Here is a 208953-nt window from a genome sequence, read left to right as displayed (position 1 = left end):
AAGAATCTGGTGGTAAGTGTCTGTATGCTCATGTATCTCTTTCCCGAGGGCAGTGGGGTGAAGAGCTCATGCCCATGGTGGTGACTGTCCTCTGTGATGTTCAGAATTCTACCATGGCAGTGGTCCTCATAGAGCTGTTTAATCTGATTAATAAGACCACAGCCGATGATCTTCTGGGCCAGGTTCACCATTTTCTGCAGTGTCTTTCTCTCTCTCGAGAAGAGGTGTTGCCGTACCACACAGTGATCCCATTGATGAGAATGCTCTCGATGGTGCAGCAGTAGAAGTTCACCAACACAGGTACTGGCATCCCCCATCGCTTGAGGCACCTCAGGAAATAGAGGCGCTGCTGAGCCTTCTTCAAGATAATGTCCATGTTCACAGTCCAGGATAGGTCATTAGAAATGTGAATTCCTAAAAACCTAAAGCTGGTGACTGTTTCCACTTCCGTTTCATGAATACTGAGTGGGCTGTGAGTGTGCGGCCTGTGTCTCCGAAAGTCCACAATTAGTTTTTTTTATTTTACTCACGTTCAAGTCCAGGTTATTGTTATGACACCACCTCAGTAGCTGTATGACTTCATCCTTGTAAGTGGACTTGTCATCATCACTGATCAGGCCTATTATAGTGGTGTCATCCGCAAACTTAATGATGCCATTGTTGCTGTGTCTTTCTGTGCAGTCGTGATTGAATAGAGAGTACAACATTGGACTCAGACAGCAGCCTTGTGGTGTTCCAGTGCTCTGGGTGAGTGGTGATGATGTTTTATTACCTACCTGTACCACCTGTGGCCTCCCGATTAGAAGGTCCAGCAGCCAGTTGCAGACAGAGTTGCACAGACCTACAGTAATCCCCTGAGTTTTGTCACCAGTTGGCTGGGTATGATTGAATTGAATGCTGAACTGTAGTCCACAAACAGCATTCTCACATATGAGAATCATCGAAAAGAGAAAAGATTAATTATTTCAGAATTTATCAGTGAATGTCACTGTCCATTACTCTGAGCAATGTTTTAAGCTTCAGATAATTTCACAGCGTATTCACTCAAACTGCCCTCACCTTGACTGCATTCCAGTGCAGAATTTTGTAATACAGTAATACAATTATTGTTTAATAAACTGTTTCTTATCAGTTAACAATTGCCTGTTGTCAACAAAATGAAAATAATATGAAATGAATAGGATTTTTGAAAGAAAATAAATAAAGTAAATAGTTCTGTACCAAGAAAAACTTGACTTTTAGTTACTTTTGCCAAAAATGTTTTAGTAAAGCCCTCCATCTAGTGGTAGAAGATAGGTATTAAAAATCTATATTTGTAATGACTTTGCAATGCCCTTTCCCTAAGGATTTTGCTTGCATGGATTATTTCAAGGGCTGGGCTCACAATTCCAAGCAAACTTCATAGGCCAACAAAGCATTCCAAATGTAGACCTACGTCCATATACATAAAAGGCTAGGTGTAACTGAAAGTGATCCTACAGAACTTTCCTGAATACTGTACTTTAGGTGCCAGTATGAGTAAAGCTTATGGGTTTCACAGGATCAAAGTGATATACATTATTAGGAACAATTTACATCTCCAGTCAAAACCTCAAAACATTATCTAATATTTTATTGGCATTTTGCTTGGTAATCACCAAAACAAAAACAAGGATAACAAATGAAGTACATTCTGTAGCCCAGGATGAGGGTAACTGTAGAAAAAAGGGTTTGGGTTGGAGTTACCATCTTCTTACTTTTTAGTTTGCTTTTTACTGTTTTGCTCATGGAGCAAAATTACAATGCTTATTATTGTTATTCAACATCCGATGTCTAGTTCTCAGTAGGACTAACAGTACGGTTTGGATTTGAAAAACCTTCTCCGTAGCTGCTTCCTATATTGCAATCACAAAATAAAGAAACTGCACTCTGGCAAAAAGTTTGAAAATGTTTTTTTCAGCTGTTCTTTTTTCTGGAGGTTAAGGTTTTGTAGGTCACCCTTGGTCGTGGTGCGCTGAAGTGTCCAGTTCTTTTGCCCTCTTTGGAAATTGAGGAATTCAAGAGTGAGTTACTGTATGTGATCGCTGCATTGTGACAAATCAGACCAAGGAGTGATGACCACTGGAATTCACTCATTATTCCCACAAAACTAAATGTCATATCATTAGTACTCCAAGATCTGCAATTTAGGTGGAATAATCCTGGTGTTTTGTATACAAAATTCAGTGCCACTAGTGTCACTCTGAATATGAAGGCAAGATCTGAGAATTAATGTCACTGCTGTGTAGTTGGTCTGCTAGAATATAATGGCATTACATCCTTTTGGAATGTAAAATGGTATAAACAGTAAATGCAAGGCATTATAAAATTATAGGGCTACCTAAACTAATTTAGATATATGGACTACAAAACACAACATTGGCCAAAAGCATAGTATTCTCTTCATTTTGTATTTGTTCTTAAGGACTATAATTTAGTTTTCTCAGCATTGATTACAATGGTTTGAAAATGAAAGCTCATTTAAACAAAGGCAGAATTTTAAAAGGGCTGTTAAACTCAGATCCTGGAGGTACAGTACACAGGCATCTCTGTCCTTTCCCCCGAGTTTTCACTCCATCAGTCTCTAGTAATTTATTTAAATGTAAAACGTCAGTACTTTTACCTAGACCTAAAAAAGATTTTAAGCTCTCTAACACGAATAAACTGCATGTTTTATATCTTTACATGGCTTTAAAACATATATCTTGGAGAGACACGTTTTGATCAATTCAATTAACCTTTGGAACAAAGACCTAGGAAAGACTGTGGCTGTGTTTCACAGATTTATATTTCAATAATGTTTATATCCAAAAAGTGACAACATTGTTTAGAAATACATTCTTAAACAGCACCACATTTGCTCTTTAAAAACAAAACAAATTATTCTCGTTTTAACTCAAGAAACCATTATAGCACCGCCACCTACTGATAATAATTCGCAATGCTATTGAAAGCCTAAGAAATAATGATACAAGTGATCAGGGTTGAGCGGCGCTCTCTGCTGCTGAAGATGCACAGTCCAAAAAGTTATCCTATCAGACCTCAGAATGAAAACGTTAGCAAAACATTTCGGACCCAGACAATTAAAAAATAAAAGACAGGAGGTATATTATACCCCAGTAGTTTCATACGTGAATTATTCAAAATGAGTTAAATGGAAGATTCTTCAGAATCACTTAGCCTTAATTAAAAATAATAATAATAATAATTTCAACAATCGCACATTTTTGTTATGTTTCGTGTTTAACAATCAATAGTAATACGTGCCTCACTTCGTTATGTCATAGATTTGCACGAACATTCGATGTATTCAGTATGACATTATTTGGAAAAAAATATGAATAAGCAATTAAACTCAATCAATTCAACCTCATCTACCACCCCTCATAGGAACACTAAGGAATGTAAAATGGAGCCCCCAAAATTACCCAGTCTACAGTATATGCAAAAGCATGAAAAATAAAAAAATGTTTTCACATTAATAAAATTAAAACATTAATATAAATTACACTTGTTTCAAAATGGAAAATCTTGGAGTAAGATAAATTGTAAAAATAACTGAAATATAATACTAATGCTGCCAAAAAAGTCTGTTAAAAGAACATTTTGAATTAAATCACATTATTTAGTGGCAACTGATTTCCGTTCTAAAGGCTACAGTACTGTACAGAATATGCTGATGTAATGTTAGCAGGTAAACGTTCCTGTACTGTCAACTGACACCATTCATGGAGAAGAAAACCACTCAGTTATTTACCAAAAAAGAATGTAACAAACGAAATGTGTTAGATTATCTATACTTGTCCTTGAAATTTACGTGAGGTCACCAACAAATCGAACACCAAAACAAACTAAACATAACAGATGACATCAGCTCGTACAATTTCAATTCCTGGATGGCAGTTGAGTGCTAATCCGACTTCCATCCCGGATTTCTCAAACTAAAACAAGGGACAGGCTGGCAACTAGACAACAACACCGGATTGAGGAAATTGAGGAGGGCAAACCATGTGCAAAACAAACTTGTTTAAAGCCGAAAAGCATGCAACCTGATGTTCACATCTAGACAATCTAAGCAGCTAGACGTCGTTTTCGCAAGTGCTCTCTGCACTGGACTGGACCAGCAGCCCATACAGCAGTTCTACAACAACAGCAAAGAGAAAAGGACTTATTTTTATTTCTCAGCCATGCAGCCCTTATCGTTGACAGTGTTTTTTGTGCTGCTGATGCGGGAGGTGAGCGCTTGGAGCGCCAATGTGAAATACGCAGTCGACTGCCCGGAGCGGTGCAATGTGGAGCAGTGTCCCGGGACCCAGCGCTGCAAACGGACCGTGCTGGACGACTGCGGTTGCTGTCACGTGTGTGCAGCGGGCCGAGGAGAACTCTGTTACCGTACGGTGTCAGGGATGCACGGGGTGAAATGCGGACTCGGGCTATTTTGTGACTTCTACAAGGAAGAGGACGATTTCGGGGATGAATATGGCATATGTAAAGGTACAGTGCTAGACATGAAGCACCTGCTGATCGCCGCTGGAGAATTTATGTAGTTTATATACAGGATATAGAGTGAAATTGAATATAGTAAAAATCTACATATTTGATGTTCTCTGTATATTTGAAATAGCGTACTTGGTAATTTGTTGTGATTAAAGTGTGTACAATACTGTGTTGCATATAATCTTTTTTTTATGGAAGGGACATTGCGTATGAGTATGTGCTTTTTCCATTGCTACTACAGAAACATGCAAAAGCAAGAAAAATGTAAAGAAAATATACATTGTTTAATAGAATATATACTTTTAATTTTTGTAGAATTGTACTAATTATTGTGTGAGAACAAAGATCTGTCTCTATTCCCAGAATTGGCATCGTATCCCATTTATAAGGAGAGACTCAAATCTTATCTGTGAGAGTTAAATTCAAATCCCGTTTTAAATGTGTTTGCTACCTACTGTATATAGCTGGCTTTGATTCACGCATATCCTTTAAATTGCTACAGGGACGGAGGAGGGACTTACAGTATGTCTGTAATTCTTAACGCAGAAATAATCTTATAAGAATCGGCATTTAAGAAACTAAGATAATTGCAGGTTGTCTCTAAATGAAGTTCGGAAATTTGTAGTCACTTTCTTAAGATTAATATAAAGTATTTAACCGCTTACATATCCAAGTGTTCATCATATCAATATTTTATGGAATAGAATGCCAGTTAGTTACATCAACCATGACACTGTGGCACTGTAGACTTTATTTTCCGCCTTAACAAGTCATCCCTTTCTATGTCATGTGTGGGTATTAACAAAAACTAAAAACTAGGAAGAGCAACGTTTTTATAAAAACCTCCATACTTGGAATAAGATTCTACTTTTTTGTTTTTTGAAAGCTCGAGTTATTTTTTCAATAAAAAGGTAGCTCATTTGAAAACAGAATCTCTTATAACTATCAGAATTCAATAGAGTATTCCAGATGATGATTAGATATTATTTGACGATATCATTTTTTTCTAAAACATTTTTGTAGAGTCAAGTCTATTTTTTTAGTAGTACAAGGAAAGACTCGAGCAAGAGAATGTTTAAGCACTTATTTATGTTTTTGAGCGCAAAAGCTGTTTTAAGAACATTACACTCACACTCGTTTTTTTAGACAATCATTTAATTGCATTAGTTGCTGTTAGGGATCATGGTAGAAAATCTTCATTAGTTTCTGAATATCGTGAAATTGAATGATTGTTCCGTGAACAATATACATTTCAAAATGACTTGAGTCCTACAGCAAAATAGTTCAGGCTATAACAAGCAAAAATGAATTTCTGGTTTGCGAATCTCAATACAATTTCCCGTTATGGAAGTATGGAAGTCAGGAGGTAATTTACTGCATAAGTGTGTACTGTACTCCAGGGTGACTTTTATCATTTTGTATTTTGCAATACAAAAAATAACAATAGTTATGTTTTTTCTAGCAATGAAATACCCTGTATACTAATATATATAATTTGAAAGTAAAAGTATTTTGATATATATACAGTACATGTTTCACATAGACATTCCTGTTTTTTTTATTTGGGGGGGGGGGGGGGGTTGGCGACTTTTTACTGCGCCCCGCTAAAAACTCAAATGTTAAAAGAGTAGTTTAAATTAAGTCGGCCAATTCACAGTTCACAGTTCAATTTAGCTGTTCTTAATAAAAAATTGAATTGTTAATGATTGCACAGTGGAAACGAGGATCCAGATACTGGAGCAGATGAAATACAAAACGGAATAGTTACACTGTTTCAAAGTATTACACTTGTGTCAGTCACATCAGGAATTTGGGGTTTGCACATTTTTTAAGAGGTCTGTCTACAGTAGTTAAATTGAGAAAAATAATGTTTTACACCTAAAACATACTATAAACTAGCCTGCCAGAAAGTATTCAATTAACAAATTATGTATAGAGGGGACTTATTTTGTATTTATTTTTCATCAGTGAGAGCCCTGAGTTCCATCATTTTCAAAGTATTGAACAGATTGCTTTGCATAGAGGACTTGTACATGAAAATCACAATTATGACATACAAATACAGTATGTTCTGTGTTTTTTTTAAAAAGCAATGCAAATAAGGTGGAGACCTACAGTTAGTTCCTTTTATTTCATTTTTTTGGCATTTGTAAGTACTGTAGATTCTCAATTGTCTCTTTGAACAATCACATGATTTTAATGCAGATCAGATGTTTGTTTGAAGTCATTCTTCTTTTCACTGATTTAATTATTCCTGGACACTAAATTATTATTTTTTCCTTTGCCAGATGTACAGTTCCCTGTACAGTCTGTTATTATTTTTTTTCAACATCCTTTGGCAAGACTAACTATTTTATCCAATATTTATGGTATTCTTACCGGATAAGGTGGAATTAAAACCTGTCCTTTTTCTAAGCACCTAATTAAGCTCGGTATTAGTGCTAAGTGATTTTTTGTTACTTGTTTAATCATGTTTCTTGAACTGGTAGGTGTTGTGAAAGCGGATGCTTTGTTTTATTAAGCAATTTCAGTAACTTGCTAAAAGCTCATACTAATCTTTACTTCTGGAGCTATATATATATTTTGCTGAGGCATGCTTAATGCTGAAGACTTTAGGGTTTTCCAGGTAACAGATTCACAGTATTAAGTCATTTTTTACAGATTTCTAGTATTCTGATATTAATTATTTTGCAAATTGTCTTTGTGGGATTTTGTGTTTGAAGACAAATGTTTACAGTATATAACGTTGTTAACACAACACATAAGGAAACAACATTATTGGATTTTGTTTACAAAAAAATGTATTTCCTGTCTAATTGTTGCAAAAACAACTAAAGGGTTCACAGGTATTACAGTCAAATTAGATAAATACTAGGTGTAGCTGTCAACAGGAATATACTAGTCATGTACACAAAACGAAAGAAACTTCATAGAATACCTGTTTTTTTAGGGTAAGGCTAGTAATCACTATAAACTAGTATAGTATAAATATACCAATTATATGGTGTTAATAAATTCACAAGATACATTTTAATTAACGAACAGAAATGTGCAAAACAAACTTGTTTTAAGCCGAAAAGCATGCAACCCGATGTTCACATCTGGACAATCTATGCAGCTAGACATCATTTTTTGCACTGGACTGGACCAGCAGCCGATAAAAGCAGGTTTACAACAATAGCAAAGAGAACATTTTTGTTTTGCTCCAGAACACACTAACCTGGTAGTTCGGTATTTATTCATTACCAGTTTTGTTTCTTACAATAGGTTAGTACTTTTATGTTAAACTCATAACAACAAAAAATGACTGTAGAGTAAGGTAGAATCATACAATTTAACAGCAAGGTGATGTCATCAGAAATGTCTGTTATTTCTATGAGTTCAGTTTGAGGTCCTATTGGACTTCCAGCTGTTCCAATGTTCCTGCATGCACTGAGATATAATGATCCTCAATTTGTTTAATCTTTTCTTTCCAACAGAGTGTTTATATGGAACCTATGGTTTGGAATGCCGTAAAAAGTGCAGCTGTAAGGCTGGAGGCATCTGTGACAGGGAAACTGGACAATGTCTGAAATTTAAATTTTTAGCAATGCTGGCTGCAAAGCAAGCTAACAGACTCAAGCTGATGCCACAGACAGGTAGGAGCACTTTGTTATTCATGTTAGCATGAATAAAAACATTACGATTTGACATATAAAGGTTGAAACAGTTATCCATTATGTGTGGAGCCCTAAGGCTTGAATGAAAATAGCAAAGTCGTGTATATTTTCTTATGGATTCAAGACTCTATGTAGAAAATGAATGCCTTAATAATTGCTTTAGGATAATTGTTGGCCAGTGAGATTAGTTACTGCATGTTTGTTTTAAAATACTTGTTGCAGACCTGAAGTATTGAATAGTATCACTATGGTGATTAGATTCAGTAGAATAATTTGTTGCTTGCCTAACTGTTGGTTCAGTCCATTTTTTTCTTATATTCAATGGTCCCCAAGTATTACTTTATCTGAATGCCAAAAGGTCATGTCTTTGCTGTATCTTAACATTTAATAGGCTAAACCAGGAAATCATATTTAAAGATCCATTTTATATCTGTTTGTGTCTTTTATCATGCAATTTCCTTCACTTTAACATAGGTGAAAGTAAGTAAAGGGACAACCTGAGTACTCAAAGTATTTTAATAAAATATCCTAATTAGTATTAGTATAGTAAATTGTACAGGCTGTGGGACCTTTATGACTCATTGCATTTGACTAAACTCTTCACTACAAATGCAATGCAGCAAACCAAAAGATTTATGTTTCTATTATCTTTTGTGGCTGTAGCTTTAGGAGTTACACATGTGCTGTTAATCTACTGAACTGATTGGGTTTCAGAGTTATGTAGTATCACTTCATAGTTTTCTTAAAGTCAATTTCTGTATTCTACATTAAGCTCTATCATTTGAGTAATTATGTTCTAAAACATGAACATAAAACATTGAATAAATACATTATGTACTAAATCATGAAAATTAATACAAGTTTAGATGTCTATAACAAAACATGTAACACCAACTGTTTATATTATCTTAATGTAGTATATAAAATATTATCACTATGCCTTATGGTTAAATTTTTCGTATACCTTTTTTTTATAGAGAATGATATGGGATCTGGTGACAGTGACAGCGATCTCCATGAGGATTTGTTAAAGGAGAAAACAGCACAATCTGCAGTTGAAAAATGGCTAAATCCCCGCTGACATTTTCATTCAGTACATAGCTTATTCAGTTTAAATGTAGCAAATTAATAAGTTAAAAAAATCTATTTTGTTATGTTCATGACAATAATGGCTATTCTTGAGATGTTTTATATATAAAATGTCTGGAAAACTGGGATTTTGACTCCTACTGTATTTGTAATCGCTTTTGTGAAAAATCTTCATTTTCATCCTTTCTTCTCTTTTTCGGAAATATATATATGAACAACACATGTAGAGATGTAGATTTATAGTATTGTGCTTGTGTAGATGGCTTTAAAGAAGGAAATGGCCTTATCTGATTTGTTGTTTTCAAATAATGTTAATATTTATGCCTATATTTTTAAGGGGTTTGTAGATTTAGAGGTTGCAATATGTGTTTAAAAACACTTAATTCTGTTGTGTAGTAGATAAAGGCACTATACTATGTATTACACTCACATATATTGTACTTGGGTTATTGTCCAGATGATCTGTTTTGCTTTCTTAAAAATGTAGGGATGCAGAGCTGCTGTTGTTCCTTGACTCCCTAAGTAGTTTTGCATGGCAGGGCTCTATTGCTAAAAAATTGTGCTGTATTGTGACTTTAAACATTCCTAAGTGGGAACTCCGGCATTCTTTTGCTATAACTCATCCCTTTGAATGTAGCACTGTTTTTAATCAAACATGGTTTCCCATGTCATATTTCTTGTTTCCCTTTTCAATTCCCAAAATGAAAAGAGAATCACACCATCGCTAAAACATCTCATTGATGAACCAGACTGAGGTAGAGAGAGCTGTCATCCAATGATACCTGCAAAAGTAATCAAGATGCCTCCTCTTATCAGCATTGCTTCCTACAAATAAAAGGAGATATGATGACAAGTGAGCAGACCACATTCGAGATAACCTTTTTGAAAACCTTTTTGAAACTGTTGTCTTGTTTTGCCAGTGTAATGTATAAATTCAGAATAAAATAGTTTGATTTTAAACCTGAGTGTCACTTTAAGCATGTTATACTTGCATTGTCTGCTCACACACAATATAGTGCTAGTCGGTTTTTGGAAAATCTTCAAGAATTAATGTGTATTCTTAAAGTCATAAAATGCAAATGTATGCTGTATTACTTTCTGAAATAAACTCCAGTTTTTTCACTCATCGTTGCAAAACCAAACTGGCTTTTCTCTAGTGAAACAATGCTTTGGCTGTTCACATCAAGGTTTGTAACTCCATAACTGTATGCTAATAAGATGGCTAAACTCCCATTTGTAATGATAATGAATCAACATCATCATCAAGATGAGAAAGATGATGACAGTAATTTGATTTGCACAAAATAGTGCTTTTCCAATGTACTCCCATGTCTCATGTCTCATGTGTGTCTTAAAGGGTTCCTACAGTATAATAAAGAGATTCTGGTACTATTCAGCAGTTTTAGTAGTTTATGTCTTAAAAAACAAAAATGTATTTAAACATAATTTTGGGGAAATCTATTTAACATATGGTGTTTTAAATTTAAAGGTGTAATCCTGATGAAATGTTGAAATACACCCTCCTTTCTGCTTCATGTAACTCAATCTCTGGTTCTCTTGTTCAGAATTAATCATAACTTTAAGCAGCTCTTTCTTTTATTATGTTTGAAGTTCAAGAAAACAAGATTTCAAAACATATACTGTAGGTTGGCAATTCTAAAACATGGGGGCTTTTAAAATGTTATTTCCTTCTTGCTTGTGGTCTACTGTTTTTGTCTACATCCAGGCTTCTTTCCAAAATAGCTAAATTTAGATTTTAAGCAATCCTCAGCTCAATAAACTATATGGTAATTTCTCATCTGCAGTTTTTTTTTAACAGACTATTGTGCATTCCTTTATACAATAGTCTTTAGTAAGTCCTAGAAATCTTTAACTAAAGAATCCTTTTAGTGAGAACTGGAGCCAGTTAACTTGTCCCTCAGATGTCTTTCATAGTCTGCCATTAAAGGTAAAGTTTTACTAGCTTCTGAACAGATGAAAACACAATCAAATTCTGTATGAATATACCAAACAGTCTAGGAAAAGAGTGCAGGAAATTCTGCATTTTGTTAGATGTAAAGTTTTTAATTCTATTTGCAAGTGATACACTGATGATTTTATAAGTCTGAATATAGACAAGCATTCTGTAGTATGATATAATTCAGAAAACCCATACTGTACATTATAAATCTGAGAACATAAGTACTGAACTTCTAGAAGTAGCTTATGAAAAAGATTAAGGTGTTAATATAGATTGAACAATATCCTCCTGTAGTCAATATGGGGAAGACCAAGAAAATGTTAGACCACACAATGAGAAATGTGATTTCTCAGGAAAGGCTACAGATTCTTGTTCACCCTGAATTGGAAGAAGCAATTAGAAAATGGATGGATGGTATGTAAGTAAAGGTTTGGTCATCACATCACTAAATGTGTGTATTGTCTGGACACTCCACTCAAAGCGCTTTACAGGTAATGGGGACTCCCCTCCATCAAAACCAATGTGCAGCATCCACCTGGATTATGCGATGGCAGCCATAGTGCGTCAGAATGCTCCCCACACGCCAGCTATCAGTGGGGAGGAAAATAGAGTGATGAAGCCAATTCATAGACGGGGATTATTAGGAGGCCATGATTGGTAAAGGCCAAAGGGAAATTTGGCAAGGAGGCCAGGGTTACACCCCTACTCTTTTCGAGACACACTCTGGGATTTTTAATGACCACAGAGAGTCAAGACCTCTTTTTTACATCTCATCTGAAGGACAGCACCTTTTTATAGTGTCCCCATCACTATACTTTGGCATTTGGACCCAGACAGACTGCAGGGTGAGTGTGCCCTACTGGCCCCACTAACACCTCTTCCAGCAGCAACCTTAGTTATTCCCAGGAGGTCTCCCATCCAGGTACAGACCAGACTCACACCTGCTTAGCTTCAGTAGGTTGCCAGTTGTGATTTACAAGGTGACATGGCTGCTAGCCGTAAAAAAGAATCTAAAAAAGGAGCAACATTTTGAAAGATATTGATTCAGAAGCAATTCTTAGGATGGTTTTATGACCAACATTGAAACAAGGACCCACGAAAATGTAAATAACTAAAGAGGACAAAAAAGTAGCATAGAAACATGGGTATGTATTTAGACAAATACCATGAAAAAGTATAGCAAACTACACAGCCGCATTATTGGAGCAGATGGTTAAATCAACAAAAGCAAAGAAAAAAAATAGATGACAAACAAGAGGAAAGTATTCAGCTGCCAGCCCATCGTCAGAATGTCATTCATTTGTGGTAAGGGTTGGGGCATCCAGGAGCCATTCTGGAAGCACAGAACTCAAGGCACACAGTGACAAATAGAGACATTAATTGATTGTCTGTGAAGGTACTGTATATGGACTGTTTTATTACTTTGTAAACCTTTCCATTCATTTACAGATTGTTGCCTTCCACTCTATTCATGGAGCTGGTCACACAGAATTTATTCTCTTTATTCCTTTTACATCTCCTAACCTTTCTCCCTTTCTCTTGCTCTTGTCCTCCTTCTTAACCCCTTTGCTTTATAACCCACTGACCTGTTCATTGTCCCACATACAGTACTGGGCCCGAATAAGCAAAAAACATTTTGTACTTTGCCCTTTTGTTTTTATGTTTCAGTATGAAATTAACCTTTCATTGGACCTATATTACAGAATACATAGAGTAAGGAAAAATGCCACCATTAATTTAAATTGATCTTCTGAGATTAATGCTGATCATTTTTTCTTTGAAGAACCATACGGTAGCTAAATTAAGGTGCTTATGACATTTTTGGTATAAGTAAAATGGCAAAGTTAAAAATCATAGCTACAGTATAACTGCAGGGGAGATCAGGATATGTGGGATTTGAAATTTTATAGTGGATTCTTATTTTGCATTAAATAGCTGCTTTAAAGAAGACATCAGAATTACTATATGCCAAATGTTCTAGATAATAGACAAGTAAGATGAGAGAACTTTGAAATAGAGGAAATTTATGTACTGTACCAAATAAATCAAAATAAATTCTGAAATCACATGCATTACATGGAATTAAAATATTCTAATTTTCTGTTAGATATTAAAAACTGGAGGAGTGGAAGCTTTATAATATATCATCTATGTGAAAAGAGAGGATTATACTCACCGGGGTGAACATGTAAAAAACATTAAAGAATGGAGTATGTAATTAAAGATAAGTCTGTTCTGAGTTTGTAATGATAATAATAAATGTGGGACTGTTTAAGACCTAATCATTTCCTAATCATTCTGGATCTGTTTTACTGGTATTAAGAACCATTTAGTTAGAATTAAGTGAGGTATGTCTTAAATTAAATTTGAGCAAATTTTGTGAACTAAAATCATTATAAATAATATACTTGGAAAACAAGAACTAAGTGCAGAATGTGTTAAACTATCAAGATTATCAATTACATGAAGTTTATCAAGAATGGAAACCAACAAGAAATGTACTCTTCCAGCACCAGGCTAGAAAACCACTCTTCTTTTGAAGCAGGCTTAACACTACTGATATACTGTACGTATACTGATTATTTTCTGAAGTAATGCTACAGAAAAAAATGCTTGAAAATCACCCAGGTAATATCTCATTGTTTTATTGTTTTAGAGACAACGAGGCTTGAGAAAAAATGTTTGGAGATAATACATTTTTGTATTTAAGGTTATTAAAAATCAAGGCCTCTTGGGTTCTTTTTAAATTTTAATTGACAATTTTGAAGCCTGAACAGGTGTTCTTCATTATTAGGATGAGATATAAATATCTTTAAATTTAAATTGAAGACTTGTATTTTCCTTCTATTGTCTCTGTAAGGCTGTAAGAGTTTCTAGAGTGTGATAGTGCATTTTTATGGTACAATCTCCGCGAATTTTCCTTAATAGAGTCCGCTCCGTAAAGTCTGCCTATAAATAAGTCTAAGGAATAAAAATAACTGTTGTCACCTTCACCTCAGAAATTTCTTTGCTGTGTTTGGAGTCATTTGGAGCATCCAAGTTGTTTATTTCCTATATTTCCTGACACCTGCATAATGGGTCACCTTTTCCTGTTGTTGTTGTGTCTGCCCAGGACAGGAATTTAACAAGCTGGAATTTGTCAAGTGACATACGTCATCATAGGACTGTCAGGGCAGCTAAACACCCCGGGCTTCCGCCTGCTTTATCGGAATTCTTTCCTGATACTAAGTTAAAAATAAATAAGTAAGTAGACACAAACAAGCTTTGCTCAAAGGTTCTGGATATTTTACAGAGATACTGTAGAAGGTGTAAAGCAACAAAATATTCATTTATTTAAAAAGAACTTTATGAGGAAATACTGCACCATATGTTTTCATTTTTATTTGGTTATTAAAATGTTTCTACAAGAAACTAGATTGGTTTTTTAAGGTTAAAATCTGTAAACCCTTTGAGATCTATAAAACTATAAAGCTAGACAGCTTAATTCCAAGTTAATAAAAATAATAAATTGCTTTACAATTAGAATTACAGCAATTAATATATATATATATTATTTTGCATGTAAATCCAGAAGCTGACTTACAGAAACCATTATTCTGGGGAAAATACATTAACATTTAGATGCTTATCTACTTACTTAATTCAAGCATACAGTATGTCCTTGAAAATAGATTTGAGGACTTCAAATCTGGCATATGAAACACTGGGAAGTAATTATTAAAAATTACTAAGCAGCTAAACATAACATAATCAGTACATCTAGCAGAGCAAAGTGCATATCACAGTTTACCCATTACCTGTGCTTACAGAATGGAGGTTGCTGCTACATTGTACTATTGTTCTGTGACTATTTTATCTAGGTTACTGGCAAAATAAATAACACAGACGAGATAATTTCATCAAGCTCCCAGAGATTTTGCTTAAACATAGACTCTTTCAGTGTAGATTTCAGATCTTCAGTGAAGAAATATGCCTATTTGAAAGAATACAATGCATTGAACCAGCCAGAACCATATACAAATATGCAATACAAAACAATTACAGTACATGCTGCATCATCCAAATTGCTTGTCCTAATAGAATTCTGTTATGTTCATAGATTATATTTCAGCAGCTATCAAGTTCTTTTGTCTGAATCTTTTTTCTGAATTATTTTTTGTGTGTACAGTCTTTCTGCCAAAGACAATGGTTGAAAGTAGTAAAACCACGCTTTACCTTCCTGTTAAGGCACAGGCTCTTATTTTTAGCACTCTGTTTCTGACTTTTTTATTTTGGACTTTCCTCAGCTTCCTTTGTCCTTTCCTTTTGAATCAATTTACTAACACTATATTTGTCGTACTCATTCAGCGAGTCACACAAAGTGGGAATCTCAAGAATACAGCAGGTGGGTACACAATGGGTTATCTTCAAGGCTCACAACCTTGCTTATAATCATTAAAGAATCCAAACATTTCTTTGGACATAATACACGCCTTCCCTAAAACAAATTATTCACATTTGCAAGACTGTCAAAAAGACATTTAGTGTATTGTTTCATTAATGTTAATAAAACAAAATGCACTAAAACCAGAATATCCTGTAAAATATTAAACCAACGGCCATTTCACATTGCAACCACTCCCTCCAACCACTCACAAAAAAAGCAATGAAAGTAAACATAATAGTCATACCTAATAAATAAAGTTTATTCTTTCTTTAGGTCAGCAGTGTATAGGCTGGCATGGTCAGATTAAATTGAAGAACGGAAGTTGAAACTCTTTTTTCCACCGAGCAGGTTTCCATTCAGGAAACAGTAGATCTATTGTCAAGTACAGACCAGTTAATGGCCTTGTAAACAACAGGTAGCAGGTGCTTTGAAGTTACTCGGGCCCTTTTATGATTTAGGTCCTGTTAGGTCTATTCCATTCACTGCCCTCTTGCCTTTCTTTCTGTTTTTCATGCAGATGACTTGTCAATCTAGTTCTCAATGCACTCTAAGGAACTCATTACATTTCATGGTGAAAGCAGGAAAAAGATTAAGAATATAAAGAAAGGTTATAAATGAGAGGAAACCATTCATTCATATATACAGTAGCTCAATTGGGAGTTTAGTAATCAATTGATCTGTGGCTCTCATCCACATATTGCTTTTAAATTGCTGGTATCAGCTTCAACAATATACTGGGGCAGATTGTTCCAAACTCCCATAACCCTTTGGGTAAAGAAGTAGTTACTGTATAGTCTACTGCTGGCACCAACCTCCTGTTACATTGAAGAGGGCAATAGGACTATAACTACTTAAAAATGTCTTATGTTCTCAGATTATGAAGTTCTTCAAATGCATTTCTTCGTGAAATGAAGTGACACAGAGACATATGGTTTACAGTGCATTGCTGAATCTGAAGAAGACCTCTGGGTTGTCAATGCCATTAAGGATTTTGAATACTTTGGTCAAGTTCTCTCATAGTTTTCTCTGTTCAAGACTTACAAAAGCTCAGTCCTTCAGTCTGTTATTGTAGGGTTTTCCTTTATGCCCCAGAAGATATCTGGTTACCCTTCCCTCGATTGATTCAAGGGTAACAATTTCTTTCTTGTAATATGGTGACCACAATTGTAAACAATATCCTAAATGAAACCTTCTTAGTGCCTATTATACAATTGTAACATAACATTCCTTGATTTAAATTATACGATTTAAACTATGCTATAGGTTCCAGTCACCGTGTGACCTTGTATTGGACAAAATGGTTAGAAAATTGATGGATGGAGGGGTTTTAACTATAAAAGCTAACATTTTGTTTGCTGATTTCATTGTTTCCCATGATTTTGATATGAAGACTAACTAAGAAACAGAAATATCACGCATTATGAAAAAAGCTACAACAGAAGAATAATGGTTTATAGCTTTCAGGTTTTTCAAGTCTGGTTTTGGGTTTGCCCCATTTTTTCATTCTTTACCTGTTGATTTTGGACTGTTTTAGGGATGACTAACTTTGAGGAAACATACTAGGTTCCCAGATTAGACGTTCCAACATTTATATTTAAGTAATATGACACTTGTTTATACAATACAAAATAATAAATCAAAAACATTGAATTCACCTCCTGTTTTAACTTTTGTTGAGTTTTGTCAATATTAATTATTCGTTCATAACAGGAATTAGAAATTAATGTTTGCAAACTCATCTTACTGTACATGGAGCCATTTTAAAACTAAAAATACTAAATATTCCCAGAAATTGGTTTGGGATTATCATCCCTCTTGAATTTTGAAATTATACCCAGCAAAATGTACTGAAATCCTGTAGTTCTTATGTTGAGCCATGGTTTGTTCCTTACATTAACACTTTACACATAATATCTTATTCCATCTGTAAAATTAGACAAATTGTAGCAAGGAATTGCCTGTGCTTTGGGAATTTTGCAAATTTGCATATACAATTGCAAATGTGTTTGATATGTGTGTTTGATTACACATTTCTCTATATATTATATAATATATATTATAGATTTATCTCTATTTCTCTTCATACAACAAAGAATTTACTTGAACAATTTGAGACACAAATTCTGCTCAAAGCTGCAAAAGCAATGCTGCAGATGGGGTTTGAATACTCAGCCTTTTAGTTCAGAGTCTACATCTGCCCTTTAAATCGGATCTTTAAAAACAATGAAGCAGTCTCATAAATTCTCATAAAATTGCTCCAGGGTGGCATTTTGGCACAGTAGTTAACATTGCTGTGTTTCATTGCTGGGGCGCTAGATTGAACTCCTAGGGTGCTATCTGTGTGGAGTTTATTAGTTCTCCCTGTGTTTGCATAGGCTTTACTCTGGGTGCTCCAATTGCCTTCCACAGTCCAAAGACCTACTAGTAGGTTATTTGGCTTCTGTAAAAACCCATCCTAGTGTGTTTGTGTGTATTTGTCTCTTTGTGTGCCCTGAGATGAATGGCATTTTGTCCAGGGTGTATCCTGACTTGCACCCACTGCTTGCCAGGTTAGGCTTTGGTTGACCCACATCCCTGTACTGGATAAACACGTTTAGAAAACGGATGGATAGAAATTAGTAACTGGACAAAATAAATCCAATCTACTGTAACTGAGGAAAACAATATTTTGGGAGACACACAAACCTTGGTTGGGAACATCCTTAAATTGTTACTTTTCAGTGAAACTTGATAATCTGACCATGTTACCAAGTTTTTTGTCAGTGTTGCACAGACACTTCACCATAGCACACCCATGAACTGGTCAAGGGCAAGTGACTTTTGAACAACCTCCTGCATCCTGCAATCACTTCAGAATAACAAGTTTCAGGGCCAGTGCGTTGTATCTGTTGGCTAGACTAGGTGATAAGATTAATCAGGAGGGTGGTGTTAATAGGGTTCAAGTGTGTATATAATTCCCTTGAGAACAGAGAAGGAGGGGAGTTTGCAACTAAACAAAGGCATTCAAATAACAGGAAAGTGTTGGTGAGAAATACCCTTTATCTTCCCCTCGAGTCACGTCATCGCCGCCCTCGAAGACAAAGGTGCGTGAACAGCATAGTAAATAATCTTGATTTAGTGCAAGTCCGTTCAATGTTATTTACAGTAAAATAAAAATGCTGAAACTATGTATTTATTAATGGAGCATATGGATAATAAATAGAAACTCACAGCGTGACCTTCTAGGAAATGAAGTGATGTCTGAGCCTGCTACTAAAAAAACAAGAAGTCGGAAATCTGAATCTAAGATTAAAAAGAAAATGCTTGAAAAACTGTAGCACCCATTTCTAACACTCGTTTCCTAAAAAGCTTCAAACTTCGCACGCAAAGTATCCTGCAATTTATTTTGGGTCCAAACACAATTCCGGTGGCAAAAACAATACAGTACTTAAGCAATTGTTGAGGACCCAAATTCCTGTGTATGGATACCTGTCTTTAACAGCGTCAACAGGACAAAATGTGACACTTTATATTCAGATTTTCCGAAATACTTAACTGTGAATAAACAACAAGGCTCACGTGCCTAAAGTAAACATCATCAAAGAATGTATTGCTGAAAGACAAGTGTGAGTCAGCAGGTAGATGTATCATGGTTAATGAAACCTAGAATAACAGGTCCTTAAAAGGTTTTATAGATAAAAAAGAATAACCTAACTTAAATTCTGGATATTTGATTTATTGGCTCTGTGGTATCATGAATTTTCTATTTTTTTAGTTCTTTAAATGTCGTCATTATACAATCAATGTAATTCACTCACACTCCCAATGTTACTAAGTCTTGAGGTGATTCTTCATTAATGCACCAGTGTATCTAGTTCCAGTGTGTTCAAATTAACTTTAAGTTAATGAACCAACAAAATGTGTGTGGGATGTCACGAACATATTATTCTCAATATTTGAAGAGCTTGAAATTTTTTTTTCAAAAATAGAAAAGATGCTTACTCCTAAACACACAAAACCATGTCTTTTGGTGCTTAAAGAAAACAAAAGATGTCGAACAAGGCCTGACATGCTAGACTTTGTCTCTTTACCTGTTAGTGCTTGACATTATCCATTGTCCTGGAGTCACTATTTGGCTGACTTCCTTTCCCGACATCCAAACACTATGATGTGACTTCTGGCTTGACAATGTCTGAGGAGTGACTGAGGACTGAAGACTGTACAGACAACGGTCAGTGACTGTAGGGCTAACTCTTAACTGTCTGACTAATGGACTCCCCTCATTTCAGCAGGAAAGGGGAAGTAATGTGATAAAAGGTTATCTTATGTCTTGAAGTCATGACTTCCTGGGAGGTCCTTCATACTTGTACAGTACATACTACACATTTATATATACATACTGTAGTTTACTAACCTGTTTAATATCAATGTCCTTGTCCATTATTATCATAAATTACCCAGGTTTTTGTCCCTGGCCTACTGTACCTTTGGTTCAGATGGAACTTTGCCTGTCCACCGGGGGGGGGGGGGGGCAGATGCAGAGTTTAGGGTACGTATTCTGGAACTCATGGTGGAACAGCATGCAAAGCTACATTTAATGGAAACAAATTCATATGAACATTAAGACTATTGTTAGAATATGCATCCTATTTACAGTATCGGTAGTTTAGAATGCGAAAAAATATCAGAGAAACCAAATATTTTATATACTGTAAGTGACTGTTATATATTCCAAAACTCTAAAAATAAGTCTCAGATTTGATGCTTAACAGGAAAAAAACACATACAGAACAGTCACTGAGGATGGACAATGGAAAAGTGGTAAAAATATTTAAGTTTAATAAGTGCTATGGTGAGTGTTTTTGTTCTAGTTTTGCTCACTCACTGGACCTTAGACACAAACTCACTCCCATATTGTACATACTGTATCTTGCAGTTTGATTCCCACTTTGTTAGGCATTCTGCCATGTTTTTTGTTAGTGAAAAATTATTTTCTTTTTCCTTTTCTTACTGATCCTCAATAAAACAAATTATTTGCACAGCTTAATTTATCTATCTTAATTTATGCAATTTTGTCATTTTTAAGCTAGAGAAAAGCAACTTAAACAATGACTCTTGTTTTCAAACTGATTCTGAGTAAAATTCACAGCCCATTTTTCATCTGCATACAGTATGCTGCATTTCAAATGAATAGTAGCTGTAGCCCAAAGTGGTTCTTAATCAGGTTTTGACTGATTTGACTTTTTTCCAAGCAAGAGAACTCGATAAGAACAGGATGGAACTCTTAAATTATGTATGGAAAAGGCAAATATTTTTTGTTCTCTCCACTGTCTCCCTCATCAGTTCCATCAATCCACATGATATGATATGAATGGCTGAGTGCTATGCGTGGGCATCTTATTCCAGTTTCCCAATTCTCAACGAGATTGAGCAAGTTTGTGGTAGATTTAGGACTTGCAGCTCTTTTACCAGCAGACAAAAGGATTTATTTTAATCCCAAAAAAGACTGCCTCATTTGCAGTTAATCTTGGGAGACTTGGGGTATATTATTGTTTCAGTGTGGCTGAGCTTGTATGTGAATGACTGGCTTAGGTGTGAAAGTACTGTATGTGCAGCAGACAAAGTAATTGCAAAGTTTAAAAGAACCTTAGAAAAGTCATAACCAAGAGAAGGCCATTAAACCAATTTAGATAGATAGATGCTTTATTGATCCCGTGAGGGAAATTGCAGTGCAACAGCAGCTTTACACAGACAACACAGCCACAGTGTAACGAATGGTACAATAATAATAATAGTACAATACATACAATACAATCAGTACAGTGAGGGGTGCACTAAAAGAGTTACTCACAGTCCGGACACACAAAGAACAAAGTAGAACAGAACAGTACGCAGAAAAATCGTATCACACATATGAATATAAATATAGATGTAAATATAGATATAGATATAAATATAAATGTATTGCACGGGTCATTTAGCTTGTTTTATTGATCATACGTAGTTGTTCTCAGGTTCATTTCAGCCATTTCTTAAAAGAGGTCAGGGTTTCAGCTTTAGAAACTTAGTAGCTTCTTCCAGACTCTCACTGTGCTTTTTCTGAAAGTGCCTACCGTATTCCCCAATTTTTGCTTCATTGTGGATTCTGAAGACATCTGTTTTGTTGACTTTGTTAATGACTTTGAGGATTTTGAAAGCGGTCCCCTTGTATTTTTCTTTCCCAGAAATGTATTTTAGTTTTACTTCACAGTTTTTGCTAACATTTCACTTCTTTGAACCATAAAACCTGTTAACTGGAAAAAGAGTAAATTCATCATTTGTAATCAATCAAATGATCAAAATGGGACATAAGTGGAAGGTGGTGAATGCTTTTGCAAGTCACTGTACATAATAAAGCCCGCTGTTCATATGTGACTGCTTGTCACAAATTATAAAAGTAAGTTTTTCATATTACTTTTGTGGTTTTAAAGCAAAGTTTTTTTTTTGAAGAGAAAATTCATGTGAATCTACAAAACAGTTCTGCTGGCTAATTATATTTCAGGTGCGGAGGATGTAAATCCAAAGCCAAAGTCATGAGTGGGTGTTCTGAAAATCATACATTTCAATTTTTTTCCCATTTGTAATCCCAGTTGTGCAAAAGCAGCTTATTACCCTCAGTGAATTTTTCATTGTCTTTCATATTGTTAGAGATAGTTCCAATATCCTTGCCAAATATATGTCTAAAACCAGGTGTCTATTCTAAAATCCAGAAAGGCAGAGTGAGATTTCTAAAACCAACAAATTTCAAATGAGCTCACACACACATATAGGTCTGGAAGCTTCTTAATAGTCGTCACCAAGAAAAACAACACATCGTTCTGTGGGAAGTTCATAAATCGTGACTATACCTAATTTGTTCTGGAAAGAGTGGAAAACAGTGTGCTGTGAGAATGCTTCAGAGCCAAAATGTTTAGCAATTTTGTTATAAATTATAGAAAACTGTGCATGGTGATTACTTTTTTGTGTGTAACTTTAGATATGGTGTTTGTCAAACAAATTAATTCTAACATAATTTGCAAATAAATTTAACAAAAAATAACCCACCATAAATTCTGGGGTCAGGCTTAACTGATGATGTAAGTAATAAAATTGGAGTTTTCAGGCTGGTTAATATCAATATTTGTTTTTGGAATTAGAAACGTTACTAGATAAAAACAAATAAAATCAAATGGTAAATTAAATCTGAATAAATTTGTTACTTCACAGAAATGCTATGTGGTAATCATGAGGCCAAAGATTTGGTCAGCAGTTTATTTAGTCATTTGTTTTATGTGGCAAATTTGCAATGTTTATTTCATACATTTATTTCTTTCATTTCTCTAGATTTTTTTATGTTATATATAATATATTACGTTTTTTTATGTTAAGCATGGCATTTAATTTAGTTTTATTTATATCCCACTAACGCCTGCCTGTAACCCAGTCCACATAGTAAAAATATTATTTGAATAAACACTATATTAATTTCAAAACACAACTGTGCGACATTGATAACCCATGTAAGCAGTGCATGATTCTGTGTTTTGTTGCCACCTAGAGAGTAACAATGGAAAAAAGTCAACTATTCAAAATTCAATTCTAAAGCCTCAATTCCTTTTTGAAATGACTCCAAGAAGTGGTCATTGGAAAAATATAGAAGTAATTCCTGGAGCCACTGTAGAGGAAACAAGACACAGGACAGAAAACCTTGTCTTTATGCAGGACAAATGAATGAATTTAGCTTCAACAAATTGACTACATTAAATAATGCATATAGTGTAAATAAGAACTGTGACTCAATGATGACAACAATAATAAGAATTCCTGGTGCTATCTGTGTGTTGGTGCTGGAGTTTGTGTGTTCTCCCTGTGCTTGTGTGGGTTTCCTCTGGGTGCTCGGTTTCCTCCCACAGTCCAGAGACGTACTGGCAGGTTACAGTAAATGGCTTCTGGGAAACTTGTGTCTTTGTTTATACAGTATATGTGTGTAACCTGCAATGGACTGGCACAAGCTCCCCTGCTCATCCTTGGATGAAGCAGTTAGAAAATGGATGGACAACAAGAACAACAAGACCAATAAGACCAATAAGAAGAAGAAAAAGAAGAAGAGGTACAGTATCTCTGGGTTGTGTTATGAAATGCCTGTGTCATTTATGTATTGCCACTCATATTATAAAGGAAGGCTGCTATGTTATACAGGTTTAATTTAGGTAGTTTAAAATTAAAGCAGGCTCTAATATATTGGAAACAGCCAAATGTTTTGACACCTTTGAGGACAATAAATGGGGAGTCAGCAAGCACATTGCTTAAATGAGGTGAGCTAAATGTCGAGAAAACACAAAAAGATTAAATAGGAGCTGAGACATGAAGGAGGGAAACAGTTTTTAGGGATACAGTTTCTACCACTTAGATTCCTCCCTAATGGCCAGAGGCCTAACAGGTATTTCTCACTTTGAGGAAGATTATTTTTCCATATTTGAGGAAATATTAAAGTTCCTTGTCTAAATGTACCAGGTACAGTCTGTCATTTTTCTTTGTATCTGGAAACATTCATTGATAGGACTTTGTGATTGTTTTCTTTTACTGTCAGTATGTTTGAGCTAGCCTGTGCAGGATTATTTATTTTTGAAAACATTGTTTTACTTTTCAAGACCAAGGTTTGTGTCAACTCCTGAGTGTATTAGGCTTGATCAATGTTAGCAATTGAGTGTGAGAATTAAGTGAACTAAGGAACAGTTTGTGTTTTAAGTTCAATATTTTTAACTTCTTTAATAGTCACTTGATCTCACTGGCCATTCCTGACCTGTGTATATGTGTTTGTGTGTGTTTGTGGGGGGAGGGTTATTATTTAACACTTAGAATGGTATGCAATTTGATGTCAATACTGGCATTACTAAAATCTACCAAAATGAACCAAGTAACCACTCTTTATGTAATAATGATGATAAAAAACAGTGTAATACTAAATGATAATTGAAACTTTATCAGCTTTATATTCAATTGATTTTGCAATACTACTACTTAAATAATAATGACTTTTGTTAATAAAATTCAGAATTTCATTGTACTCTGCAAGTTAATCTTAAAATCGAAATGTTTAACTGAAATAATTTAAATCTTAAAATTGAAATGTTTAACTGAAATAATTTTAGTTCTTTTGATTTACAGTTTATTCTTTCCTTCATAGCTTTCCCCGTGAGTGTAGTTGGCATAAAAAAGGCAGTGTTTCTTTTGCACATTTTCATTTTATAGTACAGGGAGACAGCCAAGAGCAAAGAGACGAGACTGTCATGTTATCTAACCCAAAACAAGCAGCAAGTCAGTGACAGTCAGGTGCAGCTGCACTGAACTGAGACATCAGATTCCAGTTGGCTGGGCTCAACATCTGGAATGTAATAAATGAAGTCTCATCTGGAAAAACAATTGCCTGATCCAAAAAATGTGGCTCCATGCTGTCTCATATAGGCCTGAATAATACTAGTACTGTACATGGCACTGCACAGTGATTTTTTCTGCACTACAAATATTCCTGTCTGACATTTTAAATGTTGTCTAAAACAAAAACACATCAATATTCTGTTCTCAGTGAGTCAGTCACAATGAACTTGCAAATTTAGTACAGAGCTGCTAACCAGCTGTTTAGTCCATATAAACAATTGTACTTACTACCATACTGTACTTCTGTATACTCTAGAGGGCAGCAGCTGTTACTTGTATTTGTTGAAACAGAACGGTTTAAGTACAGAGCTAATTTCAGCAACGAAGTTCATTGCAGTTGGTATTAACCTAGTGCACTAGCTTAGTATGGAGCTGTTTACTAACCAGGGGATCATCAGTTACAGTTGCTTTCAGAGTGTTACAATTGATGCAGTGTGTTTTTGCTACGCTGCCTTCTTTAAATGTTAGTATATTATTTGGTGTTTAATTTTTACTTAGCACGTCATGGTTCTTTACAGGATTAGGTAGGATCAAATTTATTTAACCTGGCAGTGAACTAAATATTTCATAAACTGTAGAAAAACAAGGCAAAAGAGAGAGCTAGAACCATTTTGGTTAGTTTTTAGTCTAAAGATCTATTTTGTTTTGAAAAATGTAGGCATTGGAAAAAACATAACAACAGATTATTACATTGGCTTTCATCCCATTGAGTTATCAGTAAGCTCAAATCATCCTTCAAAACCAAGATTAATGTGATTAAACACTGATCATGAAAAACAAACATTGATCTTAAAACTGATTATTTCCCACCTTACAAGCACAGTAAAAGGCACTATGATGAAAATAGAGGAATACACTGAGTTGATGAGGAGCTGTATTGCAACTCTCAGTCAGGTATTATTGAAAGTGGATGTCTAGTTCCATACATGTGTTGTATCTGTGAAGCTTGAAATTGCTTTCTCAATGTGCTTGATGAAGTGTGTTCCAGTGCTCCAAATACCACTCACATTGTGGTACAAGTCAAACTCATAAGCGAACCTCACTGAAGAGGAAAGTGGATTCATTAGCAGAAGTTAAACCTGGTAGGAATCGATTGATCTTCACTAAGACAGCGTGTCAACCCTGAAAAAACTACAGAGTCACCAAGGACACCGTCTTTCTTCTGAAAATAAAGTACAGAGAGTTCGTTTTTTCAAAAACTGCTCATCACTGCCTGGTCAGTACCTGGATGGGAGACCTCCTGGGAAAAACTAAGGTTGCTGCTGGAAGAGGTGTTAGTGGGGCCAGCAGGGGGCGCTCACCCTGTGGTCCATGTGGGTCTTAATGCCCCAGTATAATGACGGGGACACTATACTGTAAACAGGCGCCGTCCTTCGGATGAGACGTAAAACCGAGGTCCTGACTCTCTGAGGTCATTAAAAATCCCAGGGTGTTTCTCGAAAAGAGTAGGGGTGTAACCCCGGCGTCCTGGCCAAATTTCCCATTGGCCCTTACCAATCATGACCTCCTAATAATCCCCATCTATGAATTGGCTTCATTACTCTGCTCTCCTCCCCACTGATAGCTGATGTGTGGTGAGCGTTCTGGCGCACTATTGCTGCCATCGCATCATCCAGGTGGATGCTGCACATTGGTGGTGGTGGAGGGGAGTCCCCATTACCTGTAAAGCGCTTTGAGTGGAGTGTCCAGAACCTTAATAGAAGACAATTGACATTAGTAAGTTCAAAATCAACCTAAAATGTTGTTTATTTTGTGAAAGCGCATCATGTTGCTTGGTATTGCATGTAGTCAACCATTCCAAAGGACAAAAACTTTCACCCTTTCAGTGTCACAGCTGAACATGTGAAACATATTGAACAAAATGACTTGATTACCCAAAGAGATGTTAAGAATACAGCACATAGAAATGGCTAGTCCACTTCATGCACAGGCATCATGTACTAGGTGTCCTATACAGTACATTGTGTTTTTAACTTTGATGTAATGTATTGGAAATATGTGTTTCAATAAACAAATGTTATAGTTAGTTTTTATTAGCATTATTTGGTTATTAATAATAAAAGCTTTTTTTTTACTGCAATCCCTTCCACAATGTTTTCCTGCTCACAGAAGAGGTGCAATTGTTTGCTTTGTGACAGTAGGTCTAACATTTGTGACAAGAATAAACATTGCTCTGTTTTGTAGTGCCTTTAGCTACCTCCTAATTGTATGTCATAGCAGCGATCCTTCTGAGTAGCATGTAAGTTGTCACCTGCATCCTAAGTCATGGAGTTGGTCTCTGAATTCTAGGGCCCCCTTGCTAAATAGTTTAGATAGTGTTTGCCCCACCCTTCTTCTGAGACCACAGCGCTGTGGGTTCTAGCTCCAGTGCTATAAGGTAGCCCAGTTTAAGATCCTCCAGTTCAATATGGATAGAGTTCTCAAACTGATAATAGTATTGTACCTATATTGATAATTAATTCCCCAATCACTGAGGAACTGCTGAATATTTTGACCTGTGCATGAAGGAAATCTGAACATTTAAATACAGTTCCTACGTTCCAGATATACTGTAGATCTATCAGTGCCGTAACTAATAACTGTAACCATAAAAATATACTGAAAATAGATGGATAGATGGTCAGTTATTATCACTTGTAATTGCCATGTGTATTTCATAATTATAACCTACTGTATATATTAGAGCATATCTAAGAGCATAAAAAACCATAGAAAAGAGCATAGATGCATCTTATTGATAAGTACAAAGTATACCAAGGATATATTCTCCAGCAATATTCACAGCAGGTTAAGACTGCTGAACTCACAGCATCTTTGCTTATTAATGTGCTTTTGCACAATATTTGCACAATATTTTAAAAGGTGATTATGATTATGGGGGAAAAGATGTTCTGTTGATTTTAGTAGCATTATTGCAATTATCTCTATAGCATCTCTTTTTCTCAGTTCATAAAAAAACGTGCTTTATGTCATTGTCATCTGCCAAGAATTCTAATATTTTACTACAACAGAATGCCTCCAAGGATCCACTTTATTTTAAATGAAAAACAGTTACAAGCCTCTTAGTTCCACTTTCTGTCACATGACTGAAGCTGTCTGTGTCCAATTTGTTTCCAATTAAAAGAGTAAGCATATTCTTCAGGTGCACTTCATCAGTAAAGACCTTCACTTTTAATTTATGGTGGTTATTATACATTGTTTCCAAGACTAATCATAAGGAATAATTGATTCCTGTATAGTCACTCATTGTTTGATATCTTGCAAGGAGTCATTGATACACCTGTTCTTATAACAGATACTATATCTTTCTTAATTATGTGTTTTGATGTGAACAGATTATGTTTTTTCAGATATGCTTTCACCTTGGGAATCCAGCTCATTAGTTCAGAAAATTAAAATAACTCCTCCATTATTTGACTGCAATCTATTATTCCCTAACTCATCTTCACTGCAGAGTATGAGAACCTAATGAAATAAAAATTGATGACTGCCATGCTTTACTAAATGGCTTTATCAATTCTCAAATGTTTTTTTTTATTTTTTTGTCAGTCTAATGAGGCTATAAAATAAAATAGAAACGTCAAAGCTTGGGCTCTGAACAATTATTTTTTCAAAACAGTCCCACTTCATTTGGAATCACCGTTTGATTTAAAGACTCATTAACCTTTGACTGCTTGGACATGTCCACCTGCACAGTCACTCATTGTTTGATATCTTGCAAGCTCCATAGCATCTGACAGGAGAAACAGCATAGATTGGAGGATCAGCAGTTCTATTAATGATGTAACTTCAAGTCTGCTGGGAGATGTCACCAGAACACTAGGTTCTATGCCAGTTGTGCATTAATGCTTGTGGAATTCAAGTCACGGTGAAAGGTGGAAACACCATTTCTTAACCAGCAGGAAACACCAACATGTCAAATCAAACTAAGTAGTGAGGTGTTAAAACATACTGTAGAGTGTTTCACAAGGCATTATGTTACTGGAACTGGTTAAAACATACTTTTTCACTGCATCTCAATTAATTTTTTTATAATATTACACTGCATCTACAGTCATCCCAATACAATCCATTTCAAAATGTCAGCTACCATTCAGAACATCTGGCTGTGTCTGTGAAACTGCCATCTGTATGACATTACTTGCAGTGACTGAAAAAACACCTGTTACAGGCTGAGGCACTGCTATTGAATCCGTGAGTGACGACAGGAGTATCAAGGGCACACCCCTATTGCACAGAAGCTGTCTTTTTGCTGTCTTTGTTGGCATTAGGATGACTAACAGATTGGATCTTATTGAGCTGAGTGATGGCTTGAGAAAATCCAGCAAGACTATTGAGCCTCATGATAGCTAGTTTACCCAGCTAGGTGAGGGAGTAGTCTGTCTTCTTTGTATTTAAGACATTTAAGTTTAGAAATCGCACAGCATGTGGTGAAGAACACTGTGTTTGATAACAGCTGCAGATGGATTGGTTGCCTCAGGCATCATGTGGTATTGTAGATGGAGAGAACTCAAAGTGTAGGCCTTAAAGTAAGTTATGAAGAGCACTGTGTGAGCAGAAAGATGTTCACACGGGGAACTAATGGAAGAACATCTTTGGAAAGGGTAAGATAATGTTCAGAAAAGGATTTTCTCTGTCTTTCCTGGACAAAGTCCTGTTCACAATCCATTTTAGAGAGGAAACTGACTAACCTTTGACTGCACAGATCAATTAATAGTATTGTAACGCTTACGGCCGACAGGTACTGTGTAAGAGCCAGCGTACCAGAGCAGGTGACGTCACCGCCCTTCCCTGTGATAGCAGGACTACAGCTACTGGGCTGTAGAGAGATCTCTCTTTGGCTCACCGGGCTGGGTCCCTGCAGAGTGATGTGGGAGTTCCGGGTTCGAGCCCCTGAATGTGGGGGGCCGACCTAATGCGGCAAGGGTGCCTGCCTGAGCCCCTTTTGCGTTACAGTATATATGATCTTGTCCCACTGTTGTCTGGCAGATACAGTCATGTTTTTCATCACTCATTAAAGGTCCAAGGAGATAATTATTTTTAGGCATCGTTTGCCTTATACAAACTTTCAGTTCGAAATCCCCTTAGGTAGCATATGTAAATTTGTGGTACAAGTAAATTGTAAGTTTCCTTTCCAAACAATTTACAAAATAATAAATAAAATGTAATGTAAATAAAATTGAGAACAAGGGTGTGTTTCAAGCTATTGAAAATAAATCTTTTAGAACAAAATGAAGATAACTTTGTAAACTCAGTAGTTTCCATATCTAAAACTTCTTGCGAATAAGGAAATTCCTTTATTCACAAAAACAAGTGTTCAAAGGTGCAATAATCATTAATGTATAATCATTTCAGCAACTAGGAAACATTTTAACTTTTAATTAATGCATATGTTGCTGGAATAATCAGATAATACAAGATGTCTAAGAAGACATTAAAGGCTTAATTTCACTAATTAATCCTCCACAATTCACATGTGATCTTTTAATGAAATGTAATTGTTTCATTTTAAAAATTTTTTTTTTTATAAAGGTGTTTTCAAAGAATTCAAGGTCATTATCAATTAACTGTATTCCATGCCAAGTCTAAAACAAAGTAGGATTTATTTTACACTCTTTTAATCAACGTGTTTTTTCCCCTACTACACCCTCTGTTCAGCAATGAAACCTGTAATAAGCATATGGAGATCGCTGGTTGGTTGATTTCAGATTAGCAACACTTGTGTAAACCAGTGCAAAGCAATAGCAGGTACAAGCACTGCTAGAAACATAATGCACTCAAGGAGCCAGACAAAGCAACCAATTTTATGTTAGTCAGAAAAGCTTCTTCTGTCTTTAATTAACTTGTTTTCTGGATGTTTGATCAAAGAAATGCACACCCTTCCTTCAGCTCTGAGAGAAACTCTCCTTCCTGGATTAGTGGCTACAGCATTTAGTCAAAAGCAACCAGACATCAGTGAGTATCCTCAGATGTATAGATTGTTGGCTGATTGTGATTGTAAGTTTGTTTCATATGGTCAGACCACATCAGTAGCATTCTCATTACTTGTTTTCAAGATTTTTATTGTCTTCTTAGGCATAAACAGAATTTTTGTCTTCTATTTGGGGTTTAGTTCATTTTTTTATATTGAAAGAGTTCAATGAGATGTATTACCCACGCTTTGTTATAGACCTTTAGCATGAATCAACTTTAGGAGCTGTACAATTGCCTGTATAACTTATGACTTATTTCTAGAGTGTTCAGCTGTTGTCATCATATATCCCATTAGCAGTGAAGTCATATAGTAAATCTGCTGACATTTTTGTGTTTCACTGAATGATATTTCACTTTAGAGAGTGCTCTGAAAAGTTTTTAATGATTATTGAAGGCTCAGTAAAGTTTCTCAAATTAAACTTATTAGTCTAAAATACTAAAGCATGTCAAATGTTTATTCCCCCTTTTAACTTTTTTTTTGTCATTGATTTAAAATTTGTAAGGAATGTAATGACAGTATAACTGCTTTAATGTTTGGATTTACTGCTTAGGTTTCTGTACAGTTACAGTGAATATGACTAATATTGGATTACGGTGTCCCTGAGACACTTTCATATTATTCGGGTTTTGTAATGCTGGTCTCCACATGTTTATTAAGCCTTGTCGGACAATGTGCATCATGTTATCAGAAATGCCTGCTCCTGAAGACATTATTTTCAAGCAAAGCAATAGCTGTTATACCCGTATATTTATTATCATATAACTTTCTTATACTCTGAAAGGCTGGTGAAAAAAAAATTAGATTATTAAATTAAATGTAGTATAGGCCAACATTCTGTCGTTCTAGAGTATGTAACATTCATTCAGTGATGTACAGTTATTTAGCTCTGCAGGTAGAAAGCCTGGTCAATACCATAGTTACCAGTTGCAATTTAACGTAGGAAAATGCCATGAAACACTAGGATTTTAGTTTAATCTACATCAGATGGATAACTACAGTATAACAAGCTCAACAAGCAAACATTTGCTTAAACATCTGTGCACAGGAAAAAACGTGATTACTTTGTTTCACTATAGTGCTTTTTTATTCCAACAATATCTGTTAGACCTCTGTCACAAAACCTTGCATTAAGATACATTTCCATGGAAACGCTTTCATAAAATTTAGCAGATGCTGTTCCGGAGATTATTGAAAGACCGATCTGCAGTCAAATAATATTCTGTATATTTTATATTGACAAAATGAGACACACTATTGGTACATATGTTTATTAACATATTTTAATAAAGAAATGTCAATTGGAAAATCGTTTAATGACTTCATGGCAATATACCTGTTGAAATTATGTTTTTAGTCCTTTAACATTTAGCAGTTACCCACTTAAACACAGAGAATTTATGTCTCTTATAGTTTAAGCCACAATTTACAATTTGGTCACGTACAGTACTGCCTTTTAGTCCTTGAAGTTGTTCATGTGTTCCAGGTTAACCTTCCAGTTTTCCTCTTGAAAAAGGAAAGAAAACTCAAAGAAGATTCACCTGGATTCAAATCAGTTTGCATGGGTGGCTAAGTCAGCATTTTGCTATGGATATCAGGAATAAACGGATTTTTGTCATGGTTCAGTAGCAGGTGAACCTGCTCAAGACTTCTAATCAACAACAACCACCACCTTATCTTCTTCCACTTCTTCACCCTTTTATGCAATTCCACTGATCAAGCACACTTCAGTCTCCTTAGACTGATGAGCAACACATAAAAATGCCTTAATTCCCTGCATTGCGAACTTCAGACTCCAGATGAACATTTGTATACACAGTCACCACACACCTGCCACTATTAATTTTTTATATTGAATGCCTTCACACTGTATGATGCCAACTTGAGAAACAGCTGTCATGTTCAGAGACACCAACTTTTAAAGAAACAGTCCAGCTCCTTTTTTAATTTCATAGGGAAAAAAATCTGTGCTCCTATCATTCATACCAGTGCATTAAATACTTATAATAGTCTTATAAAGTTATAAAACTCTGCATTACAGCCATATGAATTAAACATTCCTATTTGAAGGTTCATAATATCCTAGTAGAGTGTTATAATCTCACTGGATATTAATCAAATTCCAAATCTCTAAAACTGTAGTGTATAGGGTATAAGTCTCCATTTTAAGAAACCGATTTCTTGCTGATTAAAGAAAGCAAAGTTGCATGTGGTCCTCACATTCTTTTAATAATTGCTTTCATTGGCAGAAGCTGGTTATGTAGCATTTGTTCAACTCCTCTTGGTAGTAAGGGAGTGGGTTGAAAGTGAAAATAATGACATGTTATAAAAGATAGTAACATAATAACAAATTTGAGACAATAGTTCTTTGTTGCTTTTGCTTAAAGAGAAGGTGACTGGTATTCAATTTCAATTTAGCAACCTCTACTCCCACTCTTGCCCTTTTGGGAAAAGCAAATCAAAAGACGGTTATCCACCCATCCGTCCATCCACCCACATATTTTCAGGGTCTAGGGGGGTGGGAGCTGGAATGTATCCCAGCAAGCACTGGGCACCAGGCAGGATAATACTTGGACAGGATGCTAGTCCATTGCAGGACACACATAGACACACACTGAGACCTAGGGGCAGTTTTCCCTGAAGCTTGTTAATCTACCAGGAAGCTTTTGGACTGTGGGAGGAAACCAGGACACCTGGAGGAAACCAACACGGACACAGAGAGAACATACAAACTCCACACAGATAGTATTGAAGAAATCGAACCCAGGGTATCGGAGCTAGAAGGCAGTATCGCTAACCACTGTACCACAGTGCTGCCCAAGAGACAGATATTTTAAAAATATCCTTAGTGAAATTAAATGAATATGATCTTGCACCCAAAAGAATGCTGATCCCATGTTGATTCAAGCATGATGTAGTGAATTTACTTTAGTGTGTCATATAAAAAGTCTAGTGTTAAAAAGGGTAACAAGTGACAAGACAACATTTTGAATAGCTTTGTAAAGTACAGTAGGTGGATAATTTAGAATTTCAATTAAATAAATAAGTACATTTTAAAAAGCTCATGAGAATAAACCAAAGCTTTTCAGGTACAAGCTTAGGTTGCATTTTGCCTTAAACATCCTCCATTAACTTCACTGTGTTGTTTATTGCTCTGCTCCACAAACAAAGGAATATGTGTAACTCAAATGTAATTTTCCACAATTGCTTTCATTGTTTATGTTACTGCTTCAGCATATTGAAGACTTCAGGTTTTTAATGAGTTAATAATATGTAAATATCCTCCCATGTTGTCTACAGACCTTGCACATGTTAAGCATATTTGTTGTCTGCTGCTGATGTCTGTCCGTAAATGTACAGTAGTGCTACAATTCTCATTACCATGTTCAGATATGAAAAATGTGATCTCCCTGAGGGTGGAGTATTATTTCAACATGGTCTGTACATCTAATGGACACCATGTTTGAAAGCTGCTGAACTACAGACCTAGAAGGTACATTTATACTGGTGTATATACAGTATTTCTTCTCCAGAGTCTAAATGAGCTGTGTGCAGTTGTCTCTACCTATGAACAGTGGAGCCAACATGGGGCTCTCCTTTGGATCTGGCACTCCATTACACTCCACTAGACCATTGAATGCTCTCACTTTAATTGCTGAGGACACCTCTATAATCTTTTAGATTCTGTTCTGTGGGAGTGAATTTCTTACCGACAAAGTGATTATATTTTTAATGAGTTCTTGATTTTTTTAAGTCACTGAATCTTTTCTAACTGATGAATGAATTGCCATAAATAAAAGTAAAATCAACCATAAGCGTCATACTGTATATACTGGCATTAGCTGACTAGAATGGGTCTGTTATGATTCTACAGATTTAATTTTAATCTAAACCACTGAGAGGCGCTGTGGTGCAGGAAACCAAACAGCAGTAGTTCAAGGAGCTGGTGGTCATCACAGAAATGTATATTTATCTTTTGTTTAGAACTGTCCTCCTGAGTGAAAAACAAAAATGCAAGGCAAAGCAAATATGTTTCTATTGTTATGTGTAATTTTATACATTTTTATTTTACTAAAAAGATGACAAATGCATAAAACACCATAATGTATGAAACATAAGGGAAATAGAAACACAGTACGATGCACAAACCATGGACCTGTGTGTGATGTTTAATGACTACTAAAACATTATTTTGCTTGTATAAATCATTTTGTGGCTTGTCTTGAAAAAATAAGCAATATTGTGCTAAAAATGAGTTATAACTTTATAAAACTGTGTATTCTTAGATAAATTTGAGTGTTTTGTTTGCAATTTGTTTTCTGTATTTTAAAATAAATGATCATATGCATATAAACTTTATTTACTTTCCAGTGCTTCTCTGAAAAGTTAAATTTAAAGTAGCCTGTGCAATTTCTTTTGAAGTGTTAGAAATATTGCTAACATTTTCTTTTGTCATATCATATTGCAATAATGGCTCACCAGATTCAGTTGTAATGATTTGAAGTTCCAGAAAAAAAAAAAAACCTAATACACCTGCTGGAAATAACCATGTCTATATGCATATGCATGTTATAGTGTACAGGACAGTATGTGTCTGCTCCATATAGGCTGTGGTTCCTGTGACTTCCCTACTTTCGGGGTTCACATTTGTTTGTACAGATGAAACTGAAGCTTTGTTTTAAGGCTAATTTTGCGATTGAGGACCACTAATGATGTACTCTTGGAGCCTTACAACATTATTGACATGGTTTTCACAACGGACTAAGGACAAACCTATGACATTCCAAAGACCTCCCTGAAACAACTAGATCCTAAAACATCAGACACTCTGTATTTATTTACTAGTATACAGTAGATATCCCCTTCCTGTCATCATTTAAAAGAGGGAAACTTTAAATGCTAACCACTAATTAAAATAAATACTGTAAACACAATTTTCACCATGATATTCCCTCCTTTAATCATTGGTTCATTATCCACTCCATAATCAATGACAGAACACTTTAAAAAATGGAAAATAATGCAATATTTTGCACATTAAGTACGGGGAGACAGTATTCTGAAACTCTGTTTTAAAAGTTTCCTTTGATTTTCTGCAAACTTCATCTTACTGTTTTCCCCTGGATCCAAGCTTTTCAAAATGTGTATTTAAGCCTTTTTTTCTTGCAAGTGGACAGCACAGGTGCTTCCTACCTGCATATTGGTTAGAATGGATATGTCTTTGGATAATACTTCAAGCTCCACTGACTTTTAGGATCCAATTTATTATACTACAGTGTGTAAAGAAAATAATTATTATGTTTTGGGATTTTTCTTGTCAGATACTATAGATTTTGCCTTAGGCAAACTGTCAACTGTTTCTGTCTCTCTTAGAGCTCTCTTATTTAAAATAAATAATTATTTTGTCAAAGCTCTTATCACTCATCAAAAAGTAGGACCATGGGGTCCCACATTGTTGCACTCTTCTTGGTTTAGTGATTCAGAAATTATATTTAAGGAATTGGAAAATCTTGCTCATAGTTATTTTCACTAACCTAAGGCCTTAGTATTTCAATTTACCATTGACAGCAAAGGCAGTTTCCAGATTTCTGTTGAAGATGAACATTACTTAACTGGAGCTGAGTGCTTTTTGAAAGCTGCAGACTCATGCTGTTTGGTCCAGGTTTTCTGTGACTCAGCAGGAGGGGCATTAATTGTCTGGACCAGCTGCCTACAACATGTGAGGTCACAGCACAGTGGGGGAGGTCAGTAACCTCTACTGATTTAAAGCACAAGGCTGTATAAATAGTGCTCAGGGTGTTTGAACTGCACTGTAGACATCTTAAACTGTTCCCGAGGAGGTGCTCCCACATAGGCTACTCTTTTCTGGTGTATTTAGCAACACAATATGCTACTGTACATATTCTGTTTAGCTCTTCATAGACGACAATGATTTACACTTGCATTCATCAGATATGCAGTACCTGTTAATGGGTTATTATTCCTACTTGAAGTAGGAGGCTGTAAGAATCAACCAAATAAACTCGGGGAGCTTGATTTATGCCTTTTCCTCTGTAGTAGTGTAATGTAAATCAATGTGCTATACAGCAGTGGTTCTCAACCGGGGGTACGCAAGATGTAAAAGGGGGTACCTCGGGCGTCACATCCAAAATGGCAGATTTTCATGTGCATAGTTTTTAACAAAATATTTATCAGCTAATTCTGAAATAACTTGGGTTCTTAATGATATATGCATATTTTATTTATTATTCCACTATAATACAGCACATACTGTACATACATGCAAAAAATGAAAAACACACCTTTCTTACCGTTCTATGCCTACAATAATCTTAGGGGGTACCTAAGGACTAGGCAGACCCTCCAGGGAGTAACCCAGCCTACAAGGTTGAGAACCACTGCTTCAAAGCAATGCTGAGTTGCAAAGCTTGATGCTTGAATACAATTTGAAAAAAGTTATAATTTGCATTATATTTCAAAAATGACAGGAATGCAATAAACCATTTAATCTGAAAGTGTCACTTGCTTTAATGTTTTTGTTAGATGTTTTGGTTGTTTCATCAGATATGTATAGCATATCACCACATTTTTATGAGCTAGATATCTTTAAAGGCAAAAATTAAAATAACTCCTTTGAAATGTGTTTTTGAAGAGTATGATGTTCCATCAGACATTTTTCACAGTTGGTGATTTCATTAAGTGCAGTTCAACAGCATCAGTCTTAATTTCTTTCAATCAGGAACTAAAGAGTGAATTTATGCTACCATTTTAGAAACCTCGTTTAAAAGAATACTTATAAGCACAGTTAGAAATGTGGATACTTAAGCTGTCATTGTTCTTCAAGCTGCCTAAGGCACTGTAACGATGGTTTTTATGTACTTCTGAAAGTGAATTGCTCCCAATAGAATGTTTATAAACTATGCATAAAGAGAAAATCATCCATACTGTATATTAATGCATGTTTTTTTAATATGAAATAATATAAACAGGTTTTGGTTATTAGTGTTAAGTACTTTTGGCATTATTTGGATTAATTGCTCATTCAAGACTGACTGTGATACACTCAAGTGACTTTGATTTATATTTAGACAAAGTGACAGTTTATTAGGTATGCATGCCTAGTGAAAATCAAGAAAGAAAAACACATAAAGGAAGCCATATACTGTACATCTGCTATGAATTCCTCTTTAGCAATGAATCAAGATTTTCTATAGATCTCCCTGATGTGTGGCAGAGATGCATACAGGTATGGGAATTGTTGATGAGGGGTTCTGTGTGATGATCTAGTTACTACAGAGCTCCACACGTAGTGATCATGGTGATCTGACTGAAGGATGCTACAGTATATTGATCAAGTTCTTGAATGTCTGTGCTGACATGGCAATATCCTGATAGACCAACATGGTTCTGTATCCTGCTCTTGTAATAGCAGTTTTTTTGTGAGGTGGAAATGTGTCCATGTTGCTGTAAATGACCCAATCACCAGAATTGATACCCACTGAAGGTTTGTAATATGGCGTTACACAGTCCGGACTCCACAAGACTCGCAGGACAGAATCCCACAGCACAAAATATGCAAAGGATACAAAGTACAAAGGTAAAAGGATGAATCAGAGTTGTACAGATTGTACCATTTTCAATGGTGGATATGCAGGTAACTAGTCTTTTGCAAATGTGGAAAGAGCATACAAAGTTCACACAGATTGCACCCCAGGAATTGAACGCAAACTTCTGCCACTACAGTACACTGCCCTACAGTCATATTATAAAATTCAGAGTAGTGTTGTACAAACTAACTGAAAAATAACATTCCTGTTGCCCTGTGTCCTTGTATACCCATTGACAACCTAAGATCTGCTAAATTTATTTTTGAAAACAGAGAACAAAGATGAACTCCATACTTCACTGAGTAAACCAGTCATTTAAAATGTTTGCTAGTGTTTCTTTGCTACTACCAAGTAAAGGTTTTCAAATAATAATACTGACCTTGTACCATCAGCTATTCCATGGAGGCAAAACCTCTTATAAACAATGAACTAGTTCAGGTATTACTATCAAAATGTAGGGCAGGTTTATTATATCCTGTAATTCTCTAGTTTTGCAACAGTGCATTCCTGTCATGGTTTGACTTATTGTGTCACCTTCCCTAGGGTATTCAACTAGGTTACTAACTCAGCAGTGCAAATATCCTGCAGTGAAATTCAATCCTTTGGTTGCCATCTGAACCGCACTGCAGAATTTCAGCAGGAAGCTTTCAGTTAATATCTTCTGAAAAATAGTAGATCCCAAGGCATGCTAGACAGCTTTGCAGTCACTGGATATGAGCTTTAATAAAAAGGTCCTTCAAGATTCTAGAATGGACATCCCATCCTAGGTTAGGCCAAGGGCGTAGGAGATGTGGCAGATGAGTGAACAGTCTGTACCTTTTCAAAGTAAATTGGTTTATTACCTTACCATTTCAGCTGAACAGTCAGTATCAGCTATTGCTTTGGGAACATGTTTCATGAACATTCATAAATATCTTCTAAGATCTTCAAATATTTTCCACCTCCTGACTATATTTTACTATAGAATACCCTTTAATGTCAGCTTGCACTTTAGTTAAAGGGACTCCACTCCTTCACGTTGATAATCCTCCCAGTCACCTGGATCTGAACAAATGAAATCTGTAAATCAAGTATTGATAGCTGTCACTGCCATGTCTATTGAAGTGCCACAGACCATTGTGAATGTAGCATGTTGTAACTGGTGATGGCACCTGTCAGCATGGCACTGAAAAGCAGTTACTTTCCTGCTTTTATTTCATGTGGATAAGGTCAATGGACAAGGTCAGCACTGTAGATGCCTGTCATCAGATGTCCCTGTCTTGCCCCATTGAGTGATTTACTGTGGGGTGCTCTAGTGAAAGGAAAGTGAAGTGCATCACAGCACAGAGAGATCAGACTTTGGAGGTGACAAACAGGCTTATCCATGAGTCTCATGATCCACACAAAGGCAAAGATTGTGGGTAAGAGAAACACGCTGTAATTCCATTCTACTTGTATCATTTAGCTACTATGAAGTGAAGTCAGTCCTATGGTAATAAAGTTTTAAAAAAAATATAAAAGATTACTTAGTGAATTCAATGTATCTTATTCCAGCTAGAACTATTTCATGGATTGCTTCCATGGGATCAAACATTATAATTAATTCAATTGTATTAATACTTTTTCAATACTGTATGTTCTATGAGGTGTAACTAAAATGTATTATTCCTTCAATGCAAAACCTGTGTTGTTGTTGTTACCTAGAATAACAATCCTAACTGTTCTAGCTTCATTGAGACCAATTGTACCCTTGTTTTTTTTTTATTCACTCTGCTGCTCAGAACCCTATTGGCAAACTTCAGTACCATTAATGAAATCTCTCTGCGAGCTTTCCATGCGAGAGGTCCCTGATTCAGTTCCCCATCACACAAAGTTTCCAGTCTTGGCTGGGAAACCTATATGAATCTTGTTGGCCTCTGTATTCTGAAGAGTTAGTGCTGAAAAGTCATCTTGGGTGATTCACCCTCCCTGTTCTACAGCATCATCCACTGAGCCAAGTTGCAGGGAAGTCCCATGGAGACTGCTGCTGAGGTCTGGTTTCAGTACCTTGGCTTTAGATCAGAAGACCCTTCCAAACCCTATCTTGGATGCTGTTGCAACTCCTAAGTTTGTCATTTCAGCCGACAGATAAAATGCATCAACTACTACTACAATTAATACCAGCAAACCATCATTGCATTAAATATGTAATATTTAAATGGATGCAGAGAAGGATTTAAATAAATATATTTAAATTTAAAATAAAAAAGTTTAAGCTTTCAGGGAAATATAAATACAGCACATTTATTTGCACAACAGTTTTTCTTACACACTTGGTCTTTAAACGTTCTAACCAAGGTGTCTTTGTTTTATACTGCATATGCATTTAACATTGGCTCATGCATTTTCTAGCTAACTCAGTGCTGTGCATGCACATTGTACTGTCTCCACTTGCATACTCCTTTTAGGCATTTTTGATGCCCTTTGATTGCCTTTTGTTCAAGTTTAAAAGTGCCTTAGTATATATCTTGCTGTAAGGGATAGATTTTCTAGGGCTAGGAGAAAACTGAAACACCTGTCAGAGAGTCACGGGGGGGGAGTCTGTGGATGACAAACCCTGAATAAACAACACTGACAGTTGCCCAAGACACTTTGAGCAGAACATGGAATGGGAACTTTAAAATGACAGCATTTTAAGACCAAAGATAAATCCGTATTGCACCAGTGGGAAAATCAACACATGTTCAAAGATTTCCTTGCCAGTTTCACAGGTTTTCATTACCATTATATTTTTTTGTGTTTTTTTTGGTCAATTGTACCAAGCAAGAAAACTGATACTACCATTCTGCTCCCAACACATATAGTGACACCAGGCTGATATAATTTGCTGTCTTTCAAGAGTACTATTAAAGTGAACAATTAAAATACTGAAAAAGTTGTTTTAGACTTAATGTGCTATAAAAAGGATTAGTGGAGGACTGCATTACCGGAAATATTTATAGTGTATTGAATATAAGCTTTTTATTATAGCTAAATTCACTGACTTGAATGCAAATTATTATATAAGGTTAATTACATTAAATAGATATATTTGTATTGATTTTCATTTATCTCTGAATAAAAGTATTACAGTAATTTTATTTATACATCCTACATAGTCAAAATGCTCATTTTATGACAATTGAAGACAGGTCACAAGAGAGAGGAGGTCCATCTGTCAATTTTAACTTGCTTAGAAGATAACTGATCCAAGCATGTTATTCAGCTGCTCCTTGGAAGATGCCAGGGTATCAGTTTTAATAATGTAACTGGTTAGCTTGTTTCAGACTCCCATAGCCCTTTGTGTAACAACAAGATCTACAGTTTTCTCAGTTTTAAATACACATTCCTACAGCTTCTACTTTGGTTTGCTTAATTGATTCTAACATCCATAGAGCTGCCTATAATTGCTTTTAGGGTTTGAGAATATGTGAATTGGATGCCCTTCAAATCTTCTTTGTTCAAGGCTGAAAACAATTCAGTTGTTTAGCCTGACAGATTAGCACTTTTTCTGACATTTGAGCTCAGGAATCTTCCTGGTTGCTCTGCTCTCACTTCCTAGCAACAATATTTTGTCTTACAAGTCCATTGTACACTTTTAACGTAACAATTGTGGTTACAATTATGTATCCAAACATTGGTAGCCATTTTTCTTGAATCCTCACATTTTCTGTAAAATGAAAATACTGTGCCAACATGAACACCCAAATCTTTTGCACAACTAGCTCTTTCAGCTCAGTCTCTAAAAAAAAAAACACCTTAGATTTATAGTCTGTTTTTTATCTCAAAGTGTAATACTCTGTGCAACATAAATGCTTCATTTTCTTTTTCAGTCCTATAGTTTTACACTGCAGTACAATCTATTCTAAAAATGATCTATCTAGCCTGTTTTAGTCAGGTTATAAATAGTAAATGTTGATTGTTATACAGCAGAAAACAAGAAGGAGACATCTGCTCGTTATTGTGCATAACTTCTAACTGATGCAGAATGGCACGAACCCACCAAGGCACAGAAGAGCAGTAACGCAGTAACTCCAAACAGAAACAGCGTCGTAAAACATATAGTATGTGGATGCTGTGTGCGACATAACATTGATCTCCTTGGGACCCAACTCAATGATCTTTATTTTTACTTACCTTTCTGGAAATGAGTTAATATAGAGTTCTTCATGCTACACTGCAGTCTGGGAAGCAACCATCAAATACAAATACTCTTTTTATAATCTGAAGCATACAGGGAGTAAATGTGGATTTACTGACTGTTATACCGAATGTCCTGGTACTGGAATGCCCTGTGCAGGATACAGGACTCCTGTTTTAAGCGAATAATATTTTACTATGTGAGAAATTAGCTGATACTATGGCAACCTCTCTTCTTGTTTTGGGGATTGCTCCCCTGGATTTCTTTGTGTGCATTTCTCTTTTTTTGGTGGTTTAAAACAGAGTTAAAATTGATGGAATGCTTTGCTGCCTGTTAACCTTAGCAGGACATACAGTAGATGGATCCTGAGCCTAAGACTTTTTTAGTCAGTGCAGTAAGACCATAAACTTTACTGTTTAATATAGCTCTCCCTCAAAATACTTCTCAATATGAAGCAAGTACTAAAATTAGGGGTAAGGAATGATGATGTCATAAGCCAAATAACATAAAGATGTGCAATTGTACATTGCTGTGAGCTCCAGATTTGGTCAGACCGCGAAGCTGGAGATCAGTGAGTATTATAAAGGGTGGCAGAATGAAAGCATATGACTGTACCACAATAGCATAAGGAGATATGTTGGCCACTGACTGGCAATGTTAGCTGAAATAAATCCTTTGTTTTGACAAGTGGAAAAGAATGATGTGCAATTATCATCACTGTAGTTTTCATCCATAGTAATATGAGAATGGAGACAATAAAAGTTATCTAACCAATTGTTCATTATTATTTGTAATTTTACAATCCAAACAAGAAACATTACCACAGTAAATCACTTAATTTGCAAAGACAATTTTCACCACCTTATTATGTGTTAAATACGTGTGCATAGACCTGAATAAGTTAATGAACACGATCAACAGCCCCTCAGTATAATAGTTCTACTTCCCTGTAACTGCAGTATGTATACATTTCCAAAATCAGATTTAAAAATCAGGATTTAAAAATATTGTAAGATACATTTGTTTGAATCAAATTTTGGGGGGGATTTGGCATTCGGGAAAAATAATCTTTCAAATTCAAACAGAATAAAACAAAAAATTGGAGGAGGCCCAGCCGGGAGAGAAGTTCATTAAAAAAATACCCTTCAGCTATATATTAAGGTCAAGAATGAAAATGCTTGGTTTCTTTTCACTGCCACAAAGTGGCTAGGCCTTTAAAAGAGAGAAAATTAATAAAATGTGGAAAGGGGCGCCTTAAAATTGTTTTAATTTAATGTGGCCACAGCTTTAGAATGCTAATGTGAAACACCAAGGTAAATGATAAAAAATGTCAAATTACCAATGTAATGTTCTATGGGTTTCTAAAGCTACTCATACATTTTTTTGTGTCTACATTTTATATATTTAATGGATGCTAAATTGATATAAATATATTTAGTTGTTTTTCTTTTTTTTATTTGACATATGATGGCAATTTTGAATAGTTGAGTAGCTTTGAACAGTACACCTCTGTACATGTTTTGGTACAAACAAATGCAAAACACTGTGAGACTTCCAAACTCTTTATGTGAAAAAAGCATGTAGAAATTTCAAAGGTTGGGCATTGTGAATAAACACTGCTGGACAGCTTCCTGATTTCCTTTACCAGCTGTTTGGTTCTGTACTTATGATTTACAGACATCAGCTGTGAGGAAAGAGGCGTAAGGATTTGTCCAAATCAAATGCACAGTAGCTGACAGCAACTTTTAACTTAGGTGTCACTTTTATTGATTGCCTTGGGAAAATGTGAGTCTATACTCATAACCATGCATGTCAGTTTAAGCCAAGGAAATGCAAGCAGATCAAGATATTTACAGCTTTCCTGTGTCCATGTTGCGGGGCTAATTCTTGGTTTAAGTTAACCTCGATGTACAGTATGGCTCCTGTCAATTTGAATTCTAATTCATGCATTAAGAGATTCCATATCAGTGTAGTCTGCCACCAGTAGAAGAATTTACAATTATGGATTATCCTTTATAAAATGTTTGCTTCATTTTAACAAGAGTAATGCTCTACCAGTCTGCCAGTAAGGAGCAGAAGGTTTTATTTACAGTAACTTCACTTAAAAGAGCCAACCTTCATGGGCTTCTAAGAAAAGTGCACAGAACTGTGCTGATACAAATAAAGAAAAAAACATATTTTACTGTCTTATATTAAAAAAAAGTTTCAAATTGAAATTTGACGTGTGGGTTCTTTAAAATGTCAGGAAACAAAATCATATGAATAAACAGGTCATATGAAGAACATAAAGTTGTTGAGGTGCTGGGCAGGTTAAAAGAGGTCTCCAACTGACTGATTGCCAGTGCAATGAGAATAAGGCATTTGGCTGCAGTTTACTCATGTGGCTCGGTACAGTAAGTCCCTCACAGCTCTAGGAAGACAACATTTGGGAGTAACCTGCCTTAATTCAAAATGGTAACATTCGGTGAGGGGGTCTGAACCAAGCTACCTAGCCATGTTGCTGTACCTTGGCTTCTTTCAAGAAACAGTTGGATGGCACCTTGGATCAATGCGCTACAGCAACCATATGGGCTAGATTGGACAATTGACTTCTCTTATTTTAAAGATAAGCAACAACTGCTTGCTTATATCTTACAAGCTCTATTATGATTTAAGATAGTTCTTGCTGGGTCAAGTAGGATTACTGGAGCCCAACTTAGAATAGTGGAATGTAAAATTTTAATTTCAAAAGTAACTCCTCAGATGATGGCAGGCCCCTGTGTCTTGTCTTGATTCTTTGTTTTCCTGCTCTGTGTTTTTCATGCCTTTTTTATTGACAGTAATACAGTAGATATTATATTTGTTGCAGTTATAGATTTTTTTCTTCACTTTGTTTTTATTCAGTTTTGCTTTATTCATTTGGTGAATTCTGTCAAAACCCCCACAAAACCTATTGTGGGACATTTTTCTTTTTCTGTTGGAAAATAAATTGCTTTATGGTTAGCTTTTAAAATTCTGTGCTCATCTGAAAAAGCTGTTATGAAAGCTAGACTAATTAATCTGTTTCCAAGAACAAACTCCAGTGTTTAGGGTTGTGGTGGCCTTGCACATGAATAAGAAATTGAGGGTAGAGGTTCTCATACTTGTTTTGCTGGAACACCCGGTTTCTGAGTTAGCCTTCTTTGCAGACTCCAGCTGAAAACTGTAAAAAGAATAAATAATGACTGAAGACATCACTTGCAATAGTACATTCCGGCATAATGCTGTAGAGATATATTTTGTAAAATGGTGACCACTATTCTATATTGAAGTCATTCTATTACGTTGTAAAATCTTAAAAATACATCCCTTGGTTTAAATTTATATTTATATAAATTCTAATGTTCTATACTGTTTCCCCCCATCATGATTAAAATGATGTGAATATAAACACCTAGGATGATTTTTCAAGTTTCCCATTTTATATTTATACTGTAGCTGGTTCTGCTACCTGCACACTGCATTTGTCCATATTCAATTCCTGGGATTAGTTCAGTCAGGTTGTTCCAGGTGAAAAATGGATCCCATCCTTCTCTGTGACCATTTGGCTTAGCCACAGATCTGAATCTCTCAAGTGGGTCTCCCAGATGTTCATGTCCATCACCACTTGATATAGAAACTTAAATTACAACTGGAATCTGCCTTGTCCCTCCCTATTGGTGAGAAAAGTATTTTAATTCAAACTCAGTCAGCTCATATGAACATCTGAGTTGTCACATAGGTACGTATACCTCCAGAACAGTGGGCAGAGCAGCATTTGCAAATGAACTTGGTTTTGTCTGGCCAGTACCTGCTCTTATTGCTTACACGTGCTTAAGTTCTGTAATATAAAGTACACAAAACAATTGAATTCATGAAATGTAGAGTACCTCACAATCTAGACCATAAAATGTCATAATTGTTTAACAATTTTTACATTTTATAATCTGAAGAAAGTGTCTTGAAAGGTTGCATACTGCAGATTCTTTTATTATTATTTTTTATCTAAGCTCCATGGGGATGTGGTGTACTGTACAGTATATACCGTACCTCCTTATTATATTCTGTATATCCCTTACACGGTAAGACAGGAAGGCTTGCAATGTTTTGTTAATTTGCTGGAAACAGTAATGGATTAAATGTGATAATAAACTGCAAAGACTTGTGACTGTCATCAGGGATTATTGCATTGCTTGTTATATCTGATGTACTACACTAAAACTATAATGCAGCGTATAGTTGAGTTGATGCCATTATCCCAGGTCACTCATCTAACTATAAACTTTGATCCATGCAACCTACAATATTGGCAGCACTTTAGTTTAAGTTTGTAAATTAAAATGACTATAAATAAACATAATCTGTTAATAAATACCTTCATACATACAATTAATTAATGAAAGCTCTCATTAATCATTGATCATTAACAGGAATCAAGTATTACTGAGTAATTGACACTTTATTCATGTTCAGTTATTACTCATACAACTCAATGATGAGAAAAGCAAAAAAAGATATTTATCTTTAACAAGCTTTGATTAAAATAGAACTACTGCAAAATACTAAATTATTTATCACAAAGGGGGCAACAAATCTTTGAACATTTGCAAAAAATGGAAAATATCCCAGGAGATAAGTTCATATTCTATATACAGTTAATGAGTTAAGAAGTTTAAAGAGATACAATATGGTCTTGATGATGTTCTGACTAGCTGCAATATCAATCTTTACCTTTCCTTTTAATTTAAATAACTTTGGAGAAAAGGTCTATTAAAAAAATCAATTTTCAATTTTCAAAATTTTCAATTGAGACACAGTCTTTCCCTGGAGATCTGAAGGTGAGCAATGTGAATCAAACAAGAGATTACAAATGCTAAGAATGTGTTTTTTTCTACTGAGACTATGCTAAATCTGCCCTTTCTTAAAATAACCTTTGCATGTCCCAGTTTCACAACACTGTAGTTTCGCTTCACATTTTTACTATACCCAAATTAAAAACCCTAGCAGTACAGGCCAGCACAGACAAAATTGACAATGTACTAATAATGCATTTGGAAAGACTATCAGGAATGTCAGGAGAGTTTTTGTGTTTTTCTTGCGTGTACTGTATATACCTGTATTTCTTACTGTATGATGAGCAATGAGCATACGAAAACAGGTATCCCAAAATGTTAAATCCAGGTTTTAATATGACAGATTTTACAATACAGTACATCCAATATGATGATAATATTCTATAAATTTAGGGACAAATGCACTGGCATACAACTTTTTACATTTTAATTTTCTCTAATTCAGCACACACAAAAAGATACTGTTCTAATATCTTGTTTTAATTTTATCAATTCTCTTCTGCATATTCTGTGATTTGATAGTTTACCACAATCATTTACAGTATAGGTAAGAATTTTGCAAACTTTGTCCAAAGCCCCAGGTGTCCAACAAGCACAACCATATTGGCTTTTAAAATACTTCATTGATATTCATTTCTCAACTTCCAGGACAGCTTCTTAAATATACTGTACATGGGATGACAGCCATGTTTTCTCAGAACTCTCTAGTGTAGGTTCAGTTTCCCTCAACATCATACATTAATAGATTCTGAATATCTAACTCATGTCAATAGATTAACAAGAAAACAAAATCAGGGTGAACAGAAACTTAGTCAAAAACAGCCATTTCCAAGACATCGACAGACTTGAAATTTCTGCAGACCTGCTGGTACAGTCAATTATCTTTCCCTACGAAAACAGTTAAAATCATGGCACTAATGTACTTTCTGGTTTTTGTCATATTACCTTGGAAAGAAATGAATAACCATAAAGGATAGTGGTGCTGGTAATGTTAGTTATTAGGTTTGCAACACTGTCCAGCACATCTTTTATTTTGCCATTTCAGCAAAAATGGCATATTTAAAGAATTAGAGCACTTTAAACTAATGAAGTGCAAAGTTGAAAACCTGCCTGGGACAGCCAGTCAAGACTGTGGTTTAACTACTAGATTGGTAACCAACATTTCTGTCCTGATTTGGGCTGCATGTTTTCCAATCTGAGTACAACTACAACAGTACAACAGTGTCAATGAAAACATAGTTTTCATTAAAAAGACTTTTCTATGGTGTGTGTATTTGTATGCTTGTCTACTTTTTGAAAACCACTATCTTTGAGATCTGGTTCTTGGCAATAACTTCTTGATCTTACAGTCTCTGGAAGATCTATAAAGGATTCACAGCCAATATTTTCTTCTCTAACATTTTATTGATATGGCCAGAAAAGGTCTGGATCTGAAAGAACACAGAATTGCTAATCAAAAATGTTCATCTTAAAGTATGTGTCAGACTCAGAGTGCCTGTTTTTTTGGAAAAGGGGTCGTATCTGCTTTTATCTTGTCAAGGCATTGATTTTTTTGCCTTGAAAGAAAAAATAATTCAAAGACACAACAGCTATTTCAGAAATTAATTTTATCTGAATGCACCTGTATTCGGGAGGTGCAGGCTATTTTGTGCTTGGCTAGAGAAGGAGAAAAACATCTGTGAGCTCAAATTGAGGTTGCAATCTTTCTACACTTAAGAATATTTGAAAACCTATTAGAATTATGTGACAATGCCTGACCAAACGATTTACTAAATATTTCTGCATTACTATATAATCAAGGAAACAATTACATTTTTATTTTCAGTATGTGGTTATGCAGCATTTGTAGTCCAGTAATAGAGTTGCCAGTTACTGTTGTTGGCTTTTGATTTTTTTAAAGGTCTTTAAACATCAGTCTGTTGTTTTTTTTAGGAAGAAAATATTAACCTAAGCTTTCCATTTATTTTAGGAATTGTCTGGAATTCTCTGTATTCATTACAAAAACACTTTGTGTAAAAAGGTGGTATTGAGGTCAATCCAAATAAAAGATGAAATGGTATTTCCAAACCAGTCAGGAGCTACCATTGACAGAAAAATGAAGTGGTACTGTACATCAAAGTTCACCAGGACGTACAACTTCTCAAGTTATCCTTTTCACTTTTAAAGTCTCACATAAATATATTTTTCTTTGTGTTTGGATTGTAACCTTTTTAAAGACCATAACTTATTTTGTGTTTTCCTCCTCTGAATCTTGCTTTGGTATTCATTGAGGCCCTTTTTTGTTTTTGCAAGGCAAATATTTTTTTTTTCTGAAAGAAAATAGTACAGCTTGTGTACTTCGTCACATTAGTACAGTTATTGTTGTGTATGTACTTCTGTATTTCAGTTGTGCCAGTACAAAATTATTTTTGTATTAATAAAAAGTCATTATTCGACAAAGTTATTAGACAAATTATCTGATTTACCAAAGCTTTGACCCATTGTAATAGTAATTTGTTAAAAAACCTTGAGATTGTACTCTCAGATCAGATGTGTACTGTTTTGGAAATCCAGTCCTGTGTTGTGTATGTTTTGGTAAAGTAAATTAATATGAATAATGCTTTTCCTGAGTGGCGTTTTATTACTTAGCAATTTGTAATTTGTGTGCATCAGGAATATAATGACTGTAAATACAATATTAGTTCATGACATATAAAGGATGTTCAAGCTGTAGCTCAGTATTTTTTATGGTATGTTAATTATTTCATTAACTCCACCTTGTGCCCTTTGCTTGCCAGGATAGGCTCCAGCACCTCTGCGACCCTAAATTGGATGAAGTGGTTAGAAAATACATAACTGCATTATAGCATGCAGTGTTGACACAAAATATTTCATGAAGGTACTGTATTTGTACATTAGTTTCCATATATATTCTATTCATCCATTCATCCATTTTCTAATAGCTTTATCCTACACAGGGTTGCAGGGGAGTCTGAACCTATCCCTGCAAGCAAAGGGAATAGGGTAGGATACACACTGAATGGGACGCCTGCCCACTGTATGGCACACACAGATGCAGACACAGACACACGTCTCACACCAGGGCCAATTTTTTCCTAGATTCAATTAACCTAACCTTTCCAGGGCCACTAACCTAACACTATGTCCTTGGGCTGTGGGAGGAAAACAGAGCACCTAGAGGAAACCCAAGTAAATATGTGGAGAAATAAAACTCTATACAACAAATATATTTCACTCTTTGTTATAGCTGGTGAGTGGGGGCAGTATTGAGTAGTGGATTAGCTTCCAGACCAGTGTTTCCTACTCCTAGTCCTCGAGGACCCTACACTTGCCAGCTTGCATTTCATTCAAGCTTAATTACTTAATTGAAGCCTTAATTGAGCTAGCAAGTTGCTTGTTTGGAATATTTAAAATTTTTCTCCTCACAAATGTGTTACAAGACACCCTCCAACTTGTTTAAGATCTGAAGACAGTTCAAATTAATTCTCTTCTCAAGTCAATTTCAATTGACTACAAACTCAGAACTTAGCAGTAACAAGAAACAGTACAGTAGGTTGTGAACCTCTAGGACTAGCATTGGGAATGCTCTAGACACATATACCAGGTATATGCTTAAATTACCTCTTGCACCTCTGTTATACTTTTAAGCAAGGTGCCGTACTGTACCTTTATCTCAGTTGCTCCAGTGCACCCATCTGGATAAGTAGATTGATGTCCCATCTAAGGGGGAATTTGTGCTCTCAGCCCCATTAATATTATGGTTACCAGGATCATTGTCCTCTAGTATGGACTTTAAATTGTTAGTTGTGTGTCCTTTAACAGGAAAACAAAAGTTTTGTGACTTTGAAATACACATGGATACAGGAATAGCAATGGTGCATGAAAATGTAGTTGGCAAAACATCCCAGAACAGCTGCATTATTTTTTATATCTCTCTTATATTCAAAGAAAAGTACAGTAAGCTAACAAATTCATTATGCTTTAAATTGTTGCTAATGCATACAGTACATCAGATTATCTTTTTTTGGGATGTTTTCATTAAAAAAGATGAACCTGGATTGTATAACATGATTTTGCTTTATAGCAGGATATACTTTACTCAGCTAAAATGTAAACAATAAAAGAATATTTGCATGTTTTAATATGAGAGATTAACACAGGTGATTGCATCACATGTCCCTGTAAGCTTTGCAAACTAATGGGGGGGAAGCTTATACGTCTTGCATTTGTTTCCAGCTCAGGGCACCTGTGGAAGCCATCTGGAGTCTTTGTGCTGTGCCTTTTGCCAGGTACTTCAGTTTCCTCCTCATCCATTCCAACATGCTTACTAGGTTAATTGGGAGTAATCCTAAATTGTTCCTGTGTGTGTCCCGTGATTTGCTGGCATCTCATCCAGACTGTAGTCCTGCATCCCTTGCCAGGCTTGAGTGGATCTCTGATAATAAATGGATAGAAAAGACATTACAAGAATTGTCTGCAAATAGTAAAAGGTACAGCACATTCTTGAAGAACTTCTTGCTTGTGGGTGCAATTTTGTGGCTGCTGGGCTCCCAGACCCATGAGAGATAACTGGTGATGCCAAATTGAAATGTAATAATCAGTTTAAAATCCTTTTTCAGAAAGGGAGTTTTCAAACCCTTTCAAATTACAGTGGGGATTTGGAAAGAATATTGTACTAAAGCTTGTACTATTGGAAAGAATATTGGGTGATGAAGCTAGTTAAAGGATGTATCTGAAGGTGTACAAAGCTAAGATTGTACTGATGTAGAATAGGAAGGATTTGTTTTCAATTTTCACTTCATAACCATGTATCTTCAGTGAAACAGTGAAGAAAGGGAGATCCCACAGAGCCTACATACTTTATTCTTACGCTTCTGAAGCATTTCAGTACTCTTTGTGCAGTTCTCAGAGGTCATTACTCCTGAACTGATAGGGCTTGTACTACATCAAAATCCATTGTTGCCAGCTTTATAAATTCATCTTTGAAAGCCAGACATATAAATATAGGGCCAAGGGTGTGTATTTATTGGAAACATATTGCTTGTTACTGACTGTGTGAACCACTTTGCTTTCTTTGTCTATTGCTAGCTGTGAGATAAACTTATCTATGTATTTGAAAATACAGCAGTGAATAGGTATTTGAATTTTATCTACAAATCCCAAAGGCCTTTAATTTAAGGAACAAATCACCACTTTGGTGCTGATTAAATAAATTCTAATGCAGATCCAGCTCCCTGTCTAGAACAACTCTTGTATAGCTGAGATACAGTACACTGTATTCTAACTGGAGACTGTTGGTAGCATGGGCCAATTAAATGTTCTGTTTTAAGTACCCCTTCTGCATGCATGCTGTTAGATGTTGCAGTTGGTCTCTTATGAATGGCTTTTGCTACTAATTTATGGTTATGGATCACGGAATATAACCCCGTTTTCTATTTCTCCTAAAATTACAGAGATGTCTTAATTGTCTTATCTTAATGCTACAAAATACAGATTGATTAGGATAAACTATTTGTTTGAAATGACATGGCTTTAATGTCATTAGAAAATTAGAAAACTTCTTACTGTCACCCTTTTAACTTTAAACAGTTAAATAAAAATGCATCAGCCTTAAAAGCACATTGTAAAACTGACTTCTTTCAGTCTACTCTCTGCTTTTGTACAGTACGTTTTGCTGAAACATCCTGCTTTTTCATTCATTTCCTGTTTCATTCGGCAGAATCAGGCAATTAAAAATATGAAGAGGAGAGAGGAACCGCAATGCAGTTGTACAGAAATAAATCAAACTGAGCCTTATAAAGCAATTTTAGCCAAAGACCTAGTTGGTGCCTTTTGCTAACTTAACTATATAACTGAATCATAAAAAAATATCCCCAGACACATCTGTGCTGCAACTTGTATTATTTACTATAGAAAAAATAAACCTAAGCCCCAAAGCCCCGTTAGACACAATTCAAATAATTTATCTTTCATTGGAGCAGACAACTAGTGAAACGTAGCTGGAACAGTACATCAATCAATTAAAATTAATTCAAACTTACATTGCCAGTGCTTCAAAATGCATTTTTTAAAAACTTTTTATTTCCACCAAAGGGCCTACTAAATTAAAATATATAGCTTTATTAAAATGGTTGGTATTACACACCACTGCAGAAGAATGCCTTATGTATTGTACCATAAAATTGTTCGAGGGAATAAAAATAACAAACAAATGTAAAATAGAAATGCAAAGGAACAAGTAATAGGTTTATTCCATGCTGAAAAAAAGAAGAAAGAGAACACAACGTTTCGGCCGTGGAGCCTTCTTCAGGTGTCACCTTTTTTCAGCATGGAATAAACCTATTACTTGTTCCTTTGCAGCCTATGCATGCTGACGCAGCTACCCACGTAAAATAGAAATACTGTGAATGTAGGTAAATATTGTTGTGCATTAATAGGCTGCTAATGTTTTTTCTTTTAAGTGAGAGAAGATGTAAACTTATAAGGCAGGTACAGCCTTACTTGAGCCATTTTTGTATGAGCTTGTCCTGGAATTATACAGATGGAGTAAGTAGAAGGAGGTATGTGAGAACATAAATGGAACATAAGAACCATCTCAGTGGTTTAGCTCAAATTCTTTATTGAGGGTTTCTGTTGGTTCCCAGTGTTGTATATGAAGAACACCATACAAATGCACGGTTATGGTAATGTGAATTTCTGTGCATTAATGAAATAGGGATGGAGTATTTTGACTAGTATGTTGGTGTTGCATTATATTCTCTTTGCCAATAAATTAATCTACTGTATATCCAGCACTTAACATATTTATATATTAAACTGATTTGACTAACTTACAATATGTACTGTAAGATAACCACATTTCCTAGAACTGCCTTTTAATTAAATATAATGAAAAATAGGTTTATCTTGAAGCCAATTCATAGAAGGGGATTATTAGGAGGCTATAATGGGTAAAGGCAAATGGGAAATTTGGCTAGGACGCTGGGGTTACACCCCTACTCCTTTAGAGAAATCCCTGAGATTGACTACAGAGTCAGGACCTTGGTTTCACATCTCATCTGAAGGACAGCTCTTTTTTTTTTACAGTATAGTGTCCCCGAAGAGGTGTTAGTGAGACTAACACCTCTTCAAGCAGCAACCTTAGTTTTTCTCAGGAGGTCTCCTATCCAGGCATGGACCAGGATAATACCTGCTTAGTTTCAATGGGGTTCATTACCATCACACCAACTTCTATATCATATTATAGAAGAGGAGAAGAATTGCTGATCAAACATGCGAAGAAAAGAAATGGACAATATTTTGCTTTCTGCAAGTCTTTCTGTTCATAATGTTTTCATGTTTTTTACAGTACTATATTGCTATACGTGTGCCCATGGCAACCTATTATGACTTTATATATAGATAGATCAATTACAAATTTGTTTGAAGGTTCTGCTTTTTAGTGTTGTGAAATAATCTGAGCTAATGAATGTTCTCATAAATCATAACAACTGCTTCATCAAAAATGCACCACAATGCTGAATGGGATTTCTTGTAAGAGATGTATATACTGTACATACAAATATAGAAATACTAATACTAAACACAGATAAAGTTGTGGATGTCCGTGGTCAACACATAAAAACCTATGGATTGCCATTGCCATTTGTTATATTTTGCTTTAACTTGGGTTTTGTTAACTCTGTTATTTTCCGACTAAAAAAAAAAGATAATTTATTATAGCAGGGAGTAATAACATCAGCCAATATACCTTGATACCTTTAGACTTTAATGCAACCTAAAAATATACTGTACATCCCTCATTTAATTCATTGTTCTGTGTAAAACGGAAGCGTTGCACTAAAAAAGGTTTTTATGTTCTGAGACAGAGCTAAATTGCTTGTGGTGAATTATTGTTACTGCTGTGTATTACAGATTCATTAGATGAAATGACTCGCGGTAACTGTCTGAGGGTTAGTGTACATGACAATTAGGAAGGTCTTACTATCAAGAACATTACCATAGATTCAGAAGAGATTCCTGCTCTTTGGAGTATAAACTCTAAACTGCTCTTTTGCATGTTCTTCACATTACTGTAAATTTGTATTGTTTTTTGTAATTCAAAGTAATGCCAAATATATCGTCTTGTATATGAAAATACTTTATGCATTGGGGTTTTCACAATATCACTGCATCCAAATAAAGAACCATGTACCATAAACACACGTCCATGTCTTATAGCACATCACTGCTACTCACTGATGATACTGGAGGGTCTTCCCACCAGCAACCTGAATCCAAGCAGTATATACTAGGTCCATATAATTAATGTTTAGAAAGGCCAGCAATAATGGTGTCAACAGTGATTTTGCTGTATTGAGGATAACCAGCCAGGTCCGTTTCTGCTGCTATGAAGGACTAAGATTAAAGCCATGATAAAGAGAAAAGTATCAGATACAAACAAGGAATGTTTGTACAGAACAGAATTAGATCTAAAAAGTAGATGTAGTGAATAAACTAGTTTATAAACTCCCAAAACCTGTGTCCATTTTGATATTCTGCCTATAGCATCTTACAAATTTTGCAGAAGGGACAGAGGACAAATTATGTATGATTGTATCTACAGTATAAGCATTTTGTACACTGTGTAAGAGAATTTGTAACTGAAGGATAACTGATGATTGGGATTGTTGGAAATTGAAATGATCACATTCCAGAAATTGTCAAATGAAAAATGTATTTCCTTTCTTATTTCTGAACTGGTTGTGCTCAATTGTGAGGGACACCAAGTGATGGTAAATTAAAATTGGTATGCTTTATGCTCCATTTTTAAGTGGGAAAGTGTCAACAGCATCCTGGGCTTGATAGGCTTCCTGGCTACAAACACCTGACACATGTGATTTAAAAAAAAATAAAGCTATTATTTGTGTCAAAAATGACATATTGTTCAGTTTTAATGGATAAAAAACTTCTGGGAGGCCAGCAATAAAGATTCTTCAGCTTGTCATTTAAAGAAACATATGTCAGTTATTCATTTCTGATCTCATACTGAAATAGTTCCAGGTGGGCTGTAATGCTTATTAATTAAACAACTTGGTATGAATGGTAGTGTCTTGAGATGTCCAGAAAATGTTCATGGGTTGGGAAACAGGCTATTCACCACACTTGTGTTTACACTTACAGTGCTCTAGCATGAACAAATCCTTTGACATTTGCCATATATCAACTTGTCAGACAAACAGTTGAACTCGTGCAAACATTTGATTTTGTGCTTAACACTTTAATAGTATATAGCCAAAAAATGGATCTTCAGATTTTGAAATTCTATTAAAGACATAAAATACCAATACAAAATGTCAAAAATGATTATAAATGTTAAGGATTTTAAGGTTTCCTGTATGAAATGATTAATATAATATAATTTTATATGATTAAAGCAGTACTCTTGCTTTCTCCTCATATACTGTGAATACAAGTAAGCAGAGTATTTTTTTATTTTCAATGACTTTGTGTCACCTGTTCTTCTGCGCAGTTCTTGTATGAAGTTTTAATGACTTTTAGCTATTCCAATAAAAAAAGTTTATTTTAACTAAACCTTGAAAAAAAAAATACACATTCTATAATGGGAAGTGTTTCACCTTTTCAAATTGGATTTCTGTATTAATCCCCGTCTCTGGGAAAACTTCAAATTCTCTGCAATACAGGGTGAAAATGTCAGTCTTGACAGATGGTGAAAAGATTACAGCACATTAACTGGCCCACAATAAGTAGAAGCTGTCACTTCTTTCACCACTGAAGAGGGTCTACTGACAGCTGACAATATGGGCATATAAATCACTTATCAACCTTCTTCTGCTTTGGGTTTCTCCAATAGCCATATCCTGTTTAATGCAGGATAGGGCTACAGTACAGTCATTTAATCAGGCTTTACTCTGAACTACAGTAGCTTTTGGATAATATGGAAAAGATTGTAGTTGAGTCCTCAATGTTTTTCTTCATACAGTAAATCCTGCTCAATGTTTTCTTTCTCCCTGTCTGTCACCACCAGCTGATAACCAGATTTCACAAATGGGAGATATTCTTTTTCACACTCACATTTGCTGGGTCCTAGTAAAATATGATGCAATCCTGCTGGTTGAAGTGTGTACCGTAATACTAATTTTATTAAATGAATGACCCAATCAATAGATTCTCAGTGACCTTTGAAAGTCAGATTATTCAAATCGCATTGGTTTGCAGACTGCTAAACTGTTGAACTCTGTGAGGAGGGAGGAAACGCACTAAAGATAGATGTGAAGTTAAAGTGATTGTAAAATGTCCCTATTTGAATAGGAATGTAGTATACAAAGCTTATTTTCTAAAGCTATTATTTACATGGCAAAAGTCTCCTATGTGTTAACATCACCCCTCTTTGTTGCCTCCACCCATATAAATCTTTTTAGTAAGTTATGCACACCAAACCTAATATTAAATAAATCCAATATTATGCATTATAATGTACTTTGAAATGTTTGCTGGGTTTACTAGGATTAAATGCTTGCAAAATACTGCAACCTGTTTTAATGAATACAGATTGATAGTGCTCACATCTACTGTAATGAAATGTTTTGAAAGGCTGGTCATGAGGCATATAAACGCAATGACACCTAAGTGCTAAGACCCCCTGCAGTTTGCATAGTGGTGTAACAGGTCCACCGATGACACTTTTGGCTCTTTGCATTTCCTTGGCTCATTTGGATGATAAAGACACATCTATTAGAATGTTATTTACTGATTACAGCTCCACCTTTAACACTATAGTTCTATCCAGACTAGTAAGCAAGCAAGCTCAATGATCTGGGTATCGGGACCTCTCTCTGCAGCTGGATTCTGGATTTCCAGACTGGTAGATCAGAGAATGTGAGTGTTGATGGAAAGCTTTCTTCCATGCTTACTGTCAATATAGGTGCCTCTCGGGGCTGTGTGCTTAGCCACCTGCCATTTTCCTTGTTTAGCCACGATTGTGTGGCCAGACACAGCTCCAACTCCATCTTTAAATATGCTGATGATACAACCATCATTGGCAAAATCACCAGTAACAATGAGACAGCTTACAGGACTGAGGTCAGGAACCTGGTGGAGTGGTACCTTGACCGTAATCTCTCCCTCAATATCAGCAAAACCAAAGAGCTTGTTGTTGATTTTAGAAAGCAGGGTGCGGATCACACCACTATTCGCATTAATAGGGTGGCTGTAGAGATGGTTACCTGCTTCAAGTTCTTGGGTACCTTCATTACTAATGATTTAGCTTGGTCCCAGCATGTAACTGGAGTTACAAAGAATGTGCCTATACTGTACTTCCTCAGACAGTTGAAAAAATAGACTATTTTCAACTATCCTTACTACATTTTACAGGTGTGCTATTGAGAGCGTCCTCACGCGTGATATTAAAGTGTACTTTGGCAGCAGCTTATTGTCTGACCAAAAGGCATTCCAGGGGGTGATCAGGTTAGACCAGTCCATTACTGGAGTACAGGTCTGCACTATTGTAGACATTTTTTACAACTCACTCTCTCAGAAAGGCAGGAGGTATTGCTAAAGATAACAATTGTCCTGGTTTCTTTATTTTCTCTTCTCTCCCCTCTGGTAAGCATTATAGGAGCATAAAGACACGTACCTCCAGAATCAGAGACAGTTCCTTCCTACAGGCTGTCAGATTGCTGAACTCTACCCCTACCACTAACTCACACTGATGTTTTTTTTTCACAGTGCTTGTCTAACTTATATTTAAGTTGTACAGTATATTATTTAACTTCTTGTTGCTGCTGCTGTTTTTATGTTTTGTTGTTTCCTTAATGTCTTTGTATCGGGGCATACAAACAGTACAGATAAGCACTGCATTTGTGCATATGACAAAATAAATTGAACTGAACTGCTTTCCTAGTTCAAACATCTACAGTGCCAACTTTATATACTGTATAGAGGACAGTATTTACCATGTAATAATAGCTCCTAAGAGGGCTGATTGGCTATTTGCATAATATGAATGTCCTGTTCTTTAACTTACAATTTCATTTTAGGATACAAACTGAAATTAAGCATAGACACGACAGATTGTGTTAAAATTTAAAACATTTTCATTACATCACCTTAACATCAGCCTGCACAGCTCATAGGTCATCTGTTTCTCTGGAAATGACCGCAAATCTGCTTCTGTCGGTGCTTCTACTAGACATGATCTTGATTGTTTAACCTTCTCAAACATCTGGTCCCAAAGTATTGACTTTACACTCCATACAGTGTCACCATCAAACAGTAAAATAAATTGCTTGTCGGTGCATTTATCTGCCCTTGGCCGGTTGGTAACTAGGGAGTGATGTAGCAATGTAGGATTCAGTGATTTAAACCTTTCCATCGCTGACATCCTGTGATTAAATGTACCCAAACGAGCAGTCTGTTTTGTGGGAGACATGAGTTACGGTGACTTAATGACAAGCAATGTGCGATAACGACATCATTCTGAGCAAGGCAATCATTCTGCCACACATGTGCTTCCATGTCTCAGTTATTCCTTTCTGGGTGCTGACTGATTGTGAAGTTAATTACACCTTCAAATGACATGCAGGACAGTCAGAGGAGGTGAGGAGAGATGACCTGTATTTAAAAGACCAAACGAATGCACTCTAAAACATGATTGTATTTTTGTTTAAAAATAATAATTCAGAAGACCTTCAATGACTTTTTCTTTATCAGAAATTCTCTAAATAAGGCTGTTGCCATATGGAACTATATATTCAGTTTATGTTGAGATTAACAGTTGACATTTTTCACTTCTTATTCTTAGTTTTTGAAAAGCTCACTTGGGTTACAGTATTTAGTGCAAATGCCAATGCAACATTTGAAACTTAAATTTGTAGCTATATAAATCATCATCCTTTGTAGATGACATTTAAAAATCAGCTATCAGATGGGAAACGGGACTCAAGTATTTTTTAATGAAATCATACAATTTGCATAGAATTCAAACTAATATTGGGTATAAGATTTTTTTTAATAGTCCTATTCACTTGGAATTATTTAGTACCTGCTAATAAGACAATGACAGCAAAGCAAGAACATAGAATACTTCTGTTAACCTGTAGAATGGAAGAAATTTTTAACATGGTCAGACAGCAATGAATGGATATAGCAACACCAGTATTTTACATATATCAGATAAAAATGTGTTTGCTAAGTGAATAGTAACTACATAAACAACAATTCTTAAATAATTAGCTTAATTAGCATGCTAGAGTTGGTTAAATTCCTGACTTCTTGCAGCATCAAATATTAGGTGTAGTTGCATTCTTGAATGACATAACTCATTTAGAATTCCCCTGCTGACATAATTGGCCTCTGTAAATGAGAATTGTAAATTTGTTCAGATTTATTTGGCTAAACTGTATAAAGGAATACTTGCAGTGCCTTCCAGTGCTGTCCTATTTTCTTCAGTTAAAATATTATATACACTTTTTAATTTCAATCAAACCTTGAATGCTGAACCTTTTACAACTTAAAGAAGTTCTATTTTAAGTTCATGTACTGTACATGTTAGTATTAAAACAGTTTAACATACAGTATAACAACTTAACAGATATACAGTTCAGTACCCTCCTTAAGTACTGGGACAGCACAGCCATTTGTTTGCTTTACATTTTGTATTTGTAGTCATGAGATGAAAATATAAATATAATTATAGCACAGGACAATGTAATGTATAATATTATATATACACAATATAGTGTTTTGTATACTGTACATATCTTAGAATATATGTTTTGGTAATTCCATGCATATACAGTACAGTATTTGATCAACCTACTTTGAGTTTAATGAAGTATTTTCAAGTAACCACAAATAACAGCTCACATTAATTTTAAATATATTAGAGAATATAAAACTTGGTATGTGGTTGTATTTCCGTTTGAGGTAATAACTGCATGTCTGCAATGCATTGAACTCACCAGACTTTGTTTAATCATTTGAGATTCTTTGCTGCTGTATGTTTTGGTTCATTGTCATGTTTCATGGTGAAGACCAATAAGTATGGAAACATTTCCTACTACATAAGCAGACAAAATGTTTCAGTAAACTTAACAATTCATTCTGCTCTAGCCAGTCATTTATTGTAGCCAATTATTTATGTTCAGTGTGTCATATTTCAGTGTTTGTTCATAATAAAAGAAGAATATGTGGAGTGCTGGGGATAGCTCTTAAGATGGTATTGAGGTATTTGATATACTGCCATTTATAAGGTTAGAAAAATGTTTTAGGTTAATGGTTGTTCCTTTCAGTAAAACGTTGTGTTTTCTTTCTTCTCTTTTCAGCATGTCTATTTAAAGTAAATGGAGGAAAGTACAAGTGCAAAGTGCATTTTAGAGGTACGCAGTGGATCACTTTCACAAAACTGAACCATGGAGCACTGTGAATCACAATATTTTAATTCATCAACCATTTTTTTATCTGGAACAGTCATTTTCCAAAATCACAACAACTCCAAACACACTTCTTAGAAACATGAAACTGCTCTGAGTTTTGTGCTAGCTTTATACTCGTTTCCAAAAATTAACATCTGTAGTAAATTGCGTTTTATGGGTAGATAGATAACCAAGTTTTAATAATTTTCCACAGATATTTAAGAATTTGCAATACAGCTTTACTTAACTGAGGCCAACTGTATAGCAAAATAAACATACTGTACCACAAATGATTGATAGGGATTGTGATATTGTGTTTGGTGAAGGAGTTTAAGCCTAATTCAAGTTAAACATTGCAGAATGTACTTTTTTGTAGTAGAACAACCAATCAGAGACAGAGGCCCATGCTTCTGTGAATGGACTGTAAATATTATTCATTCCTTGGAAGAAATATTTTGAAACTGTTAGCAGCAGGTGTGAAAGAACAGATTTTTTAACCAATTTTTTTGTTAAAAAGATCTCATTCAGCTGAAATTTTTAAATAATCTGTCAAATATTTATTTCAGTTTTTTATACCTAGAGTAAATTATCAGCTAGAATGAAGCATTCTCACTGGAAAGGTAGTTTGAGTTATGTAGGCTTGACAATTGTTTTTTCATTTTTTATGCAAAAAATAAATTAGTACAAGTGAAACTGACTTAAGAAACGAATATACCTTTGGTATATAAAATTGTTAAAATTACAGGTATTCAAAAATAAGAGAACTCAATTCTCTTAAGAGATTTAATGACAAAAAAACTTACTGTAAAACGATCAGTAAGGGCATTTGTTTTTTTTTTTGTAGATTTACTACAATCCCTGTTTATTAAATACACAGAAATGCTGTCTTGGGATTTATGGGTTAAGAACTGAAATAAATTCATTTCTGAATGAAGGTTTTGGCCCTAGATTTCCTCATGAAAGGTTTGCATATGATTTGAAAGAGAAAATTATCAATTGTACTCTTCGTACAGTATATAACGACATTTAAATAATCAAGCACTGCAGGCTCTCCACTAATATACATTTAACATGTACTGTACATACAGTAAGTTACATGTTGAAAAGTTATTGACTAATCAAACTTGATAAAGTATCTCTTATGTACTATATACAATATGCCCTAGTCTAAGACTATCTAAAAAGTTAATACCAGGTTGCATTTTGATGAAACTGAATTCTTTTGCTGTGTTATTTTGAATTTTTCATACAAATTAGCCTGCATACTATTTATTATGCAAATATAAACTAAAACATGTTTACAAAAACAAAAAAATAAAGGCAATAAAGATAATGCTACAGTTACTAAAAATGTATTTATAAAGACATAAGAGAACATCTGTAATTGCTGTTGATGTGCAGCCATCTCTTTTCAAGGACTGTGATATACAGTACCATCACTCTTCTCAGAAGACATCAGTCACTTAGCTATAGTTCATTTCCACAGTTCCAGTAACCTTTCTCCCTGGTCTTACAAGAGTAACAATGATAGCCATATGGCCAGCCATTGTAATGAATTTAAAGTACTACTTGAAATTAGGTAAATATTATATTGATTCCGATATTATTCAAATCATTTATATGATTATGCTGATTAAAGTATAAATGACCTAATTTCACATATTTTATTTTGTATCCCTGAATTTACTCATAGTGTCTCCTAGTAAAATAAGTGATGTTTTATTATTGATTTTCATTTAATAGTTCTTCAAAAAGGATTTAAGTAACTTAATCACATATTTTTCATTGACTAACCCAAAGGAATGTGATTGCTGATTTCATTTTCTCCAGGGTTGCTAATAGGTTTACTAATGACTGACCTTCACACTATCATTTTGAAATTTATAGCGATTAATGAGAGATCTGTATCAGCAGTCATCTACAGTAGATTTTAATTTACCTCCAATAAAAAGCTTGCTTCTGACATGTTTAGAATGTAAAAACATTTCTAAAAGTGACAGACATCAGTTTTCTTTGTTTTTTTCCCATAATAACCTTAAATAATGTTTTTTTTTTTGCTTTTGCTGTGGTCATACTTTCTATTTAAATTTAATTTAAGGTTAATTGTTTAATTCCATGATTTTATCACAGCTATGGTGTCCTGTACTAAACTAAACTATGATACTATAATTTACCATATTACAAAAGAACATAAGATTACAGTACAAGCAGGAAAAGGACATTTAGCCTCTCGTAATCCCCTAAAAAGAGTTTTAATATAAAATGTGTTGTCCTGCTTTACCCATTTTTTATGTCCAATCATGGTATCATGGGATATCACACAGTCTTTGTAGTTCAAGAAAAAAATGATATTTACAGTACAGTATATTTACAGTAATTAGGGTGATCTCAGTTTTTTTTCACAGAGTAAAAGAGTTTGTCAAGGTCCTTTTCAGTATTCACATTGAATTATGCAATACCTTCTATTGCAAAGCTTTTACTTTTATTTTTTCATGTGAAGAGATGGCTAATATTTGTTTTGTGACTTCATCATAATTTATGCCCCAAAGTTTAATTTTACATGTGGTATAACAAAGCAAGGCATGGAGCCCATTTAGAAAGCCTAGTGTGAACTTTTTTCTTTATTTTTGAAAATGTAACGCTGATTGCCAATAACTTCAATGAATTTGAGAAATAGAGAGGTCATCAGTGTTCATAAAAATAACAATGCACTAGTGAGAAAGAGGTGGTACAGTGGTGTAGTGGTTTATATTACTGCCTCGTTGTGTTGGAGTCCTGGGTTTAATTCCAGATCTGTAGTGCTCTCTGTGTGCAGTTTGTATGTTCTCCCCGTATTTGCATGACTTTCCGCCAGGTGCTCCAGTTTTCTTCCACGGTCCAGAAACATACTGGTAGGTTAATTGGTTTCTGAGAAAATTTTGAGTGTGTGCATGTCTGTGTCTGTGTGTGCCCTTCGATGGACTGGTGCTGCTTGATGCTTTGCCAGGACAGGCTCTGGTTCCCCTACTGACCTTGAATTGGAAGAAGTAGTTGGAAAATGGATGGATGGATAGTCTGAAAGCAATGTGTAAAAGAGCACAAAATATGATTGTAGAAATAGTGCCAATGATCATTTATTTACAGTACATAGTTCTTCAATTCAGATGCTTTCAGCAAATGTCTTCAACATTTAATATCCCATTTATTTACAATGAAATCATGCTCTTGAGTGCTAAAGGTACTATGTAAAGATGCTCACAGCATAGTAGCTTTATACCCCTGAATTTCCCATGTTAGCTGGATTAAACAACATGTGGCTTTTGAACATTTGATGTACATTTCAGCGAATCTGAAACAAACTTACATGCTGTTTCTGTTTAAATCTTTTTCCTCTGAACTACAGTTATCATTTAAGTGTACTAAATAGTACTAAAGTTCTGCAATTCATGTTTCCTGCATAATAATACATTAGATAATAAACAGTAATCAAATTGCTTAGAAGGACTACTGGGAGGCAGTGTTGTTGACAATTGTTACTTAAAAAGGTGAAGTACTTGCTAAAACAACATTGCAATATTAATGACTGTCAATATTAAATATTATCATGACTGATATCATCTTTAGACCTTTGATGCTTCTGAAAAGTTCCTTTCTATAACTATAATCATAATTGTCTGTAATTGTATTTTCCCTATGTAGGTTTTGCATCAACAAAATATTTGTCTTTCTACATCTTTCATCTGTCCTACTATCTATGTTTGGCCCCACTCTAGTTATTATTGGCTAGAGTATCTGTTCCATCAAAACCACTATATCGTATAAAAGTCTTTCCTTCTCCTGGTCACCTCTGGGAAGAAAATCTAGGAGAAAACCAAATTTGAATCATATTTTGGAGCCCATTTGCAATGTGTGAGCCATGCAGATACAATATGCAGCCTTTTAATTCCTGGAGCTGTTTTTCTTGGAAGAGTTTGTAAGTACTACAGACAATAACGCATGTGGAAAAAAAGCCCATCCCTTAGTTCCACATGATAAAAATAAGAATTTGAAAGAACGAAAGCAAGATTAAATAAAATACCCAATTTAAAAGTCACATTGTTTAGTTTTCTTTTTTCCCCTCTTTTTAACCTTGCCAAGATATTTATTAAAATGTCGGAGGCATGGAAAACATGCTGCTTTAAAACATGCTAGGTACATTAATGTGATATTCCAATATAAAGAACGATAACATCTTTGATCACATCACATTGATTGATAACATCACAGTATCAGCTTGCTTTTGTGTGTTACATTAAGATAGCAATAAATGATTGATTTTGAAGTTCCTTGTAGTCCTCCTTACCCCAGTTAACTAAAGGTGCAGTACTAGATGGTAGATTTGGTATTTAATACCATCTGGAATTACAGTTATAATTATAATATAATTTTTTGCACCTTACACTGTATACACAGTTTCATACCTTGTTATAGGTCAGTACTCAGCAGGTTGTAAGCTCTGACTGCCAGTAGGCCCTTGTGTGTGTGCATGATGGATTTCATACACATGATAGCACAAGTGCTTAGTGCTGTGTTAGCTGAAAATCAGGTTTGACTAGAGCTTCAGCAAAGCATTATTAAAGTGATTGTGACAAAGTTTGCACTTTAGGGAATACTCTGAGACACTGGTACATTGCTGTGACTGAATATACAAAGACCCTTAAAAGTAATTTCATTGATGTCAAGAGGGTAACCAATACTTAGGCTATTCCAAATATTTGAGAATAATTTGGAAAGAGAACAGGCTTCTTTACGAAGACATTCTTCAGAAAAAATGTTTTTGTGTACTTTCCATCTTTTAGCAGTTTTCAAGATGGCAGTACAGTAGTTAAGCTGAAAACGTCACATGGTACAAGACAATTAACTAAGGATATTCCTTTTCTCACCAAACTCAATGAGAAGAAAGTGTTGAATTTGTGGAATGTTGTATGTTTTTTTCGGGCTATGTTTGTTTTTCTTTGGAGGTAAGACACTTAAACAGGGATTTGTCTATGCAAATGTAGGGTATTTATAAAGCTGGTTGGGATATTCAGCTTTGTTGCAAAACCATGCCTTGTGAAACAGTGTAATTTGGTTCACGTATCCATTGGGACCCTGAGATCACATATCTGTGGACAATGACTGTGTACAGCAGAGGGTACATCAGCTTAATGCAACCACGATTTTTGTCCAGTATGAATTCATGTATGCATGGCCATCTACAGTATGTCTGCTATCGTTGTCCATAGGGAAGTGTCTCCCATAAAGCCACTTTTATGTGTACCACATACTGTAGATCATGTGAAAGCTAAGTTGACATCCCCGGCTAGGGTTAAGGTTAGAATTCACACACCACTTAGACAATTTTTCAGCGCTAGATTTTGGGGCCCAAGTCAAGATTAGGACAAGTGATTTTTAGCTCCTATCTGAATTGTTTTGGGGAAACTCTATGGGGCCTGGTTCAAAAGGTGGAACCAAACATTACAGAATCTAATACTTTTGGAAAAGATTTGATTAATGGTTTAGATTGTTTCCCACTCACTTTTTGTTTTGGGGAACATGACAAAATCCGATGCCCAGAGAGTTTTAGATACAGATTGCAGAAATGCTCAGTTGACACCCCGGCTAGGGTTAGGGTTAGCATTCACACACTACTTTGACAATTTTTCAGTTCAATGCTGCATTTTTTGGCCCAAGTCAAGTTTAGGACAAGTGATTTCTAGCTCCTATCTGTAATTTTTATTTTTGGGAACTGTCTGGGGCCTGGATGACGCGGTGAACGCACGATTATTGTACAGTATCACAAAACTGAGTCGGTCAGATCAAAAGTTGTAACCAAACATTAGAGAGTCTAATACATTTGCAAGCACTTTTATGAATGGTTTTGATTGCTTCCCAATCATACTTTTTGGTTTGGGGAACATGAGAAAATCAGATGCCAGGAGAGTTTCAGATAAAGATAGCGGAAATGCTCAATTGACACCCCAGCTAGGGTTAGGGTTAGCATTCACACATTACTTACACAATTTTTAAGTTCAGCGCTTGATTTTGGGGCCCAAGTCATGTTAAGGACGAGTGATTTTTAGCTCCTATCTGAATTTTTTTGTTTTCGGAATTATCTGCGGCCTTGATGATGCGTTGCACCGCACGATTATTGTATAGTATCACAAAATTGAGTTGATCGGATCAAAAGATGGAACCAAACATTCTAGAATGTAATAGATTTGCAAGAGATTTGATCAATGGTTTTGATTTTTCCTCACTCATTCATTTTGGTTTGGGGAACTTGTCAAATTTCGATGCCCAGAGAGCGTCAGATATACAGGAGCTCTATGATGCACAATTCTCTCAGTAAAATTGTTTGTAAATGGTACTTATCTTAATAAGCAACCTGCAGACATACCCATATAAGTTTTAAAACCATGGATAATTGTTAAACATTTGGATACTTAAGCTCTCCTGTTTGAAGAAAGACATTTGCTCTCCAGTATGAAATCTATATTATAGAAAAACTTGAGGAAGTGTAAAACACAAAATAACGCAGCCAAGGCATATATTGGATCTTACATATAAATCACATAAAAATGTTAATATATTTCCCAAGATAAAGATGTTCTGAAGATCAACAACAACATGACACTCCTCCAAAATAGCATGTTTTTTCTTTTAAGCAAAACAGTTTCACACTGTATCTAATTCATTGTATTAATAGTAGCACAAAATACCATTTCATTTTTTTAAGAATTGAATTGCATAAACTAGTAGGCAATTTTACTGATGTCAATGGATGCCTAACTGAAGTCTCTGCTCATCTTCTTTTTAAAAGCCCATTGCCTGACGGGCTGGAATTTCACACACTGTGTCAAAACACGAGACTGACCTCTTTTCTCTCCTTGGCTGTCAGGCCAATTCTTTTTATGACTGTGATAGTCTGAGAACTAAACCTTGTGTTTTGGCTGACTATCTTATATCCTCCTGCAACACCAATCATGCTTCAACAGTTGTGTTCTATAAATAGACTTTTCTGTGTTCAGATGCTGAACTGTTGTGAGGAGAATAAGGTTTCAAAGATTGTCTCAAAGGGCACCTCAAGGCTATCGTCCAGTAGCTTGCACTTTCCAAAAAATCCATTAACCACCATTAATCCATTAATAATATACTGTACTTCAATTCAGCTATATTCAGTCTTTAGTACCAGTGCAGAATATACTGGCAAAAATGTTTCTGATTACCTTTTTGTAGTCATGTAACCTGAAATTCCTTAATTATCGAAAAATAGAATGCTGACTCTATGTATCAGATTGTGAATATAGTGTACTTTATAGTGTATATACTATATGTATATATAGTTAATACAGGACTATGTATATATTGAAAGGGTCAGAACACTCTTTTGTCAACTGTGTGTCAGTGTGTCAACTTTTACAGTATCCAAGCATCTGTGTCAGGCCCTGTCAGACGCACAATACTTGTGCACACATGATGCTTGAGCTCACATTGTTGTGTGCATCATGTTGTGTTGTATACAAGTAATCTGTATAATAGATCTGATGATAAACATTACCATGCTTGGTAAAGCAGATGTGGTGTAGATATGGCAGGGCCGCAGAGTAACCAGACATTATGTGAAATAACATTTGAAGACTGTACAATAGAAAGAGAACTGTAATACATAAGACAAGAGTGAAATTATTTTCAAACAAATGCATCAGACTATGGCCAGAATATTACATTTAATAGGCACTTACTTTCTCACTTACAAATTTTCTTACTTAATTTCATGTGTATATTTATTACAGGAGTCGATTATTCACATTTTCACAAATTCCCCTGTTATTTGCTTATTTAGGGATGAGACATACAGTATGACATTATATAATGTATGTTGTTCTTTTGTACATTATATTGTACATGCAATGGATTTTTACAGCATAAATGCATGAACAGTATACAGTATGTTTCCTGCAAGTGCAAAAATAAGTACAGGTATGAACTTGCTGAAATACCCCTTTCTCAATTGGAGATAAAATGTTTAGAAAGAGAAATAAGTCTATTATAGGGACAGCTATTGCCTTGGAACACAAGTGATACATAAGTGATACTAAAATGTCTTTAGGCACACAACTCCATGATTGTTTCTGACATGAGTGGTAAAAGGGAGATTTTGTCATTTTGAAAGCCACCATAGTTCAATTCATACCATGACTAATACTGTGGTCATGACAGGAACAAGAAAAGGAGAGGCAGAAGGAGACTCTTTTCATCAAAACAGGAGCAATGTTCCAGCACAATTCCTGACTCACTTACAGACCGATAAAAACAGTGTCAGTGGTACTTTGACTGAGCAGGAAGTCAGCAGTTGGGATTTCCTGTAGTAATGATTTGTTCATTTACAGGTATGGTAGTATATTATGTTCCCCAGCAGCCTCCTTCCACTTAATATTATAACTCACCTAGAGATTAACTCAGGTACCAAGAATGTTCAAACAGCTTCTATTAGCAATCCACATACCTGAATTAACCCTCAGTGGCATTTCCCAAATCAACTCAAAAACTAAATTGTAAATGTCAGGTTCTAATTAAGCAGTGTAAAAACACCCACAGATATTTATCTATGTAGATGCATTTGCATACTGTGTGACATATGTCATGGCATAAAAAGCACCATCTTAAAATTGAGGATACTTTAAACACCAGCTTTGGTTTATCTGAAGTACTATCTAAATGGGTAGTTTTGATTTTAAAATATTTTTTGCAGCTGCCTTTTTCTCTTGTTTTGCAATAACACATAGGTCTGAAAATAAAATTACATTTGACCCACAAACCATAATCAAAATCTCAAAACAGTGGTTAGTTTTGGTTTCGTGGAAAAAATGAACATGCAAGGCAAACAATTCAAGTGCAAATAAGAACTACAGTATTTCTATACTGATTTATCTGGTTATAAATGGTTTGAGCGAGGTTCTGTATGCTCGTAATTTGTGATACAGTAGGTGGATAGGCTCCTAGTTTAATTTTGGATTCTTGTGTAAAAACATGGTGCAGGTCACAAGACAAACACACATTTCTTGTTATGAGAGGAGAAGGAAAGATTGATGGGAATGAATGATAAACCACCTTCCGAGCTCCAATGTCTTGGCTTCTCCATGGCATGGTGGCTAGATAGTCTGGGAAAGAAGAAAGAATATTGCTAGTGTGTGTTTTTCACAACTGCTAAAAATTAAAAAAGTTATTTCATGCACGTCCTCAGTCCTGCCCTGGGTGCACTTCATTTAGACAAACGGACACTGTCAAATCCATTCAGATAGCACTAAGGCTAATGTCATTTTTTGAGCACAGCAGTTCAGCTGTTAATGTTTGCGTGTCTGTGCGTGTCAGCCAGAGCAGTAAGAGGAGGTAGCAGTGCACCAAACGCCCTAGTAGACTGCTCACAGAACACTGGCATTTGTTTACTCCTCCAAGGATATCTTGGTGGTGAGCTGTTTCACTACAGAGGGGCAGTCCCTGACTAAGCAGGCTGGCAGGCAGTAAAGAGTGGAGCTGCCAGTTGCCTGTGTAATCTGAAACCTGAGGCAGCGTCTGAGAGGGCTGGCTCTCAAACAGTTACTTCTGCCTTTCTCAAACATGCTAACACAGATGCACACGCGTTCCTGTCTGCTCACACTCAGCCTCTGTGCCTAACTTCTCAGACTACTGGCTGATGCAGCACGGGAGAGGAATTGTTCAGACCCATGTGGCTCTGCTCTGCTGAATGTAGCAGCAGTCCCCCTGGAGACTTCAGCTCTGCAGATGGTCTGACCATTCAAGAGAAAACTTTGTGACAGCTAATTTCAGCTCCACTCTACTTCCCCATTTTAACCAGCAGAGAAGCTACCGGGAGTTATATGGAGCTGACAAAAACAACCTTCTTTGTGAAGTGAGCCTCTTTTCCTGGATTGATTGCAATTTTTTTTATAAAAGAGTATTTGTGGATTGTTTCTTTTCTCATTTTGGATTACTGAGGCAGTTTCAAGGGTAGGTATACCTTCTTGTGTGATATGATGTGAGTGAGTGTGTGTCTGCAGACAACCATTAGAGGTCACATTCTGTTCGACAGGACAGGTTCCCTCTCTCTGTCTCAGCACTGCAGACCTAAAACAGCAGCTGTTCCTGAAACAGCAATTGACAAGAACTGTCTGCTTCTTTTCTGTCTGTTTCAGAGGATACCAGTAACATATTTTATCATGTATATTTTATATACTGTATGACAGGTTTTATTATTGGTGCTGCTGTTTTTTGCATGGGTTTGTATTCAATGTTTGCTTGCCCATTGTCACACTCTGACTTAACAGCTGGGGTATAAATTAATACCAGCACAATATATAATTTGTTGTGATATATAGGAACAGAATCTACGATTTTCTGTTTTCAATTGCAGTTTATGTCAGTGTTAGTGTACTGTCAGTATTAATGTAATTAATGTTGATTGATATGTATCAGAACACATAAGGACATTACATTGCTTATGGAAAGGTGTTTTTAGGGATACTAAGGAATGGATATTGATTATTTTGAAACCCTAAACTAGGAAACATATTTGGAATATTTTAACTCAATACTGGTTAAGCACCACTGCAGGAAAACCTGTCTTGTCTCCCACAAATCTCAAAACTGAACATGAGTGTTTCAGCGTTAATCTAAAGATGGAACTTACTGTATTCTGTCTTTTTAAACTTAAGGTTTCTTGACATCAGATTTGTCAAAGAGCACAATAATAAGCTGCCTAAATTAATTTTAGGCAAATTCATTTTTTTTTAAGTTCAACTTTGAGGTATTCCTTGGCCTACAGTATTAAATGCACTAGGAGTCAGTCTTAATTGTGTCATCAGAAGCATAAAACTTAAACTTTGCTACAATAAAAAACAATATATCTGAGGAATTTCTTGAAATGAACTTCATAATATTTTCAGGAAGGACTCTTACTTGTACCATTGTACTTATATTGTACTTCTATAATTTTATGCAAAGCATTTAAAAAAAAAAATAAGATAAATATAAGAATTTTATCACTCATGGGGACAGGATGTTCCAGGGACAAGTGATCAGTCACCTGAAAATGAATTAACAGTCTAAATATGCTTCTGGAACATCTGATATTAAATATTGGGCACCCATTCTTGTTTATTTATGTCAGACATTAGGTCATCATTAGATCTATGAGAACGGGTGGTGTTAGATGCATTCCTTACTGGATTAAAATAGTTTGCTGGATCACAATATACCGTACAGTATATCAGGTATCTCTAAACAAGCTTTGCAGAAGGCACCATCCCTAGTATTATTATTATTCTCTGTGCAGAGGCGCTCAATATAAATGTGCGCATCATTAGGAATGTCTGCAGTGTCCAAACTTTGCCGTGGCTCAGAAGGATCAGATTGCTGTCAGCTGTTCAGAAAGGTTTTGCTTTGTGTTTGCTTTGACCCTGGTCTGGTCATGTTTTAGACCAACAGAGCAGGGATGCTTAGGGATCTTAATAGATGCTATGGAGGTTTGGATGACTGTTCTATATACCCTGAGAATTATAAACAGCCTACTATATTTCTTAATAGATGGGAATCATTCTCTGTAACAAAGTGGATACTGACATAGTGTATGCAAGGCTGATATACAGTACATAAATATACATGATGCTGTCTAGGTTTTGGTTAAGTAAATGTTCGGAGCTGGAAATGATTTAATGGGAACCCTGGGTCCATTTTTTATATTTCAGGTAATTAGCAAATTATGTACTCAAGAAAGTTGGCTGTTTGAAATCAGGCTTAAAGTCAGTAAAAACCAAGAGAGCATATTCAAGTAGTTACAAGTGTCTTAATCTCAACCTGAACGCTTCTCACCAGTCTGAGCCTGAGCCAAAAAAAAGAAAGTCATATTTCTTATTTCTTTCAAATTATTAGGTGATATATATATATATGAATATATGATTTATGTTGTGTATATTATTTTACAGTATATTTAGAAGTTCAGAAAAAAATAACACTTTGTAATTGTTAAATTATCACCCCTTGTGATATCATAATCGTGTCGTTTTGTTATCCTTTTTCTAAAAGTAATCAGTCTGTATATTATTCTGATGCTTTATGTTGAACAGCAAAAACAAAATATGTGTCGTACTGTAGATTTCTATTATATTGTATTTTGTGGCCAGATTGACAATATTTCAAAGTTTACCAAATTTTTAGGACAAATCAATTAAAGTTTACTTTTGTGTGAGGTTAGATTTCCATCTTTAACCTGAAATCATTTTGTTTTTACTTAGAAGGAAGAAAAGCTTGCAGTGGAGTGAGAAAGTTTTGTGTGCTGTTAGTGAGATGTTTTCTATGTCTCTGTGGTATTTATAGCACTTTTTGTAGTTTCACTGACTTGCAGCCATCTGTAACGTAACCTGTCACTGTGTGGTCTGAGAACTATTGCTATAGAGGAAACTGCCAGTGTTGGACAAGCTATGACACATGTCCTGGAGTAAACAGTCATGATACTGTACATCGAGTGACACCATATCTGATTATCTGACACAAATTGCCTCCTAAAGTAAAAACTGTAATGATAGTGAAAACATTTCATCACCACATGCCACTGCTTTTTATGCAAACCAAGTTTCTTATCTGAGGGAGCTCAGGCCTTGATGTTGATCCTTTTCAAAACTGCCAGGGAATACATTTATTGTCCTTTACTAGGAGGTCACAGCATTTGAAATGGACCTGCTACTAAGTTGCTTGTTTTAAGTGTGTTCCTGAGTCTTTCTCTGACTGAAGCAGTTGACATACAGTACACATGACTTTTACTTAATCTCTAGTTAACAACAGGCTATAGAAGACCTAGAGACCAACCGATTGAAAAATTGGTGCAATCTTCACCTTGAAGACTACCCTGTGCAAGAAATATTGTTGAGTCCTATGGGGTCCTTCAACCTCCTTGGTTGATGTGAAATTTTGTAACATCTTATAAAATTATACGTTTTGGCGCTACCTTTCAAAATATAATACATCAAGAACAATTTGTCTGTATTATTGCACACTTAGTTTTGTGCCTGCAATAATGCATCTTAATGCAATAATGCCAGCAGCCATATCAACCTGCAACTCACAACTAGCAACCCACTGAAGCTAAGCAGGTGTGAGCCTGGTCAGTACCTGGATGGGAGACCTCCTGGGAATAGCTAAGGTTGCTGCTGGAAGAGGTGTTAGTGGGGCCAGCAGGGGGTGCTCACCCTGTCCTAATGCCCCAGTATAGTGATGGGGACACTATACTGTAAACAGGTGCCGTCCTTCGGATGAGACTTAAAGCGAGGTCCTGATTCTCTGTGGTCATTAAAAATCCCAGGGCGTTTCTCGAAAAGAGTAGGGGTGTAAGCGCTTACATATACGTCCTGGCCAAATTTCCCATTGGCCCTTACCAATCATGGCCTCCTAATAATCCCCATCTATGAATTGTCTTCATTACTCTCTGTTCTCCTCCCCACTAATAGCTGATGTGTGGTGAGCGTTCTGGCGCACTATGGCTGCCGTCGCATCATCCAGGTGGATGCTGCACATTGGTTGTGGTGGAGGGGAGACCCCATTACCTGTAAAGCGCTTTGAGTGGAGTGTCCAGAAAAGCGCTATATAAGTGTAAGCAATTATTATTATTATTATTATTATTATTATTATTATAATAGGTGAGGTGTTTAATGAGCTTCAGGCTACATTTGACTGAATTGAACTACATTATGACTGGTAAAACATTCTGGTAAAAAGTGAAAAGTACACAAAAAAGTTACCTAAACGTCTACACAAAGAATAAACAAAGAATGTTTCTATATTCCTTGCATATTACAGACAAATTTAAATAAAAGGGGTAATACCTACCGTACTATAGGTCTACCACATAATTAAGAAAAGAAATTAATACAAGCTGAATTCACTCGGTTCAAATCTAGATAAAATTCGACAGAACAAATTGTGTATAAATTTAAACTATTTGGCACACACAGTTATTATATGCTGTATTTCTTTAATTTTTGGGATAATGTTTTGGTTTAGCATACTGTATGTAGTAGGGATTTTGGTGCTTCAGAGTCTTCACTGCCATAGTCCAGGTATGTCAGCCAAGCAAAATGTCAGATAGATGCTTGTGCAATTATTCTATAGCATGAAATAGAAGTCCAGAGGTGGCATGGATGACTTGTAAAGTGCCCTAGTTAATACCACATGTACAAAACTTCAGTTTTGGGCATCACATTATAAATATGCTTTACAGAAGGTCTTTGACTGCATTAGGGGCTGTGCCAGTAAAATAATAAAAAAAAACATCCAAGAACAATCAGCAATGAACCAAGGCATATGCTCTTATTCTGGATAAATTGGGCTTTATTTAGCACATATATGAAGAGGAACTCTTGCTAAGGAGTAAACCACTCTGTGGATTATATTGGAGTTTCAAAGTCAGATTTAATTTGTGGGCAATTAGTCTTCAAGAGCAAGCCAGATAACACCAATCAGAGATCAGTAGAGGAGTAGGATTCCAACAAGGATTTGGCATTCCATATAACTGCAATAATGAATGTTGGGAGTTTCTAAACTGAAAGGAAAAAGGGAAAGAATGAGTCAGAACCAACACAGTTTCCAAACACATCTGTGATGTCACTGGAATCACACACAGCTTTCACATTTACAGAAGAGGTCCATTTACAGTATGATATATTTGCCGTAGAGGTGCCTTTTCTGTGATGGTGTGGATTAGTGCATAGTGTATACAGTATGTATAATCAATTGTTCCCAAACACTAGAAAGCTCACACCTAATACTAATTTGTGTTTTGTTGCAACTCAGGAGAAACAGGAAAATTAATAAATACCCCTGCCCACATAACTAAATCTGCAGTTAACACCCTGTACTGCACGTGATACAGCAGAGTTAGTAGCTCATGAATGCAATATTGTATAAGATAGAGTGAGATGGAACAAATTAATAGCATATCATTTGAAATTAAAATAAAACACAGGGGCCCCCTAGTGATACAGACAAATAGTGTGGTCTTCCCATGTGTTCTTCCAAAACCAACAAGAAACACTTGACCAATTGTCATGATTTTTTATCCATTCATACCAAATAAATGCATAAATTGTCCATCAAATACAGTATATTCAGAAAAGGATACAAAGTTCTAAATTTACAGAAATATCTCCTCTTTATCCTCCCCTGTTTTGATCTGGTTGGGTAACATACTCCTGTACAGTATGTACTGAATTTTAATTCTTTTTCTCTTCTGGAAGTTCCAGCTGTATTGATAGTCAACTACATACAGTAATAAGCGCAATATTTCAAACCGGTTTTCACATCAATTGATATATAAACCCCACCACTGTTATATATTTGCTAAATTGATATAATTATAAACTTGGCTTTGAAAGAATGTCATACACAGATTAAATGAGTTACTTTAACCTTGACTAAAGTCTTGATATAAATATTCAAAATTCTGCAAGGTATTAACAATGTGAAAGCAGACTTTATTTCAAGTAAATAGGATTTGTGAAAATTACCTTTTTATAGATTTCATAGCGAGATTAAATCTATAAATCCATAAAGTGCTAAAAACAAAACAGACCAGATGGGCCAAATGTTTTTCCTATCTGATCAACGTACATTTGTGTGCTTATCATATGGCATGTATGATTTTGTGAGGTTCCCAGAATTTTTATATACACAGATAACTGTGGCTAAGTGTACAGTAATTCACCAGATAAACGTTAAGGGTTAATGTTGAAATATTTCATGAAAACCATTGAAACTTGTCCCAGCTCTATGGTTTAAATGACTAAAAATGCTCCTCTCGATAGGGTCCCAGTATGAAGCAAAGGCTGAACTCCATATTCCAAAAACAGCTAGAGTAGTCCAGACCTGACCCAGCTGTGTGATTCCCCAAGGACTGGTAGACATTTATCTTACAGGTACATTTTTAATCAACCAGTGTTTGTGACTCTGACACAATGCCCCTTTGGATTAAAAGTATAACAAGTGAGAATTGCCTAAGCCTTCAACACCTTGACAGTGCTGCCTGAGTATATAGAATATAACAAAAGCTGATTTCGTGACATTGCATAATGTGGAGGATGTATTTATATTATTAGCTGAGAGTGATGGACAGGGGTGATGATCAATTTGGCTTAAGAAATTAAGAGGAAAAAAAAACATTTTAAATTATATATTTGTGTTTTTTATATCACTTACAATTTCTCTGTTTCTTTAATTTTACTTTTGTATGTCAACAATATTAGAAAAGACATAAAATATGTATGCTATATTGTATGTATGCAGTATTTTTATTCTCCAATAAATGATACCCTTATACGTAGGAGTCTGAAGAGCAGATACCAATGCAATCTGGTATGATGGATCTTGTGACTCTGAACTGAGAGCCCCCTGTACGACCCCCCTGTAAGCACATATTCACACAGGAATGTGTACCTCCTAACACTTCAGTGTAATTTCAGCACAGGCTTTTAGTTTCAGCTTGTTTTCTTACAGTTTCAAATTCCAAGATGGGTCAGAAACTTGAGGCTATATTTGTCTTGGGTATTTGTCTATGATTCTTAATGCTTTTCCAGACTTAAAATATCCAAACTAGCATTTAAACAATATACACTATGAAATCTTTTATCTTACTGTATTTATGAACACAGTATATACAATATGTCATTGAATATAATAAATCTAGCACTCCTTATGAGCAAAATAAACGATTGCAATAGAAGGATATTCTTATTTTGTTATACTCTATTTCATTTTTCTAGTGTAATTTGCTAACTATTTATCGGCAGGTTGTAGTAGTTAGAAATGTGATTTTATTGGTATAATTACAGATGGTTCATAAATTGTCTGACAGAACTCATTCCTGCTAATCCAACAGAGAAAGAGGCTTGGAGGCACCTCAAGTAAACACTGCCAGTCTTAAAAATCAACACACAATTAAGAATCAATTCACTCATGCAAACATTGCATGAATATATTTTAACAAAGATAGCTCACTTCCTCACAGGAACAGCAAACAAATAAGGAAGGCAGGATGCACAATACTATAGCTGGAATTGACCAGAAAAAGAGACTCTCCACCTATAACATATATTGTTTTATCAGCTTTTTTGCATGTATGGTCTTAAGTGATATTTTTTGCTTAGCAGACTCTCTTATTCTCTTATTATTGTAAGGTTAGTTACAATCATTATAATACAAGGACAAATAATGTATAATTGGATATGTAATCTGATACATAATATATGCTATATTACATATTTGATACATAATATAAAATATATAATATAGTATAGACAAAACAATTAACCACATACTTTCAATATATCATCAAAATAATATTAAGAACAGATAAGTGATGAGATAATCCACATGTAGTGGAACAGTAAGGATAATTCAACATCACAAAGTGAATTATAAATTTCCCATTGCCCCTAACCAATCATGGCCTCCTAATAATCCCCATCTATGAATTGTCTTCATTACTCTCTGTTCTCCTCCCCACTAATAGCTGATGTGTGGTGAGCGTTCTGGCGCACTATGGCTGCCGTCGCATCATCCAGGTGGATGCTGCACATTGGTGGTGGTGGAGGGGAGTCCCCATTACCTGTAAAGCGCTTAAAGTGGAGTGTCCAGAAAAGCGCTATATAAGTGTAAGCAATTATTAATTATTAATTATTAAGTACAATATAGATATGTACATACAGTATACACGTACTGTATGTAGTGGAAAACAAAACAAGAAATCCATCAAAGAAGGGAGCTGCAGATTTCATGCGCATAGAAACCATACCGCAGTTATCTGAAGAACAGAAAGTCTCAGATGTCACCTTTCTACCACAGCAAAGTACTGTATACAAAGAAGATATCATATTTACTTTTACATACAATATTCCATAATGTTGACATTGTCATTAATTTAAGAAATTTTAATGAATATCTAAACTAAGCAACACTTTGGAGAGAGTAATTATACACAGGCAAGATGGCTTTATATATCTTTCTGGAAAAGATTGGGCTGCAAGACTAAACAGATATAGATTTGTTTAAACTGATACAGATTAAACAGGTTGATTTCCAAAACTTCTGTCACCTCTCCAACATAAAGTAAAATCACTAAAAAGAGGACGAAAAGGGTTTATCGGTTGTAGGCTCAGACAAAAAGCAAAACATCCAGGACAGGATTATGGAAAGCTGTAGCCTATCCTGAAAGCATGGGACACAAGGTAGAAGACACTCTGGATTGAATGCAATTGATGGCACAATTTAGAATTGTCAGTTAAATCCACAGATGAACACGGGGGAACATGTAAACTCCACACAGACAGCCATGCATTGCATTTATGAAAAACAGGACCTTGGAGCTGTAGGGCAGCTACACCACTGTGTTGCCCTTTGACACATCTGTTAGCTGTGTTTTAGAAAATTCTTGCCTGATCTTGGCACGGAGGGGGATTTATTAAGTAGAGAGAAGCATCTTCTAAATAAAAACGTCCTAAATAAATTTTTACTTTTACAGTTTTTCAATACATACTGTACATAACACTTAATGGAGTGTTGAAATAACATGGTATTAAATGCAGGGATTTCAGCAAAACAGGAGCAATTTGCATTTATTATTAAGAGTAGCAGAATGTCACCGCTGTAACACAGTGGTATAGCTAGTGGTGCAACATAAGAAGATAGGATGACATCTTTACATGACGCACATAGCATTTACAGTATATTGTACTGTACATCTGCAAAACAAAAAAAACAAATACATTTTCAATATACAGTTGTTGTTTTGAACCACTACATTTCAAGACATTGCTGCTAGGTTTACAGTTCTTTCTTAGAAATGCATCTTTCTTTTCAATTGTCAGGAAGATTAGTCTAACTGCTTCCCTTCCTGCTCACCATTTGACTATGGACAGCTAATTTATACAGGGAAGACAAATCTTCTTTATCACCATTTCTCTTCTCTAGAGCCTCTAACGAGCAGATAAACAGTAAAGAAGAACAAGGGTTGCAAAGCTCAGACCACAATTTTTTCATATGTAGTCATCACAGAGAACAAACACCCTGTATCAAATTGCCTTAAATTTGTGATTAGCACTAGTCAGAGAAAACAAGGTACTGTATACAATAGTTATTGTGGAAGGCAAATCTTCCAATCCCCAAAGAAGACGTACAAAATATTTTTTTTCATTATAGTATGTTTGCCCTATGGAAGCCCGTTTCCGCCAGGCAGTAAAAAAAAAACGCGCTATGGTATCTCAGAATTCCGACTTACTATCTCTATGGAAGCCCGTTTCCTATGGAAGCCCGTTTCCGCCAGGGAGTAAAAAAAAAACGCTCTATGGTATCTCAGAATTCCGACTTAGCAAGTCAGAATTGCGACTTAGTATCTCAGAATTGCGACTTAGTATCTCAGAATTGCGACTTAGTATCTCAGAATTGCGACTTAGCAACTCTGAATTCCGATTTAGTATCTCAGAATTCCGACTTAGCAACTCAGAATTGCGACTTAGTAAGTCAGAATTCCGACTTAGTATCTCACATTTGTGACTTTGAAATAGTCGTATTCCATTGTCTGTCCTTTTGTTATTGTAACGGATTCGGGTTCTAGGGCTTGTGCCCTCGCCGCTCCCACCCTAGTTCGTGCCTCGCTGCACTGGCTCGAACCTGAGTCTTGCCAGCTGAGCTAAAGAAGACCTTCTTTTTTAAGTAAAAAAGGACATACAATGGAAATACGTAAAAAGTATGTTTCAGCTTTTATAATTGTGAATTCTTCTGGATGTTTAGTGTCTATTTCTGTATCTTATTTCATATTCTGTCTACGTAAATAAAAACTATTTTTAAAAAGCCCACCGTGCACTATTCCATCCAGGTACTATGGAAGCCTCACTGGCGGAAATGGGATTCTATAAAAATTAGTGTAATTAATTTGATTTTTATCAGGGCACTGTACAGGACAAGTCTTCAGGCTTATAGATCCTATGATCCTGTAGGATTCATGAAAATAGTGTAACGGAACGGCCGACATACAGGTTGTACGATCTGGTTGCAGTACACCACCCTCCCCTGCGCATAACAGGGATGCTGGCCGCCGGGGTTAAAGAAAGTGTTCTTAAAGAAAGTGAGCCAGTGCAGCGAGGCACGAACTAGGGTGGGAGCGGCGAGGGCACAAGCCCTAGAACCCGAATCCGTTACAATAACAAAAGGACAGACAATGAAATATGGTTATTTCGAAGTCGCAAATGTGACATATAAAGTCAGAATTCTGAGATACTAAGTCGGAATTCTGAGTTGCTAAGTCGCAATTCTGAGATACTAAGTCGGAATTCTGACTTACTAAGTCGCAATTCTGAGTTGCTAAGTCGGAATTCTGAGATACTAAATCGGAATTCTGACTTGCTAAGTCGCAATTCTGACTTGCTAAGTCGCAATTCTGAGTTGCTAAGTCGGAATTCTGAGATGCTAAGTCGCAATTCTGACTTACTAAGTCGGAATTCTGAGATACCATAGAGCGTTTTTTTTTTACTCCCTGGCGGAAACGGGCTTCCATATTATGCCTGCAAATGTATGAGTCCATGGTATTCTTTGGAAACTTTTCTCCCGCTTTAATGCTAAAAATTAAAAGTTTAAAGGTGTATGTCTAATTTACTTCCCTGAAGCCAGCATCTTTGAAGTTAATTCTCCACATGGAGTCATTAATCGAATGTGCAACCTCTGAATGAGAGGCATAACGAACATTTTTTCTTTATTTCTTTCATAGACATAGTTTTATAAAATCAAATTACCTTCAAATTTTCCAGCATGAACAAACAGAAAATCTTTAGAAGTAACATCAAAGAATTTTCGATTCTGGGAGAGATAATTCAATTTTTGACAGCTCGAGTGTTGTTCAATCCCAGATATATGGTACTGTATAGTATATCCGTACTCATGCATGATAAATACAGTATGTGTTTTGGCATAAGTTATTGTTCAATTTTAGATTGTACAGTAAGTAGTGCTATGGTGATGGAAAACTTTTGTCTGTACCTGTATTGAGTTCACTGTGCAGTCTTCCATCTCCTTTGAAAAATGGATCCTTGTCTTTTTGTGTTTTTTTATTGAGTTTAAAAGTAGTAGTTTACCAGTCCTACTCATTATATCTGATGGTGACTCATAATATACAGTAGTATGTGGTTAGAATGAAACAGGGCAGACTTGGAGAGATCTTGACTCTTTCAGTGTTTTGTTATTGAATATACAACTGGTGTCATAAATATAAGAAAAACTGTAAATCTTTATGTGTTCAAACTGTTTATTGTAGCATTGTCACATGTAGTTTTACCACAGTTTGAGAGGCATTCTTGAATTTGCAGTCTCGCACTTTGGCTGCAAAACTATAGCTGCTGCCAGGCTGGCACTTAGGCACGGGGACAGACAGACAGATGGTTAGAATAATGGGTCTGGTAGCTTGTTAAAAGCAGAAGGAATAAAAAATTCATGTTGCTGGGAGTGAGTAATGGGCTTATACAGTATATTGATTCAGATAAATACAGTATATACTGTAGTTAAAACATTAACTTGTTTTTCAGTATGTCTCACATTTTTATAAATGAATTTTAGAGGAATATTATTAATACTGACTCTGTAGTGTTCATTACAGCAAAACCAAGCTTTTTTGTTGGTGTGTTTGTTACATGGGTTGGCCATCACAACTATCCTCAGAAATAGTGACAAATCCGTTATCTGTAAAGAAGACAGTTTCCACATGATGTGTCTGCAGAACATATTGAATTGTGCAAGCACAGAAAAGCAGTGACACTTGTTGTTGACTGTAAACTGCATAACAAGCAAGTGCTTTTTGCTGTGTATACAGTAGTTCTGTGCAGATGGCCTCTTGTAATGTCATCGGCACAAACACTTCATGTTTCTTAGATACATAAGCAAATGTAAGTTGATACAAATGGGTCTTAGGCATTAAATGCAAGACTGTGCTTACTCAGGAAGAAATGTGGTGTAGTAAAATAGTTTTTTCTGTAATTTTGTATTTTTTCACAATATATTTGGGAGAACACATTCTTTTCCATTTTCTCTTATTGTTATTATCCTACTGTAAATGAAAACATACTGTGTAGAAATTAGTTACCTTTCTTCAGCCAAATGTACTGTACATTTAATAATTTTTACAAACCTTTTGTGTGTTAAAAAATACAGTTACCTTAATATTCATGAATTCTCCATTAATTACAGTTTATTTGAATTTGATGTTTTTATAAGCCTGGAGATAGAGGTCTCCTTCCTGACAAAGGATGTACAAATAAGCCTTGACTGAATCTCCACAATAAAAATGTCTTTAATTAATCAAATTCAAAAAAAACTTAAGCAGGGAAAACAGTTTTGTATTTTGATAACAGTTATATTGTGTCCATCCGTAATGCTTATTGTGTGTAGATGTTGAGAATGTTCTGGAAACTGTGAATGAGTTCTAAAGGAATGGTCTGATACATGTGCTTGAAATGTTCCAAGTGTTCTGTTTGCTCTAAGTTTGGGAAAACTAATTGTTTGAAATTTCATGGTCTATGAAAGCAAGTTTAGTGAATCAGCTAATGTTTTCCAAAAGTCACACAGCTAATAAGCTCTGCAATTTTAATACCATCCCTGATGTAAATTCTGTGGTTTTGACTGACATCTGCTAAACAATCTCTAGTGCATGTGTTGCTAATTTTGAAAGTGCACTCATTTTTTAGTCAGGTCTTCAGTAGCTTAGGAATATGTGTAAAACTTTAACAGAGTTTAAAATATTGAGAAGGGATAAAGTACAAGTGTTATAGACAAAGAGGTATGCTAGGAAGGCCAGACACATTATACAGTACATGCTACTTACTCCATGGCATTTTGTTCTGGAACAGAAGTGACCACAAGGACCACTGTATTTCTTGAATGTATTAAAACCATATGAATTGCTTTATTTCAAAACCACAAGGACATTTCATACTGTAAGCATTTAAACAGAAATAGTGGTGAACTTTAAAGTCATGTGAAAGGTAGGAATTTTAAAGTTGTTTAACTTACACACATGCTATCTCAAAAGGAAAAACAGTGCCAGAAACACTGTAGGAAAAGAGATTGGACAAATAAAACTAAGAAATTGAAAGTTCAGGGTTCAGTAAGCAAACGTTACATAAAATGTAAAGATGCTTTTTACCATGGCATTTTTACCATGGCTTTTTACCAAAGTCAGAAACAACCACTGTATTAGTTTTATGTGAAGGAGCGCAGTGGCGTGTAGGCTGTCTCACATCTGTCAAGTCCTGGGATCACCACCCCTGGATTTTAGAATGCTTATTTGCACATCACTACTTACACTACTGTAAATACCTATTTATTCATTTATTTGTTCAGTGTCTACTCTTTACATTATGCTGTTTGTTCTAGTGTATTGAGCACCTCGGCCCAGGATAACCTATATTTCATTCTCTCTTGTACATCTGTATAAGTGCAGAATGACAATAAAGTGAACTGAACTGAATTTGCCTTCTGAATGGAGCTCACATGTTCTTCATGTATGTGCACTGAAATACAGTAGATTGTTTTGCCTTCCATGATAGGTTCTGGTTTTCTACAACCTAGTGGTGTAACTTGCCGATTGTGTGGCCCAGTGCAACCATTTCTATGGACCCCTTCCTCCCCCTCCCCTGACATCCCACACTAACAGCACCATAATTAAATATAGTAGCCTACTCATTCATTTAAAATTTCTGAGCCTTGAACTCAACAAAATCCTCAACCACCCCTTTGTAGAGCTCTTACAGATACAATATACTGTACTGCTTTACTTTTCCATCTGTTATATTTTCAGTAAATTGCCTATGATAGGCGAACAAACACCTTATTTGCTACTTAGTCCTTAACTGCCTTCCACTCTCTTCTCAAAGCATCTGTTCTGACAGCAACTGTGATCTCACACTATTGTGAAATTTTGCTACCAACTGATGGGGAACTGTGCTCAATGGTAGTTCTTCTTTCTTGTAATCAATTATATCTTCCCACATGTTGTTCACTGCTCCATGGGCATTGTACTGCAGAAGCATTTCACTTCTAACACGAGAATGCATCACTGTTTTGTCATCCTTATTTGAATTATTTTAATATTCATTAATTCATTTTCTACCACTTTATCCAAAACAGGGCCATGGGGGACCCAGGGCCTATCTCAGCAAGCAATACGTTTATAGTATTCTCCTTTATTTAAATGAATTTTTGTTCATACAGTACTTTTTGTGTTGGTGTCTGTTTCATAAGTCTCATTGGATCAGGCTGTCTGCTAAACAAAAACATGATAATAGTTTTCAATAGTTATCGTGGGTACACAATGGGAAAGTAAAATGAATCGTAAGATATCTCTAGTTTCAGAGTTTCTTGGTCAGGTAACAGGAGGTCAGATCAAACTGGATAACTGGCAGCTATTTCAAATTGGCCAAAAGCACGAAGTCATGATCATCATCCAGCCTTTGACTCAGTTCAGTGCCTCAGGGGGACATTGCCACACATTCATCCCATTGCTATCAGAAAAGCAGGGTTCGAAAAGGAGAATCCACTGTTGGAATGGGACAAAAAATGTATTGACATTGAGACAATGGCTGTTTACATTGGTTGTTTGTTTTGGCTCATTGCTTTGCCCATTAGTGCTGGTAGTCTGGGCACTGACACTGACACTGGTCCACTGAATGTGATGACAAAAATAGTGGAATGACTAATCCTGGTGATTAATTTGTCAGAGCTTGTTGAGACATGGCCCCACCACCCCTAGGCTTGGCAGTTCACAACCCTGATACCTAGGTTTGACACTATAGTTATTTTTTGGGGATGTTTGTGTTCTGTTGAGATTTTTTATAAATACAGTATATCAAAACAGCTTCTTTAGCCCAATGAAGAGATTCAGGCAGCACCGGTGCATGTTGAAGGAGGTGTGTGTCAGTGACTTTCCTGTGGTTGGTTTGTAATATGGAGATTTTTGATGCTGCCAAGATTTAATTTGTCATCAGAGCATCTGGTATAAAAAGGAGAAGTCATAGATGGAGTGAGAGAGATAATCAAGTGAGTTTTTGTCCTATGTCCTAAGCTTTTAATTTATTTTAGTTCACAAGTTACTACTTTTTATACTGTATGATATACTGTACAACTTATGTATTACAATTTAAAAACTGGTTAAAATAATGTCAGCATTCCACATAGTATACACATGAAGATCATTTCTCCTAGACATAGTGTTTAAGTGAAATAAAGGAGATAGATGATCAAGTGAGAAAAAGACAAGCAATCATAAAATAATTGATTCTGTAAGAAACGATCTGAGGATTACTTGGCCTTTTGGGAGGGTTTTCATTTCAGAACCACTATCAATTGCAGTTTGCCCAGTCATGAGATCACTGTTATCCTCCCCCATTAACATACTGGCCCTTCTTCATATACAGCATGGTTCAACAGTTTGAAATGTCAGTTACAGGGATACTAAGAGACAGAACAATACTTTTCCTTCTTCTCCACAGTCATACTGTACCAAGATTCTTTAATGTCTTTGCATTCCTGAACAGATAACAGTATCGTTTTATTGTACTGCAGACATTAATATTTATATACAATTGTGTTATTCTCCTTTTGCAAGAAACATTGTATGAGTAGGGATGGTGCTGCATGTTATACCATTTAAGGCTGCTTGAATTTTAAATATGTAGGTGTTTAAGCACATATTTTTACTTTTAAAAATGTTCTTATGAAGTGCTAGGTTTCAAAAACAAAGCTGTCCAAATTTGTACCCAAACCACAATTTTTATAGAATATCCACACCTTTTGAAGATTTTACAGACTTCATACTAAGCTGTAAAGTGAAAACATTTCACTTCTATTACAGAAGTTACTTATCTGTGTCTGTAATCTGTTTCTCAGATAGTCAAGCTGTTCTGAGCAAAGATATTAGCAACCCAGAGTTCAACTTGTGTAAAAAATAGTAGGGTTGTTCCCAGGCTCTTTACATGATTTATCAAAGTCTTTACAATAATTGGAAAAAATTGAATTCAGGAAAGCCCACTGACAGTCTTTCCTTTATGTCATAAAAAATATTATCATATATAGTACATGCTACTGTATATCCTCCTTAACTGTACTATCTTCTTAGTGAATGGAAGACACATTGAGCTGCTGCCTCACCTCCTCATTAGTGTAAGAATCATATTATGAAAGACAGTTATCTGTTCAAGGACACAAAAGTACTGGTGAATCTAAGGATTACAGTAAAGAAATCTTTTTCTCTTTTATAACACATGTATTCTGGGTTCAGTTTTGGTGGCATTGATGACAAAATTATAGATTAAATGATTTACCTGCCTGTACATGCTTTTTTAAATTATTTCATCATTTGTGGAGAGGAGGCTTCTGTGATGTTAATAATTAATGTTTTGAACTTTAAGTGGAAGACTTTTAATTTGTTACCCACTTTAACAGAACATTTAATCCAAAGCATTTTATTGAGGTAAGCTGGTGAATTATGTGTTATTATATGCTGCTTTGGATGTACTTACAACAGGACTTTGGTTTTACAACTGATCTGAAGGACTGCCTGTTTATGACAACAGTGAATTGGGACCTGAGCTAGGAATCAGGATTTTCCTGGTTACAATGCATAATTCAATCTCTGGACCACCTATTCTATACTTCAGGACTGCTCTCAGGAAAAATAAAATCTGGTTCCTTTGTTTAGATCTGTTCAAACAGTAAACTAATCTAAAAATTTCAAATACCAGTTCTGTAAAAAAAAATGTTAAAGATGAGAAAGAAATATAAATCATAAAATAATACAGATACTCTATAAGGAATATAAGTCAATAGGTATTATAACATGAGAAAAACCACACCACAATAAAAAGGTAAAGTCAATAGCCGAGTCACAGTGGCTCATCAGACTAGAACTCATCCTGGTGTAAGTAGAGTTAAGCAGCCCAGAGAGCATACGATTCTAACTCTGGATCGGACACTGGTCCATCGTAGAGATTATCTCCCCCCAGAATGCAGGTTTCCACTTACACAGCTGGATGGACTGGAGAAACTGGGGTAAAATACCTTGTTCAAGGGTGCAACAGTAGTTTCTGTAGCAGGGACTTGAGCCTACAACTGGCCAGTCATAAGCCTTTGTAAAACCTACGAAGATATTAATTCACAAAGTAAGTATTGACTTTGGCCATAAAGCCAAGATAATATGTTGCTTCTCACATACAGATTCTTAATAAAATATGAGCAAGGTCATTGGTCATTTGACAGCTGTAACTCATATTTATGTTCTTTGTACTTTAGACTTGCAGTTCCAGATGCCCCCCCGGTCCTGTTGCATGTAAGAAAATCTCAAAAATAGCTTAAATAATGCACTGAATTAAATTCATTCATTCTTAAAATAAGTTGCTTAATCAAAATTTCTATGGGTTCTTCAAACTGTTTTTATCTCTGTTTTAGTACAGCCCTTTTAGTGATCCAAATATGTTGTTTTTTAAGACAAAGTTATCAAATCAGGTTAAATTCTATTTAAATGATAGTGATTTCTGTGTTACTTTAATACTACTGTCATATCCAAACAACATTATAAATAATACATATAACATTGTAGCTTGTTCTGCAGAATACTATATATTGTATTCATGGGTTTCTACAATAGATCCCCTGTAAGCTTGCCAGGAACTGAAGGTGATTTCAATGTGGCAGTGTTACCAGGGCATCTTTCCACCTGTCAAAATGGAGCATTTAGCTTTGGACAGGAAATACCACCCCTCTGCTAAAACACAGCAAACTAGTTTTCAACTCTGCCATGACAGTTCTCCCAAATCAAGCTCTGTTATTTTTTCAGGGTTCATATTTGCATGCAAGGTTACATGATGTACTTCACTAAGCATTAATGTGACTATTTAGCAGTCTGCTTTAGGACAATTTATGTTAATTCTGCTGGCAGACATCTGGCCTCTGCTGTGTACAAGACCAGAATTAAGTGCATTTGAATCATACATACAAGGATGTCATAATAATTTCAGAATTTGTGTGAAATAAATGATCTTGTACTTATGGGAAACATGACCGGTAATATTTAGAACCTTTATACCTAAATTAAATGATTCACCTTGAAAATATTTTACAAATCCAATCAAGAAGAATCAAATGGCCACTACTTTTATACATTCTGTAATCAGTATGTCATTGGGAACTACATTCATCAATGTAGTAATCATCATTTGCATAGTATGTAAGATACTGTATGTTAAAATGGCACGCAGCAGAAATACTGTATGATTTCTTTTTTGTTTCATATTATTGAGCTTTCACAAATCTGATTAAAATATTTGACCTTCAAGTTAGGTGTCAGGAATAAGTGGCATGAGTTTTTCAGAGTAAATAATCCCACAGTATTTGGACAGTTCTCTAGCTTCCCTTCTGGTAGGAAAGTTACTGTTTCTGGCAATGGGCGACCATGATAAATCATAGCTTTGAAGGTTTGGCATAGTGACAGAGCTATAACATGAAGCAGTCATCATCTCTTAGATGGTCTGCCTGCTTCAGGGTAACATCTGCATGGTCTTCCTTACTAATGTCTGCAGAAAAATGTGCTTGGACTGTATGTGATACCAGGGAGATGTGTGTCACCCAGGGCATGGCAACAAGTCTGTCAGATTTCATATGGCAAGCAGATTTCCATATCAATTCTTGAAGAGTATTTCTTTTCTTGAGGAGAAGGAAAACTAGATCCTGTAATTTGAATACAGCTCTCTTCTAGTCTTCTGATTTATAGCTAAGGCAGTTAGTTTTTTTTAAATAATTTTACATTGTCCCAAAGGGACATTTTGGCAAAAAATTTTGGTCTATACTGTATAAAATATATATTTTGTTTAAAAGTGTTCTATGGTGTAATGTTTAACAATTATGTAAAAGAAATAAAGATGTCCTATGATATTTAATATGCTTATAATAGAGTATTCTCCCTGAATGTACAAGGAACCTACGTACAGTATGGCAAGGAACATACTGTATAGCAATAGTGTAATTCTTGTGCTCCAATTTACTGTATCTAAAGTGTCTAGTTGAATGGCCGAAGAATAGTATGACTGGGCACTGGAGTGATTTTCTTCAAAAATATGAAATATGTCTATGAAAATCAGAAAAAATGTAAAAAGACTTCATTTCATCTTTCATTTTAGTAGAAAATGCAGTTTTATGTCAAAAAAGACCTGTCACTTGAAGTGCAGCTATTCATTTTGAGGTGACTTTGTACTGTAGTGGACATTATCAAAAATGTCAAATAGTTAACATCAACTGAGTGTGAGTCTAGGTCTATATACAGTTTGATATAACTCTTGATTTTGGGAATATTCTGAACTATTTGGTGGTAACAGTGATGTGTGCAGTATCTCTCTAATGAGATAATACATTTGAGATATCCTAATAAAATAGCACAAACAGCTGTTCTTCACTATTTTTTTTAGATGCCTGAAACTGAAGAAGTATACAAGGAATCAGAATATGCCTCTGATTATTAATACTTTTAGATTAACATTCAATTATCATATTTTGTGTTAACATTAGTTCGCAAACAATAAATGATTATTGTCCTACAAGAGTAAGCAGTATGGAGTATATTTTGGCATCACAAAGATCTTGTCATATATTTAGCAACTGAAAGCAGCAATATGTAGAATCTCAAACATGTCTGGTGTAGTTTGGTACAGTGTGATGCTGTTGACATTTGACAATTTAATAAAATATCCTATGCAACTCGTAAAAAGTCTCCAAGCAAGATTTGACACTGGACTATTACCAACGGTTTAAGGAGGACATTCAAGGAGAATTATTGAGATAGTTGAATTCTCCTATTAGAAGTTCTCAAGATGAGGTATTTGCTAATTTGAAACTATTCTAATAAGGATTCTGCACTTAAAATTTACAAATTTTCAAATACAAACTAAGTGGAGTTTTTTTTGCATTGTTAGCTTAAGCACAATAGACAAGATGAAACAAGGCAAAATCCAAAAACATTACTTCTGTACCTGAGACAACTTTCAAGATGGATTGATTTTATCGATTTCTTGGATGTCTCTAATATCCAGAATCTTTCCATGACTGGTATTTTCTCACTAAATTGTACATTTGCAGAACATTTAGGTCACGGGTGTTATGGTGTTGTGGAAGTTCTACCTCATGGCTCTTGGGGATGTCTGATTCTGGGCCAAGTTTACATGGTCTCTGCGTAGGTTTTCTGTGGTGCTCTGGCTTCTTCCCACGGAATGCAGACATACTGTCTAGGTTAACTGGTGTCTCTGAATTGTCCCCAGTGAAGTCTGAGTGTGGGTGGCATGCACCCTTGTGCCTTGTGACCGTTGTCTGTTGAGGTAGGAACCAGATTACTGTTACCCTGTATTGGACTAAATGGATATTGAAAATGGATGGATATTTAGCTCACCAAATGAACCAGAAGCAGTTAGTTACAGTACGCGTTTCAAAATAGGACTTATGACCTGGTTATGTTAATACAAATACATGATGTAAATCTGTTATATTTGTGCTCTTCTTTTCTTCATAAATCAAAATTTTTCTTCCCCTTGTGCATCCTTTGCTTTGTAATTTATTTATTTTGGAAACAACAAGAAATTACAAAACTACTGTAAGTCACATGCATATTTTAGTTACACCTTGTAATGCATGTACAGTCCCATATAATTTGATATTTTTTAATTGCTCAGTATTTTATTTTGTGTCTTTCTAAATATCATAAAACACTTTTAGACACCAGAATAATCTTCACATAGGCACAGATGTTTTTAAAAATTGCTCTGCCATTCCATTTTGTATCTGTTAAGGACTAGTCTGTCTCCTTAAAAACAGTGCAGTTTTATTTAATAGGGCCAACTTTACTGTTTTAGCATTTTCTCTGGTATTAAAATGTTTTCACCTCTTTCTTCCTTTGGAACTTTGTTTCAAAATGTCATGCATTAGAGCTATACAGTAAGTAAACTCCTTCTGCTTTGAGAAATTCTTTTGCTACATTTCTTTGCAGAAGAAAAAAGAAAGGCAACCTCTATAGAAAGATACTAATGACCACCTCCACACAAAACTCCTTGGTCAAAGCATAGTTTCAAAGCTACTAAAACACACAGACCCTCTCATCAGGAGCAACTATCGAGCACACGATTTGTTATTTTAAAATCTTTATCCATACAAATCCTCAGAGCAGAAACCATAGCAACCACACCTTCCCAGTAACTGATTTCCTGAGTGGTTTTAGTTTTTCACTGGCCACTCTACCTGGTCTGTTACAATAATCAATCAATCTTAGATGTTGAAGGTCCACTCCGGCACGTCCACTGATCTGCCACCTCTGTACCATGTATCCTGCAATGGACTTTGAGAGCCCTCAGGTCTCTCCTATCTCATGAATGGTAATATGTAAAATCCTGCCAGCCAGCTACTATTCCATAACGAAACCCTGCCATCTCTGATCCACACACTCCCTGGCAGAAGCTACTGTAGCTATAACGTGTTGCAGACAGACATTTACTGTCTGCACTATCACACACACACCCCTACATACCACTACACTCCAATACAATACTACAATCTAGGCTCTTTAGAGGGTGGATTGAACCTGTATTTCTTGTAATATATACTTTCCATAAAAACATTTTTATATAAGAATCAGTAACACCATCACCTTTATCAAAACTTTGATTTGTGTGAATATCTCACAAAAAATATTATTTGAACAGAGTTCATTTTGCATTTCAGTATCTAGATATTGGTCAATAAGCTTTAATCTTACAGTATATATTATAACGAGCATTAGTAGTGGAGTTCTTGAAGTGATGTTGTACTTACAGTGCACTTCGGAAACCAACTTGTTAAGTTTTCGTATCAATGCTGCAACCTCTTTTTTGGACTACAGGCCCAATAGTACACTGAATATCTGAAAAGACCAAATTCTTTATTTTAGAAATGAGAACTTTCTATAAGTTCTGATTGCACTCTTGAGATTCATTAAATCTCACTAGTTATATAATAAAATATATAAACTCAAAAAATAATTTTGTGATTAATGTAACTGCTACAAGTTTAGAAAGAACATGAAAGCCTACTTTATCTCACATATCTAAAGGTAATGAATATAAACAACAAAGTGACTGTAATTCACCTTTATGTTCTAATGCTGAAGAAAAATGTTGGTTTTCGTTCCTTGAATATTATTTGGTTCAAAATTTGTTCTACAGCAAAAGAGTTAGCAATTCTGACACAATTACTACTACTGTGTTACTTTGGCTGGTACATTCTTGTGTGGGCAAGGGCATGTTATTATGTGCTGAATGTTCTTTTGTGAAAGAACATCACTGTATGCCAATTACATATAGTATCATTGAGAGCAGAGGTTAAACTGCCTCAGCATCAATGTTGTGGGGTAGGTCGTTAGGAGTAGTTTGTTTTGCTCTACTGCTTATAAAGTATTCTTTCTTGTTTGCTTCCTGTTTTCTGCTGCTATTATAACCATCTTATTAGTTAATTTTCTGATATGATCTCCAAAATTTGAAATGTAGGTTTTGCAAACCTAAGTTGAAAAGGCACTGCTGTAGTGCTGTATCAGACTCTACTTCAAATGTCCTTCCTGTTATTTGGTTGGTGCTGCTGGAGTTACCTTTATGACACTTTAGAAAGTAGGTTAGCTCCCTGCTGAGAGAAAGGGAAAGAAACTGGGTTAGCTTCTCCAAGAGAAATAAATAAAAAAAACAGTTGGAGGTAGTCCTTTGTCAGGTCTATTAGTCAGCCTCTATAAATCCAGGTTTTGAAACAGCACATTATTAACCTAAAAGTCTTCATTTCTTTTCTCTTCCTTCCTAACAGAAAGGTCTATACGTCTTATAATGGACGAACAGAGTGGCTCCAACAACAGTCCCCAGCAAGGCAGAAGCAGGCAAAATGTCATTAGGTGTGGGTGGCTAAGAAAGCAAGGAGGCTTTGTCAAGACTTGGCACACACGCTGGTTTGTTCTGAAGGGAGATCAGCTTTATTATTACAAAGATGAAGATGAAACAAAGGCCTTGGTAAGTAAACCCTTTACAAGAAGTTCTTCTTTCTGCATTGTGCAGCTCAATGGACTCCCAGTTCAGAGCTCTCCAGGTTCCCAGCAACTAGATGTGGGAAGACAAACAGAAGTATCTTTTCCATTTTATTTAATGAAAATGAACATCATTGTATGTTTTACAGTCCAGGATTTTAATTCCAATTGAATTTAGAGTACTTTGTATCTTGAAACAGCATAGCAATTTTTTTTAGTTGTAGATTATTTTGCTCTACAATGCACTACTGTTCTGTCTATAGCATACCAAGGTTTGTTATGGGTTCACATAGCTTTAAAGATACAGTAAAATACACAAAGTAGCAATCCAGTTTCCTCTCTGTATCTTACAAACCTTATTCCTGAATTTATGGAAAACTTTGTTGCCCTGGAAAGTATAACAATATTATCATATCTTCATGATAATGAATACATGTCTTTATTCCTTGAGTACATTCACCTTAAAAGCAGATACAGTATGACATAAAAATACTCTAAAAGTATTTCCTTTACAGTTTTTCTTTTAGCTTGCTCTTTGAGGTAAACAAGTTCTAAGATATTATCAGACATAGGTTCCTTCAGCTTATTTCCTTCTCATCATTTTTCGCTAAAGCGGTTGTTAGAGGAAATCTTCACTGCAGGAAATCACATAATTTAAGATAAAGCAGCATTAGCTAATAAAACAATGTTGCCCTTTAGTTTTCTGTCATATGTGCTCAGTACAGATGACCTCTTTTCAGGGTCATACTTTTCTCAATACTGCCAGATAGACATGTAAACGATCTTAAGTAAACAAAAAAGGATAGAGTTGTGGTCACAAATGCAACATGAAGATACACTACTTTATTTGGAAAAAACAAAAACATTTAAACTATGCTAAACTAAGAGTCTAGCATGATGTTTTTTTTTATAAAACACAAAGTTTGTCATAGGCCTAATTGCTATTTTTTAAAGACACACAACCACTAAACCCCACTGGCCAGCTACCGTACTGTATGTTTCATTTTTCCAATTTCTACCCATTGAAAAATCTGAGAGTAACTCCACCACCACTACCCACTGGATTGAGAACATGTTGATGCCATAGCATTGCTTTATACAGCTTAAGGTTATGGCAGCGGTGTCTGTGTTTGTGACCTGAACCCATAACCTTCAGGTAATGGGTTCAGAAACTAAGCTTCAGTACTAGTCCCCTCTGTTTCCAGGTCTCTCTTAAACACTCATTAAGCAAGTTAAGTATTTGACCTACAAAAGTATTCTTTTTCCATGTTTGTAATGCAATGCCACATACCCATACTGTTTTCCTTTCTGAACATGCAAGCTGAAAATTGTACTGACTTATTAGCTCATAGTATGGATAGCAGGATCAGTGAAAAAATAAAAAATTGCTTCTGAGAAAGTTGAACTATGAATATACATTACATTGATTTTCAATTGCAGTCATACTGTACTTTTAGATGTGGAAAAGAAAATGTATTCATATATAATTTGCATATACCTGTATATATAATGAGGCTTAAATCAGAAAACACATCAAACAAAATTGATGTTTAAAATAGACTGATGTACTGCAATTTATTTTTTATGCAGTGCTCATCTGGTTCTCAAGTCTTGAAGATAGATTTTAAACATACATTTTATATTAAGTTAGGTTCTAGAATTGACAATTTATTGTTTCGATTGTATTCTGTAAGTCTTTAGTTGAGTGGGCAGTTTTGGAAAGTTTCTTCCCTTGGATATTTTATTATGTACATCTGTTTTCACTCCACCAAATGCCTTGCTGCTGGCCAGATGAACATTTGGTGCTTATGAGATCAAAATAATTAAATCATATTTGTTTGCTCCATGGCCTTGAGATATTTTTGTCTCTCTTGAACTGAAGCAAATCATTTATTAAATACCAATATATGACATCTTTCATTTCCATTTCTAATAATTACTCATCTGTTTATAATTTGAAATTCAGGGTCTTCCTACAGTACATTAAATATTTCTCCTGCAATCAAATAGCAACTACGTTTGATTTTCTGCACTATGGCGTTTGAAATGAATCATTTGAATATGCTTTTAGAGTTAATTTAGCATAAACGTAACATAAACTTTCATTGGCAGAATTTACAGTTTAGAAATCATGTTTGGTATTACTTAAATGTGCCCTTTTTTTAAAAAAAAGCTCACGTTTGGGCAGACAAGTAACTTTAAGTACAGTATGTCATTAGATTCATAGAACACTGACAATGAGTTGGAAGTAAGATTATTTTGAGTAGTAATGTTAAATTGTGCTCAGGGATGGGAAAATGTTGCAAAATTGACATGGGAAATGGAAAACAAAGAGATTAAGCATTCATATTTGATATTTTAATATTAAAGGGTATAAGAACTTTAAGGTATGGTTATCTTTGGAATACCCCTTGTGCGCGTCTGTTCATGTAATGATGTTATGTTGCTATCAAAGTCTGGCCCTTGGTATAATTTGTGACTATGTATTAACATACAAAAGACTTCCTCACAGCTGGTCGTTCACATTTGCTGCATGTCATAGTATGTCTTAGCACTTCCTCAAAGATGGGGATACCTGGCTAGGATGCTGTTGATCCTGACGACTCTCAAGCACCTACAGTGCCTCATGCTGTTTCAGGTACTTCTAAAGAAAATGAAAGACAAATCATTTTTACTTATGATCTGTCTACTGTAGAATAGTACCCATCTGTTGATATTAAATCTATGTATGGTGTTTGTGTTGAAATGTTTCCTGTTTAATAAAGTATATTTATTTGGCAAATGTGTGCTTAGGGGTTACTGGAAGTGGAAGATAAAATCCAAGTGGCAATATTATCACTCGGGTGGGTAGCTGCGTCAGCATGCGTAGGCTGCAAAGGAACAAGTTATAGGTTTATTCCATGCTGAAAAAAAGAAGAAAGAGAACACAACGTTTCGGCCGTGGAGCCTTCTTCAGGTGTGAGAGAGACAGGGCAGTAGGCAAAGGTAAAGTAGCAGGAGAACAAAGGTTGGGAGGGAGGAGGAGTGAGAGGTGGGAGCAGGGGACAGAAAGAGAGGCCAATCAAGAGGTGTGAAGTCAGAATGGGTGCAGAGAGGTGTGAAATGAAACTTCCAATGACTGGAGAAAATTTAAAAGAACAGTAGTCTGTCGTTAAGGGAAGGGAGAATGTGTGATCCTAGCTGCAGAATGATTTTTGTTTCGGTGGTCTTTCTGATGTATGAGTTCAGAAAACCGTCTTTGAGAACACAGACGGAGAGATTAGAGTGGTCATGGCCGTCAGAGGTGAAATGAGAAACAATAGGCTTGGAGAGATCTTTAATCTTCACAGCCCTGACGTGTTCTCTGAAGGGGTCTCCGATATTATCACTCAGCCTAACAGCTCACAAATGAATTTCAGAAAGTAATGGCTAATTATATATGAATAGGAGAGTTACCAGCCTATTGGATATACTTTAAGCAATGTAAAAAGTTTGTTTAGTAGAAATTGTGGGAACATTTTTATATATTATAAGAGCTATATTTAGCATTTCAAATACTTTACTGTGTTTGAAAGTTCTCTTACAAATGTAGAAAAGAATGTGCCTTGTTTGTTGCATCCTAGCTCCTTTAATTATATTCACACAGGCATCTAGGATGCCCTTACCTCAGGCTTACATGCATTCGGTATTGACCCCCAAGTTATCCATTTAATGGGTGCAATACCTGTACCTTTGGAATTGACACTAGTACAGGTTTATCCTATCTATTGGTGCTGAGTGTTAGCAAATCAGCATGTTTTTCTAAACAATCTGAATCAATATGTCAGCCATATACTGTAGGTACTTAACAGATTAGAGAAACTATGGAAATAAATTATTGGCACATTATATTTAGCATCTTCCCTCTGAACCAAACAGGTATCCAGCTACTAATTTTGCATTGTCATACTGCTTAATTCAAATTTTTGAATAACATTGAACTTAGCAAATCTTTCAAAATTTTCAGTGAAATATCATGTAGGGATAATATTAATTTGTTCCATTGATCTGTATGTTTTTTTTAAAACAGTATGCGTTACCATTTTATAGAAAAATAAAACTAAAATCATATGCGTAATGGTGTGTCTGTAGGTTTTCATAAGCAATTTAGCAGTACGTATATAAATGGCGTTATGTATATTCCTTGAGCCTCAATTTGAGAAGCTTAATCGGTACTCAGAATATGCCATTATGACAGGTTTTTAATCTAAGCTACGATTATGTACAGTATTCAGAAAACAAATTCCTTTATTGTTTTCACTTCAATTCACCGCTAAATCTTTTTTATACATGAATGAATGATATACTGATGCTATAGCAGATCTTCATGTCGGATCAAAGTTACTGTTGCTTTCAAATAAACTTTCATTTTGTTCTCAAAGGATTGTGAAGGAAATATCTTATTTGAAACCCAGGCCTAATTTCCATTATGCTATCTATTGTAAATGACGTAAGCAGCCTGCTTGACAATGAACAGCGTATAGAAAATGTGTGCAAATCTACCGATATACATTTTTTTCAGGCAGTGAAAGATATGACAAGCAGTATTTTACACATACTCAGGGAATTCTATTTTGTGTGATGAGAAAAGACCTGCCAAATATTGTTTTATGGTGTACAGTATAAACATTTTCCCTGCACTCAACTTTGAAACTCAGCCTCACATGAAAGACTGAGAATTATTCACAACAGTTCCTCTCCATTGTCATACTTAACAAAGAGCAGTATGATAAACTATGATAAAATTATTTTTTATAGAACTTTAGAACAGGACTCACATATTTGGGAACGTTTATTAAATAGGGGAAGCAGAAGAATTTGGTTTCTCTAATACTCTAATAACTTTTCCATTAATTTGGAACAGTTAAGCTGCCCACTTCATTGTTAGGATCCCATTTGACTGTAAATGTGTAGCAAGCCTGGAGTTTCTGGAACGCATTCAGACCACCTCTGCTTTGGAAGTCAACTCCCTGCCAAATGTGAAGGTCAAGAATCCCAGACCTGGAAGTGGGCGGCAGACAAAAAGAATAGACTCAGTCAAAGAATGAAAGTGTTGTTCTGAAACCCATTGGTGAACAAAACCCTTATATGTTTTGATAAATGGAATATTCCATCTTTGTCAGCACAATACAGGATGCCTCAGGACTAGGGCTGTTCTCTGTGTTGTGTAGTGGAGAGATACAGTAGTTGACACCAGGTTTAGCTTTGGTGACTTGTCACATAACCTATCCGCTTTTACAAGATGTTTTTTTTCCAATGATTTCCCTTCAGGACATGAATGATAAGAGCAGGATGATGATAGTAGGATGATTGCCTATTGTACCAAGTAAATAAACACAGTTATAAAGATCGGGTGCTAAGACATTTTCAGGGCTGTACCTCTTCAGTGTTCACTTTTTTAGGTGGATCTTTCTTGTAAGCAAATGGCCAGTTATGTGGCCAGCAGCCATATTACCCTGCAACTCACAACTGGCAACCCACTGAAGCTAAGCAGGTGTGAGCCTGGTCAGTACCTGGATGGGAGACCTCCTGGGAAAAACTAAGGTTGCTGCTGGAAGAGGTGTTAGTGGGGCCAGCGGGGGGCGCTCACCCTGCGGTCCATGTGGGTCCTAATGCCCCAGTATAGTGACGGGGACACTATACTGTAAACAGGCGCCGTCCTTCGGATGAGACGTAAAACCGAGGTCCTGACTCTCTGTGGTCATTAAAAATCCCAGGGCGCTTCTCGAAAAGAGTAGGGGTGTAACCCCGGTTTCCTGGCCAAATTTCCAATTGGCCCTTACTAATCATGGCCTCCTAATAATCCCCCTCTATGAATTGGCTACATTACTCTGCTCTCCTCCCCACTGATAGCTGATGTGTGGTGAGCGTTCTGGCGCACTATGGCTGCCGTCGCATCATTACCTGTAAAGCGCTTTGAGTGGAGTGTCCAGAAAAGCGCTATATAAGTGTAAGCAATTATTATTATTATTATTATTATTATTATTATTAATTATGTACTTTTCAAGAAAACAAGACTGATTATTTTTTTTCCTGCTAATTAACAATAGTTCTATGTATTACTGTATAAAATGAAGGTTAATTCAACTGAGTAAAAATGAACATAAAATGCTGTTATTGTTGGGGTTTTTTCTGATATGATCTGAAATGTAGCTGGAACTGCAGTTGGAACAAAAATGGCAATACAAAACAGTAAACAATAAAGGCATGTATACTGAACAACAGAAGTAACCCATCTCTTTTTGTAAGCATGTGTTTAACAGAATTTGGATTTTGGATATTGATTCAATGTTTTTGGAATCTTTTTCATTAATTGACTGTTGCTTAAGCCCTACATCTCCTCATTAGTACCCTCATCTAAAGCTCAAAGACCAGTGAACAGTGACATGCTTGCCTAGACTTTGCGAGAGGAAGGGGAGATTGTGACAAGACAACCATCTGCAACCCAGTGCAAAACATTTATCATTTATGTGGAGCTTGTACTGCTTCCACTGCTGGCCAAACATGATGCTAGTCTGTGACTTTAACATTAGACCCCCTGTTGATGACAGATGTTAATCAGCATAACAAATGTTCCTTTGTGCATCTGCTGTAAACAAGATTGTTATTTTTCTGACAGTATCTTTGTGATTTGTAGTTATTTGATATGTTTTTTGATGCTTAATATACAGTAGGTTACTTCTAAAAACGGAACTTCAATAACCATATTAATTCGTTATTGAAAGGAGAATATAAGAAAAAAATTGATAAGCTTGAATTTGCTTCTTATTTCTGTTTTCTTATTTTCTTTATTTCTTATTTCTAGGTTTGGGAGGAAAAGAGTAAAACAAGCCTTGTAACTTTTTAAAGTGTTAAGCACCCCTTGAAACGTGTATAGAAATGACACAATAAACTAAAAAATCCATCTTGTTGTCCATAAAATAACAAGAAATAACAACCAAGCACAATCATACTAAGTCATGCCTTTCTCAGGCAATAAAAATCTGTAAAAGTCACCATCATAAATTCATCATGGTGTTGGTGGAAGCTGTACAACAATTTAATTAAACTCATTTTCAAGAGTTAGTCTACAAAAGTTGATGAAGCATGAAGGTAAAAAAACTGCTATTAATTAGCCAACTCATTTAATGTGATGTCTCCATTCATTATTTGTCTCATTCTCCTAATTGCTGTCACTAACACTGGAGTGTAAGCATCTGTCCCTGCTGTGTTTCAGGAACTATGGCCACTCAACCTTCGATCTTAAAATCCAGAAATAAGTGTTTCTTAATAACAGCAAGACCAGCAAGAAGCTTTCTTCTTGAATACAGTACAGCATATACCAAATGTTTCTTGAAGAAGAGGCCTGTTTACAATTTGGGAAAGTGCCATTCTGTGAAAGAGGGTTTCATATTTGCTCATCTCTTGTTATTTCAAGAATTTGAGGAATGGAAGAATGATGTCAAAGATCCAATCTTGTACACCAGAACAGACACGTGTAGGCAAGAAATGAGTTTGATTTATGCCTGTTGCTGCTTGTGCTCTACACACGGATAATTCATTCCACAAAGAAGCAGCCTGTTGTATTGAATTAATGGAATAATTGTTGTAATTGTAGCCACTTATCTGATAACATAATAATAGAGTGTTTGCAAGGTACTGCCCTGCTTAAGGAGCCTTTAAAAACAGAGTTTCTTTTCCTTCTTTTTGTAGTGTTTTCTTTGACACTCTATTTTGACTCAGTAAAAAAGTTCTCAGAAAAGGTTGATAGTCTTTCAAGCAGTGTTGGTGCTACAAGTTACACTACAAGTGTTTAATAAACTCTCTTCCCCAAAGTAGCCAAAAGAAGAAATGAATTCCCTTCCAAGGAGATCTACATAAGACTATATGACATTTTACAAATGAGAGGAGGCAATTTGGCCCATCTAGCCCATTTGGTGGTTAGTAACTAATGATCCAGGATCTCATTTAGCTTTTTCTCGAAGGAAGCCAGGGTGACAGGCTATAACAACACCACTAGTACTTCCACGACCCTTAAATGACTGAAGGTGAAATGCAATAGTTACTATGGTGTTTACTTGCATAAATGAGCATTATTTTATTAATCAATCAATTTTGTTTAGGAAAGGTTGTCAGAATCACAATAATGATAATGATAACAAAGTAAATAAGGACATTAGATATACAGGACTTCCACAATGTCCTTTTGCCCTATGTTGATTAACTTAGACTGTGGAGGAACATACCGTATTTATAATGTGGAGCTTATCATCAGCTGTTAAGATTTAGAACCATAGTAAAAAAATAATCTGAGTAACATCATTTACAGAGTGATCTTTGAGTGCCTAAGCATTGTTTCATCCTGTCTGTGGTCTGATATCACTTTTTTCTTCATTTTACACCTTTGTATGTCTTTTTAAATAAACATAATAGCATGATAAAAAATAACACTGCATTGCCATGGGTTGGACAGCCTGTAACAAAAAATTAAATACACAATAACCAAAAGTTTAAATACTTCAGCCATATTGCAGATTAGTGGATTGCGTTCCTTTAATTACTGTAGTAAACCACCAATGTTAATTAAAAGACATAATATAAGAAAACAGAGGTATGTTTTTCCATCTTTCTGTAACTAAGTTAATTTGTTATACGCTTCAAACCATTATCACAAGCTACTGTGGTATAAGGAAACCGAATCATTCCTTTGACAGCAACAGTGGTTGTAGGTCAATGCACTGCCCTAAAACAATTTGAATACACTAGCTAGCCCATTGCAATGTACAAATAAATCAGTGAATGCAATGCTACAGAAATGCCCTGGTATCATAGTTGATAGGTAATTGGAAGAGATAGGCTGCCACAGTGTCAGTACTGCATGGCAAATCTAATTTACTCTCTTCCCAGGGCAGCTCCTCATTTTGCCTTAAGATGTCTGTCTTTTGACCGGAGTTTTGCATAACAAAGCAACTTAGTAATTACATTCAAAATAAAAGCTCAAAGAAAACAGTTGCCAGTGGCTTAGAGCAATAGAGTTTAATTCCTTGAACCATTGAGAAAAAAATAATTTCAATTGCTGCATTGCACAAATATGCCAATAGATATTAAAATAAGTGCATATCTCTTATAGACATACCTAATTAACTTTGGGGTGCTTCTTAGTAATGGTTGAATGCAGTTATTGGCTTTACATAAGGGTGTTGGTTAAGTGAGACTGTTTTTTTGTATTTGTATATATTAAAGTATTCCAGCCCTTCTAGCCTTAATTTGGACCTAATGCCTCTAAAGCTTATTCTAGCCCAAAAACTGACTGCCCGGCTTTGCCTTTCTAATCCCTGTGCCACAACTTCGTGGAATAATTATATTTAATTTTAAATACATTCTATTTAAATTAAATTTAACTTAAAAATGGTTAAACAAATGTAATGAAGTCATTCTCTCTATATACTGTACATATTTTGGCATATCAATCCTAAATATTTGTCCAGACACTACATAAATACTATAAAATCTCATAGTAATCATATATTGTGTTCCTCCGCTATTTACGTTTTGAACCTATCGGTAGTAGCTGCAGTTGCAATGATAGCAATAATAATTTCATTTAGCATTATTTTCATGCATTGAAAGAACACTAGACACAGTACAGGTTCTATGATACCATATTAATATTTACTTAATTTTGAAGACTTCAAATGAGAAACATGTAAACTGTTTCAATACACGAGGAAACAAAATTCTCTTATTACCTTGTGTTTTGAAACATATGGCTTCATTAACCCTAACATGCAGTTTTATGTGAACATGATGTCTCATTTATTTTACACATTTAGACGACTTAGCATGCTGACAATCAAAAGTTTTGTAAAATCCCATTTGGAGTTACTTTTATGGTGTGCATACAAAACTATTCTAGCTTTCCTTTCATTTAAGCATTTTGTTTGGGCATTTAAATAATGTATCCTACTCTATGTACAGTACCATGTATTCTTTCACTGTCCAATCAGTGATACAGGTATAAATACATTATATTTGTTTCAGAATTACTGAAAACCCTTGTAAACTTTTCTATTTTCTTCAAGATACCTACTTGATGATTGTGGTCTCAACTATGATGACTATTTTTCGATGTTATTTGCCAACCTGAAGTAATTTCTGAAAGGTCCTTTGTTGAAAGACATCTACAGAATTATGTGGCCCACTTTCTGAACATTCTGATGGTATGGTAGCATACTGTATGGCAAATACTTCTAATGTGTCTATCAGTATTCGCCTGAATACCCCTCAAATTCCTGCCCTGTTTTGCTGCTGTAGGTCTAGAAATGTGTTCAAAATGTAAGTACTCCACATCCAGAATCCACAGAAAAATCTGGTCCTGTTTATTGATCTATTATTTTGAGTGTTCTAATCAACATATTTCTGTTAGAATCAAAGAGAAAGCAAGACTTAATATATTTGACTAGTTGTAATTTCCATGTTATTGTACATTAGTTATTCTATCTGTCTGCCTGCAAAGAGCCACATATCTTTTCTAGTCTTTTTCTGCCCTAATTTGCAAATTATAAAAGGTGTATGTATCAATAAACAATAAGATCTTTCCCCAAATATGTTCGATATACAGTATGCTCAATATACTCTTTCAATTCTTAATATGAAACAAATATCTGTTCCCCTGGAAGTACGTTTTAATGAATGCATTACAGTATAGCCTGTGGGGGTATTAACAAACAGTATTTATCCTTGATATATATTTAGCTGAACTTTTTTCCACCATGATGATTATCACATCCAGCCTACCTGTGACCATTTTAAAGTTTAAATGCACACAGAATTTTAAATAAGCTGAGCACTGATGAAAATATTAAATGATCAGGTCTTTCCAGACCTGATCCACATGTGGTCTCTTACTACAAGGTCAATGCGTGTTTTGTTCTTATCATTATGTTGAGTTACAGGTTAAGAAAAAAAAAAACTAAGTCCATTTATAATCATGGCTTAAAGTACTATCTTGTTAAGAAAACCAGCACACTGTGTCTCTGTGGAACAGTTAAGACTGAAAATGACATCTCTATTGTAAGAACTCTGAGGATCTTTGACAAGTTATCAGGTTTAATTAAGAATATCTTTATGCTGAAATGGGAGCATTTTCTCTCTCCAAGGACACATCTGGCAAGAGTTCATATATATCAGTTTCAATATGAATGTTCCACATCACATAATTCCCTAATAAAGCTGGAAATCACAACTGTTCTTGGATGACTGCATACAAGTTAGGCTTAACAAGGGGCTGGACTGGCATGTATAATTATTATTCAGAGCAACTCAAGATGATACTGTCATGACAGAACAACATTAAATAAAATTGCTTATGGTCTTCTGAATTCCCTATTGATCATACATGAGGTTATTACTAAGAAAATATAGTTACTCACCTTTGATTATCCAAGTGTATACATGCTTGTTTATACTGAGCATCCAAAAGAAACCGGTGATATGTTTTGTAGCAGATGCACTGATATTTTATTGAACACATATGACAGGTGTAAATTCATTTCACTTCTTAAAATTTGGCATTAACAGGGCTGATCAACACCAGGTATACTGTGATATATAATGCTAATAAATGCTAAAAGCAATACAAGATGTAAATCTACAATACATGCTTTGCACAGGGTTGCAGGTTCACTGGTCTCTGAGCCCTATATGCCACATATCATCCCAGCTCATCTGACAAATTCTCAACAGGGTTCAAATTCAGTGAGGAGGATAATCATATCATAACTTTAACAGTCTCACAAGAAAGTTGTTACACAAGAAGATTAAGGACACATATTCTTCTGCTTATTGTCGCATTATGTTTAACTGGCTATAAGGGTAGCAAGTCCCAGGACTTGAAGACCTGCATAGACAGGTCTCCAACCCTGGTTCTTGAGAGTTTCAATCCAGTTTGTATAGGTCACATGGTTTTGCACATTGGCAACACCTCTGCAATAATTCTGCAGGTGATTGATACAATTAACAGGCTTTGGTCCACGGAGGTTAGGATTTTTACTATGATTATTACTATGCTATCATTGTCAATCTATTGGGATACACTGTTCTAGAGTACAACAACAGTACCTAACCTGGGATTTGACCCCACAAACTTCCAGTATCAAATCCTGAACCAAGCAGTTGAGTGCTATATCTGAGTCAGAATGAGAGAGCCGAGGAAGGAAATTTAAACCCGTTTAAGTTCTTCTGGGCCAAACCGGAGAGTAGAAACTGCAGATCATTTTTTACAATATTTACAAAATCTTCTATCAGAATGACAACCCTTCCTGGCCAACGCTATACCAAATGCAGTCATGGGGGCAGGCAGGATTTATGGCAGTTCTGGTGCACCTAGAGACAGGCTTTGTGCTTTCATAGTTAATGTACTCATGATAATGATCATTGAGATGTGAAAGTATTACTTAATGGAGATTCTATTCGGTTCTTCATGGATACTTATTCTCCCATTATTCAGAGTAGAAAATCTTTTACCCCAAAGCAAAAATCTCTTTACACATGATGTTGAGCTTGTGGGTTGGTATTTTACATTTTGGTTTGAAACTACAGATGCTGCTTTTTTGTTTTCAGTCTAGCAATGAGGCCCAAGGAAGAGTTATGGTTAGTTTTGTTTCATCTGTTCCTGTTTTTTTATTTCATTGGACTTTGTGTTTAAGTATTTAGGAGCTTGCTAAATATTTTCTACTTCAATCTTTTTCCATCTGACTGTATGTTATCTGGTCAATCTGTGCTTCTAATGTAAATGTACTTACTTCTTTCTTGCATCTTTACTGATTTGTTTAGTGTTATGCTTGTTCAACTTCCACAGAGCGGACTGTCCTTCACTGCTGATTTGATTACATAAAATGTTATGGCTTCAATGACATTTGTGGCTTAAATGCACCCATCAAAAATACATCAATTAATACAATTTGTATGCAGCAGAAATACTCAAAGTCCTTTATTAAAAAAAAAACACTCAAAGTCTACTGATGTTCACCCAATTCAAAATAAACACTATGAAGTCAGTGCTCTGAATAAAGCAATGTGAGTTTTTGTAGCTATTGAGGTGAAAAAAATTAATTGCTTACTCTTATATAGCGCTTTTCTGGACACTCCACTCAAAGCACTTTACAAGTAATAGGGACTCCCCTCCACCACCACCAATGTGCAGCATCCACCTGGATGATGCGGCGGCAGCCATAGTGCGCCAGAATGCTCACCACCCATCAGCTATTAGTGGGGAGGAGAACAGAGTAATAAAGCCAATTCATAGATGGGGATTATAAGGAGGCCATGATTGGCCAAGACAACGGGGTTACACCCCTTCTCTTTTTGAGAAACGCCCTGGGATTTTTACTGCTGTTTCAGGTTTACTTTGAGACAAAATATAGAATTTCCATTTCTCTGAATAATCAACTTAAGAGATCCCATTAACTGACTTTCCCGTTTCCTTTTCATTATTGTGAAAGTAGCTGTAAGCCTGAATGAGCCTTGTAAGACCCAAATACACCTGTTTCACTGAGTGTCATTTCAAAGTACAATTACTGTATACCACACTGATTTGCCTTAATAAGACTAAAATAGCTATTAATTGCCGCTTGATTTGACCTAATATGCACTATGCAATTAATAGAAAATAATTTCTATATTGAAATAGTATTCATAATTAATGATACATTTATAATTCCCATAAATAGGGAATTCTCTTTCAAATGCTTTTTTTTACTCTTTACACTTCAGTAGATATATTTTCTGATGATACAGATTATATAGTATGGAGCTTTACTAATACTTTTGAAACATTGAAAAATAAAAAGATGAATGTGAGGCAGTCTAAAAGAATACAGGATATCAACAAGCTTCAGAAGACACTGTAAGTCAGTGTTGGTGTTGAAAATCTAGGTAGTTTTTCATGAGTTAATTCAGGGGATTCACACCCATAGCTATTTATATGACCGTACAGAAGTTCATAATGTTCCACCTCAACCACAAATACGCCATAATGTTACTTAAAGAGTCTAGCCAATTGCATGCTTAATTTTCTAGAACATTTAGTGTTAAAGAAAAATTCTGTGACTTTGTTACTTTTTAAATTGTTAGAATATTACTTGGACCTTCTGTACTTTGAAAATGGACAGATGGTTCTAAAAATATGCTTTGATCTATGCATAGCTGCATTCTTTGGGTATTTGGGTTATAATATTACAGAGTATAGATGTCACATTCCTTTGCATCTTTGATGCTGAGTTTTATTAATATTGACCTCGGTAAGTAGCCTGGATATCAGTCTCATGCTTTTGTAAGTTAAAGATGGGAATTGTCCATAGTACTGTAGTACAGTATTGTATGTCTGAGATTTAGAAAATTGCTTGCTTCAAATCAACAGACACCAAATGGTAAAATGTCTTGACTGACTTGGCATCATTACACGTCTTAAATTAGTCAGTTTTATTTCCCATTGATTCATGGAGTGTAGGCATGCCTTGCGACCATGCAATAGTCACATTTTTACAAAGGGATTTTTTTTCGGCCCATCTTCTGGTACAGCAATGACATCCAAGTCAATGTCTCTAACAGAAAAAATATATACAGTACCTTTGTGACGGTTACTTACAAGGCGAAGAATAAACAGTCTGAGCAGAGATTTCACCTAGCAGGTCACACCTCAAAACCCTGGCAAAGTTCGTCTTTAGAGTTCTTGAGTCAAAGTCATCCACCTCATTTTATATACTGCATACAGTATATGCAAGTTTGGTTTTCCAAGCCAATTACAATGGTAGCAAATGTATTACTGTATACTGTATACTACTGTATGTCAATTCTAGCAATTCTGCCACTGAAAAGAAATCATCATTATCACCAGCCCAGCTTGGGAGAGAAAATGTTAGCAGAAAAATAATTCGAAAAGTAGAACTTCTATACATTTAAGCATGCCCATTCACAGGCAGTCGGAACATTTTGTTTGTTTTTGTTAATGATGTTTTTGTGGTGATCTCTTGGACATTTAAAATAGTGCACTGTTTCCTGCTAGCCTTCTTGAAGTCTTGTCAAATCATTGGAGAGCACTCAACTATTCTTGGGGATGAGTGTAATTCAAAATAGGATACCATATTTCCAAACTGAACAAACAAGAAAGCATCATAATAGGACAAACTGTTTATATAACCAAGGAAAGAATTGTAAAAAGTATGTAGCCAACAATTTCAGTGCAGAGAACTGAAACTTTATTCTTGTGCTGTTAAGGTGGCTAGCTGTGTGAACAGTTCTCCGGGTAATGACACTTTCATTTCAGTTTAGAAGAAATAACTCCTTATAGAAGTACACATTATAAAAGGAAGCAATGGAAAAAATGTAAATCTGAAACTATATTTTATAAACAACAGCTTTAAAACACCAGTGTAGGGCAATGAATTTTAAAAAGGTCATAGATTTATAAAACACAAATGCTGAAATACAGTAGGAGAGTTATTTAATTTGCTCACTGTATGAAAGTCTGATAAATTATCTTTTGACTTACACTTTTCTTATTTTGTGAAAAATAAAACATTGTCACAGTGTCCTGCTGAAGTTTCAAAAACTCATTTTTTTCTAACAGTGCAGTTTGCCCTTTACTTTATAAGAAAATCCATAAATCCATTCTCTTCTGCTTCATTACTTCAAAAAATAGGTCACGTACTGTACCATGGGTATGTCAGTAGGTTTCTGAGGAAAGATAGTTTTTGTGTTCTTGCTGTTTTAATTCCAGGCACAATTTTGCAATGTACTTTTATATTTTTAAATAAACATTATGCTGCTATGTATTGCAAAAACCACATTCAGTTGCTGAAATATTATTCATATTATGAACAAAAGTAATACTGTACTGTATATCTTATAATGTTTTAAAGGTTTTTTGTTATGAAATTTCCTTTTCAAGCATTGGTGCCTCACAGCACTTGGGACCTGTGTTCAATTCCTGCGGTGCTATTTGTGTGGAGTTCACGTGTGTTTTCTCTGGGTGCTTAGGTTTCTTCCCACAGTTAAAAGACTTATTGGTAATTAATTTGGCTTCAGTAACATTGACCCTGGTGTATGTCTGTGTGTTTGTACTGTACAGTATGTGCACCCATTGCTTGCCATGGTAGGTTCTGGCTCTCCTGCAACCCAGTAGTGGATAATCAGATTAAAATAAGAATGGATAGATTTTTCTTTCCTACAAACAAGCACCATATCTCTTGTAAAAAGTGAGCAGTGCAAGCTGTACAAGAAAAAAAGTTCCTAGACAGAAGGGTCCCAAGTAAAAAACTTTTCTTCCTAAAAGTTTTGCGATGGTGTTTTTCCATTCTTACAACCAGTGGTGAATAATAAAGGCGTAGTTAGTTTTACAGTGGAGGTTTTCCACATTTCACACTTTTGATCAACAAATGTTCATGAAGTGTGTGAGCAATACTAAAACGGGGCATACAGACTATGTACAATTCAAACAAGCAGGCCAAAAGCAGCTATTAAAATGAAGAAATAAAAATATTAACATTAACATTAAAAATGTTGCATGACAGCTGTAGTATTTTAGAACTGTTATAAGGCTGGAAAGCTTTTTTGAACAGAATTGGTCTGTGAGGATTTTGCTTGGAACACTGTTCATGTACAGTATCAGCTATAAAAATGATTGCATTGCTTCTCAAACAAAAATATATGGACCGATTCGCTCAAAATGCACAGCTTGTTTATATTTAGATTTGCAGAGTGGGTTAGTTTCACTTCGGCAGTGTTAATTGCAAGCTTTCTGTGGTTTCCTGCCTTTGGGGTTCTTTTTCTGTTACCGTGTTGTTAAGTTTTTAGGGGTGTCAGTATCTAAGGACATGAGAAATACGTTACAATGGCATGTTAAGAGCTGTGTTTAATTCAGAGCCCCCATTTCAACACTACATTTGGTTTCTTCACCATCTTATCAAATAAGCTAGACAAATCTCATTTGGAAATGTTCTCGAGTTGTTTTTTTCTTCAATATGTGATTTTGATTTAGGATTATCTACTAAGTGATTTATTTGCTCTCCTGATATTTTGTTTTGTGCTGATTTCATTGTGTTACTTCTGCAATACTGTACATCTCACAGACTGCATTCTTGCACCGCATTCTGCATGTCATTGCCTTGAATGGACAAATTAAGGATAATAGTTAAAATGCAACTATTAAGCATGTAGATATTGTTAGTATTGGTTGTTTTTAACATTAATAAAAAAAGCATTTGAAGATTTGTGAATTATCACGTAAAATATATTTTCTATATCTAATTTGTAAAAAACATATATAAAACGATATAACTAAAATACAGCAATAATACAATGATAATTGTTAAAAGGGCTGAATGGTAATCTGGTGGTTAATGCTACTGTCTAACAGGTCCTGGGACTTGGGTTTGATAAATACTGAAGTGCAAGAAAAAGGCTCCCAGTTGCTGTAACCACTACCAGGAATAAACAGCTTTCTGATGATGTAGGGCATTTAGTATTATGCTCACGTTTTCTGATTTTTTTATCGTAATACTTATGGTGATATTTGTGGTGGGGAAAAAAGAATGTACTGTAAAACTTTTCATGTGTTTTTAAAACAACTAGGCAACTTTTCAGGGTGTGTTAAAAAATCTTTAAAAAACTTAAAAGAATGCTTCTTTTAAAGAAAAGTGCTAGAAATATTATTTTTTTTCTAAGATGTGACTGAGATGTCTTCACATCTGTTGCTTGTTTGCAGCTTTCTGCCCATATGGAGTACTGACAATCATACAGTACATTGATGAATAGTGCATTCAGAACTGAATGGCTTAACATACACTGGGTCAGGTAGTGGGAACTGGATTTTCAAGTTAGAATTTGTTGTTTCAATCTAATCAGGCCAGAACTAGGAAATCCCCTCCTGGATTTCAGTGAATATTTTAACCAAAACAGATACTAAGATCTAAAGAGGTCTTAAAGCTGTCTATTACGAACTGTTTGATCCTTTGGTTTTAATGGTACACAGTTTTTCTTTGTTATTGTATTATTTCAGAGGACTCAAACAAATTATTCTGGAACAAATTGCACCGTAGGTCAATATACTGTAATACTATAGATACAAAATGTTTCAGTTCAAAACATAATTCTTATTAATAAAATCAGATATAATAGAAATATTATTCTGAAAGGCTTTCTGTATTGAGAATAATGTACTGTACATGCAGAAACATGCAGGAGGAAAATGGAGGAAACAACCTGATAGCTTATTTCACCTCTTCATCTCTCTGGTTCAATACTACAACTACAGGTTTCAATTTTTTGCCTTGTAAAAGAAATGAAAAAAATCATAGAGATTGTTGAACACTCTTGTTAAACCACAGGCTATTTAAACTAGATTCCATAAGATTTTTTTAATACACTCAATCAGGAAAATGGAAATATATTTATAATTAACATAGTTGTACCTTATTTCCAAGAATCCACTTCTCAAAAACTTCACAGTAAATGTCAAATGACTGCTTTCTCTGCCTGTTAAACTGTGATTCATTTGAACTATTCTTCAACTTCTTATGATACTTTGTTTTGAAATCTCTATTTTGTCTCATTTATCGATCTTCCATATTAATTTTTGAAGGATCACTTTAAGATTAATTAAACAAATCAAGAAACCTTTATGTAAAAACAAGTATTTTTATAACGTGTGCATACATTTATATGTGTTTTGGTGTTAAGAGTAAGTTTTCATCGAAATTGCAGAACAATGAGAACTACAATAGTAGCCAACCAGTCTCTAAATGCCATTTAAGGCCTCTATCATTTGTAAATAGACACACTAGGATAATGTTATTTAATTTTATTATTGGTGTTGATTAATTCAGCACTTTCACATGGGGTTCATTAGCAGAATATCTGGAGATATAAAGAGCATGATGGTGTTAGTTATAGGTTGAGTCTTTCATAGCAGTATGGGATTTTTGGGGAATCTTTTGTTCTATAACCTATAATATCTCTTAAATATTACACTGTCCAGTGTTGTTGTCAGGGTTTTTTTTATCTTATCAGATCCCTGGATCTATCCTGGAACCTATTAAGAATAGGTTTGTCTACACAATCAATTAACTGCTTCAATTGTATTACGTATAGAGTGTGTCCATATGAATCTGACATTCAGAAATACCAACTGCAATAATGAAAATGACTTGTACACTAAAAATTTCACATGGAGTCGCAGCTGCAGTTCAGAACAGCACAATAATATCCTCACTCCAAAGCAAAGGCGTTGTTTACCTGCATAGATTCCAAACTTGACTACCTGTCCTGGTTAGACTCACGGGGACTGCAGATTCCACCTCCTCCAGGGGGGATTTCCAAAGGGAACGTGCCTGGCAGAGCCACAGCAGAAGCCTCCCAGGGAATAACCTTATCAGGTGCCCAAACACAAATCTAGAGGAGGTACTACACTATTACTAGGCTCTCCTAAGTAGCCGAGCTGGTAACCCTGTCATACAGATGAGGAAACCTCATTTCCACTGTTTGTACCCGAGATCTTTTCACACCCCAGGACCCTTCTGACAGTTCAAAGGAAGACTAAGAGAACTTCATCTTCAGGTGAAGAGTAATGGGTGGATGTGATGGCAGCATGGCAGTGAAAGTAATGGATCATGACCGTTCTTCCTAATGTGTCACTGAAGAAAAGTGAAAACACAAGGATGGGTGTCGAATAGGATAACAGAAAATTTTGCATTCTGGTTTATGTAGTAGGTCCACCTAACAACCCCCTAGATGAAATGTCACAGTTTATATTTAATAGAGATGGGACAAGAAGGTCTTTAAAATTATTTTTGTATTTTCCAGAAACCCCTGCACTACTCATTGTTTTAGCTTTCACAATGTGTTAGTGTGTATGGGGAATCGAGCAATCAATCATGTCCACCTTTAATGGCAAATTCTGTGTGGGTGGGAAATACGATATGAGCGAAATATCACAGGATCAAAGCTCTGTGCTTTTAACAAAGATGCAGGTAACTGTCTGAACAAGAAATGAAATCCTACATCTCATTGTCTGGCACTTTGCAAAGGTTTTTGTCTCAGATTACACACTGAGGGACAGCAAGGCTTGGCTCCATTGGGGAAAGACACAGAAAGTCTAACATGTTGGAGCTCCTCGAGGATCACCAGGAATACTTCCAGCACTGAGAAATCACATGCCAAGAATCCTACAACTCCTCAACATGTTAATTGAAAGCATGTCTTGTCTTTTTCAGACTGCCATTAGAGACCACATTCTATGCAAAGGCTTTACAAAGCCTTTGGAAAATTGTAGTTGTTGTATAGTCCCTTTTTTACAGTATGATTTACTTGATAGTTGAAATGGATATTTTTTTCCATGTATGTGGGATATTTAGAACAAAGAAGCAATGCAAGCAAGACATCCACCATATTCCAAAGTGATTCTGTAAAGTATTAGTAGTGAATAGCAGCATATAGCATCCATAAATTGCTCCCCTGGGGATGAATAAAGTATTTTGAATTGAATATCTTTTTACAAGAGTATAAGAGAATAATGTTGGTGGTTCCATTCATTTTACTGTATTTTCTATGAAATGTTTGGGTGTTCAGATAATAGATCACCTACCTCTCTAATTGACATACTGTACTGTACTGTACTGTACTGTAGACATCTAAAGGTACAGCATCTGGGTTATTTCAGTGTTTTAATAGACATTTCAATGAAAATGTATAAATACTAGGATATATAAATAGGATTTACTTAACTATGTAACAACTACTAGCAGTTTACATCCAAGAAAACACAAATCAGTTCATCAGGATCAAAACAGTGTCTGTAATGTGATCAAATGTGATTGTAATGTATCTTTGTATCCTAAATGGTTTAATTAATGAATTAATGGGTATTTTTAGGCATTAAATTCTTAAGGTTTTTGAAAGTCTGTTATTTGATTTTTTTCTGAGAACTGAGCAACACAGGAACATGGGAACAAACCCCTGAAGTAAGGTGGGTAAAACCCACCACAGGATAATCCTTTAGTAACACATGAACATAATGTCCACACATTCATAATGAATAGAATTACATGTCCCTGCAGTAACACTGGAATATCTCAAGCACTTTATTTGACTTCTTTGTTGATAAGGTTCATTCTGTCCATACTGTGCATTATGTCATAAATTTTCAATTGACGTGAAACCATGTTGATTTAAAAAAAACAATGAATCCAGACATTACTTTAGATTTTGGCACCGTTACTGTATTGATGAAAATCAACGATAGACTCAGAGGGGAGTGTTTCTGTGGCTTCTATACTGGATGGTAGTTTAGAACAGGCTTCCAAAAACCCCTAACAAACATATTCAGCAGTCTCCATGGAAACTATAACATGCTTAATCTTAGCAGGAGTTTTAAAAAAAATGTAGAGGTGGAACAGCCAACTGCAGCTGTAAATTTTCTTTGTAGGAGGAAAAATCAGTACTTGGTTACACATCCATCCGTGATATTATTTTTTCATATACCAATACTGGAAACCGTACGGCATGTTTTATTACTGTATATTCCCAGTGTGACACTGTTTATCATTGTTATATTTGACACTTTTTCCACGGCATAAGGCATTTTGTAGTTACTTAATAAATATGACATTGTTTTTCTTTTCATATTCCATTTTTGCACATTCCTTTATTGTATGTTAACAACTGCATTTTTTTTTATTCTCTTTGTCCCTCAGTTTGATGATAATGTACGAAACACACTGCTCCAAGGTAAATTACAAAAGAATAATAGACTACAGTATATCAAATGCTTTTCTAATTTCAATAGTATTAAGATGGTATTTACAGCAGTCCCTCTTACCAGTATGAAAAATTATACTCTTTTTTAATAAGTACCAAATTAATGAAATTGTCTGTGTAAGACTGGAAAGACATTATCATGATTTGTTGAATACTGTATGCCTATCTTCTGTTCCTCATGCTCATTGCAGAATTCTGCTGTGCTCTCTCAAGACCATCAAACGAAACTCCAAAAGCTTGTCATTCACTTCCTCCTTTAAAATTCTCAGTGCATTGATTATCCTGAAATCCACATTAGTAAAAAATCAAATGAATTCAGTTCACGTGGTGTGGGTGACCAATATGCATGTCACGGAGCCTATTTGAAAGAACTGGTGTCAAAAAATTAATTTAAATTGGTGGAGCTTCACAAAATCTAGATTCTCTATTAAAGCTCCTTTGCATAGTCACAACATCATTCCAGCTCCTCTAAAAAAAATTCACAATGGGTTTTTTGTTTTTTTATTCACACTGTATGATGGTGTCTTGAATAACATCTGTTGTTCTGGTTTCCCAGATGATAGAAGTTCGGAAGATATAATTTTCCATCCCTTTTTGGCAGACAGCTTCATGAAATTGTCTATGCCTGTAATTTAATACATAACACATTTCTGAGTGGTCCAAATGGTCAGATGTAGAGATTACTTATAGAGGGAAGCTGTGTCAGCCTGGGGAGGTAAAGTCAGTGTACAAACCTCTCACATTATGTACACACATTACATATACAAATAGTCTTTCCTTTCAATTTAAAAAATGATCTTTTTATTAGGAAATAGACATTTCCCCTGCAGTTTCTCATAGGAAACCAGAAAAGGCTTTTCTACCAATGGCAAATATCTACAAATAGAGTGGATATTACTTATTACTGTCCAAACAGATTTGGTGGAATTTGTAAAAGCTCTTAAGAATGCTTTGACTCAGAATGAAAGGACATTAAGTAGAAACAGCCAAGGTTAAGTATCTTTTTTATGGTCTTTCACACAGCAGTGGTACTCTCCTAATTGAATCCTAAGGGGCACTTGAAATACTGCAGTTAACTGTATGGCTTTACTTAGTTCACTATGTCAAACTGGTCTTATATTACTTTTAGGTAAAAATGTTCAAATGTGTGCGACTTTCTGGCTTTATTTAATGATGATAATCTTGCCTGTGAATAACACTAGTGATATGCATTGTGCTGAACTATGTCTTGAGTCTCAGACTCTTGCTCCTCTGAAGGTGTCTAGATAACAGCAAATCAAAATGTTTTATTGATTAATTTTTAATGTTTTTTTTAAAACTGTATTTAGAGAAACTATTTAATTCACATTCATGAGAATCTTCATAACCCTGATCACAAAAACTCAAGGTAAACACAAGCAGACAATACCATATGCTGTTGTAACTAATGCACCATAATTATCATTGAAACCTGACTGACTCAGCTGCTTCTCATCATTAACATTACTTGTTCCTTCCTGCATATCTATAAACCTGTGGCTACTTTTTGTGATTCAAAACACAGATTAATGAGGATGAACTTATCTTGTTCACCCTGATTATCTTCAAACAGTATTGCTAAAATTATAGCAGAATATCACCATAAAATAGTGTTTCTGCATTAAAGAAACAACAATGCATTGTCAAAGCCCTCTTGCACAGCAGAGCATGTCGATAATTAACAACCAGCATACATAATACAGACCATTTAAATGAGAAACCTTAACAAGTATGCAAGTACAACAAAACAGAACAGGCCCAAACACTTGTATATACTGTACTGTATATTGTTCTTGCACATCAGGAAAACCTGACACAGAGGCTCAAGAGGAAGGCTGATACTAATATTTTTTGGCATGGGCGCTGCTTAATTAATTATGGCAGGACTCTGTAGATGGCATTCCACACTGCTTTTCAGAATTGTACAGTATATACAATGCTAAAAAAAAACAAATCAACTGCTGTATTATTTTTAAGCTGCCCACAAGTAAGCAGTAGGGAACGTTGCTCACAAGATGACGGTTTTATGTCTCAGTGAGCCCTTTTTAGTTATAGTTCATGACCATTGTGAGGTATCCTTCAATACTATTTATAGAAAAAGTAGTTCTAGTCATTTTTATGTACTTTTACACTTCATAGCATTTTCTTAAATATTCTGAGTAATTTTGTATTTACATCAGAAATGCATGAGAATCAGCTTTAACTGACAACATACTTACAAAACGATATCCAACTTCGTGTGTTGTATACAGTAGTCGCAGAACACCTTTCTTCTACACCACAGTTGCCTATAGCATTCAGTAAACTTTAGGCCCCCTTGTGTGATTGCCTAAAGTGACAGTTGCAGTTGCCTTAAGAACATAATGAGATGAGTAAAACGCACACTGAAGCAGCTAGGGTCAAGCAGTTGAAGTTTCACACAGAGATCTGAACTCCTGACTCCAGACAGCAGGCAAAACAAAGCCGTGGGTCTACAAGTGGACTTAGTCCCTATGTTGCCTTGAGTGTTTTAATAGAATAAACCTGCAAATACTGTATGCAAGTGGTAAAAATGGCTTGTTTTTGGTTAGAACCTATGTGTTAGACACTGTGCAATAGAAAAGGCTGTGCCAGTAAAACTAATGCATGGTGTAGTGCAATTAAGGTATAGCAATAATAATAAGAAGGACATGGATAACTGCCAGAAATACAGAAAAAAGCTAATTTTCAAAGATCATATAAATTATGAAAATAAGAATGAAAGAATTTTATTATGTTTTGTACTTTGTTAATTTCCTGGTTATTACCAAAAATTACCAGACGGAAATAAGTGTGAGAGATTATATCACAGCCTGAAATTGTCAACCATAAGTATGATCTGTAACAAAAACCACAGTCTACGTCAAGTGTTATTGTTTTTTTTACTTTAAAGAACATGCAAGCTTGACAAAATATTGTTTTATATGGTTCATACCATATGTGGTATGAAAAAAACAGGTACCTTTTCCGGTTCTTAAGTGTTAAAGAACTCATGCTTCATTAAAGCTCTTTTACAGCAGGATGTAGCTTCTCTGTCCAATAAACATTACTGAGCTTTTCGCTCCTTTTGCAGCACGGCTTGAAAGCTTGAAAATAAATGGAAAAGGAATCTCTTTAAAGAAGAACAGATGGTGTTTTCATGTTGATTTACTTTTGATAGCAATTGTATCAAAAGTGCAGAACTTAGCATATTTGTCTTTTTAAAAATCAACTACTTAACACTTCACAAAGGATGTTCTAAGATTAAATTGTATATCCAAAAGAAGATCTTTAGCTGCTTAGCTGAAAAAAAATTGAACTAATCTACAGTGTATTAATCTTATTGTCCCTTAAAGCATCATCTTCCTTTAGTGTAAAACAATTTTTCGGCACTGGTTATATCATTAAGACTGTGTTGTCATTTAATTTGTATGTGTTGCATTTTCTTACATTAAAGGTGCTAGAGGTCCTGCCGCCTTATCTACCCTCTTTTGATGGTACCAGCTATTTGTTTTGCAATATTAGGTCTGCATTTATGTATATTTAAACAGAAATTGCCAAGAGATATGATTAGGAATATGTAAAGTACATGAGAAAAGATGGAAATATCTGTTTGTATGTTCCTGTAAGTACTGTACATGTATATTTGCTTAGGACATCTTTTAATCCAATGCTTATTACTCTTGAAGTAAGGTGTTTTTCTCTATGTATAGACACAGTTTTAATTCTCCATGTCTTTGTCTTTGCTTGGAGACTCATATATTTCTATAAGACTACCTGTCTAAAATCCTAAGTTTTCTTGCCTGGGTTACACTGCAGCTGGAGAATTGGGATTTTACAGAATCCCTATTTACTCATCAAAAACCATCAAACATTTGGGTTATTAACTTACTAGATTGGAAAAGCTGAAAAGGGAGGAATCTGTGAGCAAGCATTCTCCAATATTTAATGCAGTACCAAACATTTCCAAAAAGGGCTACATTTTGTTGTAGTGGCTAGGGCTTTAAACTTAAATTCTGGAAGTCCCTGATAGAGCATTCTTTTTGTATTCTTGAGCAAAGTACTTTACTGTGTTGGTAAAAGACAGGACCTGCTAGTGCATCTACTTGTATGTGGAACACCAGTGCTTATTCTATTAGTCATCCTAGTCTAATAAGAGCTTTCACCACACTTTTCTGTGTGTTGTTGTATAAGAAACTTGGATTTATAGAAGACTTAGATCCTTTCAAAGTTTTTTTTTAACTGTACAGTAGCTTGTTTCACTAACAAAAGAAAACAGCACACAATTTCAACTGACAGGGGAAATACAGTATTTCCTGACATTCCACAATGTCTGCTCTTCCACATCTTGGAGACTCTGTCTCGCATACTGTCTAAATTGATAATATGAGGAATATCATGAAACAAAAGAGAGAATCAATTATGGATCTTGGAACCAATGGAACTGACGCCAAAAAGGGCTATCTTTTGTTATCCAATATCACACAATCTATTAATGGATCCAGGGCCCTGAAAGAAAACAAAAATGCCCTTCTGGCTCCAGGGAGGCAGATTCAAGATGGAAATTGCCTTACGTGAATAGTTGCCTTTGGTTACTATACTGTTTTTGTAAGAAATACTCTTCCGAAATGATTAAGCAGGGAAATGTCATTAACCAGACGTTTCCAGATGCATTTTTTTAATAAATGAGATGGAAAAAAAATTCAGAGCATGCATTTTTTTGCATATCATGGATTGGACTACAGTCTTGCTGTTCAGGTTAAAACTAGGAGGTACTCTGTCCTGGCTCTGTAGAGCCACAGAAATCTTTTCCTTCTACCTCTAACTTCTAATGGCTTACTATTCAATAACTAATAGTATATTATAATAATATAATGGGTCTAGAACTGGTCCGCCATGCATGAAAACTACAAAAGTGGATTTCAGAGACTAGCTGCAAGACCTCATTCATATTCATAAAGAGTAGGTTTTATTTCATTTTATATTTCATTTTTACACTTAAGTGTTTTTATCATTTAGATAAGACTTTATAGATAGATAGATAGATAGATAATACTTTATTGATCCCGAAGGGAAATTGATGTGTTTTTAACCAGCTTTAAGCCCAGATCTCGTGGAACATTTAGTCTGTAATGTGAAACATTTTTGACCATGTTTACAGGTTAACAGAACAAAGGGACATGTTGAAAATTAAAAAGGCTTTCGCCAAAAATCCACATAAATTACAAAATGTCATGCTGTTACCATCATGATACCATTGGGAGCAATGTATTACTGGTGCTGCAGCTCTAATTAAATTGTTTTTTTTTTCCTAAGTGAAAACATTTTCAAATAAAATAGTAAATAGTAAATATCAGTAAAAGGAAACAAAACATACTGTATGAGATGGGAAACTGAAGCAGATGAGATGAGCTCTAAGATACTGACCAGCCACACAGATTATTCTATTTATATTGTAGCTGACAAGGTTGTAGAGAAATCAAACCCTGCTGATGGTACTGCATGACTATTTAAATGGGAGGGAAATGGGAGTAAAATACATTCAAATGATCGATCCATTTTTTAGTATGGATGAGAAAGAATCTTTTCAGTAATAGGCTGACTTTGTTATTCTAAATAATAACTTTTATTTTACTGTATTGATGTCTTGTCATTTTCCAAGGCAACAACCGAACAGCTTCCTACTGTATGTAAGGGTGTAGCTAAGGATAAATTGAACTTTTAGCAGACAATTCAAACACAGACAATTTCTGAAACAGGTCTTCTTATCTTTATTTAAAGATGAAGAAATACCCATTGATGATTTGTAAATTCATTAAAAATATAACGGAACATTATTTCAAATTCTGTAAAGAGTGAGTTTTCAGTAAGCATGCATTAAACACATATCTTTATCTAATGAAACAGCTCTGCAACATTTTTATGATTTAGTAAGTATTTTTCAGTTTTTGCATCTAACTGTTTACTTACAATTTTTTTTCTACAATTTCCTGCAGGGGGCGATTTTCTTACCAGGAAATAGAGTCATTGAACATGCAAACAATGGAGATGAGCCTGGGAAATTTCTCTTTGAGGTCATTCCAGGTAGGAAACTATTTTATGGAGCAGTATTCCAAGAATGACTTGGAATACTTCTGAGGTATTTGAATAATACTTGTATTATTGTTGCTTTTTACTTAAAAAAGCAACAATAATAAAAACAATACCGATGTTGTATTGCAATGTGTCATTTTATTAGTGATTCAGTAACATCACTAATAAAATGGAGCATGACATGTTTTAAAATAACTTATTCTGAAGCCTTAAAAACGGGAGGAGTCCTGAACCAATAGCATTTGTGTTTTTAATGCCTTTTGAATGTCATTAAAATACATCTTAGGAGAAGCACATTGGCACTTATTTAATGCTACCGATTAATGCCACCTCAGAGAAGGCAAGAAACATATTCTTCCAGCTGTTTTTTAGTATTGTGTAGTTCTTATTCTGACCATCACTGACACTATATGGCCCTTGTCAAATTAATTTTAAAAAAGACCTGCTGCATTAAACCTGATGGACTGTGGTTCCAAAGATTTGAAATAGAAGCCTTTTCGTGTAGATAATTACCCCTCCATCTTCAGGGCCCCCCAGAATTGCTAACACCCCCCAACACATTTCTTGGCCTCAACTACCCCCTAAATCTAGGGTAAAATTGTGGAGATTTGGCAACTGTGCCTCGGTTGAGGATCATCTCCTAAAGAACATCTAAAACTGGAGCATATCCTTCCAAAATCACAGCATTGTGAATTTATAATACTTTTAGTCTTTAATTTAAATTCTGTGTGTGTGGATACCCAGCCTGTTATTCTTCAGAAGTAATTTAAAGAACAGTGGTAAGTGACTCTTAGATTATGTATATTTACTCTAAGGAAGTGCTCTGGTGTGGTGGTGAATCCAGGATGCTTTCTATGGGGAGTTCTGTGTGTTTATGTTGATTTTCCCAGGAGCTCAGGGTTTCTAACATAGTCCAAAAATGTGCTAGCTAAGTTTACTAAGCAATTGCAAGTTGTATCTCTGTGGGCCTCCGTTGACTTGCATCGCATCCAGGCCAAGGTAGTCTGGTGCTCTGTGCATCATGGATAGTCTGCTGGGACATTCATGAGGACAGGTGTCTTTCAGATTGATGGATATTGGTGCTCCTGGGCAGACACATGCCATTTCAGGTGATCATACTATTAAAGAAATAGATCTCTTTTATTTCCTCTTCTCTAGGTAGCTGGGACCTGCACTGATGTCTGTGGCATACAGTAGGGTTTTGCAGCTGCAGTAGGAAAACACTTCACACATGGCACCACACAGATGTCACAGATGTCTTGGGTCATTCAACACAGTGGCTGCAAACACATTACGTAGTGTGGAGAAGGGAGGAATGCAATGGAACACACTGATGCTAGCTATGCTAGTCCTGGGAAAGGAACTTCATGGATGTACAGTAGATGGGTTTCGTTTGTTTGTTTCTTTGTAATCAAGCTTCCTTTACAAGAGAAAAGGTTGCATTGGTTTCAGAGTTTGTACTGTTTGCAGGTGGCCAGGATAATTGAGAAAGATCAATGCTTTTGCCTCACTGTGACATTCAGCATACAGTAGATGGCTGACTGTCAGTCAATCAATCAAAGTATAATGTAAATTATTGCAATAATAAAGATCCATGGATGATGATGATAATAATAGTAGAGTTAGTATTAGAATTTCTCTGTAGATACATATAACCTAAATCAAATTTTAAAAGGAATCGATATTGCAATACTAACAAAAGGAATAAAAGTATGATTAGTGTCATAGCGTTTGTCTCCAAGCCTGTTCAGTTTAGTTTTTTTTCTTGTCTTCATTTGGGTTTGGTGACTTCTTTGATAAAAGACCCCTCACTCTTGGTGAAAAAAAGAGCATCATGAATTCATTCATTAAACAGAAGTAACCCATGCTGCCTTGAAGTCGAGTAAGCACAATGAAAAGAGAAGACATTTTCCGAGGATGAGTAATGCTCTGAATTCTATTCTTAAGACATGCTTTCAAAACTGAAAGACATCTGTGGAACTCAGTTCAGCTATCCAGCTATAGTATCCATGACCAAAATTGAATCGATGCAGCTAATGTGTGAAGAAGCTAATCAGATGTGCCAAGATTTTTTTTTCTCATTCAGTTTTTTTTTAACTATAAAGATCATTAACTATTTCCAGATACTTCAACAGCCGCATTATACTGTCCAAGCAATTTTAAGCTGTGTTGCTTCAGCCAGCTGAAGAGGGGACTATTATCCCCTTTCTGCCCCTGAGGCGCCAGTGCAGAATGCACTGCCAGAGGTTTGTTCTAGAAATGATATGAGTCACTGCTTTTAGCATAAGGAAGGGTAGTTCATGTTGCAGACCATGGTATGAACGTCAGATCAAATAATTAAAGATTTATCATTTTCCAGGCGGTCTAGTATTCTATTCCAAGCCATGCATTTAATTTACAACTTCAAAGGGCATCCTCTGACCTCAGTTGCATCGCCTATTACCACAGGTCATACCATTCAACTTGGAACTCAGGATCCACATTCCTTGCTTGTGTTTCCTCAGTTGTGTACCTCTGAATTAATAAGCAGTTCTATTGTATTTTTTATCTTTATTTTTGTGACTTTTCAGTCACTCCAGGTACTATATATTCATAACTTTCAAGCTTTTGATTTCAAGTATATCTTTTGTTGCCTCCTGTGGAAATCTGATTGTCACTCTGTCTGTTTGGAATACAAAGTTAATTTAAGTAAGCGCACCCCCCTACTCTCCACTAAGGTGTTAGTCTTCTTTCTGTTTTCTCTATGTGTTTGTGAGGTCTGAGCACTCAGCTTCAATGTCCTGCACTTTTTGTCAAACCTGAAACAGTGTCCAAGTTGCAGACAGCTGCTCTATGAGATATAATTAAACCACTTAGAGTTACTACCAAAACCTGGTAAGTTGCACACTCCACACTGTTCCTATTGTTGATAACACCTCTGTGTTCAACAACAGGATTTAGTCTGCTACTTGTAAAAATGTGATGTTATGTTTGTTTTTGTGTGTTGGGGTGGGGTAGAGATGACTCTTTAAACTTGATGACAGGTTTTTGGCTGAGTAGAGTACCCCTTCTTGTGAACACTATATGATTCAATCCTGTATTATGTCATGGGGTTACTGATACATGATTTTCTGGCACAGTAAGAACACATGTTTTCTTTAGGTTTTTCAACAAAATGTCAGAGATGAAAATACTATGAAAAAGTGTGGAAATTTCAAAGTGAACCCTAGTATTAATTTCACATGAAAGAAAACTTGTCTTATACTGTACTTACAGTATACACCTTAGTAGTTTGATAATAGATAATAAAGTCAATTCATTTTTTATCCTTTTAAACAAACTATGATATTGTTCAAACACTTTAATATTTAGGACCTTACATGTTAAAACAACTCACTTACAAGTGTCTTTACTTAGCGAAGTGTTTGTTATTGGGTAATTGGGCTCATAAAAGAGCTGTGCATATCCTATCAACCTGTTTGGTTTTGACTTCAGCTTTTGGAAAATAGATACCGAAAGATTCTAAAAAGTTAAAACCAAAATGGTTTTGTTAATTTGGTTATTCTAGAAATGGGGTTTGTCTCACAGGTACCAAAATTCAGCATATATTTGATTCCTTTGTCCTTAATAGCTTTCTTCTATTATTGTTCAGTTTTGCCAAAGAGTCTTCATATGAATTCAGATATGCAAGGAGCACACTAATGTGAAAATACTTATATACATATATTGATATATTTGTACAGACTTATATCTAGTTTGGAACTCTGAATAAAAACACATTTTTACAAAATCATTATTAATCTACTCTTATTGTTCAAGACTCATCTTTCAAATAGCACCTATAATTACAGCAGGCTGGCGAATGCAAAGATGGATGGGTATAGCAGTGTTAAACAGCAAGAGTTAATATCCCATGATTCATAGTGATTGCATCCCAGAGAAGTCCCAATATATCCCTATGATATACAATATATAATATACAGTATAACACCAAATAAGCTTTGTTTCTTCTGACTCGGGCTCTACTAATACCAGTAAACGTAAAAGATGTTATAATAGTAGAAAACATGTTCACGCTCATAAAATGGTGATTTAACATTACATTCTGAGTGACTTAATTGTGTTTAAGCTAAGTACCCAAAGACTCCAGGAAGAGAAAATGTTTAATAACTAAGAATGAAAATATTGCATGCAAGAGATGTTTTATCCTGCAGCCATATGTAATTATCAGTGCAAGATCATGAGCCACCAAGGACTTAGTATTTAGTATGATTAGCCTGTATATGCTACATATAATGAGTTACAGCATGAGTTAAATACAGTAGGTATTTCAGTTCTTCCTTTGTTGGTTGAGAGTACAATATTTAATTTTTTCCATTCAAAATCAATATGGAATACACTGTGACTAGAAAGCTCAAATGTGTTTGTATGTTTGAAAAGAAAAATAAGTAATACGTCTTTGAAAACATTGCATTGGACAAAATATTACAATTTGCAAATCCCTCAAAAAGTATGCCACAAAAATCCCACAAAACATATAAAGAAAATTTGCCAAACCGGCTAATGAAAACACATTATTCAGAAGCATTATTTATCCAAAAAATCAGAAGTCAAGAGTAGTTGCATTTACTTTAGTGAAAAACTATTTCTCATTTTGAGCCTATATGTGTAAGTGAAATTACAAACTGCAGTCACTAAATGCTGTACTTGTCTAAAAAGCGTAGATGCAGACACTTGATATTAAGTCAATGCAAGAGGTTTTTACTATAGTGCCATATACTGCAAATAATAGACTCCAAAGGTGTAGAATAATGTCTAATGGAGAAGGAATGTACTGTATGTTATTTCTTCTGCTTCCTTTGTAAAACACATACTGTAACTACTTTCTGCAGAAGAGGTGCCAATGACTGGAATTTGGAAGCACATCACGTTTCGAAACTCCTTGGACTGAAGTTCTGCTGTGGTAGCTGACAAACCAAGATTAATTGAAGTTTAATGGGCTCATTCTTTTGTGCCCGATGTTGTAGCATATTATTGTCACCTTTAGTTATAGCTTAATTATGGTGAGGTGGGGAATACTAATTATCTCTCTTTCAGCAAAGTGAAGTTATATATCTGGATGGCAGAGGCATGAAAGCTTGAAGGTGCAATGTGCCTCACTTATTGGGGGGTTCAGGCTAACCACACAGCAGAGAAAAATAGAAGAAAACGAATACAAGATCAAGTAGGGTACATCACTACTGTGAGATGCTGTGATGCCAGTTAATGATTAAAGTCTCCCTCCTTATGTCTTGAATCCACAATTGCAAGAGTGTGCCTTTCTTTGTACATCCACTTTGTACATTACAAAGCAAGATATGCTTTGTCCTGCATATACAGTACAGAGACACAAAGAGTGCTGAAACACGCTCTGGTAGCTACAGTATGCATTAGCATTGCTGTTCCCATTTGAAAATAAGAAAATTAAATCGGGCACAGTTGTTTACATTGTCAATATAGACAGGGAAATTACTCTAGGAAAAGTAATATACTGTATCCATTTTTTCTACATACCCTTATAATTACATGAAATGTAGTGAGCTCCAGAAACCATACAGCATCTCTCATAACATGATGCAGGTATTTTATTAGGTCTTATCATTTTATTGTAGCAGGTGCACTGACAATTCATTGAACATGACATACAGTAGGTTCAGTAAATATCATTATGCTGATTAACATCTGTCATCAGCAGGGTTGATGTGGGGTTCTGTTGTGAAAGTCAAAAACTATATAATGTATGTGGCCAATATTGGAAGCAATACAAGCTGTACATATGAAACGTTTGCTATGCACCAGGCTGCAAATGCTGTTCCATTCCTATCATAGAGCCTGACCTGGACAAACAAGTTTCTCTAAGTCATAAATACCATGTGAATCCTAGCAAACTTGACAAGCAAAGCATCCACAGCATTACTGTAAGCTTTTTATCTTGGAAGAAAACCATTGCTTCCCAAGCTATATTGTCACATCTGGATGAGTGCACAAGAAACACTCCAGAAGATCTCAGAAACTGAGCAATGTGGCACTGTGCAGTGAGGTCGCCATCAATCACTATGTATATTGGGTCCTGCTCACACCATCACACCTGCACCTCCCCATCAAACGATCTGATGTTCACAGCACTTAGTGTAGGATTGTACTCATCTAGGCACACTCATGACATCCATCGGGTGGTCTACACAAACCTTGATTTATCACTAAAGAAGACTTGGCTCCACGGCACCTAAACCTGTTCCAATATAAAATTGACAAGTATAAATGAATCAGATCATTCCATGTAGCTCATTCACATTAAATATGCTATTGATACCTACTGAAATTAATTTTTAAAGATAAATGCATCGGGCTCAGGGTTTAGTTTTTTAAAGACATTTTATTTTGTAGACCTTTACAAGAATATCTTGAATGTCTGTCAATTTTTTTTAATTAATAAGAACACAATGTGTTATTTGAAAGGAAGAATTATAAAACAATACTGTTGCCATAAATTGGTAGTACCAAGGTTACCTGCTTCCTAGTTTGAAATGATTCAGTTTTAATTAATTTTTTGGAATGTTTTCATCTGTTTCTCAGGGAACAGAAAAGTTTGGGCTGATAGAAGGTTACTGAAGGTTATTGTGGTTTATTTGAGTCATACAGCAGAATGAGAGCATCTGTGATATTAGATGTAAGCTTTTCAGCAATATTATGTACTGTATAATGCAATGTTTGCATGGGCAATTGAAGATGTTCTCACGGATTTATACTACAAAACCATGCATCGTGGTCTAATCTGTACTTTCTAGGAGACAACATACCACTAGTGAAAGAGAAAGCACTCACTTGGGCCTTCATAATAAACTAAAGGGTTTTATTCATGTAAAAAACGGACATTACTTTATTAAAAAATTATGAGGATGAAAGAAATGAGTTTTTATTACAGTGTAATTTCCACCTCTAAACTTTAGAAAAGGTAAGTTAAATAAAGAAAATCAGGACAAAAAAACAGGAGTCACATTGGTTCTTTGATTGTTACAGACTATAACAGCATCCTGAAGTAGAATTTTATTCTTGATTATCTGCAAAACATTCATATTAAATGGACAAAGATAACTGCAAAAAACAGTTGACAAATAACTGTGAGCACACATGGGACATACTTTAAGTACAGGTATGCTTGAAAAGACAACCTGTGTATGCTGAAAGAACTTTTAGATCTTATGTGAGACCTGAAGCCTATTGTCACCGATGGTTTGAGGTACAGTAAGTAAATGCTGTTCCAGAAATATGAGCCCATATAGTGGATTTTGTATACATATCGTGAAAACCACAAAACACTGTTGATTAATGTTTTTAATACTTTACCATTTCAGTGGGCACATCTTCACTCTCCATATTTAACAAAGTTTTGTTTTGTTCTGTGACCTCGAACCAAAAGAGGTTTCTGTACCATCAAACATGCCCTTTCTACTTGATGATTCAAATTGATGCCCATATCATAGCCCGGACCACATGACCCCCTCTCTTCTTTCGTTTCAACCCGAAAAGTGCCCAGTGGCTCACACCTTTTAGTCCTCATTCATGTAAAAATACAATATATAATAATTCTTTACAGGACCACAATTAAACAGATCTAATTTTAAAAATATTACCATAAGTTTTAAAGTATTAAATACTACAGTATGGGTCGGTCTCATAACCGTTGCTATGAAAGCTGGTTGTTGCTATTTTTGTCATTATAATTGCAGCTTGTTTTTTGTTTTTAATTTTCATTTATTCTTTTCAAAATGACGTCAAAACTAAAGTATTTTGCTGCCCAGTACTCTGGTATCCTCCCACATTCCAAAAACATATCAGCTAGGTTAATCTGTTTCTTTGTTGTCTTTGTGTGATGGATTGGGTCTTGTCCAAGTTGAAGATCCGTGTTATGAACTTATTGGATGGACTGTAGATTGCTGCTGCCTTCATCAGGAATAAGCAGTTTTCTGATAATAAATGGATGGATTTTGTGCTGGCTCTTTGACATTTAATGAGACATAATCCAATCTGTTCTAAATCATAGTAAAGACACTTTGAGAACAGAAAAATGTCATTAGTAAAAAAAAAACTTTCAATGCCATTTATATTTTACTGTAAATTCTGAAGGTTTAGAATTTCCTATTTATACTTTACTCCTGATAACCTCTGTGAGGCTGTGTAGGCTGTGATATTTAACATAAAGGACATTATCCTCACAAACATTGCTTTAAGTTAGAAGATTGTATTTCAAATTAAAGTCAAATCATGTGTGCAATGTGATAAATATATATTAGAAGCTCAAAAATAACCCATCTTTCAATTAACCTTTACAATTTTCACGTTTAGATATTAATAACAAAAAGGTATGACTTTAATACTTATTTTCTCTCTCTTGTTCATAATGAACAAATTACATAGGCAATTTGTCCAAAGGAAGGAAAAAACCGGTAACCTTCATCTTTTCCGGACTTTAAAGGTCTCCAAAAGAAACATTAGATTAACAACTTCGGTGAGTAATGGTAGCTTATCAACAGCACTGCTTTTAGCACAGAACAATTTGTTTTCCAAAAAAAGTCACATTAACATTTTTTCATCCCTTCAGCTGTTGTAATGCAAAGTCATTTAAAAAATGAAGCCACCGCTGTAAGGGAAAAGCCTGGTGGAATGTGAACATAATGACATTTGTAGAAAAAATAAGCACTGCCAAGATTTCTCCATAAGAATGGCCCCTTTTGTTTTTCTCTTAAAATACAGTAGTCTTATAATATATTAGCGAGCAAGGCTGAATACATTCTACATATGTAAAGTATGAAGCACAGCTCAGAAACCTTCATGCTGTACATGAGACTCCAAAAAGGATGTACTTCAGATTCAAAAAGCAAAAGACTTTCCTAAAATAACGAATTGATAGTTCCCCAAATCAGTTCACTCAATTCCCTATCCATTTTATAATTATTATTCCTCCCAGTAGGTCTACTCTCTCTGGTTTCCTTTCAAGACACACCTTTTCATACAGAAAAACCCATGTGAAAATTCAGACATTCCAATATGTTTACATACTTAGTAATCAGTAAATTATATACAACTGGTGAGCTCTAAATTCTACAAGAACTTTAGCGAGTCCTGCACTGTCTGCTGGCAGCCTCATATGGCCACATGTAGAGTGAAATCTGTAGTTCTATCTGCGATATTCTTACATCCAGGAAAAGTGGTCAGAATCAATCTAATAATTTGATACATTTTCATATGGTTGATTATTAGAGGAACATTCCATTTGTAGTGAATTGAAAGGTTTCCTCATTGAAAAATGTCTTCAAATTGACCTGGGTGTGATTATGACACATTTAACACTGTCGCCAGCATTCAGACTGGCCTTCAGCATCTCAGAAATAGTGTTTCAAACAATAACACTCCTGCCCTCAGTGTTTTGTGTCAGCATGGAGACTGCTTCAAAGATGCACCACGTTTAAAATTTTACTGAGTGCTAATTGTGTTGGCATTTACCTTTTCTGCAAAACCTTTTCTGAAGGCCTTGGAGAGCAAGCTCCCCAGCAGTGTAATTTACCTTCTGCCTGAATAAATTGGGAAAGTCAACAAATTATATACTAACATTTTGCAGCACGGGTTCAGTTTTATCTAGGCAGTCATTGAAATAGCAGCTAACGCAATTTAAATTTGTCTGTTATTTCAGGTAATGAGTTTTTCAAATATTTTTTACATTAAATCTATGTTTTTCATTCTTACAGCCAAACATTTCAGTTTTTTATGATATTCTTCCCTGACAAAGATGCATCAAAAACGACATTCTAGAAGTAATTGTAATTGAATCTGGATACAAAGACGCAAATAAGTAATGAACAGCAGTCTGTTGTGTTGCTACTGTACTGTAGCCTATGCAGGTAATACTGTACCTTTTCTCACATTCATACATAAGGCATTGTGGAAACCATACACAAGCAATCATTTCCTGCCATACCACATTCAGACAAACAGACAAGGCAGGAATGACCTAACAGGAAAAGCGAATGATATAATGTAACCTGCTGTATATAATACACAAAGCAAAGCTCCAGAAACTTGTACGATTGTGTCTGCTGCATCTTTTGCTTGAGGTTTTGGGAAAAGGTTTATATTTTGTCTTTATTCTTTTGTATGTGTGTATGCAGCTGATCACTCAAGGTACTGTAATTCAAGCAAGATGTTTCTAATTGACATCATGATACACACAGTTTTGTCCTGATGAAAAGGACTTCTGAAACATTTCGGACACACATTCCTCCAAATCTGACTCCATGTCCCTGGCAATACATAGATACCTGGCTCAATGCCAGGTTCCATTGCTTAAGTTTCTGACAATAAGTCACTCTGTACTCTGTTTGCCAAGCTGTGCCAAATGGTGGCAGATGGTGTATTCCTTCCAGTCACTGCACTTCATTTGGCATGCTTCAAAGATAGATTTAGCCATGCAGACTTTGTGTTTTCTCTTTTTCATTTTAGCCTTTAAGCACGCACATCATTAGAAAGTGCCTGTTACATTTAATCTTTGCAGCAAAAATAATTCTGTGCAAGAGGGGGTTCAGATTTAGCACAGTGATCTGTAAATATTAAAAGTGTTACATCATTGTTTTCTATTTTTCTTATTAAAGGAGCTACAGTACTGCAGCAACATCTTAAGATGAACTTTATATGGAATTTAAAATGGGTTTCTCAGAACATAAGGAACAGCTGAGAAAAGGGACATTCTATTGTGTTGATTGGTGGTGGCAGAAACATGTACAGTACCTGCATGTTAAGGCATTAAAAGAACATTTAACTTTAGCTTGTTGGTGCCAAAAATCTTGATTCTGCTTTTGTTTCACCCTGAGTTCTAAGTCACTTAATTTAACTAATTGTTTACTCAATTTAATAGCAATTAGCAGATTTCTGAGGCCTTAAGCAAGCAAAGGATTGAGGAGGCAATAAAATCAGAATATGGCCTCAATTCATGATTAGAAATTAAATTTTCTTTTTTAAAGTAATTTAATATTGCCATAACATACTATTAATGACAAAATGTGTAATTTCTATACATATGTATTAATTTACTAAACAATCTAGCAGAACAGGATTGCAAAAACTTTACTGCATACATTTCATTTACAGTCGATCAATAATACTAGTTCAAAGACTCTTAAACATTTCATACTGATATGGTGTGTACTGTCCAAGAAGGGGCTACACAATGTGGGGTTTCTTTGTAGTGAATAATCAGTTGTGTATTTTGTGTGTGAGTGTGAAAGAGATTACAGTAGGAAACTTTAGATATATGGTTTAATATTTCCTATGATTCCACCTGAGAAGTATTAGATCCCAGAGAGAAAACTGTCTGACATGGTGTATAGGTCACAAAACACAGCTTGAGGGAACAGTGAATGTTAATGATCTCTGTGTACACAGTACACCTCTCTTGCCTAGGGCTGTGCAATCTTTCAGAATTCATTTAGCTCATGCTTCCAAACATAGCCATATGAAACATATCTCTAATCACACATGATAGGAACAGCTATTGTACTGTTTGTTCCCAAGGAATTACAATTGGTTACACTGTCCATAGTAGAATTAAATCAATCGCAAACGCACAATATTATTCTAACCGATGACAGATTAAAAGCAAGAGGAGAATTTCATGTAAAAGTTGTTTTGAATATGTAAAAAATACAAACAGATAATACAGCTTCACAATGTGAGTTTTGAGTAGTATTTATAATATATGTACATAATATCCTTGCATTTACTGTATATAGAGCTTTTCTGGACACTCCACTTAAAGCCACTTACAGGTAATAGGGACCACCACCAATGTGTAGCACGCACCTGAATCATCTTAATTTTTTTATAACAAAGTGTCCTTTAATTACGATCTGTAACCACATTAAATTGGCAATTTAAGTATAAACAGTATTACACCACAAGACACTGTTAATATACATACAGTATATGCTTATATTTATTTGTAGAGTACATATACAATATTCTGTTGTAAATCTATAGGGATAGTAGTGCCCTCATCTGGAAAGTAAAATAATTCTACAATTTTTATAATATAAAATAGTAATTTTAGTATAGTAATATAATAATTTAATTTTATAAACATCTAAAACATTGGAGGGCATTTGACAAAACATATTTTAGTAAAGGGCAGTAATACATTCTTCTTCTTCTTATCCAGTTTTCTCATATAGACTCATATTTTCGCAGTATTTTAGTTTACAAAAATTTTATATAGGACTGCACGCAGATTAAATTTTACTTTACATGAAAAACATTATCATCTTTGTTCCACAGTCGCCCCCTAGTGGTTATTGAAATAAATGTCCTAGAAATGAAAAAAATGCCACTCTTAGGCTAAAATCTCAGTTCACTCTTTGTGAATTTGAACAGAGAAAAATTCAGTAAACAAAAAATAATTGCCTTGATACAGAGGCATTGTTTTTGAAGACTCTCATATTCCTCTATATAGGCTCATTGTTTAAATAAATAGACTCAATTATATGATATGTGCAGTAGTGTAACAAAAGCTCACTATAAGTTGCCAGGAAATTGGACATATAACAGACATGTAACAGAAATGTATAACAGACATTTCAGCATGAAACCAGTTCTGCTATAAGCCACTGGATGGCAGTTATAACCATAGCAACAGCAATTTCAAAGGTAGCCGAAATAATAACCATTTGAAAATGGCATTGAGCTATCAAAAGAGAATGACCCAAAGCACAGGAACTGTTACTTTATTGTTAAGAATAAAGACATGAAATTAAATAAGAGAGTATTGACCATGGCAATCCCCTTAATTATATTTTAATGCAAGGATTCATTTTAACCAACGGTATTACTATTTTGCTGTTTGTTTTTTAGAAATCCGTTGAATCCATTGTGTGGCTTTACTGTAGATCTTTTTTAAATGCTAGTGAAGTGTTGTTTTATTTCAACTTTTCACTGTTCTGCAGTGAACTTTGTCTTATGCAGTATGTTATTGCAGGCAATGAAAAAGACAAAGTACCTGAGCTTGTGAAATATCATGCCAAATGAGATGCATTCTTCTCTTTGTAACACCATTGACATGTATTCACTGATGGGCACTACAGTGTAACTGTGAAAATGAACTCCTTTCAGCTTTGTGGCTGAAAAGGCAGGTCTTCACCTGAATAAAGCTTCACTGGTCAGTAAAAGGAAAGCACTGCTCTTCGTAGTGCATGACATTTGATTTATCCTGGTAATTGATAGCCAATGTCAACTTGAAATAAGAATCTATACCCTTTTACGTGGGCTCTTCAAGACACAAGGACAATGGGAGCAAGGTCAGAGCCAGTCCTGTTGGGAAAACCTTTCAAAATCCACAGATTTGTTTTCATCCTGGTATTGAATGGCAGAATGTTATAGACTTAATTGAGCTTTTCTAAATACTTTATAAAGAGCCATTGTGAAACCATTGATTGAGATCATTGCAGTACAATGTAGAAGACACAAGATATCATTAAGATGACATACAATGCAGTGCTTCAATTTTGGTTTTACTTTTGTTTATTTTTCACCAGATTTTTGTTGTATCATTATTCTATTACTATGTGTACGATATCCATACTGTACATCCATTTTCTAACCGCTTCTTCCAATTCAGGGTCGCAGGGGAGCTGGAGCCTAACCCTGCAAGGAACAGGAGTGAGGCAGAGCAGACACACAGACACAAACACAGACATGTACACACTCACACCCTGGGCCAATTTTCAAGTAAGCCAATTACTGTAACCTACCACTATGTGTCTTTGGGCTGTAGGAGGAAACAAGAGCACCTGGAGGAAACCCACGCAAACAAAGGGAGGACATACAGTATTGTACAATCTCCATGCAGATAGTACCCCAGGTCTGGAATTGAACCCAGGGCAGCTGCACTGCAAGGCAGCAATGTTAAAGACTGCACCTATTCTTGAATATGACATGGAAAAAAGTACAGTAAATGAATGTGCACATGACTTTTTCATTAAGACATTTTACATTGTTCTGCTGTTTTCACAGTGTTTCTCAGTGTTTTTCCTTCTTTATGCAGGGACATAATTCTGTGGCGATCTTGTCATGAACCTTTAGCCAACACTTAATCTGTAATAGTAATGGATTTGTACTATTATTTTCAAAGCACAAAAACTTTTGCATTATACACGAGAGGTACAAAATACGTTAATAATGAGGAAGACCTGTCAATGATTCGGCTAGATTTGATTGGCAAAGGTGATGGATGAGTTACTACAACACTTCATATTTTACTTAAGCTTGAGTTGCTGTGATAATGTTTTGAACATTCTTCAAAAACATGATCACAATATTGAAGATCAATGTGAAGACTGCTAAATGTCGAGCTTAGCCTTTTCTCTCTCAAACTAAGCAGTATACTGCTAATAACAATCGTAGAGTTTATATTTGTTGAAAACACTAGAAAAGATTTAGAATATTGGACTTAGAATTATTGTTCTCAGTATATTTCTAGAAAAATACAGTACTGTATCACGTTTTTATATTGATTTATTTCTTTGGTTCATTTTAATTATTATTTTATCATTCCTGACTGAGAGAATCACTTTATCACAGAGTCTTTTGGGCTCAGAAGATGAAGGGATTTAACCTTGTTGTCTAAGATGAATAAGACACACAGCAATGTACAGTACATGCAAACAACTATGTGAGATTTATGTATCTGCTTAAGATTTTGGTGCATTTAAGAGAAGAAACATGGAAATAACATATTACATTGGTAAGCACAGAGCATAAAGTCTAACTACTGTATTTAGGTGTGTACTTTAAATATATATCATGCAAGTCTGGTATCCTGAGCAAGGTATTTGATTAGATTTACCCTTTTCAATAATTTAGAGACTCTTAGGTTGTGTAATTCTTTCTTAAAAATGTGCATACAGGTGTTATTCTGCAATACTTACTATGCCAGCAGTTAGTTAAGGAAATCACATTTCATTCAGTGTACCATCTGGAGGCTGTGCACCATAAATATCAGCCATGAATTACTTCCACTTAGATAACATTAAAATTAAATTGGTACTGTAAACTCACATTATCATAGTCCTCAGTATTTTTAAATTGTATATTCTGCTTGTGTGTGCACTTGCACAGTGCACCATTAAAAGTGCATCGAAATCAATCATTATAGAAGTACTTTTCAGGGTTATTGGCAGAAAATAAAGAAGTAAACATACAGTATGGCTTGGTAAGGTTGTTCATAAACTACGGTTTGTACTGCATATTTGAAGAAGTAAAAGCGATAATACATTAATGTATCCCTTCTAGTAGATCGACTATTGGACTTCAGCATTACCATCTTGTAGCATGAGCTCATTATATTTCAGAAACGAAGAAAAACTAAGCCTGCTCTACAATTCCTTGAAACCTCCTAGGAATACTAGAGCAGGATTCTGCTGTAAGTGATGCAGGTGGATAGAAAGTGCCTCAATTCCTCTGGTCCATTTCTATAAATAAAGCTTTTGGGATCCTTCAAGATAAAAAGAAATACTGTATAAATAATTATTATTAAGAGAAGCACTATTTCTATGTGAAAATATCTAACATCATTATGTATAGCTTAATATTCAGACTCAGTAAACAAAATGTGATCACTCTGCAAAATGTCCTTTTCTGGAGGCAAATTTTCAGTTTGTTTTAGAGTGATTGCTTGCAAATAAATCCTTGATCAAAATTGTGAGATTTATTACAATCTAATTTTAGAAACAAGAATTATTTAATCTACTTTCTTATCACTAAAAACAATTATAAAATCTGCTTCATTTACAATCTAGCATCTAAGATGCAAAGTTTCAGCCATGTTTCAATACATTTTAAGCCTTTAGTATTCTTTGGGGACTTTATGCGCTGCTTTCACTTTGTTCCACAGATAGTCACAAGTAGTTAATTTTATGAGCTATATAGTAAAGCACTCATTGCTTAATCCCAACCTATTGAGTATTTAAGAGGTCTATACAGTGACCTTAAGACTTCTCCCCTAAATGTGCACATAGGGACCCTACTGTATTTTAAATTTTCAGTGTTCAAAGGTCATACCCCTGCCCAAAGCCATTTCATAATGAAGTGTGGATTTCAGGAGCTAAATCTGTGTTATTAGTTTATATTGCGCTTCAGAATTCAAGACACTTAAAAGGTCATACATTTTGTATTTTTCTTTTCTGATTCATATTGATAATAAAATTATTCATTGATGTTTGTGTCTCTTTGGTATGAAAGGCACTATATACAGTAAATACAAGGTGTCTGTAATTTATTATTATTTGAAACAAATATGTTACATATCGTTGGCCTCACTGATTTTACAAAATTACATTAAAATATTTCTGATTATTTGTGATGTGAATGCAACCAGCATATTTACTGTACTGTTTTTTTTATTTTGCTGTTGTCCTGTTTGTCAGTACATTAAATAGAAATCCAACCCAAGAAGAATTAATGTTTCATTGACATAGCAAAGAAACAGACAGCCATTGGTTTGTGTGAATGATTTTATTGTACAATTCAGATACAGGTACAAATAAATTAATCATGACTGTCAATATATAAATGCATGGTTTAATGAATACAGGTTTGCATTTTTTTCACTGAACCAAAGAAAAACCTGCTTTCAATTATGTTATTGCTTATAACATTCATGCTGTTAAGTGATTATAAAAATTGATTGAGTTGATTTCTGTCTCATGGTATTAACAAGGTAGGATTGGTAATTAGCAATAAATCCCTATGGTCTGGAAGACAGTTATGTTTTTAACTGACCCATTTTGAAAAAAAGCACTAGGTCATCTTTCTGATTGATTGAATTTGGTTTAGTAATGGTTACATCAATGTTATGAATTCCATCAGCTGTAAAGAAAAGTATTATGGTTTGTCCTATAGGACTCCTTAAAGAAAACAAAGGCAACTGAGTGCAGAGTATGTAACCAAATCTGTGCATTTTATTAATGCATGGCTACAATATTTTAGAATTGCAAAAGATTTCATAAAGTGTTCCGTTCATGATTTGTAAAAAAATAATTATTAATGCTTGTGGAGAAAAAAAAGGTTTGAGGTACCCGCATTAATGTAATACAGTCTCCTACCAAGATTAATTATTATGAGTGTATTTTAGTTAATATTTACTTTTAATGCAGTACTAAAATTCACTTGGTGTAAAGCATGTTTACAAGTTAATAGGGCTGCTTTTGCGTCACCAGAAGTTTTGTTGCCTCATTCTGAATCGCTGACAATGACAGCAGCATGGCACACATATACATTGAAACTTTGTCACTTCACTTTGTAAATTGGAAGTCCTACACATTACCATGTACTTGGTAATTTCATAATGGGTTAAAATGCACTCATCATGGTTCCCCTTTAAGGGGCATGCTACTGAGAGATCCAGGTTTTATAAGCCATTCTGAATAACAGAAAAGTGCTCATTCAGGCAAAAAAGTGTTACCGCCCTCTAGCCTGATCTCAGACATCAGAAGCTAAGTAAGGCAGGTACTGGTCAGTACTAAGATACGGGACTTCCTAGGAAAACCAGGTGGTTGAGGTCCAGTAGGTGACACTCTTCCCTCTGGAAAGAATTTCCAATAACCAGAGCTCCAGTATGGTGGTGTCCTTCAGATGAGATGTTCAACAAATGTCCTGACCACTTGATCATTAAAGATTCATTGGAGCTGTTCGTAACAGTGTTATCCATAGTATCTTACTGTAGCTAAATTTTGCTAGGTGATTGCACAATCAAGTCTATCTAAATTGCCCCTTAATTCAAATGGTGAGGTAATTTCTCACCTCTCTATCTAATCTGTTGTTTAGTGGTCCTGCTGGTGCATAATATCTAATGAACATCATCCAGGTATGTAGTAGTAATTGAGTCCCCTCTTATACTGTATGTGAAGCACTTTTGGATTGAGCTCTATAAAAATGCACTTATTATAAAAATGTTCATTCTTGGTTGATGCATGTCAGGAATCCAGTCTCATTGATGATGCAAAACAAAAGAAAAAGAACTGCCTATTACTGAAATGTTTTAAAGAATGATACTGTTGAGTCAGCACTGTGACACATTATGCAAGCAGAGAAATGCCCTGGTGGCTGGAATGGCAGTGACCTCTGTGATAACAAGGCTGCTCTTACATTCAACGGCTCTCTCTCCAAGGCCTCCTGCTGCCTGTGATTAGCTGATCAGCATGCATAACGAAAATAGCAAATAGGATTGGCATTAGCAATCGGCTGCTGAAGAGCTCTTGGGGATGACACCCAGGCATGACACAGAAGCCAGTCTCTTTCTTCTCAAGAAAGTATCATTGAAGGGATGTCTCTTTTTTTTTCTTTTTTAAGGTTTAAAAAGCACAGTTTCTGCCAAAAACAATTGTTAGGCTGTTGCATATGTCCTGTTTAACGTTTTTAAATTTAATTTTTAGTAATCCAGATTCATTTCAAGGATCAATTCCTTTAAATGTTCACTACTTTATAAATTTCATTTTTTAATTATTATTACAGTCCTGATGTTGATTGTTTAATTAAATGTATGCAGTCTTGCTGTAACACCAGTGTGTTCTGGTCCTTCTGTGATCAACAGGAAATTGTGAAAGGGTTTATATCTTAATTTTTTTAGCCTGAAAATGTTTATTCAAAATTAAACTAAAAGCCACGCTGCTGTAATACATTAACAATGTGCTCGGCAAATAAATTACTTGAGAAAGACAGAAGAAGAAGAAAAGAGGCAGAAAGCTTTTAGCCTTTAACAAATCAATCAGCGACATGATCCCCAGCATACAATTTACTGTGCTACTCTTCACAATTCATCAGGTTTTTTTTGTCTACTTAGACTATAAATAGGTATTTTAAATATTTGTCAATCTGACAGTTGGGCCGCTGCACAAGGTCTCCTTAAATGCAATGGTTGCCCTCTGTTTCGTAGAATAAGAGATTAATGAAGCACTGGCTGTGCCCAAATGTTGTTGTCCTAAGAGAACACACTCTTTTAGTTCAACACTTTATATAAGTGATTTTTTTTTAAAAAAGCTCTTTGTAACTTTGTAATTGCTTTAATTAAGCTTAACTCTCCACCACAAGGATGGTTGGCAATACATTCATGAAGGCATTAGATTGATGCAAATTACTCACCTTTACGATGTTTTAAAGTCTGTACCTTACACAATCGCCGTCAATGTTTTTCTTTTCACTACTGTTACAGCACCTTCTCCAGTGATTCTAAAATACAGATAGAGCTGTCCAATACCAGTGCAGGTTTTTGTTCCCACAAACGTACAAAACCACTTTTTTCAAGATCTAAACTGGCTAAAAAATTACATCTAAAGCAATCATCTGACCCTGTGTTAAAATTGCAAGATCTAGGGAAACGTAAATGTTTGGCATATCATGTTAACCAGTGTAGATTCTAAAGTAAAAGATGGAGTGCTAGTTGGATCAGAGCAATCTGTAGTGACAGTGGGATAATAGGAACCACTGCTGTGGGGGAATGCTATCAACAGAGTGTCACTCACACATTAACAGGACTACAGTAGGTGTGGTCAATGAGAGGTTCTCTGTGGTGCAAAAAGACCTGCAGGATCTCTATTTCCTCAATGAATACTGTAGCACATGGTACTGAATGAGGCTGGAGAATGTCCTTTAACCAATTAATGATATCTGGCAGGTAAGGCAATGTGGCTACAATGGACTCCCTGAAGAAGAAGTGGAGGTTTAAAGTGAATACATAACAATCATCCAAAAACGAGAGCTCACATGGAATGAATTAATCCATGATGAGAAGAAAATCTAATTACTATTACACTACAATGCAATCTACAGTAGCTGTGCTCCTTTCTAATAAAGACAATTTGTGCAATTAAATGTGACCAAATGCAATTTAAGGGTATGACCTCAAATTATTAATATTAAATGGCTGACTGCTTGCTTGGCATGCGAGAGGGAACGGGAATGTTGCCCACATTCTCCAGATGCCTCTCCAAACATGAGTGAGCATCCCTTTAATTTCAGCAGCAGTATGGAGTAGTGGGGCTGTGGATGAGAGGGCTGTGGGTCATACACTATCTCCAGTGGGCACTTTGTTGAGATTGCTATAGTAAGTGCTCTGCTGTATAAACGGGACAATCTCTTCATGTAGGAATTGTGAATAAGAATTTGTTCCTTATTTTTGTATATGAAGGATTAACCATACATTATATGGCCTGCTCATGATAGAGCAATGCCTATATTTTAATTTTGCATACTATATACTCTAAGATATGTAGTGTACTGTACCTTATAGGAACTCCTTGTTCCAAAGTCCCTACTGTAAGTCGTTTTTTCACATAGTTAAGTGCCACTCGGAACATAAGATAAGAATGCAAAGGAGTTATTTTCCAGCCCACTACATCTGCCCTGTTAGAAGCTATGCTTCATTTAAATGTCATAAGACATTATACTAATTTGTTTTCAGCTTTCTTCTTTTTTCACTACATTTGGGTTTGGAGGAGGAAACATACACTAGGTGATTATTCTTGTGTTCATTTTATTTTTCTCAGTACTTACCATTTTCCCTTTTGCCATTCGTTAATGAGAATGAAGTCATTTCTACACTAACAGAAAACCAAAGACTTGAATGCGATTCAGTGAAGGATTTTGTACATGGCAATAACTGATTTTTGTTTCGATTGAACCCATGCTAAAAGACAGAAATAACATTTCTGAGGACATCTTGGAACTAAGGAAGAAACAATACAAAAACAATGAACATAAATACAGAAATTAATAAGCAATGGTTTGCTTTTTTGTTAGAGGTTTTAATCAGACTATTTTATTAGTGTGCATTCATTTGTCATTTTTATTTCACTCAAGCTGCTAGAAAAGTCAGAATATTTTCAACCCCTCTAGAATCAGTATCTCTTTGTTCAGTATGGTGGATGGGCAACTCTGTGTTAAAAAATCGAAAACCTTGATGGTAGAGAAAAAGAAAGCCTTTGCAGAAATGCTGCACAATATGTTAAAGAAATTAAGTATCATTTGATCCCTTACAAGTCCCAAATTACTGCTATCCAATAAAATTTAATGGCATCTTTCATCACTTTAAATAGTTTCATTAAAGTGGTAATACTGCATGAATACATACAGCACAAGTCCTGACTTGTTTAGGTCAATGCACAATCTAAGGCTGGCCTGACGTTTATTCTTTGGTTTAATAGCAATTCATTCCTGTTGTTAAGGTTTGCAAAAGGGTATTTAACAAATGGTACTGTGCAGGATCATGCTCACATCCCTCAGAACTCTTTCAATTACTGTATTTCACTGTGTGCCAACTAGCCTGTCATGTAAAAGTGACCATAATTCACATTAGGGCTGTTGAGCTATTCCCAGCTGTCTCTATGCGTAATAAGAAATAAAAGAAATGCTGGAATGTGGCCTAAATAAAGTTGCTAACATCCGTAATGGATTGTTCAGCTCCAGCTCGGGAAGGGGATTTATATTACCAATGGACTTTTTAATCAGGATGTAATAGAAACTGGAGAACTACAAAAAAGAAATATGAGAATAGTCTAATGGCCTGCAGTGCAGAAGCATTCTCAGAATACGTAGTAGGTACATGCAGAACACTGGGATTTGGCATTACAATCATTAAAAGAAATAAGATTGCAATAATGATATTAATCAGCCAGTGCTGAAAAACTCCCTTAAGAATCACAAAGTAATGAAAAGTGTATCAGAAACACAGTAGATTCAGATTGAGCTCAGTGTGGTTTCATAGTACATATAGAACGTTCTTTTTGTAAAGCCCCCACCAATAAAAACTTGTAGTCTTTTATTCAGCATGATTATTACTTGTTTATTACAGCATGATTTTTAATATTGTCCACTATGTGACAAATTTTCCTTCTGACCTGTTGTCCTGTAAGTCATCTTTGCCTTCTTCAGTTTTCCTTCAAAAGCAAGTGGATCTAAAAAAAATTGAAGCTATCGCAGTTTTTTTTTACATTAAAATTGTCAAGTGTGTATATTGGTGTATCAAAGAGTTCTCTAATCACAACCTCGGGTCTACTGTGTTTCCACCCAGTGAAACAATTTGCCTTACAGATACTATCACCCTCAGTTACCTAAACAGCTTTAAGACATTGCAGCCGTCAGTCTGAGAATAAGATTCCAGTTAAAATATTGCATGATAAGACAAAATACAATACAGTGAGTTACAATTACAAATGTTTTCTTAACTGTTTTCTTTACGTTTTATTTACTTTACATTAATGTGAACAGGGATTGTATGGGGGTGTACAAAAGAGGCCTATTACATCACTTAAAGTTTTGGTGTTAACTATAACTAAAGACAAGTAGCTGCAGTAAGTACATTGCATGCTGTGTGCTCACCACATCTTTAAAAGGGACTTCATGCTGTATTTCCCATGTACTGCTAATTGTATTAGCTTCAAACGTAAAGTATGTGCTCATTATTTCAAGCTGGTTACATCTGGTGCGGAAACATACTGTATGTGTCAGTTTATAGGTTTTTCTTTAGTATAATGTTACATTTCTGCAGAGTCATGGCATATTTTAATGTTTTTAGCTATTTTACTACACCTACTTAGACTTCTCATAGAAAAACCTACAGTAGTTGAATTTTGCAACTTGAATTTAAAGAAATTGTTCAAGAGAACAATGAGGGGGAAGCTTAAAGTCATCGACAGAAGGGCAACCAAGTTAACTCCATGACTAATGGACAGATCCTACTTCTTCATGGGTTGGTTGTGGGAGAGGAGGTTTCAGTTCATGTTTTTTTTTCCAAATTCTAAAGAAGATGGACTGTAGTAACTGGCTATAAATCTCCATACTGGAGTTGAAAGCTGGAAAAGTTCAATATACAAAAGTTATAGTTTTATTTTTAAATAGCAGTGTAGGTCTTTAGAAAAACATTTTTCATAGAGTTAGATATTTATAACAAGATGGCCAAATCAAGATATTTTCTCCATATTTAACATTGTAAATTGACATTTTTTTTAGGTTTCCCAGGTGGGTAGCTGCGTCAGTATGCGTAGGCTGCAAAGGAACAAGTAATAGGTTTATTCCATGCTGAAAAAAAGAAGAGAGAAAAAACACAACGTTTCGGCCGTGGAGCCTTCTTCAGGTGTGAGGGAGGATTTTTTAGATTACTTAGTTTTAACGTTTACAGCACTAAAAGCCACAGCAAACTCAATAATGCATTACACACAAATTAAGGAAGCCTATTTGTTATATGATATAATTAATTCATTATAAAATAACAAATGGCAAGAGCAACAAAAAAAACAGTGGAGCATGAAAAGTGGTGTACTCTAGCAAATGCTCAGAATATGAGTATCTCTGCATGGCATCATTGTGTTCCCTATGGCTTATTCAAGTGTAGCATTGGACAATCAGCATGCTACAGTACACAAGCTAGAATAGCAACGTACAGTAATGCCAGGGATGCATCATGATCAGCAATTAGCAAAATAAAACTTCTGCAAAAGGAAAAACAAACCTCTTAAATCAAAATTGCTCAGTTTATAACTCTTGCAGACTGCCATCCTGTTTCTGTGTTGTTGGAAATGGAAGTATACAAACGGTATGCCAATTAGTACAACCCAAATAAAAGTTTCAGTGATATTATATTGAATTGAAAGCAACCATGGGGCCAGCTCAGAGGCTACTGGGATCCCTGTATTCCTGGCCCAAAGTGGTTACCATATGGCTATGTTTCTTTTATTATGAACTGGACAGTATCCCATTTCTGAGAAATGAAAAGCTTGGGCCCTAATCATAGGATGAGCCAGCTCTGGCACCTGGACTTAGACAAGATCATTTAAAAATTAAACAATTAAAAATAAATGCTGATTTAAAATTACATAACATACTAAAATTCCATCTGCTACAGAATACAGTATATTAAATTGTTTACAAAATGCTTTCAATTTGGAAAGTATTTTCAACTAGAAACTAGCTAAACTATGTACAGTATGCCTACAGTATATATTAGATGGATTTCACTGTTTTCCTTTTAAAAGATGTTACTGTAAGTGCTTTATTTTTCTTTTATCTCAAGTTTACTTTGTGATTAAATGTTGGTGAGAGTTATGCAAGGACACTCAAACTCGATTCATTATCAATCTAGCAAATTAAATCTTTAACTTATAAAGTATAACATGATATACTGTAATACCACAGAGATAGCATTTTCCTTAATTAAATATTAATATTTACAATCATGAAGCAAGCAATGCGGAGCTCTTTCATTCTCAATTTATGAACACCAAGCTACTTTGTTAACATTTATGAATGTATAACGTGTGTTGCAATTAAAAATAATCCCCTGTAACTGAGAAATATCCCTTCTACAGATAACCTACAGTAGCTTTTGTTTAGACTGATGGTTTTGAACAAGGTGAAAATGTCAAAGCTCTTATGATGTCCCTCTATCTTTACCTACATCCTAGCTGCCTGAATCAGGTAGAAAAGTTTAAACATCTGTGACAGTTTTGGAGAAAAATGCAACAGAAAACGTCTACCATCACAGACATATTAGAATCACAGTGAACCATGTTAATAATATATTATCTATTCAAGTACTAAATGCACAAGATTTAGCAAACAAAACACTCTTCCCTTTTGCATGTGACAGTATTTCTTCAAACTGGAAACAAAAACAGCAATTATAATTATATTATTTCAGGAGAAAGGAGGCAAACAACTGAAAGAGAGCACAGAGGGAAATAAGATAATTTTTATTATTAACTAATTTATTCATTTCTTTTTTAACACCATGACAGGTCCCTTAGTAAAGAACAAGCTGGGTATTAAGATGCTTGTAAAACACGCGGTAATTTAAAACCACAGGGGATTACAATCTAATTGAGTTTTTTTTTTCAGTTTTCTGTGCACATCTTACAAAAGCTATTTGGAATCATAATACCCCTCTCAAAAGGCTTTCAGCTATAAAGAGTAAAACTTAATATTGTGATTAATCACTTCTGTGTTTGCAATTGCTTAATGTGAATTCCTCTTAAACTGCAGTGTGTTAAATCCAGTGAGAGTGCATTAGGAGCAATACCATAGAAAGATTCCTCAAACAATCAGGCAAGGCTCAGGGTACTATCGCATCAGCTCACACAGCAGATTTGCATTTCACAGGTGCAGTGAAGCAACCATAAACCCAAAAAAGAAATTCAAAACAGGGAGACTTAAATTGGTTTGAAAACTAAAGTTACTCTGTATTTCACAAACGCTGCATCAGCACATAATTTCAGCAACAGATGAAGTGATCAAGTGTATTTGAGAGGGGGCAGATATTTACAAGAGATTAATGTAGATTGCAGTTATAATGGCTCAAGAACACTTCTTTCACCCATTTGCATGTTGTTTCTGCACAGTGAAATTAGTTCAAATTCCAAATGCATGGATCCATGAAATGAAACTCGAAAATTGTGCTTTGCAGCCTAGCATTCAGATTAATGATGGTGCAAACTAGCAATTTAAAAATTATTAAGCTTATTTTATCTTAGTCAGTAAATTCTAACAGCCTGGATAGACTCAGAGAAGCATCATCAAGGTCTCTTTGAGTTGTTTTTTTATAATGTATAGGTGACGGGTGTCTAGGCTAAGAGTGTATCACTCAATCTGTCGTGATCACAGTCCACTATGCTGAATTTGTTAATAAATCAGGAAGACTCTAATGTGATAGAGAAAAGAGAAAAGAACATACTACAACTCTACAATACCCAAGAAACACACTGGCCATCATGTGTACAACTCAAGTAAATTGACAGCAGCACCCAGGCCATAGCCCTACTCTCACTTCACTCTCTCTATGGTGCCTTCTTTCTGTATAAAATTCTTTCTAGTGAAATAAACAAATTGAAATGGTAGCATTTTCAATGATGCTTTTATGATACAGAGCTAATTGAGAAAGGAAATATTAAAATTGCATGTCCCATTTTTAATCAAGCAGTACAACTGATATTTGGGGAAGCAATTATTTTAAAGGGGACTAAAATGCTGTATAATGTAAGAGGAAAGTACAGTACAGTTGGCTGAAGAGCTCTATAAACTAGTCTGATCCACTCTGAGTCAGATCGAAAGATTATTTTCTAAGAGGAATAATAACACAATGCAGCTTGGTGCCCTGTCCTAGAATCAAGGATAAATGAATCACAGAGAATCCTTCAGGAACTGCAGCAGTGGAAAATGCCAAGGAGGGAAAAAAATCAGACACTTACATAAAAGCATCACAATGAGCTGGTATTTTACATGTCTGACTTCTATGATCCCAAATACCAGCTCTGCTTAATTTATTCAATGATTTGTACTTTCATTAAGGTGCACATGCTGCATCAACAGTTTTTGGAAACCTAAAAATATTTTCCATGTATTTGTCCTTGATGTGAATTCAAGTGTTCATTATAAGCTGGTTCTTCTTGACCCGGTTCTTTTTAAAAGTAATAAAATGTAATATTACACACACTGGAGGGGTCTCCAGTTCTGGTCCTGAAGAGTGGGCTTGTTTGCTGATTCTCCACTAAGCTTTCTTACATGTACAATTCTTTATATTTCCCTGGGGTAAATTATATGTGAAAAAGGATTACAATAAAGAGAACTTTATACAGACAGGTAAATGTTCTACACTTTCCTTTTTCTAAAGATTAACTTCATACAGAACTCATAACACCTGCTTGTCCTATTAAACATAAAATACTCTTAGCTGCTTAAGTGATGTTTTCAATAGGTGGAAGTCAGGAAAAGAGGTTCTCAGTAATGAAATCATTGTGCAAGAAGTAAGGAAACCTGGTTTTCAGATGCAGCTTCCTTGTATAAAAAAATCAGACCTCTTCCTTGGAATATGTTTTGTAAGTTCTAGCTTGTCAAAGCTTTATTTCTTTACCAGTGTTTGGCTAAATTGGAGACAAGTTCCTCTGTGTGTACTGTACGGTACCTCGTTTTTTAATTCCCACTGGCAATTAATGATAATAACCTTAGGTAACCTACGAGTCTCGCTGAGATTACTGAATGAAAGAGGAGACCATTAAAGATCTTTAATCACAATCCGACAGATTTACCACACCGGAACAGATTGCTGTCTCTTGGACTCAGGTTGCGGATTGTATTTATAGTCTAAGCGAAGCTTCCATGGGTGAGTAGCCTGGCTGCACGCCGCAGTTCGATTATCAGATTTACTAGTTCTCTATGACTGGGGGGTCTCAGTCTGCAATTCACAGGGTGTAGTGTCACTTCCAAGAGACAGCTCTCACTCTGTCAGTTGCTCTCTCTCTCTCATCCTCCACTTTCCTCTCCCTCCTCCCAGATGGTATACTTTGGTCTAAGGCCCTCTCACCTTGCTCTGACCTTGTGACTGTTATTCCATACCTGGCTCTGACACACAAAATGGGGGGCTGGATACTAGTTGCATAGTGGCTCTTGGAGGTGTTTCCCATTCCTGTGCGATGGAATCATTTGGAGAAGTTGCAGCAGGCAAGCTCATAGGAACAGATGCGTGGCTGAATACTGCCACAGTAACACAGCAGCTGGTCTATTACTCAAGAGAAGGGTTTTCAAGGCTCTAAATGGATTATATTTTTAATCAAGGTGGGTGGAATTATCTTTATGTATATTTCCCTAAAGAGAAACTCTTATATGTATAAAATATAATAATATTGTGGTTTTGTTTTAGCTTTCAATGTTCAGTTACCACCTAGTTTTCCCTGCCATGATATTCATATGTTACTTTTTTTTTCTTTCTTAATTTTGCTAGAAGTTTACATTGGGACTGGAATCCCTGTAGCTAATAACATGAAACTTGCTGACACATTTGTGTTTGTATGAGCTTCTCCTTTTGATCTTCATTTTGACTCCTCCTATAATTACAAAGGGCAATGATGTTTTACTGAATTTGGTGAGAGCTGTTAGCAATCAGTCTGTAATAAGAGAGCAAAAGAGGGCCATTTGGCAATCTGATGCATGGCAATGCAAGCTAATGGACCTCTTCAAAAATTGTATTAGGATTTATTGAAATGTGTGGTGGCTAAATTGACATGCATTTTTTTTATCTTACTAAGTCAATATAATTAGTCTTCATTGTTCAAAGGCTTTCAGTTATTCTACTGTCTGTCAAATTATAAAATCTCTCTTGAATTTTTATAATTATAAAAAAGCACAGAACTGAATATGGGGGAAATTGAACACTTGAAACTCCTAAATTCTGATTGACAAGCAAAATCTATGCAAATGGATCTAATTTTGGATTTAATGCACTTTATGACTATTTATTTTCATAAGGGTTGCAACTGAACACGTATTTTACCATCTCATATCATTATGTGTGATATATATAATACAATACAATGTGATATGATGGGTCAAAAAGACTTTTCATTTACTTTGTTCATTTTTTTGGTTTGTTAGTGTTTCCTTTGCAAGTTTTGCTGCCCTTGTTAGATCTTCACTTTGAAATTTGTAATTTCGGAGAAATGGGAGCAAACTTTGCTCTAGAGGAAACCCCTAAAATTAAATTTTAAGAAAGTCTTAAGAATGTAGTCATCTTGTATCTCACCTCAGCTTCATTTATACTCTCTGATCTATAATTTTAGAACATTCATCTTACCACCCCTGTAAAGATTTCTGTTGTTTCTTACCTGAACATTGTCCTATAGTGTCATATATTGTGTTCATGCAGCTGGATGTCTATGCTCTTCATACTTAATTGATGTTGCTCTATGTTCTAGAATAATCAATAATCGAGAAAGCTCATGCAATTAATCAGATATGTATCTGGTCAAAGGGTATGGATAAGAGGAACAGCTTCAATTAGTGGGATTTGAAAAAAGGTAATTTCAAGATAAACAAAGCAAAGCACTTCTGTTTGGTGCAGACATCACTACTTTTTTTTCCATTCATCATCAGAATTGCCATTAACTGATTTCACAATGAAATCTTTGCTTCATGTGTACTAAATTGTTTTTGTCTGACAAACAGAAAAACTGACTACAGTAGTTACATAAAACTTTCCATAACTTCCAGAGAGATTCAGAAAGAGGTCCAACTCTTTTGCAGGTTTGCTGAAAATGTGTTGTATTTCAAAGGGAAAAGGATGTTTTGGAATTTATATTCAGTAAGAGAATTTAAAGTTTATCCTGTGATTAGTGAATTTAAAAATACACAAAATAAGATTGAAAACTGAGCTACAGTAACTATGAATTTAACATCATGTTTTTCTGCTCTTCTGGATATATAAAGTAAAGTTGTTTAATTAGTTTGGGTTTTTTCTGATTCAGTTTTTCATCAGAGCTACCTCAGATAGTATAATGAAATTTTGTCTTTTCAACAAACACTCTTACTGTGTTGTTATTTTAAAGTCAGGTCTTCAGCTTTTAATGTATTCAAGTTTTGAAATGTATAAAAATGACTATATTTGTTTATGAGATTTTTAAAATATCTGTTGGGTTAATTGTATTTGCAGGCCCCCTGACCAGGAAATATCATTTTAAAACAAATAAATAAATAAAAATAATTTAAAGATGTCTGCATTGGGAAGGCTATGGTTCAGCATTTGTGTGTGAGATGCAAAGGAACAAGCAGAGGTTAATTTTGTCTGAAAAGAAATCAAATGTTTTGGCTGAATTCTTCTTCATGTGTGTGCAGCCACTACTTGTTGGTAGCTTACACACTGATGCAGCTCGAGCTGTCTGTGAACAATATTGCTGTTTTTTACTGGATTCACATATCATACTCAAACACTGAAGATCACTGTGGCAGGATATTTCTTCCATGGTCTGTGGTAAGAAACTGTATGCAATCCAACAAGGTCTTAACCAAGATTTACCTTTGTCTGAACATATGCCTGCTTCTCTCCATTAACACAAAGGATGTATCGATCACCAGATGTACCTTCTATGTCATCTCATCCACTTTCAACTTGATGATCAAGAGGGCTGTCCTGCTTGGCTTTGGAGGTCAAAGGCTAAAAGGTTTAGCTCAGAATAGAGTATGCAAAGCTTGGGAGTACTCTCAATAAAGACCATAAATTGAACTCAAAGATTTGAAAGGGAATTGTGATGCCTCCCAGTTTTATACTTCTGTGTACAATAGGAGTTAAAATTCAGAGGTTATTGGATTCCTAAAGCAGCAAGAAGCAATGTTTGTTATTTTAATATATTTTTTTAATTTCTCAGAGTTGGACATATACATCTATACCTAGAGGACTTGGGAATGACAAGTGCCTTTCTACCCAAGAATGGGTTGTGATGGCCAGCAACCATATCACTCTGCAACGCACAACTGGCAACTCACAGAAGCAAAGCAGATGTGAGCTTGGTCAGTACCTGGAAGGGAGACATTCTAGGAAAAACAAAGGTTTCTGCTGGAAATGGTCCAAATCCCCAAGTATAGTGAAGGGTACATAGTTCTTCGGATGAGACATAAAACTGAGGTCCTGACTCTCTGTGATCATTACCAATCCCAGGGCGTTTCCTGAAAAGAGTAGGATTGTTTCCCTTGTGTTCTGGGTACAATTTCCCATTGGTCAATACCAATCATGACCTCCTAATAATCCCCATCTATGAAATGGCTTCATCACTTTGTTCTCCTCCCCATTGATAACTGATGTGTGGTGAGCATATTGGACTCTATGGCCACCATCACATAACCCAGGCAGTGTAAAGAATTATTATTATTGTTATAATTATTATCGATATTATTGTTGTTATACAGTATGTAACATCCACCTGGTGCATGCTATCATTGAGGTACACTGTACATCCACTAGAAAAAAAATTAAAAAGTACATCCTGTTTTTGACAAAATAAATAAATCAGCTGTTTATAAATAAATAGCAGCTTATTTATATTGACAAGCAGAATATATTTCTTTAAAATAAAAATTAAGTTTGATAATGGATACATTGTGCATGTTTTCATGTGGACCTGAAAAACAAACTAGCATTTTCATAATTCATTCTAACACCATGTTCTTCATAGTGGAATGCTAAGACATGCAAACTGAAGTAGAAATAACCTCATGTCTTAATATGTGAGAGATGAATTTCACTGGCCAACATGTTTTGAACTATTTCTCCCTGCATAAACTGTACTGTGACCAATTCCTCAGTCCCATTGATAACCCAATACTAGGCCTATGGGATACGATAAATGTGAAAGGGGTAGGCTTTAGGGGCATTAAAATCTCATCTGAAACATTCCTGGTTTGATGCTGGCCTTGCAGTCAGCAGTTTTACAGCCAAATTTACAATTCAGACGGCTCACTCCAATTAAATTCCTTGCAGTCCCTTTCACTGACACATTATGTTGAACTCAGAGAATTTGGCCCCAGGTATTGGTTTAGACAGGAGCTTTGTCCAAGAAAACAATCAGGATGTAAGGGAGCAAGGAGAGTGGAAAATCAGAAAGGATATAGAGCTAGGATTCAACTGAAAAAGACCAGTCCATTAAATCAGAAAACATGCTCTCCATTTGTTTAGGGACACGAGCAAAGTCTTTTCAAAATAATTGCTGTGAAAAATGTGACCTGTCAATAGGATGTTGTCAGATTTACATTTGATCTTCCCCCTAGAAAACCCCGTTCTTGTGTCTGTTATTGATTGATGACTCTGAGAAGGTTTAAGATTACAAGGAAAGGATGCCTGGTTTGAGCAGTCAAGAACTGCCTTGCTCATATGCTTGAATGGTCCATGTATTTTGACTGAGGTACATCGGATTTTAAAGGATGTTAAATGGATATAGTTGTTAAATTATTTTTACTTACTGTATATTTTAAAGGTACTGTATAAGAATGTATTTACTGTACAAATGTATTTAGATTGTCCCTTGCAAAACTGATTCCTTTGTTATACAGAATTAGAAAAATAGAAATGAAGAAACATTCTCAGTGACACACATCTAATGTAAGATGTATCAATGGATTGCATTGGCTTTTTACAAAGAATTAGCCAAGTATTTTTGCAGACAGCCTTTAGTTCACTTTACAGACAGGCTTTGCCTGTTGTGGCGTTTTTGCAGTGAAACTGAATATATCCTTGCATCTGTGAGCTTGTCCATAACTGTTTTCCTCTGGCTGCCATATGCATGAATGTTTATTTAGTTCTTTGTGTGGGTGTATGTTTCATGATGTGATTGCTTCTGCAGAAGGGTTCGGGATAACATCAAGATTGATGTTTTGACTAACAAGGTTGGGTTTAGAGCTGGAATGGTGTTGAGCTTATTGAAAATAAAGATTTTAGAGAAGAAATGGCCCAAAGGCCGAACAGTATTGATTCTTTGAGTGTGTTGTTTTTCATACCTCGGCATCCTCATAGATTAGAGCTGCAGCTTTGTATTCCACCCCAAATATACAAACACGGTTTGTTTTTGAAGGTTTATCTCAGGTATATCCATTTGCAAGGTCATTTTCCATAGTTGTTGCAATTACAATAAAAACATGGAAAATATCTATTCAGACAGGCAAAATGAAAAACAAATATTTTTATTTATCCATCTGTCTGCCCATCTACTCCATAGAACTATCTTTGTTTATTTTTCTGTTTTATTTTGTATACAGTATATTTTTTTCTCTGAGATCTAGATTTTGTGTTTTAAATTTGAATAAGGATATTGAATACAGAATACTTATGTTAGATGAGTAGCTCTTTGTAAGCAAATAAAACAATTTATACTGTATAAGGACAATAAATGCATTTCTGTCATTTTGTATTCCTAATGTTTTAAAAATTTTTTCTTCAGAAAATCACATTTATTCCTAATTTTACAAATCCATTTCTAGGTGTAACACAGACTGGAAATACTCAGAAAGAGGTTAGGTCTAACTGATTTATTCTACAGTGAAGCATGTGGTACAGTATTTACAATAAATACAATGTCTTAACAATAAATGGGGAATCGTTTAATTTCTTTGAGCTGTGCTGACAAAAACAAATTACAGAAAAAAATCTTGGCAACAACTGAATTCACTGTTTATTATTCTGGGAATCAGGCTTCTCCATATTACTTCAATATCCTGTAATACAAATCTGTTTTCATCATTAGTATACAACACAAAGCAGCAAATGTACTTACTGTGGTTTTATGCATTCAACACGATCACAGGATACAGATTTGTACAATAACACATTAGTGTCTACCTTGAAAACTTATTGATTCTATCTGAAATTAAAGAATATTGAAGGTCTATCACTAAGACATGTTTGTTCAAGAACACATGCCAATTTTATGAAGTGAAACACAGAAGAGTCCCTGCAGAGCACAGAACTGCAAAACTGAACTGAATGAAAATATTTTCATCCCAGAAACAGATAAGAACAGAAAAAGCATAAGAACATATACAGTATATGAAACTAATATCCCTCCAAGTATGCCTCCCAGTTATAGTACTCTTGATTTCTGGGCCCCGGCTATCTTTGTGGGTAGTGCATGAGACTCATAATCTCAGGGTAGTGGGTTTGTGTCCCACCCCGGGCACCAGGTCCTTCATGTTGGAAGTCGGGCACAAGGCTAACAACCCTGTCCTGTAAAAAAACCAATGTTACGGAAACAGCAACAGGACGTTGCTGTCCCTACATGCCGGAAGGCATAACGGGTAAACATCCAATTTTGATTTCTAGAATGTTTCATGGAAGGAACTAATGATGTTCTGTATGCAGCTGAGAGCAGGACAGCCATCCATTTTATTTCAGCTGAGTACAGTAGTTCAGTATAGTACTCAGTAAATTCACCTACCTGTAGCATCTGAATCTGTAATGTGGAAGCTGTGATGCACAGAGGAGAAAGGCTAAGGATCCATGCCAAAGAGTTTCCTAGAAGAATACAAATTGCAGTAGGCAGAAGGTTATTTTTTTTAGAGACTGGATAACGACGAGGATCAGGTACAGCATTTGAACCTAAATTTCAGAGTGAGAAGAAAATGACTTTTCAACCACTGAGCCACAATAATTTCTTGACTCTGGATCACATGTCTACTGCCACTTGATGAAGTAAACCATGTATGCTAGTGTCTCTCCTGTTTAGATTAAAATATATTACTTTCTTAAACAGAGAATTGCCTTTAATTTTAATTCTGGAACAAAAAGTGACAATGGAATATACAGTAAATGACTATATTCAATGCTAGACCTTGCCTGTTAGTATAAAGTAAAATGTTTCTGTATGTAAAATATTGAGGAGTCTTATCAGAGATTTGATTGCATTTAGGAGTTCATGTAAATAGTAGGTTAGGTTAGGTTGTTCAGGTTAATTAGCATCTTTAAGTACATGTGTTTCATCCTGGTTGTGGTCCTGTCTTTCACTGTTGGTGTGGAATGCACTAGGCTTAATTTTTACCTCATTCCTTTCAGTCAGTATACAGCTGATATACTGAAAAGGGGTGGATGGGTGTGTATACAGAACCTTAAAAAAAGGTTACATGAATGATTTAAAAGTTTTCCTGAATAAAAAAATAATTTCACTTGTTACCTACTGTATGTTTGTGTTTTCCATCACAATCCAGCAAAAATAAATATTGCAGTTGGGCTATTATGGTTTCAAACATTAAAGTACATGAAGCCATTATGATATTATTGTATGTGTATTGTATAATGCATAATTAAATACTTCAGAGCATTAAGCTGACATGCTGAGACTGCAAATCAGAGTTCACAGGTGTAGCCACTCTATTAATCAATTCAGCTCCCTGCATTTACACATTAGAAGCAACCTTTTCCATCTTAGATCCCACAGAATCCTCAGCAGCCTCTATCCAGCCTAGCACAGGGTTGTGTTTACTTGTTTTGATTAACTAGCTGTCAGGAAAGGAAGCTGGCCCTCTGCAGGAAATGTGGTGCTAGAGCTTTCACTATCCATATCCAAATTATTACGCCATGCATATTTTATCCATTATTAATCAAACTGTTCTTTAGTTCATGATCTAAAGTGTCATTGCAGCTGTGAAATTAGTTCTGTGCTTATCTTTTTATTGTAAACAAAGGATCTTGATTGTAAATGCACCTTTCAGTAACATGCAGATTTAGGTTGTGCATTGAACACAGCGAATCAACACATGCCATCTGAATCATGTTTCGGAATGTGAGAACTCAAATAGTTTGAGTGTGGATTTATGTTGGATTTATGACTGTTTTGTATACAGATAGTTCAATTAACTGCAAAAATCATTCATCCAGGTTTTCAATGACTGTGAATACAGTATTTCCTATCTTATTTACTGTACATCACACAGACAGTAAATGCACTGGATTTTGTCGCTTTGTGTTTAGTAGCATATTACACGTGTTAATTGTCATCTAACAAGCAATTAGTCTGTCTCACAAACACACAAATGTATAAAAAAAGAAAAATATTTTAAGACAAGTTTTTAGAAATAGATGACTAATGATGAGGAAATTACAAGCCTATATGCAGCCAGTTGTGGCATCCTTTTGTGTTTGGTGTATTTTTGGTACTGGTATTGCTCATTCAAGAAATGGGAACTTCTGCTACCCTTACACTATCCTTGAGATAGGAGATAAAAGCGGTTGCTTGGTTTGCTATCTCGTCTCCACTTGTCCTTTGTCCTGCATGAACTCAAAAACGCTACAATATTTTTGGTGTATTTGACAATCAGTAATCTTCTTTTATTGCTAACTTCAGTGTGATATTTTCATTGACAAATGTCTACACAAAAAATATTTTTATTTCCCAAAACATAACTGGATTCCAGTTACTGTATGTACTGTAATCACCTATATACAGGACAACAGAAGAAAGATTAAGGATTTCTTTTAATCAAAAATGAAAATAAAAGCCCAGGACATCATCACATTTTTATATCTAAAACTCTTCATTGAAGAGTTTGAATAATTTATTTGAAATTTAAGTTTTAAATGATTTGTTCTTTTTATCATAAGGATTTTACAAAACACAGTAGCAATGTCACTTTATATTAAGAGGTCACACTCGTTTGTTTATTTTTACTGTATATTCCTTCTTTACACTAAATCGATACATAAAATCTTAAATAGAACGCAGAGTATAATTAAAATGTGATACATTTTAGAAAAGAGAAAAGTTTAGAATGGACATTCTGAAGATGGGTAAATTATACCTAATCCTTACCTGTGCTCTGTAAATTACAACTTTAATAAACTTTGCATGTTTATAGGTTTATTTTCAATAATTTAACAGTAATGAATCATTGCCTGTTAAATTACTTGTTAACTTAGCTGTTACTTTTATCTCATTATGTTCTGCCAGAAAATGTATAGAAAGAAGAAATTTTCAAAACTTTAGTACATCTAATTGAAACTGGATCACTGTATGCCGATTACCCAAACTGCTTTGGCAATTTGAAATTCAGTAAAGAAATATTCAAGGTCAGTTGTGGGGATACAATATGAAGAAACCAAATGTACTGTACAATCAAATGGAGATAATATAAATGAAAGCAAAGGAATACAAGAAAACACTTTCTTTGTACTTATCATTCAATAATCATTACAACCGAATAATGTATTAATAACTTAAAAGCTTAATATAGAGTATGCAATCAGTGATTAACAAAGTTCAAGTACAGTAGGTAGCTGCATCAGCATGCGTAGGCTGCAAAGGAACAGGTCATGGGTTTATTCCGTGCTGAAAAGAAAAGAAGAATCACAATGTTTTGGCTGTGGAGCCGTCTTCAGGTGTGAGAAAGACAGGGTAGACGGCAAAGATTAAATAGCACAAACAAAAGCTTGAAAAGTGGAGGAGGGGTGAGAGGGGAGAGGCAAAGAGGCCACTCAGGAAGTGTAAAGTGAAGAAGGGTGAAGAAAGGCGTGAAGTCAAAACCTGTATGAGAATAGAGAAAACTACACAAAAATAAGTATTTCATTGAGAGAAGAGGGAAGGTGTGAACTCCGTTTCAGTATAAGTTTCATTTCTGTTGTCTTTCTGCTGTGGGAGTTGAGAAACCCTTCTTTGAGATGAGAAAAATGAGAAACTATGGGATTGGAGTAATCTTTAATCTTCACAGCCCTAACATGTTCCCTGAAGCGGTCTCCTAGTCTCCTTCCAGTTTCCCCTGCATAGATAGCTGTGCATTTTTTGCAAGAGATACAGTAAATGAGATTGTTGGAGGTACAGGATGTGGTCTGGGTGATCCGGAATTGACTTGAGGGGCCCTGAATGAGCGTGGTGTTAGATATGTATTTGCAGGTGATGCAGCGAGTTCTGTTGCAGGGGAAGGTGCCTGGTGGGGATGATTGCTGAGTGCGGTGAAGGGAGCTCTGAACCAGAAGTTCAGAGCTCCAAAGATTGGATGGTTGGTGGTATGAGATGATTGGTCAGTCGAAAAATAGTTTACCGATGGAGGGATCGTCCTGTAAAATGGAGTAGTTGTTAATGATGGTCCTGGGGATAGAAAGTGTGTTATGGTGGTAGGGAAGCACCAAGGGAATGCAGTTGTGAGACTGGAAGTTCCTGATCGTGTTGATGATCCGAGGGCTGTTTTTGGCCCGGGTGAGGGCCCTATCAATAATCTGGGTGGGGTATCTTCTGTTGATGAAAAAATAATACAATTTCAGTGCTTTTTTCTGGAAATCTATGTTGTCACTGCAAAGTCGACGTAGCCTGAGGAACTGTGAAAAGGGGGGAGAGTTTTTGGTGTGAGTGGGGTGAAAAGAGCTGTACAGGAGATATCTGTGTGAATCTGTGGGTTTGTAATAGACCATGGTAGAGAGTCATGGATGGTTAATAGATAAATATATGTCTAGAAACAGAAGAGCGGAGAAAGATATGTTAACTGTATATTTGAGGGATGGGTGAGAGTTAGTGAATTGATGCAGGAAGTGCTCTAGCTTGTCATTAGAGCATGTAGCAGCACCGACACAGTCATCGATGTATCGCTTGTAGAGGTCAGGCACAAAGCCAGTATACAGTAGGAAGCAAAGAAACATTCTTCTACCCAGCCGACAAAAATATTGGCATAGCTAGATCCCATCCTGGTGCCCATGGCGACACCACTAACCTGCTGTTAAAAAAGTTATTAAATGAGAATGCATTGAGTGTGAGAACCAATTTTGCAAGATGCACTAGAATGTGGGTGGGTGGATCAAGCACTGTGTCTGTGATTGACATGTTACATTGGCACTGTGATTAACGTTACATTTTGCCTGAATACATCAATGCTTAAGCCTGTGTAAATGCTAAAAGCAGATGGAAGTTTGCTGGTTGAAAGGGATTTTGCTTAATTTTCAGACATACTGTGTGACTACATAGTTTAATGGGAATATTAGAGATCAGTGAAGATGAATGTATTTACCCCAACTGATTTTGAAAAACAGTACACGCACAAGTATGATGCTATAGACATTAAAAACAGTTTCTGTTACAGATGTGGCTGTAAGACATTATTGTCAGTATCACTAAATATTTACTTGCTATATTTTAAAACCAAGGGACCAAGGCATAGCATTATTTCCAAGCAGGAAGAGGCTTTTGTTCTAGAAGGCTTCAGACAGGGTGCAAGATATAACCTGAATCTGTTTATGTTTGGGGAAAGTTAAAATCAGGTTTAGTTCAGTTTTGTCTGTCTGGTTTAAGGTGAGCTTCAATATAAATTATTTTTAAAAAGAATTAAAATGTTGGAAGTTTACTTTTGTTCAGCTTTAAAAGAAATCATGACGTTCATGACAGCATGACAGCTCAATAGTATATCTCTAAAATGGTTTAGACCTGGTGTTGGTACAGAGTTCCTGAGGGAGAAGTAATTTCTAATGTGATTCATGAATTCTTTACAGAGAAGGTGAACTGCATTAAATGAGATCTGTTCATGGCCTTCTTGTTAGTACTTTTTTTTTTCTGAAGGCAGTTCTAAGTGCATGGTGTTGCATGTTTCAGAATACAAAGTCCTTGACCTCTGGGATGAATCATATTAATGCTGAACATTTCTATTAGTTTCCATGACAATGAGTGTCTGCACTGATCATAGTAGTCTACTTGCTTAGTGTTAAGTGCTAACTTTCCATAAGAAAGCTGAGGGTGGTTCTTCTGTAATCTGGTACCACAAAAAGCATGGCATTCCAGTTCAGGGTCCAAAACAAAATGAAATAAAATGTTTTGCTGTTAAGCACTAATACATTGAGGCTTTTTCTTATGGAAAACTTGCAACAGGTGTAAGCATAAGTATTACAAGTCATTGTTTAGCAACCAGAACTTTATGGAGAAGCAATAAAGAGTTATCATGTGACCTTTGAAAAAAGTAATAAGCTTTAAAACTAGCAACACTGCTTTATGCTATTTCTTCTTCATTATATTTAATGAATGATATTAATATTGATAGTTTTTATTCCATAATTAAATGAATAATTCCACAGATATTCATGGGCTTGATCATTTTATCTGCTCGTCATATAACACTGCAGTCCAGGATTTTGAAACATCATAAGAAAATATTTTGATGCTCATTATGCTCTGACAAGTTCCTCTTGCATGTACAGTAAGTGCAGCACCTACTGTACATGACCATGAGCTCTGTGGAAGCCAAAAACCAATCAGAGTTAACCTGTATTTGCTATGCTCATGATCACCTGATCACATACTTTTAATAATAATAGCTTTCCTCTAGCCTTTGGGTATGTGTTCATAAAAGTGCTCTTCTCCAAATGGTCATATGATTGACTTAAATAGATCTGTTCTTTGCTTCATCATAATCACCTTATGTTCTCACTGATGAAACAGCTGTAACTCAGAGTCAGGAAAGCTTTTGATCTCCTTGTTCTCTATTTGCAAATAAACCTCAAGTTTTTATCTGTTCAATGTTTACTATTACATTTGAAGTAATCAGGCTTCTTACAAAAGTTTTAGACAAGGAGAAACATTTTTGTTTGTCCTTGTCATTTGTTCTTTGTCTTAGTATGCAGATGTCATTAGCTGCATGAATGGAGACCGGGATTTGCTGGGGGTAGGCTCTACAATGGATTAGCATCTCATCCACAGTGGGTTGTACTCTTTCTGTTTCCTAATGTAATTGAAACTAGGATTAACTCCAAAGAGCTGCTGTAGGTCAAATGTGAAAATTATCTACTTAAAGACAATATCGGGGATATTACCCCTCGTTATTGATCAAACACTGTGCCAGGAGGTCCTGGTAATGGACTGCTAAAAAATAAATTAGCAAAATGATTGTTTTCCAACCCAAGAATCCCGAAATTCTGACACTAGACCTACTGTACAATAAATGATTGGATGACACTGATTTGATAATTACTGTATATTTTCTTGAACTATTTATACAGTAGCATTGGAAAGCACAATTCTGCACTGTCTGACTAATCAGTAGAAATGATACAGCACATGTGGACTGTCCTTAAGTGCTGCTGGGTTTAAGTGCCCTGGTAAAATTGTTTTGCATTCACCCCAGATGAGGTGCCATTAATAAGTTGCAATTCCCTGGCAAACTGTGATTGCTTGTCTTGATGATGTTTAAGTAAACTGCTGCTTTGCACAGAGGAAAGAACACCACAACAAAGTATAAACACGCCATACTGTAGTGCTCGAGAAAAAAACACATTTTAATTTTTCTTTTCCAGATTTAGATGTTTATACTTGCATTTATGCAGTATGTGTCTAATCTATGTAGTTAAAAAGCTAGGAGTACCCCACAAATGTACTCCTTTTGCTTGGATATAAATTAAATTAAATTATGTAATCTCAATGTGGGTTAAAAGAATGGCAAAAATCAGGCCTTGATAGTGAAAACGTTTGACACTCATCAGTTCATGTCAACCGACACGCCTGTCAATGTTGTTAATGTAATTCAGGTGGGTAGCTGTGTCAGCATGTGTACTCTGCAAAGGAACAAGTAATAGGTTTATTTCATGCTGAAAAGAGAAGGTGTGAGGGCTGAAGAAGGCGTCACAGCTGAAACATTGTGTTTTCTCTCTTCTTTTTTCAGCATGGAATAAACTATTACTTTCCAACGTTGTTAATGGTTTAACTTTGACATTCCTCTATCCAAATGAAACTGACTGCATAGTCTTGCAGAAAATAAAGTTCCTCAACCAGCAGAGACAATGCCACCCACTTTTAAGGATTTTTCATGGGATGTAGACTCGCAGAGCAGTAAATGCTATAAAATGATTTATACTCACATGTGCCCTAGGTCATGAAACTGAATCATCCCCTTAACCAGCCATGTAAAAATCCCAGGTTAGACCTTGTGCTAATATAAATATTCTCATTCCTGGCTTGGTTTTCTTTGTTTTTACTGCTATTTTACAAAACCGCAGTCCAAAAATGTACAAGTTTAGAACATATTTACAGTAGCTTCCAAATTATTTTTTTGAATTTGTGAATCCAAAAGCTAACATGAATCTTTGCTAAAAATAATAAATGGCTACTTATTATATACTTTTCAATCCCATAAAATTTTCCTTTATATAAAAGTGACTCTTGGGCTTTCTTAAGTGGAAAGAGTAATAATAATTGACTAAGCTCTGCTTTACAAGGACAGCTGGGAATTGTTATGAGATTAAATATTTGCTTCTTAGTCGCTGACATGCAACAGCACACAGGTGACAAAAACAGACAGTATTGTATTATGGCTGGACTGAGGCAATGTGGTCTATATAATTATCAGGTAATTATATGTGATTAAATGATTATTAAAAACAAAATAGAAAAAATATAAAACAGCCTGGTAGCACAGACCTTTATATGAGGTGCAGTGCATTAGTTGTTGAATGTTGAACAAATGACTGTAGTTCACTGACTGAGACTTTTGAATATCTCCGTAGAACTTGTAATAGTGGTTAAATAGCTATATGATTACCCTATTACAGAATGTTAATTAGTTAAATGATACTGAAATTAGAAAGTTCAGTATTTCATCCATCACTGCAGGGAGAACCTTCTGGAGTAGTCACTGCTGAAGCTGTTTTCATGTAGATACACACCTCATTTTCGAATGACTTTTTTTTTCAGATTGGATGAATGAATTTAGCATTAATCAAATATGATTGTGTAAATTCATATAGTAAAGCTCCTGGCAGTGTTTTAGGTACTTTGTGTCTGTTGTCTTAAATACGATCAGTGGATCAGTGTATTGTAAGTCCTACCATAGGTAAGGAAAAAGTACAGCACAAACAGCTTTAAAGAAATGTAAACATTTGTTTTGAGCCTTGAATTTGTTTTTCTAAAATGGGCTTACTAAAATTAATATATACAGTATTCTTGCAGTAAATTAATTTTGATTTGTCTCTACTGCTTAATAAATCACAAATCCAGAAAGTGCTACTTTATTTCTTCATTGTTACTAATATGTTAAAACAAACTGTAATGGAAATGTGATGAAAGTAATGATAATTGCGTTTGTTCAGTATGGGGTATGAGAAAGTATCAAAGTGAGCAATGTTCATATTGTTGGTATTTGAAATTAGACTGGATGATTTCACTTACTGTAATTACTGTACGTAGAATGTGAAATGGAAAAGTCTCAAGTTTAATGAAAAACCTGAAATTCTACTCTAACAGTATGAAAATCAAATCATGCTATATTTTTTTTCAAACAGAGGTTATTGCTTTTGAAATGGTCAGATATTTGAATTTGTTTCAATTGCATTGATTGATTGGCATAAGCCAAAAAATGCTGTGGCCAGTGTACACTTAATAACTGTGTTAATAATCTCCAATCTACCTTTTTAACTATGTGAAATGTGCCACTGTATAAAATCAAGTTAGCTAAAATTATGGTTTTGGCCTCCTAGAATTCAGCAGCAACACAATGTTGCTCACAGCTTTCAACAAAATTAAGCCTACTGCATTCAGAAGAGCCTGTATATTATTACAAAACACCATTGTTTCATTTTTTTCCCAACTGAGCAATAAAATAATAAGCCTAGTGCTGAACAGAAAAGACACGAATAAGGAGACATCCATCTCTGCTGAGGTAACCTTTACACCAGATACTGTTCTGCGATTCAGAGACAGACTGGTTTAAATGATGAAACTGCCGTGACGGTAATTTATAAATCAATAAGGCAAAAAAAAAAGTAATCAGGTCTGTGGTGAGGGTAGCTTCTGAAAGAGCTCAGCTAATTAGGTAGGTGGCGTTTTATTTTTGCAAGTGTTACTACAAATAGGTACTTGTGGTAACCTAAACCTTTGCATCAGGAAGGCCTTTTCATAGACAATTTCAGAGTGGGTGACTGTGCAAAGGAATGCAATTAGCTGACAAACCTAAAGGTGTCGTTGCTCCTGTAATGCATATTATTTCTGAAGAGAGAGCTGCACAATACTGTAGCTTTTAATAATCCTGCTTTCTCTCCCAGGAAACAAGCTATATTGACTGTGCCACACACTTGAACTCCTTTTCATCTACATTAGAAGATGTACTATACCTACCAAATGTAGGAACTTTGCAATAAAGAATTTTGTAACCCGTAAATAAGGACTGCAGAAGCTATTCTCTCTGTGTAATTTAATTGCTTTGAACACTAGCCAGTTACCATTGGTTTGATTTCACCAAAGTGAAAATGGTATCTGCTACTGTACATTAACATCTAAGCACCCATTTTAAAGAATACAGTATCTTACAAGTTGAAGCCAATGACCCCCTCTGCCCACTGCTTTAGATTTAACATTTTTTAAAGTTTACGCTATTTTTCCTCACTGATATTGTGTTACTTGGACCCCCCACCCCCCAATACTTACAGACCTGGTTACAGACATGGAGGTTCTACAACTGAAAGCTAGAGGGTAGTAGCATGGAACCACAGGAATTTAATTTATATTAAGGATTTTGTTTGATGCTATGTCAGTGAGAACATTATCTGCCCCAAACTAATATTTGCAGTTTCCACTCCATATGTAATGTTAGGTGGGAAAGAACTGAACAAGGCTGTAAAATGGTCTTCTTTCTTAAAATTGATGTGTAACTGTTGTTTGTCTGTCTAAATTAACAGGTTAAACCAGCAGTATAATTTACGTCAGGCACTCTGCTAATTACTGTGTTGTTCCTCTTTTCTCTCCAATGACAGCATATAAAGCATATTTTTAAAAAATTTATTTATTTTTTTTAAGGAGCGTAAAAAGAAAAAAGAATGATAAAGCTGTGCTTTCTTGTTAACACACTCTGAACGTCATTGATTGTTGTAGGTATTTTTTTTAGAAAAGTTGTCCAATATAGCTGAAGTTGTTCAAAGAGGCTTGCAAAATTAAAGGTGGTGTGTTTGCTCATGCTGACAAGCAAATGAGATAAAACTTTTCACTTCAAAGCCACACAGAGAGCTGTGTGATCTCCCCATTGTTCAGTCTGTGTTATTAGGGACAGGTGGGTGTAACTTTATCCCTTGCACAGCATTAATGCTCTCTCAAGTCAGGCCTATGCCAACACAAGCACTGGGTTGGGCCTATTGTTCACAGAGACACTGGACTGGTGGGAAGTGAATCTTGCATTGGATACCTCTTTCATGGGATTGGTGACTGAGGGATTAAACTGCAAGATGGAAGTGGCAAAGCAGGCCCTTCATAACCCTTCTTATGGTGGAGGATCATGTTTTCAGCCACAGGTTTTGGCAGATAATACTATAAGTTCAATATACTGTAGTTTTTCATTATTCTGGCTTCACAACTTTTTTTTTTAATTTCTGGGTTGTGTTTTTGTTGTTAAGTATAGTACTTTAAAATCGTATCGCAGAGATTGAATCAAGGCAGAAAACAACTCTTCCATCTCTCATTAAAATAAGATTTTTTCATAATCTGAGTAGTGTAGTTCCAATATTTTAGATACAGAACAGTTGCATTTTTGATTAAGATAAATTTAGTTAAAAGTTCCTCATTTCATTATTGAGAAGAACAAGGAGAAGAAAACAAGGACACATTTTATGGTTTTAAGTAGAGCAACCAAAATATTACAACCACACTGACATGTTTTTACAAGTTAAAAATATTTTTTAAAATTATCTGTCTGGTTTTGTAATTTTTTATGATGTGACGGGTTATTGAGTAAGAGTAATAGTCTAGAAGGAAATTTAAGTAGGAGTTGTATTGATAAATATTTTTAAAATTTCACAGTAATGCTTGTGGCACCACAGTAATAAAATTAAACAAATCATTATACTGACATTCATACAATATGTATGCTATGAAATATGACTGTAGCACAATACAAAAGAGTATAGTAGATTTTCATGAATTAAGGGTTTTATACAGTATCTTTCTTACTGTGTTACTTACATTATAAACTTATAATAAAGCAATGGAATGTAGATTGAGCTGGTTAACTACTCAGAGACGCAAAACAATAGTGTAGAGCAGGTATTTATGCACAAACCCTATACTGAGGAGGAATTCCCAGAGTGCTGTTATTAGATGAGAATGTTGAATTCAGGCTTGTTCCTACATGTATATGTCTGTTCATCTCTGATAGCAAGATGAACCAGTAAAAGATAAAGTTAAACCATAGTAATACATGCTTTTAACATTTCTGAAAGATAAATATTTTTTTCTGCACACTGTAAGACCCTGCTTTTGCACCCTGTTACACATAGAGTACACTTCGATGTGCAAAGTTTAAATAAGCCCTTTCTCTCTGCCTATTTTAACTCCATCACCTGCAAGTTATTTTTGTAACAACCTATGATCCTATTTTATGTATAAAAGTAAGAACTGAACTTAAATTCCTTGCCACAGTACTAGTTTTTAAATTATGTTATGTTAAATTATGTTCAATTCTAAATAAAGCTAAGTTAAGCACTTTATTAAAGATTTGGCCTAAATGATTAAAGATGGACTTAATAAAAACTTTCTATGAAACTCAGAAAACAAACAACTCCCAGTAATGTATAAATAGACATAGTTATTGCATTTGTGCAAGATCCAGAAAACAGATTATTTATTAATACAACAAAAAAAACCTCATGTGAATATCTGTAATTGCCTGAGACATTTTTCAGGTACTGATAGTTACTGAAGCTTAGAAAACTTGCTTTGTCACAATTGCCATGGCAGAATGAAATTATTATACATCATATCTGTATAGTTAAAATTCAGGATTCTTAAAAGTGAATGAATTCCAGTTCTGATTTCTCCATAAAGGTTGTAACCAGTCAGTTCCCATTGTTCTATAGTTGTCTTCTTTCACCAAGGTATAGTTTCCATTAATTAGTTCAATTTAGATACTTGAACTTTAAAGAAAACTTTAACTTGCTTGTATCAAAATAACCTAAAAAATGCTTAAAGATTACATGACAGGTATCAGGTAAAAACTGAATAATGACACAGAGAACAAAGATTCTGTATTGAATTCAGAAATAAAGAACACTATTAGTTTGAACATTTTATCACAGGTTAGTGTTTGGTTTTCTAGGGAAGGCTTAAGTAATCTGATATTTGGGTAATTCCGGATGAACCAGTAGGAAGAAATCAGTGTCAGCTCACAGAGCCTTAGTTCTGTTAAATGTGACACACTTGAAAAAGGCACTGAGCTACATCAAATTCCCTTACACCCAAATAAGAAGTATAAGACATCTGCATTAAATGGGAAATGTACTTATTTTCAGTCAAATGTTTGAAAAACCATCAATAAAGGCAAAGTAGATGGACATTCAGATTTTTTTATTCAACAGGCTGTTCTTATGTAAAACATTTCAGCTGGAAATGTAAAATTAAAATAATCTATTGGCAGTAGTCCTCCCAGATAAAAAAAATTGCTTGTTCTAAAAATGATGCTGGGATTATGGCAACGCATTTTAAGATGTCTGAGACTAGAGTTTGACACAGCAACATGATAATTATCCCAGCCCTTTGGCGACACACTTGTGTTGTTAGGGTTGGTGACCGTGTTGAAGTCAGTAATTGCTGCCTGAGTGTTATTGCCTCCATGGGTGACTGTGTATGCTAGGCTGCCTGGAGCTGTTGATGATTTCTTGTGCAACAAAGCCACACTTCACATTACAAGTTGGAAAGTTATGGCTAAATAAAGGGCGACAAAGCGGGATCAGCTTACTGATCTATTTCAGTGTGAGTTTTTCACAGCATAGTTTGCAGGGATGAAACTTCCAAGTCATAATACTGCTTTTAAAGAAAGAGGAGCATGCTTAATACAATAAAAAAACATAACCTTTTAGTAAATTGCAAGGAATATTCAACAAATAGCTTGAATTATCAATAATTTAATTTTACTGTGGCCCACATGTTGTTCAGTTATTGCACTCCTACTCAGTAGCATCAATGTTAATATAATTCAATTACTATCGTTTTATATTAGAAATCTCATCTGAATTTCAAAAAAGAAACAGGAAAGCCCGATTATATTAAATAAGATTAAAATAATACATTTCTTGACTTAAAATAAGGGGATTAAGTGTCTGTATACCAATACCAACTAAGGTAAAGGCTAAGAAACTGTAACTTTTATGTTGAGTTAAAAAAATATGAATTTGTTGATGTGTTACAAAAGAGATGGATGAGTAAAATATGTTTCTTGGTAATACTGCTTGATATTGGAGAGAAGTTTCTCTCTTCTCAATTGAAAGAAATTAATCTACATCCTGGCTAGTATCCAGGAAGGAACCTATAAGGAACCGAGTCGTATAATTATTCAAACATGAATCTGTCCAGGATTCAATGGTGTATATACACAGCCTAAGTAAAATTTTATTTCTTGGCATTTTAACTTTATTTTAAAATGAAAACACTTTTTGCTTTTCTATACTGTAGGTTGGAACTTTTATTTTTTCTCCTGACCTTTTTGTGATATTTTTCATACTGGAGCCATGGCGAAAGGATGGAGAAACACTCCTTATCTCTTAATTACGGATTTATAGTATTAAGGCGAATTGAGTGTCTCCAGAATGGCAGCTGGCTTGATTTTTGGTCAGTGCAGTCATGCCGCCAGCTACTGTACACTTATTGCAGTTTAAAAGTCCATTATAGATAGGCTGAATTTGCAGTGGTGACTAAACCCTTCAGGTGAAAATTGTTGGCTGGTTTTGCTTTGTCGTGCTGATTGACATGTATGTCTTGAATGTTTTTAAAATTTTCAATGATAAAGATACAAGACTAATATGACCCTTTAAGTCAGTGTCACATTGTTAATACTTTCTGTATTTCCATTAGGCAGTTTTATTACTTCCCGGAATTACTTAAACCTTTTGGTGATCGTGTCCGTGGCATTCAGCATGCTCTTTTGACTGAGTCAAATAAAGGTGGGCAAAGATATTGAGATCTAAAGAATGAGTCAATGCAGTCTTTAGATTTGTGTTCTCTAGAATATTTACTTTTAAATGTAATGTTAGCCAATGCTGGCAAGAATAATGTCAGATTTATCAAGATAACAATGATATTAACTATTAAATGTATTGCCTAAATTTAGAAAAGCAGTGTTCCACTATATCAGATGTTCAGCTGTACATGATTGAAAACATTTTTCCTAAATCATAACCCCTATTTTTCATTTAACTTATTTTCCTAACTTTTTATTTTCTCCAGGTGCAAAGGATTGTATTCTGTATACCCCTCTATAAAGTGCTGCACTTAATAATAGCTTACACTTACTGTATATAGAGCTTTTCTGGACACTCCACTCAAAGCGCTTTACAGGTAATGGGGACTCCCCTCCACCACCACCAATGTGCAGCATCCAGCTGGATGCGCCAGAACACTCACCACACATCAGCTTTCAGTGGGGAGAAGAGCAGTGTAATGAACCAATTCAAGATGGGGATTATTAGGAGGCCATGATTGGTAAAAGCCAATGGGAAATTTGGCCAGGACGCCGGGGTAACACCCCTACTCTTTTCGAGAAACACCCTGGGATATTTAATGACCACAGAGAGTCAGGACCTCGGTTTTAAATCTCATCTGAAGGACAGCACCTTTTATATGTACCCCCCTGTCCCAGTCACTATACTGAGGAATTAGGACCCACATGGACTGCAGGGTGAGCGCCCCCTGCTGGCTCCACTAACACCTCTTCCAGCAGCAACCTTAGTTTTTCCCAGGAGGTCTCCCATCCAGGTACTGACCAGGCTCACACCTGCTAAGCTTCAGTGGGTTGCCAGTTGTGAGTTGATGTTGTGAGTGATATTGTGAGTGATACTGTATGGCTGCTGGTCATATGTAATATTGTGTACATGATAATGTTAAATTGGATGGCTATTTACAGTATATGTAAGCATATACTGTATATTCTGCATGGCTTTTCATTCAGTCTTGAATGATCTGACTTTCACATGATTTTGTTAGATTAATGATCAATTTTTCAACTTTGTTGTAGATGCATCTTTACTCAGCAAAGTTACTGTTTTGTATGCAATGAATCCAGTGTCATAGTACTGTTAGTTTAACATTTGTGTACTTCCTCAGAGACCCTTGACCTGCCTTTGTGTTACAAAGTGTGTTAACTGTCCAACTAATTATATATACTGTAAGACAACAGTTACCCGTCTTTGAATAAAATATATTTGACAGCTTATTACAGTATGTAGCGTATTGCACTGTTTAGTACAGTATGTTCTACTAAACAAGTATGTCCCACTGACTGCTCAAAAGTTTTTCGCCTTAAATACATATAGCTTGTACTGTAGGTACACAAGTTTGTGTTTTCAGTAGAACAACCTTTAAGCAGTCAGTGGAACATAAGAAGTTCTTACTAAACTGTGAAATCAGCTATACTGTATTTTAGTAAGTGTTATGAGTAGAACAGCCTTAAACAGAGGATGCTGTGTCTCTTACTTCTATTTTATTGTTTGTTTTACCTAGAATGATTGTTCATTCTGAGTGTTCTATCAACTATGTGAAGCAGTCTCTGTTAGAGTTCCTAAATCATTTGTTTATTTTTTGTATTGCTTCTGTAGCTACAGTAATAGTAAAGGAGAAGCCATGTAAAAAGGTTTTATTACAATTTTAATTCTGTTTTTGATGTTGTCACTTTTTGCCTAAAAAACAAAATAAGCATGCTTATTTGTCACATTTTATTGCTATTGTATTATTGTTTTCCTATCTGAATAAACAAAGCACTTGTTTGTCTACTGTTACATTAATAGATCTGCCGTCAACAAAAATACAAATAGTGATTAAAAAAACACCCACCGCCAATTGTGCCTACAAAAAACAATACAAATCTTTCCCAACTGAATGCCTAATGTTATTTTCAAGTTAGTGTGAAACTCAATTTACTTTGATAATGTAATATGGCAGCAGTGGAGCAAAATGAAATTGCTTAAATGAAATCTTGCTTTTTTGTGCTGAGTCAGTCCCAACGAATATCTGTAGCCAGCCTTCATTGTTTTGTGTAGATCACCAAAAAAAGAAGCAAAAATACATTAAAAAAGCAATTGCTTCATTGGAGTCCAAATAAAATTGCGGTCTGCAGCAGCTCTTGGGTTTAAAAGATGAAAGGGGTAATAGAAAGTGTAAAAGTAATAGCAAAGCTATTTTTCAATTTTGTTTTCAGCATGAGAAGTTAAAAAAAAGAGATCTTGGTATGAGCATTGTACTGTTCAATCTTCGAACAGTTGAAGTCACTTAAACTGGAGCACACTCACAATCTGGACCTGTAGTTACTATGAAACAGGTGTCTTGAAAAATGTGCCTTCAAGGTGAAGCTTCCTTTGTTGTGTAAAGGGGACTCAAAATATCAATGTAACAGGGGCAAATGTTTACATACTTTTCTTGTGCACATCTGCTTTGTTATTGAACTGCAATTTGTCATGTTTAAGAAAATAGTAAAAAATGCCATAAAAGTAATGGAGACCATATTTATGTTAACTGTACTAGTTTGTGCAGTTACTGGTGTCTGAAGCATTCGTAAACAACGTGAAGCTACAGAACCAAAGTCTGTGGCTTCAATTCACAATGTCACCAGTTTATTTTACAAAACACTGTTTTCTCAAAGAGGTGCCTCCTGTTTTGTATCCTGTGTCTACTTGGTGTAATTTTAAGCAAACATAAGTTCTAGTCAATGTTATCAATTTCCTTTTTAATTTTGAAAAAACTGAATTATTGATTTTTGGAGGCATTATTATTATTATTATTATTATTATTATTATTATTATTATTATTATTATTATTATTATTATTATTATTTTAATAGTTCAGGTGGGTAGCTGCGTCAGCATGCATAGGCTGCAAAGGAACAAGTAATAGGTTTATTCCATGCTGGGGAAAAAAGAAGAAAAAAAAACGTTTCGGCCGTGGAGCCTTCTTCAGGTGTGAGGTGTGAGGTCACACCTGAAGAAGGCTCCACGGCCGAAATGTTGTGTTTTCTTTCTTCTTTTTTTTCAGCATGGAATAAACCTATTACTTGTTCATACTGTATGTTATGCTGTTACCCATTTTCAAATACGTTGTTTTCTTCTTAATTTTTAAAGAAGTTAAGAAGATCGCCAAGAAGAGATTTTCCTATTTCAGAGACTTACAGTAGTCTTCAGATATGAAGGAGAATTTTAAATGTGATATCAAGTTTCTAATAATCCATATTAATTTAGACCTTTAGATTGATTCTGTAACTCAGCATCCAATACTGATATACTTGGATTGATCTCTATTGACCAATATTTACTAATAACATGTAGGACTTCCAAACGTTACTAAGGATTAGCAAACCTTTAAAATGTGAGTATGCTGTGATCTTAAATAAACAATCTCAAGTCTCAATTTTATTTAACAATATTTGAGATAAAATCAAGTTAACTGAAGTAGAATACCATAAATGTATGAGAATGCAAGAAGCAATAACACACTGATACATAAATACAGTATACAGTGTATGCACACATATACATACACATACATAAAGTTGTGAAGTACATAATGTACACACCCATACATAAATTTTTACACTCCATTTACCTTTCACAGGAATGTTTTTGTGAGCTTTGCTTCACTGAATCATAATTTTGTATGCCTTTTACATTTCATAATGGTGTTACATATTCACAATGCAGATAAAAGGTTCCTGCAGATGTTAGTGGCGTTTGGCTCATTTAGTTGACATTTATGTGGCCTGAGACTACATCAATCATAGATGCCACATTAATTTTTCAGCAAATGCTGTTGCCATCCTTTGGGTACTGTGGGAAGGCTGCAACTGTGGAACAGAGTTTTGCGTGCAGTGAGTGATGTGATCGGTGTGTTAATAAAAAAAAAGCTGTGCTGTTAAGTCTCAGTGGTTGTGGCAATTTTTTAAAAATACTAAAATACAGAACACATAATGCTAAAAAGTACTGAGTACCTTCAGTGTTCATACAGTCAGTAAAAGTCATACATTGAAGTAGTAAAAACAATTTGTAAAATATGTGGCCAGTACCAGGATTTTAACTGCTGTCTTAATAGTCAATACCACTGAGTGTCCAGTCCAAACTGCTCAGACATACAGTATGCCACACTGTCTATGCCAGAAGGCCGGTCCCTTGCCAGTGTCTTCTGAGCACTCTTGACAAACCTGGGTGAATGTCATCACAGACATGTTACACAAGCACATATCTTCAAGAGGAAATTACATTTTACCAGTTATTCAGGCCAGTGTTGAAGTAGAACTTTCACTATATTTTTGATATTTTTCAATCATTTTACTTTGTTTACTCTGCTTTGCAATGGTTGAAAGCTGCTTCAGCTGGATCAAAAATCATAACATGCTCTTCATTTGTATATTTATTTTCCAGCAACTGGTTGTCTGGACTTGTCACTCACTCAATAAAATGACTTTCGCATAAGGCCTTTTAAACCCTTTAACCAGATTTATTAATCATGAGACCATTAAAAATACAAGACATGACTTCCCAATTAATGTGAGCTGTAAAGTACAGCCCCGTGAATAAATTGCCTCAAACCGAAGGAACAGAATAACAAAAATATGGAAATTAGCTCAACAGTGTCAAATGAAGATTTTTATACAAGCATGTATTGCATAGTAAGTTCAGAGGGAGTGGATTTCTCATTGATGTGAATGAGCGTTGTGTAGATCTTTTTCTTGCTGGAGGCTAATAGCTTCAATTATCATAAATCAGTGGATATCTGTATAACTATGGCATAACCATAAATGCAGGGTGTCCAGATATTATATCTGTGAGAACTACAAGTATTCCTTTTCATGAAGGGTATTTTGTTGACTGACAAATTAAATTTAAGATGGCACATTTAAGCTGCACAGTCAGGCACTGACAGGTCTAGAATCTTCCCCCCCTCCACCTTTAAATCAAAGTAAGTTCATTTCTTATAAATTGAATCAGTTTCCAGCTCTGAAACAAATAATAGGCCTGTATGGGAAATGGGAGAGCAGTAACATTCTTGAAATGGAAAGAACTATCCCGAAACAGCTGCATTCAGCACAGCCATGACAGGTTTAATAAAGATACTGTGTAAATCATAATTTGGATTTGGATGGGGTGTTGAGTTGTTCTATTATTGTGTTTAAGTAAGAGTGGTTGCATGCTGTTTTGGATCTGAATTTTCATGTTAACACTAAAATACTAAAGAAGTATTCAATGCCACTTGCCTCAGTATCTTATCTTCAGCACTGGGTGTAACAGTACATCCCCCCAGGTCTCCAGTACATGGACAAGGAGGTCAAGGGGCCATACATACTGTGTACACCCAACGCTTTCTAAAGCAGTTTTATCTTCCCAGATGTCCTTGAAAATCTAGACTTCTACCCTACAGTACTTGCCACACTTCTGTCACTAATAACATGTCTGAAGCAAGCTGTTTTTTTTGTATTTGTGTTGGTTTCACACCTTTTATGGTTATTGATTTTTTTTTTTTTACTGTTTAGAGCTCCTAGGTTCAGCTTAACACATTATTTCTGTTTCTGTCAGATTTATGGACAGCCCAAAGTCTTGGGCTACAACAGGAAACTTCTTTTGACAGTGTTCCATAACTCCTTTCCACCTGAGGCAAAGAAAACAGTTGTCAACATCAAACAGTTCTTGAAGAAGGCAGAGACTTGAATAAGTATCCATCACTTCAATAACTGGTGCTTGTGCCCCCAGGAGTATAAGCTATCTCTCTAATGACAAGAACATAGAATAGATTGCAATACTGGTACAGCAGGAGTACTCCAAACACTTTTGTTACATTATTAGCCAGCAGCCATATCACTCTGCAACTCACAACTGGCAACCCACTGAAGCTAAGCAGGTATGAGCCTGGTCAGTACCTGGATGGGAGACCTCCTGGGAAAAACGAAGGTTGCTGCTGGAAGAGGTGTTAGTGGGGCCAGCAGGGGGCGCTTAGCCTGTGGTCCATGTAGGTCCTAATGCCCTAGTATAGTGATGGGGACACTATACTGTAAACAGGCGCCGTCCTTCGGATGAGATTTAAAACCGAGGTCCTGACTCTCTGTGGTCATTAAAAATCCCAGGGCATTTCTCTCTGTGGTCATTAAAAATCCCAGGGCATTTCTCGAAAAGAGTAGGGGTGTTGCCAATCATGGCCTCCTAATAATCCCCATCTATGAATTGGCTACATTACTCTGCTCTCCTCCCCACTGATAGCTGATGTGTAGCAAGCGTTCTGGCGCACTATGGCTGCCGTCGCATCATCCAGGTGGATGCTGCACATTGATGGAGTCTCCATTGCCTGTAAAGCGCTTTGAGTGGAGTGTCCAGAAAAGCTCTATATAAGTGTAAGCAATAATAATAATAAAAATTATTCCTTTATTTAATTAATACCATATAGAATAATTGGTGGACACCCAGGTTTACCTTGGAGGTCTTAAGTGTCATTGTATTATTTTTTTGCAAAAGACTTTGTGAAAGTCTTGGACTGTGTGTTTTGCTAGTTTTCAGATGATGTCTTGAATTCCTGGTATGAAAATGTGTAAATCCACTTGAGGTATGAGGAGTTGATGAGAATTCCTATCTTGTTCCTCTTTACTGACTAGAGGGTCTATTCAGCAGTTTACTATAAGAATGTATCTTTCAAGAATGCCCCTTACTTAATTTAATTTAGTTTAAATCTAGGACTGATTAAATGCTTTAATCCATACAGTCTGCTGTATTTAATTTGTTTTCATGCCTGTCAGTTATCAACCAAAGTAGTGCAGGCAGGGAACTTGCTTAAAACTTTTGAAAACAATCCAAGAACAATACACTGTATTTGATACTACTGCATCATCACCATATTAAATTTCACTGTGGATTATTTATGGTAGTACCTGTACTCTCATATAAAAGAAAGGGTTATTTTTTCTTATCCAGCAGTTTGGCTGTTGCAGCTAATTATTGTCATCAAATCAGTCTCTGCTGATTTATTTAGTCTTAATTGTTTTTGAAAGTGGCATCTTGTAGTTTCCATCAAAAAGCATTAGGGATGAATGTTGGCTGAATGGGATGAATTATGAATTAGGGATGAATCATTGTATGTGTAAGCCTTCAGCTTTTCATACTGTAGGTTTAGGGAATTTTTTTCTTGGTTTACTACAAGTCCGATGTTACTATAGTCAGAGGACAGTCTGAATAAATCTGTGGTGTATACAACATAGCAGGTTGAAAATACAGAAGTTGCCAGTGTTTAACAGTTCTTGTCATTATCATCTCTCATTGCTCATTAAAAGACTGTAGAAGACTTTCTATACCAGACAGAGCTCTGTGCAAATGGGAGTATTATCTACACATTAAGTAGGTACAGTACTAACAGAACCCATATCTATTAAAATTGGAAAATCGAAGCTTCAGTAAGGGAAGTCAGTTTATAAATATATGATGCTTATAAATGTTTTACATTAATCCTTGTTTTGATTGTAAAAGAAAACTTCTGTATATTAAGAAAGTGGGGAATCCACTACATACATAAAATAATATTTTGTCTTTGAATAGAAAATGATTGTATGTTTTAAAGGACTTTTGTGTTTGTCTGTTTCTGTTAAATTGCTCAGAAAGTCATTAAGCAAAATGTATTTATTGTTTATATGTAATTCCCTTAAGATAACATTTCAGAAATATAATTGGAATTCACAAAAGAAGCAGTTTAAGGATACAGAAGGTGATTTCATTTATTTCCCAAACTGCATCTTAACAATTTCAATTCAATTTAATTAGATCTGCTTTCTGAGCTGCAATCCTTATTTCATGATTAATAATTAAACCAGCACAAAACTAACTCATTTAAAGGCAATATCAGAATAATATAAACAACTGGCACTGGCAAATCATTATTTGCAAAGTATTGAATCATATTATCATGCACCAACTGCACAATGAAGCAACACCTAGAGATTTTGTTTGTATTATGAACAAGTTTACCTGATTCTGTCATTGTCTTACTTGACATTAAGATATTTTTAATTTTCCTATGAAATGTTTTAATTCTATGACTTTTAAGTTGATGTCAGTGAAACACTGATTTTGCATGAAACCAAAATGCCATAAAACACATCCATCTTCGTGGTTTTCCATTCAAACAACTGGAAGTTAACCCAAGAAGGAATCACGAATCGGACAAAAAATCAGACTTACTTTTTTTATATAATACAGCCCCCTACCAAAAGTCACAATGTTTTTTTTTTTTTTAGTTTTCTTAAAAGAGAATTGCTGTTTTTCCTCCTTTTTTGAATTTGCCAATTGTATCATCGGATTTTGGTTTTGCAGTAATGAACCCCGTACGGACAAAGAGAGAATTAGGAAATTCATACAGACTATTCCTACTACCCCCCTCTCCAGGCATCGGAACATTAATCTTTTCTGCATCACAAGCTCGGAATGACAAGCAGTGATGTGTGTCCCTCACTGAATTCCTGTTGGGCCTAGGAAGCTACAGAAACTGTTATTTCACTGAACACCAAGAAAGTGCTGACTAAACCTAAACCTACTCCCCAACAGCACTGAACCCATTGTATAATACTACTTGAAGAATCCTGATCCTAGCCTGCTAGTAACATGATCCAGGCTCCATGTCATGATGATGACTTCAGCCTGCTCTTGTAGCATTGCAGCCTTTAACCAGTTAAGCCAACAATGGGACTTTTAAAAGCTCATCTTCTGCTCCACTGCAACAATTTTCACATTAAATTTCAGTCCACCTAGCACTGTGACAGATTTGTATTCTCAATAACACTAGTCATTTTCAAGCTCATAAATGTTTCAATTTAGTGTATGTATGTAGAGTGTGGCAGATGGCTGCCTTGCTTTCAACTTTTTGGACACGTTGTTGCTATTTTATTAAATTAAAATTGACTTGCAGGCTCAGGGAATGGTGCGAGGCTGTCTCTATTACAACTGGGCAAGAAAGTCGATGTAATCAACTTATTCAGGGTTTTCTGAGAAGAAATGACTGTACCTGTTCTGTATACAGACAAGCCTGTTAGAGTGTACTGTCAGTGAATTGACAGACGTAAAGCCACAAAGCCTCAATGCAAATCGAATTCATAAAGAACTGCAGTCTGTTGGTACAGCATTCTCCATGTCTCCATTAACAAGGAGAGTAATTTGCCTATGACTTTTAGACCTTTCCATGAATGTTAGCATCATTGGCTTTTCAAACTAAAGTCTATTTTATGAAACAGTTGGTTCCAGAACAGTTAGGCTCATGACAGCCATGTCAAGGACTTAATTTAGAAGATCTGTCATCGTTAGAAAGAGATGTAGGTTTTGCTACAAATAGAACAGCATTTAGATGATTTTGCAAACTTCTAATGGCAATAAGCTCAACTCTAAGAGTGACTAAAAAAAAAGGCATTTACATGTATAGGAATGTGAATTTAGTGATTTTTCTGATAATATATTTTTCTGCCGGTAGTGATTTATGTTTGAATCACTTGATTTTGGATCTTCTTAATACCTTAGACAAAAGGAAATGACTGCAAAGAGTTATGATAGCCCCAGGATACTACTTTGGTGAACTTTGGTGAAGCTCTAGCTGTCCAAAGAGTAAAATGGAGCTTTATATCAAGTGAAAGTCTTAATAAATAGACCTGTCACTGAGCTAATATTTAAATAAGTCTCACAGAAATGCATAGGGGATTGTCTGGTCTTCACTGCCTGCCACCCTATTTGGTCATTTATTATTTCTCCCTGGTGCTGTACTCGTTCTCACAAGGTTTTCAGTCTGTGCTAGTCCCAGCTGAATGCCCAGGAGGTGTGGAGAGCGGAGAGACGAGCTTGCAAGCAGTATTAATTAGAAAATATCCTTAAACACCTCCTTCCCTGTGGTGAGCTCTCTGCACCAAGCTTTTCCATCTGAATTTTGCAGTGCTGTTGCTGACAGCTCAGTCTCTCCACTCTCAATGGTTCAGTTCAAAAGGGGAGGGGCCTGGAATGCTCACTAATCCCATTGTCTGGCAGCTGGTGTATGAAGCTTAACCCAAGAAGTGGCTCGTGGATGTTTTAACGAGGCTGAGTTTGTGGAGAAGAAGGACTTCCCGTGGCTATTAAGCTGAAACGTACAGTACCCCATGTGACTGCTCCTTGAGTGTTTGACAAGGGTCAGTATAGCAGGCTGTTTTTTTCCTTTCTTAGACTTTGAAGCAATGGGTGCTAGTGTAATGCTGATGAAGTATAAGAAAGCAATCATTCTGGAGACTGACTAATTTTGAAACGCTGAGCTGTACAGTTCTAAAAAACAGATTGTCATGCTGAAAATTCTGGTGCTGAGCACAGCATAGTGTTTACTTTAAAAGAAGCCTATAACAGCATGTACTGTAGGATGTTCTTTGAAATTAGCAAAAATGTGTGTGAGAAAATGTGCTATTTTCTGTTTGATGATGTTTTGATAATGCTGACTTATATTACAAGAAAATTTAAGAAATATATCCATATTCTGGATATAATGTACTCTATTTCTGTATATACAGTAGATTAAGTGAAATATTTATTTTGTTTTATGTGCTATGACTAGTTCTCCAGGTTGCTAATGATTTGTACGATTGAGAACTGAAACAAAACCTTAATTGCATTATTATTATTATTATTATTATTATTATTATTAAAATCCATTCATCCTCTACTGGATCAAATGATCACAGTTATTCATTGTGATGCCTTTCAATCCCAGAAAGCTTAATTGCTTAACTCATAACCAAAAAGTGAAACTTCAAGGCATCAATGCTCCTAATAAAAAGTAATGCTGCATACTGTATTAGAGAAATTTACTGAGATAAATTTCTATGAGTAACTTGCTTGCTTTTTTAAACATAAAAGCTACCATCTTATTCCAAGTGATTTGTTCTTTGCTGCTAACAAAGGCGAGAACAGAACTGCAGGCAAAACTTAAATTACATTGTGTGAAAATGCACTGAAGAACTTCATAATTATTAGTTAAAAAAGATGTGTTAAATCACATTTATTTTGCCCTTGTAAAAAATGTTGGCATACCTCAATACTGTACAGTAATTACTGTCATTTAAGAAGGTATGGATACTTGATATTTTTTTACACACAGTAGATGTTATTTCAGGAAGATAAATGTATTTCCCATCTTCAGTGAATATCTCTCAATCTTCACCACCCCACAGAGAATACAATGTGAAAAAACACTAAGAAAAGGTACTGTAATTATGACAGTAACCTGTTCTTACACAAGGGATATTATTAATCTAAATAATGGATAGTCTTTAAACACTGTCTGAAGCAATTATTAAATGCCATCAGGGCAGTTTAATTACTAGGCTTCAGCAAATTCTTAAACAGCATGGAGTTAGTTTGGGATCCTATATGCATAATAATCTCACTTGTGATACACACATTATTTGATTTTTCTCTTTTTAATTATTTTCTATTATTATTTTCATTAGAATAACAAGTTTGTATTTAATGTATTTTTGAAGAAAGTCAAAATCCTACTCCTTAGAAACAGTTTGGACACAAATTCCATAGAAAATTAATAAATGATGAATAATTTACAACATTCATGAAAACATTCAATGTGGCTTATAATGGTTTTAAAATATTTTGGAATTTAAATGATGAATTTGAGCATCATAGAAACATACAGTAAATTTCACCACAGAAACAGGAAAGGCACTTGTTACCTCTTCTGCTTTGCTATTGACACATTTATCAATGGTGGAGTATTTTGTAATTTATGGGTTGTCTTTGAACACTGAATGTTAATCTATGAGACCCCAGAGACACAGCAAGTCAATGTCTTATCAAAGAAGGTTAATGATTCCGTAGAAGATGGATGTTTCTCTGAAAGCTAGATCATCCCCACTGAGATCAAGAGTACAGAAGTAGAAATCACTAGTGCTATCCAATAACTACAGCATCAGGTAAACATACTAAGAACATCACCTTAATTTACTACATTCATTTGAATTAAAAAAATATTATTTAGCATAAATGTGTATGATTACATATCAGATTTATTAATAATATAATCTGGTGATTTTTTTTAATTAACTGCTTTCAACTATATTTTTGTGTTTTTTATCACAGCTTCATAATTTATGTTTTCTTTTTCTTCTTTTTTTTCTTATGCTATTTGAAGCAGAAAAATCCTATAAGCTCTCCTTTGCTTTGGATGTCTGTTCCAAATATACATGGATAGTAAATAACATGTTCATTTTCATTGAAAATGCTTCACACCTTTAGCACCCTTTAGCACAAAAACATTAATTTAAAAATGTGCATGACATTCTGTTGTTCATAACAAGAAATGAAAAAGAAACATTTCTACTAATGTGGCACTAAGGTAGTGTTGATTTTCAGCTTTGCAGCCAAAATAATCTCTTGTCTTATGGGCTTCCTTAACCCTACTACAGTATCTGCATTTTGACCCCCAGATACAGTACATAAACTAATGAAAAGGAATGTAATGAGACAATTCTATTAGTAGTCTTTAAACTTCTGATGTTAGACTCATTTGCATTTTGAGGAGAGGAGATACCACCTGTGGCAGCATTTCTGCCCAGCTGCTCTCATTTATATACAGTACTGTCCTGTGTATATAAGAGACTCCTACATTCTATGTGGTAGCGTGTCTAGGGATCTGATGATACCAATAACCCTGCAAATATTTTTCTTCTTTAGTTTTCCTAACATATGGGAATTCACACCTCACTTCATTCTGCAGTAATATTGTTTTGAGACTTCTACTGTCACTTGTCAATTTCTTGTAAAGGGTTATTATGGTCAGTTCGATGCCTCCCTTTTCAGTTGCAATTCATCAGTTAAAAGGAGCCTCTTTCAGCTGTGTTTTCCCGCTGAATTAACATTTCAGTCTGCTTATTAACTTTTAATTCTATGAGCCTGTGTATCCTGTAAGGCCTCAGAATTACTGTGCCATGCCACTGCTCTGAGGGCGACTGTAAATTTATCAGGCTGTTGGGCCAGAAACCAGCATTTCACCTGTGCATTTCCTGAAGTGTGAGCACACATATACTGTACATAAGAGGAGTGTGGTCATTGACTAAATGGGGAAGAGAATTAGAAAAGCCATGAGTTGGAACACTGAAACTCCAGGCACAAATAACAGTACCTTTCAATTTCCTTACAAATTGTCAAAACCTGTTTTTTAACCTCTTTCAGAGTTTCTCCATGCCCAAGCATGGAGTTCCCAAACCAGTGAGATATAAACCAGTAAACTGACATGCCTTGTAGCATCAGTAGTTCCTCCCTCCCTGCCTCAATAAACTTGATGCAGACATTTCATTTTTGACACCAGCATATGAACTAGTGTTCTTAACTACCTATTTCAAGGTGCGGCTTAGAAGGAGATCATTAGTTGAATCAGGAACAAGTAATAGGTTTATTCCATGCTGAAAAGAGAAGAAAGAAAACACAAAGTTTTTCAATGGTGAGGTCAACCTGAAGAAGGCTCCACAGCCGAAATGTTTTGTTTTCTTTCTTTTCTTTTCAGCATGGAATAAACCTATTACTTGTTCCTTTGCAGCTTCTGCATACTGACGCAGCTACACAGCTGAACTAATTAGTTTCATCAGACTAATTACAAAGGCCAACCTAGAGGCCATGGTAACCTAGTTTCTTTGCACAACAGAAAATAATCTAGGATACTCATGGGAGTGTCATCAACAGACACAGATTCATCTCTAACTGGGCTTTCTGTCTTGTTAGCCACACCCTTGTTGCTTCTATTTCACAGTCCAATACTCACATTCACAGCACTGGTTAGAGCCTACAGTATGTTTCTTTTTGTGACCTATGCAGCCAGTAGGTTGTCCTGACTTTCATAAGGGCTTCCCATAACAAGGAGCAAAAATATATTATTTTTTTAAGGATGAGAAGGTAGGCAACTCTGCTGTTGGAGGGCATGCAGTTGGTGACCAGTCAGCAGTAAGCAAGTTTTTTTTTTATTATCAATGTATCATTGAAAGCAAATCTCAAGCAGCTTTACATTAGCAACATCCTAGCAGCATACTGGTGGTCGCTGACCAAAAAAACCCCAAACATATGTGGATTTGTTGTTATGAATCCTACATAAAATAAACAACTCATTTATATTATGAAATATTTGTGAGGGAAAAAATCAACTTTCTTAATAAAGAGACATGATGGATCAGCTCTTCTGAGGGAAGAGTATAGATACACAGGTGAGAGAAATTAGAATCCAATCTGTTCTTGTAGTAGTGTTGGCCTTGGCAAAGAATGGCCTTTATAAAGAAATAGGAGACACACACCAAGCACTTTTGCATTTAAAGGTCAGATGATAATCTCACAGTTGCTGAATTTATATATTTTTCTATAAAACTGAAAATAACACTAAAGGAAAGATCAATATACTCTATAATCTAAAAGAAAGATCAATATACTGTATAAACTGTGTACACATGGCTGTTGTGGAACAGCGGTTTTGGCAGAAGGCTTTTGCTTGAACAGTATTCTTACAGCGTAGAAATGTTTTAGTATTTATTAACTCCACCTGTCCCTCATTTTGCTGTGTCTGACACAACACACATGAAAAGTCTGACAAGTCTTTGTATGCAGCACGTTCCATCCTGAGACTAAGTGATGCACTGTAAAACCTCGTGGACTTTAGACTCCTGTTGAAGTTCTCTGTTTTGAAAGTCTTGGATGGAATATAGTGTACTATATATAGAGTTGTGTTTTTTGAATACCACTTTATAGTGATTATACTGTAAATCACAAATCACCCAGTTCAGACAATCTAAAAAAATTAACATATTTCATCATGATATAACTTCAATAAGTTCCTAAAGAAGACTTTCAAATGCCAGATAGCATATGCACTGTATACAAACCTTCACCCAGTCTGAATTTGTTTATCTAAGATATTTTAAGATTAATGCTAAGTTCAAACCTTTGACATTATCTAAACCATATACAGTATATCTGCCTGAAGGTCTGATGAACTGAAACTCAGTGGAACTACTGTACTAATTATCTGACTTGAAAGAAAGACAAAATATAATGTAATAAAATAATAGCACCTACTTGAGATTACAAAATATTTTAAAATAATTATAACATGTGTACATGTGCTTGTACAATGACAAATTATTCTTGTAGTCATGGAGTTAAACTATTATTTTATTTAGAAAGGTCTAATTTGTTTTAAAATTGTCTGTTTAATGATAATGAGGCTAGTTAAACACAAGAATGACTATAGTATATGCACTTCGAAGGTATAATCCAATGCAGATAAAAGAAAATATATTATTAAAATATTTACATATATATTTACATCTATATAAATATTTACATCTCTCTAGAAGCATGTTATTTTTTATGGGGAGATGGGACATTGTAATGTCAAAGAGAACAAGAGATATAATAAAAATGGTCAATACTGTATGTATATTTTAGAATTCCCTTGACTGTTGATCATCCTTGATTTACAGTATATTATGCAGAAAAAATACATCTTTTTTGCTGACATGGTTATTCTCCAACAAAATCATTAAAGACTACAAATTCCTTTGAGATACAGCATAAAGCTGGAGTACATTACACCATCCTCTTGAATAATTTATCCAGATAGCCAATTACTAATTAACCTGTTCATCTCTGTATTATTTTAAGATGAATCCATAAAGATCTTCAGATCAACAATGATACACACAATCAAAGCAATTCATTAGTCCTGTTCTTTTCTGTGCAACACAGCTACAAAATTACTAAATGACTATAACAAGGTTTAGACAATATTTATTTTAAAATTATCACTTCTAGCTTTGTAAATTCTGAAAGTTAGTTTTTTCACATATGTCCCTATAAAATTAACTCTTGCATGCAGGATTGTTTGCTGTTTTATGGGGCAATGAAATAGCATCTGGTTAAGTACTTTGCTTGTTTTTTTATTTCTTAACTTGTAAAATACAGTGGTAAGCATGTGCCTTAGAAAGCACGAGAAACACTGGCTATAATGTGTAGATTATTCTCTATTGTGTTTTGGGTATTAATGGCTGAATAATGAAGAGAATGAACTCCTCTTTGAGTTGTGTGCTCAGTGGTCCTGCTTCCTGACTGTTGAGTAACTTCCTGTCACTTTTCTGCCAAACTGGGCTACAATGTGACGTGTTTCTTTTTAAGCACCATTTGGCTTGTGAGCAATTATCATCTGAAATCCTCAGAGATGTCTGCTTCAGATTATGAATTAGTTTTATTTTTAAACTTGTATTGTCAAAGCCTCAAAACAACATACATTTTTGTTGCCAAGACTTTCTGAGGTGTATGCCTTAAGAAAGTCCCAAAATATAGACCACATATAGTTTATTTACTGGCAAATTTCACCTTTGCATTCTCTTACTACTGTAGAATACCGTATTTGCACATGTGAGTACAAATATGGACATCAATGTAAATCCATCAGTGAGGATGTCATATAAATTTTCTCCTTTCTTTAATTCTGCTGAGTCCTAACCAGCCATCAGTGTTGCAGGTCCCGGGCTTCTATTGGTCTATATTTTGCACATTCCAACTCATCACAGACTTTAAATGTATTTTAATCTGAATTTTGGAGCTATGGAATATTTTGACATTTTGTCTCCACTCAAATATTCTTTTGAGAAATTAATATATTGTTTCTCTAAGTACATAATGTTTTTTGAGTTTATTTGATCTTTCAGACACTTTAAAATCATTTGCAATATAGCTTTATTATAAGAATTATTTTAAAGTATTACTTCTAGAAGCTGTAATGTAATTTTGGTTTGTACAACTACAGAGATACAACTTAAGGGATTGTTGTAAAAGTTACCAGCTTTCAGTTCAAGTTACGAGTCTACTGTTACTCACACAGTGCTTTCATGTGCTACAAGCCAGCAGCCATATCACCCTGCAACTCACAACTGGCAACCCACTGAAGCTAAGAAGTGTGAGCCTGGTCAGTACCTGGATGGGAGATCTCCTGGGAAAAACTATGGTTGCTGCTGGAAGAGGTGTTGGTGAGGCCAGCAGGGGGCACTCACCCTGCAGTCCATGTGGGTCCTAATGCCCCAGTATAGTGACGGGGACACTATACTGTAAACAGGCGCCGTCCTTCGGATGAGACGTAAAACCGAGGTCCTGACTCTCTGTGGTCATTAAAAATCCCAGGGTGTTTCTCGAAAAGAGTAGGGGTGTAACCGCTGTCCTGGCTAAATTTCCCATTGGCCTTTACCAATCATGGCCTCCTAATAATCCCCCTCTATGAATTGGCTTCATTATTCTCCTCTCCTCCCCACGGATAGCTGATGTGTGGTGAGCGTTCTGGTGCACTATGGCTGCCGTCATATGGCTGCCAGGTGGATGCTGCACATTGGTGGTGGTGGAGGGGAGTCCCCATTACCTGTAAAGCGCTTTGAGTGAAGTGTCCAGAAAAGCGCTATATAAGTGTAAGCAATTATTATTATTACAAATATACAAAAAGAGAACATCAGTTTTCCAAAATGTAGAAAACATGTTTTAGAAGGAATTATCAACCTGTTGAATGGAGACCATACTGACATTTGTGTATGTTGACATATGTATTATGATTGCACAAAATGAATTATGACTATTGGCATACTTTGCATTTAGAAAAAAAGTACTTTAAACTGTTACATCTGTTACAGCTTTAGATGACTGAGGAGTGTCTCTTAGATTTTAGATAAAGTTTGTGACTCTTGGAAGAGTAAACACTTCTAACTTCAAAGCTGAGAAGATGTTTGCTGAGGGGGTGGGGTGAGTCCGGAGGAGTTGGGACTTGAAGCTTGGGCCAGGCGAGAGCCCTTACTTCATGATCATCCAAATCTAATCTGACTGTCAACGAAAGCTGTGCCAGAGTACAAAGAATTCATGTGCCTCTGATTATACCAGCAGCTCGGGTATATTGCTAGAAAATCACTTACAAGTTGGGGGTTATGAATAATTATTTTACTTATTGACTAAGCCGCTCGGTCAAATCCTGATTTTCACCAGTTTCGCAACCCACCATTTGTAACAACATCCATTATAGGAGAATTGAAAAAATGTTTGAACATTCATCTAAGCAACACTTATTAAATCATAACAACAATGTGTTTTGAAGAAAAGAATACACTTCAGTCACTACAAGAACATCCTTCCCATTTTGCCTATATTCTCCTTTAGGTTTTCAGTTGTGAATATAATTAGACACTGAGCAGGAAGTATCTCAGTCTTTGTTTTTCAGACACCTTGCAGATGTTATGAATTGTTGTGAGAAACCTAATGAGACTTGGAGGCTGCAGAGCCAAAAGTCCTCATCACAGAAAACACAGTGTAACATTGTAATACCAGTAAGATTAGTGCTAGTGATATTTAATTGAATAGGATAATGTGTGATTTTTGTATTAAAATCCTTCTCTTTTTTTTTTGCCCTGTTCCTGACTGGGGAGGTTATCAGTTGGTGCTTCACTTGTTTTATGATGCCGCTGTAATGATAATAAAAACTCTTGTGCCTTTTCCTCAGGGGCAGATCGGGAGCGGATGACAGCCAATCATGAGACCTACCTTCTTATGGCCAGCACCCAGAATGACATGGAGGATTGGGTGAAGACCATCCGCAGAGTCATCTGGGCTCCTTTTGGTGGAGGTCAGTCACCCGCATCATTGTTTGCACAATTCAAGGGATGAATGGAATTTGCAGTTACAGAACAAATGTGTCTTTTGTTTCTTCTTCTGTCTATATTTGTATTCTATGTAAAATGGGAGGAGCAGTACTGTTGATCTTTGACAAGTGCAGTGGACCCAAATTCTAGTCCTATGGAGATAAGGTACCTTACAATGTAAGGTCTGAGAGTACCAAGGAGACTAAGCCTATATTTTGGGTAGTTGATAAACTTAAATTTTATTTGTTTTATTAAATGTATATCTTATATGTTTATATGGTTAATTATAACCTATCAAGAGTATTGACTTCAGATCTTCTACTTCTTTGGTCATGAATTGTCAGGCTTTCCAAAAACAAATATCACATTTTAAAATAATTCTTATGTATTAGAGAGAAACTAAATCAGAGGAACACTTTGATCTATGACTACTAGCTACAGAAGAAGAGAACAACACGAAACAAAAAACATTGTTTTGAGTTTCAGGATAGGGAAAACCTGTTACTGTGTTTGTCTTTAAAATATGTTAATATGTAAGAGAGTGACAATATTTCTTAGGAAGAACTATCAGGAGGTAATAATTAACTAGTGGTTGCACCACAGATCTACTGTACTGTAACACAGTACATGTGTAACACCTCAATAATAAAATGCTTTACTTTCAGTGAAACTGGCTAGAGTTCTATCTCAGGTGCCTAGGGTAAGCAACACCTGTTTATGTCATTTGTACTTTAACTACTTAATTAGAAGTTCAGATTCCGTATTACTTCCAAAAGTAATTTGGCAGTAATCTGGAACCTATTTAAAAGTAAATTGGTATTGTTACCAAACATTGTCTTCACTGCCTCTTCCTGAGTTTTGGTGTATAAGATCTTCTCTGGTGTTAAGGATTTTGCTTAATCCTTGCTCTCATACATTCTGGACAAATTGCTTTTGTACTCTATTTTCCCTAACAGATATATTCTATATTATTTGTGAATAATGTATGGTATACAGTTATATGGAAGGACTTATTTATAATACTGTATCTGTATTTTCCCAATATTTAATTTCTTGCATGCTGCTTATCCTATTATTTGTATTCAGAGAGAAATAGTGTTGTTTTGGTTGTGCTTGCATAGTTTCTTCCCATAATAACCATGATGGACAGGAAAAAAAGAACTAACTGTGATGAACAATGAGGGAAAGAGTATTGTGCTGTGCTCGCAGTTTATCAATAGACTGGAGTTTATTCAGTCTGCACGGCATTGATATACTTATACTGTATAGTTCACTGCTTCATTTGTTCCCTTGCAGATTTTCTGAAGAGTTAGGCCAACATATAAAATTATAAGCAAAAACATCAACAGAGATTCAATAAGTCTACATTGGGGAATGAAACAAAAAATTGAATAAAATTGGGAAAGAAAAGAAAGGAAAAATTCACAATAATAAAAATGTGCTCCTTAAGATACAATTCTAGCATGTAATTAAGTAAAAATCACTTTTTAAATTAAAGCATGAAGTGTACGTGCTGTTTTGGAGCAGACATTATATGAAACATTCTTAGAAAAACAGAGAATCAGCTTAATCTAAATCTATTACAAATAATATATTTGTATATACAATATAAACATACAATTAGAAGATTTAATTTTTTTCCTTTAATAAAGCACAGCATTACATCTTAATTACAGTTGCTGTTTATTATTGAAGGAGAACTGCAGTCCCAATTTCTCAGACCAGTAATTAAATATCGTTAACAAAAATTTTACAAATACCAAATTAAGCACAAAATCATTAACTTTGTGGAAGTACTATATAGTTGCCATATTGTTGCAAACTCCTGGTCCAGCCACGAGCGAGAGTTTGTACAAATTGTATAGTTTATACTTCTTTCTCACTAGTCACCGTAATAACTAATGTAATGTAGGTTGTGCGGCAGACATTTCATAGCAGAAATCTTCTAAAGTAATCTACATGCAAAGTTAACAAGTGAGTTGTATTTGTCAGCAAACTGCCTCACAGTTGTTTATGTACAGTAATTAGAATTGTTTTCTCAATTCTACATTTACTGTCATTTATAGAAACACAGGAAAATGTGGTTCTAAAGTTACAATTAAAGTATTACTCTTAATACAGTGTGTAAAAACAGTCAAAATGTATTAAGAGAAAGTTGCTAAACCAGCATATTTTCCCTTCTGTAGGAGCACCACCATTTGACAGTCTCCAGTCAACAAATTTAAATTTGCAATGTCTGTGAATAATAAGTGAGAGAACTAATTTCTTATACCTATTGAGTTTTAATTCACAGAGCTAAAAAAAGTTAATGAAAATTGCTGCAACAGACCAGTTCATTTAAGCATACATCCATCATTTTACAAAGCTGGTAAAGATCATTGCAGCCTAGAGCTTATGCTAGAATATCATGGGATAAATACTGTTTAATAAAAATTGTCATATGTTCAGTAGTATTCTACAATTACCTATCAGAAATACTTACGATACAATGGACCATTCAATCCCCTGTTGTGTTTTTTATGTGATTTAGGAAGTGACAAAGATAATAAATGGACCAGACATTGACGAAAGACTAATTGATCACTGCCAGTATCAAGAAGAAAATATGTTCATGTATTTAATGAGAAACATCGTTAAGGATGCCATATATAAAACTATTTTTAAATACCGACGCTCCTTTTCTGTAGATTGTGAGTTTATCGCACCACAGGCACCAATTTTCCAGAATGCATAAAGGATGGATGCTGTTTTCAGTGCAAAGCATTTGATGTTCATAGCAGCTGACAGCTCTACAAAAGCGCAACATACTGTGTCAGATATGTATTAAGAGTTGTCTCTCGCTTATTAAATCTTTGTGCAGTACACATCCTAGTTCTATGTTGCAAAGAGTGGCAAGAGAACACATGGTGAACAACAAAGTGCTATAAACCTCTAGGTAATCATGAGAGATAAACATCACATACAAAATGCATTTGAGAGGAACTATGTCCCATTCTTGTCAAAGAACTGTGCAAGGGCTGTAAAGAGTCACTGCTAAATTCTGTTTTGGGACACCTACTCTTGACAAGTTGGGCTTTGATAAATTTTATTTTACACCATCATACTTTAAAACTAACATAATCCTGATCCAAAGCTTAAATAAATGGTGTTTATTTCTGTCACAGGACTCTTGACTGAGTCCTGTCCTATATATTATCGATGATAATATTTGTTTTTTGCTGCTATTATTCATTTTGAGTAAGAAAATCTAAAATCTGAGACCTGACCATCCAGTCCATTTCACTTGTTTACTATTTACTGTATCTTTCCTTTAAATAATCAATTTAATCATTTTAAAGCTGTTCAATATAATATACTGTAAAAGATAGAATACGTTCCAGCTACGTGCCACAAATGACAGAAGGAGTTTGAGAAATAAGACAAACTCTCTCAGGAGTGGTTTTCATTTAAGATATTGTCAAATTATTGGTCCTCTGGCCTTTAGGTTGGGCAATGATGGATTCAATTTCTCAGAAAATGCAGGATAGTCTTCCTAATGTTGAAAGGCTTGAGCAGGTGTAGGAGTCAGTCAGGAAGTATTCCATCAGCATTGGGTTTCCTCTTTATGCCTGGAATGATTGAGGGTTTTCCTTGATAATCGTACAAGCCCTCCAGTCCAGAGAACCCCTGGGAGCAATGAAACACTGTTTCTGTCTCAAGGGAAAAAGTCCAGAACAGGATGCCCACATAGGCCTTTGTAAGTCAAGTATCCTCCAGTGTAAGCTACACTGCCCTCATGTTAAAGGTTACAGAGGGCAGTGTACAAGTCTGAAAGAGGGTGGCTAATTGTGTAAATTCCATTGTTGTCTACTGCTATTCAATCTCTAAGGAGCTTTCCTTCTTCTTTTTGGCCATTCCTATTGTTTTTCTTTGAACTGACATATGAATTCCACATTTCCCTCCTTGTATTGTGATTTAAATGGACAGGCTAGGAAACTGGGATTTCAGTTTAAGAAATCCATAGAACTTAAAGACATTAAAAGTAGTTTCAGGGTTGTGCACATTATACATTAATCAATTTTTTTAAATTCTCTGCTGGTAACTTGTGGTTTCCAAATTATGGAAGATCTACATCCTGTTATGCTAAAACCCATTTAGATTTATTCTTGGGCTTTTGTAGGTTCTAGCACATACAGTAAGTCGAATTACTTATATACAGTCTTTGTTTTGTCAAAGAACCTGCCAATAGTTTATACATAGTAAAGAAAATTAAATGGCTGCAACATACCAGATCTGTACTTGTTATAGGAGATGAGTTGTATATGATTTCTACACAATTTGAATCACTCAATAGTTTTGCGAATGGATGTAGTTATTTAAAAAAGGTGCATTTGGTCTAATAGCAGTAAATGTGACAGGCTTGAAGACTGAAGTTTTAGACTTCCCCAGCATGAATCCTATACTGTACTTGTCTGTTTCCTGATCAAGCTAAGTAAAGACAAAACAAAAATATTGAAGAAATGTACAATGACTATGAACAGATGAAATGACTTACAAAATGATAGTAACTAAGACAGATACCTTCTCAAAGCAAAGCACATTTCTTTTTAATACCTGAGTGAGTAAAAATGAATAATCCTTAAGTCTTAGTGAATTCACCCATATTTAAACAGAAAGTATTCAACAACTGAGCCAGTATACAGTACAGTATATAGACCTCTTAAAGATTAGATGAGAATGGTATTTGCTCAAGACACTAAATATGTCAGTTAACAGGGAAACAGGGTGACAGAATACATTACACTTACAGTCTAAGTGGTCCTCCAGATCAGAGGTCACTTCACTGGTCCTGGAGAGCCAGAAACCTGCATGTTTAATAGGCAGGTTTCTGTGGTCTGGAGCCCCAGAACACGTGTTAAACTGCAAGGAGTTTCTTCAATAAGGTCAGCATGATTACAGCTGGAGCATGTTCGCATTTCAGCTAGGACATTATTTTAAAGCTACTGTTTAAATATGTTTTGACTCTGTTGTAATAATAACTGTACATATGTAGGGAAAAAACATTCATGTACAGTACAAGGAGAGACCTGTACCGCTTTAAAATACCATGCACTAAGGTATATTATGAAGAATTGGACTTAAAAATTGAACCAGAAATGACTCATCATATTTATGATAGTTTTCAGTGAGTTTAGCAAAAGTACATTAATGATATAATAAGCAGGTATACTGCACATGTTTTTTCTTATGCTTAATCACTGGTTTTAGAGTTAGGGATATCAATCAGGCTATGGACAGGATAAGGGTTTTTTAATCAGTCAATTTAACCTACAGTAGAGGTCAATTATTTAATAATTTCCCTATCAGTATATTCATAGATTTTGTTTATACATTTAGAAATGTCGTTTGTAATCTCTAAGCTCTATTGTTATTATACCCAATTAAATTTCAGTACTTTCATCCAAGCGATAAACTTAGTGAGGATTAAAAAAAATTCGGCTTTGGAAACCCTCACATGTGTTGCAAAAGGCAAGAGCTTATTGAAGCAGAAATTGTCAGTGTTTCAAGAAACAATATTTTATAGAAACCTTTAAAACACTGTTTACTTATTTGGCACCTACTCTGTAAAACTCTTGGGGCTGTACTCACTGTGCATTTATTAATTCAGCAACTACATAACACTTGATCTGTGTTTTTGTGTCAGACAAAAGTCCCCTAAGGTGTAGTGCAATCAAGAAGTTGAAGCCTTTCAACTTTGTACTTCCTTCACCATATGATGTAGTTAGCAAAGACAAATTTAAGGACATCTCAATTCAGATGCACTGATTCTGGCAGCAAAAGTGGAATCATTTTATTAAAAAGCCTAGTTAGTGTAACAGATGCTCTAAAACACATAATATTATTAAATAAGCACAGTAATATTATTTAAATCGAATGTAAATGCATTAACATATTTTACAGGGCTTTGTAGCTCTTACACCAAATTGTAAAAGCACAACAGGAGGCAAAATGTATTTCTGACTAGTCTTTAAATGGCATATTTAGTGAGATTCTGCTGTAGCTAACTGCATTTTCGTACTGGCAATATTCTTGCAGCTGTCCCTGCTTTCCATGGAGCTTGCTTCTGCATTCTGGCTCAGCTCATTTTGAGTGAAATATAAAGGCTGAAGGCGCTGAGATGCACAAGCACACTGTTTCCATTTTCAGACATTTCACAACTGGGCAGGTGAAGAGGGATACTGATGGGTTTGCGTGAGTCACTTACTCCTGTTATGCCAGTTAACTACAAGAGTACATGCTGTACCTTGCAGGGACATTTTTAAACAACTTCCTTGCTGTCTAGGGTAGTGACTTTTTAAAATCTTGTTATAACCTTTCTGAGGTGAAATCGTTTTGTTTTCTTCTGTTGAGAGTCAGACAGAGCTACTTTAACCTTACTTCAATAAGAAAAACTGGAAAAAAAAACACTTCTGGTTCTCCAAGTCAACATCCTACATGTGTCTGTCTGCTTAGAGTGTGTGAAATGTCTGTTTCCAGCCCAGACAAAGCAGGTTTTTTGTAATAATTTACTGCTGATTAGATTATTGTGTGCTGACTTGGAGCAGAGGGGGGATGGATAAGTGAGTGTTGTTGCCTATGAATGTATAATCATGATGGAGGTGAGGGTTAAGGAGAAGGAACTGGAAGGTGATTGTGGGAGGAGCAGACTGGGCTGTGCTGTGGTCAGCAGGTTGACAAAGAAAAAGGAGGAGAAAAAAGTAACTTTAATTCAGTTTCAAATTCCCTTTACTTATTAGACTGAGAAGATGAAAAACTTTTCAATTTTGGATTATGGAGTTGTGAAACTGCCTAACTGCCTGAAAAGGTGATCAGAACACAAAAAACGCTATGAAGGCTTAAGGCACTGGTATAACCTCTGCGTACCAAAGGAGGCTTTTAATTGAAACCTGTAATGCAGCTACATTTGACAGCTGCTGAAAACCAGGACAGAGTTTTGTCTTTGAAAGCCTTGCAGTTTTAATTGAAACCAATATTTTGAAACCAATAAAATTAAAGGAACAAAAATGATGACAGCTCCTTTTTGGCCTATAAACTATGGAAATGCCAGGATGTTCCAGGTTCTTTTTATTGTTCCATGTTAAAAGATTATCATTATTAAATGATTCAGATAGGAATGTGAGCTGTTGGATTGTGTATAAATTCTGTGCTAATACATTGGGGGAAAAGGCTTTTATGTTTTTTTATGGTCAACATAGTGAATTTGCTGTAATGTGATGATATTGTATTAATGTAGGCCTGATGAATGTTTTCTTTATTTAGACTTTTTTTTAAAAAAATACAGTTCAGATTCGATTCTCTCTGTAAATGAACAAAAACACTAAAAACCAGTGATGCCTCTAAAATAAATGCTTGATGCTAAGCTTTTTGTGTCCTGTGGCACCTCTCATGACTGCCATTATAAAGTGAATGCAAAGAAAGTAAAATGCTAATATAGTTAATGCAAGCAGGCAGAAAAACGTGGAGCTCAGGCCTCTAAACATCGAATGTATAGCAAAGTGAAGACAGACAAGATGGAAGGATAAAAACCATAGAAACGATAGCAAGGTGTGGAATGAGAAGGTGTATTTACAAAACGAATATGCACTTGGTTGACTGGGTTAGATTCAGAAGAAAAAACCTATGGATTAGCTGTCCACAGGAGAATAACATCTAAAAAAAAAATGTCTGTTGAATGTCCTCGGGGAGCACATTTTCATATCTTTTCACCTGTTTTTTCCAGTGTCTTTAATGCCTGAAAAGACTGACTGTGCTATAGAGTGAGCTCTATTCTCAGACAGGCTTGAGAGCAGGGAATTTAGATTAAGGACCTCTGCTGCACTTGTTTACCAGGTTTTTATTCACAAAACCATGTACCAGAAAATTAGGAGATGCATCAATTTCAGAAGAGGTAAGTCCCCTTTAGGGCAATGAAATAATTGTAAACTGCAGAAAATGTATTTTTTCAATGGAACAAGAAGGTGGCTTTAGAAAGAGACCTTAATTAGGAATCTCTCTTTAATTACTTTAAAGTCAATTAAAATAATTTACTGAGAGGACATGATTTTATTGTACATTTTAAAGTTATGACAGGAAAAAAAATCTAGACAAATATCAAAGCTTTTGAATTCTGAACAAATTATGAGAATGCAACTGTAACAAAACACAATGAATTATGAACTAAGACAGAATGAAGATGTAATGAAGAGATATACAGTAATTAAAACTGCTGAGAATGCACTTATACTGTTCTAGGTTTATAGATGTAATGTAAAATTTAACCTTTGGAAATTTATGCTAGGTAATCCACTGTTCTGCAGGTGTTTAAGAGCATCTATTACCAGCAAACCTACCTGCATATTAGGCATTTGAGTAGTGGAATGTTCAAACATTGACAAAATGGTGACTTCACTGTGTGTGTTAACAGAAATTGACATTAAAATGTTGCTTTTGTTTGACTTTCTCAAAGCTTTACATTTTTGTTTTATATTCCTTTCCAAGCAAATGTGTACATTAACACAATCAGACAATCATTTTAAAAAGTGACACATTTTTTATAAATCTTATTGTCTAGTAGAAATGATGTATGTACAGTAAGTGCCCAGGCCATGGCTTATTTTCTGTCCAAAGACTTGAAAGTATGTAAAGTCAAAGCTTCCAGATCAGCCAGAGAAAAAGAGACTTCATCCCTTGTTCCCCACTAGCTTATGAAAAACTTAACAACTGAATTTGTGTGGCAGTCTTCAAAAGAGCAACACAGACAAAATCTTGAGCAAGGAGCAGCAGCAGTAAGATGTCACATCAGATACAGTACCCTCACTTTTAGGAAATGGTTTTACTTTTAGGATAAAATGAATAAAGTCATTAACACACAAATGAAAAAACTGACAATTGGATTAAATAAAGGAAATATCCATAACAATTAGAAAACCGGAAACAGGATACACAGTGTGAATATATAAAATATGTTTGGATTATGAAGGAGGCAGATGAAAAAGTCAAATTCTGTTATACCAGTCTGTGAAGCCACATTTTTTTTTTTTTTAAACGTTTGTTTTTATCTAGACATACAGTGCAACAGTTTACAGGAGAGTTTGTCACTATAATTTTTTATGTTTCTTATTTTTTCATTATTGAAAAATATAATTATATAATATTAGTATATTATATAATGGGATTCATAGACGTAGAAAGTAGGGCAAAGAGTAGTTGTTAAAGCAAAGTATAAGGAGTAAATCCAGAGGCATCTATAAGTCTTGGGTTAATTTTTACTGGCTGACTGGGAATCTTCGCAAGAGGTTACATGCATGATTTAACAGCTTAATTCCTTAGTTGAGAGAAAGATTTTATGGTAGTGTTCATAGTAGTCTTTTCCCTATGAAAAAAAAACACTTGCAAGATCTTTTGTATAAGTTTCTTTTTAATGTAGTATAATCTTTTAGTTCATGTGACCATTTAAAAATGAAGAGTAGACTCAACAGCAGTTTTCTTTATTGCGATACTAATTATATAGATGTGCTTATCCCTTGATACAGGTATCTTTGGTCAGAAGCTGGAGGAGACCGTTCGATATGAGAGGAGGTTTGGCAACAAGATGGCGCCCATGTTGGTAGAGCAGTGCGTGGATTTCATTCGCCAGAGAGGGCTCAAGGAGGAGGGGCTTTTCCGTCTGCCGGGACAAGCCAACCTTGTCAAAGAGCTTCAGGATGCCTTTGACTGTGGGGAGAAGCCATCCTTTGACTGGTAAGAATGATCGTTCAAAAGAAAAGTGTTGTCTGGGTATCTTTCTTATTCCTTCTTTTTTCACAGAAACTTCTTATGTCCTATCAAAGATTAATCCAATACAGAGAAAGGTTTCACTTTCTTCACACTCTCCAGGAAAGAAACCAACGACTGATATTGTGCTTATAAAAATATCAGATTTTTACCTCCAGTATGTTTCTTAATACTGACCATTTTATGTGACTTTCTTTCAAACACTGCCATTATGCATCCGTGTTGAATTTCCAATAGTCAAAATATTATTATTGTCATATGAGAGAACACCGATTTTAAAAACTTTTCAATTTTAGTGCTGACATTTTCTATATAGAATGGTCCTTTAATAAGAAATTAATTTAATAACTAATTAATTGCAGATCATGATCATTTTGTGGTGCAGTATTTCAAAGGATATTCTATTTGGTAATGCAAAGAGGATGGTACTTTAAGAACACTTTAAGATCTTAGAGAACAAAATCATTTTATAGGATGGACTGCATCTGACAGCACAAACTTTTTTATAATCACCTGTTGGTAGTTTCTATATGACCACTGGTGAGCTGCCTCTTCAGTTGAAGAAACACCATGGATTTGAAACTGATGATGCATGTACCTGGTTTGCAATCAGTGGTGCAGAGCTACCATCTGTGGGCTTATGATAAAATGTCTCTCTGCAGGTGCCTTATAAAGCACAGGAAGCTGCCTTGTAAAAATAAGAACTTTTTTCAATTAGGAAATATTGATCAAGCCAAACTCAGCTCTCTTGGCTGCTTCTAATTTCCCTGGCCTATTGAGGCTAAACATTGCAAATTGGAAAAAGAAATAAGACAGTTACGGATTGTAGGCCACATGGTGGTATGCTGCAACCAGAGACTGCAAGACAGCAGGACCCCTAGAGCAGAACATGTCCTCTAAACACAGACAAGCACTACTGCATCTGACATTGAGAGATGCTAAGGAATACTTAACAACTTTGCTGCTCAAACAGTTTAAGAACAATAACAGCTTCCTGCATTCCAGTGTTGAAACAGCTCAACTAATGTTATTACACTATATCAACAGCCTCACAGAGTTCTTCTCTAAGTAAGTGGTTATAGGGTGGCTAGGTATGTGATTAGACAGCAAGTTTTCGAGAATGTAATGAGCTAAAGAATGCTCAGTTTTTTTTAATATGGATTGTGTGAAGAAATCCAGTAGAACAAAAAATAACCCTGAAACAAGACACACTTTTGGTAGCACTTACACCAACAACAGGTAGATGCAAACCCAGATAAGCTCTATGTAGTATGGATTCAACAAAATGTATGAACTCCACAATCTGTGCATGACTGAAGCTCTTGGTGCAGGAAAACACTGTTGGAAGCACCTCAGAAAATATGCATACACATTCTTAAGCAATGTCTCAAATCAGAATATTTTGTTGTTTGTTCTTTTTTTCATTTTCGTTTTTCCGGCAATCTGTCATGTGCACAGTGTTTTGATTTGGATGGCTGCTTTTTTTCTGAAGAAGATATAGTTCATCTACAACTTTTTCAGAAGTGGCATTTAAGTTTAACATGAGACAAGTAGTGTAGTAGTAGACACAAGCAGTGATGAGTTAATGTTACATAAAAAGGGTCTTATGTTTATAAGGTGACCTACTTTTAATTTATTTTAAAATGTGCCAGTAGTATGGAATTGTGCATGTTAGTACCTTGTCATAAATCAGCCTGTGAAAATTTTTAGCAAATTAAATTACAGAATGTCTTTTCCACTGACAGCACATAGCTGGGTAATCCCAGAGCCTTGGAATTTATTATAGATTTGTAACAGACACCATAACTCAGAAATGGCACCACCTAAAGTGAATTATGTGAAATCCTCTCATTAAGTGAGTTATAAATCCTGCCTGTTGCAGGATGTCCACTACTCTGCCATTTATCCTTCTCACGTGTTATACTGTATTTGCTTCAGAAGTTGTTACTACTGTATGTTTATTTAAAATTATTTAAACTGAGGTTCCTATTAACATTTATTTACTTTTTAGGCCAAATACAACAGCTCTGCGTTTCTAAATAAACACTTTAATCAAACTGGAAAAATGAAACTTAATTTCAGATTAAAATCTGTGAAAATGTAATCTTGTCATGCTTTTTTTGGGAAGTCAGCTTCTGTGATCTTAATGAGAGCTGAGATGTTTTCTGTATGTACACACCCAAATGCAGAGTAGCTGTAGTTAGTGAGAACATTTTGACGGCGTGTAAAAGTATATTGTAGGCTGTTACTAGTTCTTACCCTGTACATTTTTCCTTTGAACTTTTTAATTTATTCTCACAAAGATCTTCTTTTTATCTTCAGTAACACAGATGTACACACCGTGGCCTCACTCCTCAAGCTATATCTGAGGGAACTTCCAGAACCAGTCATACCATTTGCAAAATATGAAGAATTCCTTACCTGCACTAAACTCTTCAACAAGGATGAAGAATCTGTAAGTTTAGTATCAAATATTTTGCTCTATTTTACTTAAACCATTGCACTCCCCTCTCTCTTCATGCTTTTTTCAATCTCCCGTGCCTCATGGGTATTATATTTGATTTAGGCAGCAGAGCAATCACCTAAAATGATCATCTATTCAGTTTACATAGACACGGTGAATAATAACTAGTGAATACTCTCCCCTTCATCTTTTTTGTTATTCATAACATCATCATTTGTTAGGAGTAACCCATAGATTTGATGTTTTATGAATGTAGACAACCACTGAAATGTATTTTCTTCCATACATGGCAGCCTGTTTTACAAAAGAAAAAAAAATTATAAGCTCTTACAGAGCAGTGGTTAGCATTGCTTTCTCACAGTACTTGGGCCCTGGCTTCAATTCCAGACCTGGGGTGCAATCTCCATGGAGTTTGTATCTTCTCCCCATGTTTGCGTGGGTTTCCTTTGGGCGCTTCAGTTTTCTCCCACAGTCCAAAGACATTCTGGTAGGTTAATTGGCTTATGGGAAATTTGTCCTTGGTGTAAGAGAGTGTGTTTGTATTCCTATGTATGCCTATGATGGACTAGTGTCCCACCCAGGGTGTATCCTGCCCTGTGCCTGATGCTTGCTGGGACAGGCTCCTGCTGCCCCGTGACCCAGTATTAGATAAAGTGGCTAAAAAAAGGATGGATGAAATATTGTACAGGACCCTATTGTATCCTGATTGTGACTAATTTCTAAATAAAGACAGACAAATGGGACTTCAGAGCAAAGGTGATAAAATTCTTCCTGGGGAAAATTTCTGGAAAATTAAGTTATTGTTGTTTGGATCTGGGCCATAATTTCACAGAAAAAAATAAAAAAATAAATTATTGTTGTTATAAATTTATAAAACATATGGACTTCAGATGAAAAATCGATTTAAACCAACATGATAGAAAAGTAGTATTTCACAGAAAATTTAAAATAGCGTTTAAAATAGTAAAAGTTATTTAAATTTTAGTCAAATTTAAAATCAATTTAAAATGTAGTTCTGTCTACAAACATTAGAAGAACAATATCAACGACAATATAAAGGTATATCATTTGCAGCTACTGTATCAATACTATCCAATGAGAGAGAAGCATTCTTTTTGGCTGATGTGTACTGATATTTATAAAGAAAGCTCCAAGGTGTTCCAGACTGACAGAGACTGAAAATGATCATGTAAAAATCATGTGAACGTATACACTTGTAGATTAGGTTTGCAAATCTTTCAAAAATATTGTGTTTTTTTTTTCATCCAGGGAATGAAGGAATTAATGAAACAAGTAAAAAGCCTACCTCCAGTCAACTACAACCTGCTTAAGTACATATGCAGGTAGAGTATCTCCCATTCTAATAAATATAATATAAAGAAATAGATGGCGGACAGAAATTTAAAGAAAATCAGTAAAATGTATTTAATTATAAAACTACATTCTGGTTGTAGTCATTATTACAGAATATAATTATTACTAAGATGTCTTTTAATTACTGTATGGGATTTTTTTAATTTGCCAGGTTCCTTGATGAAGTTCAGTCGTACTCAGGTGTGAATAAAATGAGTGTTCAGAACCTGGCCACTGTGTTCGGGCCAAACATTCTGCGTCCTAAGATAGAGGACCCTGTGGCAATCATGGAAGGTGAACCCTTTGCTTTTCTTAGATTTTTAGTCCTCCCTAAAATAAAATCATTTTCAACATAAATGAAAAACTACTGTACAGATAACACAAACATATTGGCTTGTTTTCACTCTGGCAGGTACAGTGCTTGTGCAGCAGTTGATGTCTGTGATGATCGGGAAACATGACATGTTATTTCCCAAAGACGAGGAGAATGAGATGGTTGATGAGGTCTCCAACAACAACATTGAGGTTCAGAAGAAATATACCACAGGACAACTTCAGAATAAAGAGAACAACAACACCAAAGAGGTATCAGTGAGGCAGTGCTCCTGGGATAAACCAGATTCTCCCCAGAGGAACAGTGTTGACAATGGCTCTCCAACTTCCCTGGGGGCCAACAGGTCAAGCAGCCCCCGGAACAGTCTGAGCAGTAAGTTCGATATCACCAGGAGCCCTCCTCTCATGGTGAAGAAAAACCCGGCCTTCAGTAAGGGCAGTGGGATTGTGACCAATGGCTCCTTCAGCAGCTCTTCACTGGATATGCAGGAGAAGAGCCAGACTTTGCCTAATGGGACTCTGCAGGCCAGGAGAACATCATCACTGAAAGGGACGGGGACTAAAATGGGTACCAGTGGTGTGCCCAATGGAGGGGTGAGAATGGGTATTTCAAGCACTGATGTGATGAATGCCACTCTGAACACCCGCAACGGAGTCTGGATGCCCAATGGCTATGTGACCATGAGGGACAATAAACAGAAGGACTCACTGAATGAGCAGTCCACACAGCAGAACAGACTGTCCACTTATGACAATGTTCAACAGCAGTACTCGTCAGTCAACTGTGAGGACAAGCAGAGTGTAGACAGTGCAACCTGGTCTACATCATCCTGTGAAATCTCCTTACCGGACAACTCTAACTCCTGCCGTTCCTCCACCACCACCTGTCCTGAGCAGGACTTCTTTGGTGGGAATTTTGAAGATCCTGTTCTGGATGAACCCTCCCGAGATGACATCTCTCAGCCCGGGGAATTCGACAGCAAGTTTGACCGTCAGAGTGGGGGAGGCCAAAGCAGCCGAGCCACTAGCAGCAGTGACAACAGTGAAACATTTGTGGCAAACAACACAACAAGCAATCACAGTGCCCTGCATAGCCTTGTGGCCAGCCTAAAGCAAGAAATGCTGAAGCAAAAGACTGAATATGAAACAAGACTAAAGAGGTATGAGCTCCTGTATTTAAGGAAACAATACAAAAAACCTTGTATAAGTTGGAAAGGCATTCCTTAGGCAGCTTAGTATCATCATTTCATCTTCAGGGTGTAACAGGAAAACAAGCAATTTATTATTTCTAGTACATACTGTAATTATTGTGAAAAACTAAGCAGTGCAACTAGAGTAACATAATAGTTTAAAAGCGTTCTGTAGCTTTCTGAGATATATGTCAATGTACAACTTTAACATTATATCCACCACAAAGCACTACACTTACATTAATTGATTAATCTAAGGATAAACCACTCAATCTGACTATAACTAATCAAAATCCTGCATTATAAATCTCTCGCACAAAACTATTTCAGCTTTCACAGCACCTTTTATTAACAGTATTACTTCAATGATTGGTATATTGCTTTTATAAAGGAATCACGATTTGATTAGTAATTCATTTTTGTTCATTAACTAGGTCTATAAACTCCATGGAAAATGCAATGTTGAGTAACACTAAATCTGGTCTTGTTTTATATCTTTTTTTCTTAAAATAGATTTGTCAATGTATTTAATTTATGAATATATTTTTCTTTTGCTCTTAGATTGTTACCATAATCAGCTACAATAGCACAAGACAAAAAAATTAGACTTAACTCCTTGCATTACATAAACCACCAATATACTGTAACTGGCTTGATTTCTTTGCATTTAAATTGTAATATAAATAATAAAGTGTTTTGCATGTTGGTAGACCATTCTGCAGTGTATACAGTATGTGCAGTTTGCAGATTTGTTGAATGGGACTGACAATAGAAAGAAAAATAAAATGAGCCTGAATATTGACACAAGAGGTCATGAGAAGAGTTCAGTGCCACAACAAGAGCATTTACCAAAACAAACAGCACAAAAGACTGTCCTTCATTTGTTTTGCCTTGCACATGGGATCAGGTGAAACTGTGTGGATTTGTAAATAAGTATACAGTACCTCCTTTAGGGGAAATGCTAATAAACAGTCATGAATTGACTGACATTAGAAAACTGCTTATTACCAGCAAACTTTGCATACAGTACCTTCCAGTAACTCTGTGCATATTCCCATGTGACTGCTTTAGAATGCCCACACTGTAAAAGTATCCTAGTGATTCACTTGGTCTTGCCGCCTGATCTAGAACTGATTAAAAATCATTACAAGGAACCTCATGTTCAAATGAAACAAAATCTGTATCTACCGAATTTTCAGTAACTAAAGGTTCTTTTAGCACAGTGGAAAAGAATACTCCAGACATTTGTTAATACACCCAGTAGCTCAATTTGGTATGTATTGCTGGTAAACAACAGCATACATGATCATGATTTTTGAAAACCTGCCCAAAATTCAGATTTGTTAGTCATTCAGTTATCACACCTAATGAAGGAACAAATTAAAGGGATTGAAGACAATGAGAAGACAATAAAAAAAAAACCTGTAACTGTTTTTTTGGCTCAAGTGCAACATTTTTCAACAGCTCCTATAATACTATCTCCACTAAGCATTCTAAAACAATGTATGCATGATTTATAAAACAAAAAAAGGTTGTCTGACTACTCTATGCACAGTCCTCTTTTTAAAATTTGTTCCTTTATGCATTTAAATGACATTCAGAACACACAGTGCATATATTGTTCTGAAAGTCATTACATCAGTGTGGAAATGTCTATTGTCGCAGAATACAAAAATATAAGTGCAGCTGTCAGAGGATTATTGGCTCACACAGAATGCAACTCTCCACCAGTCTGAACAGTCTCCACCAGGCCTGAACAGTTATTTGTGCCATGACCAGCCCCTTTCCTCAATTATAATATTTCTTGTTGCTATTATTGTTACTCCTACAGCCTGGAAAACAGGAATCTTGATCTGGAAGCAGAAATGGTGTCCCTGCACGAGGAGCTGGATCAGGAGAGGAAGAAGTACACTATGGTGGAAATAAAGCTGAGAAATGCTGAACGAGCGAAGAAGGATGCTGAAAAAAGAAATGAGACTCTGCAAAAGGAAATGGAGCAGTTTTTCTCCACATTTGGGGAATTAACAGTGGAGCCCCGGAGACCAGAGAGAGGCAACACTATATGGATTCAGTAAGAAGAGGCGGAACTGGGCCAAAAAAACGTTTCTCGAACACTGTTGCTGTGTGAGTAGAGTATCAGGTGACTGGTCACCTGACTGAGGCTAGCACTCGAGTCATGAATCTAGAAGGAAAACAAAGAAACATTTCATTGCCAGTATTTTTATTGTGTACTTTACAAATATATAACCTGTTTATGTTACTGGTAAGTGTTATATCTGGTTGTGTGTATAGATACAAGGTACTGTACAGTATGTCAGCAGCAACCACATGCAAATATCTGAAATAAGAAATATTTCAATGCAAGTCTTGTATTTAAGCTGAAAATTGTGTTTTGTTTCAAATCAAGGTTTTTCCTTGCACTTATTTTTTTTTAATGTGGTACTGTACAATTAGTTGTACATCAATTTCATTTCCTCTTATGTTTCCCCCATCCCTGGAACAAAAAACATCTTTAATTTAAAATATATCATGGCTGTGCTTATTGTGCCATTTGACTTTGTCCATGACCAAAAAAAGAAAATGTAAATATTTTATAAAATATGCTATGTACAGTGCCTTTGCCTTTGTCTTTTATTACTCTAGACGCTGTTTTAATAATATATATAGAGAGAGAGATGTGTGTTTGTGTGACTCTTAGCACTTTCAGTGACAATAGGTTTAGTAGTTAATATGTTGTTATATAATATAATCCTGCAGTGGGCTTCTCATTCTTAAATTTATTATCTGTTTTTCAAATCAATTTGTCTTATTTATTACAAACATCTAAAAATGCTGGGCATTAAATTTTGTAAGTTTTATTTAGTCAGTTTCAGAAACATTTATTTTGCCATTAATATTATGAGCATATTTTTAACTTTTTGATAGTTGGCTTTCATGGTTTTTTTCTATTTAGAGTGAAATTTCATCTGAATGGACAAGACCACATTCTTGTGGTTTTCCAGATTTTAACCTACAAACGTAAGTGGATTGTGAATTTTCAGTAGAAAAACCAAGCAAAACCCAACTAAGCAAGAAAAATAATTGTTAATGTTCAAGAGTGAGTACCTACATTACAGTATGTCAGCAATATAAATATGAAAGCTCAAAATGGAACCTAACCTCAGAACAATAAAAAAATTGCAGTACGGCTGTACTCTGACAGCAGGGGTATTTTTTTTTACTATAGAAGTCAAAAGAGCAACACACTTAGCATTAATGTACATTCTGTTGAAATGTGGGGATGTTAGATTAGATAAATTAGATGTGTAATGTAAAAAAATGTAAAGTAGTAAAATATGAGATAGACTGGTAATGGATTAGTAAAAAAATATTCACTTAAATAATTGACCACCAATAGTCAGTAATGGTGGTCTGGTAATAATGGAAGTGAAAATGGAAATATTAAAGAAGAGATGTGCTTACATTTAAAATAATTTAAAAACTGGTCTGAAGTTTGAAAAAAGGATAAAGTGAATAAAAAGCTGTTTAAAACAGTATCCTCAAAGGAAATCTTGCACATTAAGATAACTCATTTTTAAACACCTGGATATTTAAGTGTCACAGACCTGGAAGTGTTACTGTAGTGTGAAAATCAGGTTTTATTTGGTCAGTTTACAGGCAGCCTCCTCTGTAGTGATTAATGGATACAATTTTGTTGGAAGGGATCAAAGCAACATGAGATAGGA

The 208953-nt window shown here is 35.4% G+C and overlaps 2 protein-coding genes and 1 pseudogene across 6 annotated transcripts; 2 read left to right on the top strand and 1 right to left on the bottom strand.

The window, feature by feature from the left end:
- Nucleotides 1-3959: 3959 nt before the first annotated feature.
- esm1 (endothelial cell-specific molecule 1) lies at nt 3960-10223 on the top strand. The gene is made up of 3 exons (XM_088628897.1): nt 3960-4512; nt 7995-8153; nt 9152-10223. Exons 1-3 carry the CDS (start codon nt 4071-4073, stop codon nt 9253-9255), a joined length of 705 nt encoding a protein of 234 aa, XP_088485023.1. The 5' UTR covers nt 3960-4070; the 3' UTR covers nt 9256-10223.
- Nucleotides 10224-71512: 61289 nt separating this feature from the next.
- On the top strand, nt 71513-207843 carry arhgap24 (Rho GTPase activating protein 24). 5 transcript variants are annotated; one of them, XM_088628884.1, is made up of 11 exons: nt 71513-72072; nt 89434-89470; nt 95002-95201; nt 123037-123124; nt 189958-190080; nt 199648-199855; nt 202211-202343; nt 203622-203695; nt 203878-203999; nt 204118-205198; nt 207060-207843. In XM_088628884.1, the coding sequence occupies exons 3-11, from the start codon at nt 95022-95024 to the stop codon at nt 207301-207303; spliced, it is 2253 nt and encodes a 750-aa protein (XP_088485010.1). In that variant the 5' UTR covers nt 71513-72072; nt 89434-89470; nt 95002-95021; the 3' UTR covers nt 207304-207843. The 5 variants fall into 5 exon arrangements, with proteins under 5 accessions (XP_088485010.1, XP_088485009.1, XP_088485011.1 ...); XM_088628883.1 differs by lacking the exon at nt 89434-89470 and having other exon boundaries at nt 71514-72072; XM_088628885.1 differs by lacking the exons at nt 71513-72072; nt 89434-89470 and adding an exon at nt 78009-78026.
- LOC148672909 (uncharacterized) lies at nt 160023-161289 on the bottom strand (annotated as a pseudogene).
- Nucleotides 207844-208953: the final 1110 nt, after the last annotated feature.

The sequence above is a fragment of the Lepisosteus platostomus genome, chromosome 4 (genome assembly GCF_059453375.1).
Source record: "Lepisosteus platostomus isolate fLepPlt1 chromosome 4, fLepPlt1.hap1, whole genome shotgun sequence".
Taxonomy (NCBI): Eukaryota; Metazoa; Chordata; class Actinopteri; order Semionotiformes; family Lepisosteidae; genus Lepisosteus; species Lepisosteus platostomus.
This window is presented reverse-complemented; position numbering and strand designations above follow the sequence as displayed.

Excerpts from the sequence above, each read along its gene's own strand:
- esm1 (XM_088628897.1), top strand. The coding sequence starts at position 4,071 with ATGTTCACATCTAGACAATCTAAGCAGCTAGACGTCGTTTTCGCAAGT. Across the intron at positions 4,513-7,994 it reads TGAATATGGCATATGTAAAG|AGTGTTTATATGGAACCTAT; the intron begins GTACAGTGCTAG and ends TCTTTCCAACAG. Across the intron at positions 8,154-9,151 it reads CAAGCTGATGCCACAGACAG|AGAATGATATGGGATCTGGT; the intron begins GTAGGAGCACTT and ends TTTTTTTTATAG.
- arhgap24 (XM_088628884.1), top strand. The coding sequence starts at position 95,022 with ATGGACGAACAGAGTGGCTCCAACAACAGTCCCCAGCAAGGCAGAAGC. Across the intron at positions 199,856-202,210 it reads GAGAAGCCATCCTTTGACTG|TAACACAGATGTACACACCG; the intron begins GTAAGAATGATC and ends TTTTATCTTCAG. Across the intron at positions 204,000-204,117 it reads CCCTGTGGCAATCATGGAAG|GTACAGTGCTTGTGCAGCAG; the intron begins GTGAACCCTTTG and ends TCACTCTGGCAG.